The sequence below is a fragment of the Episyrphus balteatus genome, chromosome 3 (genome assembly GCF_945859705.1).
Source record: "Episyrphus balteatus chromosome 3, idEpiBalt1.1, whole genome shotgun sequence".
NCBI classification, from domain to species: domain Eukaryota; kingdom Metazoa; phylum Arthropoda; class Insecta; order Diptera; family Syrphidae; genus Episyrphus; species Episyrphus balteatus.
This window is the reverse complement of record NC_079136.1, coordinates 110,964,701-111,236,543: the sequence shown is the minus strand read 5'-3', so window position 1 is coordinate 111,236,543 and position 271,843 is coordinate 110,964,701. Positions and strand designations below refer to the sequence as shown.

Here is a 271,843-nt window from a genome sequence, read left to right as displayed (position 1 = left end):
CAACCCTTATATCTGAAAAGACCTCATATGGGTTGGAATCTGGTTGTGAGCAGGACTAGCACCACTGTTTTCAGGGAGAGAGTTTTGAAGAAAGTGTATGGAGCGGAATGGTTGCAATCATTTTAAAATAGCAAAATTAATAAAAGAAAATATATTTACTATGCTTATTATCCACACAAGACGACTTCAATAATTTTTCTTTTAATATTTATGTAAGAATTTTGATAATATTTATACAATTTTTCAAACCAAAGATACAGAACTTTTAAAAGAGCAATCCCTTTCAATATGTTCAAACAATAAACATTATTTATTTACATTAATATGATTTTTGAATAAAGTAAAAAATGCTAAACCGTTTACGTTATTTAAAAACGAGAAAAATATTATATGAGAGGGGGTTGTATTTTACAATATTTAGGTGGATGGACAAAAATTAATATAAAATGAAAAAAATGGTAATACTTACAATATAGTGGTTTTATACCTTCCTTTATTAGAATTCATAAACAAAAATAATAGGAAAATAAGCAATTAAAAGAGAATCAAAATTTTGAGCTTGAAAACTACTATTTTAGAGACTAATATAGTGGAGTAACTAAAGCTCAAAAAATTGCAATATTAGGGAACCCGGCCGAACAGCTCTGATTTTGATGATCTTTTTTTTTCAAACGTCTCTAATTAATTAACAATCTTCCATCGTTTAGGCAATGAATACAATTTTCTCACAAATTGACTTCAAAAACCAAAAAAATATTTGAACACAACGGCAACACCTACAATATTTATATACATTTTTAAAAAGCTAGAAGCTTGTTCATATTTGTTAAATTAAAATTAAATGAATTGAGGAAATGGTTTTTGGAAAAAAGAGTAATTAATCTCAGATTTTTGAAAAAAAAAAAAATTATTAAAAAAATTTTAACGTGTCCTTTTTAAATCGTAATATAAAATGCATTTATTTTTAAAAATTTTCTGGCCATATATATTACAGTTTATGAAAAAAATTAAAAAGTATTTCATTTTCGAAGAACTCTTTTAATATAGGGTAGGATGGTATAAGAGTGCGCGGTTGATAAGAGTGCGCAAAGCGATTTTCTACGGTTTGAAAGGGAATAAAAGACTGAATGCACTTATTTTGTAAAGATCTAAATGAGATTGATCTGCTGTCAAAATTTCATGCAAATTTGTTTGTAAACAGAGGTGCTAGTTAAGTTTAAGTTTTTTAGCACTTTTTTTTCCAATTTTTCTTGCCAAACAAATTAAATTTTCCGCTTAACAACAAAAAATAACAATAAACAAAGTATAGGACATTGAAAAGTCGACAAAAAGAAACATTTGAGGAACACGTAAGATTGGTCATAAAGTGCATTGTGAAATACATATATATTCTTCGATTACATGTCTGGACGTGTAAGAGTGCGCACCATGATGATGTACAAGAGTGCGCGGGTTAAAAGAGCAGTAAATGCTATCCAAGGCTTCAAAATAGAGTTGGGCACTTTAGTTCATTTGAGTGATCGATCATTTTAGTTCAAATCACGCTACTGAACTAGTTCTGAACTAGTTCATTTTAGTTCAATTTATTTTAATCACTCCGATTTTGTTAGAATTAAAAAACAAAATTAGTTTGTATCCAAATTTATGTGAAATTGACGCATTCTACATAATAAAACAAATAATACAAACTTAGAATAACAGATATGTACATATTTTATTTTCTATAAAAATTCTTAATTTCGTTCATATACTTGTCGAGCTTTCTGCTTCCTGACGAAAGTCTAGAAGATGTTCGTTTTGCTTTCATTATATCGAAATCATAGTAGTGCAAGACCAAGATGATACTTTTTTTTGTTCTTGCTCAAAAATAAGAAAAAGTGGTGCTTGAAGAAGAACCGTTGATACTGGCACAAGCGACCTTTTGTTTTACATCTAAATCTTGAGGTAGAACAGAAGAACTGATTTCGCTCAACAAAGAACTGGATGCAATTTCATATGCACTTTTTTTTCTGCACCCCTTCTTTAAACGTCTGTCGGGTTAAAAGGGCGCTGTCGTCGTAAAAGACAAGGAGACAAGGAAAAATTCCCTATACAGATGGGACTTTCTTTCACCCAAAAAATATATAAAAAGATGATAATGTAGGTGAGCGCAAGTTGTTGCTGTTTAGTTTGTTGAAACAAATCTTTTTCGCTATTCGCGAACTAAATTGAACTAGGTAAGTGAACTAAGTTCACTAGTTCACCAAGATGAACTAGTTCATTGAACTAGTTCGTTCGCGAACTACACAAGCCTACTTCAAAATAACTGGCATTTGTCCATATACCAGCAAACAGCAGCTAGAAAAAGCAATTCCAACCAAAAAGAAACCAAGTACAAGTTTTACAAAAAACAAGCGAATGAAAGTAACTAGGAAATATTGAAATTTTCTCGGAACCATTAATCGAAGACTAAATTGATTTTTCCTCATGCAAGGAGTGATGGGTTGAAAAATACTCTGTTTATTTAAAGATAGGCAGTTTTATTTGCGACTTTTGTGAGAACTTACACCTGTACGCAGCTGCGCACTCTTACAAACTAGGCCGCGCACTCTTACACAATAGTGTGTATAAGAGTGCGCAAATGACCTAACGTGGTATTTTGTTTATAACTTTTGAATTAATACATTTTTGTTACCAGTTTTAAGTTTTTTTCGTTGCTTTGATTATAAACTATATATAAAAAAAGTAGTTAAATTCTTCTTGTTATTGTTTTATATGGTGTTTTGTCTAAAATGCGCACTCTTATACCACCTTACCCTACATAGAAGTTTTTTAAAAAAATATTAACTTATTTTTTGTTCAACATTTTAATATAAAGTTATTTTTTCTTCATTCTATAGCCCTTATTTTTGAAAGTTAAATATCAAAAGTTTGAAGTTCTTATTTGCCAAAGTCTTTGAGAAAATCAATTATTTTAATGCAAAAATTCAGTTATTATCAAAAAAAAAAAAAAAATACATGAATTGAAGTAATTTTTAATTTTTCTTTTTAAGCTGTAATATTATTACCATTTTGTCTTCGGAATTCAACTGATAATATTTATGGACAAACATTTTTTAAAAAATAAATTCATATTTTACAAGGAAAAAGTTTGAAAAAAAGTCATTTACAATGTTTAATAACATTTTTTTGAGTTGAGGACGATTCTTTCAAAAACTCTTGATTAAATTTAGTGGATTTAAATTTTATAGATAGAAATGAGATGCTGGCTTTTTTAAAACGTGTATGTAAATATTGTAGGTGTTGCCGTTGAGCTTAAAATATTTTTTTTTGTGTTTGAAGTCAGTTTGTGAGAATCATAGCCGTATTTAGGGGGGGGGGGGGGGTTTGGGTGTTTAACCCCCCCCCCGAAATTTTTTTCCAGAAAATCAAAAGATACCTATATTATAAACATATACAAGTCTAATATATGCAGCACTAAATGATTTGTTTTTGTATTTTAGTGATTTGATTACCTATATGAAAATCTCCCTTAAAAATACCACAAGTACTTATGCAGGGTTTTTGGTGCCGGAACTAAACTATGCTTTTTCAAAGGGTTTCGGTGGCCGAACTCGAATCCAAAGACGGACTTATTCGATCACATCTCGTTTTTGAAATATTACCCTTAAATCTATTTAAAATAAGAAAAATGCGATTATGCTTTTGCAATGGAAGAAAAACTTGTTTTTATTTCTAAAAATTATAAGAGAAAGTAACGGGACATTTTGTTCTTCTCAATATCCTTGTTTTTTGATCCCCTTAAATAAAAAAAAAAAATAGTAGGGTGTCGCTGCAATACTCGGTTTTATATAAATAGCATTTTTATATGGTGCGATTATACTTTTGCAAAGCACTGTATTTACAACATTTCGTTATTCTTTTGTTTCAAATTATAAAATTAAACAATTTCAGTTTATTGTTAAATTTCAAAGTGAAGTGAAGTACAGAAACCAGGGTATACTTTTATATAGGTTTTTTGTGTGCTGAGCTCGAAACCGAAGTCAGAAAAATTCGATCACATCACGTTTTTTGAGATATTCCCGTTAGAAAATCGAAAATGCCGCTTTTTACCAGTTTTCAGGGTTATTTTTTAGGTTAGGTTTTTTTAAATTGAATTTGTAACAGTTTTTAAAAGAATTAAGTTTTGTCTCTCTAAATCCGTTTAAATCCATCGCAATTATTCTAAATATTCATCGTTTAAAATTAAACTTCCAGACTCAGTTTTCTACCTTCTAAACTCGAGTTCGTTTTGGCCGAATGGAATAGTCATGCATGAGTATCAAAATAGACGATCTAATTATAACTCTCACCATTTTCAAAATCGATTGACAATGCGCCTCAACCAAAGCAGCTACAAAAACTACTGATTTACTACCAGAATGTAAACGGCCTCCGGACAAAGACCAACAAGGTCTATAACAATGTAAATAATATTCCCCATGATGTTCTAATACTAACAGAAACATGGCTGAATTCATCTTTTGCTGACACTGAATTATTTGATTCCAATTTTCAAATTTTTCGTCGTGATCGTCATAATGACCCCAATATAGTTACTGTTGGAGGAGGTTTGTTAATAGCCGTACGCAATAATTTGTTTTGTAATCTCGTCGATGATTTTTTGGACTCCAACCTCGAAATAATTTGTGTAAAAATATCAACTTCGACTGGTCATTTATATGTGGTTGCTTGCTATATACCGCCTTCTTCTACCAGTGATGTCTACAACAAACTTTTTGATTGCTTAGAATCTATAAATGAAAAAATTGAACCTGCAGATGAACTTCTTGTAATTGGCGACTTTAATTTGCCAAATCTTGAATGGGCTATATCATCGGAACATGAATCTTATCATGCCATCAATGCATCGAGCAACAACGAAGTTCTTTTAATCGATGGAATGACTTCATTCGGACTAAATCAATTAAACAATGTCAAAAACCGATTTGGTAAAATTTTAGACCTGGTATACTTTTCTGACCTTAATAATTCTGATGGAACTACATTACTCGCCGATACGAAGCTCATTGATGAAGATCGACATCATCCTGCATTATCTATTTCGTTAAACTTAAATATTAATAATGTAAGTTATCATTGTAAGAATATGCATGAATTCAACTTTAAAAAATGTAATTTTTCTGAACTCTTCCGCTTATTGGATGGTATTAATTGGAACATCTTGTTTTTAAATATTAGTTTCGATGAAATGGTCTTTCGTTTTTATAAAATCATGTTTGATTGTTTTTTAGGAGACCATTCCATTACGAAAAATAAGAAATTTAAGTAATACTCCACCGTGGTTTGATCAACATATTAAAACTATTAAAAATAAAAGAAACAAAGCGTGGGTGAAGTTAAATCGATCCTGGAGTATTGAAGCTCAAAATGAATATACTAGACTTAAAGATGAATTTATCAACTACTCCAATTTTCTTTATTCGGACTTTATACTTAGAACTGAAGATAATCTTAAATCTAATCCACAAAATTTTTGGAAATATGTAAATCGTAAAAGAAAATGTGATGGTTACCCAACTAATATGAGCTACCAAAATGCAGAAAGTCATTACCCAGAGGACATTGCAAATATGTTTGCCGAATATTTCCAGTCTGCTTTTGAAAAATCTTCTTCTTGTGATACTTACAATACCTCTACTGTTAATGAGTTTTCACATCTTAGTAATATTAACTTTTCTATTTCTGAGGCAACTATCTTAGAATATATTAAAAAATTAGACGATTGTTTAAATCCTGGTCCTGATGGTTTCCCCGCTTTTATGTTAAAAAAATGTGCAACATATATGTCGTATCCGTTGTTTTTACTTTTTAACCAGTCTATAATTACCTGTAAATTCCCGACACTTTGGAAAAATGCATTCCTTATTCCAACTCATAAGAAAGGTAAAAAAAATTTAGTTCTAAATTATAGGCCAATAGCTAAACTATCTGCTATACCCAAAATGTTTGAATCTATTATTTGTGATGTTTTGTCTTTTCACTGTTCCTCCGTTTTATGTGACAACCAACATGGCTTTGTTAAAAAGAGATCCACTATTACAAATTTGTTACAGTTTACTACATACTGTATTGACGCGTTTGAAAAAAAAACAACAAGTTGACTGTATTTTCACTGACTTCAGCAAAGCATTTGACAAACTAAGCCACAATATACTTTTAAAAAAAACTGCAAAATATGGGTCTTAACGACAGATTTGTTTTATGGGTATCTTCATATCTAAAAGATAGGTTATATAGTGTTGTTTTTAAGAGTGAACGTTCTAAATGTTTTACTGTTAACTCTGGTGTACCTCAGGGTAGCCATCTTGGCCCGTTATTATTTGTACTATTTATTAATGATCTTCCGTCTGTCCTAGTAAATTCTTTGTCTCTTATTATATGCTGATGATGTAAAAATTTTTCGTACAGTCAACTCTGCAAATGACTGTGATCTTTTACAAAGAGACCTTCAACGTTTTTGGGAATGGTGCAATATTAATGGTTTAGTTTTAAATATTGACAAGTGTAAAACAATGTGTTTTACACGCAAAAAAAATGTGATTGTCTATAATTATGCGATTAATCTATCACCACTAACTAATTTGTCTAGTTTCACTGACCTTGGGATAGTATTGGACTCAAAATTAACTTTTACTGACCATTTTGACTACATTATTAAAAAAGCTAACATGACTCTTGGTTTTATCAAAAGATTTGCTCGGGAATTTCGTGACCCTTACGTTTTAAAAACTCTTTATGTCTCATTCGTAAGATCCATTTTAGAATATGGTTGTGTTATATGGGCGCCATATTATGCGGTTCATATAAATAGATTGGAGTCCGTTCAAAGAAGATTTATGAGATTTTGCTTAAGATTTCTACCATGGTCAAATCGAATTAACTTGCCACCTTACGCTCAACGTATTAATCTAATAAATCTTCCATTTCTTACCAGTCACAAAGCGTATCTACAATTTTGTTTTATTGTCGGGATAATAAATGGATCGATTTCAGCTCCATCGATCCTCTGTCGATTAAATTTCATTGCTAGTCAGTATAGCTTGAGAAGGCAGTTGCCAATTTCTAACATTTTCAGTAGATCAAACTACGGTGCTAATAGCCCTTTAAATCTTTTAATCAATATTTACAATAAAAATTCAAATATAAATAACTCCAGCATTGAAAATATAAAATCACTTAACTTTAAAAAAATATTCTTTATTCAAAATAACCCATTATGTACATTATATGTAAGTTTTTCTTTTAGTTTTGTAATAATATAATACCTATATATGTAATTTTAATTTTAAGAAAATGTACTTATGTAGATCGTTAGTATTTAACGAAATAAACTTTTCCAAATATAATCTTTTAAATATCTATTTTCTTCCTCGAGAAATCATAACTTGAAATCAAAGTGTTTGGGGCATCTCATATTTATTTGCTTTTAATAGCAAATATCGAAAAATTCTGTACCAATCGCTTTTAAATTTTGACACAATTCTTTTAGAAACTGTTACAAATTTAATTTAAAAAAAATAAGTAAACGCTAAAAAATAACTTTGAAAACTGGTAAAAATCGGCATTTTGATTTTCTAACGGGAATATCTCCAAAACGTGATGTGATAGAATTTTTCTGACTTCGGATTCGACCTTAGCCTATAGAAAAGTATACCCTGGTTTATGTAACAAAAACCTTGTTGACCAGTGTAATAAGCTCATGTGAAACAACTTGGATTATTTAAAATTTTGGTTTTTAAGTATTGCTAATTTCATTTAGAACTCAATAGATAGAATGTAACTGTCAATTTTCTGCTACAAAATTTCAGTGCAAGAAAAAGTCCATTTTTCAATGTTTTATATATTAAATTGTACGAAATAATTTTTTTTATAAAGCCTTAGAATGGTTAAAATTTGTTTCTTAAAAAAAAATTGTCTTGCTCGCTAACGCTCGCAATTTATATCAACCATTTTTTAGGAGACCATTCCATTACGAAAAATAAGAAATTTAAGTAATACTCCACCGTGGTTTGATCAACATATTAAAACTATTAAAAATAAAAGAAACAAAGCGTGGGTGAAGTTAAATCGATCCTGGAGTATTGAAGCTCAAAATGAATATACTAGACTTAAAGATGAATTTATCAACTACTCCAATTTTCTTTATTCGGACTTTATACTTAGAACTGAAGATAATCTTAAATCTAATCCACAAAATTTTTGGAAATATGTAAATCGTAAAAGAAAATGTGATGGTTACCCAACTAATATGAGCTACCAAAATGCAGAAAGTCATTACCCAGAGGACATTGCAAATATGTTTGCCGAATATTTCCAGTCTGCTTTTGAAAAATCTTCTTCTTGTGATACTTACAATACCTCTACTGTTAATGAGTTTTCACATCTTAGTAATATTAACTTTTCTATTTCTGAGGCAACTATCTTAGAATATATTAAAAAATTAGACGATTGTTTAAATCCTGGTCCTGATGGTTTCCCCGCTTTTATGTTAAAAAAATGTGCAACATATATGTCGTATCCGTTGTTTTTACTTTTTAACCAGTCTATAATTACCTGTAAATTCCCGACACTTTGGAAAAATGCATTCCTTATTCCAACTCATAAGAAAGGTAAAAAAAATTTAGTTCTAAATTATAGGCCAATAGCTAAACTATCTGCTATACCCAAAATGTTTGAATCTATTATTTGTGATGTTTTGTCTTTTCACTGTTCCTCCGTTTTATGTGACAACCAACATGGCTTTGTTAAAAAGAGATCCACTATTACAAATTTGTTACAGTTTACTACATACTGTATTGACGCGTTTGAAAAAAAAACAACAAGTTGACTGTATTTTCACTGACTTCAGCAAAGCATTTGACAAACTAAGCCACAATATACTTTTAAAAAAAACTGCAAAATATGGGTCTTAACGACAGATTTGTTTTATGGGTATCTTCATATCTAAAAGATAGGTTATATAGTGTTGTTTTTAAGAGTGAACGTTCTAAATGTTTTACTGTTAACTCTGGTGTACCTCAGGGTAGCCATCTTGGCCCGTTATTATTTGTACTATTTATTAATGATCTTCCGTCTGTCCTAGTAAATTCTTTGTCTCTTATTATATGCTGATGATGTAAAAATTTTTCGTACAGTCAACTCTGCAAATGACTGTGATCTTTTACAAAGAGACCTTCAACGTTTTTGGGAATGGTGCAATATTAATGGTTTAGTTTTAAATATTGACAAGTGTAAAACAATGTGTTTTACACGCAAAAAAAATGTGATTGTCTATAATTATGCGATTAATCTATCACCACTAACTAATTTGTCTAGTTTCACTGACCTTGGGATAGTATTGGACTCAAAATTAACTTTTACTGACCATTTTGACTACATTATTAAAAAAGCTAACATGACTCTTGGTTTTATCAAAAGATTTGCTCGGGAATTTCGTGACCCTTACGTTTTAAAAACTCTTTATGTCTCATTCGTAAGATCCATTTTAGAATATGGTTGTGTTATATGGGCGCCATATTATGCGGTTCATATAAATAGATTAGAGTCCGTTCAAAGAAGATTTATGAGATTTTGCTTAAGATTTCTACCATGGTCAAATCGAATTAACTTGCCACCTTACGCTCAACGTATTAATCTAATAAATCTTCCATTTCTTACCAGTCACAAAGCGTATCTACAATTTTGTTTTATTGTCGGGATAATAAATGGATCGATTTCAGCTCCATCGATCCTCTGTCGATTAAATTTCATTGCTAGTCAGTATAGCTTGAGAAGGCAGTTGCCAATTTCTAACATTTTCAGTAGATCAAACTACGGTGCTAATAGCCCTTTAAATCTTTTAATCAATATTTACAATAAAAATTCAAATATAAATAACTCCAGCATTGAAAATATAAAATCACTTAACTTTAAAAAAATATTCTTTATTCAAAATAACCCATTATGTACATTATATGTAAGTTTTTCTTTTAGTTTTGTAATAATATAATACCTATATATGTAATTTTAATTTTAAGAAAATGTACTTATGTAGATCGTTAGTATTTAACGAAATAAACTTTTCCAAATATAATCTTTTAAATATCTATTTTCTTCCTCGAGAAATCATAACTTGAAATCAAAGTGTTTGGGGCATCTCATATTTATTTGCTTTTAATAGCAAATATCGAAAAATTCTGTACCAATCGCTTTTAAATTTTGACACAATTCTTTTAGAAACTGTTACAAATTTAATTTAAAAAAAATAAGTAAACGCTAAAAAATAACTTTGAAAACTGGTAAAAATCGGCATTTTGATTTTCTAACGGGAATATCTCCAAAACGTGATGTGATAGAATTTTTCTGACTTCGGATTCGACCTTAGCCTATAGAAAAGTATACCCTGGTTTATGTAACAAAAACCTTGTTGACCAGTGTAATAAGCTCATGTGAAACAACTTGGATTATTTAAAATTTTGGTTTTTAAGTATTGCTAATTTCATTTAGAACTCAATAGATAGAATGTAACTGTCAATTTTCTAAAAAAAAATTTTGTTTTGTCTGAGCTAACCCCCCCCGAAATGAAATCCTAGCTACGGCTATGGTGAGAATATTGCATTTATCGCTTAAACGATGGAAGATTGTCTTTTACTCCCACATATTTTTTTTCCTTAAATTACTTAGAAAATCTTTTGGTATCATTTATTTTATGAAATTTAAGCAAAAAAAAATGGTTTTTGTTCATAAAAAAATTAAATTTAATACAATACGGCAACATCGGCAATTTTTAACCTATAGACTTTAAAATATTTTTAATAACCGATGTTTGAAAAAAAAAAAATCATCAAAATCAGAGCTGTTCGGCCGGGTTCCCTAATTAGCGCGCACACTACAACGATTGAGTATCGGCTGATCAAAAAGTCTTGAAACCTAACCGACTATTTAGTCGGCTGCCTGTGCGCACACTTGGAGCCAACCCAACTTAACTTTCGGCCAATAGAAATTCTGTAGTGTGCAGGGGCTCTAAAACTGGTTTAGGATTTTCAGAGAAATTTCGAGAATCTTTAAAAAGTGTATGGGTGGTAACCCTAAAGATGAGCGTGGCCGTTCAAAATGTTAGCTTTGTACTAACATTTGTATCAGTAGGATGTTCCAAATTTCAAGTGTGTAGCTCTTTTGGTTCATTAAATGTCAGCTTTTCGCCATTTTTCCCCCATTGTGCCTCGTCTCGTGATATTAGTAGGTACAAGAACTACACATTCCTACATATTTCCTCGGTTAGAAGATCATGTGTTAATTGTAGTACTATAGATCTACTCATGAGTAAACTACGACCTCTAATGGAACGAGGTTATTGTGAATCAGGCATAAAAAACAAACTTGAGTTTAAGTTGAAAATCAATTAACGCAAGAAACTGAAACTTGGTTAAATAATACATTTCTTGACACTGAGCTCTTTGATTCATCTTATCAAGTCTTCAGGCGTGACAGACACTCGAACGATTTGCAAACAGTTGGAGGCGGAATACTCATAGCAATTAAAAACTTTTTTGTATGCACATTAGTCAATAATCACGATTCCTCTGACATTGAAATAATATGCATTAAAATTAAAATGGAATCTGGATACCTTTTCATTATATCTTTGTATATACCTCCGAGATCCAACACCTATACCTACGAAAACTATATTAACTGCATTGATAGCATACATGACCAAATGGAACCAAGTGACGAGCTCTTAATCTTAGGTGACTTCAATCTTCCAAACTTGACATGGACAAATTCTACTGAATGCAACTATTTCTCTCCTTCTAACCCTTCATCCGCAAGTGAATTTTCGACTATCGATGGCTTAGCTTCATGCGGACTCAGCCAATTCAATGGAATTACAAATCGCTTTGATAAAATTCTGGACTTGGTTTTTTTCTCCAACACAATATACAATGACATGGTTGTAATTCCCGCTCATACTAAACTTTTAGAAGAAGACCGACATCACCCAGCGTTAGACATATCTCTAAGTATTAATATTAACAATCTTTCTTTTAAATCAAATAACAAACTTAAATTTGATTACAAAAAATGCAATTTCGATCAACTAAAAAACTTATTATGTAATGTGGACTGGAATCAAACTTTTTTAAATTGTAACATTAACGAGATGTGCTTTAAATTTTATAGCATTCTATTTGATTGCTTTTATCAAACCATTCCGATTCGTAAATCATTTGAAAGTCTTAAAACTGCACCATGGTTTAATACTGAACTTAAGAATTTAAAAAATAAAAGAAATAAATCTTGGGCAAAATATAGTGCATCCCGAGCTTATGGTGATTTTATGATATATTCTGAACTAAAAACTATGTTTATTGACTATTCCAAAGAATTGTATACAAATTATATATTTAAAATTCAAAACGAGTTAAAACATGACCCTAAAAACTTTTGGTCTTTTGTGAGCAGTAAACGGAATGTTGACGGATACCCTAACTCTATGAGCTTTAATAAGAATTCAAGCCATGATTCGCGAGAGATTTCAAATATGTTTGCAAATTTTTTTAAAGAAGCATTTTTACTAACTGGTTCTCAAGAACCCTCGTATTCATTTTCTCCAAACCTAAGTTTTTCGCACCTTAGTTCGATCAATTTTGGCATTCAAGAAAATTCAATAACTCAAAAAATTAATGATCTTGAGAACTGTTTCAGTCCGGGCCCTGATGGTGTTCCATCTTGTGTTTTGAAGAAGTGTGTGTCAGAATTATCCTATCCTCTTTGTGTTCTTTTCAATATATCTATTAATTTCTCAACATTTCCTATATTGTGGAAAAGTGCATTTATAACACCAGTTCACAAAAAAGGGTCTAAGAATGAAATTACCAATTACACGGTGTTACAAAAATGAGGTTTTAAAATATACGCGGGCAGAGACCTATCAGGTTTTGTAGAGCTAGTAGCACTGAATATGAAACGGTATTTGAAAATCCCCTAACACCCCCAAAATCTGGAGTTACGGGCAAAAAACGGTTTTTTGGACCTTCACCCATTGAAAAAATTCTAGCTTCGACAATTTTTTACCAATTTTTGATTTTTTTACAGTTTCTGATAGAAGATAAATAAACCTTTTTAACAATGTATAAAACATGTAACTCGGTTAAACCACTTAGAATTTATAAGATGTCAAAGTTCAAAAATTCAATTTTTTTTGTCATTTGCCCAACTTCGGCATCAATTTAAAGTATATGTTTTCAAAACAACATGCTATTTAAAAAATATATTCTAAAACTATATCTATTTCCCAATTGATCGAGGTATTTTTTATGAAAATCACTTCAAAATTGGCTTAGAAAAAAAAAATTTTCGATTTCAACCCAGATACAGAAATTCGAACTTTTAGGTATAGAACAAAAATGTTGTTTCGGCACGTAGTAGGATAAGTTGGGCGCCAGGATTTGATGAAGGGTTTTTGTAGAGGAGCTCAATACAAACATTTTTTTCTTTGGTAGGGGGGTCTATCTCCCCCCGTTTAGGTGGGAGGGGCATTTTTCTAAAAAAAATTATCAAAATAAAAAAAAATTATTAAAAAACAACGGCAACACTTACAGTAATAAATGATACCATTTCCAAAAGGCAAAATTGTGCATTTGATTCTAATTTTTAAATCAATATAATATTACGAATAGTTTTTGAAATAATCGATTTCAAAGTTGAAAATAGGGGAAAAAAAAATTTTTAAATTCATTTTATACTATTTTTGTCCAGACTGTGAATTTTAGTAAAAAAAATTTCTCACACAGAAAACTACCTCAATTGATTCCTTATCGAACCGTGAAAACTATATGTTTCTATGTCTTCTAGTTTTTGGAAAAATTGAAAAATTATTTTATCAGATTTTTCTTTTTTCAAAATATTTTTTGTTTTTATTTGTTTTTATTTTTCAATTTTCTCAAAAACTAGAAGACATAGAAACATATAGTTTTCACGGTTCGATAAGGAATTAATTGAGGCAGTTTTCTGTCTAAGTAATTTATTTACTAAAATTCACAGTCTGGACAAAAATAGTATAAAATGAGTTTTAAAAAAATTTTTTCCCCTATTTTTAACTTTGAAATCGATTATTTCAAAAACTATTCGTAATATTATATTGATTTAAAAATTAGAATCAAATGCACAATTTTGCCTTTTGGAAATGGTATCATTTATTACTGTAAGTGTTGCCGTTGTTTTTTAATAATTTTTTTTTATATTGATTATTTTTTTTAGAAAAATGCCCCTCCCACCTAAACGGGGGGAGATAGACCCCCCCACCAAAGAAAAAAATGTTTGTATTGAGCTCCTCTACAAAAACCTTTCATCAAATCCTGGCGCCCAACTTATCCTACTACGTGCCGAAACAACATTTTTGTTCTATATCTAAAAGTTCGAATTTCTGTATCTGGGTTGAAATCGAAAATTTTTTTTTTTCTAAGCCAATTTTGAAGTGATTTTCATAAAAAATACCTCGATCAATTGGGAAAAAGATATAGTTTTAGAACATATTTTTTAAATAGCATGTTGTTTTGAAAACATATACTTTAAATTGATGCCGAAGTTGGGCAAATGACAAAAAAAATTGAATTTTTGAACTTTGACATCTTATAAATTCTAAGTGGTTTAACCGAGTTACATGTTTTATACATTGTTAAAAAGGTATATTAATCTTCTATCAGAAACTGTAAAAAAATCAAAAATTGGTAAAAAATTGTCGAAGCTAGAATTTTTTCAATGGGTGAAGGGCCAAAAAAACGTTTTTTGCCCGTAACTCCAGATTTTGGGGGTGTTAAGGGATTTTCAAATACCGTTTCGTATTCAGTGCGACTAGCTCTACAAAACCTGATAGGTCTCCGCCCGCGTATATTTTGAGTGTTACACCGTGTTATCGTCCTATTGCAAAACTTTCTGTCATCCCAAAAATATTCGAGTCCATTATATGTGAAGTCTTGTCTTTTAACTGTAGATCCATTATCTGTGACAATCAGCATGGATTCATTCAAAATAAATCAACAGTAACTAATTTGTTCCATTTTACTACGTTTTGCCTCGATGCGTTTGAGGATCATAAACAAGTTGATTGTGTGTTCACCGACTTTAGCAAAGCGTTCGATAAGCTTTGTCACAAAACACTTATACTTAAACTAAGAGCTATGGGTTTTAAAGAATCGTTTTTATTATGGATTTCATCTTATTTAGGAAATAGAACTTATAGTGTGAATTTCAGAAATGAACTTTCTGATCAATTTTTTATTAATTCTGGTGTTCCCCAAGGTAGCCACCTCGGTTCATTGTTATTTATATTATATATTAATGACTTGCCTTCAATTTTGAAAAACTCATCTGTACTTATCTACGCTGACGATGTAAAAAATTTTAAGAAAATAACATCAACAAGAGATTGTTAAGATCTTCAAAGTGATCTGTATTCATTCAGAGAATGGTGTAATAAAAACAGTCTTTTATTAAATTTAGACAAATGTAAAACAATGTGTTTTACACGCAAAAAGAACCTTGTGACATATGACTATACGTTGGACACATTCCCACTGGATAAATTATCCCTCTTTTCCGACCTCGGAATTATTCTTGACCAAAAACTGGCTTTCATTGATCACTACAATTATATCGTAAAAAAAGCAAATAGAATTTTAGGATTTATTAAACGATTTGCTCGTGAGTTCCAGGATCCTTACGTCGTAAAACTACTTTATGTGTCTTTTGTGAGACCAGTTCTAGAATACGGCTGTGTAATATGGGCACCATACTACACAGTTCACATAGACCGCCTTGAGAGCATCCAAAGAAGGTTCATGCGTTTTTGTCTACGTTTTCTCCCGTGGTCTCCAGGATATACACTTCCCCCGTACGCAAATAGATTGAGGTTAATCAATCTTCCGTTATTATCGTGCCATAGACAATATTTACAGTTATGTTTTATTTTAAAATTATTAAATGGGTCAATAACATCTCCATCAGCTCTGGATCGTCTTAATTTCAGCTACAGTCAAGCTAATTTACGCAGACAAATTATTTTAAGTCCAATATTTAGCAGAACAAATTATGGTGTAAATAGTCCCTTAAATCAACTGATTTCAGTCTTCAACAGGTACTATTTTATAATTTCTTCATTTAATGTTAATTTTAAGAGTAAGAGTTTCAAACAAAGTTTTTTTAATGCACAATTTTAATGTACTTACCTATTTATAATATTGTATTTAATATTTTTTTTCTTTTTTTAGTTTATAAATTTAGTATTAAGATGTAACGTTAGTATTTAACGAATTAAATAAATAAATACATAAATAAATAAAAGAATTAAATACAAATCTAACTCCATACGATTTGTTAAGGTCTTTGAACAATTTTGCCGACGAAATAAAAATTCTTATTTGTCATAGGGCCAATTTTTCAATAGTCAGTTAAACAGTCAGTTAGTACTTATTCCTAAGGATAGAGAGAAAATCAATTTTTCAACAAGCAGATATAGCTTATTCCTAAGAATAAAACTATCTGCTTCTTTCAGAGACGAATAAAAATTATTCTAAGGAATAATCTCAACAAAAATATTGTGTCAGTTGTCAAAGCTGTTTTGAAAGAATTTTGAAAAAAATACAGTGGAAGACAAGAAAACAAAAACAATCATGAATAAAAATGACGTTTAATTTTAAATATTTTTGAATTTGACAATTTTTTTTTTGTTATTTTGTAGAATAAATTATTCTTGATTGAAAAATTCAATGTTTTTATCTGATTGTTTATGAGCCTAATAACTTTATTCGTCGAACAGTTAACTGACTGTTTATTAGAAGATTGAAAAATTGGCTCATAGTATAATAAATTTGTCATAACTTCATAAGCTTCTTTTAAGAAAAAGTTCAAAAATGAAGATTCTGTTACAGCCGGAATATATTAGCCGAACTAAGAGTCTAATTTTAACGAGCAAGGGCCATAATGTCCTGAGGTTGGCACCACTGAAAAGAAACAAAAAACGCACCTTCGGAAACGGTGCTAGAGGTGGTATGGAAAAATTTGAACATATGAGAGTGAGGAGTAAACACTAAAACATAACAGTTCCTTTTTTGGTTCTTATTGTGCTTGTTCGTATCATTGCTGGTTTTTTACTACTATCCCCTTACATTTTTTTTTACATTGAAAATAGTTTCTCCCCTGGGGGTTCCTGTTTTCTGGAATATGCTTCTCCCCACTAAGACATAGGACACCACACAGAGCACACAAATTGAGAACAAAATGAACGAAAAAAAAACACAAAAATTCTGAGTAGTGTGGTTCAAAGTTCAGCTGAGAATGAAACCAAAAAGAAGCAGCGAAGAGAGGTAGATTTGTGAATTTGGGATTCACTCGAATTCCCATAGGTGTTACAGCGGGATTAGATGGGAGTTAGTTTCTTTGTGCATTAACATTTCCTTTATGCTCTCGTAACACAAAAAATAAAATGAAAATCACCCAAACCCATGTAAAGACCAGAAACGAAAGCGACAACACATCAGGCACAGAAAATGTTTCTTTATTTTAAGGAGTTCCACAGGATGTTTGCTGGTCTCGGTCTCACGGGGGGTTGGCTTGGCTGTGTGTGGTGCTAGAAGATCTTTGATTATTTTTTATTGCGAAGAATTTGTTTTCCTCTGCCGCAGACATAAAATTCCCTCGGGAGTTAGTAGAGGATTTCCACTACCAGTATCAAAGCCACTGCCACTATCTCGCGGATTATTTTTATATGTATGTATTGTACGTAGAGGCACATTGACAAATGTTGCCTTTTTCTAGTGAAAGACGAAGGGGCGAAAGCGAATATTGCCAAGGAAGACTGACTGGCTGGGTAATAGGAAATCGATTATTACAAATCACAGGATTAACAGAATCAATGGGAAGGAATAGCATCGCGAACTCAGAGAAAGGACATATGATGTTCATGATGAAGCATATTTAAGTTAACGACTTGAACAAGGGAAGGTACATGTTCAACTGCAGTGTGATGTGTTCGTGGTGGTTTCTTGTAGTGTTCAATAAGCGTGTCGTTTTTATTAATTTGATTTTTAAAAAGGTACTTTGGCAAAATAAGGATCAATGAGGACAGGCAGTGTATGTATAGAGGGTAAATTGTGTTGTGAGAGTGTGCTCAATGCATTAAAGTATTTTTTTTTCATTATTATTTATATTGACTCGTATTTTTTACGATCCATTTGTTTGCTTTAAGGGACTATTTTTGGAATTGATAAAACACGTCTGGATTCAAAATTTGCATTATAGATTTTTGTTCAATTTAAGACTAGTATGCTGCGGAAGCGAAATGTAAATTTTCATACAAAACCAGCACAACGAAATCATAAACGAAAATTTGTTTATGATTTTCGTTGCATATTACTCAGCTTAACCCACGAAAATCTAACCTGTGCTAGAGCGTAGGTACTGTGCTGTATAACAATAATTTCATAAAGCCCGATGTACGAGCTTTGTTGGAAATTGTTTTGGTTGGAAGTTTTAAGTGTTTGGTATATTTTCTACCAAAACAAAACCTGTGGTGGAAATTGTGTCTGATGAATAGATAGATACTAGGCATTTGCCATAATCGAAAAAGTTCCCCTTTTAAAAACAGGGTTCTGAGTTTACTAAGTTCCTGACGTTACGTAGCCTCTTTCTGAATTCATGCGAAAATGAGATATTTTCCTATTACCAAAGATGGGATGGACTGAAGCTATGATTTAACGTGAATTCATCTCATTCACCGAAGTAGTCAACTCAAGAATTGAACCCTTGGATAATAATTGATAGTTCAAATACTTGTCAACTATTTCTAGAAATAATGTTGGCTAATTTTGACACGATTTGTCAGTTATTAAAGACTGGCAATCACCTTAATCATACCTACTATACGTATTGAACCTTTAATTAATGCTTTTTTCTTAATACTTCAGTTTAAAAATAATTACTCTTAGACTATTTTACATTAAAATAAGTGTAGACTTAAGGCCAAAAGTCCAAAATGGGGTGATTCTTTCCGAATTTGTAAGACTTATTTATAAAATGTGTAAGCTGTAAGGTCATTTCTTTGAATACTTTCACAAAGTTTCTGCTTCTTAGAAGACATATGTCTACTAAATGCCCAAACATAATTTCATTTAATTAAGGTTATTAAATACATTACCAAAATTTCGAGCTCAAACAAAATTGGGCAACTTTCAAGAACATCATCAAAAAATTTTGATTGAAGTCTTTATCTAAAAAAATGGCCTCATAAGTCAACACACACCTATTTCAAATGATAAGAAACTTTAACCCTCTTGGGGCGCCATCTAGTGTCAAAATAAAAATCTGAACAAAATTAGAGGTTTAGGTATTTTTGTTATTTAGAAACAGTTTCTCTACTTATTAACTTGATTCAAAAATAACGAACGCCCAGTGTTCATGTATATTTTGAGAAAAATTCATAGTCAGATATTTGAAGGTCGATTCCTTTTTTTGGAGTCTGTAAAGTTAAACAAATGTAATTATTTATATTCTTCAAATTACTGGTGGTCTGAAGGAGATAAAATTCCAGAAAAATGTATGTTAAATTAAATTAATTAAATTAAATTAAAACTCAAATATTATTTTTATTTTTGTATTAAGAAGCTTTTTATTTTTATGTGTTTTTGAATACAGTGTATTTTTCTGTTTTAATTCTCTTAAATCAATTCAATCAGTTATTTCTTTATCCTTTTTTTTTTTTTGGTTTTCTAATTTATAGTCACTGGTTGTACATTTTAAACATTTAACTCAAGAAATGTATCAGATGGATTTTTCATATATTCTTGCTTGTCTGCCTTCAGTTACAATAGTAATTAATATTAATCAAAAATTATAATAAAAAATAAATCATATAGCATCTGCGTTTTGCAATAATAATCTATTTCTATGTTTGTTTAATTCGAAATAATGTTTCATTTATCTATTTGTATTTTTAATAATTTTTTTTTTTAAGATTTCTGTTTACATTTTTTAGCAGTTTATTTAGGTACCTACTCATATTTAAGAGCAATAAATAATAATACATATTTGTTTTCTTTTTTTCATAACTACCTGTGTGTTCTTTGATTTAGGTACCGCTTTTAGGTAGGGAAATATTCATCATTCTGTCTTATACTGTATATAATATATTATATCATTTTGCTTGGATTCTACATTGGCTTTTGGTCCGTTCCTAAAAAATAAAATAAATTCAGGACTTTTCATGCTACCTTATAACAATTTATTTTTTTTTATTTTATTATAATTGTCTTGCATTTGCTAAGGATAGTTTTTTTTTTTAAATTTATTTATGTTAATTTAAAGTTAAATAAAAAATAATTTTTAAAAACATAAGAATTAAAAAAATCACATCTATGTATGTATATGTTTTTTTGTTTTAATTTAATTTTATTTTTACACTTAAAAGTACTTATTTATCCGCATTCTATTTAACTTTTGGTTGGTTTTAAACTTATAATTTAATAATGTCTTAATATAGTAATTTTGTATTTACATTGAATATTGCATTTGTAAAATATACCTTAAACAATTAAAATACATTTCGTTTCTTGTGATTAAATTTTGTATTTAAATTTGTTTTACAATGTATATAATATAATTTATTCGTTTTTTTTTTTTTAAATCTATTTTATTGGTTTTAAATATTTATTTTTATGTTTTATTAAAACGTGATTGTGCTCATCTTTTTTTTTCTTCTTTAAAGTATGTATATAGTTAAGTTTTTTTAGTCAATTCAATTTATTTCAAATTAGTTTTTTTTTTTATATTTAATATTAAATGCTTAAGTTTAATAAATTCCTTTTTTTGTATTGTATCTCTCTTCGATTAAAATATCCCAACAATTACGCGTTATCGTTTCAACAAAAAAACGTTTTTTTTTTAATGAATGTTTCTAAAAATAAAAATTTCAGTAAAAACTAAATTAATGACCGACCTCTAGTTTATATTTTTTTAGTTTTACCAAAATCAATATTAATGCTTATCTACTAGTGTGGGTTTTTTTTATAATATTTAACTATAACTATTATTATTTTTATCGTTGCAATAGACATTATGATATGACTTGTGTGACTGTATATTATTTTTCTTTTGATACAATGTTTTATCGTTTATTAATTTCATTTATAAAGTAAGCAACAAAAATTAGTTTATGTTTTTATTTCTTCTTTCAATCAAATTATTAACATATTTTTTTTGCGGTTTTTTATTTCTACTTTTTTTGTTTTAATTTATCCAAAGGTGAGGTTAAGTGAAGGAAGTCAAGGGTTTTATATATAAATTTTTTAATGTGTATACTAAGACAAGCGAAACCTTTTTTTTTATATTTTTAATATGCTTAATACTACATCTAGAGAGATAGAGAGTATTAGAGGAAGGCCTAGGATGTCCCAAATGTCAAATAATTAAAAACAAATTTATTCCGTACTTTAAAACATGTGCCCTTAAGACATAGCACGTTCAGTTCAACTAAAATATGTTAAATTTATGTTCCACAGTAAAATGAAGGGATTTTATGTTTTTCTCATTGTTTTCTAAGACTTCATGGGATAGAAACTGTGGTGTTAATAAACTTGTATGAGCAGTGGAAATTTTGGCGCCGCATCGTTTGTCCAAGTGAATATAACGACAGCCTAAGAAATGTACAAATCACAGTGGAAAAACTTCACGGGGAAATAGCAAGTGTGAAAGAAACATATTACAGCACAGGATATCATAAGACAACTCATAATGGACAGCCTATCATGAAAAAAGTTCGTTTGGAACAAATTAATTTCAATTATAATTTAATTAAATTATTTTAACGTTTTTATCAATAATTTCATGATTCTATTGACCATGTTGTTTTATAGTGAGATCAACATTTTTTTTAGTTTTTAAATAATTTATTGCAAATCCAAAAAATCTACACTGTGGGAAAAAAAAACCCAAAATAAAATGGAATACGGTCAACGTTGATTCAATGTTGAAAAAACTTACATGTTACATCTTTAAATTGAAGTTGAAACAACTAAAGCATATCTTAAAATTATTGTCAGACTTCAACTTTATTTGAAGTTGATAACAATAGATTTAGTGACCCAACTGTTGTAAGATCGATCCCTAGTGGCTGACAGTTTTTTTCTTTTTTTAATTTCTGTTTCTTTTTTTCAAAGTTGAAACAATTTTTATTTGAGCATTTAATTGATTAAAAACAACTATTAACAACTTTCTACTTAGATTTCAAAATTATCGTCTTCAACGCAAAATCACTTCGAAAAAAAGTCAAATCCTGCGTCCTTTTTGGAGGTACGATATGTGATAATATCGCTATAATCGAGCTCCCGTAGCAAATGGCTTTCAATGCTAAAAGTTGATAGAATTTGTATTTCTGAGTCCGTAATTCGGGAATGAGAATTAGGTACAAGTTGAGACCGTGAACGGTATTCTGCTTTTTCATATCGAAGATCAAGCAAGCGTTATTGGTTGGCCGAATTCCTAAATCCCGCACTGGTTTCAGTCTCAAAGTGAAACAAGATTTTAACAAGAACGAAAGCAAATCTTTCCCAAGCCTCCTTTATCCTTGGGGGATTTTAAATTTCTGAAGAATGGCATTTATGTTTGAAATCTGCAAGATAAGAATTAAATGTGAACATCCAAAACCTGCAGATGTATACTGAAATTAAAATCTAAGATCCTATTTGGGGTTGGATCCGGTTGCTAATAGCTCTGTGGACATATTTTTGTCAGGGACCATTGTTATAAAAAAAGCATAAGTTATATCTTAAAACAGTCACCGTTAATTGACAGATAAAGAAACTAGTTCCAAATTTCAAAAATATTTAATGTTGTACACCTTTTGCTTTCATTATTTTTATTAGCAATTTTACGGCTATATTAATCACTCTCGATTTATGTAGTTTGGATTTATGTGAATTTTAAATCAAATGGTTTAAATTGAAATTTGTTTCTATCCGTGTTTTTTTAGGTAACTCAGTGCTAAGCTTAGTACAATTTTGTACGGTAAACAACAACGGGATATGCATATTTGTTTTATCTGTGGGTTCACTGAGAAATTTTTGCCCCAAATTTATACATTTTTGACCCTTCAATAATAAGGTATTACCAATATAATTAACAAAAATAATCGTTTTTTGTTGTTTACAGCATAAAATGTTAACTCAGAAAAATACTGAGTAATCACAAAACAAGGGAAGTATTGTTTAAAAAAAATAAAAATATTTTAAGGATTTCAGTGACGTAAAGGTCACATTATTTGAGACCGCTGTTTTTTAACCACTTCCAAAAATATTAATTTGATTTCATTTAAAAAAAATCATGTTTTTTTTTTTTTATAAAATATTAAATACAAAAAAATTTGGGACCTTCGACTACGAGGCGTTTTTGATTTTAACATAAATTAACATATAATTAAGTTTTAATTATAATTTTTTAGGTAAATTTTTGCAAGTGGAATCTAGAAATGCCTTAAATTTATTTACGAGAGAGGAAGTACTGTGTGTGAGTGTAGACTCATTGTGCTATTTTTGTGATGTTTTTTTTACCTAATTGTTTTGTTTTTACATGATTTGATCTGATTTTAATTAATGTAGGTATTAATCGTTCATTTTGTCTATCGACCAATGAGTCTTAATTGTGTCAACAAAATTAAGATTTTAAAGATTTTGTTGGTGTGTTTTAAAAATTTTTATTGAGAGACAACACGAACAGCGGTTGTAAAAAGGCACAAGGGAAATTTTTTGGGAAAGTTTTCTCTTTTGTTTTTTTTTTTATTTAGAATTGAGTTAAATATACATTTATGTCAGTTTTTTTTAATAATTATATTTCTTTTTAATATATCTTATTATGTTTTTTTATTTGATGAAATGCTGAAATCTTTTTTTATATTTACAATTTTTTTCGGATAAATACTTTTTTTTTAATAATTGACACAAAAAGTTAAACCAAAAAATGTAGGTGAAATGTTTGAATATCGGCAGTGTTCAGCTTAAAGTCAAAAAAATGAAAAAATGAAAGCAGGGATTGAGGTAAGATTGTTTTGGCTTGAAATGAAAATTGAAAAAATTTAAGACTTGAATTAAAATGTTTAAATAAATAAAAACTGCAAATTTATAAAGTATTTGTTTTTTTTTTTTTACAATTATCCAGCATTTCATTTAAAATAGTTTAGTGTAAGTTTATTTATTAGCATTTTCACAGAAATTAAATGCAATACATTTTAATTGAATCTTTTTTTTCATAATATTTTACCGCATATTTATTAACAATATTATAACTACATTATTTTTTTTTATCATTCACATTTATGCTATATTATTATTTTTAAGGTAATTTTTGAAAAGTATTTTATTATAATAATTTTTTTTTTTACTTTTTTTATTGTCAAAATTATTTTAAACAGGTTTCAGTACAGAGGGAAACAACATTTCATTCTATAAGCATAAAGTTTTAATGAAATTATTATAGCAATTCTTTTTGTAAATAAAATATATAGAAATATTATTAAAATTGTAAAAACAAGTGTATAATGGTATGCAAAAGGTTGATCATTATTTATCAAAGTGTTTTTTTAACTAACTCATTTCAAAAAAGTTGGATTCACTTATTTCGGTTAAAAAAAAACTTTGGACTGAAAATTCAACCGCTCTTGATGCGGATAGAATATTTGTTGCCGTAAATTTAGTATTTTGAAAATTGTAGCTAGGTATATAAAGTTGAAAGTTCTTGTGTATACCTAATTGGTGTTGATGGATAGCTTTATGTTTTTTGTCTAAAGTTGTCCAGCAAAATTTCTCACGGTAAACATGAAATATTACAGAATAAAAACCGATTTTTTTTTTTTTATTATTACCAACATTATACAAACAGTTTACTTTATTTTTTGTATGATGGATTTTTTTCATTTTCTAAAATGGCTTAAGCATTTTACTAAATCGTTTAAAATTTTGCGCGAATGTTTTCGACTTTTTCGTTATTTTCTCCCATAATGAGCGCTCATGATTCTCTCGAGGCATTTAGGAATATACTTACACATAAATGCACGTATGCCTCCTGTGCATCTACCCTGTAGGAATCGCACCGGGAATACATATATTTTAATTGTTATACATATTCATTTATGCCATTCATTTGAATTCAGAATTTCCGAAATAGGGAATTATATGATATGCCACCACTTCCTTATAGTATTTTTTCAAAACAATTTTTTTGTTTCCTTTAAATTTATAAATATCAAACAAAAAAATTGTTTTTGTTCATACAAAACTTAATTTTAATTTAAAAAGAGAATACGTCAAAATCGGAAATTCAAACAAGTTCGATACCTACTGTAATATGTTACTTCCACATATCGCCAGTTGAGAGGATTCAAACATTCATTTAAACAAAACTTTCTTCAATAACTAACTCTCTATTGTTGGTGTGGTAAATTTTGAAAATATTCGACTCAGCAGAAACCAACAATGATCCTGTTGTTAAGGTTTTACAAAAAAAATAAAAAATGAAATATTTTGTATAAATTAATTCTCAAGAAATTGCATTTAATTCAAAACACATTTTCACCCTTTATATTTTACCCTGAGGATAAAGATTTTAAAAAATAAATACGAAGAACCCAACAACATCAACACTGACCCAGTAGAACAGTAGCACCACTTTGTGGTTTTTGTCCATATTATTTTATTTGTCGAGAAAAGAAAATGCATTAGTTCGGCTTAAATACCCTCAACCAGGATAACAATGAATTATGCAAAAACATACGAATAAGGATACTGCAGAATGTACTTGAACATAGATAGATATACAGATAAAATTTCAAGAAGGTTTGAGTTTACAGAAGCGTCAGTAAAGTCAGTAAGTTGAAACTCCAAAATCCCAAAATGTACAAAAAGAATTTCTAGTTGTTGTAAGTACGACCGACGAGTGTTATGGCAAAAAGGAAGTATAGATTGAGTTGGTTTGGCTTGGTTTTAATGGCAAATCCTTTTTCAAATTCAAAGAATTTTAGATAAGCATTTTCATTCTTTTCATTTGAAAAAAAAGTCCTTTTGAAATGAATTGAATTTCATATTTTTCATTCTTGGAATATAGGTATGGATTTCGTTTTTATTCATGCAGGTTTTTGTTGGATGCTCCTATGCTCTTTTTAAAGTTATAGGGTGTTCCAGTTAAGAAAACATTGGTATTTTAAAATGTTTAGTGTCATGTTTCTTGTTGTTGTATGAAGATCTTTCTCAACTTGATTTTTAAGTTCATTTCCGCCTGCATCACTCACAAACATTTGTTTTACGATGTCTTGTCTTCCGTGTTCAGCTTAAAGTTGAAACTTTCAAGAAAGTTGTTTAAAAAACCGCGTCTTCTTTTGGCTGAAAATTTGGGCGAGACATGTGAAAATGGGTCGTACGCTAAAAAATAAGCTTAAACTCTTGGAAAAGTTAAGGTTCGAAGTATAGACATTTCTTTTTTTCCATCTATCTTAATACCAATCTAACCAGCCTTTCGTCAATCCTGAATATCCAATGGAAAGAAGTTTGTGTTTGATAAAATACCATAGAAGAGATGGTTGAAAAACTGAAAGAAAATTATAAGATGTTTCACTTTCATTGGATTTGATTTTTTCCTTTCTTTTCCATTTTTAATGGTTTTGAATAGATAAGGTTCTCGAAAGAATTGGCTTTGTGTTTATGTTAATATCTTTAAAAACAAAAACTTCATTGAACTAAAATAGGTTAGATTTGTTATAGTTTTTTCAAAATAATTTAAAAAAGAGAATATGCACAATGTACAAAGATATTTATGGAAAATATAGGTTATTTATTAAAAAAGTAACAATGTGGATTTTTTGAGAAAACAACTTCTCGGATTATTTTCAAATTTCATCTTTTTGAGAATTGGATAGAGTAGAACTATCATAATATTCAATTTTTTGAAATTTTTTTTTGTATATTCATACAGAGCTTTTCTAGTTTTCGAAACATTGACGAAGTACGAGTTCCAAAGATAGGAACCTTCACCCACTATCTCATGCCTAAAGCTCACGGCTCTGGTTTCAAGACATTGGGTATGTTTCATTTGCAGGAAATAAGTTTTTTGTCAGAAAGTTTAAACGAATCTTACGCCATCGGGTTTTGAAGTTAATATTAATGTCAGTTGTCAATATTTTAAAACCATAAACGATGCCAAAAAGCTACCACCTGTTTTAAGACACACTACACAAGAAAGAGTGTGTCTTATAAGGAATTTTGTTTCCCTGGTTATATTTGTGTTTCGCGAAAACTTATTACTTATGATTTCATGAATTTATTTCCAGGAAATACAAATCTTATAAAATTACAGCCAAATTTTCCTGGAAACTGTAGATATAACCAACATCAACAACTAGTTCAAGTTTCACAAACGGGAACAATTTCTAGGGAATTTTTACTCTCGATAATCCGTATAGTGAATGAAATATGTAGTTCCTTTGAAAATGCTTGTCTTCCTTCCTCCAATAGAATTTCTTTATGTAGGTATTTTTTCAGAATAGATTAACAAAGGGTGTGGTGATTTTTGGATGAAATTTTTAAGGTTTGTGTTTATTGTGTAAAGATAAATAATAATTTTGAGTAATAATTTTTTTTCCATGTGCATCTTAACACAAGGCTCTTCTTAGATAAATTAATACAACCAACCTTTTTGCATCGAATAGAAAAACAAAATTTTTGTAAGTTTTTTTTTGTTTGCACTAAATATTGAAGAATAAAAAAATAAAACAAAAAATTCATAATGTTGTGTTTTTTTTGTATTTTTTTTTTTGTAAAATTTAAAAATAATGCTAAACGTCTACTTAATTGGTAAATTGATCACTATACTTGAATTTGTTCTAAATTAAATCAAATTGAATATTTAAAATCATAGGTAGTTTTTTTTATTAATGCTTTCAGTGATATTTGCTTATAGACAAAAATGTATACAATTTTTTTCAGCAAGTGCATGATTCTCTTTGATATAAATTTAATTTTTTTTGTTTGCGTGTGTGTGAAAAGGAGATGTGGGTTATTATGATATAATTTCTACATAAAATTATAAATATTAAAAATATTTTTTTTATTTCTTAATATAGGCTTAATGGCCAATTGTTCCATTTAATTAAGGTTGACTTTTTTTATGTATATATCTAGTTTTGTGTTTTTCTATGATTTTTACAAGTCTTATTGATTTTGAATACTTAATTCTTTTTTCATACATCAAAATATTACAGTTATATACAACGGATATTATTTAGTAACAGAATAAGTGTTTGTAATACAATTCTATAAACAAAATAAAAAGTATGTAATTTAAAAACATAAAATTGCAGTCTATAAGGGTAAACATAGAAACTTTATATAATACAAAAAATTCTAATTGAAACAATTAACTACTAATAAACAAAAGTTTATTTTTATATTTACATTACACCACCACCGTGGAGTGCTTTTTTTTGTCTTAGACTATGTAAAAAATTTTAATATTTATATTTAATGCATTAATATATAAATACACCTATGTAATAATTATAATAATGTTTAAACCTTAAATCTATATTTATCAATTCGATCCATCATTGTCAAGTGCGGTTTACTTGTTTTCTAATTTTTTTTTTTATTTTGTTCAGGGAAACCATTCCAGACCATCTGTCGAAAGTCGAAGGAAGTTATCCCTGGCATCTTTGTCACCACCACCATTTTTTGTTTGGTTTAACTTATTGAACACAAATATATCTTTGTGTATATAATTTTGATGCTTTCACAATGAGTTTCTAAGACGTCTTCTTCTTCTGTTACGTCGGGTTTTTTTTTATCCTTTGAAAACAGGGGATACGTATGGAAATTATTCTGTCACAGATGACAACATTTCAGAATAATGTTTAGAAAAAAAAAAAAAAAAATAGAATAACAAACGGCTTCAATCTATATGTATGTAAGACGACATTGTCGTTACCGCTGCCGCCCACCCAAACGGGGAACGCGAAGTTAGTGAATGAAGCCGTTGGGTAATTTTCAATAAAGCGTTGATGTTGGCTTATAGCCGAGATTTTTTCGTTGTAAAAATAGATGAATTTCACGGAAATTAGGTCGATTCGATTCATTGCGTTGCCAGCATTCACACATTAGATCGTAGATTTCACGTGGGCAATTCATTGGCATTGGAAGAAGAATCTGCGAATTAGATATTAAAATTAAGTTAATTATACATAAATCAATAAAAAAAATTTATAATAAATTTGACGCTTAAGAGGCTAATATAGAGAAAAGAAAAAAGAGATTTATCCATTACTGATGTTAATTCGCATTGTAGGGTTTTGGGTTCGCATATGAGGTTTTCAAAATAATAAATTGGTCATATAGTAACTTGAACTAGAAAGTACTGGTGTATATAATTGTTTTTAGTGCCTTATTTTTTGTCGTTGGGGTCGCTGAGTTAAAGACTAACAAAAATGTATGCGAACTCATCCAACTAACAATTATTCTAAAAAGCTTTACAGAAGCAAAGTAGAATATATTTATAGAAACAAAGGTAATTTTGCTATATGCGCTAAAACCACTTCCCCCTACATTCCTAATATTATCTATCTTTTCTTTCCCGTTAACAACCCTTTATTTATTTTAGACTTGATTAATTGAATTTATGTATTTGTTTAAAGTCTTTTATTCTTTACACTTTCGTTTTATTATAATTTCTTTGTTATAAAAAATTTTGTAACTATATTCTATTCATTGCTTACCTGAAATTAATTATATATTTATATATAATTTTGTTACATTTAGCCCTGATTTTCGTCAGTTAGACTATCAGAAGAATAAATGTCAATATAAAAAAACTTTTATTTCTAGGAATAAGCTCTATCTGAGGTTTATCTGACTATTGAAAAATTGGCCCTTAGGGCTATTACTTTGTTCATATAGATTTAATACTTAGATTAAGATCGCTTGTAATAAGCTAAATTGAAATTTATATCACTTAATGTTTTCATGTGGAAAGATATGTTTTCATTCCTGCATAAAAAGTTCTAGCATCAGCTCTTTTGTTTTTGCTTAATCAGCACAAATTTTAGTGATAAACCAAATAATACTTTTAATACACTAAAAAAATAAAATGCACGACTGGGGTCGCACGTACTTGCTCTTGCAGTTCAAAGCACTTTTATGTTAGTCTACTTGTAGATTTTAAAAGCTGGATCTAAATTTAAAAAAAAATTGATATTGGGGAAGAGCCGACATTTAGGGCAAAATTTTGTTAAATGAAAAAATTTTTTTTTTGTTATTTGACTTTTTGAGAAAAAATAAAAATGCAGTTTTATTGCCACTGCTTTAAATATTACGTATACAAAGTTTAATCAAAGTCGTTAGAGCCGTTTTCGAGAAATTCTTAACATCGTATTTTTTTTTGTATGGGAGATATACGTTCTAAACGAGATATAAAAAAAAACAAAAAAAAAACAACTTTCAGAATTCCATAAAAATCATCTGTACCAAATTTGAAGAAAAACCATCTACCCGTTTAGGCTGTGGAAATGTGTACAGATGGACACACAGACGCACGGAAGGAATTGCGGGACCCACTTTTTCGGAATTCTCCATCATCGTAATGTTGGTTTTGATTAAAACCTCAATTTTTTTTTCGACACGAAACCAATACTTGCCCTATAGAGCAAGTAAAAAACTGTATAACAAATTTCTTAAAGTCTATAGATCAGGGAAATATTAGGTAACAACTCATAAGTTTGACTTAATGTCTTATTTATACAATGTTGTTTGTTCAGATGCTCAAATCTCATCCAAAACAATTTGATGTCTATTGGTTTCAAAAGGTAGGTTTATATTGGTACCTACATATTTGGAAACCAAAAATGACTTGATTTAGGGTAAAAATTTCCATTTTCAACATTATTCTCCAAGGATCGACCGTTCAAAACTGAATAATAATAATAATAACACATCACATTACCAAATCAAAATCAATAACCCTTGTAAGCATTATCATCATCAACCCTTACAAAAATTATCTCCCACAGGACCCATTCATTTGTACATTTTTTACAAAATAAATCAAAATTTATATCACAACATGTAGACATAAATATGTTGAATTTTTCAATATGTATTTACCTTTAAACAAACACAATAACAACAAAATACAAACCATACACATTGACTTACATATTTTTTATCGTCCTGATATATGTGACCAATATTCTCGATAACTTTTTCATCAGTCATATTCTCGTAAGGCTGCTCCCGGGCAAAAGTTAGAATTTCCCAAAGGGTAACAGCGAATGACCATACATCAGACTTTGAAGTGAATTTTCCCTGAAAAATAGAAAATGAAAAGAAAAATATTGAGAAAAAAACAGACACAAATAAGAACAAAAAACAGTGAATAAACGGAAAAACAAATCAGTGACTGAGCCAGAAAGACGAAATAAAGAGGAAAAAAAAACCTTTGAAGACAAAAAAAAAAAATATCAAATTGAAACAGATGGTACAAGTATAATATTTCGTGTCTAGCTATAGATTGGCAGTCGATATCCCAAGCATACAAACATTCAGTAAATACAAAATACAGTAAGGTGTAGGAAATATTTACTCAATTTTGCTTGGAATTTTGACTTTTTTCACACATTTTTGAACGATGGTATACATCCATCTTTTTCTTCGCTGATTAGAAAATCTTGTACGGTATACTTCTTCTTTTGTCACCAATTCTTATAATTTAGGTGACACTGGGCTTGGAGCTTAAGTGACCTTAAGTGATTTACATCAGGGGCGTATACAGGTTTACTTCTTGGGGGGTTCATGCCGAATTTTTTTTTTTACAAAAGTTTTAATAGTAGAAATGGATATAAAAATGTGCTATCTGAATTTATTTTTGAATCATTTTACCGAAAATTTATATGAATTTATTATAGTGTTCGTTTGGTCATCCCGAACTGCATCGAGTAGTTCCGATTAATTCTAAGATTATTTGTTTGTTTGGCACTAAATCACTGTTCTGATTTTTAAAAGGCACGCTTACATTTAAATAATTTAAATTTCAAAGCGTAAATTTTATCATTAAACAATTTTGTTTAATTTATGGAATAAATCTAAAAATTATACCAAACGAAAACTGTATTTATGTGGTTTTAAGCCAATTAAGACCACCCTGTTCTTAAAATTACATTGTACGTCGATTAAATAATCTGCCTTTAAAGTTAAAACTCAGCATTGTTTTCCACTAGCCCAAAATCATTTGTAAAAGCTATAATAAAAATCATTTGTATTTAATTACGGTCGTAACTCTTAAATTAAAAGTACTTTTATCCTTTGGCATAGGAATAACAAAGTTTTGTAAACAAAATTGCATTTGAAAATTAATTTATTTTCAAATGTTGCTTCAAAATTTATGCGAATACTTATATTTCAAGGAAAAATTGAAAGGATATCAATTTTCACATGCTTACTCGTTATTTAGGACTTTAAAAAAATTTTTCTCTGATTCCCTCAGCCTTCGGTTATTTATCAGCGGTTTACAAAATTAAAAACATTCAGTTATATTTTAGATTTTCTTCAATTGGTTCTCAAAGATTGTTTAGTTACCAAGCTTGCCTCAATATTTATTTTGCCTTTAGACAAGGTTATTTGTTGTTTCGAAAAAATGTTAGAGATTTAAAAAAAATTCAAAAATATGATCGGACAAATGTATTGAACAGGAAAATCGCAAAAACATAAAAAATTTGAGAAATAAGATTCTTCTTAAAAATTTTGCCCAGTTTATTTTTAAACGCAAGGACGGTTTTAGGGGGGGGGGAACTTTTACAAAAGCTATATAAATAACGAAGTCTTTCCAATCGATGCTTTATTTATTTTTACTTTCACAAAGGCGCCCCAATTTTTTTATATTTTACATTTTCAACAGCGCTCGTATTGTTTACCTAAACTTTTTGAAGAATGAAGGCACCCCCCAATTTTTTGTTAATTTGTTTGGCTTCCGGAAGGACAATGGTGTCCAAAATCTTCGTTCATCTTTGAAGAACAAGGCGCCCCCATTTCTTTTGAAAGACTAAAGCAATCCTAATATTCCTCCTACCAATTTAATTTTTGCAAAGGCGCCCCTATATATAAATCACTAAATCATAGCTGGTAATATCCAGACTGTAATAATGAATAAGGAAACAGAAGGGAGACGAACAGAATCCCGAAATTAAAAATCCAGAAAGCCCAAAATGCAGAAAACTCTAAATCCCGAAAACCCAAAAACCCAAAATCCCGAAAACCCACAATACCAAAATCCCGAAAACCCAAAATCCCGAAAACCCAAAATCCAGAAAGGCCAAAAATTGACAGCTTCTCCATTTCTCATAAAAACTACGTTTGTGTGTGAGAATACAAAAATAGGTCTGTTCCCCCCTCCAGGGCACTCTAAGTCATGTCAATTAACTGTCAAAAAATCAGAGTTTCTCGGGTTTTCATTTTACATCGAACACCTCAGAGCTTTAGTTTGATCAGCGAACATCGAACACAGAAAAAGGAGCTACAAAAAACGCTTGACAACGAATTCGGAGCGACCCAGAGTGCCCTAGAGCTCACAACGAACAAACCTAATACTTATTAAGGTATGTCGTTTCGGATTGGCCGTCTGGAAGCGTCTGGAATCATTAAGAAGCTTGCTGCAAGTTTATTATTCTCCTAGTGAAAAAAACAAAAACAAAATATTTGATTTTTCACCAATACAGATATTAAATTTCAGAATTGGGTGGAAGCGATTCAAACTTTTTTATTGGATTTCAGAATGAGTGAATCATTGAGTGATTCCAATCGAAAACGACCTAGTTGAAAAAGTTTTTGAAATAATATTGTTCAAATAAAACCAACTGTAACTACTCTTTAAATGTGTTTAGACAAATAAGTCAGAGATAAAGGTAAACTTGTCAATTGAGCCTGAATGACATGAATAATTAATTTTTGTAAAGCTAACCTTATGTACTTTAATAAACTGCACATTGTTAATAAATGCATTAACAAGTATATGAGAGGTAAGACATAATCTGCTATTGCTTTTTTTCGTGATTTTAAAAAATTGTTTTTAAAATGAATTTTTTTTTAGAGGCGCCACTTGCAATCTTGCCCAGGGGCGCCGGTAGTGCTTAAACCGGCAATGCTTAAACTTGCCAACTTTTCCAGAAAGTGGAAAAAACACAAAAGGAAAGACATCTTACACCATACGAAAATTGATAAAAGTTTATATAGAACCTGACCTAAATCTAACAAATTTTCGGTTAATGTTGCGTTTTTATAATGTTAAAATAGATTCTTGTAATAAAAGTGATTATAGAATCGATCTATTTTCTTAAATATCTGAAATTTTTTCAAAAAAACTGAAATTATGAAAAACAGGTACTGAAGAAATGCTTACAAGTTTTCAAACAAACGATTATTTTGATTTAATAACGGGAATATCTCGAAAATGCGAGCTGATAGAAAAATTCTGATTTTGTTAAACACACCAAAAATCTCTAGAATATTGTTTTGTTCCTTAAACAAAGCTACTGTAAGCTTGTGAAATGATAAAAAAGTAGCAAAAATCGATTATAAAGTTTTTATAACGGCAATATCTCAAAAACGCTAGCTGATAGGAAATTTTTTACTTCGGATTCGAGTTCAGCACCTTCGGAAAAGTCTTGCACACTGGGTATTCTAGTGGACGAACTTGTCTTAGGCCCTGCGGTACCGAATAGGAACTAAAGCTTAAGCCAGGAGACTATCAAGTAGACGGCTTCTGTTTTGGGCAATGGACATAATTCAGCAACCCTAAATGGCAAAGCTATCAAGCTCTAACAAAAATCAAGCTCTAACAAAAATCAAGCTCTAACAACACGGCCACAAGCTAGTATCATCCGCGGTATCATAATTTTTTGACTTTGGATTCAAGTTCAGCACTTCTAAACAAGTATATTTTGGTTCTTGTGGCAAAAATGTTGTTGATCAGTGTAATTACCGATCGATTAAGCTGTTCCTTAAACAAAGCTACTGTAAGCTTGTGAAATGATAAAAAAGTAGCAAAAATCGATTATAAAGTTTTTATAACGGCAATATCTCAAAAACGCTAGCTGATAGGAAATTTTTTACTTCGGATTCGAGTTCAGCACCTTCGGAAAAGACTTGCACACTGGGTATTCTAGTGGACGAACTTGTCTTAGGCCCTGCGGTACCGAATAGGAACTAAAGCTTAAGCCAGGAGACTATCAAGTAGACGGCTTCTGTTTTGGGCAATGGACATAATTCAGCAACCCTAAATGGCAAAGCTATCAAGCTCTAACAAAAATCAAGCTCTAACAAAAATCAAGCTCTAACAACACGGCCACAAGCTAGTATCATCCGCGGTATCATAATTTTTTGACTTTGGATTCAAGTTCAGCACTTCTAAACAAGTATATTTTGGTTCTTGTGGCAAAAATGTTGTTGATCAGTGTAATTACCGATCGATTAAGCTGATAACGGACACCATGAAAATCGAAGAATGGGGTTGGACTACGAAAAAAAAAAAATAAGGCGTCTGATGCACAGATGCAATCCAAAATATTATGATAATTCTGGAAAAACATCGGGATTCTACCACGAGATCTGAAATGGGTGGGCTCAGGCAACGAGAAGTTCCAGCAACCTATGAGCGGTAACTATGGGACATGTGTGATGCAGTTACGCTCTGTGCAGCTAGGCTAGAGTCACAGAAAAAAATCTATATTATAGTTTGTTTAATTTCTTAACAGCATTGTAAACTGTTCAGTTCATACACTTAAAAAATACTAACAGTATTTCCTCTTAATGGGGCAAAGTAAGCTTGGCTTTACAGCAAGGGTATAGCATATAGAGAAATGGGAATTGGTGTGTGCATGGTAATAGTTTGCTTCCAGCTCATATAACATACGTCGACGTCGCCGTCATCCTCTTCCTAGAATATCAGAGAGGAGCCTTTTCTCCCACATAGTATAAAAAGCAGTCAAAGTCTCTAAATCCCAGTATAGATTTTCAAAACGAATTTAATGAAAAATAATACCACCAGGAGCTCTCTGGAGTTGGGTTCTTCGGGGTGGTCGCTATATATCTTCTATCGTTATTCCCATATACTTGTACGCTTGACGTGTGCCCACCGCGTAACTCGGGACCTACGATTCATATATATGGCGTTCTAACAACCATACACACACTCATGAGAAATACCCTCGAGTGTTTTTCATTATGATTATTCCTTCTTTTCGTTTGACAGTGTGTATACTTACTTAGTTTGGTATCTCGTACACAGTTAAAGGTTTGCAAAAAAAAAAAAAGACTTTTTTTTGTGGTAGCTAGTAAAAATGCTGGTAGCTCTTGGCGGTTGCACAGCATCGATGATGATGAGCATGGTGAAGATATTTTTATTTTTTTAAGAACAACCAACAACCAAGTACGGAGTACACCAACCATGCTTAAGATATATCATAACTGAAAGGTATATCAGAGTAATCAAAAAGATGGAGCTCAGATGGCTTTTATTTGTTGCAATAATGATGTGAAAGCTATTTCTAAAATTAAGAACTGGAAACTTTTTGTTTGTAGAGGTTTTGTAAGCTGCAAAAAGTATAATTTTGTTTTTAGATCCTTTTTACAAAATTCGATAAGGTTACAGATTTCCAAATTAATAACTTGGCAGTGTAATAACAGGAAAAAAATTCGAAGTTTGTCAAATTTTATAAACGACTGTAAAAGCTTTCAAAGAATGTGGTTGTACTGAATAAAAATACGTGGGTAAAATACTAGTAAAATTCTAAATGTGCAACAAGGTCCTAAAAGCTATGGGAACTTCAAACATCGAAAAAAAGTACGATTCTTTTTAGAGATGTTGTGCTAACTTGTCACTGTTTTGACTAAGCTGAAAAATAGTATTCATAGCATTCTTCAGGTTGTCTCATTTGTGTATTAACATCTTTCTGCAAATGAAGTTAAGGTTATAACTGATATCATGTAGATCGAAAAGCAAAACAAGTTGATCTTGGATTACGACAAGCGCCTTAAAGCAACGATTAAATCCATTGTGTATTTATGCCTCAACCAACAACCGTCTCCAACTATCCCTAACCTAAGCCCACTTCTTCCAGTTAATTGATTAAATCCCCCTTCCACTTGCGTGTGCGAATTAAGACAATGTTTTTCTACTCCGCTTATTTTCTGGAATTTAGTCGAAAACTTTCCATGGTGCTCAGCACATAAAGCTGGACTAAAACTAGGATGATAAGAGTCTTGTATAGTGTCACTTTGATTGCTCAAGAGAGGACTTTGCTGGTAAATTGGCTTCTTAGACCAAAGGTGTTGGGTGGCGTTTTTGGTTAAACCCACTTTTGCCGCTCTCGCTTGATGATCACAAAAGCGCCACTGAGATCACGCTGTGTTCTTCCGAATCTTTCAATATCGTCAGCATATGCAAGCAGATACTGTCATATAGTTGCTGAAGGTACTGGGCTTAAAATCAATGAATAGGAGATGGGTATCGATTTTATGTTACTGGTTTTTTTTTTAAGATCTGCCGGAATGTGAATATTTGTTTGATGGTGGAATTTGCTAGTCTAAAACCACATTGATCAAATAGTTGACAAAGGGCTTCAGACGTTCACATACGATAGAGAGGATCTTAGAGGCGAGGTTAAGGAGACTAATTTCTCTGTAAACGGCACAGTTCAGAAGGTCTCATTTTTTTTAGAATCGGGCAGATAACGATTTTCAAACGCTTATGTTCACTTAAATACGGGTAAATTAATTGAGGATTGCAACAAAAAAAAAATCTGTATTGAAAAAAATTCAAATCTTTAATGGGTACTCTAATTTCTTATAAATTGAAAAAAGATTTAAAAAAACTTACCAACAAAACACTCTCCCACGACATCCATCTGATAGGCATTGGCTGTGATTGTCTTCCAGTACCTTCAAGTTGGCAATAGTCGGCCACATATGCCGAACGGTTTATCACAGTTCCAATGGAGCATACTTTAACCTCGAGCTCTGGTCCGATTATGCAACTCCTGCAATTACAAAAGGGTCACAAAAACAATGCGTTACTAGACAATAAATCTGGATTTGCAAAATCAAGAGTATAGTATAGAGGGGTTGTTTGGTTGAAAAGAGATAATTAAATGCAAGATGCGAGTTTGCTATAGGTAGGTAGATATATACAGTGCGCACTAAATAGGACTTTCCCTGCATATCCTGTCTTATGCATATATGGGATTCTCAAAAGAAGCCCTAGGCAATTGTTTTAGAAATTACTATTCCATAGTTGCTGTTGTTATACTTGTTGGTATTGTTCATAGAAATAGAACTCGTTGTTGTGTACGGTTTGTGCGTGAGCAAACGGGTCTGGTCAATGTAGAATCGCAATTAATGGTTACTTTGTGCCATAGTGCGTTCCATTTCATCGGTATACTGCCACCACCTTGATTTGGATATGTCAATGACATTAGAGATGAATAACACAAAGACACTAGCTATATCAATAGGAAGAGCGGTTGTTTTTGAAGGGATTCTCGAGAACCTTAATCAGTCGTCGTTGTCGTCGACATTGTCGTCGTATAAGGCTTTCGTAATCGTAATAGGTAATCCTTGAATTCGCACGTTTGGATGCATTGCATGTATAGGATTGAGTACAGGACTTGGGTATACATTACGAACGGAACAGCTGTCTTTTCATGCGTATCAATTGACAATGACGTGACACGTGCTACTTCTGGGCTAAATACATGATTTTACGGATTTACACGGATGAGTTAGCTCGAAAGGATTTCCAAAGTAAACGTTGTGGAAATGTTCAACATGCTGCGCGATTGTTTAAACAGCTACAAGAGAAGACGACACGGTGGCAGCGGGCGCATTGGGTGGAGGGGGGTGTAGTTGGGGATGATGATGATGATGATGGACGTTGAAGGAGGTTCGGTAGCCCAAGGGTAAGATGAAGTTTATACTGTATATTCTTATATACTTGAGCTTCAACTACAGTTGGCAATGCAATTAGATTTTGTTTGCAGCAACGGCAATGGCATTCGAATGAATTAAGTCCGGAAAAGCTATATCAAAGCGGAATTGAATGTATATGTACGTAGCATATGTATATGTAGGTACCGAACTAATGCAGCGGGCTGTTCCATATAAAGCAGAGGTTGAATAAAAGTCAAAGTCAATTTGATTGGATTTTGATAGAATTGTGCTTGGTTTGTTCAAGGGATTCTACTGCTCTACTGCTGCTTGCTCTTGGTTTCCTTCGTTTAAGAAGGTATAGGTTGAAGTTTGTTGAGTTTGATTGGTTGTGGTAATCAACAGAGTTCGGGCTCTGATGAGCGTAAGTGTTTGGGTCCGAGGTCCGGGTTCGTTTTTTGTTGATGTTTGAGTTTATTTGTGGAATTTAAAAGCACTTTTGCGTACGATTATATTTGAATTTTTTTGTGTCTTTATTTTTATTTAAATTTAAAATATATAAAAATTAAAAATTAATTTGATTTAAGAGAAATGTATACAAATAGGGTGGATGCTTTCAAATGAAGATTTGTGTAAAGCTATGATTACACGGTCAACGAAATCGGTCAACGCGTTGACTCTCTGACGTCAAGAAAAAATTCATATTCTCTCTGTCATCTCACCGTTAACGTTCACAGTGTCAATGCATAAAACATTGACTATCACACGATTGACACTATTGCGTCAATGTTGTCCTAAATTACGTTGACACGCAGGTGTGTCAACGTGACGTTTACTTAGCAGTGTCAACGCGTTGACTCGCAAAACTTTGTTGATCAAACTGTTTGACACAAAGCAAAAATTTAAATTTTCCAAAAATATTTGTAAAAAAAAAAGCGGAGAAAATAAGATTTAAAAAAAGCTCTCTTAGGCCCAATTTATTCACTCTCCATTAAATTTAAAACCGTCATTAAAAAGGGGAAATTTTAAAATTTGTATGCGATTTGACAGTTTTTTAATTTTTAATGGAGACTTTTAATATAATGGAGAGTGAATAAATTGGGCCTTAGAAAAATTAAAGGGAAATATGTTTGACATTGTTGCATTGAAATGTAAATATTTCGAGATATACGCAATGCACTTTTAAGATAAAAGTCTTAAATGAATTCTGGTAAGATTGTTGAACGAATACAAATTTAAAATTTCTAAAGTGTCGAAAAGTTAGAAAAAAAAAAAAAAAAATGTTTCGACATTTCATTTAAAAAAAATCGAAAAAAAAAATCAACATGGCCACCTTCAGACGCTTATAGCATAGGAACGCCGAACAGTGGTGCCATTCTTCGTTTTTGGCGTCAAAATTCATTTGCACGGCCGTTTCTGGACTAAAAGTTATGAAATTTGGTACACTGAATGATTATAGTATGGAGAATACGAAAAGGCTGCCAACTTTTTTTTATTTAAAATGGCGGCTCCAAAATGGCGGCTCCAAAATGGCGTAAAGAATGAGCGTTAAAATAGAATTTTCATTTTCAAAACAGTATATAAGCTAGAAATTGGGCTAAATTCATGTCAAAAAGGTGTTAGATTTAAGATTTAGAACTCATAGATTCATATTCTTTACAAAAAATCAAAAAAATTGAGAACAAAGTCCAAAAAATGCCAATTTAGAAAAACACACTTTAAGACCCCTAATTACGCTATTTCATGCATTTTTTTTTTAATTTATCACAATTTTGAGATCTCTTCTATTTATGTTTCATAAGAAAATTGAAAATATTGGGGTTATATGGTTGCCAACTATGTTTTTAATTAAATATTAGAAAACATGATATACCTAATGAAAAGTTTCAATGTTCAATAAAACTGAGAATTTATTTTTTCCGTAAACCAAAATATACTTTTCTAATAGATTTTAGCGTTTTAAATTCAAATCCGGAGTATAAAAAAATCTATGACGTCACGTTTTCGAGATATAAGCAGATCAAAATTAATTTTTATCTTCGAAACGTGACGTCATAGATTTTTTTTGACTCCGCATTTGAATTTAAAACGCTAAAATCTATTAGAAAAGTATATTTTGGTTTACGGAAAAAACCACTGGGACAGGGTCATTGCTTATTGGCTTATGCATGTTACGAAATCCTGGCTCAGGGAATTATTGCAATGTCAGTACCTATGTCGAAAATGGCAGGGTTCACGATAGTGAATGTAAAGCTTCTAAAAATATTTCAGAGAATGCAGTTTTGAATAAACTTAAAAACCTGAGTCAAAGGTAGTAACTAAAGAAAATTATAAGGAAACCCGGCCGACCGTACAGCTTCTATTTTGATAATCTTTTTTTTTCAAACGTCGTCGTTAATTTAAAATAATTTAACCTCTATAGGTTAAAAATTGCCGATGTTGCCGTTTGTTTTTTTTTTTTTTAATTAAAATAAGGTTTTTTGTGGACAAAGACAATATTTTTTGCTTAAATTTCATAAATAAAATGATACTCAAAGATTGTCTAGATATCAAATTGAAGTATGGTAACTCTTTCCGTATTGGAACGTTATCTTGGATCAATCTGAAACGAGGAAAAAATCCTTCATTTGTTTTATGTCAGCAACAATGTAGTACGGAAAATTTGTTGAAAGGCTTAAACCATCATTGATTCATTAGAAAATAATTTATTCCTTTTCTCCAACTGGAGTTTCATCTTATCTAGTGTATCTCTCTTTAACATAGATACACCAAAACGAAATATGGAGCTAACAAATATAAAATAAATTTAAATACACACTTTGAGGTCCGATTCCAGACTTTCCTTTAAGGAATGTAGAATTTTGGTAAACGATTAAAAAACGATTTTAAGCATTTTTGATTTAAGTACTTCTAAAACAATTTGACACAATTGTCCACTCATGTCCTTCGATTTGTTAAAATAACACTTAGTCCTCTAAATCCTGCAATTAAGCTTATACAAAATAAATTCACTTGTTCTCTCTATACTACCTTACACATGTGTGTGTGTGTGTGTGGTATTAATTCTCCTTTCGCTCTACCTCATTCCGTAAAGCTTTAAATGTGATTCCCACCATTAACTATTTTGTTTTCTTGTTGCTTCACAAAACAAACCTGTCACCGATCCATTTATATGTATATGCAACAGCATCGTATAACAAAATCCTTTCATTAATCAACATACGCTGACAAGTTTATCGACACATCCTGTGAAAGCACTTTGAAATGATCATCCCAGAAAACTTGTGTGCTTTACGTGTGAGGAGACTATATAGGATAAGAGTGAATTTTTGTTATACAGGGTGTTATTAGGAAATTTTAACTCATGAATTTTATTCAAGGAACCAGTTTTGTCACTTTAAAAGTGAAATTGAAATTTTGAAGTTTGTATATGAGTTTTTCTTGGCAAAACAATAATTAAATTTTTCAAATAGTTTTTATTTAAGTTCGAACAAATAATTGATATTTTACCAAGACCCCGACGAAGTTTTCTTCAATTTTTGAATATTTCGTACATTTTCGGCGTATTTCGTACATTTCCAATAACACCCGAAGGAAGTACCTACATTTTTTCGAAATTTATTCATTTTTTCGAACTCGAATTCTTTGCACGAAATTTTCAACTTTCAAGTCTCTAAGCACCCATTGAAATATACATATGATAGGGCATTGGCATGATAATTTGAATTAAAATTAATAAGTCGAGTATTTCGAGATTTTGTTGATTCTTTCAGGGGCGTCAATAAGTGACTAATCTGAAATAAAAAATCATTTAAATTTTTTTGAATCTACAACATTTCTGAGTCTGAATTTTGAAAAATTTTGAATTTTCTATCGAAAACAACCTGTAGTGACTTACGCTCCATCACATTCTACAATACCCATATACCTACGAAAAATTCCATAGTATGTATAAGAAAAACAAGGACCTTTTCTATACACGAGACACACACAACCACGTGTTTAGACCTAAATAAATTGCCATGAAATTAACATTAATCTCTCTTCCTTCTCTGATACCTCTTCTTGCACAACGTCCTGTCAATGCGGGGTACGTGTGTATCTAAACCAGAATCGAATGTTCCGAAACAAGTGACATGACAATAAATTGAATTCCATGACAACTCTTTTATATAAAACGGTTACGGTGGCAAATAAACGAATGAATATACAATCGACGACGACGACTACTCAAGGACAATATACGTGTCTATATGTACTCGGTAGGGACACAGAAAACAATCAATAACGTCAAAATTCGCCATATCCTTGGACTTAAGTTATAGAACGGGTTCGAGTTAACCTATCTCCGTACTTTGCAACAACAACTACACTTGGCAAAACGGAAATACAGAAAGGACACGGACGAACGGACGGGACGAATGGAATGGCCCGCCCTTAAATAAAACCCTTAATGATATCATTTAATCAATTCAACAAGAAAACACAACGCTAGATGAAATATCCCACTGGATCAAGGATAATGCGGGAGGAGAGCAGATTAAACTTCGGCATTAAACAGATGTCAAGGGTGGTGGTATAGTATTGGTTGCTATGGGTATCATTACAGGGGTGGCTCTGCGTCTCCTTCGCCAAGGGGTGTAGAACAACACAATTGATACTTCCATTTATAACTCTGTTACAACGACGACGACCATTCAAATATTGTATATTCGGTGTCAAATGAAATGAAAACACGAGGGCAAAACGATACAATGCCGATTTTTAAATCAAATTTTGGTTGAGTCCTTCAAATTTTCTTCTTTTCATTTAAGAATATTGGAATGGAAATTTGACACAATATTGTGAAGTTCTTTCAGACAACCGACGCACGTGTGCGTGGCCAATTTTATTTGCAATGCATTTTAACGGATTCTCGAGACTTAAATAAGTAAGGTCCTTCGTGTGGTATTCATTTTTCATATCTAATTTCAACCACCCCCTGCGGAGTTGCTTGGCTGATGATAATTCGTTAATCCGTTTCGCTAAGGAATATTGTTTGCTTTCTGTTTTCAATTACAACTTGTCTATGTGTCCACCCCTAAGTAGTTCTGAGCCCAGACGGACGGGATTCGTTTAGCCTTTCTCTTTCTCCCAAGGGAATGTAACCATCTGTTATAAATTTTCGTGGACGTAAAATCCTTCATTTCACCTTCCGTAGTTTTTTCTTTAGTATTTTTTTTCTGTTTTATCATTTGTGTCGGTTTCGGTGACAAAAACTTTAGCAGTAGTTATGGCGACACAGTATTTCTATTTGTCTAGAATGACGTCAGGTGTAAGAACGAAATAGTGGTATAAATGGTGATGGTGGTGTTGAGCTTTTGTCTTATGTTTTTACTACCCTTTCCTACTTACCTATCTACAACTGTCCGAAAGACTTCAACGACACTAACGGTAACAAACAAAGAGTTTAAATATTTGAACCCCATTTGGGGTTTTTTGGTATAAGTTTAACCACATTACAGCGAGTATAAAGCAAGGGCAAGCACCATCATCATACAGAGGGTGGCATTCGCATTGGCATTGGCAATGCTTCTGTCATTAAAATGGGGAATGAGTTGAGGTGGTGGTTTTGTGGTTTTTCCTATGGACATTTGGATACATCTTGTCATGTTGATGTTAAACATTATTTTCAGTTAATTAACCTTAATAGTTGAGTCCTTGTTTTAGGTTGGCCGCAGTTGGGGGGCTTTGTGTTTCGCATAATGTTTCCTCCCACCTATCACAGTGAAACAAAACAAAAAAAATTTAAATGATATTGGAGTGAGGTTTTGCAAAGCCTTCTTAACCGGATTTAGATTACGACAGGATGTTTTGGGTACGTTTTAAATACAAACCAAACATCCTTCACTTTCACAATGAGCCCAAAATGTGCGGTTTATAAGAGTTAAATAGGGTGCTTAACGGGAGAAATTTCTACTAGTTTGCATTTACGTTTGGTAGGTTTATTGAATATTTCTAGTGGTTCATATATGTATTATCTTTAGAGTTTGTTTCTTCTTTTAATTTTGTGACTTTTTATAATGTTCTTCTTCTATACTAGGTATACCTTTTAAGATAAATAAAATACTGTTATGCTACAATAATTCTTATTTTCTGCAGAATTAGCAGTAGCTATGTTGTATATCGTTAAAAATGCTTTCAATTATTTTACTATTCAAAGAGCTATTCCGCAGGAATCAATTTTGAGTCCTCTTTTGTTTACATTTTTCATTAATGATATGTTCAATCGAATCATCTACAAAATGGCAAAGCACCAGTTGGATCGCATTCCTATAAGCTTATTAAAATGACATTTTGGAGAAATCTTCGATATTTCTGATGTACCTATGTATAAGAAGGGAATCTAGTTTTTAAATGAAACCTACAACATTTTTAACGGCGAACCTTACAACCAAAATAATTTCCTTAACGATTACCAACCTTAAAGACTGCCGAGCGGAATTTGGAGCAGTCGATCACATTTTTGTACTTCGCAAGTAGTAGAATCATCTATAGCATAGATTTTTTTAAAATAAAATAACTAGTTTTGATTGCAAAATCGGCAACAAAAAAAATAAAAACAAATTAAAAAATGAGTAATTTTTCTAAGTGAATCTTCAACAAATATAAAATATAAACAATTATCCGGCGTGAGGGCTAATGTTGTTTTGCATTAAAGGTACCATGACAATACAAAACAACACTTTTTCAAGCATTGCTGAGAAAAAAATCACAAGAATAGTTATTATTTTTCTGAGAAACGACATTTAAGTCCCTCTATTTCTTTTGTTTTTTAAGAGATTTTCAAAAAATGATTTATCATCAAAAATTAAATTTTATTTTTCTACGACTTTAAGGGCCATTTGCTGAATCGAAACTTAAATAATTTATGTTGAACATAAACTCTTACAGCCATATTATTCACTTGTTTAAAAAATACATCTGGATGTAAAATTGTCAAATGTCAAAAATAAATCCAAATCCAAAATAGTTATCCCGATTTTAGCTATGAAAATAGTTAAAAAATAATGAAAATGACTATTTTTTTCTCTGTGTGATAGTGAATATTATGGATTTGAATTTATTTTTGACATTTGACAATTTTACATCTAGATGTATTTTTTAAACTAGTGAATAATATGGCAGTTATTCTCTACTTTTTCCTCTGCGTAAACTGTCACATAAGGATTTATGTTGAACTTAAATGTTTAAGTTTCGATCCAGCAAACGGCTCTAATCTCCTTTTAAGAATAAAAATATCTCAAATTGCTTTTCTGAAAAACTCTAAATTTGGAGATAGGACACTTTGCTTCTGAAGCGACGATATAAAAGCAAGGTACTATTTTGTTAAAACAAAACAGAAAATAAACCAAAATGAATTAACCAAGTAAAAATGTTTTCATAATGTATTTAGTTCAACTGTAGGTATTCTGTGGGCTAAAAAAAAAAAAGTTTTTATCATTTTTTTTGTCCATTTCTCATAATTTTTAAATTTATTTTAATGCATGTATTCTGTAAAAACAAGATTTTGATTAAGTGGGATTTTAGAAGACAAGATTTAAAAAAATTGGTATTTTAGAAAAAGAATGTTTAAAACTTTTTTTCGCGATTTTTGAAAAAACAGGTTTAAAAAGCGGGATTCCGATACGCTCCCATATAAAATATATGTATGAAACATATTGATACAAATAATACAATATTTTTGCAAAATGTCGAATAAATTTAACAAATTGCCTAAATGTTCATGAAAGTTTTAAATGATTATATAGTTTAATGGAGTTGACGGTACAAAAGAAAGATACAAAAAATAATATTTATAACAATAAAAAGCATATTTGCAATTGCAATTGTTTAAGTGAAATTTATAAGAACGTTTTTGTGTCGTGAAGTCGGAGTTAAATTGTATTTTATAAATACAAAATATATGACAATTCCTTCGTGTTTCAGTTTTCTATTTGGTGTCTGTATAACAATCAAAATTTAAACCTAGAAAATACCTGATAGAAAAAAAAACTGCCCAATGAAATCTATTGCCGTAGTCTTTCAGCAAAAAAATGAAAATTAATTTAATTTCAGCTTCCCACACCACTGAATTCCTCAATTCATCATTATCTTGCATTTCTGGTTCTTCCCTTCATCAAACCAACTCGCAGAAAATTTTTGCCCAACGCCTAGTGCTTGATTAAAAAATTTTAAATCCATAATTATTTTCAATTTTCCATAGAAAATTTACCTACATCTACATGATTCACTAATTGTAGCAGTAATAACTAATGTTTAATCTGATTGAGTTTATCTCAAATCATTAATCAAATTATATTAAATTTCCCAACATAGCCCATCAGTCCCGTGGTTGTCCTTTGAAATTCCCCCACGAATAACTTTTATATATGTACATAATGTGTGTCTATGTATGTAGTGTTAGTATAGTATAAAACTTTTAAAGAGAAATCCTAATTTCTAATAAATAATAATTTCAAGCGCTTTGATGATAATTTATACCACGCGATCCGATTCAATTATTATTTTGTTCGCCAGAAAAAAAAAAAAAAATCCCAAGTGTAATTACCGGAAAATTTTTTCCAGCATTAAACTCATTCACACACATTTAAAAGTAGTGTGGCAATGGCAACCAAAAATTGTTGCTACCTCCTGCAAAAATGAAAATAAAAAAAAAAATTAATATAAATGTCCATTTCCCAGGACATGGTACAGAGGCGGCGGCGGCCGACGTTGCACGTGCAAAACATCATTCAATCATAAAAACACGCACCCGTTCGTCCTTACAACTATAACATCACTGCAAGCGGTCCATCAACCGTCACACGACTGCACCAGGACAGGAACCCAGCCTCATCATTCTGTACACAACCACCACCACCGTGAATTGGCATCATTGCAATCATCTCTGAGTGCTGAGTCCCTTTGCGTTCCCTGGCCAATATGTTGATCTGTCTCCCTGCTGTTATCCAGATCACAATAGTTTTTCTCGCGCAGTGAGCACAATACAATGCATTACCATCAATGCCATTGCCGTTTTTAACCACCCCCTTTGGTTGTACAGAGTCTACCTATTAGTGTATATAGAATATCCATCCTTTCGTGTCCTGGGAATACAAGGAATGACGAATTACCCACTATTGCCATTGCCATTGCCACATCGCCATCGCTCTAAAAACCGACACTTCTGTTCGGTATTCTTTTGCTCGTCACTCTCGACGTCTGCCTTTTGTTGATTGTATATTTAATTAAATAAACTATAAAGGCGCAATGGAGAGGTAGAAAGGAAAAGCTAGAGTTGGTTGGAAAAGGGCTCAGACATACGTTCCAAATAATAACAATGCGTCTCTGTTCGTGGTGATTTCGTTTCAGGACCGCATTTCGAAACTTAAGAAAATGATTCAAGACAAGGCGAGAAAATGGTGATAATAATAGCCTAATTGTAATTTTCACCTGCACATCTTTTCACCCGAAACATTTTCGTTCGCTCAGAACTTATACCATGATATTCACTAGAGTGAAATTTATATTTTCCGTCAAACTAGTTAAACTTATGTCGTTTTCGATTGGTTTCACTCAAGGATACACTCATTCTGAAATCCAATAAAACAGTTTGAGTCGCTTCCACTCAATTCTGCTTTTTTTGTGTTTGTGAAATTTCAAATGTGAAATAAATTTTATTTTTTTTTCTTCCAAACGAAAAAATTATGAAAAATTATAAATCTGAAGATGACGATGAAGAAGAAAATGGTTAAAAAAATATATCATTGCATTAAGGTACCCATTTTAACTTTCTAATTAATTTTAATTTCTTTAAATAATACATTTTTGAATGACAACAAAAAAAGAATGATTTAGTATTTTTTTTTGACATTTAAGTGCTCATGTATTAGTGCTTCTGATTTTAAATCGAGAAGAGAATTTCGCTTCTGAGAAGCGTTCTGTCTGTCATTTTTGTGCGAATAAAACACTTTCAGAAGTCTTCTGAATGATTCCGGACGCTTCCGGACTGCCAATCGAAAACGACATTAAAAAATTTGAGCAAAAAAGAACTGACAATTGCCTTGAGAAAATAGTTTACAATGAAATGATTTTTTTTTTTATTTTGAACTTTCTCTGATTGATTTAATTGAAATATGAAAACAGTTACACTGCCGTAAAATAGACAAATTACTTTTTGGATTACAAATTCTTATAAAACAATTTTTCGAAAACTGGGAAGCGAATTTTTTTTCGAAAAATAAAAAAGAAACTAAAACTAAAAAATTCATCTGCCCATTTTGAAAAAAAAAAAAAAAAAAAAAAATTATAAATTATTTTAATCATATTTTAGTCATTATTTTAGTCATAAATCAAGGAAACGGGTTAATGACATTTATAATGGTTAAAAAATATTTATTTTTTTAAATTTAAAAGTAGGAACTTGTAAAAAAAGATTTTTTTTAAATCAAAATCGTTATAGAGGATAACAAAATTTTATATATATGTGACATGGCAGGTACCTTTAATCTCTTAACGGGCAAGTTTTAACCAAATTGTTTTAGTGGTTTAGGCTGCAGCTCGAGATAGATGGAGTAGAAAAAATTTATAATAGTTTTGATAACACTGGTTAACAAAATTAAACTTTTTTTTTGTTGCCGAAACAAAAAAATACTTTTCTGAAGATTTTCGGTGTTCTGAACTCGAATCCGAAATAAAAAAAAATTAATCAGATCCCGTTTTTGAAATATTACCGTTAGAAAATGCTGTACTTCGGACCTTATTTTTTATTTAAGATTTAAACAGGTTTTGAAAGATGGAAAACAGTTCTTTTAGAAACCGCTACAAAATATTCTAAAACTATTTTCCTTATATAAAAGAATAAGGTCCGAAGTACTCAACGTTTTGTTTTTTTTTCGTTTTCTAACGGTAATATTTCAAAAACGAGAGCTGATTAGTATTTTCTGACTATGGATTCGAGTTCAGAACACCGAAAACCTCCAGAAAAGTATATTTTTGTTTCGGCAACAAAATCCTTGTAAACCAGTGTAATATATGTAAAGACATGAAAATGAATTTAATTTTAAGTTATTTTAATAAAACTAGTAATCAATCAAGCGGAAAGTTTTGCGAGAAGATGATTTCACAAAATTTTTAAAGATAAAATAAATAAATAAAATAATAAAAAAGGGTTTGGAAAATGTTTAAAAGCGCGCTCGTTTTAACATTTTTCAAACCCTTTTTTAATTTCTTGTAGGATTTTGTAAAACAGAATTATGAACAGCAAAATTTTGAAATACAGAATTTTGAAAAAAGAATTTTGACTTCGCCAGAAAAGCCGTTTCGTCAATTTTGGGGTACTTATCAGCGGTTTATAAAATTAAACTCATTCATCCGTATTCATTAGGTTTTCTTAAGTAAGTTCTCAATTGTCGTTTAGTTGAACTTGTTTAATTTGCCTCTGCCTAAATTCTTATTTATGATCAATTTTTCATTGATGATTAACAAAACGAAAGTTTTGTAAGATAGTTAACCAATCTAGTACCAAATACTATTTATATTACGGACGAATTAATTAAACTGGAACATAGCAAAAAATGAAAAGTTTTATACAAAATATTGCGGAAAATTCAGTCAGTCGTCGGATAAAAATAGTTTGTTTGAACAAAAACTTTTTCAGTTTTTATTGTCGTCCTTTTATTGTCCTACTTAAAGAAATTTAGTATGATAAAACATTATCTTGTTTAAGTTTCGGGTTCTTGTAATCCTCTTTGTATTTATATTGGGAAAAATTAGATATCCCTGTAAAAAGGATACATTTATTGATGCTTTCCAACAAAAATAATTTATTTTTCTACTGAAGTACAGTGGATTTAATGCTTAGACGCCTGGTAGAAAGTTCCAAGTAGGTCAGAATTGGCTCACAATTAATTATTATTATTAATTATTTTTTTAAAAGCCAAGATTAACTTCGTAAGCTTTTTAAAAAACCTTAGAGGATATAATATGGAGTGCTTGTTCCTATACCTAATTCATTGTAACGCTATGCATGGATAGGGGTCGCTGCCTTCGTTTTTCAATGAGAGTCCGGTTCCGCAGCTGTAAATAAACACACTTGTTGATGACAGCCATCAAATGAAAATAAAATGGAGGTATGCACTCATCGAAAAACTTAAAGAAACTAGAGCCCTCTATAAAAGCTTCTAGGAACTAACAGTACAAGCACTCCATATATTATATCCTCTAAGTGAAAAACAAAAATTTAGAAAAAAAAAACAACATCCATATCGGAGCTGAGCATTTTCAAGTAGGTACTCATAGACTCAGCTTTGATTTTCATTAATTTTTTAAGAATCAATTATTTTAAATTTAAGATTTCGGTGGCAGATAACTTTTTTTTTTTTTAAAGCTTTTAAGTCAATATTTTCTAATAAAAATGCATATAAAATCTGAAGCACAACCCAATAGGTATATGTAGGTATCCTTGAAATAACTCCGTCCATGAAAAAATATTTTTCACCAACCATAAAAAAGTTACTGTTTCTTGTTCCTACTCCTAAACTTAAGCCATTAGATTCATTATCGCATCCCAAAGCTTTCCCCTAGGACTAATTAGTTTATTGCGCCTTCAACATTTCTACCAGAACAAATACAACCTTGAGCTAAAACTCTTCCCCAAGGATTCATTAATAGTTCAATGCGCCTTTAACTTCCTCTCTAGCAACAAATGCAACCGTGAATTTTGGTACCATCCCTTTGCCCGTCAGGCATTATAATGCAAAAGCGCACTATGTTTTTGTCGGTTTTGGGGTGTTGGTACAATTACGCTGATGGAATCCTTACTTCCTTCCCAAACCCAACACACAATGTTGAACAATGCCACGGAAACCAATAGAATTTTGATCTCACATGTAAGTTGGTTTTGGCTTTGGCGTGCCTTTTCCCAAGGTGAGAGCGCAGCCTGCAAAGAACACGAGTCCTCCGTCCTCGGTATTAAATGAAATCGACGACGATGACGACGAAGTCGACAATGACAACAACGCATGGTTTGACGCCAATGGGGGGTTAGACGCTTCGCTTTTACGTTAGGCTGCTCCTGTGGTCCCGGTTCTAGCCTGATGGATACCCCTGCTCTCTTTGCCATTGTGTTGTGTGTTTCATAAAAAAACACTATGAAACACTGGATGATGGAACAATGAGCTATTGTAGTTTTGTGCTGTCAGAATGATTCGAAAATATAAAAACGGAATTGGATTGGTGTTTTTGTGTTTTGTTTCTCACTCTACGAGGCAAGGTGAACACTAAAGACCTGTACAGATCCAGGATATATATTTATGTACATATGAACAGAGGAGAGACTACACACAAGCTCTGGGGTGGGACACATACATTAAAACAATCATATATAATATCCAGACAATGTCATGCAGGAATTGATGTCTTTTGGGGTACCAGGACATGCATGTACGAATACCGCGACACCACCACCACCGACGGCCGCCACCACCGCGGTGCGGAATAGAGGTGCATTTATAATTTGAGTTTTACAATGCTCCAACCCAATCGTATAGCGATGAAATGGAATGGGATGAAGCCATTAATAAGTTGCTGACATGACAGAACGATGTCATTAAATTTTGGACAGTAAACTTTTTGTCATATAAAAAAAAGGACATTCAATATTATCCAGGGATCGGTTGTGCTGAATATGTAAGTTTAATTTGGATATGGATCTGTTTATTGAACTTTGTCGTCAGTTGACAGAGACAAACGATTAATGGTTGATATAATAAAAATTGAAACAAAATTATAGGTACGAACAAAAAAAATTACATTGTAATAGTTAGTCTATCAAAACAGTCGGCGTCTGAGCGACTATTTGTTTTTATAAACTATTAAAATTGTTTTAATTGTCCAAAAAACTTAGGAACTGTTTAGTGAATTATTTTCAAACTTGTAACAATGTCGAACAGCTTTATTTTGTCAGTTTAATTATTTGGTGAGAGGCTTTATTTCCCAAATCAAAAATTTATATGCGACTTTATTTCCAACTATTTTCGATCTTATTTATTTTTAGAAATATCTTTTGAAGTATCTTTTGAAACGTTTAAATTTATTAAGAATTGAAACGTTTTAAAATGTTGTTAAATCTTTCTAAAGATTTGTTAGTCTTTTTCAAAGCATTGAAGTACCTACTTAATTTTGTTTAGTCGCTTCGTTTTTTTTGTATATTCTTACAAAATGGGAATAGTACGGAATTCCCCAAAAAAATAATAAAAACCATTGGACAAAATCTACAAAAAAAACTCGGACCACTTGATTTACATATTTGATACCTCGAGTCGATGATTTCACTCAATGTAGCCTGTTACATATTTACTTAAACGCAGGGGCGTAGCGAGGGTCCAAGCCATGGGGGGGGGGGGGGGGGGGGGTGAGATTCAGTGAAATGCCGACTCATTTTATGAATTTACCGACTGCATCCGATTTTTTTTTTAATAATTGAGAAAAGAAATAAAAATATCATTTTCACGATTAAGCATTTAAATATTAAAATAATAACCTATAATAACAGAAAAAAAAAAATAAACATTAGATATATGTACATTCTTTAATAATAAAAAAAAATAAAATAAAATAAATTAGGCACATTTGTAGTCTTTAAAATTGGAGTCTTTAAAATTAAAGTTATTACTTTCAAAAAAATTAACATAAAACATATATATAAAATTAATTTTAATTTAAACTCTAACCCTGTGATATTTTAACAATGCAGATTTTTCGACAGCCTAGCTTAGTTGAATTTTATCAACTATATCTTTTGAGGAATATAGCAGCATCAACGAATTTTCTTAATGACCGCTCACAAAAAATGACGTCATAGGAGCGGTAAACATGTAGTGAACTAACTTGAAGGAATTACATTTCTTAGTTTAAATACCTCTTTGGTAATGTCGTCGAAATGCGAGCATTCGTTGCAAGAAAAAAGAAGAATTTGCAATTCAGATAAGTATAGCATAGCAAAAAATAGGATTCAATTCCACAATAGATTCGACTAATTCTATTGTGGCATTGGCTCTTAGAAGAGAGTATTTAAAAATTTCTTAAAAAAGGTTCAAAAATGGTTAAATTATCTTTTACGTGTGACGTAAGAGTTTGAAGAACCATTTTGAACTCATTCCTATAAAATGTTTCCAAATTAAAAACAGAAGTCATTTCAGGATTTACATCAATTCTTTTTGGAAACCGACGAGTTCTATGATGTTTCGAATTTAATTTTTCAGAAAACGAAGATGAACTTTTTATTAATGCATTTATTTGAGTTTCATCATCGTTTATTAGTAGAAATTATTCTATTGTACCAACAATGAAGCATCAAAAACGTACAAATTTTCCACTTCTTGATTTTTTTAAAATTTTTTACTTTAAACATGACATTTTTGCGAAATAATAAAGAACTAATAAAATCAAAATCCAAGATACTTTTCAGGGTTCGTAAGGTAAATAAATTTTCAGAATTCTTTACTTAATTCAACATATTTGTAGGTCCTATTCTATCAAAATGCTAAAGGAAAAGGATAAAATTCTAATGTGCGACGTACAAAAAATGATTTGGTGATACATTTTTTGCCGACTGATTTGCCGACTCGGAAAATATTGGGGGGGGGGGGGGTAGTGAGACCCCACACCCCTTTCTCAATACGCCCCTGCTTAAACGGCTGGCAAATGTTTTATCGTCCTACCATCAGTTGAGCAAGCATCAAGTTTTGGGCGCTTAATAACTGTCTTCGAATAGTTTTGACAACTCTTTAAGGTATCTACTTTTGTCTTATATGTATAATATTGAAACTACTTGGCTGATATTTTCTAACGACGACATCTTGAAGCTCGAATTTTTCGATGTATTGCTTCAGTTTAAGTCAGTGCAAATCCTTGCGTTAGTTTCCGAACTTTTATATCTCAATTTTCAGTTTTTTGTTTCAATGTTTTTAAAACTAGAGCTTTGGTTTAAATTAGCTTGGAGTTTAAATTCTTCATCAGTTCAATAAAACAGTCTCTAGCCCAAAGCGACATTGTGAAGCGGCCAATAGCTTCGGCATGTGCAATGTGCATAACATGATAACAATTGTGTTATAATTTTTTATTATGATTTTGTACATACAAATTTACTGTATAATAAACAAAACATTTTTTTTTGTTTTGTTTAAAACATGCAAAGAATTTTTTTTTCTTATTTTGAATAAATATAAACAAAATTACAATGAGTTACGGGACATGCTGCAGACATCGAAAACGTAAAGATCTTGGACAAAGAAAGAAAGAGCAGTACGAGATTTACACTAGAAAGTCTGAGAATACAACAAAAGAGAGCATATTCGATGAATTTGAAAGAAGACATCGACAGTACCAACTCGATGTATAACACCGCCATTCTGTGATATTTATGTTGTGCATTAAGATGTTAAAAATTTTTTTATTGTTAAATTGTGATGTTTTTAATTTATTAAATCTTATGTTAATTTATTTAAAAGTATAAAACTAAATTTTGATTAAAAATAAAAAAATATAAAAATGCAATAAAAATAAAAAAATAATGTAAGTTAAAAATATTCTAATTTTAAAATTCAAACGAATTAAAGAATTGTTATTTTATATATGTATGTAGACGTAATAATAAAGCGCCCCTGAAGATGCTGAGAAACTCCAGCGAAACGTCGGGACAAAAATTTATGTTTTAATTTTTTATTTACATAAACAAATCAATTTGACCAAAAAAAGCCCAATTAAACTACTTAAATTACAATGAATTACATTTTTTCTTCTTAAATACCTAATATTTCGTGCAATGTTAAATGAATCAAATAATACTTCTAAAACAAATATGTTCAAGAAGTGAACCATCAGGTTTAATCACGCAATTTAGTCATATATGATTCACTATAGTTACTTTTTTATGGTTGACGTAAGGGCAGCTTTATGTTTTGGGTGCTAGGTTTTTCTCAGGTATTTTAATACGATTCACCCTGAGTTTTCTCCTAAGTTTTCATATCCAGTTGTTATATTACTTTGGCCCCTAGTCTGAAGAAAACAATACAAGAAAATGTCTACAAAACTTTTATTATATAATTTGTACTTCAGTTTTCAATTTCAGTAGTTTTCACTATCCCAACTCTACTAAATTCCATACTTAAACCCAGTCCGACTGACTCAACTCATCAAAAAGTAAAGATTTTGCTTAGGTATACAAATGATGCCCCCTCTATTCTCAGAAACTTCATTGTGAATCTCATACTCTAACTATATAAATTCATTAAAAATTAAAAACCCATGACTTTCGCACAAATATAAACAAGATTGTGTTTTCAGAGATCCCGCACAATAAACAATTTTTTTTTCTGAACAAATAAAAATGAAAAAAAAAAAAAATGAATAAACACAAAAAAACAAATCTTTGCGACAATTATAATCCCACAACATAACCGAGCTAAAAAAGTATCTAACAAATAAAGGACTTCCACAATAACCGCACAGAAAAAAAAATCTTTTACTTCATATACCTACAACCTACCCCTGGCTGTCCCACTAAAAAAAGCAGCATAAGCTTTACCGCACAACAGATAATTTCCCCCGAAAACATTTCCCCCAACCCCAAACAAAAAGATACCTCTAAGGGTCCTAGCGTGGCCAAAGACCGTCCCGTTATCCATATACTGCATGGGGGGAAAGGATCCGAGTTCTTAGCGGCGTAATTACCATTTAGCGTGTGCACGGAAAAAACCATTTATAAAAGCACAAACCAAAAATAACAAAAAGAGAAAAAAAACAGAAGAAAAAAACTAAACCCAGAGAATAAAAGGACACCAAGAGATTCCGAATCCCAACAGTAGATGGAGTGAAGCAAATTAAAAAGGACACCCCTGTTGCCCTAACACACAATACCGCTATCTATCTATCTAAGCGCATAGCAGAAAGATAATTACGGAAATTTTCGTTCCATTTATTCATTTTATTCATTGTTTAAACAATTATAACACAACAGTAAACCTAATCTGGTGCTCATCTTCTTGGTTCGGTTCGTTGGAATGTTGATGGTTTGGTTGCCGATTGCCATTCCCATTGCCGCATCATGGATCCTTAACTATACACTGTGTGGCTGTGTGGCACTGTAACCGTATACGTACTTCTAACTCTGTCGTTTGCAGACATATTGCGTTCAGGGTCATTACAGCAAGTCTCCGTATTATTAGGAGGGCTAAGGATATGCTGCCCAGCTAAGTTCAGCCCAACTCAGCCCAGCCCTCGAGAACATGAAGAAGAATGGAGTTATCCTTCATCCTTCATCTCATTTCCGTACGTCTATTGTTAATTTTCTGGAGCACAAATGTTAATAAGATGCTGATTTTTGCCAGGGCTTTCTTTTCTGGTTCTATAGATATATATATTTAGTCCTTGGGTTATTATTATGGGACGAATGGACAGACAGATGGAAAGAAACGCAAACCATACTTTTATTTGCATACGCTTTTTTTGCTAGCGAGCGAGCGAGGGGCTGGCATGGGTGAAGATGCCACTTGGGAAATGCAAACAAAGAGAGACATGTACCAGAAGAGTGATTACTTTGTTTTGTCCAAGAAGTCCAAAACCAAGGAGCTCGGTTGCGGCTCGGCTCAGCTCAGCTTGCCCGGAGGAGTGATGAGCGCAAGAGAAAACGTTTACCAAGGAAATTAATATTTTTACAAACACACAGAAAAGCACACGAAGACGAGAAGATGATCAAATCTAGTATCAGTTCTAAGGAATGGGAATGATGGAAATAAAAGAGAACAAAATGTTGGCTAGAGAGGGGGGGGGAGGAGGGGGGTTGAATTTAATAATAAAATATAAATTTTAAAGGACACAACAAGGCTTTGAAATGAGGTAAATATTGATAACATCTGATTGAAATGGTGCTGTTGACAACTTATCTTTGAGATTAAGTTGTTGGTTTGGTGAAGACAAAATGTCTCGAAGCTTGAGTTTTCTTTGAAGATAATAACTTAGGATTAGGGGGAGAAATATAGTCTGAAAATTGTTATGATATGAGTTTTGTCAGGCTTGGTTTATGAATATATTTTATTTGAGCATTTTAGATTAACATTTCTTGAAAGGCCTTATCAATTTTTGAATAAGAACTTAAATAAAATTTCATCAAAAACACATGTTGGGTTCAAGGCTGCAAGCATTGTTAATTACATCATGGGACGTACGTCGCACAGTGGATCGAAACTATGAAAAAGTGGTCATGGGACTGTAACTTCTGATCTAATGAACGGATCCTAAAACGGTTTTTGCTATATTGCTTCTTGAAAATCACAGAATTGAATCCAATAAAAAATCACAAAAAATGTTTAGTTCTTTAATTTTTTTTTACTTAAAATAGCTGTTAACATACAAAAACTACCAAATCCTTATTTTACTACACATAAAATTAATACTTTACGTTATTGTCTTATTTATTAAGTAACAAAAAGCGTTTACACATTTTGTTAACAGTCTTTTAAAATACCGATTATTTGAAAAAAAAATTATTATGAATAAAAAATAGCTTAAAAAGGATTATCTTATGTAAATATGTGTTATTTTAAAATGAATTGGTATTATTATGAACATACCAACATAAACATAAAAAATATGATAAAATATAAATATTGTCAACTTAATAATTTAAAAGAAAATGATGGATTCATAAAAAAAAAGCAAACAAAATACGATATACCTACCTACTTATACACTAAAATTATTTATCAACAAATCATAAAGCTATGTACAGCTAAATATGAAAGACAAGTAGCTAAAATTGCAAATTAAAATGTACAATGTACATAAGAGCGACCAACGAATGATCAAATGAACGAACAAATGAAATTGTACATTTTTTTAGAACAAATTTCTTAACAAAAAACTGGAGTTTAAATTTTTCAAAAAACCAAAAAAAAAATACATTTTATTTTCTTAAATAAGAAACAATTCAGAGAACAAATTGTTTGCAAGACAAATTTTATTTCGAAGCCATGACATTATTTTAAGCTAACCTAGTACGCTGCTGAACCGAAACGAAAATGTTTCTAAGCCTCCAAAGTCAGCAACGAAAGTCAAAATTAAATAATGTCAATAAATTAAAACTTGAAAATAATTTTGAAGAAATTAAAATTCACAAGGTGCAAAATTCTTTTGGACCAAGGAATTTTACCTGAAAAAACATTAGTGAAACATTATTGAAAACTTTCCAAGTATTCAAGTACATTTAATAATATCGTTTGTCTATCTCGTGCGCTGTGAAACGAAAAGCATAACAAAATTTTTCGTTCTGCTGTTTTTTTTATACAAATTTCCGTTTCGCTTTAGAAATTGAAACATATATTTTTTTTTTAAATTTAAACTTTAGTTAGATTCTTACTTTATTATCCAGATTTTGTAAGAAAATACATAAGCATAAAAAATTACATCAGTTCGTTCATTCGTTGATCGCTCTGACAGTGCTTTACTCTTTAAAAAACCTTAAAAATTAATTGTTTGTGAGTGAGTAACTCTTTCTTTATTTTTTTGGTCAATCTGCCTTACGTTATGTATTCAGTAGTTATATTCTTGGTTTAAACTACCCCATAACACTTTAAGCTAGCCAAATAACACCAACCCTCCCCTTTACAGATAGGAAAAAATAAAAAAAATAAATAAAAAAATACTACCTAAAGGGTAGATGGTGCTCTAAAAAACGGGGTCGGATTCGGACGGATCCAAATGTTTTAAAATATTACACACAAACTATTAAGCTTTCATTCTAGACTACTAAGAGAGCGGGCATATGTAAGCATATTTTTAAAAGCATTTTCAAAGTTGAAGAGAAATTTTCAAAAAGGGTTATAGAAAAACGTGTTTTAGAATTATTTAGAAATATAATTTTAGGATTTTTTTCTTAAATATATATTTTAGATATCAGTATCTTATCAACAAAATGTATTTCAAGAAGATATCTTAAAAAATGAGCCAGATATAAGAGTATGAAAATTTCTAAGAAAAACATCTTTTTTTTCTTGTGAAATAGTCCCCACTTGAGACTCTGTATTTTGGAAACCAAAACATTTTGATAAAAATAACTTGTGAATTATGAAAGAAGGGACAATTTTCTATGATTAACAAACAAAAAATATTTACAAGAATGAAAAAAAAAATTTCACCCAATGTCCGGAATTTTGTACTAGACGTTCCACTGTGCGTCGCGTCGGGAGAAGTTTGAAAAATCACTAACAATTCAACAAAAGCAAGTTGCATCCTATCGCACCTCTATTGTATCTTGGTTGTAATTGAGCTTTTAATGTTCTTAGAAGAGAAATATTACAGAGTCTGACTGGTTTGGGTTGCACACAAATAAGATGGAAGTTATGAAAAATGTAAATTTGATTAAAAATGATAAAATAAAACAAGAATGTTAAAAAACACGATAGTATTTTCTTTGAATTAAAAATCAGTGCAAACAAAAGTTTTTAAATTTCGAGTTTTAAAATGAAAGGGCAACAGTCAATTCTGTTAAACACGAAACTAAATATTTTTCTGCTCTGGCTTTTAGAGCCCCCGCACACTACAGACTTTCTATCGGCCGATAGTTTAGTCGGGTTGGGCTCCTAGTGTGCGCACAGGCAGCCGACTGAACAATCGGGTCGCTAGGAAACATTTTAGTTTGAAGGCAATTGTGTAGCAAAACAAACTTTTTTTTCGATCAAACAAACTTTATGATCGGCCGATACTTAATCGTTGTAGTGTGCGCACTCTCATACATTTTCATTCTAATTAAGAGACCGACTAAACTGTCGGCCGATAGAAAGTTTGTAGTGTGCGGGGGCTCTTACAGTTTCAATGAAGTTTTGCTGGCCCTATCTTTTCTGGTGTATTTTATTTTCATTAAACAGATCTAATATAGCTCTGAAGGCATGTATATTTTCTCGATTTGCCACATTTTACTCCAAATTGAATTTTGTTTTGAAAATATGTACAGTTATACGCCGCCGCACAGTGGGACGACTCATGCTAAAAATACAAAAATCGAATATTATGTCAACCCAAATATATTTGGGTTTTAAATGCATGAAAATTATTAGCATTGAGTTAGTGCAAAAGTTATAGAGCGCCAAACATTGTCAATAGTACAGGAAAGTTAGTAAAAAAAACAGGCATTTTGTGGAACGAAATACAGGACGGCTGAATTTTTCAAATCTGAAAAAGGGGTATTAGAAAAGCTTAAGTCCTGGTTTTCGGGACGCCACCCCCTGGCGAAATCCGCCATTTTGGAAAACGCGAATCACTCTATATCTCCAAAACTATGGGTCCTATAGAAATGGTTGTCAGACCAAAGTTCTTGGAAATTTAATTATCTTTTTCTTTGTGGTACTTTATTTTTCTCAGCGGGCAATAGTTTTGAGGTTATGTTGTTTTAGTTTATTTTTTTCGGTTTTCTTAAGATTATAACAATCCCGGTATCAGTTACATAATTTTTTAAACAGCAAAAGTTATAGACCATCAAATTTCCAATAATTTGGTATATTTTTGAAAGTCATGCGGTGTATAAATCGAAAGTTATTGATCTGAAAACTATAATATTAGTGCAGGAAAGTTAGTAAAAAAAACAGGCATTTTGTGGAACGATGTACAGGACGGCTGATTTTTTCAAATCTGAAAGAAGGATAGTAAAAAAACGAAAGTCCTGGTTTTCGGGTCGCCAACCACCTGGTGAAATCCGCCATTTTGAAAAACGATAATTGGTCTATATCTACTACACTATTGGCTTGACCGAATAAGTTACTGAACCAAAATTGTAGGTAATATAAATATCTTTTCTTGTGCATGCACTGTTTTTCAGCGAGGATATCACTTTTTAGGTTATGTTGTTTAATTTTTTATTTTTTTCTGTTTTTTTTCTTTAATTTTTCTCAGTAGAAGATAGAAACAGATAGAAACATAATTTTTTAGCATCATAAAAGTATGATGTTTGACTTAAAACAAAATATGTGTACCTCAATATTGTAAGTTTTACCATTACCCACCTTAATAACTCCCCCTCATATCATATTTTTCTTGTTTTTACATTAGGTACCAGATTTAGCCTTTTTTTCATACCTTATGCAAAAACATATTAGTATATTTTTTGAAAATATTGAGAGGGATTGCTCTTTAAGTTCCGTATCTTTGGTTTGAAAAGTCATATAATCTTCAAAAGTATCCCAAATTAATGTAAATTTGATGTTCTACAACTTTAATGATGCTACAAAATTATGTTTCTATCATAGAGACTGAGAAAAATTAAAAAATAAAACAACATAACCTAAAAAGTGTTGTCCTCGCTGAAAAACAGTGCATGCACAAGAAAAGATATTTATATTACCTACAATTTTGGTTCAGTAACTTATTCGATCAAGCCAATAGTTTGGGAGATATAGACCAATTCGCGTTTTAAAAAATGGCGGATTCTGCCAGGGGGTTAGTGTCCCGAAAACCAGGACTTAAGCTTTTCTAATACCCTTCTTTCAGGTTTGAAAAAATCAGCCTCCCTTTAATTCGTTCCACAAAATGCCTGATTTCTTTACTAACTTTCCTGTACTTAGACTATAGTTTTCAATTCAATAACTTTCGACTCATACATCGCATTACTTTTGAAAATATACCAAATTATTGGAAATTTGATGGTCTATAACTTTTACTGTTTAAAAAATTATGTAACTAGTACTGGGATTGTTATAATCTTAAGAAAACCGAAAAAAAATAAATTAAAACAACATAACCTCAAAACTACTGCCCGCTGAGAAAAATAATGTACTACAAAGAAAAAGATAATTAAATTTCCAAGAACTTTGGTCTGACAACCATTTCTATAGGACCCATAGTTTTGGAGATATAGAGTGATTCGCGTTTTCCAAAATGGCGGATTTCGCCAGGGGGGTGGCGTCCCGAAAACCAGGACTTAAGCTTTTCTAATACCCCTTTTTCAGATTTGAAAAATTCAGCCGTCCTGTATTTCGTTCCACGAAAAAGTCTATCTTTCCTGTACTACAAGTTTAATTTTTTTTACAGACTTCCAAAAAGGAGGAGGTATTCGTCTGTATTTTTTTTTTATATATATATTTGGACTAATAACGTTGGACTAAGTGAACCAATTTTGATAATTCTTTTTGTATTGAAAAGCTGGTGCCTGCAGTGTGGTCCCATTTCAATTTCATCCATGGCTATAGAAACTATGAGAAAAACCATAAAACCCAGTTTTGATCCATGGAAGTCGGTTTTGTTTTTTTTGATAAAAATTATTATTCGTGCTGAAAAATCGGGTTGTAATGATTTGAAAGTTTTTTTTTCGGTTTTTCTCAAAATTAGTGATTATGGATATAGCGAGTTTTGTTTCTCATCGCCTCATATGTATTACTCTCAAAATTTTTTGTACGGTAAAAAATTTTTTTTTATACATGTGGATAGCAAATTTTTTTTTTGACTTAAGTAAGATTTTCTTTTTACCACCTAAAAGGCTCTCTGGGAGTTTTATGGTTTTATACTCAGTAAAGTGTCTTCTAAATGAATCAAGAAAAAAATCTTGCGGCAATTTTGCACCAAGTACAAACCTACTTAAAATAAAAAAATGGTCAAATTTTAGAAACTTGGCTGAAAAGTGCGAGAACAAGCAAAATTTGATAACGTGTGTTTGAAAATTCAACAGAAGAGGTGGAAGCTCAACTATAGGAAGCTGCTAAATTTTATGCCTCAAGGTAAAGTAGAAGTGAGAGCAGTCTTCTAGAAGACTCAATCGGTTCATGAGCGCTAACGAATAATGGCTGAATTCTAATATGAATATAACTAAAGCTATACTTGATTACGTAAGTGATAACATCAGTTTAAAATAAAAAAAAATGCTCCTTAAACCAATATTACTTAACCCGGACGACTTAAGTTATACTTCCGAAATCGACACTGAATAAAAAGTTTTGTTTCTTTGTTTTGTGATTTTCTTTTTTGTTTGAATATTCAAATTATAATGTTTAAATATCTAACAAATTGATAACAAATAGATAAGCTAAATTTGGAATTTAAAGAGAGTTTTTAAAACGAAAATTCTATTTAAATATTTTTTTGACTGTCAAATTGAAATCTTTTCGTATTTTCTATTCTCTATAGTTACATTCTCCAGTGTACGAAATCTTATCCGGCTCTGCTAGCGCCATTTGGGGTTTCTTCTGACCCAAAACTACGCATGGTGGATTCATGGCATAGCAAAATTAAATTCAAAACTTACATATTTTACTCAAAAATGGCTCTAACAACCTCAAATTTACTAGCAGCCAACCGAAATGGGTGGATCATCTTTTATCTTCATAAGTTTTGACCCATATTTTGCAAGTTAATTTGAAAATACTATTCCCTTCCTCATGTTAAACGTTATACCTTCTTTGAGTATAGATTTTAAGAAAAACGCAATAATATGTGAGTGTTTTTAAAGTAGTGAAATCTAGCTGCGATGTTAGGTTTTCTGAATTCCTGAAATTTTATAAACGATAGGTACTATCTTAAAATCGGTAAGTATTATGTTAAACAAAATATTAAAACTGATGGCTTACAAAATAATAGAGTTTTTGAATTTTTCGAATCGGTCCATTAATGCCTAAGATATGACCAATTGGTTATGTCTTTAAATTGCATAGAGACAGTTCTTGTTAGTACAAGTACAAGTATCTAAACTTATATTTATTTACGTTCGACCCAACCCAGTCTTGTATTTAATTTTAAATAGAAACAGTTTTATTATATTTTGATAATAAATGACATATCTAACTTATATTAAAAATACCAAATGAACAACTTAATTTCCTGTATATAAATGATAAATATTTCATGAGTGTCCTTCTAAGCACAAAACCTTGTCAAAATATTTGTATATAACTTTTTAATCAAACCCACCTTAAATTTCCTCTACTGCCTCTATCATTTTGATGACGATAATTAATAAGATTATAACCTAATTTTGAATTAAGCTAAATAAAAGGCTATTTTAAGGACCTCTTAAGGGTGGTGGTGGCATCAAAAACATTCCAAAGTTGTTAGTGTTCAACCAACTATAATGATGAGACCGACAACTACATAGAGATAGAGATAACTCTGCTAAAAGAATATAAACAAAACAAACAAAAGGGGTGAAGGACTCCTCTTAAAAAACTTTCCCGCATCTAATCTTTGATCCATTCATCCATCAGATCTTAGAAAATACCTTTACCAATGAAAATAGAGGCCATCACACAAAAGCAAAAAAGCGTTTTAGAAATATATTCTCTTTGAATTCAGTTTTTTTTTTTGTGTTTGTGTGTCAGTTTGTTGGGTGTTTGTGTGTTGTTGTTGTTATTGGATGGCAGCTCTGTTGTCTTTTACTTACAACACACAAAATTATAAGGAAAAACATAGATACAATGATAATACCAAGGACTCCAATGGATTTTCTTATTTCATGTCTTTTGTTTTGTGTTAATGTTTTTTTTTCTTCATTTTTTTTTTTGGTAGGTACACTATGTCATGGCAAACGCACAAAACTTAGAAATGAGAAATTTCAAAGTTTGATTAGTAAAGTGGACAAGTAAGGAAAAGTTGTTTCTTTTGTTTTTTTTTTTCTTTATTTTTGTTCGAGAAGGGCAAACCCAGACGTTAGGTAATCTGCTTTTATTATGAGAGTGTGTTGGTAAGGTATTGATTTTTATTTCCAACTTCTCGTAGGTCATAGGTATTCGACATAATTAGTACCAATGATGGGGCAGCAAAACTTTTTTGACAGAAATAAAATAATGATAAACGACAAAGGACTCAGAGCGAGTAGGGAGCAAATAAATTGAAATTGATTACCACTATACACACCAAAGCAACAAAAACAAGGAAATCAAGAGGAAACTCTGTGTGTGTATGTATTTTTCTTTTTTTCTATTATTTTTTCTTTTTATATACATACTTATAAACTCATGCTTCATTGGAAAATAATTATTTCCTCTATTTTCTGAATGATTATTTTAATTCTAGGAAATTTGTAACATTATTTTTAGATACAGTAACTCACTGGCCAAGTTAAATGTTGATTTCATGGCGTTTGATGTTTTGAATTTGTTCTTTTTTCTCTTTTTAATTAGCTAAATTATATTAATGACTTTTTAGAGACAAGAAATATATAATAAAACTAACAAAAGCAAACATTTTAAGTATCCAGTAAATATTTTGGCAGATGAAATTGGTCTTGATAAAGAGCTTTCTGATGACATGAGTTATTAATTAAATCGTATCTGCATGATTTTATTTATACAAATTTATGTTATTTTTTTTGTTTTCTCTTGTAATTATTGATAAAACTATAATGTTTATAGTACCTAATTAGAGTGGCGCCTAAATGGGGCCATCCCATATATCAGTTATTATTTATGTATCATTGTTCTAGAGCATCATTCTCATAAGAGCATCTTTCTTATCTCGAATACGATTTTGTACTTGAACATTGTTTACTATTCCAGAAAAAACTTGTTTCACATCATATTTAAATAATTAAAAATATTTTACATTAGCCGTGTTCCTTTGGAGGTGGAAGACCACTCATAAGTAGATGATTAGTAGATCTAGTACTACAATCAACACATGATCTTCTGCTCAAGTAGATAGGATGTGTAGTTGCTTGTACTAGATTTCTACTTATGAGTAAACTACCACCTCCAAAGGAACGGGGCTAATTGTGTCCCTAGCAATAAATAAAATCTAAGCTTCCCTGCGTTACCATGTGAAAACGAACTTAAAGTTATACTTGTTGTAACATTTTAAATAAATAATAGCCATTGGTCAGGGGGATTAGGCTAGGCAAATTAATAGCTTCAAAGCAGTGGTTATACGCAATTAACAATCGCACCTCTTTCAGTGTCTTTGAAGCAGGTTTGTAAAAAATCTTTTTTTAATGCTTTGTTTTTCCATTACAAATTAAAAAAAATTCTTATTGCAAATGAAGAAAAATTTGCAATAAAAAAAATATTTATTGTACCAAAAAATTATCTGTACCAAGATTCAAGCAAATCCATCCATCCGTTTTGGCCCTAGCTCGAAGTGCAGATGAACTGACTAACCCAACGTTTTCTGGATTCTTCATTATCGTAATATTGGTTTTGATTAAAACCTCAAGTTTTTTTTTTTGTTATACGAAACCAATCATGGACGTATTATATAATAAATCCATGAAACCAATACTTTCCTTTAAGAGCATTAAATAATAATCACCAACCGTAACTATTGTAATTTAAGTAATCTATGTAATAAAAATCTTAAAATGTATGTATACATGTATGTGTACCTGTATGTATGTACATGTATGTATGTACCTACAATTGGACTATTTTATATCAAATGAATCAATTAATTAGTTTACGAGAAAGTCAGAAATCAATAAAGGGTTCTATGACAGATTAGTAACGGTTAAAAATACATTTTGTTTTATTTCAAAACACTTTTCTCTATTGTTTGATTTAAAAACAATCTCAATTCACCCTCAAAGGAATTACCAAAATTAAAGTTTGAAGAACTTTCAGCTACAGCTGAAAATTCAGCTTCCAGCTAACAGAATTAAATTTCTTAAAGCTTTTGAAGTTGAAGGCTAGTTTACTATCAGCGTACTAGGCTTAAATTTTTGTATCACTAATAGCTTATAGTCGGAGAGGCGATCGTTGAGTTACTTAGCTCATAAGGTTGGAGTTTGCAATTGGTGTCAAATGAAAGATAGGTTCATAAAAAAATGAAAATGGGAACCTGAAAATGGGAAATGAAAGTGGCAACCCTATTTTAAAGGAAAAATTTTCACATAACTATTAACTAATGGATAGTATCATATCTTTGTTGTTTGGGAGGATAAAAAAAAACTATGAAATGCAGAACGAAAGTCTATATAGTAAAAAAAATTAATGAAATAATATAAAAATGTTGCAACTCTATTTAAATGAAAATAACACTGACAAAATCTTCTTTGAACAAAACAGTACAACTTTTAATGCACTAAAAAGCTAAATTATACACCAATAGAAAATACTCTTCTTTTTAAAAAAATGTTGGGTGCCACCTCTCAATTATGGACAAGTACTGGGCAATCCTACGCAAATGCTAAAAAAACACTAAAGTCACTTCTTTTTCAGCCAAAGTGTATAACATTTGATAGAGTTAAAGGCTAAAACATACATCAGCCTTTACCTAAGACTCTCTTCTATCTTAAAAATGTCGGGTACCACCTCTCAAATACAGAATAGTATTAGGCAAAACTACGGAAGGGTGTTCCATGAAATGAGTCATCAAACCTTGTGAGACAATTGCGGGAAGTAATATTGAGTACCTACCACCTTCATTCATCTGCATTTTCTTTCAAACGTTGCTGCCGTAATCTTCCCTCTTAATTTCAGAATGTTTCCTTTAAGAGAATTATTCTAGTTTTAGCAAAAAATCTGCTTCAGCAAATAGTGTTTTCATGACGTTCTTGATATAAAAAAGTGTGAGTTCACGAAGTAAGCCATTTTCAAGTGAAAGTCATTGTGAATGGCAGTAATACCGCTTGCTCAGCTCCCATTATCTCTGTTCGTAGTTTTTTGAAGAATCTGGCATTTAGCGACCTAGATTTTTAGTAGATTATTACATTAATAGTTCTAGTAACTTTTTTAAAAATCCGTAAATATTTTTTTTAAATTTTTTTATTTATTTAAAAATTTAAGCTACAACCAAGGTTTTTGTATAAAAAGCTACGGTGAAATTGGTTAAATCGTTCATTAGAAAGTCAGAAATCAAGAAAATAGGCCTATGGCATGTATAGGTACCATTAATAAAGGGTCAAAAAATATTTTTTTTAATTTTGAAAATAAGGTCTTACTTGTCGCATAACATGTATTACATATTTTTAAATCAAATTCGTTAGAGCCGTTTTTGAGAAAACCAACCTTTTCCATTTTAGTCATATTGAAAATACCTTTAATTTTGGTCGAAAAAATAAAATTTCAATTTTACCTGAAGGGAATCAAATCGGTTCAGTTGTTTAGGCTTCAGCTTTAGATAGAGGCAGACAGATTGTGAGGCCCATTCTTTTTTCCCATTCTCTATATCATCGTAATGTCATGTTTGATTCTCATCTCGAGTTCGATTTTTTTTACGAATCCTAAACTTGCCTTTTAATACCTACATACATATATCTATATCGCAAGTAAAATATATAAAATTCTTTAGAAAAATTTAAAAGTATAGTGCAGTGGGAACAAGACGAACGACTTGAAAAAATTCCTCTTATATAAATGAAAGTAAAGACTATGAGATAGTAAGTATTGTATATAAGAACTTGTTTGTCGAAAACATTTTCAAAAAGATTATTACACAAAAGAATTGCCATCATGTCTCCCAACCTTGAGTAAGTTTTTGGCTTTCATTTTAATGGAAATCCCATACTTTTCGACGAAAGGTTGGTATAAGGTATAGCTAAAATAAATTTTACAAAAATAAACCTAACCTCCTATAATAAAAATAATAATAATGCTTCGCCATTACAACATTACAAGAAAACTTTTCAAATTTTGTATCATTATTATTATTATTTTTTTTTCTCTGAAAAGGTAGGTATATAATATTATGCTTCAATAATTTGTGTTGTTATTACTTTGGTGGTATTAACAACAGGATCTACTGCCTGGAGTGCTTTGTGCATTTTTAATGACTTCAAAAATATTTCCTGTGGGCTTGACGAAGAAACTTTCAACCAAGGAAGAAACATCAGCACACTTAGTTCGCTTCTTCATCTCGAAGAACACATTTTCTTCTTATTATTTGTATTATATATTTTTTTTTCTTCTTAAATAAACAAATGATTATTATTTTTTCTTGTTAAGTTCATTTCATTTTTAAGACGCGTTGTAAGAATATTGAGGAGGTAGGAGTTTTTCATCAAAGATGAAAAAAAAGCCCGAATCAAAGGACGAGGAGTGGGACGAGGAAGTGGAGACTGCTTAAACGAAACATTAAAGTGAATAATTAACAGATATTAATAATGACAAGGACAGCTGCTGTTGCTGTTGCTTCTACTGTTACTACTACTGATTCTGTTCTGATTGTGCTCTTGCTGTTGCGGCAGCGGCCATGTCTGAAATTTTTATTAAATTCTGTCCTTCTTATGAGTTTGATTTTAATCCTGCTGCCGCCATTGCCACCGCCGCCAATAACAATAACAATAAATCAGAATGATTTTACTTTGAAATCAGCGCGAGGGTGCAAGCAGAAAAGCAGGAAGCAGGATGTTGGTTGAATGGCGGATGAATTTATATGAAGAATGTCAGTTTTGCCTTTTGTCTAGGATCCAAGATCCAAAGTGTTATTTCATTCACAATTTTTTTTGCTCCTCTTTTTTTCCAATGGGGATTAATTTTTGCCTCGAACCGCAATTTTTAATACTTTATTTCTTTTTATTCCTTCCCGGTTACGCTTATGATGATTTACTTTTTTTTTTTCTCTCTGAAAAGGGTCATCTGTCGTTTTTGTTTCATATTTTGTTTAGGGTTTTTTTTGCATGATTGTTGGAAAAATTAATATTTTGTGGCTGTATTTATAGTCATTAAATATTGTATAATGTTGATTTGAAAGGACTCCTTGTAATTAGTTTGGAAATTAGACATGGACGGATTAGTGGTTGAAAATTGGAATTGGTGTGGGAGATGTGTACTACGTTTTTGCTAAGCTGGACAAAATTAAGCTCAAGAACTTGGAGTTAGCTTAAACTTATTTAAGTTATTTGAATTATTATATGTGGATCATATAAAGCTTATAACATACAGTAATTGTCTAACTAAATGAAACAAAACCAATTTACAAAAAATTTGACGAGTATAATTACTTCGTTCGATTATAGGTACTTATTCGACAAAAAGCAATTATGAAATTCATATAATATACTCTTGCATAATATATCTTTTGACTTTCAAAATCAACACTTGTCATGGTTACATACAGTACTTCTGCTTCAATATTTTTGATCCTATTTTAGGTATATTACTTGAACCTCAAACTTTAAACTGAGTGTTTGATAAATAATGACTTCTCAGTGAATTAGAAAATTTTGAAAAAAGTGAAAATGTTTTTATAGATTTTTTTTAACTTTGACCACAAATATCTTTCAAATGGTTAGATTAATGAACAATGTATGTTTCATCTTTTTTGTGAAGCAATCTGTTTCCTAGAAGATTATAATTTGCCCGTTTTATTGATTTGGTTTTATAATTATGAAAGTTTTTCAATTTGTTACAAAATTAAGAAAAAAAGAGTTTTTAAAATATCTTTTAAACGGTTGCATAATCGAAAAAAGTGTATGAAAATTTTTTTAACAACGGTCAATTTCCTACAAAAATATATAAAGATTCGTTCAATCGTCTCCAACATTAATGCTCCAACTTATGAATTGGCTAAGTGTTTAGTGAGTGAAGTGAAAAAATTACCGAAATTGGAAAGTCTGTCAGTAAGAAATGTTATCGATCAAATGTTATGGATATCTTGATAATTTCGAAGTCAAGTTCTAAACCTAAGTCTGTTACAAGAAGTGACATCCTGCAGACTACATGCTTCCCAAGCAATTGAAATTGGTCAATTACGCATACCAGTTGTTTTCTTTCTCCTTCCAGAACCGGGGTTTGCTGTCAGGCTTCCAACTTGCCATACCACATCCCCTTTGAGGGCGAATTTTTCAAAATTAATCATTTCTGTGGCTCCTTTTTCCTAAAAAGTTGTATCTCCTAATAATCTAGCAGCCAGCACCGACTTGTATATAACAATATTAAATATTTTTTTCATATTTCCAGCTTAAACTTGTAGTTGATATTAAGACATTCGAGCCTCCACTTGAACTTAATGTTTCTATACTCACGAAAAGCTACAAAATAAAAATAATTCCTTAACAAAATACCTTTGGATGGCAAATACTTTTAGGCTTCATCAAGAATACATTAGAATAACTTTGTTTCAACAACAACAAAAACATTCAAAATAAACTTTACTCGAAAATGAAACCATCTTTCAAAACGGAACCTTTCTCGCCACAACTTCAACAAAAACTCAGTTCAGTAGTGGAGAATGGGACACGAAAAAACATACAGCCTTGCTGGCTAACGGCAATATACTATACATATCAGTATGATGCTACCCAAACGTTTTGTAAGTGTAAATGTATAAGGTTCAGACTCAAAAATAATTTCTAAAAAGCACAATCAATCATTCTTACCATTTTTCCCTTTTAAAAGTCGGTAAAGCAAGACAAAGAATCTTCTGGTGTAGGAGGATGATGGCATTGGAAGTTTTTACTTCCTTCGAACTCCTCCATTCTTGAAACACCTTTATTTTTTGTTCCCGAAAACAACCGATATTTTTATAAGATGTTTGTTGAATTTTCCACAAAAAAAAAGTTTTTCTTTACATTTTTTTAAGAGGAAAAGTGAATGAACATCTTCTTTTTTGCTGTTGTTTTTGGCCCTTGTGCCTTTGTACCTGTTAAAATTCAGACTGCTAATGGCGTAAAAAAACATTGGGAGGTTGTAGGTGTTTTTTTTTTTTTTTAATGGTGAAAGAAGACAAAATTTACCATAGGAGCAGATATTTTGAGTGAACATTGAGTTATACAAGTGTTATACCACCAGGGACGGATTGTTCATAAAAAGTTTAGTACCAGGGGCCACCGTACGTCGCACAGTGGTTCCCTTCTATGGAGTAAGTGGAAAAAACCTATAAAAACCGAACGGGTGGACTGATTTGATTGAAATTTGGTATATAAATTAAATGAAACGAGTTCTCATCGTGGTTAAAAAATTGTGTGTCGTGCTTTAAAATTACTCATTTTTTTTAAAGTTGTATTGATTAATATATTTATTCTTTTTATTTCCTTTTTTTGTTCTTTTTTTTTTCTTAAAAATGTAAATGTCTCTTACACTTTAAGGCAAATTAAAACTGAATACAGAGAAGGTTTTCCAGAAAGCAAAAAAGTAAAAAGTTTCATAGGTATTATAGCACCTTAAATTTATACTTACTAAACTAGCCCAAAAAATTAGGGGAACAAAAAAAAAATTGTGATTTTTTTAGTGATTTTCGATAGATAGTATAAAAATGATTGAAAGCTACATTCCTCTATTTTTAAACTAAATATTTTATTTCTAATGGTAAAATAGCTAAATCTTTGGAATTATTCAAATACCAAAATTTTCCATTTTTTTTTTTTTTTTTTTGTTTTTACTTTTCTCTAAAAAAAGCGAAAAAATGATTTTTATTTTTAGAACTATTTGGCCTTAAGATTCTATTTGTTTCAAACTTCTACGATTTACGATTTAGATTGCAATATCAGTCATCACACCAAAAACCATACTTTTGACTTTGACTATCCATATCTCAACAACGGATCTTTTTAAAGAGAATTTAAGGAAACATTTCAAAATTTCATTTAATTCTCTACAAATAAATTAAGTTTAATTTGTTAAAAAAATGTTTTCTTGCATTTGAGATCATTTTAGAAAAGCTATCAAAAAGGGCCTTTTTATGGGTTTTTAGAAAATGTGCCGCTGTTTTATAACTATGGGTGATTATGAGCAAAATCAAATTGTTTTGAGTTTATTTGAACATTTTATTATTAAACACCGTTTAAATTTTAGATAAACCAAAGAAAATTACAATTTTTCAAAAAAAAGTTAAATTTTGAAAAAAAAAAAAATTCACATCGTTTTTGGATATTTTTCCTTTTTTGGAAAATTTTTGATTTTTCTTTATTTTTTGGCTTATCAGTGATGACTACATAGACCTCTTATAATGTAAAAAAATTTATTTTATCAAAAAAGCCGTTAAATTAGAAACGATAATACCGATTTCAAGTGCTGTTTGAGTGACACGCATTGCTACACTCAAGAAGCTCTTACGGGAGAATGGGTCAAAATGGGTCATTTGTTTTAACACCATAAATAGTATATATCATAAGCTTTAAATTAATACTAAAATGAACGTGGAGCATCGTGGAGCTTTTTTTTTATAGGCTGACAAAGAGTAAAAACTACTCGCTCTAGAGGTGTCTTTATATAATATTCTGGTTTTTCTGATTCATAAGCAAAGTCAACAAACGGTAAATGTAGACTTAAGGACAAATATACCATTAACAACACTACATACTTTTTTTTTTAAAAAAAAGCTCTATTCCTTAAAAAAAAATCGTCAAAAGTTGCAGAAAAAAAGAACGAAATTTCGAAAATCTTAAAGAATCTAGTTTGAGCTAAGTATACTCGGGACCAGGGCTATGCAAAAAATTAAAATTGATTGCATTCTGTATTTAAATATATTTTTAATCGAAAAACCAAATCAAAAAAATTGAGAAAATTGTTTCACTTTTTTGGGTTTTTTCCATGAGGGAACCACTGTGCGTCGTCCAGTAGATCATATAGTTTAAATATACAATTAATGACAAATGAAAGATCGTTTTATACTGCAAAAAAGGGTTGCCACTGTTTACTTGGAAGACTGTACGTGACAACCCTAATGCGAACAATTTCATTAAAAACATTCTTTATAAATTGATTTACAAATGCGGATATACAACACCACTTTTGAATTATCTAATTCAATTCTTACCTAGCATTCAAGGGTTTTTTTTTTTCATTCAAAACCTTCAATTTCTTTCTTTGGAATATCTTATACTTCAATCCTAAGCTTAAAACGATAAAAAATATTTTATCATCGTGTCTGCATTGGGTTTTCAGAACTTTTCTATGTATCTCCAGGATCTATACAACTAATTCCAGCTCTGGTTTTGGGAGTACGATTTTAAAGGACGAAAAATGGTTTGTATGAACTTTACTGCCTCTCATTCTCTTTTTCTCGAGGAAAAATTTTTGCTCTCTTCTTCTTAAAAACAAAAGCAGATATGATTTTTTTTTGTTTTGTATTTTCATATACCTAGTATTTTTACTTGCTCTATAGGGCAAGTATTGGTTTCGTGTAGAAAAAAAAACCGAGGTTTTAATCAAAACCAACATTACGATTATGGAGAAGATCAAAAAAGTGGTTTTCGTCATGCCGTCCGTCGGTCTGTGCGTCTGTGCGTCTGTGCGTCTGTACGTCCATCTGTACATCGAGCTAGGGCCTAAACGGATGGATGGATTTGCTTGAAACTTGGTACAGATGATTTTTACATAATTCCCTAGACCCGTTTTTTTTATTTTTTTAATATCTCCATTTTAACGCATATCTCCCATATAACGTTTTCGAAGTATTGCAAATTTTTCGAAAACGGCTCTAACGATTTCGATTAAATTTGGTGTGCGCAATACTCTTATTGATTCTAACAAAACTGCGTTTTTAGTTTTTCTCAAAAAATTCGGAGAACGGAAATATGGCGTTGCCGTTTTTCAAAAACTAACATATTTTTTAAGTTCATATATTTCATCAAAACATGAGTTAATTTTATTCAAAATTTACAGACATAATTTTGAAGTGTCAAAAATTAAAAAAAAAAATTAAAAAAGTTTTTGAAAAATTTTTTTTTTTAAGTTTTTGAAAAAAAAATTTAATTTTAATTTTTTTAACTTGCAACTTTATTTTTTGATTTTTTTTTCTCGACTAAACAAAATCTTAAATTTCCAATAGCTATTTAAGATAACGATACTTTGAACTGCAAGAGCAAGTACGTGCGACCCCAGTCGTGCATTTTATTTTTTTATTATTTTCTATTGCTGCTTCTTTTCGAACAAAAGGGAAAATGCATGACGCAATAAAAATGTAAAATATTAATTTTTTTGGACAACAAAGGAAACAAAGTCGAAAGTGAACAAGAAAAGAAAAATAAAACAATAACAAGAACAAGAAAAAATAAAATAGGAAAAAAATAAAACTGGAAATATAAAGAAAAAAAGTTTACATTCTGTAAATTTTCGGACTCAAATCTTATTATTAAGTTTTCCTTCGGCAGGTTGCATAAAGAATATAACCTACCTACCTATTTTGTGAAGGAAGGAGGTGTTTGGCAAGGCTTGGAAGGATTTTTACATCAATTCACTTTGAAGACCGATTGCAGGTTTTTTGTTTGAAGTCCAAGCAGCATATACTTTTTGGCATATAACAAGCTAAATGAAAATATTTTCATTGTTTTTTTTTCTTTTTATTTTTTTTTTTAGGAAAAAAGTTTTATTATTGCATGCAACGATTCATATAACTTGAATGAATATTACACACACTAGCTTAAGAGTTCGGAATATTATGGTTTACTTTATTTGCTTACATCATTTGATTTTTGTAAAAGTCATCTTTAGAAAAGAAAATTAGCCAGCAGGGAGGGCAGTTTTTCTGTTGTAGTAGGAGTTTAGTCCAATGTTTTTTTTTTGTCTTGACTGTTTTGAACATCAATCTTTTCTTTTTATTGTTGTCAGCGTGAGAGTATTTTTTGTTTGAAGCACATGTTTAGCAAATGGATAGCGACCGGTAAAAGTAAGCAATTGAATACTCACCATAGTTGGATATTTTAGTACAAGAAAAAATGCCAAACCCAAATTTTCATATAATTTTTAAAATTATTTACAGTTACCTATAACAAATTGTAAATAATTATAAAAAAAAATCACCGTTCGATCATAGGCCCCCGACACAACTAAAACTTTCAGAACCATATTTAAAAAAATTGAAAGTTCGAATCCTAAACTTATTTTATAGTACCTACTCACCTGTTTCGCAAGTGATTTATTTCAAATAAAATAAGTGCTTTTTTATGAAAAATTATTTTCAGGGAAGTTGGATTGTCCTGGTCCAGATCAATCATTGAAAAATACCCTAAAATTATGTGCCATAAGCTTAGATATTATTTGTAAATTACGCTTGATTTTGGTAAAGATGCACATAATAGCTTTTAGAATAGGACTCACAGCAATCGTTTGGATATATTATGGTTGATAACATAAATATTAGTATCTTGCCAGTGGCGTATTGAGGGGGGGGGGGGGCTTAGGGGGCTCAAGCCCCCCCCTAAGTCTTCAAGATCATATTACTATTTAGCTGATTTCATCATAATGTACATGATTAACTGAAACTTTTTCATAATCTAAGAGATTTAGAGGCAGCTCAGATGCTCAAGCCCCCTCCAAATTCTAAAACGGCTGCTTTGTTTGAGTAAGAACCTTAGCTGACGTTGAGGGTTGGGTTAAATTTTTTTCGGATTCTACTCCAATTCCAATTTTTTAGTAGTTTGACGTTGAATTTTGTAAAACTTCTTATGCAATCTCAAAACGCCGTATTTTATCGTCTTAAGTAGGTATATTTACTTTTTTTCAAAAATAATATTTTTCTCAAAAATATTGGAAATAGAAATTTTTGATATCTCAAAATCTTAGTGGACAACAAACTAATGTTTTTTTAAGCAGTTCGCGCTTCTGATTTGGATTAAAAAAAAGCAACACATTGCGAACAAATATATATGCAATGAGTTATTTGACCAATTGATTACTTAATTAAAGATGTTTGAGAAAATTTTAATCTTCTCAAACATCTTGAAAAAAATATATATTTCGGATTAAAGGTACAACGGCCACTTTTTGCAAAAAGTCAAAAAGTGAAAATTTTCAAACTCATTTTGTGACAGTTTTTCCGACTACAAAATTAAAAATAATGATGCAGAAAGCTTATTTTTTGGTCTAAAAAACTATTTTTGTAGTTCTTTTCAAAAACAAATAGCGCTCAAAAGAAATGAAAAAAATTTACTTTTGTAAATTTTCCATTTTTTCACTTTTTAACATCAGAAAAAAATTCATCTAAAATTAGTTTTTGAGACTTGCACTTTTTGCGCATTCGTTTGCCGAAAGTGAAACTAGGCTTTCTACATTTTTTCACTCATTTAGATTTTCTGATCGAATTCATTTCACTTTGTTTCTGTTTGTGAATTTGCTGCCTTTTTCAATAAATCTGCAAATTTTGGGCAAAACATTATCAAAACTTATATATTATTGTCTTGTAATGTTTACTTATTGTTAATTTAATACGAAATACATACATGGCGTGGCAAAATCGCATCGTCACCTCCTCGCGGTGCCCGCTGGATATCCAACTAACGACGAGCGTTGGATCCTTTCGATCCACGAGCTGAGTCACCTGAGTTATCTTTTCAGGAACTAGGAGCAAAAGAACAGAAATATCGCTCTGAATGCACCAGCTCACAATTAAATCCAAGAGCGTCTGACACATATTGTGCGGCACACTGGTCAGCGTCTGTACCCTGTGGGGCGGCTGAATATAAACTATGGATAGAAGTAACTGACCTATTTATGGTACGAAAACACAGTTAAAAAAAAAAAATTATGGCAATGAACAAAACGAATAGATTAAATACCCCAGGTGGCAATCCAGTTAAACTGGTAAATCCACTCTCTTTAGAGGTCGGTCCTATGGATTCTGGGGAGGACCAATTATTGCTTATAAATATTGAGAGACGGAGTTCAAAGATGCAAAGAACTCCCCCAAACAAATTAACTTCAGGGGTTACATCATCGACAACCTCAAACAATACTACAGATGTTAAAAACATCAGCGAAAAAGGAACCAAGATCAATGAAGAGATCGACATCACAGATCAACAGAGTTCCATCGAAGAAAAAGAGAAAGACCAATCAAAAAACTACTATGATGAATGGCAAATTGAAATAGCGGCAAGAAAACAACTTGAAGTTCTAGTTCAAAGTCTTCAGCTGCAAGTGAAAAAACTCGAAGAGAAAGTTTCCTTGATTAGCAAGAAAGATGCAGAGTCCACGCTTCAGTTAAGTCCAAGATATATGGAACCTGAATATCAAACTGATGAAGAAGAACTCTTGTTCGAAACTGAGAAAAAGAAAAATAAGCGTATCACAAAGAAACGTAAAGCAACAGGTAGTCCCGAGATTTGTTTAAGAAATCAGAAAAGCTCTGAAGCTGTAAATAATAAAGAGTTGATTACAGAAACTAAAAAAGTGAATAATGCGGTAGCTGATGCTAAATCAAAATCTCACGCTAAAGGCAGCAAAAAAATTACACCACCACCAATTATGATCTCAGGATTTCCAATTTTTGGAGATCTCAAGAAAATAATAGAAAAATGTACTAAAAAAGCTTGCAAATACACATCGTACAACAAAGACAACTGGAAAGTCATAGTCGAAGAAGCCGACGAGTATAGATCTGTCACTGAAGAACTGAGCAAACACAAAATTCAATGGCACTCATACGAGAACAAAGCTACAAGGCCAAAAAAAGTAGTAGCCAGAGGTCTTCATTCATCGTGCTCTCCCGAGGAAGTAGTGGATGATCTTGTAGAAAAAGGCTTTCAAGCCCTTGATGCAGTCAATCTATTTAAGAACGAGACAATTAAAAACTCCTCTGGAGAATCGACGACAAGTAAGAGGTTACTACCTTTATTCATGCTAACTTTTGACAGTAAACAAAGTATCGAGGAGATTTATAAAGTAAGATCAATCTTGGGCATAGCTGTTAAAATTGAACCGCTCCGAAAATCTAAAGTTGTTCCGCAGTGCAAACGTTGCCAAGCTTTTGGTCATACCCAAAAATACTGCAACCGCGAGTTTGCTTGTGTAAAGTGCGAAGGAAAACATGCAACTAAAAATTGTCCGATGAGCAAAGATCAGAAAGCAAAATGTGTGAACTGCCAGGGTAATCACCCGGCAAGCTATAGAGGCTGCCCAGTTGCCAAAAAATTCCAAGAGTTCAGAAGCAAAAATACATCTGCTAGAGACAAACCCAGAAACGTAGTAAATACCGATTTAACTGCTGAAAACAATACTAAGAATGAACCGCCTAAAAAAGCTGTTCAAAGTAAAAGCGATGAAAATAAAGCCTATTCTCAGATTCTAAAAAATGTGCGGAAGAATGAAGAGACTTCCATAAAAGAAATGCTACACCTCATTCTTCAAAGAATTGATAAACAGGATTTGAATATCAAACAGTTAAGCGAAAAAGTCGCTCTTAAAAAACAATGATGGACAGAACACTTAAAATCGCTACATGGAATGCAAACGGTCTTTTACAACACTTATCCGAATTAAAAATCTTTTTAGATCTAGAACATATAGATATTTGCCTGGTGTCCGAAACTCACTTCTCCAATGGACAAAGTCTAGATAATGTAATAGAAAACTATTCATGTTACCACGCTCCACATCCAGCTGACAAGGCAAGAGGTGGATCGGCGATTCTTATAAAAGAAAGCTTAAAACATTATGAAGAAACCAAGCTTACTAATGAAAATATGCAAGTAACAACTATTAGTATTGGTATGAAAAAGAAAGAGTTTAAGATAGCAGCTATATACTGCCCACCAAGGCGCTCCCCGACAGAAGATGACTATACAGATCTATTAAATCTTCTTGGGCATAACTTTCTTGTTGGTGGAGACTTCAATGCGAAACACACCCATTGGGGTTCAAGACTTATATCAACTAAAGGCAAAAGACTTTTCCAAGCAGGCCGTAAATACAATTGCGAATTCTATTCCTCCAGGTCGCCTACTTACTGGCCTTCCGATACTAACAAAATACCAGACCTTATTGACTTTTTCGTAGCTAAAGGAATCAAACGAAATCACATTAGTGTCGAAGGTAATTATGACTTGTCATCAGATCATACTCCAGTGATTCTATCACTAAGTGAATTGGAAGTAATAGAAAAAAGTAATCCAAACCTTGTAAATAAGAAAACAAACTGGAGTGATTTTAGAGAAAGGCTTTTAAGTTTTATAAATTTAAGATCTCCTATGGATACAATCGAGCAAATTGACCATGAAGTGGAACAATTTATTGCTGATGTGCAACAGGCCGCTGAAGAAAGTACTCCAACATTTTCTAATAGAAGACAAAATGAAATAAAATATCCTTTAGAGATAAGAGAGTTGATAATAGAGAAAAGAAGAGCTCGAAGAAAATGGCAAAATACTAGATTTAAAACAACGTTTAACCGTATAAGCAACAATCTTAAAAAACAAATTTATAAATTCAAAAATGATTCACTCAGTACATTCCTAAAGAATTTAACGACTGATGCTTCAACCGATTTTTCGCTATGGAAAGCAGCCAAGCGCCTGAAAAGACCGCAGTTACTAAACTCTCCCTTGAAATCTCAAGATGGGAAATGGATCGGTAACCCAAAAGAAAAAGCTAACCTTTTCGCGGAGCATCTTGCGAATGTTTTTAAGCCATACCCAACAAACGCGGCTGAAAATAGCTTACAGCTTGTTGATAAGATAGATGAAAGTGAAATACCAATTGTAAGATTAAAAGAAGTAAAAAGTATGTGTTTACATCAACTATCAAATAAAAAATCACCAGGTTACGATCTTATTACTGCTCAGGTTATGAAAGAAATGCCTTTGAAAGCCTTCATAAAACTCCAATATATAATAAATGCATGCCTTAAGCAACGGTATGTCCCACACCATTGGAAAATTGCTGAAGTTATTGTCATACCCAAGCAAGGTAAGCCACCTACAGAAGTGACGTCTTACAGACCAATATCGCTTATACCAATTATGGCAAAAGTTTTTGAAAAACTGCTTCTGAAGAGACTTAGCAAAATTATAGAAGAAAGAAGGTTAATCCCAAATCATCAGTTTGGCTTTAGAAATAAACATTCCACGATAGACCAAGTTCATAGAATAACGGATGTAATAGAAAAAGCATTAGAAGAAAAACAAGTCTGTTCAGCTATTTTCTTAGATGTTGCTCAAGCCTTTGACAAGGTTTGGCATGAGGGACTTGAGTACAAACTGCAAAGGGATCTTCCCAGACAGTACTATGAAATATTAAAATCGTACATCTCAGACCGATTGTTTAGAGTAAGGTACGATCAAGAATATTCGGAATTGAAGAAAATAGAAGCCGGTGTACCACAAGGAAGTGTCCTAGGTCCTACCCTGTATTTACTATACACAAGGGATATCCCAGTTGGGAATCACACCATAATGGCTACTTTTGCAGATGATACCGCAATTTTGGTACCCGACAAATGTGTCTCTAGGGGAGCAGTAAAGCTGCAATATGCCGTCGACACAGTCAGAGATTGGACCGAAAAATGGCGTATCAAACTCAATGAAACAAAATCTTCACATATAAACTTTACAAATAAAAAGATAAACAATATTCCAATATTCATTAATAATCAAGCTGTACCTTACGCCAATACGGCCAAATACCTTGGAATGACTTTGGATGCAAAGCTAAAGTGGAAAGAGCACATCAAAAAGAAAAGAGAAGAACTAAACTTGAAATATAGAAAAATGTACTGGTTACTTGGTAACAACTCTGATTTATCAACCCAAAACAAAATAATGCTGTATAATCAAGTACTAAAGCCTGTTTGGACCTATGGTATCCAATTATGGGGCTGTACAAAGAAAACAAATACCGAAATCATCCAAAAATTCCAAAACAAAGTCCTTCGTGGAATAGTTAATGCACCCTGGTACATAAGAAATAGCGATCTACATCGTGACTTACAAATAGAAACGGTTACAGAAGTTGTTAAAAAATACGCTGTATCCCATAATCAGAGACTGCAATGTCATACCAATTCTGAAATGGTGTCCGTCTTGAATACAAGAAACCATGTTCGGAGATTAAGAAGAACCAAGCCTCATGAGCTTATGGTCTAAAAAAACATGGGAAAGTATTAAAAGTTTAAACTTCCCCCAAAGTGATTTTACAAAGTTAAGAAAGAAAAATCTGATGTCGATCTCTCAAGATTGGTCCTGATAAAGAGGTGGTTTTAGTGGTTAAGAGTCCCACACTACTTGGTGTCGAATACTGCCAAGTGTCTTTTGAAGATTTCCTCCCGTCAAAAAAAAAAAAAAAAAAAAAAAAAAAAAAATACATAAAACAAATGAGGTATAAAATATCATAATTCATCACTTCCTCTGTGTTGGCAACCTCATTCGCTTAAAACTTTATCTAATTCATTTTTCTTTTAAAATTTGCAAAATCGCCCATGTTTTGCATTTCACTTACATATTTGATTTGTCTCGTAAAATGAGTCTTCTTATTTTTTTCTTTTAACTTCAGCTTTCTTTCCATTAAAATTGCCAAAAAAATTGGATCCATGCTCAAAGCAGCAGTAATTTCACTTTAGAAACAAAACAGTTTTGACAGTTCGAAGCAATTTCGAAGTTTTCGAGATCGATCGAAATCAAGTAGGTATATGATATTTCATTTCACGTGAAATTGAAAAGTGATTTAAATTCACTTTCGGTCAAATAGCGGAACAGCGGAAAATTCATAGTTATGAGTTTAACTCAAAAACTAGACGTGATAGGAATAAATCTGTAAACTGTTTTGAATTCAGAACATGAGAATGTTCCAACGAAATAAAGTATTTTTTTAATGATGATATTTTACACAAAGAGCAAGGTGTTGAGTACCTTGCTGTTTATGTAAAATGTTTGGGATACAAGAAGTTTGAAAAAACACTACTTTGAATGTTAAAAGAGGCGACCGTAGTAGGTACGAAGCTGTCGATGTGTGCTGCAGCACAGCGCTTCACTCTCGATCAAAGATGAATGAAAAAGAAAGAAAACATTTTCGTAGCTACTTTTACCCCCTTTTCCAGCCGCCTCCAATATTTTTTTCTGGATACGCCACTGTTTCTTGCGTGGGTCTTTGATTTGGAAGAATAAAATGTGAAATTTTTACAGAGCCTAGTTGCAAAGTCTAGGCTTATTGCTTACGGAAGTACTTAACAATGCAGTTTTTTTCTTTACTCGTAAAGTTAGCTGTCAGCTTTTTCAGGATTATCCATTCTTTACTGGCTACCCTGAGTATTGCGTTCACAGTCAGCATTTAGTTTAAGCATTTAGCTTTTTTAATTTTGCTACACAAGGCTTGTAACCTAATTATACTTTTAATAAATCATATAATTAAACGGCGAGCATAGTTTTTGTGGTACAAATTACCGGGCCCCCAAAAACCGAAGGGGCATAAATTATACACGGAACGAAAGGGAATGACGCGTAGATGTGCAGAATCACATTTTTTTTAGTTTTTATTAACCGAAATAACGAAATTAAACAAATTAAAATTCGATACAAAATAAAAAAAAACAAAAACAAAACAAAAACAAAAACAACTGGAATTCTAGTGGAAAATTTCCAATCGACTGGAATGAAATGTCATTCATGACTGAATGAATGAATGAAAGCATTCAGCGAAAATCAAAAAACATTAAGGTGGGTTCACATTGGTGCGTTGTTTTAAGATCGCACGTAAGCTATGGTTAACTTTCATTGTTTTAGTTATCTAAGTTTAGAAAGTAAGATGTTTGTTTTATTACCATGAATTTTTTTTGTTAAAATCGAATTCTATTAAAATCAAGTATATTACTTTTGTAAACACTTTTGATACCAATGAAATCTATTTTCGTCCTTTTCTCTCTTGAAAGAACATAAGAATTTGTCAGCAATTACATGAAGCCTCAAGAGGCGCGACTCTTTTTAAACATAATGAGTGCAAAAGAGAAAAAAGATGAAAGAAAAAATTATCCGACCGGAGAGTCGTGGGTCGTGAGTCCGAGACTCTTTTTTGACGTTTCTTTTTCCACTTTTTCTTTTTTCAACATTCCCTCACATTTCTTTTTGCTTCTTGGTGGAATACAACAACAACAAATTTTAATTCAAAAGATAAATGTCAAATTTGAGTCCTTGACTCAAGAGGCATCGTGTAATAGTACGCGCCTCACAGAATGATTACACACCCGACAAACAATTTTGGTTCTATAAAGCTTTACAGATGCAATTGTTGCTTCTTTAAAGCATTATAGAAGCAAAATTGTTAGTAGGGCAGCCACACAAAAAAATATAAAAGTTCTGACCTGTTATTGCGACTAGATTTTTCATATAGTTTTTGGGTCGCTGAAACCGAATCCGAATTCCGTTTTGCTCCATCACGTCAGGTTTTCGAGATAACCTCATAAAATGTCACGAAAACAAAAAATTTGTTTCTCTGATCTGGATGTGCGAATATGTTAATCATATAGTTTTTGGATCACTGAATCCAGATTCGAAGTCAATTTCGCCCTATCACGTCAGGTTTCTGGGATATCCTCAAAAAAATGTCAAAACCAAAAAAACAAAAGTTTTTACCTGGGGTTGCTACTAAATTTTTCATATAGTTTTTGGGTCGCTGAAACCGAATCCAAAGTCTATTTTGGCGTATCACGTCAGGTTTTTGAAATATCCTCAAAAAATGTCTAAACTCAAAAAAAAAGTTCTTATCTGACATTTTTTGAGGATATCTCAAAAACCTGACATGATACGGAAAAATAGAGTTCGAATTCGGTTTAAGCAACCCAAAAACTATATGAAAAACTTAGACGCAACCCCAAATAAGAAATTTAGTTTTTTTGGTTTTGACATTTTTTGAGGATATCTCAGAAACCTGACGTGATAGGGCAAAATTGACTTCGAATCTGGATTCAGTGATCCAAAAACTATATGATTTACATATTCGCATATCCAAATCAGTGAGAAAAATTTTTTGTTTTCGTGACATTTTTTTAGGTTATCTCGAAAACCTGACGTGATGGGGCAAAACGGACTCCAGATTCGGTTTCAGCGACCCAAAAATTATATGAAAAACTTAGTCGCAACCCCAGGTCAGAACTTTTTTTTTTTGTGGGTGTGTTATCAAAAGAAATTTCGAAAAAAGAGTCAAGCCTCTTGAGGCTTCATGTAATAGCTGACTTTGACAGTTCCTTTACCATTTTACCAAGTTTTCACTTTTAGACGTTTACATTTTTGCATAAAAGGCACTAATATTTTATCGTCGCATGGCAAAGCGTTTTTTTATGAGGTTCAGGGAAAACTAACAAAAACGTCTTTTTTGTTCCTTATCTACAATAACCTAAAATGTGAAAAAAAAGGGAAATTTACAAAATTAAATTTTTTTTATTTCTTTCTAGCGCTATTTGTTTTTGTTTATTAAAGCAAAAAATAAGCTTTTTGCATCATTATTTTTGATTTTAAGGTAAGAAAAACTGTCAAAAAATGAATTTGAAAATTTTGTAAAAAAGAGTTAAGGTATAACTACAACGGCCACTTTTTGCAAAAAGTCAAAAAGTGAACATTTTCAAACTCATTTTGTGACAGTTTTTCCCATCACAAAATTAAAAATATTGATGCAGAAAGCTTATTTTTTGGTTTAAAAAAACAATTTTGGTAGTTTTTTTCTAAAAAAAAATAGCGCTAGAAAGAAATAAAAATTTTTTAATTTTGTAAATTTCCCACTTTTTCACTTTTTAGGCCATTGTAGTTATGCCTTTAACAAATTGTTTTTATACAAAAAAATATGGTTTTCGAATTTTTTGTTTTAATTTTCTAGCCCGAAGAACCATACAAAAATGCGTTTGAAAATTGTCACTTTTGTACTTTTTCACTTTTTGAGCCAATGTAGTTAAAAGCCACTTAATGCAAAAAGTCAATAAGTCAACATTTTCAAACTCATTTTGTGATAGTTTTTTCGACCAAAAATTAAAAATAATGATGCAGAAAGCTTATTTTTTGGGAAAAACAATTTTTGTAGTTTTTTCCAAAAACAAATGGAGATTGAAAAGAAATAATTTTTTTTTACTTTTTTAAATTTCCCACTTTTTCACTTTTTAGGCTTAACTACATACACCACTTTTTGAAAAAGTACAAAAGTGAAATTATATTTTTTCTGGCTAGCGCAATTGTTTTGTGAAAAAGAGTATACAAATTGTTTTTTAGACCAAAAAATAAGCTTTCTGCATCATTAGTTTTAATTTTCCAGCCCGAAAAACTACACAAAAATGCATTTGAAAATTTTCACTTTTGTACTTTTTCACTTTTTGAGCCAATGTAGTTATACCTTTTAGGTCATTGTAGTTAAGCCTCAAGGCTTTAAAAGTATAACTACAACGGCAACTTTTTGCAAAAAGTCAAAAAGTGATAAATTCAAACTCATTTTATGACAGTTTTTACGACGACAAAATAAAAAATAATGATGCAAAAAGCTTATTTTTTGGTTTCAAAAAAAATGTTTGGTATTTTTTTCCAAAAATTAAAAAAAAAAAACAAATAGCTATTGCTAGAATGAAATAAAAAAAAAAATTTAATTTTGTAATTTTCCCACTTTTTCACTTTTTAGGTCATTGTAGTTATGGTTTTAACATAAAAAAAAACGTTGTTGTGCGACGCAGTTGTCGTGGTAATGCCTTAAGAATTGATTTGTTTGATTAAAAAATGTCGCTTCTCACCACATAGTACCACGGATTACCTTTTTACTACTGTATATTATGAAGATCTACACCTGAACATACCTTTAATAAATGTGAACATATCTTTAATCGTTATTAAGTGTCTGAACGCATTCATTAAAATTTTCCTGGAAGATTTGACATTTCTCAAACGTCAAGCTGAAAGTTTTCTTCGTATTAATTTGAGAACACCAACTTCAAATAAAGAGTAAATTCTAATTGAATATCGTTTTTTTATTGCGGAAAAATATAAAATAAATAAAAAAAAAACCATTTGCGATCAAAATATATTTTTTCCTGGCATAGTTATTGTGAAAAAGTCAAATTACTGTGACTTTTCTTCCCGTGATTGTCTTCAGGATATTTTGTCTCTGTAAAACGACAGCATACGGCCAAAATAATTAACTTTCTACTTCATCTTCACTCAGATCTTAATAATATCTGCAATTTCCTATTGATTTTGATTTAATTGAATTTGTAGATGTTAATATCAATACAAATTTGATTTAGGTTTTTTTTACAAAAAATAACTTTTTATTGTTTGCTACTAGATTTTAAAAACAAGAATAAAGAAAAAACAAGAACAAAAATGAAAATATAAATTTGAAAAATTAAATGTTACTAGATGAATATTTTGGGAAGTTGTTTTTTAACAAGTAAACTAAATCGAATATAAAACTTATAAATTGACTATCAGCCACATCCACTCCCCCCTCAGTTTCATCGTTAGATGAAGTTTGATAAACGTTTGGGAAAATGGACCTTTCTGCCGCTGCGAGTCGTCTTAGGAATGTTTGAGTTTGTGGATTCATTTGGATTTGGATTTAATTTGGTTGAAGTCTTGAGTTTAGTTTTTAATTTTTGATTATCGATGAAATTTTCAGGTTCATTTGCTATATGTGCCGCCTTAAGTCTGTCGATGCTTATTCTTTTGATTGTTGTTCCCATTTCGATGTCAAAGTTTTTATCATTTCGATTAATGACTTTAAATGGGCCATCATATGATGATTTTAGAGGAGCACGAACAGAATCGTCTCTAACGAACACATGAGAGCAACTTGTAAGTTCTTTTTGAATAAAAACTTTGTTTGAAGAATGATTTGATGTCGCTACAGGTTTCAATTTTGACATGACTTTCCGTAAATTATTGACGAAATCACTCTCTACGTACTCATCTGTTTGTGTAGTGAAAAATTCTCCTGGCAACTTTATTGTTTCTCCGAAAACCATTTCAGCCGGTGTTGCTTTGAGATCTTCTTTAAAAGTAGTTCGAAGTCCCAGTAAGGCAATCGGCAGTGAATCGATCCAGTCGCTGTTGGTATGACATTTTATAGCAGTCTTTAGTGTACGATGCATCCTTTCGATGATACCATTGGCTTGCGGATGGTATGCCGTAGTCCGAAAATGTTTTGAACCAATTAAGTTTGATAGCTCCTTAAAAAGCTTTGACTCAAACTGTGTGCCTTGATCTGTTGAAATTGCTTCCGGTACACCAAAATTTGCTATCCAACCGTGAACTAGCGCTCTAGCAACAGTTTCGGCTGTTATGTCTTGCAGAGGAATTGCCGTGGGCCAACGTGTAAATCGGTCAATGCATGTTAGGCAATATCTAAAACCTGCAGAAAGTGGAAGAGGGCCAATCAAATCTATGTTTATGTGTCGAAAACGTCTGTTTGGCACTGGAAATTCTTTTAATGCCGATCGGTTGTGTTGGTTTACTTTAGTTTTTTGACATTTAATGCAAGTATTTACCATATTTCTTATATCATGACTCATATTGAGCCACACAAAACGTTCTGATAATAACTTAACAGTAGATTTTTTACCTGGATGTGCCAAATTGTGAATAGAATTGAAAACCTGTTTTCGAAAACTTTTTGTGACGTAAGGACGAATGCGTTCTGTGGAGACGTCGCACATCAACGAAGAATTTGTGTTTGGTACTTGAATAAGTTTGAGCTGCAGGGACGTGTCTTTTCTAAGGTTCTTCAATTCGCTGTCGTGTTTTTGGTCTTCGGCTAGTTTTTGAAAATCAATTTGGTCACCATCGAAGATTGTTTCAATCCTGGAGAGAAGGTCAGCAACTATGTTGTCTTTTCCCGAAATGTGTTGTATATCTGTTGTGAACTCACTGATGAAATTTAGTTGACGAGATTGTTTTGGTGTAGATTTTTCTGGTTTCTGTTTGAAAGCAAACGTAAGTGGTTTGTGATCCGTTAAAATTGTACAATCTCGACCATCAATGAGATACTGGAAATATTTGACTGATTGATACATTGCTAATAGTTCTCGGTCGAAAGTGCTTTGTGTTTTTTGGGAATCAGACATTCTCTTGGAAAAAAATCCAAGTGGTTTTAGTTCTTTTTCGATCAACTCATGAATTGCTGCTCCAACGCAGAAATTACTTGCATCAACGTGCAGAACCAGCTTTGCATTTGGCGAAGGATGAGCTAGGAGCACAGCATTGGCGAGTTGTATTTTACATTCTTCAAATGCTTCTTCCGCCTCTGTGTTCCACAGAAGTACTGTTTTGTCCTTTTTCTTGTTGCCTTTGATTAGCTTCTGGAGTTTTCCTTGCAAAAATGCTGCGTTGGGGAGCGATCGTCGGTAAAAATTGAGCATGGCTATAAATTTTCTAAGTTCGAATGAGAGTTTAGGTTTTGGAAAACTCATTATAGCTTCTACTTTTTCCGTGGTTGGAGCGATTCCATCTTTTGTGATTTTATACCCAAGAAAATTAATTTCAGTTTGTGCAAAAACACATTTCGAAACATTTATTCTGAGGTTGTTTTCACGAAGACGTTGCAATACAACTTTCAAACATTGTTCGTGGTCTTCATAAGTATTTGATACAATGCAGATATCGTCTATGTACACGATGACATAGTCAAGGTCTTGAAATATTTGATTCATATACCTCTGAAAAGTCTGACTAGCATTTCGAAGGCCGAACGTCATCACATTGAACTCGAAGAGTCCAAATGGAGTTATGATTGCTGTCTTGTCACGATCCTCTTCTGCTATGGGGACTTGATGATATGCTCGTTCTAAATCAATCTTAGAAAAAATCGATTTGTTAGACATTTTTTGAGTAAAGTCGTGAATATGCGGAATTGGATATCGATCTGGCTGAGTCTGCGCGTTTAGCCTGCGATAATCTCCACATGGTCGCCACGAGTTTTTGCCTTTTTTTTGTGCCAGATGAAGTGGACTCGCCCATTGGCTACTGCTTGGTCGACATATATTTTGCTTAAGCATATAATCAAATTCCTTTTTCGCAATTTCAAACTTTTCAGAATTAAGTCTGCGAGCTTTGGAGTGAATTGGAGGACCTGATGTAACTATATGATGGCGAACATTGGTGCTTGGATATGAAGCTAAAACTTTAAATGGCTTTGTAAGGTCTTGATACTCATCAAGTATTAACTTAATTGGGGTCGGTAAATCTTGTGCAAATGTAAAAATTTTTTCGCTTTCGCTTGTACATTCAATTGCACTTACCTCTAAATTTGTTGTCGTATCAATAAGTTTCTTTCTTCTTAAGTCCACAAGCAGTCCAAATTCATGCAAAAAATCAGCTCCGATGATTGGTTTTGTAACGTCAGCAACAACGAACATCCAGTCCATTTTTCTTCTTAAACCAAAATCGACTGAAATAATTCGTGTTCCATATGTCTTTATCGATGATCCATTTGCTGCATATAATGAATAATATGAGTTTGGCTTGTCGTTTTTGTTTGGAGGAATCACTGAAAAATCAGCTCCCGTATCAATGAGATATCTTTGATTAGATTTACGGTCATTTAAAAATAGACGACGACTTTTTGTTGTTGATGCTCTGTGCGTCGCTGGTGTTAACAGAGCTTCTTCTAGTTTTCCGAATTCATGTCAAGCTTCTTAAACTGACAAGGATCAACGCATTTTTTCGCATTCGAGCCAAAACGCCAATGATATTTGCAGAACGGAAACCTTGGTCTTGATTTGCTTCCAACACGTTTTCTTTCCCTGGAGTCATTTTTATTTACGCGAGCTTGATTTCTTGACATACGAAGCTCTTCAACTTGTTTTTGTAGCTCATCAATCTTTTTTTCAAGGGGCGATTCGTTTTTGATTGCAGACACATTAGAGAAGCTTAGCATATCCATCATTTGATCTGCTTGCTTGGCCATGTCCATTGAATCACCACTTCCTATTGAGATAACAGCACGGACTTGCTCGGGTAAACGCTCAAGCCAGAATGATTTCAAAACATCATCGGGTAATTTATTATTTGAAAGCTCTTTCATTCGTTTCAACAATTGTGTTGGCCTTAAATCACCCAATTCAACTTCTTTCACTAGTTTTCTCAGCTTCTTCTGATCGGAATCTGTGTATTCTGTGATGAGTGCATTCTTTACAGTTTCATATTTGTCGACATCTGGTGGCTTGCAAACAATATCAGCTACTTGCATCAGTACTTGCGCATCTAAAGAACCGATAACATGATGGTACTTTGTTTCATCGCGCGTCACTTTAGCAATAGCAAACTGAGATTCCATTTGAATAAAATACAGTTCCGGTCGTTCTTTGCAAAAAGCTGGTGGTTTGATGCTTACATGGTGCATTTCACCTTTGGAGAACGTAGAACTATCCTGATTGTCCAAATTTTTATCATCAGGCATTTTGTTTCAAAATTAAAACTGAAAATTTGATTCTGAGTCGACAAGAAAAATTCTGTAAATGAATCTTTTATTAATAATTCAATTTAATAAAAGAATGTTCTTGATACGAGGTCACCAATGTAGATGTTAATATCAATACAAATTTGATTTAGGTTTTTTTTACAAAAAATAACTTTTTATTGTTTGCTACTAGATTTTAAAAACAAGAATAAAGAAAAAACAAGAACAAAAATGAAAATATAAATTTGAAAAATTAAATGTTACTAGATGAATATTTTGGGAAGTTGTTTTTTAACAAGTAAACTAAATCGAATATAAAACTTATAAATTGACTATCAGCCACAAATTTATATTACCGAAGAAAATAAACAAAATTATTGATCAAAGGAATCTCTGGTTTTATTTTGCAGAAGTTGTTTTGATTTCAGATTGACGTACGTGTTAAAATTGTTGTCAAAGGACACATACACAATCGAAAAAGAACTCGGTCTGTTTTCATGTTCCTACAAGCTAAATGAAAAAAAAAAATGGTGTGAATGACAAATTTGAGTGAAGTTGGTGGAGGTTGAATGATTGACGGATGGAATTTGAACGAATGGAACATGAAACAGGTTGAATTGAATTGAAATGCAAGGTGCAAACACAATGCCCTTAAGGAGATTACACTTTGCATTTTCTTTTTCGATACTTTTTTTACGTAGTTGAGCGTAGTTAAAATGTAGTTCAACAATATCTAAATCAGGCTTAAAATATATCAAAAAGTAGGTATATTATATATTCCTGTGTAAAAAGTGTAGTTAATCGTAAGAAAACAACAACAAATACTATAAAAAATAAAGAAACTATTTTGGTATTATTGTGTTCAAAATTGTTGCAAATAAAAAAAAAATAAAGAAATTGGCACTCGAATTTCGAGGGCTGGGGCGGCTAGTTCTTTTAATTAGAATTAGAATTATATAAAAGCTGAAGCAAATTTTCAAACCTTAATCTGCTGGTAAAATTCAGATTAGCAGTTACTCAAAAAAACATTTTAAAACATTTCAAATAGTTTTGTGTATTTATATTAACCCCTTTTAAAGTATATACAAACATATTGCGCTATTTAACTTAAAATACCCCATTTATTAGCTTACCATATGTAAAGAATCAAACCACACGAATATCAAAACACCTCCAAAAGGGCGTATACATATAATTAATCCACAAAAAGTACCTGCTTGTGATGCTTCTGCACTCGTTTGCAACTTCATAATGTTTTAGAAAACGCGCTGCCATGCAACACAAAAACACTTGACCCAAATGTAAATTGCAGCCCCAGTGTTGTTATTTTTTTTTTCTTTTCAGTTGGACTAATAAAAAACTATTTTTCTATAGATGTTTTAATTTCAAAAATAGTTGAACAAAAAATCGCAATGAATTTCTGAAATAAAATACTAAAACCAACAGGCATTATTGTGCACCGGGGTTAACCCTAACCACACTTTACCTGGTCCATTCACAAAAATTAATTAAAACTGAAAACGAGTTGGCTGTTAGATATCTGGAATCTGGGAAGCCGAAGCGGACACAAAAAAAGAAATTCACTCCAACATTACCATTGGCCGCCGTCGGCAATGCTGCTGCCGCCTCACAAACCCGTCCTTGCCACAACAAAATAAAAGGATTTAACTCCATTCCCTATCCCATTTACTTATCTGACACATCAATATAGACTGCTACAGAGGAAACCGATCGAAAATTAAACCACAAAAATCAATTGAATTACTTCTCACTCACCAGGACAAGGGAGGGTGCTCACAAATGGCTCCCACTTTTGAGATGGTCAATGGTTGGTCGTCGCATTAGAAGTCGTATCAGGTGCAAAAAGGTCGTCACATTTATAGGGGCCCCATCACTACCCCAGAAGCGCTTTCTGATGCTTGGTACTTGCCTCGCTCGCTCTTCAAACGAATTGAGTCATATTATACGAACTAAAATTAGCCTCGCACCCGTATATATCCGTATAGATTGAGTACACCCCATTGCCACCATAAACCACATGAATTGTGCTGACGGCAGGACATCGGAAGTAAAGATCCTCTTAGAAATCCTATTTTTTTTTAGCCACACAGTTGAATGGACAGGACACTATCAGGGCATTGACAAGGACAACGAAACGGAACAGAACGGACGATGATGATGATGACGATGACGACGACACGACGACGACGACAACCATGATGATGTTCATGTTGCGGATGATGATGATGGTTTGCTACTTCGGGCTAAAATGCTTTTAAGTTTCCATTAAATGAGGCGAATATACACACCCTTCACCAACACACCTACACACTCACTATACTAAACACAGGAAGTCCGGCAACATGTGGGCTACACTTTATTGAATCGTTATAGAGAGAAGTCCTTTTTTTATGGCACACATCACACACCAAGCGCCCTTAGAAAACTATAAAGAGATTAACATCCTCAGATACCTTTGCTCTTTATAAAAAGGATGTAACAAAAGAAGAGATGAGATGAAATAGACAAAAAAAAAAACTTTTAAAAAGACATATAAGTTTAGGCTACAAGTGCAAGCGAGGGGGAGGAAATTGTTTTGTCCTTTATGATTGCAATCATTATTGTTACCTTTTAAAGAATAGCTTCAAGGAGCCTTCTTTTCCTTATAGCCCACAACATTCGATTTATGATCAACGCGAAAAAACACTCATTTATTTTTATGGCTATTACTCAGTATGTTTTAGAGCTTAACTCTATCATGTGACCATAAAAGAAAGAAAGAAAAAAACACACACACACATAAAAGAAAGGACCCAAGGACTAACACTATACAAAAAAAAAACTATAATAATTCTCATGAGTAATTCGCATATTCCATTATGGTAATTATGACGAACGGAACAATAAGAAAAAAACTTTACCATGAATCCTTGTTATAGGAACGTTTCTCTATACAATTTACAACAGGACAATATTTTTTTTTCTCCTTGGCTACTTTAGCACGTATAATTAGGGTACCTACAACGTAATATAAAAAAAAATTAAGGCTTTTTTCTTGCGCGCGTCAAAAGCGCGAACAATGGCAAAACAACGACAACGTTGGCTCTGGTTGTCCCCGTCATGATGTTCTTTGTGTTTGGGTTTTATGTCAGCATACCAGGTTATAATCTAATTGCTTTCGACTATAAAATTGTAGACAAAAAAAAAAGGGTAACGATTTGAATAATGTCCTAGTCGGTGTTATAATTGGAGCAGAACAAGAGAGACCTTTGGGTTTGGGTTGGGATAAATATCTACTACGTAACAAGAGTCAGTACAGGGTGAAGTAAAAGTAACAACGACTATTCTAGGTGAGCTTTTAAACGTAATAAAAAAGCAATATTATTCTTGAAAGTAGCCATTTTAGCAACCTTTAAAGCCAAGATGATATTTTATTGGTACTTCATGATTTGATGTTGTATTGAAAACATGCTGGTAAAAAGTTACCGTGTGGGGGATAGTGTTGAAAGTAATGAAGAATAAACTTTTGCTTCTTTTAAGATCGAAACAAAATTAATATATTTCGCCTATCTTGTTCTTTTGTAAGCTAAAACATCTCCGGAACTTTTTGCGTGGGAGATTTTAGCCCATAAAGATAAGACCATAGTAAACTGCAGCATAATAAAATTTCATCAAATTTGACTAAAACTCTTCTACAAATCCGGATTTTTTGCTTAAAAAAATTTTACCCATACGCCACAGTAACCATTTAAATTTGAAATTGTTTTTTGTTCAATTTATAAGTGTATTTGTTAAGGCCGACAAGAAAGGATAAAAGTGTCGAACTGAATTGCTTGATAGTCACAGTGACCGTTTAAGTTTAGAATTGGTTTTTTGGTTTTTGTTAATTTTTTTAAGTGTTCTGTTCATTTCAACGATAAATTTTTATTTTGTTAAAACCGGAAAGAAAAGGGGGAAAGTGGCGAAGTGAAAACTTGCTCAAACAAATGTTACACATACGCCACAGTGACCGTTTAGATTCAAAATTGTGTTTTGTTCATTTTTTAAGTGTATTTTGTTAAAACCGACAAGAAAAGAGGGGAAAGTGCCGAAATGAAAACTTGCTTAATAAAATTTTACACATTCGCCGCAGTGACCTTTAAATTTAAAATTGTTTTTTTATTCATTTTTTAAGTGCTTTGTTCATTTCAACGATAAATTTGTATTTTGTTAAAACTGACAAGAAAAAGGGAAAGTGGCGAAGTGTTGAACTGAAAACTTGCTAAGTAAAATGATAAACATACGCCACAGTGACCGCTTAAATTTAAAATTGTTTTTTGTTAATTTTTTAAGTGTTCAAAGAGGCGAAGTGAAAACTTACTCAAAAAAATTGTACACATACGCCACAGTGACCGTTTAGATTCAAAATTGTGTTTTGTTAATATTTTAAGTGTTCTGTTTTCAACGATTAATTTGTATTTTGTTAAAACCGACAAGAAAAGGGGAAAGTGGCGAAGTGAAAACTTGCTTAAAAAAATGTTACACATACGCCACAGTGATCGTTTAAATTTAAAATTGTATTTTGTTCATTTTCAAGTGTTCTGTTCATTTCAACGATAAATCTGTTTTTTGTTAAAACCGACAAGAAAAGGGGAAATCGTTTAATTTTTAATGAAATTAAGGAATTTAAAGGATTCATTTGATTAAATGCACTTTTGTGCCTTATTAGATTCAAAATGGTGGATCAAGATCAATTTATCCAAGCAAAATTCACAAACATTTCGAGGTTGTGCTAAATGCAGTCTTGTAAAAAATACTCGATTTCGTCGAAACTGCCAAAAATTCAAAATCAATAATCCCTATTGCGTAAGTCGTTTGTACTCGATTGACTGGAAAACGACTTTCTCTAGGAGCGCCAATTTATGTTGAATTTGAAATGTGACTTCGCAGTTCCCTCCGCTTTTCGCCTTTCATCCCTTTGACACAATAATAATTGCTCACTTAAGCCTTTTAAGTTCAAGAGTAAGTCGTTTAGAAAAATACTTTCGAAACCCGTTCAAAGAAATAAACAATAATTTTTTTTTCATATCAATATGTTTTGTTGTAGCATTATACCTACGAAATTTTTTTTTTTGAAAAAAAGCTTAAATCTTAATTTGGAGATACGCGACTTCAAGTTCATCTTTTAATGAATGTTTTTGAATATACATATTTCACACACATAATAAGTTCAACACCACCTTCATTTGAAATTATTTATGTCTTAAGACCAAGAATGGGCAAACCCCTTCAACATCACAACCTTTGTACCCACCGAGAAACATAAGTTTTTCTAAAGCAGTTAGGTATACTAGTATGACATTGTACAATGGCATTAACTGTTCCTATTTCCTTAAATAAATTTAAATTGTACTTCAACGAAAAATCTTAACTTTTAAATGCGTAGTTTACATTTTTAGAATCCAAAATTCATTTGGGGCCACCCTATTCACAAGAAATAGGGTGTTGATACTAAGTAAAAGCACATATTTCGGGTCTATGTATACAAATTCGATTTTTTTCCTTTACTTTGATTCTTATTCTTTCGCTTCTAAATGGCTTAAAGGATTACGTCATTGATTTGTTTACTAAACGAAAAAGCAAAAAAACCTGTTTTGTTATAAAATTCTTCTCCGAACTTAAAAGATTTCAGCTGCGAAACTAAGCTTATCAATGAAGAAATATAAGAAAGAAATTAGGGATAATGTTATCCTGTTTTCAATGACTATTCGTTTTTCTATAGAATTAAGCTATTTTCAAGGCAAAATATATTTCAAGAAAGTTAAAGGAAAAGAAATTTTAAAGTAAAACTTGAATAGTTATTTGAGTTGAACGCAATAGTTTAATTTGTGTGACCTAATTGTAAAACTGTCATCAGAAAAAAAAAACTAATTATTAATTTATCCGGTGTTTATGTACGCGTATGTGCCCAAAATACATTGACGTGTCGTGAGGTTAGACAAAAGGTTAGAACAAAAAAATCTAATGACAAAGGCGGGGCTAGAACCACCTCAGTATTACCAAGTCAAGAGATTCAACTCCTTATAAAATACCCAATCGAGGTCAAACAAAAAAAATCTAAGTAAAGAAGGTTAATGACAGTTTTTGTCCTTGATTCACAATAAAACTTTGACATTAACGAGTGTTGGTACCTGAGACGAAAAAAAAATTGCCATGCCCTCTAATTTTCAATGTTTTCTGATTGTCGTGTCTTTGACCCATTATTTCACAGTCCTTCAAATTTTTATTTATACGAAGTAATCAATACATGCTAGCACTCACGAGGAAAAAAAGAATAATTGTGAGGTAAAACTTTAATAAACACTTTTACTTTGAGAAATGAAATAAAACAAAACAAAAAATAAAAAAAAATAATAATAAAACAAGCCCCACCTGGGGGAACTTAATCAAATTCCTTGTTGTAAGTCACCTTTGAGCTTTGAAGGTGTACCTTCAACCTGCCTGCCTACCTACTTATTCAATGGCAAACCCAAGCCAACAGTAAAAAAAAGGTCCTGGCACACAAATTGAATAATTAATCATGACCAGGAGCGAGTACTTAAAGAGACAATAATAACTGTACAATAACAATAGATCCCCGCAGCACACACAATAATAAAATAAAATTCCCCGAATTAAAAAGGACGAAGGACGAGAAACAAATAACGGAACATTTTTAATGCGTAATTAGTATGAATGTCCCCAACGACAATGGGCTACGAAAATGCGATTAAAATTGGGCGAACGGGTCAGCCTTCAGTGAAGCCATGTTTGGCGGCATGGACACAGTATGGAAGTCTCTACAAGGACGAGAACTCTGACAACGATGACAATGATGGTGATGTTTGGAAAATCCTGGGACTGTTCTTATTGTGTTATAAAAAGGCCAATGTGTCGCTCAGTTGTCCACAAACTCATTATTGTTCATTTATCATTATTATTGCATTAGGTTCTGCGAGGTGCGAGGAGAGGTGGATTTACTTCAACAAAAAAAGGGGGGATTGATGATAATGGCTGGGTGGGTGCTTGGTATATTCATACTATGAGGCCATCCTTTTGAAGTTTTCATCTTTTATGAAAAATGACAAAAAGGACAAACTCATTTGCGACCCACATTTGATAAGCAAAAGGGCAGGACGAAGGATGAATCATGGCATAGCAGAAGCATCAACTTTGCAACAATATAAGACGACCGAAAAAAGAAATCCTTAAAAAGGATTTATAATCATCATTGTAATGGAAATGAATGAATAAGCCTGCCTGCCTGATGTCCTGTCCGTCCGTCCATCATTATGCATTCAGATTTTCTAGGTACTCGCTGTTTTTTTTATTTATTTTTTTTGTTCCTATTTATTTTTGTTGCGTGTTCTTTCGCTGGTTATAAATATTTTGACGACCTTTTTATATTTTCGTTTATTTTTTTTTCTTCAAGGTATTTATGATGAGTTAAATGAGTGAAAATGGAGGTTGGTGTTTTTTTTTTCTTTTTTTCTGTGAAATAATTACATTTAATCTGTAAGTGGTAAAAAAGATATTTTTTTTGCTGCAAGAAGTATAAGGGCCTCAGAAAGGGTTTTCGCGATAGCAGATGTCTTTGAACTGATTTGAATGGAAACTGAATTAAGGGGGACAATTTTACTTAAGTACTAAGCAAATAAAAAAGTGAAAGAATATCTTCCTCAGGGGTTAATTAGGAGTTGAGTTGAAAGCGGAATTTATCAGGCATTATAACAGAAGTCCAAGAATATTGTTCGTTGATAAAGGATAAAGAAAAGATTTTTTTTCTTGTATACAATCTAAATTAGTAGGTAAGTATTTAAAATTTAAAAGAACCTAATATTCCTAGTCAAGTGTAGTACCTTTATTGTACACAATTATGGAGAGGGAATTCCTTAGAAAAACAGAAAATAAATATCTGGGAACGGAAACAGCTAGACCATCGTCATTAATATTTTCCACATTTTTTTTGTTCTTTCCAAATGTTGTATCAAGAAATATTCAGTAATTTGACTGGGCTTACCAAAATTATTTTAAATTCCTTAATATATGTATTAGAAATGAAGTATAATGGAGTAAATAATTCCATTTTCGTAAAATGTATTTAAGTAATGAATTTTTCACTTAACAATTCCTGAACAAAGGCACACAAGGGCATTATTATTTAAAGCAAAAAAATGCAAGTGGCTATTTTACCGAATATGCAATTTAATTTCTTACATAACAAAAAATAAAAAAAAGAATGTAAACACTATTGGATCGGTTTTTTTTTTTAAGCTTTTCTTTGTTTTAACATTATGTTACTAATATCTTTTTGTACCTACTTAATTTTGATTAAAATCGATTAAGTCGTTTACGAGACTTTCTTTGGTAGGTAAAAGGTAACAGTTATGTTATATCGATTAAAACAATGTTTATTGACGTGATGAAGTGTAGGCTGCATGCAGAAAAAAAATTTGACTCATCCTCACGTTCCTCCTAAATCTGTGGAATAGATTGTTACTTGATTTTAAAGGCCAAGTAAAGTAATATAGCGAAAGCTATACGTACTATTCGTAGTTCTTCCCTTCTACAGTCAAGAACTCAATCCAATTTAATAGTGCGAAGAAGCGTCCAGAGATCCTAAAATATCCTTTTCCTGACCTGGAAGACGATCATGCATCATACATGGAAAAACCTCTACTACACAATGCCAAGAAGAGGTCTAACAAAGTACATTTATAAGATACAGAACACTACACTAACAATAACAATAAAGCATTTTTCCTTATACATATGTAGGTAATTAAAAAATGAATGTCAAATTTCCAATAAAGGTAATGACTTTTTGGTCCCGTGATTGCGTGTGACAAATCTTAGCACTTTCAATGTATTATGCATCACGCCTAAAGAAATCCTCATTAAATAAAATGCACGACTGGGTCGCACGAACTTGCTCTTAGAGTTCAAGTTGCTTAAATTTTTAAGGCTTTTTATATAGAAATTTGGAAAATGTAGGAAGGTACCTACTTTACATATAGGTAGGTACAAAAAAAAATTGTTTAAAAAAAAGAAATAAAATCTGAAATCAAATTGCTCTCCAAAACAAGTGTGCAGTTTTGATTGATATATTAAGATGCATTTTTAGAAAAAAAATTTCAAAATCGTTAGAGCCGTTTTTTAAAAAAAACTAATTTTTTATAAATAATTTTTTGAAAAAAAGTTTTAAAATAAAATTTGTATGCCATTTTGTAGAAATCACTAATCAACATCTAAAAACAAAATTTCAAAAAAATTCAATGTTCCGTTTTCGGAAATTTGATTTTTCAAAAAATTATTTTTTGGAAATTTAATATTTGGTTTATATTTAAATTATATAAATGCTTCTTCACAAAAAGTTTCGTTGAAATCGAACAAGCAGTTTCGGAGATAATCGGATTTGAAAATAACGGTTCTATAGCAGGTACCGTTGATAATGATTTTCATTACAAGATAGACCTTGTCTTAAAAATAACATTTGAATTTTTTAAACAAAATCGTTGGAGCTGTTTTTGAGCAATTTCAACTTTACTAAAATCGGTGCATGACAAGTTCCGTTATTTTTTGTCCAAAAAAATTAATTCCAAAAACCCCTCTGGAGAGTCGCCAAATAACGCAATATACCAAGTTTGACATTTATCGGTCCATCCGTTTAGGCTGTAGCTTCTTATACAGACAGACAGACGGACTTCCGGGACCCACTTTTTTGGCATTCTTTACCATCGTAATTAATGTCATGGAAAAATGTTATCTCAACTTTTTTTTTTTGTACGAATGCATAACTTGATATATAGTACCTATGTCGCAAGTACAAATGTGTAGTAACTTTTTTAATTTTGGTCTACTTTTTGGATCCTTCATTTATAATACTGTGATCATTGTTTTTTACTTGCGATATAGGTACTATAGGTACGGTGACCATATTTCTGGAAGCCAAACCCGGGACGGATAGAAAATTCGTTGGATCGCTTTGAAAATATTGATTTTTCAAAAAAAATTTAAATTTTTTTTAAATGAGTTTTCATAATTTTTCCTTTTTTTGATATCAAGATTTCCTTAACGATTTTATGGGAGCGTTTTTGTTGAAATCATTCAAGTCGTTTACAAAATCAAAGTCTGTTAATAACTTCTAAAAAAATATTTTTTTAATCAAAATCGGGAGAGCTGTTTTTTAACATTTTTATTTAAATGGTTTTGAAATTGTATGAACTTTAACACAACTTTTAACATGTCCTTAAAAGTTTTGAAACTTATCTGGGTTCTTTACTCTTCCATATGTTGTTCTTAATTCGAAAACATTTTTTGTGGTGTACCAACCTGACAAACAGAAGCTGGAACTAAATAATTGACGAACATTTAAAAAAACTAAAGCCTAGTCTAGAGGCAAAACGAAAATTTTCATACAAAACCAGCACAACGAAAATTTTGCTTTTCGTTGCACAGTACGCAGCTTAGGCAACGAAATTCTTACCTGTGCTAGAATTTATGGAGAGTTTTTAATCGTTTTTTTTTTACTTTGAAAATTTTTCGTTTTGCTTCAGCAGCACTCTAGAACAATTTTAATTTCCAACCACTGTTTTCTTGTTTTCCGTGCAAAGTATTTAAAATATTGAATATAAAAATCAGAGAATGTGCAAATACGGGACAATCACGGGACAAATTACAAAATACGGGACACTTATACGTCCCAGGTTTCTTTAATTAAAACCCGTGACAAGCTGTAGAAATACGGGACAGTCCCGGGTAAACCGGGACGGATGGTCACCGTAACTATAGGGCAAGTTTAGGATTCGTAAAAAAAATCGAACTTGAGATAACAATTTTACATGACATTACGATGACGGAGAATGCCAAAAAAGTGGGTCCGGCAATTCTGTCTGTCTGTCTGTCTGTCTGTAAGAACCTCGAGCTACAGCCTAAACTACTGAAGCGATTTTCTTCAAACTTGGTAGTTAGCAGTTTTGGGTGATTCCCTAGAGGAAAAATTGAAGTTTTTTTTTTAGGACCAAAACTAACGGTACCTGTCATATAACGGAAACAGAAAAGTTGATTTATTTCAAAAACGGATCTAACGATTTTGATTAAAATTTTTCTGCTTACTGTTACAGATAAGAGCCTCCTTTGATAATAAAAAAAATATTTTTTGTACCGTTATTAACGGTACCTGCCATAGAACGGTTTTTTGGATTTATGAATTTCTCAAAAACGACAAAACAGATTTCGACCAAATTTTTAATACAGAAACGTTTAATCAATCATTATTTAAAAAAATTTTTAATTTTTCAAAAAACACATTTTTGGATTTTGAAAAAATATTTCAAATTTTTTTTTTGAAAAATCAATTTTTTGGAAACGAGTTGGTGAAAAATTTTGAAATTTTGTTTTTATGTGTAAATTAATTATTTATTCAAAATTGCATATCAACTTTTTTTTTGAAAAATGTTAGGAAATTTTTATATACAAAAAATTATTTTTTTAAAAAACGGCTCTAACGATTTTCGAAAATTTTTTTCTAAAAATTCCTTTTTATACTAGAAATAAAATGGCATACTTAGTTTTTTGTAAAAGATCATTTAAAACTGCATTTAATTATTTATAAAAACAGATTTTATTTTTTTTGCACCACTAACGAAAATTTAAAATATCAAATTTTAAATTTTTCCTTATTTTGTTCAATGATAAACTTTAACATAAGAGTAACTTTTACCATAAGAGCAAGTACGTGCGACCCCAGTCGTGCAATTTATTTATTTCAGTTTCCAAACTTTACCATAGGTCATATTCTGGTTTTCTATAGTAAACAATAAATACGAGGTTTTAATCAAAGACAACATTACGATGATGTAAACGTCCCAAAAAGTGACTTTTGTCATTTACAAATGCTTTTTTTTTGAAATTTTGAAATTTTGTTTTTATTTTCCTTTTTAATATTTCTCTTAGAACGTGTACAACGTAGATTCCACACAAAATTTTTGACGTATTGTAATTTTCTTGAAAACGGCTGTAAGAATTTTGATTAGCCTTTTCACACGTAAAAATTTAAGCAATTTCAATAAAACAGAATTTAATTATCCAAAAATCTCAAATTATTGTCAACTTACATTTCAAATAGTAAAATTATTCATACATAGGTAATTTAGTCTACAGAAGGAAGGTCCGCGTCAGTCGTGCATTTTATTTTACTTCGATTGAAGGTTTTTCTTTTACTAACAGCACCTACATAGCTTAGTATTGAAAACAATGTTGCATTAATTATCTTTAAATCTTTACCTGTTTTACTTGAAACTTGCAATACTTTGAAAAAAATTTTATTTTTCATATTAATCAATGTACCTTCACACTTCAACTCAAAATTGTTTTCTCATCAAAATTTCCCGGGAAATATAACAAATTGCATATTTTAGGAACTGTTTAAGATTGAAAAGTTAATATTTTCTTTCTATTCGTAAAATCTATCCAGGAAATAAAATTATACCATATGCTAAACCATTAAAAACCATAAAAATCAAGTCCCCTACCTACTTACCTACAAATTGATATTTTTTTTTTTTCAAAATTCTACATTAATTGATAGATTCACCATAACCTTATATTTGTGTCAAAACCCCATGGTGTTTGCAAGAACAAGTGACATCTTATTGGCCAATGAAATCTAACTCCATCATAATCTGGTGTAGCTATAATATCTTTTCCACGACTAACTTTGGCTGGAAAGTTTACCCTCAATTTCACCGTTAGCACATGAAAATTATGATTAATATATAGCCAGCGTAGCTTTTTTTTTATTTCAATTTTCAGACCATTTTCCATTAATAGACCCCAAAAAACAATTTAGTTCAAAAACCAACCAGAAGCCAGCTACAAGGACGCGACAACGTGTCTGGTGGTGACTTTTGCTCCTGCAACCTGTGTGCCGTGTCTATAATATAGAACTCTATACTCGTCCTCCACATGGCCAGGCCACCCATCATCATGTCACATAATGACATTCATTTTAGCGCGCGCAATATGTATTCAAAATCAATGAAATTTTCCTAAACTGAGAGGTGCTAGCCGTATTTTCGTTCGTCGTCCTGTGATTTTATCCTAAGGCTGATGGTGCTGTTCTACTGGGATATGTATACTATATCTCTGAGTGCGTGTGTAAGTGTATTCGTTTTAGAGTTTAAAAAGGAAAATCAATGTTTGTGTCGTGCGCGTTCTCTTCATCGTCATCACTATACCAACTCACTAAAATCCCTCCGGGTCCTTATGGGCGAAAGAATTAAATTCAAAAAGTCTGATCCGTTGATGGTTTAACAGATGGTTGATAATTCGTTGAACGGTTTTCACCCTATGTTCAAGAGTCCTTGCCTCCAAGTATATACATAGTATATCCTTCTCAGTATAATGTCCTTATAGTGTTTATGCGAATGGATTTGATTACTTTTCGGAAGAGGAAAAAATAACTGCTGCTAGAAATTATCCAACGAAAACGAAAAAACAATAAAGGGGGTCGAAAATTTTCCAAAACAAGGACGATAATTTAATTTGTTGAGTTGAAGGTCCTTTAAACCAAAATGTGACACCATGCGACACAACGCCAGATTTTAAGGGAAAGATTATGTCAAATAATTTTTATTTTCGTTATACGATATAAAAACAACAAATTCCTTTTGATGTTAATATTAGTTTTCAGTTTCACAGAAACTGCCAGGATACGCGATGCAAGTTATCGATATAGGGATGAAGAAATTTTCGAATTTCAATGTCACTTGTGTATAAGGTAAATTTATTCCATAGGAGTTTATTCTTCTTTATAGTCTTACACGTTCAATATACATGAAGTATACACAGTCAAAAAAAAAACTCCTTAGATTTTATTGAATCATTCGCTTGACTTCACTTTTGATCCTTAAAGATGCAATGACATAGAAGAACCGTACAACGATAACACGACACACAGGATTGCCATTCCAATAATAGGAAATGAAAATATTGATTCAAATCAATTGCAACTATGCTTCTCTATTTTTACACACTCTTTGACAAAAGGAAAGGACAACCTGAAGGTAAACATGGTAACATCTCCGGGAATATCCTTGTGATAGCAAAGGAATAAATACAACAAAAAAAAATTACACCATAGGACCTTTGTATATTGTATGTGCATTGGAATTTGGCCCAAAGCCAGAATAAATTCCCACATGCACATTTGTTAACGCCTAAACTCACAGTAGAAAGGAAAGTAAAAGAAAAAAAAAAAATATGAAAACAACATGTCCCTAGTCCTTATACACTCTCAAGCCTCCTGCCGGATTTTGTCCACACTATAAACTCATCGTGAAAGGAAAGATGAACAACTGTTCGAAATTAATCTTATGTCCTGTTTTATCCATGTCCTGCAGTGATGTAAAACACTTTTACTCCGCACATATCCGGCTGCTAGCTCCAAGGATATACTCCGATTCGACCGGAGTAATATTTCGGGAGAAAGAATAACGACACATGAGATGTGAACTGGAGACGAAGTGGTAGTAGTTTTTTTTAGCACTAGGACAAAAAATGGCCGAGTAAACCTGTAACGCAAGGATATCGTGTTTTTGGATCAACATTTGCAGTGGTCTTTCCTCAGCCATCAGGACCAAAACCAATGGTGATGAGGTCCTGCATGGAAAAAGTAGACCATTTTCAAAACAGATAGAAACAAAAACACAAAAAAAAAAAAACAACCAAACTATAAGGAAAAATGAAAACACATATGACATGCAAAAAGGTGCATAGGTGGCAAGAAAGGACATCAAAAGTCCTACGGCCAGGGAAGAGCTCTGTTTCCTGGCCTTATCTATTTTTCCACTGCGATGGTGGATGGTCCAAGTCCGTATCCCAAACACATAGCAAACTGCTCCCAGTTGCCTGAAATATGTATAGACAGAGGAAAAATCCATTCTCGTATTCTGGTTCGCGTGGTGGTGCACTAGGGTATGAGTTGCCAAGGGAACTCATGCTCCTGCTTTTTGATGGTGTTCTAGTATGTTTGCCCATAGATGAATTCTAAAAGTCTATCTAAGCAAAAAGTATCTGCAGCCTCATCAGCATCAATGTTCCCATAGCAACTCGTCGATGACTCGTCGTCGACTCAACTCGACTCGACTCGACCGAAGCAACCAACGAACGGAATAACACCAACCGAGGCGAGGGATAAAGAAATGAGGACTTCAATGTAATCTTTCCCCGGAAGCCCGGGTGAAAAAGCTATACACAGAGGTGTGAGTAATTTTTATCCATCTGGGCACAGAATCATACACACACAGGGGCATGCATACGAAACGAATTCATGAACCAAATGGGAGGCAAAATATGTATATTGCTTTGGCTGAACTCAGGCAAAACATTGCAATTTCAAAGTTTTTTGTTATATGGCGCGACAGACGAGCATAGTACAAAAAAGAATGAATTACAAAAAGTAATGAAACTAAAAGAGATGGCAGAACGGAAGTTGGAAAATGTAAAATGTTTCGAATGTCCATATACCAACATTTATATTGAAGCTGTACCGCTGTCGATAAGTGGAAGGGTGTTTTTTTTTAAGCCAAGATTGGATTTGGGTTTTGGAAGTTTAAAAAAAAATAATCATTGAACGTTTTTAAAGCATTCATTAGTCCATTCGATAAAAAAAATTGTTGAAGCAAAGTTGAAAAAAGCTTATTCGTCATCAGAATTATAAAGATAAATAAAATTGTTTTAATCAAACCGAACCTTCCGACTTAAGTAATTTGTTTTGTTAATTTCAATGGTAAAATATTTCTTCATTTCTTTGTTTATGTTTTATCAAGGAGTAATTTAAATGCTAAATCAATAATTTTATGAGGAGCTGCTAGACAAAAATGATCCATGGCCAAAAGAAAAAAATTAATAGCAATTTATTATTAACGGAATTTTTTGCAGAAATATCCTTAGGTTATAAGTCAATTAAAAAGTTAATAACTTTTTATTATTAAAAAGTTAAAGTGACCTCAACTCCATATGCGTTTCGCCCAGGTATGACAGTGGGCTCATCAGTTAGATGCTGTCATACCCTTACTAAGACGCAAAATTTTGGTCCATGAATACAGACACTTATAAAAATCACAACCTGAATAGACTGTGAATTTTAATATTTTAGGTTATTTTCAATTGTTTCTGTAACCATCATATTGCTTCAACGATATGATGGTTTAAAAGTGCTATAATTCATTCTTTAAGAATTACCCAAACAAATAACCTCAGCTAGGTTATTTTCAATTGTTTCTGTAACCATCATATTGCTTCAACGATATGATGGTTTAAAAGTGCTATAATTCATTCTTTAAGAATTACCCAAACAAATCAAAAATTCGTCAGATATTTGAAAAAATGTCATTTTGCCCCAACCTTTCGAGACAAACCCGGACTTCACCGACTATAAAATTGAATTTAATTAACCCACGGAATTTATTCGTTTTCAATTTTTTAGATAATTTTATTGTGAATAAAGTCTAAAATGGAACCAACCTCTTTTCCAAAATAGCGGCTGCTCCCGACGTCCTATCATCCCAGCAAATTGACTTATGATGAGGACATACACCCGAACACATTCCATGAAAAAAAATTTGTCCCGCGAAAAATGCGATTTCATGACCATATTTTGACTAATTTGACTGCACTGGGGTATAATGAAATTTTGAAAAAAAAATTGCATTATTTGTTCTATGTTTTACTTTTTTATGAACAATTTTGAAATTTCCTGCACTAAATTCAACCCTATTCTGAATTAAAACTCTTGGGGAAATGTGTTGCGGAATAAGGCTCCTAAACAAAGAAATGAGCCTTTTGATTGTATCGCAGATTGCTAAAATACATCTAAAATACAGAAGTGTAAAAAAAAGTTTACGGAATTTATGCTCCATTTTCTTCTGTTCATCATTAAACAAAACTAAAACGGAAAAGCAACGATATTCGGGGAATATTTCGATTCGGAGCCCTTCTTTACCAAGAGAAAGAACTTTTTCAACATGCTAAAAGAAAATGTTCGCAGGAATCAAAAAAATACGACCGTGACCCTTGACAATGCTGATTCAATTATTGGACTTTTATCAGTCTCGCTTGTTACTTCAAATTAGCTTTCGGAATGGTCATATGAAATTCAAATTCAATGCAATTTTAATATCGACCTAAAATATGTTCTTTTTCATATTTAATGACACGGCTTACTATAATCTCATCATTCTCGTGTTGTATGGTTTAACGTTTCGCATTAAGCATGTTATACTCGTAACGTAAGAGTATATAAATTGCGTATAGGTAATTTAAAACCTCTGGTTGAAATAATTAATGTGCTATGAAAACATTCAATACAGAATTACTCTTTGCCACAATAATTCCAAAACCCAAACATATACAAATTCCACTTTACCTTATGTCCAAATAATCATTAAATTTAAACTAATTTGCAGTCATAACCTCAGCTTTAGTTTCCATCACAGATTTTCTCCATCCCGCATATGCATGCCTATTCACTATGCCTTGCCAATTCATAGGTGATACACAATACACACAATTTGAAATAATTTCACCTCATTACGCATTCAACTCTCGTGTGCTTTTCCTGTCATTCAAACATATTATATAAAACTTTTAGTTTCCCTTCGCATCTCGTTATAATTGAAACACCTCATCAAGCACTAATTCCACGTTCAGCAAATACGCTTCCATTGTTAGTTTATAAATCCATTCTCGAAACCTCATGCCATAGATTGAAATCAATATCCACTTTTTGCTCTAAAACTACAATACATTATAATTTATATTAATTAAACTAAACCCCTTATCGCATGCAAACTTATAACAAGAAAAACAAAAAAAAAAGTCCAATCATATCTGATTTATAAATCGGTGCATACGTCCAGTCCATATACATATACAAGCATAAAGGTAGGTCTCTGGAATATTCAATCATTCACACCGCGCTACCGCTGCTGGCTTCATTTTCAGGATCTCATCAAGAGTGATGATCGAAAAACTTTACCCTCTCCTTCAAAATAGATTATCACATATCCCTCTGCGCTCTGTTTTCACTGTCACCGCGCTGGCTGCATACCGTAGAAGTTCGCCCGCCCGTTCGCCCGCCAAAACCATTCACCTTCAATTTGACATTTAAATTACAAATTCACTGCAGATATCCCGGTTTACCACACACATACTGCTGTGCACATCAATCGATTTAACGTCATCAATCTCTGCCAATGTCCATATTAATCGGTCCACATCCATTCCACCATAAGGTACATAGATGGCGGCATCCCGTTCATGTCAAAATCATCAGCTAGACTGAATTCTATCGTGACAGTAAGTGGGTGGATGCTTTGGCTCTGTTTTCCTCTATATGGTCTATAAGTGCACCGAATAGAGAACAGGAAGTGGAGTGTATGAGCGAAACGAGTACAATCGAAAACACCACGTCACTTGTCATTGCCATTTGGGAGGGAGAGGTAGATAATTTTTTCAATAAAAGCTATCCCTGACCAGATCCGTAAGCAGGATAATGTTTTAAAGGGGCCTTCAAATTAAATTTACAAAAAAAATAATCATTTTTATCAAAAAAAAAAAACAAAAACAAAACCGACTTCCATGAATCAAAACTGGGTTTTATGGTTTTTCTCATAGTTTCTATAGCCATAACTGGTCGAAATGGTACCATACTGCAGGCACCAGCTTTCCAATACAGAAAGAATTATCAAAATTGGTTCACTTAGTCCAAAGTTATGGGGTAAAAAACACAAAAAAAAAAATTAAAAAAATGCAGACAAATTGAATACCTCCTCCTTTTTGGGAGTCGGTAAAAAAAGGAATTAAAGAAAACAAAATTCAAAGTCTAAAATTCAAAATGATGAAGTCAGTTTAATTAACATACAATTCGAAGGTATGTAACTTCCGATTTTTTGAAGTTAAGAAAGTTGAAATGCTCATTTCAATTTAACATACAATCATAGATTTTTCGAGGAAATGTTAACATGGTTTAAAAGTTATTTTCATTTAAAATCGGTATCCTTTATATGTATATAGGTTTTGAGCTTTGTATGTTTTTTGGAAAACTGATCACAGGATTTAGATCAAATGAAAAATGTATGCAAATTGGTTGTCTGTTCACATTTTTGGTGAATTTTTGCTGTAAAATGCCTTGATTTTATAGGATTAGTAAATCGCCAAGTTCAAAATGAAAAGAGCCAAAATTCGATAAATTGAAAATCAAAATTTTAAGGAGCGAGTTTAAAGTTCAAAGAGCCCGATTGGAAATAAATAGCCGGCTCTGGCAACACTGCTTGTTATCCAGTCTATTTGGCTGAAAAAGAAATCTTTTCTCTTGAAATTTAGTGAGTCTTTAGTGCTCATCATATAGTTGATGTCCAAGAAGTTTCACGAAAAACTAAATAAAAGTAACGAAAATATTCACAGATAAAGGCGGTAACAGTTTTCACCGTTACCGCCTTTAACTGTGAATAACTTGGCAACAATTGGTTGGGTTTTCGTAAAAACTACTTTTATACCAACTTTATGATGAACCCTAACGACTCATCAAGTTTCCAGAAAACAGATTCCTTTTTCATCCAAGTAAACTGGATAACAAGCGTAAATATGTCCTCTTCGTTACTTTGGAATGGCTGTAATGTTAAAAAGGTTTTAGTAACTCTAATGCTAAACTTAAGAAAAATTTACAAAATAAATCATTTTTGGATTTAAAAACAAAAACAAGTTCAAAATTTGTTTGTTAATTTTCTTTGAAAATTTGTAGGTCTGTTAAAAAAAAACTGTTTTTTTTTAAACGGCTCTAAGGATTTCAAATTTTTTTTCCGAAAATTCTTTGTTATATTAGAAATTGAATAGCATTCTTCATTTGTGGGTCCAAACCATTTAAAGGGAAGTTTTTTGTAACTTTAGACCAAATTTTATACTGATTTTATTTTTAAAATTTTTTTATTTTTAAATTTCTTAAAAAAATTCTTTTATAAATTTTAAAAAGGTTTAATATTCCAAGCAACTTTGAAAATAAAAGCAGGTACGTGCGACCCAGTTTTGCATTTTTTCGTTTGCCCAAAACTAGCCCAGAATATAGTTTTTGGTGATTCCCTAGAGAAAAAATAATCTAAATTGTATATGTATTTAGGACAAAAATCAACGGTAGAGTCAGTTGGGGTAAGTGCGCGCACTTTTCACTTTAAGGCAAAATTGTGAAGATTCTATAAGAGATATCAGAATAAAGTTTCTTACGTTTGATAAACCTATATTTTGGGAACAAGAAAACACAAAAAAAAAGTTTTTTAGTTTAAATATTTCATATGATTATAAACAAAAACCAAATGAAGTCAATGTGCGCACTCTTACCCCAAAGTCAGGGTAAGATCGCGCAAAATCTTGGGTAAGAGCGCGCACATAGTTTTAATAGGAATCTTGACAGTTTACGTGAACTAAATTTCTAAAAACTTTATGTTATACTTATGTAGTTTTCGATTGGAATCACTCAAGGATTCACTCATTCTGAAATCCAATAAAACAGTTTGAATCGCTTTCACTCAATTCTGTTTTTTTTTGTTTGTGTTTGTTTTTCTTTGAAATTTAAAATGTCAAACTTGAAAAATATTTAATATTTAAAGAAAATTGTACCTAATTTTTAACCAATTAATGGGAAATTCATTTGTGGAAAATATTTTAAAGCATAAATTATTTGTTTAAAAATAAATTAACAATTAATTGCAGAAAACAAAAAAAAATTTAATGGAAAACAGAAAAAAACAATGATTGAGTGTTTCTTTGACATGTAAGTGTAAATGTGTTAGTGCTTCTTGATTTGATTCTGTTTTGAAATCGAGAAGAGAATTTCTCTTCTGAGAAGCGTTCTGGATGTCATTTTCATACCAATAAAACGCTTTCAGAAGGCTTCTGAATGCTTCCAGACGCTTCTGGACGTCCAATCGAAAACGACATTAGTTAAACAAAACTTTGTTTCAAAACTTCCAAGTTTTCACTAAAATTAATGAAAATATAAAAGAAAAAACAAATTAAGTTCAAATACAAAAACTTAAACTTTATTTACAAAATAAAACAAACAAAATAATATTTCTAATTAAATTAAAAGAAAACTGCCTTTCTTTTTTGAAATTAAGGAATAAAAGCCTTCGTTTCTCAAGATTCAAGTTTGACATTTCTCTGTCTTGTTGAAAAAAGAAAAGTTTAATATGGGAAGAAGTGCGCGCTCTTACCCACAAAAGGACTGCGCGATTTTACCCACAAAGGTACTTTTTTTTCTATTTATCAAATTTATTATAAAATATAAGAAAGTCTAACAAATTTTTGACTTAAATCAAATATAAATAGGCACAATTCAAAAATATATGCTACTTTCGGTATATAATGCTCCCACGCCGACGCCACACACTTTTCCCGCACAACTTTTTTTTTTTTGTTTTTAGTCATATTTTTTCAAGCCTGTTTTAAAATAAAATGGAGCTGAGCACACACTCCCGAAGGTTATCATTTATTGACGTCTTACTAAGCGCTGATTTCCTCATTTTCAGTTTTAGTTTTTTTTTGACACAACTCGAGAAATAAGCAGTGCGCGCTCTTACCCACTGCGCGATCTTACCCCAAATGACTCTATTGGCTTATGACCGAATTCGAAAAGTTTGTGTTTCTTCAAATAAATATTATAAACAAAAATATTATAGTAAAAGTATAGGTATAATTTAAAAAAAATGATCCACACAGGCCTATTCCTGACATTTATTTGAATGGTGTAGTGCTTTCCAAGTGTGAAAAGTTTAAATATCTGGGGTCTATGATAAATAACGAAGGTACTTGTGATGACGATATCAATCATCGCGTAAGCGTAGGGTGGACAGTGGCGTAGCTACCGCTGTATCAGCTGTATCCATGTAACAGGGCCCCCGAGATATAGGGGCCCCCAAAAAAATTGAGTATTAAACATTTTTTGATTATGATAACCATTTTTTGTACATGTGCCTTTGGGATAGTTTTTTTTTTCCTTTGTATCTAGATCAACGAAACGAATGTAAAAATGTTAGTATCGATTTTTGTGTTTGAAAATATAGATCCTGTTTCCAAAGTCCTTCAACAAAATGACTTAGACACTTAGGGCCAGTTGTACAAATATTTAATCCATGGTTCAGCAACTTTTATCTTCTGAATCCGGTGGTAAAACTGATTTTTAGCACTGGTTCTAGGTCCATATAGGTTGAATAAGCTTAATCCATCCTTGAACCAAGATTGATTCACTGCTAATCCGCCGATATCGGCATGTTAAATTCCTAATCCGAGGCTGAATTACGTTTGTACAACTGGCACTTAGGGCCAGTTGTACAAATATTTAATCCGTGGTTCAGCAACTTTTATCTTCTGAAATCGGTGGTAAAGTTGCGGATTAGCACTGTTTCAAGGTTTTCAAAAATAAAAGCAGGAAAATAACGAAACGCTTTTTTGATGAGTTGGCAGAAGTAATTAAGTAAGAATTTTAAATCCGGAATCGTGCTTTGAAGTCAACGTTTACAATTGCCGCCTGGGATATTTCGATGAGTTAAATTAAACAAGGATTTTAGAGCCTTCATGCTTCATGGTCTGAATAGTATGGACCTTAGGACCAGATAAACTGTTTCCGTTTTTAAATGATGAATTACAACAAGGATTAACAAAACTGGTAGAAAAGTAGAATAAATACTCTCCAGTTGTTTCTACGAGGAACAAGTTGCTTTAAAAATGTGCTTAAAATTATTCCATCAAAGAACTTGCTAAATTATTATGTCCCTTAATTTGGTGGATCCTTTGTAGGTGGATCAAAGAAAAACTAATCTCGGATATTGAAGCTAGTTAATTGCTAATTTCTTGTCCAAAAATTAATTTGGTAGATCCTATGGTTAATTTCATATTTCAATTTTAAGTTTAAAAAATGCACTTCCAGTTTGCTCGGCCAGTGGAAAGTTTTTTTAAAATACCTGCTGTTTTTAATTTTTTTGTTGTTAATAATAGCTTTCACGGTGCAAATCCACATTTTGTAGGTAGCTCAACTCTTTTTGAAATATTTAAGGTTTTATATAAGTAAGCTTTCAAAATACGAAAAAAGGCAAAATTTTAAAATTCTTTTTGCTGATTTTGAAGTAACTCAGACAGAGATGAATCGCTTACATTCCCGATTTTGTAGAAAAATAATCATGCTTCAAAATCGAGACCCAAATGAAATGCTTAAACCATTTGGGTCTGGGTAACTTTAAATTTCTGCAAAACAGCCCGGAAAACTATACAAAAATGCTTTTGAAAATTTTCCCTTTTGAGCCAATGTTGTTAAGGCTTAAGGCTGTGTCCAAGTCTAGGAGATAGAGAGGGCCCCCAAAAAAATTTGGATACAGGGCCCCCAAAGGGCTAGCTACGCCACTGAGGGTGGATGAAGTGGCGGGAAAATTCTGCTATCTTCTGTGATCGAAAAATGCCCCCTAAGCTGAAAGGAAGGCTCTACACCGCAGTTTTGCGTCCAGCACTCACATACTGTTCACAATGTTGGACAATGTACAAAAAGTATGAGAGTAAGTTAACGGCAGCTGAGATGAAGATGAAGATGCTTCGCATGACAGCAGGAGTAACAAAGCTTGATAGAATTAGAAGTACAAAGATCCGAGGAAGCCTTCATGTTAAAAATACCATCTCCCAAAAAATTGAACACGACCGACTCAGTTGGTATTGCCATGTTCAAAGGAGAGATCCTGAGAACCCCGTCAAAAAAGCAATATCATATAAAGTTCCAACACGAAATCAAAAGAAAGGTAGGCCTAAAAACTCCTGGTACAAGCAAATGCAAAAACACCAGCATTCAGTTGGCCTCAGAAACGGAACAATATAAAAACCGGGAGGCTTGCCGCCGATTTCTGAGGTCAACCCGGCGAACCCCACAGGCGGATCACTAGTGTGAAGCAGTAACGTGGGAAGGTTATGATCCCCTCGACATCGAGATCATAACAGCGCCGAGAAAAAGGAAGAAGAAGATATAATTTAAAAAAAAAGTAGGTACCTACAGTTGATGTGGCAAATAAAATAAGATACATAGGTAAGGTACCACTTTTGAAATAAAAAAAATATTTTTTGAACCTAAACGGTATCTGTTATAGAATCATTTTCTTAGTGTCTGAATTTCTCGTAAACGACTTAATCGATTTCAACAAATATTTTTGTACGAAAAACTTTTGGGAGACTTAACGTTGAAATTATGAAACATTTTCAAAAAAAAATTACGGTGTTACGTCCGTCATTAAAAATTCCACATAAACCTAAAATTTTTTGCAACTTTGATAGTGTTGTTTCAAAAATTTAAAACAATAAAAAGTATAATTTGCAATATTTTTTCAGTGTACGAGCACTTTTTCAAAAAGAGCGACAAAAACTACCACGTGTCTAAAAGCTATGTTTAGTCTTTAGTGGGTCTTATCGTCGTCACTTTAAAAATGACACCATGGCACAGTGGGTACCCTCCCATACCAAATGCGGTCAAAAATATAATGACCATTTTTTTTTTAATGAAACGCCTGTATTATCATTTATATGATTTATTATTGCAAAAAAATGCATCAAGTCCTTTTTTTTTAAATTTTTGTTATTTTGAAGAAAAATAAAGAAAGGTAAAAAAAAATAAGAAACAACATTTTTTAAAAAAATGGTTAATGCCGGAAATGAAACCTGACTGTCAGTCGAGCACCTTACCCTTACCCTCTAGTTTAGTCTTTTATAAAAATAATAGTGCCAAAAAGGAATTTTTTTAGTTTTACGTTGTAATTTTTTTTTCTCCGTGTATCGTCATTTAAACTCGTATTACTCGAAAAGGGGAAAAAACTGCGCTATTATTTCGAAAGGTAGGACAGTATTCTTCATTTGAGAACTTAAATTGTAGAGGGCACTCGAAGGCAAACCAACTAAATCTCCAATTTACTGAAAATTATGCTAAATAAAAATGATTAAAATTGCTTCGCTAACGAGCCCCATTAAAATAAGCCTTAATGATATTTAACAATATAATTTATGTTTTTACAAAGAAATAACCTTCTCGTTTAGTATCCATAACAAATTAATACTGTTCACAATTTTTTAACACCCGCTATCACTATCGCAAGTTCACACCTTATAACTGTAGCGATAAGAAAATTGTACCTTTTTTTATATACCGACTTTGAATGGCTATTAAGAAATGAAAAAAGGGGTAACCGTCAAACTTTTTTTGGTTTTGGTTCGATGGGAGATTGTAGAACGTTGTTTAAATCATTGGATTTTGAAAAACTGACATTTACTTTTTTTATTTTTGACCTATGGCGGTACCCAAAATCACCCTTATGCAACAATCAACAACTGCAACTTCAAAGCCAATTATATTGTTACCTCAATAGTACATAACAAATTGTTTCCCTAAAACACTACTTAAAAGGCTTAAGGTGCAAAAAAACACCAGATTTCACATGAATATGTTCAAGTTGACTTTTGAATTAAATATTGCTTGGCAAAATTCTCACATTGTTCGAAGGCGATGACTCCAACGCCAAATTACACAACAAAATATTCAAATGAATGTAAACATGTGAGGAATTAAATAGAATTATGTTTTCCCCACTGAACAATTCATGTTCACGAGAACTCTTAAAAAAAAAAAAACAAACTCTGGGAAATGGAGTACTGACGCTATTCAAGTTATACAAAAGTTGAATAGGTTGAAAATATAATTCTATTGTTTAATTCGCATGCTGTATTAAAAAACACTAAGGATTTTATTTCGTGAGGTAGTTGTATTTTGTATGCAATTGTTGATTTCTTTCCAAAAAGAGCTAAAAAAATTTCCATTTCGATCATTTTCTTTTTTTTTCAGACTGTGCACTGTGGCGTATACTTACTCTTTTTTATAAGCTTTTTTTAAACCGCATATGCAAGAGTAAAGGAGGAAAAGCCGGTTGATCATGCTAGAAAATTAATGTGCATGCTTTTCGATGTGAAATGGCAACCTTTTTTTTTTTGGTTACAATTTTGCTCAGAAGATATTTAGAAGATAACAATGATGTATAAAACATTAGGTTAAGCCTTATTATGAACGTAATAGGTCTCCGCCAGATTATTTGTTTTAGGGTTTAATTCTATTATATTACGTATTTTAATACTATGATCCATTAGAGCCATTTCATGTGTTGTAGAGATTTACCACGTACCATCTTCCATGTACCATGTGGCTGCCCTGCCTATAAAAAAACGTTTGTTTGTTTCTTCGTCATATAACAATATCCTTGTCAAGCTCCATATTTTTAAATTTTCAAAGAAACTAAGTTGCATTCTTTGCCCCTTTCTGAGTACGTGATTGGATGTTACTTCGGATAAAAACCAACCTCACATACTTTTTAATCCCCCAACTGGAATCACCAAACCACAAAATGTGATAACAAGCATCCAATAATGTCAATCTCTTTTACAAATTCAATCATCAGCACGTATGTACGTATGTCCTTGTCTACATCATATGTTGGGCTAATTTTCAATTCTCCAGCATACCAACATAATATAGAATATAGTCTGCCTAGCTGATAGTATAGCCTTGCATTTATCCCTTATAATATGCACGGTTTCAATCGTCGAGTATATTTACCAAAGATGAGGCAAAGAACGGTCTTGAAAGAGTACCCAATCTGCTATCTTCCAGAACACAGAAATATACCCTCTCATATGTATGCACCAAAAGGACTCTGCTGAACAACGATCAGAAGTAGAGACTTGTAGAAATAAAAAGACATACCTAGGTTTGAGTTTATTATCGGCCAATGAAAGTCATTGTAGTGTATCATGGAAGCATGGAGACTGAAACCGGAACGACACATAGATGGCATCTTCAAAACTTGATGACATTTTTGCCATCACACCATATCGAAAAAAGTACAGCCATGAACAGACCCCAAGTTTACACCACGGTACGAGTAACGGATAACGCTTAAAGCCAAAAATATTGTTTCCGCTGCCGGAACATCTTTTCTTTCCGGTTGGTCCAAAAGTTGTTTCTCGTTCTCTGTTCGTTTTGTCGTCGACTCGACGTTGTATAGCCATGTCGTTGGTTGTGTTGATCATGATCAAGAGATACAACTGACGACGACAACGACGGACGATGACGACAAGAGAGGGTGTCCTCGTAGAGTACTTAGCCCACCGTTCGTTGTCAAACCAACCACCCTCTGATGGGACTTAAGGAAAAACACACTCTTCGTGGTGAGTTTATATTTCTGGAGTCTGAGCTCAGCTATATCAGGACTAGAGCTAGAGCAGGGAGCAATAGCAATAGCATGCTATAAGGGAAAAGTGTTGTGATGGTATAATAAGAAGATAAGCAAATAACGCTTATCGCACCCTTAGTCACGTTCCCTTTTACTTGGAGAGAGTGTTGAATGGCGGCTGCTATGGGTGGTGTTGATGATGAAGATGGTTTCGTTTGGTCCTGTGTAAACAATTTGGAGGGAATAAAAATAAAATACACACAAACACACACACATACAAAATTTTGTTGTATAGTGCAATATGTGTACCGTGCTCTATGCAACTTGGAATAGACTAAGTGTATATATACTTTGCAAAGTGGAGCAGGAAACATGGCCGGAGCTGTAGTATGGAAGGAAATATATTTTTCTATAAAGTGCCTTCGATAAGAACTTAAATGCAAGCTTTCTGTTTTCAGATAAAGTGCAAAACGTGCAAGTTGCAACCGCTATATTATATGGATGGTTCTGGGTTCTTCAAACAATCACAAACATATGTAGTTGGTACCCAAATGTATCGTGAGATGGAAAATAAGGAGTAGCGTAAGTGCTTCCATTGTTTCGAATACATATATGCAGATATGTGTACTTTAAGTCGTTTATTTTTAAAATTTCTGTGTATGGAAATAATGTCTTGAGATGTTGCTATTGGTGTTTTTAAGGACACCTGTTTTACGTGCGTTGCAAGTTTTTTGTGTACGGCCAAGTAAATGCGTTTTTTCTTTATGTTCAAAATTGTTATGCATGTTGACTTATAGATTGTTCATAGATTGTCTTAAATGTAAAACGAAATGAATAAAGTTGTCAACAGGTTAAGCATAGTGTTGACTTTTATATATTTTGAAATACTCGTGAAAAGGAAAAACTTATGTGTTATTGTGGAAAGATACGAATTGAATGAAAATACTTTAAGACACAAGATTGCTGAAGTATTTTAACATTAAGAGGACCTACACACACATCGGCAAGTTAGTTTTTTACGTATTTCTGAGTTTTATAAAAATAAACGTACTTCTGAATTAAGTAAAACATATCGTCGGCACAAAGGCAAAATCGTGAATCTGCTTTTTGGTTATTTAACTTATTAACGTATTATTGGTCCTTCTATTCCACTGTTGTAAAAAATCATTTCTTTTTACTGCTTTTTGGTTATTTAACTTATTAACGTAGAAGGACCAATATCCTTCTATTCCAGGGTTGTAAAAAATCATTTCTTTTTACTGCATTTGTTTTCCGTTACAAATTAAAAAAAAATATTTATTGCAAATAAAAAAAATATTTTTTGTAACTGAAAAATATTTGCATTGAAAACAAAATTTTTATCAATTAAAAATATTTTGAATAAAAAAAAAAATGTTATTGTACTTTTCAGTTGCAATTAAAACTTTTTTCAGTTGCAATACCCAAATATATTTTTTTTTTTAAATTTCAAATGCATTTTTTTCAATGGATATTTTTAAAACTGCTCTATTCTCTACGTCGACCGCAATCCTCCATCGGTTGCCTAGCAGCCTATCACGAGTTTACATGAGTTCCCCAAACTTTGAAGCCGTTTTCCTAAAAATTACAATTATTGCAGATTATTTGTTTTAGTTTTTTGCCCAAGACATTCTCACAATTTATATTATAAAATAAATATAAATGCGCATTTACAAAATAAAGTAAATTTGGGCGTATTTATAGTTGTTGTATAACTTTCGCCGGATTTTATCCAATGTAATTCAAACAGGATAAACTTTTTGTTTTTTTTTTTCTAAAGGAAGCACATCCCCAAAATGTGAAACAAAAGATGGTTTGAAGATCAATTTTTCATGTTCTAAAAAACCAAAAACTTAAAGGAATTTCTTTTTTAAATTTTGAGTTCTTGGAGTTCACTACCACGTGACTCCCCTCTCATCCTGTATACGCGCGCCATTACTTAGGAAAGTCGTATATTGCTTCCAACAACGCTGCTCTGATACATAAGCTGGGACTTGTACCAAATTCGGTTCAAATAAAACAAAACAGAAAAACAGCTCTTAAAAGATTTTTTCTTTGATTAAACTCATGAACATACCTACATAATATCCATATCTTGTCTACAATTTGATATGCGCCTTTTTGTTGTAATAACGAAATATCATGCCTTTTAAATTGTTGTGTATTTCAGTTTTCTCAGTTTCAAGTTACACTTCTTATCAAAGATTTAAAGAGCACAGAGAATATAGGCCTTTCAAAGCAGATCAGTTTTATTGTCATCAAAGAATTACACCAAATGAAATGTAGGGCTGGTAGCGCTCTTAAAGTATGATAGTTTACTAACATTTATTTGTTCAAAATTTCTTTAACTCTCCTTTTTGTAAATATCATACACACAGAGTCTTATTTACCCCAATGCAAAAAATCATTCAATAAAACATAAAACCATAATAAGAACGAACAAAAACAATGTACATTAAACTCTATTCAATAAAATCAAACTATAAAAAAATAATAAAGGACTTTTTCTGTTAAATATACATAAATAAAAAATTATAGTTTTTCGCTGAGTTTTATTTCACATTTACTAAATGCCAAGAAAAATAAAAATAAAAAAAGAAACCTCATCCTTCCACTCAAAAATAACTCTCGTTTTGTGTTCTCTTATCCTTCAAACAATCAAACGCATTCAAGGATTTCCATTAGGAAAACTGACGTCAACTCTATTTTTGTGGCACGCCAAAAGCAAAAACGAAAGCAAGTCGCAATGATAAAAAAAGCAGAAAAAAAAAAGAAATTAGCTAAGGGATTTTATTTAATGTGGATTTTCTTGCTCCTCCTGTCCCCATTGACTCTTGGGGCTTGTGGGCCAAACAGGCACCAATATGCAGGAAAGTCGTAAGGACACACTAAACAATAAATTCGCAAAAATTTTCTGCCATCGTCGTCCACGTCACGACGTTTGTCCTTCACATCACTGGCACTGCTTCGACAGCAAGCTGGAGCTGGGAAGAAGAAAAAAAAATCTTCTGTTGCTGCTCCATATCCACCCTTTTCGACCAAACAAACGCTGAAAGGACAAAATAAAAAAAATATAACAAAAACAACTAAACCCAATCCCAGTTCCACAAATATCGACGGGACAGGCTGAAGGGTTATATCCGATGTCGAGGATAACCCGGCTTTCTACTCTCGGCTGCCTTCAGTTTTAATTCCAATCGATTGAATAATGTATGCCTGTTGACCGTAAGTGTTTACGTTCAGCTGGAGAGCGGAGGCGGCTAAAAAAATAAGAGTATATTTGTATTTTGGTTAAAAGTAAGGTCGATCCCGGTCAAAACTGCCAGTTGGTGTTTGTCGAACCGAAGATCCTTTAGGGGTTAAGTGAAATTGAAAAAAAAAATATACGCCAAAGCATTGAACAGAAATAGGCAAAGACACAACGGAAAAAATGCTGAATCCTTCAGTATCCTAGCGTGTGTATGCTCTTTTATGTCCTTTTTTGTGGATGATGGTGTAAGAAAAAAGAATTTACTTCTTCTTCTTCTTCGTCCTCATGAACCTAAGAAAGTTAAAGAATTAAAGTCGACTTCTAGCCGCGTCGTCTTATATTTCGACAAGTAATATAAAAAAAAAAACACTGGAAACCCTCCAACTGCATTAATAAATTGACACCCACACATGACAGGGCTTAATTTGCTATGTAATAGCTGTAGAATCTTGCGAAATCTATGAGATATTATATATATATATATATTCACATGAATCGGCACCATGAATTCAAAAGCAAAGATACACACAGAGAGTAAGATAAAAATTTCATGGCTCGTTTGCCACACCAGCAATTTTATACCAGTTGCGTTAAATGGCGCCCAACATGGGAACTTGCTTTTCTGTGGAATAAGTTTTTATTTTTTTCCCTTCATATATATTTTTTCCCTCTTGCCAAGACTGAGAGTCCTGTGGGGTGATAGACACCCTGCTGGCTTTAAGAAAAAAGTTGTACCTTAAGTATACGAAAACGATGACGACAAAACATACATTCACCCGTAAAAGGCATTTTTCAAAATCTCATTAATTATATTCATGGGAATTTCAAAGGCGACACGTGGCGTGCTTTAAAAAGCAACCTCCTTTCGTATCTCTTCAAACATACATTCATTGGAAAAAGGACATAAAAGAAATTTGTAAGAATTTTTATTATTTTCGTTTTTCTTTTCGTTTTTATTTTGACTGCTTTAACTGTGTGTGGTAGTGACATTATTAAAATTGTCACCTAGGTTTTAACTTATTCAACATTGAAGTTAAATGGTTTAAGGACGATGAAGGTGGGAGAACATGCATTACTCTAATTGGCCAGAATATAGAATTGCGTGTCGTGTACATGACTTTTGTGAGTGATGGTTTCCTCACAAAAGAGAAAATAATGTAGTCAGCTATTTAAAAATGAGTGTTTTTTCCATGTGATTGTAACGTCAGCCAATTTGAGATATTACACATGTTTAAAATACATTTTGTAGAAATTGATTGATGAATTTCACAGCGATGAAATTAGGATTGAAAGTGATTTAAATACTTTTATTAGCGAAATAGGTTTGGATCAGTTTTAAGAAAATGGTTTTTGGGGCAACTCTTTATTGGATATAATTTATTCGAAATTTGTATATAAGAAAAAATGACAGAAACGCTTGTGAAAGTATTGGTTATTATATTTAAGCGTTTAATGAATGTTCTAATAATAATGAAATAGAAAAATGCTCTTCCACATTAAATGATTTGGATCTTCAAATTTAGATAAAATGAAATAAATAAGAAAAAGATAAAACTTTTTCTTTAAATGGCTGAAACAAGATTTAAAATTCATTAAACCTCCAAACCAAGCGAGTGTTGTACATTTTTGTAGAATTTTGGAAAATTCTAAAAATAAAGTGGGTACAAGTGTTATTTGGAAGCAAATATTAAAAAACATAGCTACCTAGATCTATCGGAAGTGCAAATCTTGGACGAATTGCCATAATTTTAGTATAAGTACACCATTGTATAATTTTATATACCTACATATATTATATTTGATATTTCTATCGTCGCTGATGCATTTTATTTTTACTTCAAATGATTTTTTTACATGGTCTTTTGTTTTGTTTTTAAGAAATACAATTACAGTTTAAGCTTTTTTTTAGAAATGTAAAAATAAAATGATAATATTAAAATAGGTTTTTCAATTATTTGGTTTAAACCTCCAAACAAATTATGCTCATAAACTTCTTTTATAGCAATGAATATTTTATGAAACTAATTAGAAGAGCCGTTACATGAAAAAATAATGTAGCAGATAAATATATAAAAATGTAAAATTTTCAAGGACAAAATTGGTACGCCAAAAAAAGTTACTAATCGTATTAAGAAGAAGTATTATTAAGAAAATTAATTTTTCAAAGAAAACAAATTATGGTTTCCAGAATGCTTATGTATAAAAGTGTTTGGAGGAAGAATGAAATTTCTTCAGTGATTCGGACCTTAGAGTTTAGAGAAAAACAGACACTCTCCTTCTCCCTCGGTTGTTATTCAGAGTTAATTTTTTTTTACAAATCCTTACAATGCCTTTTATTTTCTACATCGCAAGTAAAGTTGCTCTTAGTAAGATATTGTTTCATACCAATTAGCACCACATGATTTTTTAAGGTTTCATAAAAGTTCATTATTAACTTTACAGATTCCTTTAAGGAAATACCTACCATTGTTTTATTTTTAACTTCAACTCAGTCAAATCAGTCTAAGCAAAGAAACCGCAATTCTGTTACTGACATTTGGAACACAAGGTAGATCCTTGTAAATGACACTCCTCTGAAGTTATCGTCTAAATACAATGCCATTTAGGGGTGGAAAAAAAGTCTCAAAACAAAGAAGCCTTTACCATTCGTACTACAAATTTCAATGACAAGAGTGTGAGTTACTCAACGTGCCACAGAAAATTCCATAACCAGTTTTTTGTCCTTACAAAACTGAAAGCCGCCCCAAAATATGATTACCTCCTCTCCCCCCTTCAGGCACCCCCTTTCACTATTCTATGAAACAGCAAAAAACCCTTAATGCATTTTAACATAAAATAAAGGAAACTGGCAATACTGTGACAGCGAGTGCATAGCTGCAGTGTCTCCTTGCGTGACAAAAACAAAGGAAAAATCTGTTCACTTTATTATACGGCTGTTTGCCTCTCTACCCCCAACCAACTTTCTACTTAAAGCTCAAGACAGACAAACCCAAGTTTAACCACATAAATGAAATCCAACTCCAAAATGTCTCGAATTTTGAATTCATTTTGACATTTTCAGTTCCTGCACATTGCACAATACACGTACAGATAGATCACTACTGTACTGTGTACAATGTACATGTAAAGTTTTGGCTGGGGTCTAGGCCGTAAAGTAAATGAAATTGTGTGTTTGTTTGGGAGTGTATTAATGTGGCAAATGGACGGACAGCTAGACGGGGTTGTAGAAGAAGATACTGCCATTTTCGCACACATATACAGTATACACAGCCGGGAGTTGGGATTGAAGTTGGGGGCTAAAAGGAAATGTAAATGTTTAATGTTCTCTGTCGACAGAATTATTCTGGTTGAATAAATTCGAATCCAACCATTTTGCCCCTGCTTCGCCTTCGCTGGCAAATTCAAATATCCTGTGGGCAAACAAATGAATTTTAAAAATGTTTGTAAAAATTACTCTGGAATGCTTCTTCCTTCATCCTCCTAGCTCCTGATTTTGCTTGGTTTTAGTTTATAAGAGAAACCCAGGAGCAGGAACCATTTTACTGCCGACGACGACCGATGACGCCAACAACACTAAAAACGACTATGCTGCCACTGCCATTCCGGGTGAAGGAGTGCGAAGGCGAACTGAACTGAGCTGCTTTGGTCTGGGCAGTAAATGTTATTCCATGCCGGGTGGACACGGGGAATGCACTATAAAAACCCGATGTTCAGTTATTTTCATTGAGAGGGCTGACAATTTGTAGGAGGAGCAGTTCAGTAGCATCAGCATCAGCATCCAACTGCAGGAGCAACAAGAGGTTTTTCAAAGCAGAACCATCATGATGGAGGGAGTGATGATGGTTTATATAATTCTGGGCGGTTTGGGATAAAGCGACGAAAAGTTTGCAGACATCACATTCTCCTTGGACACTTTGGGAAGATTTAATTTTCAATGAAACTTCAAGAAAGGGTTTGTTGCTGGTGCTTTTGCTTTTCGATTGTGAATGTGGACACATGACCATGATTGGGAGGTGGTAGAGAGAGGATTTTGAGAAAACAATTGTTTTGAAGCACACTTTTAGGAAAGGAAAGGTATTTTGCTTCATCAGCAAAAGGAACTTTTTATCGCCAAATAAAGCTGTTAATGTCCGTTCGGGTATTGTGCAGATGTCCTTGATTTCGTAATTTTAAAAGAAACCGAAGGACCGTCTGGCATACCAGTCAGAAGAAGCTTTAGAACTTTATTTTTGTGTTAGCTAATGACGTTCGTTGTAAAGGTAGAACGTAGAAGAATGAAGGTTTCTTTGTCGATTATATCCGACTTTTGAAATTTCATAGATTTTTCGTGGTTGAATCTGTTGTTGTTTTCTTTTGTGTTTTTTTTTTTTTTTTTTATTTTTAGTTTTGAGTAAAAGTTTAGCTATTTGGTTAAATGTTGAGAGCTCTTAGTGCATAAAGTTTTATCGAGATTTAAAAATTTACAAAAAAGAACGTTTTTCAACAATCTTGTTTCAAAAGTCGAGAATGTTGTTTTAAAGCAAGAGTTTCAATCAAGCTTAATTATGAGAAAATATTAGTTCTGTTTATAAAATTGATCGATTGACATGTTTTTGAGGAGAAGATTTTGAAAGTAGTACCTATGTACATATATCGAATGACTTTTTCTAACAATGAAATAGTTAAGAACTAGATATCGTTCATTTTGATCAATATCCTTTTTGACTAAAGTGGTTGTTGATTATAAAAAAAATTATGATTTATTTTTTTGATATTTTTGGTTTAGAAATGAAAAAACATGAATGTTCAAGTCAGGTTGTCATATTTGGCGAAAGAACTTTAATTAAATTTGAATGTGGCCTCTACATTGTAGAGTTTAAGTTTAAGTTTGTATCATAAAAATTGAAAAACTCCAGAAACTGGATTGCAAAACCTTTTTCAAGGACATACCTCTTAGGAAAAATAATTCAAGCTTTCTTAAACGAAAGGACCAACTTTTTTGAACCCAAATCAGTGTTTTAATTATTAAAAAGCAACTCTATGTAATAAGCTCTTGTTCGACAATAGTGTGAAAGTCAAAATGAAAGAGGCAACCTTTTCTTACACTTTTAAAAATCTACGGCAAAAGGTTTAATTGGAAATTAACATGCTTCAATCGTGGAATACATCTTTCGTATGTCTGTAACATGTGTGGGATTTATTCCACGTACCTAGACTAAAACTTATTATAAGCCAGTTCGAGATGTTTAAGAAATTCAATTTTCTTTTGTCATTGTCTGTTTTGAAGTTTCTGCAACATCATTAACTAAGTAAATTTGTGGTGAAATAAATTTTCATATAAGTCGTAAACTATGAATTTCCGCGTTAAAACGGGCACAAAATATCGTCAACTGAAATTTGATAAAATTGCCAACACTTATTCCTGTGTTGGCAGATACTTTTTTCCTCAAAATAATGATAATACAAAACTATAACAATACTAGGTCCGAAAAACTAATTATCTGCTTATTGCTACTGAAGAAAACCAATAAAAAAAATATCTCAAAACGAAAATCGAGTTAGATGGTCCTGAGGTGACGATATCATGTCTTACTTTCAGACCTTTTTTTTTTTTTATAAATGTAGGGAGCGTATCTAGTTTTAAATTTCGTTTTTGTTTAAAAATCAATCGAATCTAACTAATTTAAAATATACATATATGTACATATTTTATACAATATTATTTATTTAAACAAGTGTGAATGTCTTATTTCGTCATCGTCATGAGTTTTATTTTGCTTTTAGATTGAAACATTCTTGTTAAATAATATTATTTAACATTCTAACAACTAAGAGTTCAAAATCAATCTAACATTCCACGGCTTTGATATAGCACAAATAATCAATTTATTATTTGAACAAAATCAATATTTCCCATTGTTGGTATTAACTATTTTAATTTTCACTTAAACACCAAAAATTCTACATTCCAAATATGCATAAATGTAACTAAATAATTTTGTTCTCATAATTTAATGATCAAATTTTCAATCTTGAGTTGACTTTTGAAAACATAAAATCAAATTCCATTTGCTTGAAGATAAAGAGACTTTCTGAAACTCAATCAACATCATTCATTTTATCTTTACATATTTTCTCTATCATGTCCCTTGATACAAAATAGCATCCTCCCCAATTTTTCCTCCTCTCCAACTCTAAAATCACATTGGATAATTAAAACCATCATCAATCGAATTGGATATTTAAACCTTACAAAATTACATTTTCCAATATAGCTAGTGGCTATGGCCATCACATCATCTATCGATAGAAATATCGACATCGACCAAAGACATCGACTGCTCTTTCAATTAAATTTCCATTCTCACTCCGAAATACAATACAACCATCCACATACCAAGTATACTCAAACAAATCGTATATGAATCAATAGATCATAAAACATAAAAATAAAAAAAAAAAATAAAAACCATTTGGAGATACACTTCCTATTTCCGGTATCCATTTCACACAAAATAGCATCCCCAAAAACACAATCCCCATATAAATAATACATATATCCCTGTAGGAGCCTGGAGCAGATAAGCTCTTCGCTAAGGGAAAGGAGGGAAACGAAAGTACCTAAAATAAAGGAGAAGTTAAAGGAAAAACAGTTTAAGCTTACCTTGTTGCAAGGTCCCGATGAACAAAATTCATTTGCTCTAAATGCTTCATTCCTGATGCAATTTGTGTTGCTATATAAACTAAGCATCCATAGCTTTAGGGATATGTCCGTCCATTTTGAAGAGAAGAGAAGAGAAGAGGTTGGTTGGTTTGTTGTTATTGTTGTTTTTGTTGTAGTTGTCGTTGTCGTTGTAGGAAATATGATGGAGTCCAAGTTTTGTATTTTGCGCAAAGCCATAGATTAAAAAATAGAAAAACAAAAAATTGGAAAAGAAAAAAGAAGAAAAAAAAAACTTTATGTTTAACATTTCCAATAAAACTTTGTCTTTCGCATATTGGTAAAGGAGATATATAAACAGAGATGGGGTATTTAGATATACATTTTATTTTCGATAACATCCGGAGGTTTTTATTATTTTTATTTTTCAGACAGTTTTCGTATATGCGGTGCATGGTGCGGGAGAGAAAGTTTTTTCCTTACAGTGCTGGCACTATCGGTTTCTTTTTCTCTTGATTTTGGTAAAGTTTTGAAGCAAATAGTAAGGTAGATATAAGAATTGAAACTATTTCAGAATTTAAAAGGAATTAATTTAGAGAACCATGTTTTTAGTTATATGAAGTTTATTTTTGACTTTGTTTTCAATAAAGTTTGTTTTTCTAAAACCCTTTTCAAACAAAACATTTGTTTGTTGTTTTTAAGTAAGGGTTTTCTTAAATAGTAACTAAACGGTATCAACTTCGCAGAATATAACCAAGAATCACCCTTTTAATTCCCTTTCCTTATTAAATTAGGGTTAAGTCAGTACCTACTTTGTCACTTTATTGTAACCTCATAAAACTGTGAATGTTGAAAAAATAATAGATAATTTTAATAATAAAGTTAATTTTTAATAAATTATTTTACCATAAGTCCAACTACCGAAAAACAAAACAAAAAGGATTTCTTAGAAAAAAAAGTAGTTTTGTTTTTTTTTTAATATCTCCAAAACAACAACGCATCTAGTTTTTTTTTTACTTATAAGACCATTGAATTTAGAAAACAATTTTATTTGTAGTTTGAATTTATTTTTTCAAAATTTTGACTTCGAAAACAATTTTTTCAAAAATTATTAATCCAACCACCATCATCAAAACATCGTTGGAGAGTTGGATGGAATAGCCCGAGAACTCAAAATATAAAGTATAAATGACTTACAAGGTTCTATTTTCTAATGCTCTGAAAGTTGACAAATTTGTTTTATTCCATACCATCCTAATGTTACCCTAAAAAATATTTCTCATTACTCACTGAAATGTTCAAAACTATAAAATAGTATTATAATACACATCTTTCGACAGCACTGTCTTTGGCTTGGTTTAGTTCAAATTGTATATCCATATCCTTATCTTTGTTTGTCTTTATCTATTTTATTCATCAGAGGATAATATTTTTGTTTTTTTTTTTTGTTTTTGTCTTTTTCTTGCGGGATATTTTTATAAATTTTTTATATCTCCTAGACTGACTCACACTTTAGAAAACTTACCTCAAACTTTTGTTGGGCACACCCTTTAAACCAGTTTCGGCTATATGCTCCTGAAGGAATTGATTCAAATCGCCCAGACAATTGCTATAATCGAGAACCATACAAATTGGCTCGTCCCGCAGACAGGCGCCCAGTATTTTGGCCACATTTGGATCATTAAGATGTGCCAAGTGCCTGGCCTTCGAACGGAATTCCTTTCGCATGTGGTCTGGAGCACCAGGACGTAAAGTTGCAACCGCAACTAGATTCGAGCTGTGTACGAGATGGATAGATGGATAAAATGCGATGAAATGAATAGATAGATGGATGATGAGCCCTTAGAGAGAATATTTAACACACATACATATGCACGAAAACAGATACGAATATAGAGATAGATTTGAGAATTTTCATCATTAAGCAAATTTATTTACATGACTGAATCTCAGTACATATTTGTTAATTAAATACTAGAACGGAGTTTGGGGTTAGAGTGTGGATGGTTTAGAATGGGACGATACAGGATATTGTATGCATGTGAACATAGAGTATGTGTGTTTGTGTGTGAGTTAGCATTTGGTTGCTAATGCTGACTTTGGAGGATCATTTTAAATGTGGTTAACATGGACAGAGTGTATGGTCTATTTGAGCGTATTCGCGGTTAGAATGGATTTTAACTCGACTTTTGGAGATTTAGGGACTTGGGCTTTATAAGAGAGTATGTGTATTGTTTGACTAGAAGTTTATAAAAGGGTCATGTTATAGATACGGGTGTGTTAAATAAAGGCCAAAATGGGAGGTAAACTTTGACTTGTGATATTTGTCTTAGAGCACAATGGAACATTGGGGCATCAAAGTGGTTACCGAGAGCAGAATAGATGTTTCATTTGTTTTGAAAACAATGTAGTACCTAGGTTTATATTGTTTTGCGGAAAAACGGAAAGAATTTGAAGCTAATTAAATTTTTCTTTTGAAATTAATTCATCATTCCAGGAATCTATAGTGAAAATTTCATAAAAGTTGGTTATTGTTAGACTTAAATTTGATTGAATGAAGGCAATCCAAAACTGTTGAAATGCTGAAGAATTTTTGTCATGGTTGAGGTATTTTAATTAATTTTCTCATTAAATATAAGAACGTTGTAGGTACTTACAATTTTTTTTTTATGTATTCAGGAAGAAAATGACAAGTTATTTTTGTCGTTTTAAGATTGTATCGTGGAATTTAAACATAACATTTTTTTGTTGCCTGAAATGTTTCATGTAGTGAATTACATATATGTACGTATTTTTGCTTTAACGTAAAGTATTTTTTAAGTTCCTTTGCTTTGATTCTTGCTACAGTTTAGAATTGATATTGAAATGTTTGAGAAATTCAATATATTCCTCGTTTTTTATCATTTATTATATAAAAGCCTTGTTTTTTCTACAATTCAGTAGCTAATCATTTTTTTATTTTATTCGAAAAAAAAAACAAATACTTACTTGTGTAATTTTTATTATTGTTTTGCGAATAAAATGAAAAATGAGTAGCTACTGAGTATGAGAAAAAACACTTCGGGGTGTTGTGAAATATAATTTAGAATTTCAAACACATTAGCGTTCATGTCTCAGTTTCAGAAAAAAGAACATAGGTTACGCCAATCTCACACACGGAATGTGTAATAGTTCATTGTTTCGGAATAAATTTAGAGCCCAAAGACTATTTTGAAAGTTATACGTGAAATCTGACCTCCATTATGTATAATAATAATAGTTATTAAATGTTTATTGCGTTTGGTTAAGATATTAAAATAATTTTGATTTTAATAATTTTAAAGCATTGATTGTTTACTTTCTTTTTTACCATGTTGAAGATTGAATAATTTTTTTTAATGGCAATTGGATTGATTGAATTCTTATTTCACAATATTCCTTTGCTTAATTATTTACTTTCATTATGAATTGAAAAAAAAAAAAAAGAAATTCGATCAATATCATTGGTAAGTAAGATTTAATTTTTTTCAGATAAAACAAAGATTATCACGAATACTTTCTTTAGTATAAAAATATGCATTAAAAATGTACAAAAAACAATAATATAAAGTAAAAATTATTATTAATATCAAAATATAAAAAAATAAAACAATTTATAAAAATGATCACTGTGGTGTATACGTACTTTTTTTTATTTATTGTTTTTAATTTCCTTATGTGTAAAATCATAAATATTCATTGCAATTTTAATAGATAAATAATTTAAAACATATATGTATTTGTGAAAATATCATAAATTAAATTAATATAATTTAATAATTTTGTATACATTTTTGCTTATGAATTCAATTATTCATAAAATAAATATCATGAACACTATTTACTATAATAAAACTAAGATTCTAAATAATTATTAATAATTCAAGCAGAGGTGTTGGCGACGGGTTTTTATGGTTGAGTATTATATATCTTATTAAAATGACAGAAAATTATTAAATATTATTAGATATAATTAATAGAATTAATTTCTTAATTTTCGCAATTATTTTCAATTACATGAACCATAATTTATTAATTTATTCAAACAGTGTTGTTCAAAGTGTTTTTACAAGAAAATGAAATTATTGAATTCAAAATTTTTAACTGCTTATAATGTACAAAACCAATGTTGTTGTGTTTACAACAAGAATTTTATGTTTTGATGACTGTTGAATTACATATTTTTCGCTGTTTGGTGTCAAAATTATTGTTAAAAAACGCGCTAAGGTCAATGAAAGTATTCATTTAAAAATAATTGGTAGAATATTTTTAATTAAATATACGCAACACGTTATTGGCTTTTGTAAAAGCTATACTTTTTTTCGCATACCACTGTATTATTTAATTTTTAATTCAAATAAGTTAACATGCAAAGTCATCGTATGCACAAGTCTGTATCAGAAAATAGTTCCATTAATCATTTATAATAACCCATCAAAATAATTACAAAAATGAAATAAAAAAAAAACAATTTCCAACACTATTCAACAGAGACCATTAAAATTAATAATTCAGCTTATCAAACCTGTCAAAAACTACCAATCCATAGGTATACAATGGTTTTTCTTTGATTTATGAACCTTTACCTACTTGTGACATAAAATATTTAAAGCTCGCAATATGTCACGATACAATATTACAAGAAATGACATCTTGACCGTTACCGAAGCCAACAAGCCCCCGAAATCCTTGTTTGTCTATCTTAATTATTACCTTCATCCAATATCGAAGCTGACATATCCATGCTTAAGTTTAATATGGTCAAAACCAAAGTCATAGAATAAATTAAAAGTTATGTTGACCATGGTCAGACCATCATCAGACAGCCATTTGGTCCCACTGTGTGCTGTCAATTTAGGAATTGACTTTATCTTTGGTATTCAATAACCGCAATCACTCTCCTCTTATTTAAAAGGACCTTTGTGTGTATTAAATTTAAACATCCTACAACAAAATCCTTCAAAGTCCTTATCAACAACAGAAGAAGATGATGGAAAGAGGATAAGGAGGAATAACCATAGAAGATTGGGGGAAGATACGCAGACATGTCAAGTGTGCCCACTAAGAAGAAACTTTTATCTCTCCAAAGTATAGAAATATACAGGATATGAATATTTATGTGTTCAGCATTTATGTATATGTATCAATTTATATGGAAATGTATGTGTGTGAGGAAAGTCCTTACCTTAATCCTTTGGTTTCGCATAAATGTAATTCACCAAAGATACCACAGCCTAATTTCTCGACAATAACTAAGGATTGCCTTGGAAATTCCTGCAGCTGTATTAGATCCTCGTCGGTGGAAATTGCATCGACATCACCATAAGGATTCATCGGTGGAGCTGTTGGGGTTGAATTTATCGTCCCGGTCGGAGTTGTGGCTGCCGTGTTGACCCCCGTTCCTCCTCCACCTCCAACTCCAGTTGAAACACCAACACCCATCAGACTGCTGGTGCCGGTGCCGGTATTGGATGCAATGCCAGTGCCAGTGTTGCTATTGCCATTCGGTATTGGCTTACAAATCGCTGTGGCTGCATAATATTTCTCTGTGGGTGGCGGTGGGACCGGTGGTGGCGGTTTTGGGAATATATTATTCAATGGTGGTGGTGGCGGTGTCATGCGTACCCCAACATATCCACCCGGTATTTTGGGGATGAGGTCCTGCATATGTGGGACGGCATATTCCTGGCATACAATATCCGGAACATCTAAATGAAAATAATAAAACAGAGAGAAAGTGCATTTTAGTGAATGAGAGAGAAATTTATGCATAACAATGCTGTGTCAAAAAAATTTTTTTGTTTGTTATTTTATACCTAAATACATTCAATTTTATGTTAAAAAATTAGTTTCTGTCTTTTGAATAAGACTTGTCAGGTAATAAGAAATATGCAATTTACCGACTTATTATAGCAAAATTAATGCAGATTATTATTTCCAGAAAAAAATGAAAAAGAGTTAAATAATTTGTATACAAATATCTTCACAGAGAAACTAACTCGACAAATATTTCAGGCTTCAAAACCATCCTATTGTCTTGCCTGCAGAATATACATATAGTCACTAAAACTAAAAAGCTAAACATCAATCTTAGAATAATATTCACAGTGTATCAATCAATTTATTATAAATTAAATAGTCAATGGGTTTAAGACAAACAAGCTTTAGCTACCTATAGTGAAAAATTACTTTACTATTGGATGCCTGCCTCTTATGAAATCTAAGACAATAAACCGATCAATAATCTTATGTCTTCCATTCAAAAAGAATAGATATTCTCTAGGATTTAAAAAGATCAGATTATAAAAACAGTAAAATTATAGTAAGGTATTACTATAAAATTGAAGGAAAAAAGTTTCACAAACTGAACCATATCCAGGAGAACGTGAGCCTCTAAAATCTTAATAATCCATAATGCACATTATTATCGGATAAGGGTAATGGCTAATAAAGGTGGACTTATTATTACTTCCCATCAGCTGTTCTTTAAATTCACTTCGCACTAAATCCACTCGGGTGTATGAGTATAACTCAATATTTTGATAACAGAAAACGTCTTTTTCAAGACATTTTTTATTGATTTTCAAAGTATTTAAGCGAGAAAAAACCTAAAAAAAACCTTTAAAGCCTGAACTACATCAAAACACAAAGTCAAAAAAGTACAAAAAAGTAAACACGATGTTTTTTCTTCTTCCCCCTAGTAGCTTGTTTGTATATCTCTCTTTCATTTTAAAAAAGTATTCGATTCAAAAAGCTTGAACAAGACCAAGCTTTCAATTTTCACAAAGTTTTAAAAACAAATACACTCAAACAATATTTTATATCCTTTCCGTAAGGTAGCTCTTCGATCACATAGTTCCTGTCATTTTGCAAAAAAAAAAAAGCTCTTTTGACAAACAATTGAAATTTCAAATACAGTCGATTCCCTATAAGTCGTACTTCCTTTAGGTCAAATTTTCCTCTAAATCAATTTTTTTTACCGTTTTTAATGAAACCGCCTGCAGCAAAAAGATTAAATATGTAGATTCCTCTTAGTCCAATTTCCCTCTAACTCGAACCAATTTTCGTGTCCTGTGACAATTCGACTTCCTTTAGGTCAAATTTTCCTCTAACTCAAATTTTTTACCATTTTTAATGAAACCGCCTCCAGCAAAAAGATTAGAAAGACGAAAATTGGTTCGAGTTAGAGGGAAATTTGACTAAGAGGAATCTATTTAATCTTTTTGCTGCAGGCGGTTTCATTAAACGGTAAAAAAAATTGATTTAGAGGAAAATTTGACCTAAAGGAAGTACGACTTATAGGGAATCGACTGTATTTGAAATTTCAATTGTCTGTCAAAAGAGCTTTTTTTTTTTGCAAAATGACAGGAACTATGTGATCGAAGAGCTACCTTACGGAAAGGATATAAAATATTGTTTGAGTGTATTTGTTTTTAAAACTTTATGAAAATTGAAAGCTTGGTCTTGTTCAAGCTTTTTGAATCGAATACTTTTTTAAAATGAAAGAGAGATATACAAACAAGCTACTAGGGGGCGGAAGAAAAAACATCGTGTTTTCTTTTTGTACTTTTTTGAATTTGTGTTTTGATGTAGTTCAAGCTTTAACACCAATCAATTGGAGATCTAAAGTTTAAAGATAAGTATTCATTCTATACGTTTTAGCATTTTTTAGAATTATTTATCTTAGTTCTGAAGAAGCGTGTAAGCACACGTGAAACGTCGACAAAGAAGATTAGATAAAATAAAAACAAGACCTATAGCCAGCGAAGTAGATAACATTTATTTAATAAAGAAAGGTCACGGAATAAGGAATAAGAATAAAAGTTTATAAAAAAAAAAAAAATAATAATAATTCAACCTGCCCTATAGAATAAAAAGCCGCCATCACCATCTTCATCATATCTTATACCTTAATTTTAAAATAGGTTTCGCCGTTATTTTGTACGTTTCAAAATTTGATTTCCGAAATTTATAGAAATAGAAACCTAAAGAAACATTTATTACTTTATGAAAACAAATGTGGCCAAAAGTTTTTTTTTTCACAGTCCTGTTCGCGCATGATAGAAGGAATTCTATGAGTTTTGGAAGGTCTTCATGGTTCATTTCATTCACATATGACATCTACCTCCTCCATACACTACCTAATACATTAACCCACACAGTTAAAGTTAATATTTAATAGAATTTAACATTGCACAAGAAAAATGAGACAATTTTGGGCGTCCAAAGTTTTGTCGTTTCCACATTTTGTGACACAAAAATTATTCCAAGGACATGTTTCTAAGCTGAGTTAAGGAGTGTGGGTTCCGTGGCGAGTAAATCGAAAAACTTTTCCCCGCACTATTGCGCTCGTGTATAGAACTAAAAGTATTCCCTATATCATTGGCAAGAAGTAATGAAAAAGATTTTCCTTATTCAACTCGTATACTATATGGCTGTATGGCGTGTTTGCTATTGCCACATAAGTAGTATTGTGGTGGATCTGGATCGTGTGTATCTATCTATATATGTGTAGTTCCTTTCATAGAATGAATTTGCCTAATACCACATTTTATTTTCGCCAAAGGATCCTTTTGTTATTTGCTGTTAATATTATTTTCGCGAGGCAATCTGGGTCATTCCATGAATAATACTATACCCTTCGTGTGCTCCAGCAGATTTAGCTAGTAAAACAAGAACAAGCAAATGAAGGCGGAGAGGTTGTTGGGGGAAGGCTTAGACTTGGTTCGGTTGGTTATATAGTAAAAGACACACAAAGGATCTCTTCTGAATCGAATCGAGACAGAGCGAAAGAGTCCTAAGCTTGAGATGAGAAAGATACTTCAAATGGGAAAAGTTTCTGCAAATTTGTTTTCCGTTTTCTGCCGAGGACTATTTTTTTCTACTTTTTTTGTTCTTTGTTTCTTCTATTTTACTCTCTGTTCCTTAAGGCTTTTGAATGAAACAATGAATTTAATTTGGCCAAAAAGGACCAATGACATTGCATGAGTTCTGTGCTCTGCCAGAGGGTGCTATGTTCTGCTCGCTGTACCTGCCTGGCTTGGCCTCAATACACTTGTGCCTGTGCCTTCCCTTTTAACCTGGGCTGGACTTAAATAGAGAGACCTTGAGATAGAATATTTATTTAGTTTTAGCGTTTGCCAAAGGTACAACTGGGAACAAGTATAGTAGTGTTGTGTATAGTTTCCATGACTAACATGAAATGTCCTGACTAAGAAGTTTCTTTATATATCCAAATATACCAGAGAGAGGAAAAACGGATTTAGCTTGTATTGCATTTTATAGAAATGAAGAAAAAAAATAAACATTTGTAGGTATATATATCAAGAAAATTTTCCTGCTAGGGCAGCAGCAATCAGAAGAAAATATTCATGAGGTGAGGCAAATGCAATTTATATTCAAATGTAAAAAGGACTCAAGTGGGTTCGCCATTTGTATGCGGTTAATATTTTTCATTACCTGGGAGTTTTTGTTTGCCAATTTGCTTTTACAATAGAATTTGGTAGAAGAGAAGAATAAGGGCAGGTTGTAATTTTACTGTGGAACATAATTTGTATAATAGAAATGGTTGGGGCTTTTAAGTTTTCGATAAGTTTATTATGAAAAGCTCGGAGAAGAATATTTTGTAAGGATTAGATTTATTTTTCTTTTTAATTATATTTGATTGAGTTTTGAAAGAAGATTAAACCGTACTAAGGAGATATAATTTTTACATAATTTTTAGTTGATGAGCTCGAGGTTACCTTGGGAAACATGATGATTAAGAAGATTTCATATTAACATTTCAACAAGGGTCAATGTCTAAAAGTGCATTGAAATAATTTAGTTTTAAACTAACTGCATGCTTGAGGGGTGATTAATTCCCCTTAAATATTTTGTTTAAAGGAAGCATGAATGATGAATGTTGGGGGAAAAAAGAGAATTTCATAGATGAGGGCACTTTTGTTTAAAATTTACTTACAGCTAATTCTTAGTTTGGAAAACAAATATGTAAGTAGTCGATAATTTCCTATTAAGGGTCCGAACATTAAGAAGAAGCAATAATTGTTTGAAGAAAATTGCTTTTCGATAGAAATTAAGAGGCTTACGTTAAAAGAATCATAACATTTTTAAGTGTTTTTTGAATTGTACTTTATTTTAGGTATGTGTGATTTTTTTCTATCTAATGCGGTGGTGATGGCTATGTGAATGCTAATTTTTTTTTCAAACCTGCCTGGTTTGATTGCCCAAGGTTTTTTTTTCACCTCAAAAATAAAAAAAAATAATTTTGTTATTAAAAAAAATTGTTGGTTTTGCACTGTGGTTCGTTTGCCCAACGAAAGCCCAGGATAGCCCAATTTTATTTTTCTTTACTCCATCATTATTTTAAAAGATACAATAAAAAACTTTTTTTGATACCAGAAACCGAAAAAATCATGATTTTTTACTTGTGGAAAAATCGTTAGTTTATAACCGTGGTTTGTTTGCTCAAGGTTAGCCTAACCTTTATTTTATGGAAGTTTAAAAATTATGGAAGCATTATTTTATATTCACTTTAAAGACGCCAAAAAATATTTTTTTTTGTTCAGTGTAAAAATCGTTGATTTATAATGTGATGCGTTAGTCCAAGATTAGTCCAGGCTAAACCGCCATTTATTATCGTCTTCCCAACTATATGTGGTTACAAGGGTAAATTAGTTTCCATATTTAAAAAAAATAGTACGCATACACCATAGTGACCTTTTTAATTAATAAAATTTTCAAGTGTAAAAAACGTTGATTTTTTTGTTTGCCATATGAGCACCTAGAAAAGTTAAATTTTTATTATAATCTATCCAAACTTTTTTCAAAGGAAAAAAAAAAACAAATATAAAATGGTTATTTCTTTTTCAGTACACGAATAGTAGGCACTTTTTAAACCTTTTTTAACTATGGTAATTCTAACAAATTCCATTCTTTTTGTTTTTGCTAGCTCCACCTTAGTTCAAAAATTTTGACGAAAAAACAAATTTTGTTTCAAATTACCAACCTCTAAAAACTGAAAATTTTTTGGTTTTTGTCAGTTTAAAAAATTTTCTTTTTACACTTTTTCTCAAATTAACATAAATGTTATCATTTTTTTTTCGTTAGCCCAACCTTAGTTCTTAGTTCTCCATAGCGAGCAGCATAACTAAAGCAATTTTAAATACATAAGTACTTTGATTTCAAATTTGCTATACAAATTTAAAACATTATTCCCTATTGAAATTCATCGTTTTTTATTATTTGATAACTAAAAGATTATAAGCAATAATGGTTTACATAGAATAGTAACTTCAATATTATGCCAAAATCACAAATTTTTATATTTTCACAATTGAGGTGATTTGTTTTTTTTTTTTTTAATTTGGTTTCAAGTGGTAGTTAACATTGACTTCAGCTCCTATACACTATAATACTGCGCACCGTGGTATAACTTTTTTCACAAGGCTAGTCCAAAAATTCACTGCAGTGACACTATTTTGTAATCTTTTGTTTGCAATTGAACACAAGCATAATTTAACCAAAACCATGCCGAATCTTGAACTTATATTTTTTATTAAAACAAATAGCTTAAAAAGTTTAAAATAAAAGTAGGAACGAAAAAATAATTGAATTATCATAGATGTTTTAATTTATCCACCAAATTTAAAAAAAAATTGTATTAAAATTAAATAAAGAAAGGCCACGTAATAAGGAAAAATTAAAAAAAAAACTTTTATTTGGTAAAAACTTGCAGAGCTTTACCCTCTCAAACAATGTATTAAAAGTAAAAAAAACGACTAAAAACTGTCAATTGCAAGTTCTTGCAATCTTTTTTTATTTAGCCGTCATTTCTAATTTTTGCTTCGATTTACATACCTTTGTTTAAAATAAGATATTAAGTTCAATGATTTTATCGATATTTATTTATTTATAAAATTTTATCCATTCGAGTTCTGAAACTCAAAACCGAAATCTTTGTGCTAGTGTAATTTAGTTAAATCCAACATAAAAAACGTAGGTTTAACAATAATTCCCAAATGTAAAAGTATTTACATACATAATTTTAATCGAGCTCTTACAAATTCAAAGGTATTTACCCACCAACATTATTTTTAGTATCACGGTACAATAGTTTTAATTTAATTAAACTTTCTCATGAGTTTTTATTACAGAATCCTTTCAACCATTTAACCAGAATGTTAAAAATAATTTTCAATAGAATTAATCCAGCTTTAGAATTAAAAAAAAAAGAAGCAAATAAAAAAGAGAGCTTAACTATAGCTATAATTATTTTATTTGTATTAGACTTAAATTTCAATAAAAGATTAATTTTTATATAATGCCAAGTGCCCAATAGCATTTAAAGTATCCCATCAGCCATCAATGTGAAGCTAAAGTGTGGTAGAAAGTACTATGTGCACAAATTCAGGCCTTTATATGTAATGTAACACATAATATTCATTGTTCCTAAATCTCAATTAAATTTTATATATACACCAGTATGTCGTACGTGCAACAATAAACCACATTAATTAAATCAGAAAAATTCTATAAAATTACAACAATTGTTGGTGTTGTCAGCCAAATCATCTGTTGTATGATCTACTCTCCTACATATATAATTACTAATTGAATGCATTTTGATATAATTTAATTAAATTAATTTTTTGTCAACCACTTACTCTTTGGTAGTAATTAGTTATTAAAAAATTTACTCACACATATAGAAGAAAATTAAACAAAAAAAAAATACATATATTATACCTGTATAGTCGGGTGTAACATGATGCCGTTGTAAATCATTCATGGAACATCCGCTTGCCGCACTTGTGTACATATTTACATTGAAGGGCTCATGGTAAAGGCTGTTCTTATCGATTGATTCGCTGTCGTCCATCGCAACCTGAAATAGATGGCAATTCTGATTCAACTAGGATTAGTAGGGAATTTATTTATTATATATATTTTTTTTTTTTTTTCAAATAAATAATGATTTTTTTTAGTTCATTATTTTGAAATAATAAAACTTCAATAAATATTTAAAACACAGTTGGCTGAATGTATTAGTTCGTTTTATTTCGCTCTTTTGTATTCAATTGAAGAAATAATAATAAAAAAGTATTGTGTTTTTAATAACGAATTCCTAAAATTTCTATAGAATTTTTTTTTCTTTAATGAATAATATCCATGAAATTGAGAATTTATTTAATGTAATTAGGGGAGTTTTTTTTTGCATAGGTTTTGGAATTTTTTTTTTGAACATTTTCAATGATTGTATTAATGTGTTTGAAGTTCATAATTTTCGTATGTAAACAGGTTCGCTTAAATTTTGGAATCAATTTAAATTTTAAAAATGTTTTTCTAACGGTGATTTCTCAAAAACGTGATGTGATTAAATATGTATTTTTAATTCGATTCAGATTCGAGTTCAGGTCACCGAATTCGTTTGGACAAGTATAATTAAGGTTCAAAAACTTTCTGGACCAGTGTTATTTATATTTAGTTTCGGATTCTTCACAAAAGGCATCCAAATTTAGGACGTTGTCAAAAAATAAAATAAAAATTAAAAAAACAAGAAAAATTGTCATTTTTGGACAAAAGATAAGTCAGATTCCACAGCAGGCGATCGAATCATAATAATATTGTTCAGAATAACTTCTATATGATGCATACTTAAAATAATAATAGAGTTCTGATAAAATTTTAACGAATATCACGAAAATTTTATAAGATTGTCAGCATTTTGAATTTTCTGGTCTTATATCATATTTTCGAAATATAAATCACTAAAACTTGATCCAAGTTTTTAAGGTGGAAGTCACCACTGAGTTAAGCACACCTGAATTGACTAGAATCGATTTGTCTACTTTCTGCTGAAAAAAAAAACTAACGAAAACTATCACAGTGTTATCAAGATAATGATGACTGCCATTGTCTTGGGGAAGTGCTTTATGGCAATAGTTTTGAAAAAATTATAAGCCATTTTTGAGGAAAAAGTTTAACAACTTAGAAAAAAAATACAAAATACCTATACATAAAAAAAAAATAAGAAAAGTAGAAACTAGAACAATCTAAATCATTGCTTCATAAAAATTTCTTAAAACTTATAATCCTTTTCAGTGTTTGAGGCTGGGTTGAAGCTGAAAGCCCATATTGTCTCTACTGATTTAAGCACGACCTTTTACATAATTCCCCATGGTCTCCATGTTCTTCAAATCCAACGCTCTTTTGATATAAATTTTACTTTTCAACTTCTACCGGAGTCCCTGAAGGTAGTTATTTAGGCCCTCTCTTCTAGACAGCTGATATTCAATTTTTTCACCTTCGTTCCACCGGGTTAGTTGACTGTCCTTATAATCCCACAGTTAAATACTAGCCCCCGCAATCTTAGACCTCTTCTTTTTGATATTCACTCAAACAAACGCCACTCAAATGTTGCGAAGAAAAACTCTAAGTAAGACTATTTTAAAATCAGCAAGTCCATTCTTGTCCCGATTCCCCCATAGTTAGCTAGTTTTAAGATAGATTAAGTTATTGTTGCTTGATGGATCAAGCCGAATAAATGGGGTGCTGTCCCACAAAAATCCAATCAAATGAACAAATCCAATCAAAATATGAACAAATAATGGTTTTCGTGGAAGCTCGATGGTTGTAAAATTTTAAATAATTTATCCATGTTTGTTACAATTTTAGGTGTCAACTGCGATATCCGAGTAGTAATCTCGTAAAGGCCCTAGATACAAAATTTTCTATTTTGATTTTTTTTTGTATATTTGGAGTTAGGGCATTTATTCTCATTTATTTTTTTTAGCCTTATAGGTCTTCAAATAAGTCAGAAAATTCCAAATACTTTTTTAATATTACTCATTTTTATATGCAAATTGCGACATTGGATTTAGTGTAGGTACTCAGTATAGTATGAAAAATGTAGTAAAGGCCTTTACGATATTTTGGGCAATAAAACTTTCTGCGTCAAATGTTGGAATTATTTTGTATACGAGAAGTGTTTCTGTTTTCACTAAATTGTATGTAATCATACAATTTAGTGAAAACAGGAACATCCTGTTGATCAGTATAATAACACGGTGTTACAAAAATTAGGTTTTAAAATATACGCGGACGGAGACCTATCAGGTTTTGTAGAGCTAGTCGCACTGAATACGAAACGGTATTTGAAAATCCCCTAACACAACCAAAATCTGGAGTTACGGGCAAAAAATGGTTTTTTGGACCTTCACCCATTAAAAAAATTCTAGCTTCGACAATTTTTTACCCATTTTCGATTTTTTTACAGTTTCTGATAGAAGATAAATATACCTTTTTAACAATGTATAAAACATGTAACTCGGTTAAACCACTTCGAATTTATAAGAGGTCAAAGTTAAAAAATTAAATTTTTTTTGTCATTTGCCCAACTTCGGCATCAATTTAAAGTATATGTTTTCAAAACAACATGCTATTTAAAAAATATATTCTAAGACTATATCTATTTCCCAATTGATCGAGGTATTTTTTATGAAAATCACTTCAAAATTGGCTTAGAAAAAAAAATTTTTCGATTTCAACCCAGATACAGAAATTCGAACTTTTAGGTATAGAACAAAAATGTTGTTTCGGCACGTAGTAGGATAAGTTGGGCGCCCGGATTTGATAAAGGGTTTTTGTAGAGGAGCTCAATACAAACATTGTTTTCTTTGGGAGGGGGGTCTATCTCCCCCCGTTTAGGTGGGAGGGGCATTTTTCTAAAAAAAAGTTATCAAAATAAAAAAAAATTATTAAAAAACAACGGCAACACTTACAGTAATAAATGATACCATTTCCGAAAGGCAAAATTGTGCATTTGATTCTAATTTTTAAATCAATATAATATTATCAATAATTTATTAAATAATCGATTTCAAAGTTAAAAATAGGGGAAAAAAAATGTTTGAAAACTCATTTTATACTATTTTTGTCCAGACTGTGAATTTTAGTAAAAAAAATTTCTCACACAGAAAACTACCTCAATTGATTCCTTATCGAACCGTGAAAACTATATATTGATTTAAAAATTAGAATCAAATGCACAATTTTGCCTTTCGGAAATGGTATCATTTATTACTGTAAGTGTTGCCGTTGTTTTTTAATAATTTTTTTTTATTTTGATAATTTTTTTTTTGAAAAATGCCCCTCCCACCTAAACGGGGGGAGATAGACCCCCCTCCCAAAGAAAACAATGTTTGTATTGAGCTCCTCTACAAAAACCCTTTATCAAATCCGGGCGCCCAACTTATCCTACTACGTGCCGAAACAACATTTTTGTTCTATACCTAAAAGTTCGAATTTCTGTATCTGGGTTGAAATCGAAACATTTTTTTTTCTAAGCCAATTTTGAAGTGATTTTCATAAAAAAATACCTCGATCAATTGGGAAATAGATATAGTCTTAGAATATATTTTTTAAATAGCATGTTGTTTTGAAAACATATACTTTAAATTGATGCCGAAGTTGGGCAAATGACAAAAAAAATTTAATTTTTTAACTTTGACCTCTTATAAATTCGAAGTGGTTTAACCGAGTTACATGTTTTATACATTGTTAAAAAGGTATATTTATCTTCTATCAGAAACTGTAAAAAAATCGAAAATGGGTAAAAAATTGTCGAAGCTAGAATTTTTTTAATGGGTGAAGGTCCAAAAAACCGTTTTTTGCCCGTAACTCCAGATTTTGGGGGTGTTAGGGGATTTTCAAATACCGTTTCGTATTCAGTGCGACTAGCTCTACAAAACCTGATAGGTCTCCGCCCGCGTATATTTTGAGTGTTACACCGTGTAATTTAACACATCCTCTCCAGTTTTAATTTTTTTTTAAAGTAAGTATAAAGCTATCCTATTAACGTTTTTATTTTTCCACTTTCCATTGTTACGCCTCGCTCTTAATACAAAAATTAACCACTACCAGATGGCGTTCTGCATCTTGCTTAACTCACTACTCACCTTCAAAAAAACACTCCATTCAACATGCTCCCCTTTAATTAAGATAAAACTCACCTTCATGTTTATATTAAGCCTCTTGTCAGCCCCTAACGAATCCGGATTGAAGGTATGCTGGAATGCATCAAGGACATTGCTTCCTCTCGCACGCTTATTCTTGGCAATTATCAACAGAATAGCAGCCACTAGTAAAAGGATGATTGTAGTGAGTATGGCTATTATCGCTCCAACGAAATTTGGTTCCGGTTCCTGGTCGATAGGTTTCGGTGAAATTACTACGAAAAAGCAAAACAAAAAAAATGTTATTAAAAGGATATTCACACATTTAGTACAAAGTGCAAACCGAGGAGAAGAAAAAAAAATAAATTTAAAGACAGAAAAAGAAGAAAGAACCCAGTGTAAAACCGAGGAAGTGATGATGGAAGACCGCAGAAATGTATAAAGTAAGTGAAAATAAAGCAGCATCCGAGGAAAGAGAGTAGGGTTGAAGAAGACAAAAAACCGCTCTAAATGGAATTCCTTTTAGGACATCTTTTTTTTGTTGGTGTTTTTGGTCCTTTTTTTTATTCTTTTGGTGGGTTTTTTTGTTGGTGTATGTGCTGTGCATCATTATGAAGCTCAACAAAAGAGGATGATGATAAGAAGAAATGGGAAGATAACGGATGTGTTCGGGAGCCGGTTACAGCAGCGATGGTGGCGTGCAACAATAGAAAAACGAGTTAGTTCGTTTTTCTTTTTGGGAGTTTGGAAGCGTGGGATGGGATGTCCTAGGTAAACGATATAAGAAGGGACTTCGGCATGTTTGGGAAGAATATTTACAACAAAAAATGAAATTCTTACTTTGTGGTACGTGGCTGCGTTCTCCTTTGCTGGGGTTCGTTTGAACTTCATCCCTCTGTAGTGGGTACTCTGGTGTATCTTGGGGCGACGTACTTCCGCTTATTTCTTCGTCCGTGAAATTTCCCACTACTGGCACTATTATGGGAAAAACGACGTCGAGTGTCGACAATATTTACGTTTTTGAAAAGAATCCATTTTTGGTTGTTGTAGAAACAGTTACATGGAAAAAGAAGAAAAAACAAAAATAAAAAATATGTTTTTTTTTTACTAAAAAAGGCAACAACAAGTTTTCAGCTAAAAATATAAAGAAACACGCGATCACGACGAGGAAGAACATTTCTAAAATATGAGTAGTTTCTCAAGACCCCATCCACTGTAACCATTGATACACGTTACACGTAGATATAAAGATGAAAATATGGACGAACGAAAGGAGCAAAGAAAGAAAAAATTGGAAGAAAAATCTTCTTGCCTCCAACATTAAGGATGGAGACAATAAAAAATAAGAAAACGAAGAAAAAAAAAACTTTCTAAAATGAATTCCCGTCATGGTTCTTTTCACCAACCCGCCAGCCGGTGGGTTCCGACGAAGCAAACTCAGGAAGCGTATCCTGCGCACCATAGTAACATTATGAAAAATTATGAACAGCTATTGTGTGGCGAAACTTTTCACAGTTTGGCAATATTAAATTTTAAGATATTTTCAAATCAAGCGAAGCATTATGAAGTTTCTCAGATGATGGGCGTTGGAATGGGTGGTAGAGTTTTATTTTTTGTAACTTCTTCTTCTTCTTTTCAAAAGAAGTTTAACGTACACCTATATTTTGAACGTGGAGAATGAAAACTGGAGGCAGGTGGTAGGTATATAGGTACTAAATGTATAGTAAAAAAGGGTTGCATCACAAAGGAAGTTTGAGATCGTGTTTTTACAAAAAGTATCCTTCGTCCAGATAGGGCGCGAAGAATTGATTGAATAAGGCTGGAGTGGAGTAGGTATATCTTCTTCTTGTAACCAAAAAAAAAAAAGAAGAAAAACTTCAGTTTTATTTCACTTAAACGCTTTGCGGCTATGAGTACATAATTAGATTTTAGTAGGATAGACAGAATGGTTGGGTAAGGTACTTGGGTGTTGCTCGAGGGGGAAAATATAAAACCTCTTTGTCAAGAGGGTGCTGGAAGTTTTTCTTTTATGGTGTGTTATTATCACCCTTGGGAGGAAGTGGTTTTTAAAGTTTCCTTTTTTTCTTTAAGTACCTACAAGCTACAACAAGATGCAGGTCAAGATAGAAGATGAAAATTGTTTTTTTTTGAGCAAGTTTTGTGTATTTAGCAAACAGGTTCACAAAAACTCTTAACAGCTTTGGAGGAAAATATTGTTATAAATGGGGACACAATTTTTTCTGTTAATTCGGAGTTTGATAGGGACAAAAAGTTTGTATGTACATACTACATTTATATACATTTTTTTTCAATTTGCTTTTTTTGTGTGATTGGAAGAAATTTTTAATAATTTTTTTTTAATATGCTGGACATTCGTAGATTTTGAAAAAAAACGAAAAAAAATTTCTAGGCAAAGGAGGCTCTGATCAAAAATTTGATAATAGTTAAATATAAATAAAATGCACTACTAGACTACGTGCTATAAGAGTTGAAGTTCTTAAAATTTAGTTTTAATATTATTAAATATACAGAAACTGCAAGAAAGAAGCGAAGAAGATATGTGCCCAAATTCAAGCCAAGAATACGGAAGACCTGTATCGGGAGCTAGATGAAATTTCTTCCCCGACTGCTGGTGCTATTCAAGAGCTACGACAAAACGTGAATAAGGGCGCAACCATCTTCAAAATAGCCGCTCAAAGAAGAAGAAATGCTCAGGAGATCTGTTCGCCAAAGTTTATTAACAATGCTCAAGGCCAACTACTTGTGGAAAACGAAGAAATCCTCCACAGGTGGCGACAGTATTGTGACGAACTTCTAAATGAACAATTTCCAAGGCTACACTTTCCAATAGCTTCACCTAACTTAAGCGAAGTATCCGATGTCACAGTCGAAGAAGTTAGTGAGGCTGTAAAATACTCCAAAAAGGGAAAAGCTGTTGGGCCAGACGAAATACCCTCAGAGTTTTGGAAAAAGATGGGAGACATCGGGTCTAGATGGCTCATGGTTCTTGTTTCCAAGCTTATACGAGGTGATCGAATGCCTAATCAATGGAGGGAAAGTTATCTTCTTCCAATATACAAAGGGAAGGGTGATACTCGAAGCTGTGATAATTACCGTTCGATTAAGCTGATGTCACACACCATAAAGATCGTTGAGCGAGTCTTGGGTAGCCGACTGCGAAAAATAATAAGGCTATCTGATGACCAGTGCGGGTTTGTTGTGGGTAAATCAACCACAGATGCAATCCAGAGTATCAGAATCATTATGGAAAAACATCGAGATTCCTTGGAGGATTTGCATGTGGTATTGGTTGATTTTGAAAAAGCATTCGATCGACAACCACGAGATCTGATATGGGTGGCCCTCAGACAACGAGGAGTTCCGGAAACCTATGTGCGGATAATTATGGACATGTATGATGGAGCAGTTACTAAAGTAAGATGTGCAGCTGGAGTCACCGAAGAATTCGAAATCACAGTAGGTGTACACCAGGGAAGCGTCTTGAGTCCTCTGCTCTTTATTACCGTTCTTGATTACCTGCTTCAAGGCAAAGTGACGGACCCAAAAGTGCATCAGTTATTATTTGCTGACGATGGAGCCATCATAAGTGAAGACCCGATATCCCTGCAACGAGCACTTTATGTATGGGTGGATGTTCTAGAAGGTAGTGGGTACCGCATAAGCGCGAAAAAGACAGAATACCTATGCTGCCCATTTTCTGATCCACACAGGCCTATTCCTGACATTTATTTGAATGGTGTAGTGCTTCCCAAGTGTGAAAAGTTTAAATATCTGGGGTCTATGATAAATAACGAAGGTACTTGTGATGACGATATCAATCATCGCGTAAGCGTAGGGTGGATGAAGTGGCGGGAAAATTCTGCTATCTTCTGTGATCGAAAAATGCCCCCTAAGCTGAAAGGACACCGCACACCGCAGTTGTGCGTCCAGCACTCACATACGGTTCACAATGTTGGACAATGTACAAAAAGTATGAGAGTAAGTTAACGGCAGCTGAGATGAAGATGCTTCGCATGACAGCAGGAGTAACAAAGCTTGATAGAATTAGAAGTACGAAGATCCGAGGAAGCCTTCATGTTAAAAATACCATCTCCCAAAAAATTGAACACGACCGACTCAGTTGGTATTGCCATGTTCAAAGGAGAGATCCTGAGAACCCCGTCAAAAAAGCAATATCATATAACGTTCCAACACGAAATAAAAAGAAAGGTAGGCCTAAAAACTCCTGGTACAAGCAAATGCAAAAACACCAGCATTCAGTTGGCCTCAGAAACGGAACAATACAAAACCGGGAGGCTTGCCGCCGATTTCTGAGGTCAACCCGGCGAACCCCACAGGCGGATCACTAGTGTGAAGCAGTAACGTGGGAAGGTTATGATCCCCTCGACATCGAGATCATAACAGCGCCGAGAAAAAAGGAAGAAGAAGAATATTATTAAATATACCTACCAAAATTTGTAAGAAATTAAAAAAAATAGTATCTTCATATTTCCCTCACACAAAATGAGGACTTCGCAAAAAACTTTGTAATTAATGAATTGATAAGATGACTTTAGTTAGTGTCAATACATTTTTCTTAATTTTTACACAAATTTAAGAAAACAACAAGAACAAGAATAAAAGTTTATTCGCTTTTTGACGTGATAACGTTTTGTAAATCGATTAACCCTGCCTGCATACACGAAAAAGCATGACTTAACCTCAAGTTAAGTCATGTTTGATTTTAGCTGTTTGATTTAGATAGATGGCGATTTCATCTTAAAGTATATTAAAACCGATCCAGATAATTGTTTCTTAGAGAATACATTTAAAAGCAATGTTTTTTATTTCCTATAGCGCCAAACCAAACTAGACGTTAAATCTTGTTAATTTCTACGGATTACTCAACAATATCTTCATTTGAATAAAAAAATCTTTTTCACATGGTTCAGATTTTTTGGCTGCAAGTTAGGGTTGCCAGATATATTTTGACGAAACAAATAATCGAGATACCAAATCCCGGACTTCCCCTGATAAATAAAGGACTTATAAAAGAGTACAAAAACAAAACTAGGACAAAACGAAGTAACATTTTTTCTCTTATTTGTACACCTTGAAAGAAAGTTTGGCATTTCTTGTATAGTACCTATAGGTATTATACCTAGTAAACTTTTGACCTAATACTACAAAAGGTGCAATGCATTTTTCAGTACAAAAATATAATACTAAAAAATGCCATTAAAAACCAATGACCAAATATTTTAAACGATTTAGTAACATGCTGAAGCCATTTAAGTTAGTTACTTAGTTCAAAAACAGTCTTCTTTTTGACTAAGCAACTTTCTTAAATAGATTAAGCATTTTACTTAATCGTTTGCGCCAATGAGGTTCACATTAAAAATGTTTACATATTGTTATTCTATTAGCCCAGTATTTTTAGGCATTTTTTACCCCAATCTGCGGAAAAATTCCTACTGGCCTCGATTTTGGTATAGACCTTCGTTACGGCGTTGTTATGAAGATGTGAAAAATCGACATCGATATCGCTTCCGCGTTAGAAGTTATAGAGGTCAAAAGGTCACGAAAATCAGTTTTTCGCATATATCTCGTGAACTGTTGCTCGGAGGTCAATAGGGGTCTATGGAAAATCTGTTCATCATAAAATTATCTACAAATATTGCCTTATGCATTTTTCTGTAAATCCAACTGATTTAGGACTATATTATAACGTAGTTATTCAAACTACATAAATTTGTTCAAAGTTTCGATACGACTCTTAGAAGTAGTCTAAGATTGATTTGGGGTGTTTTGACCCTCAAATGTTTTACCCTGAGACCAAAACGTCTCAGGGTAGGTTATTTTGACCTGAGGGTCAAAATTAATTGCTAAGATTTTATTAAATAGTTAGTTAGTAGCTAAGTAACTTAGTTAGTAAGTTAATTAGTTTGAATATCGATTACAAGTGAAACTTATAAAAACGTATTAATAAAAAGCAAAAGAGATTACACATGTATTTTTCAGTATTCAAATACTGAATTATTCACTCTTAAATAAAACAAACCTATTATTACGTATCATGTATTATGCCTACGCTTGAAACAGCTCTATTCCGAAAACGATTGGATTTACAGAAAAATGCATAAGGCAATATTTGTAGATAATTTTATGACGAACAGATTTTTCAGAGACCTTATTGACCTCCGAGCAACAGTTCACGAGATATATGCGATTTTCGTGACCTTTTGACCTCTATAACTTCTAACGCGGACGCGATATCAATGTCATCTTCATCTTCATAACAACGCCGTAACGAAGGTCTATACCAAAATCGAGCCCAGTAGGAATTTTTCCGCATTACTGGACTATAGATTCCAGAACAATTACAATCGTTTTCTTACAAAATCTTCAAATTTTTTGTGGATCAAATAATTCATAGTACATAGAACATGAAATAAATAAAAATTGAGCAGGTAATAAACAAAAAAGCACCTTGCTTTAAATGAACTCAATTCGTTAAACAAGTAGAGACTAAAGAGTAGAAAATAGGTAGTGAGATACTTAAAGTACAATCCCTTCCCAGACGTCTCACACACAGTATAAAAAGAGAACATGTCCTGGAAAACCCGGACGATTGGCAACCCTATAGCAAGTATATGTGTATGTATATAAGAAAGAGGTTGATTTGGCTTTGATCTTTTGATTTTTTTCCTAGTTTTTTTTCTTGAACTCCCGTATAAAGAGGATATGATACCTTTCTTTTAAAAAATGTCATTTGGGACATAGCTTCATACGTTTTTTTTAATAAATTTATTCATAATTTAAGTGAGAGCCGTGTTTCTGCGTAATAAACTAAAGTGCCAACATGAAGTTGTACAAGAAATTCTTAGCCTAACTTGAAAATCTTGATTTTTTGAAGCGCTAAAATATCTAGGTACGATTAGGATTTGCAAATACTAAAAAAAAACCTATATCAATAACCAGAAGTTACTCTGCTCAAAGCACAGCAAAATTACGCTGCGGATGTGTAACAGTAGTTTTTCGTCTGTAAGATTTATCATCACCTAACGCCCAATATAGAGTTCGCTTTTGTACCACGTTTGAACTTGGGATTATGATATCTATGTTTGGTCAAAATTGGATGCGCTTTCCATCGGTGATATGTAGTCCCAATATTTAAAAGTACGTTAGTACTCACATGTTACACAGCTTTTTGGAAAAATGATCATACGATCGGTGCCTATCTAAGATCGTTGCCTTTTGCCGGTGCATTTTATCTGCCTAAGTTTAAATGTTTTTATATTTATTTTTTAACTTCCGCTTTTACAAATAAAAAAAAAATTAATATTAGTTTCAACATAAATTTAATTAAATCCAACAGTGGAAACATAAATGACATCTTATAAATTTTCCTGCCGATTATTTTTTTCCATAATGCTTCCTAAGATATTGAAGTGTCACTCATTCTTCACACAAAAAAAAAACTCAATTAAAAATTAAACACTTCTTGCAATTTTTTGTATAGCTAAAACCCTTCGTTCGATAAAATGGTTAAAGTAATAAATTTATAAAAACCAACGATTTGCTTATACACAATGACCTGTGACTTCGTAAATACCAACCCTTATAAATCTATTTTTCGCCCGTAATTTTATTTATTAAGTTCGAGTATCATTATTCATCTCTCTCACTTGTTCACTGCCTAAGGACATGCAACTAACCGACCGACGCCGAACCAACAAACCAACCACCGTTGTCACTGTTTTCGGCATGAAAATAAAACAACTTGTTAACTCCAAAAAATAAAAAGGGTCACCCATCCTATCAATTTCTTTTTGCCACAAACCACTGACTCCGACCCGAGTATCAAATAAAGTGTTCCTAGATAAATTACTGGAGGGTAGGTGATAATGGTTTGCGACATGATCCGATGACTTTCCGCACAGGCAACTTTGGCCCAAGGAAGGATTATTTAAGCCCCTTTCCCCCTTCTACTCCAACCATCACTGAAAAACATTCACGCATAATTGAGAACTGTGTTGTAAAAAGGAATTGGAGTAGGGGTTTGTCGACTGTCGAGTTAAAACCCGCTTTAAAAGAAGGGACAGGGGAGTTTCCTGTGTCTCTGATGTTTCTGTTTCCCATTGCCGGAAGTATTTCGCCCAAAAACATCGAAAATGTAAAATAATGTTGCATCATCTCGTCTCAACTCAGCTCAGCTCACCAGCTCAGTGCCGCATTCTGGTTGTCGTTGTAGTTGTCCTCAGCGTCTACGTTGTCCTTCCACCACAAAGGTATACCAACATCAGAAATACACCCTGCCAGGGAATAAGGACAAACCGAACGGATGGATGGATAGATAGATAGATAGATGGATGGAAAGTACTTTGTACCCATTGGTAAAATTGAATGGAGCGTAAAATGCTTAAGTGTCATAGTGCGGATTTCGTCCCATCACAAACATTCACCCATTCATTCACTATACAATATACATACATATATTCACTTCACCATCATCATCATCATTTTTGATTTTGATGTTGTGATTGTGAGTGCATGTCCTTGCAGCGTATGTTATTCCATCAGTGCGAGAAGAGGGCGAGATCTGCTCCTCCTGCACATCTCTAATGTGGGCCCAGTGATGCGCGAATGCACTTTCGTTATATAAATCATGAGGTTTTCTGAATGCAGCTGTTTTTTTTTTTGTGTTATTTTTATTTTTCTATTTATTCGCTTCGTATGCTAGTCCAACGATTCGTCCTGTTTCGTCATTTTTATGTAAGGGCGAATTTTATTCTGCAGACGTGATTTCAAAATGTCGTCTTACACGAATGACTATTCAACGAAAAAAAAAAAAAAAAAACAAATAAAAAATATAGTGCGGTAGTAAAAAAAAAATTATACTCCAACATATCCTTCAGGAGATGAATTCATGTGTGTCCTATGAGAAGAAGAAATCCTATACAGAGTTTTTCAGAAAAAAAAACCGAGAAACTTTTTTAAGGATTTTTCTTTTGAATTCATTGTTAAAAAGTTTTACTTGCGGAGTTTTTGGCAATGAAAAATGGAAAAATCTAAAAAAGGATATTTCGGCAAAAATGTTATTCGGAGTTCAAGTGAAGTCCCACTAAACCATTCCTGGTTTCTGGGCGGCAAGAGGGCATAGAAATCATTTTCCCGTTTGGGAAATATGATCCTTTTTAAAAAGAAACTAGTGAAAGAAATATACAATAGCGGCGATGGTATAGTTACTGTTGTACAGAAGAAAGAAAAAAGAACGGAGTTGGGTGAAATTAGGCAAACATCAAACTTCCTGCTCTGCACATGAAGAGATGACGAAGAGTGAAGCTTTGAACAGATCTGTAAATAGTAAAAGAAAAGTGAGTGTCAGACAGCCGGTGGCGGGGTTGTGGGAACTGGTAACTGGAAACTGAGGCTTAACTAAACCCCAAGTTTTCTATTTGATTGACTTTGACTGTAAAATAGAAGTTATTTTATAGTTTCATATGCAGTGTGTACTACTACCCAGCTGGTCTTAAGAATAGCAGAAATATTTTTTGATGGGCTGTCAATCACTTTTGTTTGTGTTGACTTTGCAAAGCCCAACTTTTTAAATTGTTAAGGGAATCGACATCGGGGCTGATTGCATATTTTTAATTTTGTTCTCTGCAAAGCTATACTTTTTTCATTTCTTAAGAATGTCTGTTCTGGAACGAAAGTTTAGATTCAATGAGATAGGTACCTGTATAAATTTGCTGCCGAAAAAGAAACAAACAGAAAAAAGATTTTTGAAGTTATACTTCTTATGGGACGGTGGCTATGAAAATTTGTTTTTTGACAAGAATGTCCAAGGGATTATGACGCGATAGCCATCTCCGAGACAATTGGGCAGCAGGTTTAGTATTTAAAAATGCAGTACGACGCAGTACGGTAAAAATACACACAACACTTGGCAAGTTGCATGTTTCAAGTTACATGTGGCATGTGGCAAGTAGCACGAGGCATGTGGCATTCAGTATGCAAAATGTGGCAAGTTGCATGTGGCAAGTTGCATGTGGCAAGTTGTATGTGGCAAGTTGCTTGTGGCAAGTTGCATGTGGCAAGTTGCATGTGGCAAGTTGCGTGTGGCACGTTGGCACAAAAAACAAAAATAAAAACGTAAATACTCATAAATAAAAGGAAAAGAAAACAACATAGACTAAAACTAAACTTTTGTATTGATATAAAGGCCATCAATCGTAGATAAAATTTAATTTTTTTTTCTCAAAAATTTAGCCCCGAAAACTGGTATGAAGATTCTTAATTTTCCATTATAAAGATTTTTTCATGCATAACTATATTCAGGGAAGTCAGATTGTCTTGGGTTAAGGCACGGAGATAGCATCATAAAATTTCCTATAAGAAATTTCCTATAAGCTGAGATTGTTAAAAAAATACGCTGTTTGATTTATTTTAATAATAATATAAAACAAAAATAATAAAAATATCAAATGAAATTCATTTAATATACTGAGTGAGAAGTATAACTTCAGTCGTGTGCAAATGTTGTGTACACACACTCTTTTTTTTAAATCAGTCACTGGTCTAGAAAAATTAATTTTTAGATGCTTCCACAGACATGTACGTAATTTATCTTATTTCTTAAAGATGCAAAATAATAAATAAATTCTTTTATTGTGGGCTTAAAGTCAATTTTATTCAATTTTTATATATTATGAAGAATTTATTTATATATAAGAAAAGTCACCAAATTTGTTAAAGGATGCAAAATAATGTTTCAACCACAAAAAAAAACTGGTCTGGCTTAAACCCGTCTGAATATTTCCTTGAAGAATAATTGATTTACCTGAGATGAATGATATTTCGCTCAGCATTATCCACCTGAGAGCAAAATATAAATGCACTTGTAAATATCGACCAATTCGGTGATGTAATTTGATTGTCACATCTCTGGCATGATCAAGGATCGTGTCTGGCATGTAGGAAAATTGTACTGGCTCGCCGGTAAAATGACGCCCACCAATGCTAAAGAAAACTTTAGCATGAACAAAGACCTGAAAACAATATATAAAATTTACAATATTTTTGAAGAAATTTAAATTATTTTTTTTTTTTAATTTACCTGAACATCTTTTGAGAACATGTTGTTCGTATGTAAAACAATTGCACTAAAATTTCGCACCGAATCAAATTCAAATACTATTTCAACGTGTTTATCTAGAAGACCTGGAGTATCGTTTCTCCAACCAACCCATTCATAACCTGTAAGTGAAAGATTAAACAAATTAATTCATCAAAAGTAAATATATTTCATAATTTTGTGACATCTAAGTATTTTGTACTTGTTCACATTAATGAAATAAAATTAACCTTATTCGGCCTTATCATCAAAGATGTTTTTACGTCAAACGAGGGACTCTATAACACTAGTTTACAAAAAAATTTGGACACCAAGTGCCGTTATACTTTATAGATTTGAGCCCAGAAAACTCGAAAATCTTGTCTAAAAAAATATTTATGGATAGGTTTTCGAGATATGATATTTCAAAGTTTTTTGTCGTTATTGTTTCCAGCCTACTTAGTATTCGGGCAATATCTTGAGTAATAAATGACTAATCTGAACAGAAAAGTCGGCACCTGAAAGCTGAGTAAATAAGCAACAAACACTAGAACAACTTTTCTGAGTCACTCCAGATGTTTTAGTGCAATGTATTAAAACATTTAAAATTTTTTTTAAGGAAATATTTGCAAAAAAAACTTTATTACTGAAAGAAAAAATCTTTCGAATTCTCATAGTTTTAGTTTTTTTTATGTATAGAGTATAGTACACTTTCTGGCAAAGATAAAAAGACATTTTTCTTCAAAATCTATCGATAAATTATAAAGATATGACAATTTTTAAACGATCAATATTTTCGACTTTTTCTTTTACTTTTTGAGTTTTTGTCTATAACATGAAAAGCAAGCCGAATTTTAAAATTTTAATTTTTTTTGTAGATAATTAAATTTCCTATCGATATGTATTCTTTAAAAAAAATTAAAATTGAAATATTGTAAAAAACTTAAGAAAAACTATTCAAAAAACAGAAAAAAACGAAATTTTTGATGTTTTTACTAAATGGTCTGTTTTTATTTTGAGCATTTATAGGTATTGAACATGTAAAGGAGAAAAGAATATATGTACTTTATCTTTCAATATAATGATCACAAAACTTGAATACGGCTAAAAGTGGATAAAATATGGACTTTCAAAATCTAGTACTTTTGGTCTTTTTGAACCATTTTTCTTAAACAGATATTTAAAAAAATTAGCAGTTATTTTAGTGTATGCATTTTTTATTTAAAATTACTTTTTGTCATTAATTTAAAACATAAAACCACTTAATGCAAGAAATATTTTCAAACTTAGAAAATATAAAACATTAAAACAAATAGTAAATCTATTTTCACTTGAAACATTTTATAAAATAAAAAAAAACAGTTTCGGGATTTAGGATAAACGATAGAAAATAGAGGTATGAACTTATACAAATAAAAAAACACAAAACAATGGTTCAAAAAGATCAAAAAAAACAGTGGTCTCTTTAATTGTTGTTTCGCAAACTATAATGTTAAGTAAAATCTTACTGCCGATTAAATTTTTACAGTAATGCTTACATTATTTTACTTCGAAAATATCAGTACACACTTAATCAGGAAAACAGTTAAAAAATGTATTTTTTTGTAACAGAATATTGTTATGAATACTTTTTTAGGTAATAAGTTTATTGGCTTTTCCTACTTCGCAACGTTAATTGGGATTTTTCAAATTTTTCTAATTCATGGAATGGTTACTTTTTTTGTTTCTAAAATAAACATTAGCGGTGCTTTCGATTTTCAGCTGAAATATTTGGTCTAACACTTGCACTTTTGAACTCTTCATGGCTTTTGGCAAGTTTAACTTGCGACTAATTATATTCCAGACATGTACTAACCTAAAATAACCATTTCCTCATGCATTTTGAAACTTCCCTCGTAAGTCCTCCATTTAGGAATATATTATTTTGATTTGAGTTCATCTAACGTCTTTTTCTTTGTCCTGTAAATTCTATGCACTCATTTTTACTAGCTACTTATGAGAAAGATCAAAAACAGTCCGAAAATTTGAATGCACTTTCTCCATCAAGTCACTTTCTCCACCATGTCAAATGACAAAAAGATTAACTAACGACATTCTAAACCCGATCTTAAATTAAGCTTATGATATGAGATTAAGTAAATTAATACTTTATCTAGTAACCCCCCTCAAAACGTTGAATTGAAATAATTTTCGTGATTTAATCTATAAATTCAGTTATTTAACTTAAAAACTTCCAGTTGAATTCTTACAATTTACTTAAATGAGGATAGTTAAACCAATCTACTTCAAAGATAACACTTCTGCAAACTAACATTAACCCTGCCCCAAGAGCAAATTGAAGGGTAGGAAGTATTCAATTAGAAGTACATTTAAGCTTCCATTTCTATCCTACCCGCAAAAAAATGTAAAAAAAGAACAAGCCTCTCCCATTAGCCATTAGCCCTTCGGGTCGATACTGTTAAGTCGGTTAATTTTCTCATCCTTAAAAGTAAAGTTTCGAAAAACAAAAGCCATATCCTATTTCAGTTTAAAAAATACAAAAAAAGAAAAGAAACGTATAAATCCCACTCAGGACTAAATCTTCATCTATATGAACGAATACAAAAAAAAAAAAATAGACAAACTGTCCCAAAACACAAAACAAAAACCTTTTTTGATGTGTTGTTACTTTACTTACCCTTTCCAAATCCGTGAATATCCGTTCGAAAATTATCCTTTCCCTTTTGGCCATCGACCAACTGACCCAAGCCATCTACAAATCTGTCGCCCTCCTCGTGGCCATCATAGGTTTTATCGGACAAATCGATTTCCATACCACGCTGAACACCCTTCGGTATACTATAAGATACAATTCCTTCTGAAATGAAATAAAAAAAAGATACAAAAACAAGAAAATTTAATTCAAGTGTTTTCCATTCGAATGCAGAGATGTAGAGATACAGCATGACTTCTACGAAGTACAAATGATATAAAAAAAAATCGAAAAAAATTGGGGAGCAAACTCGGTGATTGAGTTTGTCAAAGAAGATATATTTTTTGTTGTTTTTTCTCGAAAACAGAATATTGAATTCCACGATTTTCCTTTGTTTATATTTCAAAAAATAAAAAAAATAAAAAAAAATGTATATTATTATTTTTCTTTGGCTCGAATTTCGGCGCACAAAGTGGATACCCCACTGTGATCAAAGCAACGGGTATATCTGTTCGAGAGGGATAATATTTGCTTATTACATCTTTAAGATTCAATTTGTCAACAGCTCTTGTAATGCGTATCCAAGGAATATAAAAAAATATAAATGTATGTATATTTTTTTAAAGATAAACACAACATGAACCTTCAATGGAATTCAAACAATTTTCAATACCGCGAGCTCTGTCATCCCGCAACGATAAAACAAAAAATATTTGAGGATTCTGTCGTATAGAGTCCTCTTTTGGGGGAGTGTGAGTGATGACAGGGATCCATTTGTCAAAGGATTCACCCACAACTCACTGCTGTTGTTCGTATGCCATAGAATATGTTATGTACAAATATTCGAGAGCCTTTTTTGTGTTTCTTTGAATTTATAAATTTCATACTTGCCATAGAGTTTTTGTTTTTGATTTTAATTGAAATGACTAAGTGAAGGAGAGGGCTTGGTTTTTTTTTTAGATTAAAAGTTGGGTTTGTTTTGCTTTTCGATTTAATTACAGACGGTTTGCAGAAAAAAAACGGGCTGAATAAAACTTACTTTTTGTTGGTTTCTAAAGGACTTTGCTTTTAAAATTTCAAAGAAAGCTTAGATGCACCCATGGTGCTTTAGTTTTTTTTTATAAATAAGTTCTGAAATTCATGATTTTTTAGTTTAAAATTATCATTTCAAAGGGAGTAGCACCTTGCATCATTATAAATAAAAATGTAAACAGTTTTGACAGAGATATGCTTGAGAAAAAAAAGTAGTTAGTTAACTGCACTGAGATAAAAAAAACTCAACTTAAAATGTGATATGGTAAATTTGTATGCGGCTTTGAAAATAACTTACAATAAATTAGAACTGAAACATATTGAAATTATAACACTGGCCAACAAAATTTAACTTTTTTTTTGCCACAAGAAGCAAGATATATTTTTCTAGAGGCTTTTGTGTTGAACTCGAATCTGAAGTCAGAAAAATTTGATTGGCCTCCGTTTTTGAAATATTACCGTTATAAAATGTTAAAAACCGTCGTATTGGCTGTTTTCGAGCTTCTGTTTTTATGTGGGGTAATTCATTATAAACAAATTTATAACAATTGAGAGTTGTAAACAGACTCCAACTCAAGTAGCAGTGAACCACAGTAATTTTCAACAATGAGTAGAGAATAGAGGAATGAGTTCGAATTTCATCTTAGGAATCATCATATTGTTTCTCAAAAAGAATTTAGTTTGGTACAGTGACCAACAAAAATTCTTTCTTATCTTTTTATTCCTTATTCTAACTAGTGCCGTGAAGTTTGCATTTAAATCAGACTTAACAGGCAAACAGTAAAAGATTTTTTATTGTAAACAGTGGCAGGGTTTTAAAAAAATAATTTTTTTCTAAGCATTTGTTTTCCATTACAAATTTTAAAAAATATTTAATACACACATTTGGCACAGAATTTTTTTTTTCAATGCAGACATTTTTTTTATTTGCAATAAAATTTTTATTTCATGCAAAATATTTTTATTTGCAATATAAAAATTTTATTTTAAATGCAAATATTTTTTCAGTTGAAAAAAAAAAATTTTAATGCAAATTTTTTCAGTTGCAATAAATATTTTTTAAAGCAAAAATGTATTATTTAAAAAATTTTTTTTTTTAAATTCCGAACATTTTTTTTTTGCAATAAATTTTTTTTTAGTGCAAAATATTTTTATTTGCAATACAAATTTTATTTTCAATGCAAACATTTTTTCAGTTGCCATAAATATTTTTTTTAATGCAAACATTTTTTGTTTCTCATAAATATTTTTTAAGGCAAACATTTATTATCTGCCACAAATATTTTTCTTTTTAATGGAAATATTCTTAGTTGAAATAATTTTTTTTTTTAATTTCTAATACATTGTTTTTCAATTGATATTTTACAACTTTGAACAGTAGATTACCCAAGTATACCTACTAGTTCTATAGAGCAAGTATTGGTTTCGTGTCGAAACAAAAATTTGAGGTATTAATCAAAACAAACATTACGACGAAAAATTCCAAAAAGTGGGTCAAATTTGGTACAGATGATTTTTATGGAATTTTGAAAGCTTTTTTTTTTTTGTTTTCTTATATGTATCTCGATTAGAACTTGTAGTTCCCATACAAATTATTCAAGATATACCAAATAGCTCGAAAACGGCTCTTACGATATTGATTAAACTTTGCATACGTAATATTCAAAGCATTTTCAGTAAAACTGCATTTTTTTTTTCTCAAAAAAGTAAAATTTTTTTCACTAAACAAAATTTTGCCCTCCTTGTCGTCTCTTCCCCAACATCAACATAATTTATTTAAAACTTATATAGAGGCAGCTCCAACAAACTCTAACAATCTACAAGTAAACTCTATAAAGGGGCTTTGACCTGCAAGAGCAAGTACGTGCGACGCAGCTGTGCACTTTGCTGCTTCACATGTGGGGTTTACTTGGTTGACCGCAGGAAACAACGCGGTCGGCAGACCCCCGGTTGAATTGTATCATGTCTGAAGCCAACCAATTGCAGGTGTCGTTGCATTTGTTTTCTCCATGTGTTTTTGGGCCTACCCTTTCGCGATTGTGTTGGAACGTGCGTCGTATGCTATCGCCTTTTTTCAGAAGTAAAAAAAAAACCTCTACTCTATTATATAGTGTCTCCATTTACATAATACGATATGCTTTGGCGCCATCTATTAAAGTTTACATATTTAGGTATTTAGCTTGAAAAATAATTGCCTTTGTAAACTTTTTCATTGAATAAATCAAATTATCTCTATACATATTGTATAGATTTCGCTTTAGAAACTCTCTTTATTGAATTTCCAAAATTTTATAGAATTTCACCAAAATTCTTCAAATCAAAACATCATTGATATGTAGCTGCACTCAAAAACCCTTTGTTTCCATTGAGATTTCAATCTGTGGGATGACAGTCATCATCATCATCGTATTGCTGAAAAGCCCGAAAGGTATACGTTTACCATTGACAATTGAAATTCTTCACTTGAATTACGGCATGAACCCAATTTCATGCAGGAATCCATCAGAAGCATTCCCGCTAACCTACCAATACAAACCAACCAAACAACCATCAACACCGTCCACTATGTTATCCAGATATTCGTCAGCGTAGCAGCAGCTATCTACTAGGTATATAGAAACAGCAGGAGTACCCGACAGCCGACAATCAAAAGCGATTCCGAGAATATTCCATGTGTGATGATATCAAATGTAACTGGAGTGACATCCAACTTACGCATTCCAGTTGAATGTTTGTTATTGTTTACAGGGAATGTGTGACACAAAAGCCGAGAATATTATACGGGACCGAGACCGGGAATCTGGGACGAGGCTACCGTCAAAAGGGAACTCTATACTCAGGCGTTGTTAAATTTTAATCCGATTAAGAATCTTTCGAGTTTTTTTTTTGTGTCTCTTATTAGAGAATGTCATCCATCCATCAGATGAATTGTTCACTATTTGTTAACCCCTTTTTTTTGGGCATTGTTTGGCGTATATTCAACCCTCAACTCTATTTCGCACAGCCTCGCTGGGGGATGATTTTTATTTAAATTGATTCAAAAGGGAATAATAGATGATGTTCGTTTGTTCACTCACAACAATAGCAGTGTGTTCATCTGTCATTTTCCAGGATAATATTATAATTGTAATGCGATGTATCAATTACAAAATGTGTGTCGCATCCCTAAGCGGATAGATAACCGCTTTGTGTGTCTATTGTTTCTGAAATTGCAATACTAGTTATGGTTTATTTATTAGATAGACTTAGGCAGAGCAGTTGATTTTGGGCCAGTTATAATCTCTTTTGTTTTTTTTTTTCTTGTGATTCATTGAGTGTGAATTTTTGAATTGTTTGTCAAATAGAAAACTGGTTGTGAATTTCAAATAACAAGGCATATGTATTTTCTTATAGATAAATTACAACGTCTGAACAGAGTAAAAAATATGCAGCTGGTTTCACATGCCTTCAAACTAATTTTCAAGAAATTAAGGAATGTAATTTTCCAGTACATTTTGGAGAGGTGAAACATATAGGCTAATATGAAAAAAGAATGAGCTTAAGCTCTATCTCACTTTTCAAGAAAATGAGATAGATCTCAAGAAAAATTTATTGAAGAGTGAGATAAGAGCTTAAGCTCGATTTTATTGCATATGACCAATAGTCTCGAAATGATTAAGTAAGCTACTGTCTATTTAAGCTAGTTATATTCGATACTTGATTGAAGCCAATAAATGTCTGGTATTAAGAAAATAAATATATAAATGGTGAACGCAGTGTGTATTTTTTTTTACTGGTTTTGGTAGAAAATTGGATGCCTATTTGCAAAAGTAAAAGCGTCCTATCATATTGCAACCAAGATCTTTTTTTGGAAGATTGGGAAGTTTTAGGTGATGATAGGACTTATATAAGTTGCTTGTTATTTATCAGCTTATTCTATTGGCTTTGTTTTAAATCTTTAATGCTGGTTAAATTCAGAGAGGCCCCACTCTGACTCTTCTGTAGGACAAATTAAATGGTCCTAGTTTGGATCCTTTCTGAGTTGTCGATTATTTTAATAAGATCATCGAAAATTGAAGTTGGCTGAGCTTGTGAATTAAATCTTGTACCTACAACCTACATATATCCGAATACTGTCGAATGCAATTTTTTAAGTAAGAAATTTTCCAATGTACCTACAGTTGGTGAGAGTTCAATGAGAGAACCACCACATGCTGAAGTTTTAAATTGAAACAACTTTGATTTAAGGATTTCAAATATTCAACTTATCTGAAAATCATTCCGAAAAATAGTAAAATCGAAGGGATTTCCTTTGATCTTAAGTTGTTTTCTCTCTCAGTGAAGAGACGTCGTGCGGTTGTTATAATTAAAGTAGTAGTTGTTTAAACAGTCGGTGAGGAATACTATCACAAAGAACATCACCAAATGGAGCTATTTTTTTTAGGATAATGTATGATACAAGTTTCTGCAGACTTCTGCGAGTGGCGCACGTTGTGCAACTTTGCCAATCTAGCGGAACTAAATTCCAAGTGCACTTAATTTTTGTTTTGAAAACCTGTTTAATTGTGGTATCTGAGTACATGCATATGAACAAAAATAGATGGGGAAGAGCCGACATCGAGCAAACGAGGAGTTGTTTCTCAAACTTGAACAAACAAAAAATCACGTGTGCATTCACACGTGGTAAAAGTGAAACCTTAAAAAATCATTTTTCTTGAAAAAAAAACTACAACATTAAAAAGCTTACCAATTTTTCTAGAGAATAAAGCCATACTTAAATTTTTACAATGCGCAAAAAGTATAAAAATTATTTATTCATTACAATCATTTTTCATGAAAAAAAGCAAAAATAAATCTTTTTTTTTCTTCTAACCCCATTTTTTTGTATGAAAACTTATAATAAATTTTACATCATCAAGTCTATACAACATCTACAAAAAGAGCTAAAATTTTTTGAAACACAATAATTTTCATAAAAAAAAATCTTTTTTCTCTTCTAACAACATTAAAACCATTTTTTGAAAAAGAAATTTGTTGAAATTTAGTACAATTATAGTTTATTCTATTTTCTATATACAGTACATTCATCTATCTACTAAAACAAAAAAGTTATAATCAATTGATTTTTCCTGTCGCTTTTTCGTTTCATCGTGTTTCAAATCACTACGATACTTAAGAAGTTTTCACTTCCAAAAATGTTGCTACTCACAAAAACACTTAACGAACTCTGATAAATAGAATATTTAGCGAGGTCCTTAGCACAATTATACAATGATTGATAAATGCGGATACATTTTTAAAACGCTTGACGAAGTCATAACAAATAATTGAAATAAAGGGCCTAAGGTCTTGAAAAAAAATCAAATTTTCTTCCATTTTAAGACTTAACAACACATTTTTATCTTGTGGTTACATCATAATAGAATACCAAAAAATAATACAAAAAAATGTTTGTCCAGCTAACTTTATAAATAACAAAATACAAAACGATTAGTTTCACTAAAAAAAATCTACTGGTTTTAAATATAATTTAGCTTATTTTAATCTTATGTTCATGACACTGCAGAACGCCGCAAGCAGTTTTATTTTTTGTTCCTTTTTAATATTTCATTATATCGAATTTAACCTTTAATTCTACATCAAAATATTTCTATTCGGAAGACTTCGAAAATTTAATAAAGTTCCACTAGATATGTAAAATTGCACACTGCCTGCAAACGATTTCTTCTTATTTTCAGTGAATTAAGGATTTTCTAAATAGATAAACTTACATACATCGCTAAGTAATCCTGGTATCTCTATTCGCTTTGGTTGAAAATATATTAAAACTATTCCGCAAAGACTTTGACTTTTTCCTCGTTAGTGGTTGTCATGGTAAAGTGGCTACAAAAACCATTTTCCGATGAAGATATTATTTTTCCTTAATATGTCTAGCTCTGATTTGATAGCTTAGAAACTCTCATAGCTCAGTTGAAGTTGTCAGAGCCTACAGTGAGCAACTGAGTCAGAAACTCTTCGCTGTCCATGCATCTACCACAAATGCTAGCAAACAATATTATCCCGGAAGTAGTTAGGTTACCAAGGCCAACAAAATAGAATCAGGTGGTACGATGATGAAGGCCTATAAACCGGAAAAAGATGCAAAAAGATGCACATATGCATCTTTGGGCTGTAGCCCAAAACAAGAGCAGCAAGGAAATAGTATCGAAACAGAAGAGCGTATGAAAAACAAATTCTGTGAAGTAAGAAGAGATCGCTCGCAGGCTCCAATCCAAAAAGTCTTCTTCTCAGTTAGAAGAAGTAGGTATACAAGCAGCATTTCTAACAAATGTTAGAAATTAGCTTTGACCACTCTTCACACAAAAAGACGAACGAGTTCAAAGTCACTTCATATCCCCATTTATGTATGTTTCAGCACACATGTTGTTCAGAAGCTATTACTTGTGGTAATCAAACTTCGGATCCCAGAAAACTTGGTTCAAGTCTTTCGCGTAATATTTATAAAAACGGAGTGCAAAGTGCTATTGTGAAACAACTCGTTCGAGTTATCGGCAATATTCAACTACATCGAACAAATGGATGAACAAATTCGATCTTCAAGTCCCAGCTATCAGGTTGAGACGACAAACACCAAACAATAATGGATGATAAATCAACAAGTGTAGACTGTTGTAGATGAATGGAGTTATTACGCAAGGCAGCGTAATAAGACGACGAAAAAAAATTTTTAACATTATTTGTAAGCATTTTGAAACAACAACATTCATGAAGGCATTACTATCGGTATGTGTGATGAAACGAGCAAATTGATGAAAATAAAATTGAGTCGTTTAACAATTTTTAGTATTCTCGTGAATAATTTTCTGTTTCTTTTTTGATTAAGTGCTTAGTTTTGATTTTAATCCTTCAATTTTCCTAATTAAATGGGATTTTTGTTTCTAAAATAATAATACTCTCAGTTTTGTTTTGTTTTGTTTTTTTTTTTTTTTTTTTTAAAGCATTTTAAGCCGATTATTGTCCTTTGTGCAAACGTTTTCAAAACCAATCACTTTTTGTTATACTCATTTCAAGTACAATAACTAATCAATAACAAAAACGAACTTCTCAGAAAAATCTTAAGTCTTTTTCCAAATGGCTTAACCACAATCTCCCCAAGAAACCAATATCTGATTGAACTTTAAAGTTTAAAGTTCCCATACAAACCGACACAATAACCCAAAACTTACGTCTAGTTTGCGTTCGTTCATCTACTAGCTTGTCTATAACCAATCACATAGATTGAATTGATGTCTGGCATTGTAGACATCGTCCAATTAAAAAAAAAATAAAAATAAAAAACAAGATACCTGACACAGTTCCATGACGGATTTATTGGAAACAATATAATGCCAGAGACCAAGAGTGTGTGCTAAGCAGACTTCAAGGTGAAAGTGAAATCTATACAAAAAGCACCCATCGTCATACCCCCACCATAACCCTCCTCCATATCAAGAAAAGAATTGTTCCACATAATCCCGCAACAGAAAAGACGATTTATACGACTACTTAAGCTGCTTTTCAGGGAGAAGAATCCTTAATTCTGGCATTTTATTATTCGAACTTGGACAGACACAGTTTTCACCATCACAATATACAATAACTTACCTTCCCAAGGACATCCGACAACCTCGGCTCTCAGACACACTGTCCTATCGTATTGACTATAAGGATAGATGCGAATTTTTGAGGCAAAAATAATTGGCTGTAGAACATTCTCAACTTCGCTGTATGTATTGATGTTGCCTGGCAGTATCTATATAAAATACAGAACAATACACCATTCAATATAGCATAGCTATGGATAAAATTTACCCGCACAATAGAATCATAAGGATTCCATTTATGCTTCGATTTCGTTCGATATTTACCTCCTTGCCTTGGATATTCTTCCATCTGATCCAATTCGTGAATCCGGGACGCCAGTATTCCAATACATAAGCTTCGGTGTACTCTTGTCCTTGACCCTTGCCAAATCGTCCCTGGGTGCGAATTGACGTTATCACGTGAACTTGAAGTAGATCGATTTGTAGATACTCTTTAAGACCACGCGAAACCATGTGTTTCGGACACCATGCTCCACCATTGTTATCGATTTTCAGTCTGAAACAAATTCAAAACACACCAAAGTTAGTTTCTGTTGTTAAATTAGGTTTATGTGGGAAGTAATGATGGTAGGTGGGGCAGTAAGTAGGTTAGCCTGAAACTTTTAGAAAGTTGATTTGATGTGTTTGTTTTAATCACGCGTGCTGTGAGAAGGTATTCAAAAAATACAACTGGATTCGCACAATGCTGGTTATGTTTTATAGAAGTTAATGGATTTATTGAGCCCCATAGGTAGGTAGGTAGAGATGGCGGTCAAAGCAAACCATGTTTGATTGAACCAATTAGCGCAGGATGCGCCGTTTTGATACCAAAACTTATGAAACCTGTGAGTGATAATTGGATTTATTTGAAATACATACAACAAAGCGGCGCTGCACAGAAGGACCAGAAGGACCAGAGCTGCCAATGAGCTCTACAAGCGGAAAAGAACAGAGGAACATCGGCTTCTCAGGAGAAAAAAGAGGCAACACGAGAAAGAAGCGATCGTGGAAATAGAGGGATGCTATAACAGGAATGAAGTTCGTAAGTTTTACCAGAAGGTAAAAAGAACATCTCAGGGGTATAAACCTAGAACTGAAGCCTGCAAAGACCAACAGGGAAACATCGTAGTAGAGACGCAAGCGATGCTGAGAATATGGAAAGATCACTTTTGCAATCTCTACAATGGCGATGACGAAGCCAACCCCGCCCAAAGACAGATTGCACCATTCAATATCGACGATGAAGGCCAACATTTCCGTCCCCCCGACCTGGAAGAAGTGAAGGCAGTCATATCCAAGCTTAAGTCAAACAAAGCCGCTGGAGCTGACGGCCTTGCTGCCGAACTATTTAAAGCAGCAGGAGATGACCTGGTCAGGAGTATGCACCAGCTCATCTGCCGAATATGGTCGGAGGAAAGCATGCCCACAGAATGGAACCTCAGCATCGTATGCCCGATCCTTAAAAAAGGAGACCCTCTAACCTGCGCCAACTACAGAGGAATCAGCCTCCTTAACATCGCCTACAAGATCCTCTCTACCGTACTATGTGAGCGTCTGAAGCCGTTCGTCAACAATCTGATAGGTCCTTATCAGTGTGGCTTTAGACCAGGAAAGTCCACCATCGATCAAATATTCACATTACGGCAGATCTTGGAAAAAACCCAGGAACAACAAATCGATACCCACCACCTGTTCATCGATTTTAAAGCCGCGTATGACAGTATCTACAGAGATGAATTGTATAGAGCTATGTCTAGTTTTGGCATCCCTGCAAAGCTCGTCCGGCTGTGCAGGATGACGATGGAGAATGCACGCTGCTCCGTCAGAGTCGGTAAAGACCTAACCGAAGCATTTGATGTCGAAAAAGGTTTTAGACAAGGCGACGCACTGTCATGCGAATTTTTTAACATCGTTCTTGAAAGAATTATACAGAACTCAAACGTCAACACCAGAGGCACCATCTTTCAATAGTCCGTCCAGCTGCTTGCATATGCCGACGATATTGACATAATCGGAAGAACTCAGCGTGATGTCAATGGCGCTTTTGTAAGCATCGAAGCGGAAGCGGCAAAAATGGGTTTAAAGGTCAATGAGGGCAAAACCAAGTATATGCTGTCGTCAAAAAAGGACACTCAACATCGACGCATTGGACAAAACGTCACTATCGACAGCCATAGCTTCGAGGTAGTAAAGGACTTCGTCTACCTGGGCTCCGCTATAAACACAGACAACAACATCAGCGCTGAAATCAAACGGAGAATTACTCTTGCCAACCGCTGCTACTTTGGTTTGAGAAGGCAACTGACCAGCAAAGCCCTCTCTCGAGCAACTAAGGTGTCCCTGTATAAGACCCTTATCATCCCAGTCCTGCTATATGGTGCAGAAGCATGGACTTTAACTAAGGCGGATGAAAACACCTTGGATTGCTTCGAGAGAAAAGTTCTTCGTGCGATTTTTGGTCCCGTATGTATTAATGGTGATTGGAGAAGAAGATACAACAACGAGCTTTACGGGTTGTACAAGGACGCTAACCTAGCCAAGAGAGTGAAGGTGCAGCGCCTGAGATGGCTAGGTCACGTGGAGCGCATGGACAACAATGCTCCGGCCCGGAAAGTTTTCGACTCCAACCCAGAGGGACGGCGCAGTAGAGGAAGACCTCGTCTGAGGTGGCGCAACCAAGTGGAAGGGGACCTCAATCAACTTGGCGTGCGCAACTGGAAGCAGCGAGCTAAGGATAGAGCTGGCTGGCGAAGCTTGTTGGTTGAGGCCCAAATCCACAGCGGATTGTAGCCGCCTTACGGCGCTGGTCACCCTAAGTAAGTAAGTAAGTACATTTTTTAATTGGTTTTAAAAAAGGGAAAAACAAGTGTTAGGCAGTCCTAAATCCACTTCGTTGCATTTAGGAACGAGATCAAGTCTTTGATCTTTGATTCTGAGATGTTATCTATGACATTAAAGAATTCACTCCCCAGAGAGAGAGCTCTATTCCTAGCAAGGACGGGACATTGACATAGGAAATGGAAGACCGTTTCTTTTTCTTGCTGGTCCAAGCAGCTGCGACAGTAAGTATTGTGCGGTATACCCAACTTTGCTGCATGTTCCCCTATCGGCCAATGTCCTGTGCACACCGCAACGATTCTGCTAATGTCTTTTCTGGGTCTAGAGATTAGGTCATATGTTTTGGATTTATTGAGCCCCATAAAGATTTGTTTATGCTTCGAAATAGAGAGATTTAAAAGAAAAGTTAGGTACTTGTTAAGGTATTTGCCGTTTCAAAGTCCAGTTTAGAAAAGGTTTGAAATATGCGAGTGTGTGAAGATATCAATTTTTTTTTTTTAATTCTTATCTGAAAGTTCTACCAGATTGATTCTGATCGGATTGTTCCCAAAATTATTTAAGCCCCCTTTTTTCGAGAATCGAATTTTTATTGTCATTCTTGGACCCCTAAGTTAAAATTTCGAAGTTTACCAAATCCCAATTTAAATTGTTCTTGCTATGATTTTTTGATATCATATTCTAATTCAAATACGAAACCAATTTTTTTTGGAAAAAAGTTTAATTTATTCAACACGTTAAATACCCCAACTAACAATTTTACTTCCACAAGGTTAGGATCTTTAATTTCTTGCAGCTAATATCTCTACAGGGCTTGTATTTAGTTTGCGAATCGAAAATTCAAACTTCCGAGGCTTAACTTTCGTTAACCGCTTCCTAGAAACCTAGTGCAAGTGGAATTTAAAAATTTCTACAAGCATTAATGAAAACATTTCGTTTAAATTTCAATATGGCCACATGAAATTCCATTGTAGAAGCACAAGAAATAAAAGCCAATAACTGACTTCTTTTAAATGGCTTTGCAAAAGAAATTGTATTAGAACTGCTTACAAAATCTTTATGAATGCTATGTATTTTTTTTATCCAATTCGAAAATTATTAGACTCAAAAATTACTTAGGTAGGTTTTTTAGTATGGTAGAAGTACCTACAACTTATACAATTGCCTTAAATGCATTTATTATTATAGTTCTATATTACCAAAATTATGTCAATAGTATATGAGTCGTGATATTCATTTAAAAAAAAATTACGTTGAATTTCAAATACACCGCAGTTAAAAGGTTTTGCCTTTTTAAACAAATATTCCACAAAATAAATGTGTTATAGTTACTCCATTCTAATATTTGAATTAAAAAATTGTTGAATCATTGTTTTTGATTGAAAATTATGTTTAATATCACTTTCAAATATAACGACTTACATAATTGTATGTTTTGCATCTCTGTGTGAGAAAAAAAGAAGTTCAATTTCCGGCGCATGCGCGAAAAGCTTTTAGTTTTATATGTTTGCCTTAGCGAAGTTAGGGGATATTTATTTATATTTGTAGAAGTCCTTTAAGTACAAGCAAAACATTGTAAAAAGCATTTAATTTTATAAGTTTGCCTAAGCGAAGTTAGGCTCCCTAATTTTATTTCTAGAAGCCCTGTGAAAGTAAGTACAAGCTAAATTTTTTAAACTGTCAGGCAAACTCATGAGAATAAGAAATATTTGGATAAGTGCCATTATGGTGACCATTTTTGGTTTTTTTTATTCATTGTTATAAAAAAATAAATGAAAAAGTGAATCTTTTCATATCGGTAATTGGTTTAAAATAGTGATATTAAAAATGGTTTACTGACCAATTCAGAGTTCATATTCAAGTAAGTGAAGAAGAAAGGAAAACAAGATTTTAATCTTCTCCACTTTAAAATAAAATAGTGATGGACATTTTAGATTTTTTATCTAAGTTCAAAACAAAGTTAATTCTCTAATTTTTAAGAAAAAGCCAAAAGCCCAAAAAAATTAAAGATTTTTTTTCTGCTTAGGAGAAATGGGGCTTGGCGGCATCCGGGTGAAACCTCTAAAGTCTAAAAAAAAACGAATTTTTCAGATATTCCAGAAAAAATTGTTCTTGAGTAACAAGTTATTCTCTTTCATCTTCTCAATAATGACATGGTTTGACAATCAGTATATAATATTATTTAGTCTTTATTAAATAACTTTTTACAAGATAAAAAAAAAAAACAGAAAATAACCAAAAATAATAACTTTGAAAACAAAACACAAATGGTCACCATATTCTTTAAGATAGTGCAACTCATCAGGAAGTTAAATCGAAGCCCTTAGGAAGCTCTGGTTTCAACTAGTCCAAATTTGAAACTCTTTTATTATATACCTGAGTAGCTCGATGGGTAAGGTTAAGGACTATCAATCAGGATGTACGTGGTTCAAATCCAGCAAAATGCGTCAAGTAAGTAAGAAGTTTTTTTCTCAATATAATTGTGTTTGGAAATTTAATTTTAGAAGCAAAACTTGTCTGGATCGAAAACAAAGAAGAAAATGAAAAAATAAAATGTAATTAGGTACCTACAAAAAAATAAAATGAAAAAAAATATTTTTTTTTCTTTATTCTATTTGGGATATACCTCGTTTGGACTTTCACAATCCTTCGACAAGTCTACTCAGAGCTTCTAAATAAAAATAAAAGCCTGCAACAATAATACACATTTTCAAATTTCAAATGTTGGTTGTTTCTATAAGGCATTAAAGACATGTTATGAGTCTCTCCAATCAACTTGCATATGACTCTTCTAAGGCCTATCAAGCTTCTCGGGTGGGCCAGATGGGCTTCTCTATGGTCGTATACAAGCAATATTTCTAAAATCAAAACAGCTTCGTTAGACCCTTGTGGAAGTAAAATTGTTAGTTGGGACTAACGCAGTAATCTCTTATAGTATGACATTATGTACATTAAATATACTTATAAATACTTAAATCTATTTTTTAAATTTAATTGTAAGTTTTCAACATACAAATCATATCTTGTTTTTGGAACAAGACTTAAAACACTCTTATTTACATGACAAAAATTGATGGTAAAGTGATGTCTTAAATCAGCGATTTTTTAGGACTTGGTTAATGTTTGAAAAGCTGATAAAGAATGCTAAACAACGAACGATAAAGAATATCTGAACTGAGTGCTGATGTAAGTTAAGCTTTTCAGAAACTACGAAATGCCAACAACAACAAGGGTTTAACTATCTTCAAAATCGCAGATCGGGGAAGAGAAAATCGCTCAAGAAATTTACTCAGTAAAGTCTTTTGACGACACTCCTTGTGGAAAGGTATGAAGTGGGTTAGTATTGAGAAGGACTTTTCTAGGATATTCCAATAAACATTTCAAAGAAATACCCAACATCACAATGTAAGATGTTGTTGTGGCGAAAATTTTCGAGAAAGAAAAAACGTTTAGTCCAAACAAAATACCCCTCTCAGTTTAAAGGAAAGTGCACTGAGGGAAAAAAACAACTTAAAGTCAACAAAATCCACGTTGAATTAACTATTTTTCGGAATGACTTTGCGTTGAAGACGAAAATTTTAAAATCAAAGTAGAACATCGTTAGCTTAAAGTGGTTTGCCGTTATAAAACATCTTAAAATTAAAGTTGTTTCAACTTTGAAAAAAAAAAGCATCAATTTATTAAACAAAAGAAAAAATTGGGTTGGGGTCAAAATTCTGCCGGGGTTAAAATTCTTTTGTCAAAATTCTGCTTTCAAAATTCTGCTTTTCAAAATTCTGTTTTTCAAAATTCTGTTTTTCAAAATTCTGCTTTTCATAATTCTGCTTTTCAAAATTCTGCAAAAAATTAAAAAAGGGTTTGGAAAATGTTAAAAAGGGCGCGCTTTTTAACATTTTCCAAACCCTTTTTTAATTTTTTGCAGAATTCTGTAAAATCATCTTTTTGAAAAATTATCTGCTTATTTGATTACTTACCTACATAATTTGTCATTTTTTAAATGCGAATTAATTTTTGTTTTATAAATGAATAAATTTGAAAATATTAAGAAAAGGTTTTTAATATTAAACATTTCCGAAAATAACTAAAAATTTATTAATTTATCAAATAAGGATGAATATTCAAAAATTTGAATAAGAAAAGGAATATACAACATCGGTTCCAATTAGTATACATATTTTATTTGAAAGAAAGTCAGTATATGCATTTCAAAAAATATTTGCGACACTTAAATAAAAAAATTTAGGAAAGTACCAATGTTGAATTACATTAATGAGGTGTATTTTTCTTTAGCCAGCGCATATGCTATAAAAAAAAAAAACAGAATTAGCAGAATTTTTTTGTTCAAATATAATGCTGGCAGAATTTTGAAAAGCAGAATTTTAAAAAGCAGAATTTTGAAAAACAGAATAGAAAAAAAGCAGAATTTTGAAAAACAGAATTTTCGCTGAAAAAGCAGAATTTTGAAAAGCAGAATTTTGAAAAGCAGAATTTTTAAGCCAGAATTTTGACCCGATCCCGAAAAAATTAGCAGCCACTGGGGATCGAACTTACAACTTTTGGGTCACTAGATGCTTTACCAACGTGCTATCTCACTGTTGGAAATAAGTGTGCTTAAATGCAACAAAAGCTGAAGTCCGACAAAAATAAAAATGTTTCATGTTAGTTTCAACATTAAATCAACGTTGAACATTTTACATTTTACGTTGCGCTTTTTCCCTCAGTGTGAAACCTTCAGGATCATTTGACTTACGTTTATCATTTCCAAATTTATCAGCCAAGAAAAAGAATAATACACACATCATGAAGATCGGATCGAATTTTGGATATTTGTTTCTTTTAAACCAACCAAATACAATCCAGGCTATAAGAATCAAAATAGAAAAACATCTTAGTTCTTCAAGGGTTTTGCTTATTGCGCTGGTTGATTTTGAGAAGACAACGAGGAGTTCCGGAAATTTTCGTGGTGATTATCATGATGATCTGTCAGCAAATTAAAGTTACTAACGAATAATTTACAATCATATAACTTTTATACATTGTTTCAGTTCTCTTTTTGTTCGTTAAAATATATAATATTCTAACTGAAAACAATATTTTCAAGATAAATTTCTAATAAATGTTGAAAAAAATACAAAATCTTTCACAGGGAATCACATGAACCATCATTAGTCACTTCAATTCAAAACAAATAAAAATAAGAATGTTTTAACATTTAGCATAAATTATTCCCGCAAGAAAATGGCACATGTTTGCGAATACAAAATTTCAAATAATGTTCTTGGCACATTTCAATGCGCACATAAATATCACAGTTAAGAAATGCAAATTGCTATTATATGCAACATTCAAATATAAAATTGAAAAAAAAAAAAAAACAAAATAGTTTTAAAAACAACAAGCATCACCATCTCCATCTACCATCCATGATAGAACAAAGAAATACATTGACGAGTAAAATAGTTTCCGTTTCGTTTTCTCATAAATTGCAAATGCAAATTTTTGAAAACTCATGACATAAATAAAATCTGAGTTTTTTTTTTATAGAAAATTCATGTAGAGATTGCATCCAGTAGGTATTTTTTTTTAACATATAGGGAAACCAGCAGCAGCACCTACTTCAGAGATTCAATGGAGCTTTTTGAAGTATCCACTGGATGCATATAGCATAAATGCGCTGCATTGGATATGTCACACATGTATTTCTGAGGGATGCGGTTTAATCCTTTACGTTTTAGTTTTTTTTTTATTTCTTTTTTTTTTTGAAATGGTACCCTCAGGATATTGTGATAAAGAAGAACTAGGTCATATTTTCTCTCTATTGGAAGAATAAATTTATAGCGGTTTGTATATAATTTTCCTCTTACCCTTAACGTCCTGGTCTTTTGGAAAATTTCTTAAAATATGGGAAATGGAGTTCTCAACCAGCAATGCATTTTTTTTATGCAAACATACAATACACACACAGTACACTATCATATACCTATATGATTGAAAAATAAAAAAAAAAATAAAAACAGAAATTCAAAATCTCTTACTTTGTAGGTGTTGTTTATTTTGCAAATTTTTCATATGAGTAAATACACTCCAGAGGGATATAAATAGGGACAATGTGCAGAACTGAAAGTAAAACAACAATAGAAAAATTGCGAGGGTATTTGTATTGTTTGTTCTCCTTAAGATTAAAGATATAGAAATTATAAATACATATTATGTATGTATTATTTTCGTTGAATGTGAACTTACTATTGTAAAAAAAATATATCAAAGTTGTAATAGAACACATTTTTTTAGTAATTTTTTGAGTGTGTAATAAATTAACTTTTATAATTTGTATATATACCTTTGATAAAGGAACTTTTAGAAACGGTAAAATATCACTGTTTAATATATATTATTTTGAATTTATATTCAAACTAACATAATTAATCTTGAGTTGTTTATTTCTAGGTAATTAGGTACTATAAGACAAGTTCAAAAGGTTCATACGAAAACCGAACTCGATATTACATTCTGTAATTCTGTCTGTCTATTTTTCTGTTCTGCCTCCCTTTCTGTACACTGTCTACTTCTATCTCGAACTATACTGCCCAAACTACTCTAGAAGGGAAAAATCTCCTTTTTCTTAGTGTCCAAAATTAAAAGTAATCTGTGGTCTTCGACAACTAAAATCATTATTTACATTAGATATCTGGCATAAAACCCCCTGCGCCATATCAAAAATTAAGCTTTCTGGTTCATTTGCGTTTCCCAATTTTTATAATGACTGGACTCACCGGCGGATCCAGGGGGGGGGGCACGGGGGCACGTGCCCCCCCCAGAACTGGTTCATACTTAAAGCACATCAAATTATAAGAGTTGTTAAACTATATGAATAATAACAGAAAGAACTTGGGTGAAACTCTTGTCTATTTCTGGCTGAAAATGCGAATTTTATTGTTTGTTGCATCCCTTTCCCATGAAAAGCTCCACCTCACAAATAAATAAACGACTATTTGTTGAAGGGTAAACACGAATGTTTTTTCGATTAAAAAAAAGTGAATTTTCGAAGTGTTTTTTTTTTAACTTCAAAGTGATTTTGGTGAAAAATTTAGATATGGACATCGACAATCAAGGTATGAATGGTATTCTAAAAAAAAATTATATATATATGCAACTCTATTTTTTCATACCGAGGAATTGAAGTTCACACTTAAAAAATTTGCACTTTTTTCGTTGTTTTTTTTTAACATTAGTGTTTTTAAAATACCGCAACACTTCACAACATTGCCTATATATTATTGAACTGCTGGATATGTAGAACAAACTTGCATTTCAGAAGTTTGCAAAATATTGCACCCCGAAAATAAAGACCCCTTGAAAAAAAAACTCCTCAAAAGCGACCCTTACTTATAGATTTTTATAAACATTATGTTATTGAGAAAATTTCTCCAGGGATACCTTTAAGGCCCCAACCCATAGAATCCGTTGCGTCCGTTCCGTCAATCCATCCGTTGAAGTTGAAGGATGGGACAGAAAGGGGTGACCCATAGAATACGTCGTATGACGAATTGCTTTTTGACAGCTCACTTCAAATTCCAAGGTGTGTTCGATATTTTATCGCTGAATGTGCACTAAGGAAGTTCTGATGCAAGAAATTTTTAACTATTATTGTTGTTCTTTTTTTTAATAAAATAAAAACGACTAGATTTCCTGTAGGTACTTGCTCTTCAGTTAAAAACAATTTTTTATAACAAATTATGAGTTGTAGGTATGACTTTGGCATAGTAAAATTGAACTCAACAACAGAATGTGAGCATTTAATTGATATAATTTATTAGATATATCATTAAATGTTACTTTTATTACATTTTCTACACAAATATACAATTAAAGTTCACAATTCATAAAATCGGAGAAGAACATAGTTCTTAGTTCTGAAAATCCCCGGTGTGCACTCAGAAACAGAAAATCGAACTGATCTATTGTTGACAACCAATGTCAAAGGATATGGGTCGCTTATGGGTCGCTTCCCATAAAAACGTGTGTATTTTATCGAGCTGTCAGTCAAAAACTTCGAAGCAACGGACGCAACGGATTCTATGGGTCGGGCCCTTTAAAAATATGTAAAAAAAAATAGTGTCCCAAATTTCAAAAGAATAGGCGCATTAGTTTTGAAGTTATGAGGGGCACCGGCTTTGAAAACATTAGTTGTGGGGAGAACGATTTAAAGTTTTGAACTCTGGACTAAAACGTTCGTAAGCGAAGTATTAAAATATCCATAACTTGGTCAATTTGGCTCCAATAGACCTACAATTTGAACACAATATTCTTGAGATATAAAAAAATTTTAGGTAATGCAAATAAAAAAAAAAAACAAAACTGGGTTTCCCGGGGAAAAAGTATTTTTCAGTTTTTTTTTTTTTGTTATTCTTTTAGAACTTTAATATTTATTAGAATGAAGATTTAAGTATTTGACTTAAAACTACTAGGTCATCAAATAATGGTATAAATATGTCCATGATATTGCAAAATTTTATACAAAATCAATTAAAAAACGTAAACATTTTTTTTCTAAATTTTATCTACTCAATTTCTCAAGAACTATTTAATGAAACAAATTAAGTCTTTAATATAGCACAGGATTGTACATGATGAATTTTATGATTTTTTATATTTTTTTTTCTCCCGGCTAATCAGGAGGTAAGTAGGTAAGCACTTAAGTGGCTTTTACTGTAACAAGAAAATGAAAATTTTTCCTTCCGAATAACTTTTTTGTCATTTGGTACCTATTTGATGTGGAAAATGTGCCAAAATATTTTTGGCCAGGTTTTAGACCAAAATTCCGCACTGTGCGTCGTTAAAATTCGCTGCTTGTCAGTCAGTCGTCATTTTATTTCTAACTGTTATTTTTGATTTTTGTTGCCAATCCGTCCCTTGTGCCCCCCCCAGAAAAAAATCCTGGATCCGCCCCTGACTGGACTAATACAGTAGTCCCTCGATAATGTGAACTAATTACAACAAGGCGTTTTCGGATTTTAGAGGGATTCATACATATAACTGGAACTTTTTTTCGTTATAATTAAACTGATTAAAACAATCTTTAAAACAAATGAAAATAACACTAAATATTTTTTTGAACCTATTTATTGAATTCAGTACGAGTATACTCCATTTCAAAAACTAAACAATGTAAAATGTGATATCCACAGAACTCTGCAGCTTGTAGCTGCATTCAATATTTCTTAAGATATGTCTAGACAAATAACAGTTATCCTCTATCCAGTTCTTGAAAAAGAATAACATGGAAGCTTTTACAAAAAAAAATCACATTATAGAGTCTAAAAGTTTTCGAAATTGACATTATAGAGATGACAATGAAAGTTTTTGGCTGTTCACATTTTAGAGAAATTCTCATTATCGCACGGTTAAAAATTCTGGAGTATTTTTTAATACTCTTTGGGTTACATATAGGTCTACACCAGAAATGTATTAAAATTTAATACAAGACAAATATTAAAATTTTTTAGTTAATAAAAAATGTATTAAAATGTAATATAGTTGTATTAAAAAATAATACAGTTTATATTAGAATTTAAAAGGGATGTAAATGAATTAAATTTCAATTATTGCATATTAAAATTTAATCTTTTCATATTAATTTCTAATAAGAATTTGATTAAAAGATAATAAAAAAATATTTCAATTCAATACCAAATGTATTCAAAGTTAATAATATGTATTCTTTTCCTAAATTCATTATTGAAAATAAATATTAATTATAAATAATATAATAATGGTGATATAATTGTCTCTATTTTATTTGTTTCACAAACTGTGGCATGTAAAATCTTATTGCCGATCAAAATTTATCTGCAATGTATGTATTTCGCTTCGAAAAAACACAAAGCGCCTTCAAATTAGTACAAATTTACAAATATTAATTATATATTTTTTTTAGAAAAGGTACCTCAGACAATGGATTTTTTTCATTTTTAAAATGGCTGCTGCTGTCCACAGTACACATAAAAAGGTAATATCTTCCTGACATTGGTCGCCAAATTGTGAAAACATGACAATTTGGCGACCAATGTCAGTCAGATACCGTAAATCTTATTTCTTTTATTTACCGACAAAAAACGCACAAAAACCGAAAAACCACGCACACCACTAATTTGTTAACAATTATTCACCATTTTCCGCGAAGAAACATAAGGAAATTTGTTATTTTTTAATTTATAGTTTTTTCAAATAACATTTTAAATTAAAACAAAAACAAATTTCCTGTTTGCTGCGATTAAAATATAAAAATTAAAGGCCGACCTGACAGATTGGTGCCCATTTTTGACAAACAAATTTTGATAACGTTCGGAATTTATTATCTTATTATGTGAACTGTTTATACTTTATACTTTTTATATTAGTTTTTAATTGATTTTTATTATATTTTAATACAATTATATTAAAATTTAGTATAATTATATTAAAATGTAATACAATATACTCAAATATAATACAAAAATATTAAAATCTAATACAGCGGTATTAAAATTCAATACAAGATTAGAATTTAAACCACGGAGATTATTTTCTAATAATTTTTGTATTACAAGTAGTAAACTTAATACTTAAATATTGAAATTTAATACAAAAAAGATTAAAAACAATTTTAATATTTTGAAAGTATTAAAATGTAATATTTTTTGTATTGAAAATTGTTTTAATACAAGAGCTGTATTAAAAAAATACTCCAGAATTTTTAACCGTGCGGTAATTCACATTATCGAGGGACTACTGTACTAAGATTTCAAGTGGGAGTACGTAATAAAACATGTCACGTAAAGCGTTCGTTGACTATAAAATTTCACCCTTTGCTACCGTACGACACTTTTATACTTTTAGTCCTTTCTTATGTAATTTTATGTAGAAATAATGAATAAACATTGTATTGTGACCTAACTCAGCTCCCTTCTCTTCTTCTAAGATTCTTTCATTACAAATTAACTTCTCTCTACCTCAATGTTCATCCCAAATAAAATAAAATAAAACAAAACACTCCATTAAAGTTATTACGACTTTTGTTCAAGTAGGTGTAGATAAAGAGAACCAGAAACGTTCAAGGGGACTTCATTGCAATAATCTCTCGGTTCCACATCACCAAAAATAATTCATATTTTGTTCATTCCTCTGACAACAAGCAAACAAGCTGTGGAAATGAGTGGGTCCTTAAAAACTATTTGCACCAAAGAAGGCCCCAAGCAAGCAATTTCTTCAAGAAAATCACAAAGAATCCACTTGTGGTTCGTAAACAATGTATCCTTATAGAACCGCAAGAACGTTGTAGCTATGTACTGGTATTCGTACCTATGTGATATGTTGTTTGTATATTTTCAAAGATAAGTACCAATAACGGAATAAGGAATATAAAAAGAAACACTAAAGAAGAAAACTGAATAAAGATGACTAAAGCTTATGGCACGTGCCAAAAGACCAACCTTTCAAAAACTAGCTATGAATAATTTCTAAAACAGCTTCATAAACCTATATAAGTTTGAAGCAAGGGTAGGTAGACGGTAGATATGTATAAAAAATACAGCCTCGAAGCTCTTCTTGATGGAAGAGAGCTACAATAACAAATACAAAACAGAGCGTATGATTTTATGAGAGCACGTAGTTGGTTTTCTTTATTATAATTTTTTCTCTCAGGTGTCACCAGGTCAAAGGATTTCCCATAGTGGTGCTTCCTTCCGAAGATATCAACACGACTTTTTATTAGTTATGCACCATAATTCTGAAGGTGGACCATCATCATAAATTATATCCGCCATATTTTCTCTCGCGCAGCATGAATCAAGCCAAAGGACATATTTATTTATTTTTTCGTCCTGTCGAACAGAAAATTTACTACCCTCTCAGATATGGCTTCGCATATCAGTTTCCACTCGAGGGACTTGCTGTTGCGCTACCAAATAACTTATTACGAAACAAAACAACAAAAAAGAATAACATATAAAAACATACACTCACACACATACCTATACACATACGAGTTGAATATATACATAAAACATGAAAAAAAAGGATATTACCAGGTAAAGGTAGGACAGAAAATAAGGTCACAACACGTTTATGGTCATAATTATTTGTATACACATTACAATTAACCCTACGGGCGCATTTAAACTACCAAACTTACCTACCTACCTTTTTCTCTTGTACCAACAAACAAAAATATATTGTCCATAAAGTTTGGCATAAAAAGGCTATGTTCGAGGATAAAAGCTTTTTTGTCATAAAAATTTCAAAGAATTTCGAATGAGCCCTGCAGGAGATCCTTGGAGTTAGAGAATATATTTACCTACACACAACAAGGCTGCAGAAGTTATAAGCAAGAAGAAAATTGACTTCGCTCGCTGTGTCGGTCGGGTGGGTTGGTGTTTCCAAGTGGTCTTATGCTTTTACTTTATAAGGAAAGGGAAACGTCAGGGATGGATTTAGTTTCATTTACTTGTGCAGTTTTAATAAATGAATTTAAAGTGCTTAGTTCCTAGGAAGTAAACATAAATTTACAATCATTTAAGAAATGGGTGGTAAAATAAAAAGGACCAAAAGGGAATGGATATAGTCTGCACAGTGCCAGTGGAGTGTATTGTATTGCACATACATAAACTTAAAGAAAGGCACTTTAAGTTCAAATCAAACAGTCAACAGCCAGTACCACAATTCTAATTCTTTGAATTTTTTTAAATAATGAAAAGCAAGTTAGTGATTTTTTTTTTTCTAAAGTTCGTTTCATAACGTTTTTCAATTTATTTGTTAAAATCTTGGATCCTTAAGCTGCACATTATGTTGGTCAACATTCAACACACATGCCAAATTCATGTACAGAACAGTTAAAATTTTGTTTGAGTAAGGATTGAATACTGGGGTTAGCTCTTTTGAAATCGATTTAAGTATGATTTTATTTCTTCATCACATTAAACTATGTACCTATTTATGTATGTTTTTTACAATTCATGTTTATTATTGTAAAAAAAAAACAAAAAAATCCGATAGTGGCTCTTTTACGACAGCGGCAGGCACTGCCAAACTCTGTCAAAGGAATAAAGATTCTAGGTGAAATTATCCGTATAAATTTGTTCCTTCTTACATCTCTGAAAGAGTGACCATAGTAAGCGTAGTTATTGGCAACAGATCGAAAACAAATATGAATAAACACAAGAAACTAAACAGCTTAAATGTGTATAGTTATGTATTTTTACGAATGTAAAAGATAAAAAAAAATTTCACCATGTAAAATCAAATCAAAAACATAATAGACCGAGAGCCCACAGCAAATTTTGGGAGTGGAGGTATAACCAAAATGTGGGCATTGTATATATGTATATTTCTATAGTACTATCAATCCATGAAAATACTTTAGCGACATCTTTTGGTAGATCTGCCCTTCAATTTTCTGCATAAGGTTCAAACATAAAATAAACTAGCGATCTCAGCGGTGGCGACGCAAAACAGAAAATTCTACTTCATGAGAGTACTATAAGAATATATATACAATGATGTGAGTATGCAGTTTTATAGCCTTATGCCTTCTAATACGTATTCGAAAGTCTGGCAGTTTAAATCAAGGCTTTATATGGTTTTCGGGGGGTTAAAAAACCCGAGTTTTCCAATTAATGTGAGAAGGCTAAGTAAGCAAAAATTCACATTTTGAATATAAGGAATGATGCTCTGCCATTTCTCCTAAGCCTAAATACCTCAATCACGGTGATACGACAAATAGAAATCAAGATATAAGCTTTTTAAACTAGGGTAAAAGAGGGTGAGATGGCGGGGCGGGGGAGATGACGCACTTTAAATATCTTGTACATTTATTGGTCTAAAAATGTATGAAAAATATTTTTAGCTTTCTTTAAATATTTTAAATCGAAGTAGCCAGTATTCGTTGCTTTATCTGTGATACAAAAAATAAAAAAAAATTCAAAGCAAATCATGTGATGATTTTTTTCGAATTTTTTTTTCGCTCTTTTTTTTTGTTCCGATATTTTGTAAGTCGTTGGTATCTTAGATGCCCTTGATACACCAATACATACAAGAGAGTATAAGTTATGCATTGCGTGTGAAATCTGAGCTCTAGTTCTATCTGCTTTTTATGGGTGCTTATGCTTACGAAGAGGAATTATGCAAAAAAAGGTGAGATGGCGCAGTTTTTTGCGGGTGAAATGGCGCATTCCATACTAGAATTTTATAATTGAGAATAGTGTTAGCATGTGCCATATCACCCTCAAAATATTTTTTTTAAGTAATTCAGCCAAGTTCAAATTTTATAAAAAAGACGAGTAGTTGCAATCTATTATATGGCATGCATTGGTGCTTGACTCCTTCACATCGTTCAACCATTTGTGCAATGAATTTGGCAAATGGTCCCACCCTATAGGGGGAGATTGTTTTTTTTTTTTTTAACTTTTTTTCTATATTAATTTAAAAATATAAATTTAAAATATAAAATTCTGTAAAACAAACAATACGTTGGATATTGAATATAGAACATTTTTGCATTGTTAGAAATATGAAATGTGGTTTACTTTGAAAAATATGACAAAAACAAAAAAGGTATGCCATCTCACCCGCTTTTACCCTAACCATATCAACTCTCTTCTTGGAGAGTTTTAAGTTCAAAATAACAAAAAATTAAACAGAAAATTCTCCAAAACAAAGCCGCTTAAAAAGCTTATATCTTGAGTTCTATTGATCGCATCGTCAAGATTGATGTCTTCAGGCTTAAGGAAAATTACATAGCATCAGTTGTTGTATAAAGAATATTTATATATAATATAATAGTGCCTACTTACGCATACGCATAGAACGCATACGGCTATAAAACTGCATACTCACATTTTGGTTATACCTCCACTCCCAAAATTTGCTGTGGGCTCTTAGACTAATACAGCAGAAACTCAAGGACCCAATGTAAAGGCTTTTAATGATAACTCAATTTATTGAATTATATTCAATCGCTTCAACCACTTAAAATAAAAATAATTTTAATAATTTTTTATTATTTTTGTTATTTTTTTCTTCGTTATTTTAATGTTAACATTCATAAAAGAATAATTTGAATTTAATTTAAAAAAAAAAAAAAAAAATTAATAAGAATAATAAAATTTTTATATTGTCAAAAACATCATATAAAAGGTTTTGGCCTGCAAACGATGAATGATATTTGACTTTTTGTCAAACTTTTTTACAAAGAATTTCTAGAAAAAAAAACTCAAAATCGTTAAAGCCGTTTTTTCAAGAAACTATTTTTTGTAGAAGAATTAAGAGCAAGACCGCCCCTTTAGTGTTTGATTGTCTTAAAAATCAATAAAAAAAAACAAATTTTAACTATAACAAAGTCTTTATTCATTCTTCCACTCTAGGAACTCTCATTATTATAAAAAAAATATGAAAAGTATTGAAAAAAGTCTCTTTTATTTTAAATGTAACTAGTCTTTTTGCAATAATAACATAATTATGCTATATTTTCATTAGTTCTCACTCCAGCACAAGCTTTTTGGTACACATTTTTCACTTAATCCAATCTTATCTAGAAAACAGTTGCAGGTAGAATCTTCCTGAGAATTTTCACTTACAGTATCATTTGGTGCCAGTCGCTTAAAAAAGTGAAAACGAAGTTAACCGTTAAATCTTCCAAAAAGGATTCAACGATTAACTTCGTTTTCACTTTTTTTTTAAGCTACCAGAACTTCCAATTTCGCCCATGGGCGGTTTTGCCCAGTCATATCATTTCTTATATTCTAGATTAATTTTTTTAATGCATCTTTATGGTTCCTTCTTTCACAGAAAATGCTTTTGAATATTCACTTTTTATTATAAAAAAATGAAAAGTTAAAAATTTTAATTTTTTCAGTGTTTAAAATACAACTGACTTTTCACATGAACGATAACAATTTGATGAAAAATCACAAAATTTACCGTAACTCTTCGGCGTGTCTACTGAACTTACTTAAACTTACAGACATGATCGATCATACCAAAAGGCACATATTTTCATTGCAAGTGTTGCCAATTTTACTTTTTTTCATACAACATAGTACAAAAATGCTCTTGCCCCCATAGGCGGTCTCGCCCCCACTTCCCCTACACAAAAATTTTAAAACATTTCTTTCAATTCAAAAGAAATAATCAAAAAAGTATAAATTATTTGCAAAAAAGTGATTTAAAAAAAAAGTTTGAACTTTGTTTTCAAAATATATAACATAAAATATGTTTTTCGAAAATTGTTCATATTTTGAATTTAACGGCAACTAAAATACATTTGTAAAAGAAATTCATCAAAATAAAACAGAATTGCGTGTCCCCAATCTCGCACTCTCTATCATCGTAATATCATGTCTAATTTTCACCTGTCTCAATTTCCATTTCTTACGAATCTTGAACTGCACTTAAGTACTCTTATCTCAAGTAAAAAATACGAAAAGATAACAACTTTGACTCCGAATGCTATTTTTATTAAGGATTGATACGGAAATACCCATGCGCATGTTCAACTGTGGTCTAGGGAGGTATTCCTTGGGGTTTATGATATTGAGAAGGTTAGTTTTCAAAACAATATTTTCCACTGATTTAATATTTTTTCTCAGTAGGTCAGGGCAGTTCATGGCCAAACAAATTTCAGAACTAAACAAAAACTCAACTTATCAATTCCAAGAGAATACGAAGAGGGTCGTTATGAGCGACATCATTCTGTTTGGTGATTTTGGATATGAAAATAAATTTGAAGGACATGAAGGACTTAAAACTCTCAACCATTCGTGTGTGCGTGTTATTAATTTGGAAGAATGAAAGGAAACAACACTTTTCGGTCGAGTTCAAAAGCTAAGCAAAGATGCACTTTTCCATGACAATGATCCTCTTGAAAGCTATGTCGATTCCTCACAAGAGGAAGTACTCCTGAAAAAAATGTCTAGATGAATAACCATTAATGTTTCATATTTCTTAAACTTTCACATAAGTCAATGTATTCAGGTAAACAAAGTTTTTTTTTTACCGACTTCTAAAAAGAAGGAGGTTCAATTCGTCTGTTTTTTTTTTTTTTTGTTACCTCATAACTTTGTACAAACGACAAAGTGAACCAATTTTGATAATTCTTTTTGTATTACAAAGCTGGTACTTGAAGTGTGGTCCCATTTCAATTTCGTTCAGTTATAGCTATAGAAACTATGAGAAAAACCATAAAACCCAGATCCACGGAAGTGGTTTTGTTTTTTTTTTTTTTTATAAAAATAATTATTAAAAGCAAAAAGGTGTCGTCAGCAAGGCTCTTTACAGTCAATACCTTCTTTTTAGGATGGTTTGCTTTAAAGTTTCTGTGAATTAATGTTTCAAGTGCATTTATTTGTCAGTCATTTAAAACATTCTAGAAAAATCTTAAGTAACTTGTACCTAGAATCTTTTTCTATAATATGCAGACTTTTTATTATAAAACCTAAAAAAACTGAAAATTTTTACGAACATTAAGCGCTTTTTCGCAAGTTTCTGGTATGATTTTTTTCCACGTGGATTAGAGTCAAAAACTACACTACGGTTTTTTTGGTTGCAATTTTGTTAATTAAGGGTTCACCTTAAACCCGATATGTAATATTCAGTTTCAGATTCTTGAACTTGTTTCACTATTTAGTTACTTTATTAAATTAAATTAGATTATACTTCGAGGGTCACTATGGTGTATGTGTAACTTTTTTCTATAAGAAAATCGTATTGTCAATTATTATATTCTCGAATCAAGACCACAAGAACTATCCTGCTAGGATCTGCACAGTGTTCACATCTCATAGATCCAATTGAATCGGTCATTGCAAAAACCACTTAAGTCACATTTTTTTTTCAAAAATGTATTTCTTACTGAAAATAGGTCCTCAAAGGTAGATGCGGTGCCGTGAAATAACGCCGAGCGAAATAACGCCGAATTCCAATATTCGGCGTTATTTCACTTTACAAGAGCGAAATAACGCCGAATTTCAACATTCGGCTTTATTTCACAATGACAAAGTGAAATTACGCCGATTCGGCATTATTTCACTTTTTTAGTGGGGCAAATCCTGCTAAGTGGAAAAATTTCAATGTAACCACGTGTAGTCAGTTTGGTATTGATATGCCATATTCTTGGCAAAGGGACATAAGGACCATGGACTTTTTATTTGTGGGACTTAAGTCCGAATTGAGTAAGACATAAGTTCCAAATTAATTGTGGGCCTTATGTCAAAATCAGGTTGGACATAACCCCCACAAATAAAAGATGGGCGTTATGTCCCACTAACGAACAATTCACAAATTTTAAAATTATCTCCCAACTGGATTTGGGATAGTTACAAAATTCGATTTTGCACTTATGTCCCACCCTATTGGCACATACGCCTATCCAATAGTGTATCCAAAGCAGGACAGCATCTCCCCAGCCTCTAAACATACTTCACTGTTTATACGCCTAAGTCCTGGGTATTATTATTGTATTTATGTGTATACCAAACAACAAAGATATGTTTGTGTTATAATTTAGCAAACGCGAAGCGGAAAAAAATTTGCTTACATGAGAATCTATTTAATTTTCAGAACCCAAACGCGAAGCGGAAAAAAATTTTGCCCACGGGAGAATCAATTTTGAGGTGTGAAAATAAAAATTCGCGCGAATTTTTATTTTCACACCTCAAAATTGATTCTCCCGTGGGCAAAATTTTTTTCCGCTTCGCGTTTGGGTTCTGAAAATTAAATAGATTCCTCATGTAAGCAAATTTTGTTCCGCTTTGCCTTCCACCATAATTAAAACAGGTGGGATTTATTTGTTTCTTATCTTTGTATTGTGATTAATTTGACCGCCCTATTCGCGAGATAATTTTTTTATGTCCCACTCAAGTGGGATTTAATTCTTAAATATAAATGTCGGACCACTCAAGTGGAACATAACTCCCATAAATAAAAAGTGCGCGTTATGTCCTTGGGCCTTATGTCCCTGCGCCACGTTTTTATCACATCTTGAAACTAATCTAGGAAAATGAATAATTAAGACGCACATAAGAGCCAAAACTTTTTGGAACCTATACCTCGATGGGATGGACATAAGTCCCAAATTGGTATTGGAGCCATTGTGCCCTAATAAATTTGGGCCGTATATGCCTTTGAAAATAAGAAAAAGGGGAACATACCCTTTAACTTGCGTTTGCTTTTATGCTCACTTTTCTAACATTCGGCCTTATTTCTCAGTTGGGACTCGGCGTTATTTCACTTTGACTAAGTGCAATAAGGCCGAATGTTGAAATTCGGCGTTATTTCTCTTTTGTAAAGTGAAATAACGCCGAATTTTGGAATTCGGCGTTATTTCGCTCGGCGTTATTTCACGGCACCGGTAGATGCGTTTTCTGGGTAAAAACCATTAAGTTATCATTTGATGACAAGTGTATTTATATCTGGTTGAGTTCAAAATTTGTATTGTCCTGCTTATGTCAACAATATTCAACAATATACAAATAGTCCAGATTTTTGTTTGGTTGCAATGAGAGAAACAAGGTTACCCAACACAAATAAGAATGATAGAGAATATAATTATGGACCCTACAAATAATGAAACATGCAAAATAAATGCATGTGACATGTAAATAAATAAATTTTTATGATTAATTTTGAATAATAAGCCATAAAAAACATGCTTAAGAGCTTATATTGGGTTAAATTATACCACGTATCCTTTTCCATGCTAAAACAACGTAAGTCCAAAACAGTTTTTCGGGATTTTTTCCCTAATTATTTATAATAAACTGTGAAAGTTTTTTACATTTCATGAAAAGTATGAAACAGTTTTTATTGGTTCCTGGAAAAATCAAAACGTTGGACCTAAGTTGTTTTTGAAATGACCGATTCAATTGCAATCCATATCCAATTATACCAATCATTTTATTCTATATTCCAGATCCGCATAGATGCTGAAAATTTCGCTAATCGACCTTAAAACTAAAACCAAAAAAATTGAAATTAAAAATAATCATTTTGTATTTTTAGGTATTATTATTTAAAATAATTTTCGACGGATTTAAACCATTTGTTTTTATTTTTCAATCGATACTGAGTCATAAAATTATTAACAAGTATTAATGGGAGGATGCTTGCTCGATCTTTTCGTTCAACATGGAGATACCTCATTATCTATAGTGCGGCCCTGAATTTGCATTACCTACCTGTTTTCCAATCTCTAACAGAATATGAGCATAAGTTCAAGAAATGGATTCTTTTTCTTGCCTCCGTTCTGTCCTCCCGTCTGTCATGCGCTTTGTTAAGGGACCAAGGATATTGATTTTGATGAGGCACAAAATTGTGTTGCGAATTAAGTGAATTGTAATGTTTATAACATTTTCTTTGATTTTTTTTTCTGCTCCTCTTTTATTTCAATTGTACGAAGAAGAAGCAGTATTCTACTCTGGGGATATTTTCAGTTTATACAGTACGAGAGGGGGAGTTCGTTGAGATTTTATTTTTGCTGTTTTGTCAGTTACTCTGTTGTATATTTTTTTTTGTTTTCAGCAAAAAAAAATATATATATAAAAAAAAGAAAAGAAATGGCAGCATAATTAATATGCCTCAGGCATATCATACACACAATCACAAACAGACACTCAAGAGAGCTGGCGGTGTAGCCGTATTCGTATTATGCTCCAACATGAAAAGATCATATCCATGAATAATGAATGCTTTTCCTTCCATCGCATGAGCAGTTCAACGAGAAAACAAAAAATAAATAAAATCTGTTACAATGTGATGTTATGATCCTGTGTATCCTGGAACCATCAGAAATGGCCTTAAGTTGTAAAAGTGCTTATCAATTTTTAAAATTAGCAATTTTATTTTGTATCTCCCCAACAAACAAAAAAAAGGTAAAAGAAATCCAAATGAAACAAAAGAACTGAAAAATCAAGAAATTCTATTCCAGGTATTGAGAAATAAGGGAAAGAATAAAACTCAAATTTTTTGTATGGAAATCAATCCTCTTATCAAAGTGAAAACTTCGAAATTGATTTAATTTCGTCGTCGTCGCGGAGCATTCGTTCTTCTGTCCTTTCTTTTTTTTTTGGTTGGTTGGAAAAAAAAGGTGAACAATTTTATCGCCCACATTCCATTAGGGTATCTCATGGATACAAATCCTCAGATATGCGAAGTTATGATGACGACGACGATGGTCCTTTTGAACGAGCTGAAATTCCCGATGTTTTCTCTGCTACAACATCAGCCATGCTGGTTGTGTAAAATATGTCCTGCATTTTAATAATAAAAATCATATCGTGCGGAGACAATGAAAATTCCATGCGGTTTTCAAATAGTTGTTCTCGGAGTGAAAATACTTTCAAACTTTTTAGTGCAGGTATCAGATATGGGCACCTACTCGTACACACCTACCGCTACCCTATCATGAACAAGGGAGATTTGGTTTGGGGGTTGAAAATAACTTACCTTGCGTGTTGGGGGCCAACGTTGCCCATGTCATGTGCTGAGCTGGCTGTGATTTGAAAATCCGCAATAGCACCGGATTCCATACCGAGGGGATTTTTGCATGTGGCTGAAATAAAAGAAATTGCAACAACAACAAAAAAAATGATAAAAATTGGTTTCGAGATATTTTTTTTTTATTATATTTTGTATATGACGATGTGTGGTTGTGGTATATTGTGCATGAAAGGTAATTGGAGGTTGGAGAGGTGGATGTAATCTATAACAAATGGAAGGATCAATGGATTACAACATGTGCGGGATTATTAAAAAAGGAATGACACAAAAAAGTGGAATACCAGGAAAATTAACTGCTTTAACTACTCTGTGCTACTTCGTTATTGCATTGAGTTTGAGTTCATTGTGAACATTCAAACACTATAACAGCGAAAAGTTGTCATGGTAAAGGATTTGAATCCTATCTACATACATATGTAACAAAGGTTTTATTTTATTATGTTTTTTTTTTTTTTATAGAAACGAGAGAGAGTATGGGGATTATATTACCAAAGGAATATTTAGTTATTTTCAAAAAGTGTTAGAAAAAAAATGTAGTATGTGCCATGTAAATTTGTTCTATATATATACTTGGAATTACTGATGGGAATAGACAATTCTAAAACAAATACATATACACATGTAGATATGATTTGGAGATAAAAAATATTTTATTAAATAAAGGATGAGTATAAAATATGCGGACAGCGTTATTAATCGTTGGAGTATTACATGAGGTTTTTCGCTGATAGCTGGATGATTCATTACTTGAATCGATAGCATTTAAAACATGGCATGTCCGTTGTCCGTAGAGAGTTATTTGATGAGTTTCAGAAACTTATAATTTAAAAAAAAAATAATCTTAATATTTTATCTGGCATAGTAAATGGCAAATGGAACATTATTATTAATTGTTTTTCATTGTGATCTGGCAGGCAAACAATAGGTACCTGTCCAACAATACAAATAGGGTTTGAAAACTATCTTTCCCAATATAAGTGGGCTGATTGGTAAACTTTAATTGTTTTTGAATTTCTTTAGAAAATTAATAAAAGTCCTAATTGAACAAGTACTAACAGCAATAACCAAAATTTACATACCTATACCATATTTTTAAAGACGAAAGATAAATTGCATGACGCCTTTACTAAAGATTTTTATAATAAAAAAATTGACGCCTAGTCGCAATAATAAATTAATAGGTAGTTAATCAATATATTATTTCATTATTTTAGTCAAAATGTAAAATATTGGTTATATAGTTAATTTATGTATATCAGGAGTAAAATGGAATAAATTCAAACTTTTTGCCAAGTTTTTGAGTGTTACAATTTTTTTTTTGTTGATTTATGTACTATTCTGCCGTGCTTAGCAAAAAGGGCGCATATCCATTTTTGTAGTTTTGAGATAAATGCATTTAACTGAAAAAGGAAAGAGTTGAGAATTGTATTTGTGCTCAGTTTCAAAAGTTATTTTGAGCAACTTGTAATAGGAAATATATATATTTTATTTTAAACTATAATAATATAATATTCAAGCTTCCCAAATGCTTAAAAAAATGTTTTTTTTTTAATTTCTAGTGTTAGAAAAAAATGCATTTTTCTACTAGGGAATACAGCGGAGTAATACCGTTGTGCTCATCTTCATTGATTATTTTGAGCCACTTGAAATTGGAAATGCGATGTTTTTAGTTAACATATAAATGAGGCATTATTTCAGGAAGCCAAATATACCCTTAACTCAAATTTGGATTTTTGGCTCATACGCCCTTTGCTTAGTACGGCAGTATTTTACCTGTACTATTTGAGTTCATTTTATTTGAATGTTCTTCTTTTGGCTAAGTGAAGTTGGCAACCCCAAATGCTATTTTTTTTTTAATCTGCCTGGTTCGATTGCCCAAGGTTAGCTAGGATTAGTTCTAAAATTATATTATTTTTTTTCACCTCCAAAATCACAAAAAAAAAATATTTTTTTATTTAGTGTAAAAACTGTTGGTTTTTCCCAGGATAGCAAAACTTTTTTTTCTTTATTCCACCATTAAAAAAAAACAACTTTTTTTATATCACAAACCGAAAAAAAAAACGAAAAAAAACCTATATTTTCGGCAGCCTAAATATAGTTGTTTATAAAGGCCAACTAGTTTCATTAATTTTTTAGAAAAAAAAAATAGTACGCATACACCACAGTGACCCTTTTTAATTTATAATTTGGAAAAAGTAAATAAACTGTTGTGGGCACTGCGCCCGAAATGTTATTTATTCGACTTAGAATTCTTACTTGATTGAATGTGGTAAACTGTAGTAGAAGCTTAAGTTGATCTATTTTATTTCAACTTAAAAACCACAATATACAAATACTTTTTCAAGTGTAAAAATCATTGATTTTTTTGGTTTGCTATCTGAGCACCTAGAAAAGCTACATGCCTAGTATAATCAATCCAATTTTTTTCCAAAAGTAACAACAAATAAAAAATGCTGTGCGAGGTGATTACTTTTTCGGTACATGAATAGTACTTTTTAAACCATTTTCAATTGTCCATGGTAATAACAAAAAATTGCATCACCTTTTTTTCTCTAGCCCAAACTTAGTTAAAAAATTATGACAAAAAAAAAAACTTTTTTCATATTATCTCTTAAAATCAAAATTTGTTTTTTTTTTTGTAGTGTAAAAAAATGTTTTTTTTACAATTTTTACACTGCAAAAAAAAATTGATTTTTAACAGGTTGGTTATTTAAAAAAAGTTTTTTTTTGTCATAATTTTTGAAATAAGGTTTGGGCTAACTAAAAAAAAGAGATGTTTTTTTGTTGGAATTACCAAGGCTAGTTGAGAGAGGTCTAAGAAAATGTATTCATGTTTTGAAAAAGAAATCACCTCACACACCATTTTTATATTTGTTGTTACTTTTTCCAAATTTTTGGATATATTATACTAAGAATGTAGTTTTTCTAGGTGTTTATATGACGAACCAAGAAATCAATGATTTTTACACTCTTAAATTTGTTTGCATTTTGTGGTTTTTAAGGTAAAATGAAACAAATCAACTTATATGAACTTATATGAACTACTTTCAATCAAGTAAGAATTTTAAATCAAATAAATAATAGTTTAGGTGCAGCCCACACCAGTGGATTTACTTTTTCTAAAAAAGTTCACTGTGGTGTATGCGTACTTTTTTTTTGTGAGGTTAATAAAAAGTAATGCTCCTATAATTTATTAATAATAAACTAAACGTAGGATAGCACAAATAAGGCTTGGGGTCAAAATTCTGCCGGGATCAAAATTCTTTTGTCAAAATTCTTCTTTCAAAATTCTGCTTTACAAAATTCTGCTTTCAAAATTTTGCTTTTCAAAATTCTGTTTTTCAAAATTCTGTTTTTCAAAATTCTGCTTTTCATAATTCTGTTTTTCAAAATTCTGCAAAAAATTAAAAAAGGGTTTGGAAAATGTTAAAAAGCGCGCTATTTTTAACATTATTCAAACCCTTTTTTAATTTGTTTGCAAAATTCTGTAAAATCATCTACTTGAAAAATTATCTACTTATTTGACCTACATAATTTGTCATTCTTTAAATGCATATTAATTTTTGTTTTATAAATGAATATATTTGAAAATATAAAGAAAAGGTTTTAAATATACTAAACATTTCCGAAAATAATTCAAAATTTTTTAATTTATCAAATAAAGATGAATATTCAAAAATTTGAATAAGAAAACGAATATTTTGTATCAACAACATCGGTTCCAATTAAGTTATAGATTTTATTTGAAAGAAAGTCAGTCTATGCATTTTTAAAAATATTTGCGACACTTAAACAAAAAAATGTATGAAAGTACCAATGTTGAATTACATTAATGAGGTGTATTTTTCTATTTTTCTTGGCAAAATTTTTTTGTTCAAGTATAATGCTAGCGGAATTTTGAAAAGCAGAATTTTAAAAAGCAGAATTTTGAACAGCAGAATAAAAAAAGCAGAATTTTGAAAAACAGAATTTTCGTTAAAAAGCAGAATTTTAAAGCCAGAATTTTGACCCGATCCCCGCAAATAAGAGTTGGGCTATCCTAGGCTAACCTTGGGCAAAGAAACCACGGTTTTAAACAAACGACTTAGATTTTTTCGGTTTCGGATATTAAAAAATTTGTTTTTGTTGTATCTTTTAAAAATATAGTGAAAAAAAGAGTGTGTGTACACATGTACTGTACACGCGACTGAAGTTATACTTCTCATTCAGTATATGTAAATGAATTTCATTTGATATTTTTAATTTCTATTATTAAATTAATAAATCCACACTTCGTTTTTTACATTTTTATCAAGTGAACAATAAATTAATTCTTTCATCCTCCTTGCTTCCATGTAGTTTTCAATTTATTCTGTGAAATTTACTCATGTTGTGCGGTTCAGAACGTACGGTATATGCGAAAGTAAATGAATTGCGCATAAAATGTGCGATATGGTAATTTTATGAGAATTGTGTGTGCTTCAGCACTAGTAGTAGCAATATGCAACTTGCAGGGTTGCTACAAAGGTCAAAAGTGAGCTGAGCTCAGCTCACAGCTCAGCTCATTTGAGCTGAGCTGAAAATGAGCTGAGCTGATGGTTGAGCTGAGCTGTTGGGTAAGCTGAGCTGTCGGTGAGCTGAGCTGTTAGGTGAGCTAAGGTAAAGTGAGCTGAGCTGTGATGGGTGAGAGGATACATTGATTTTTATTTGGAAAGTATAATGAAATATGAAGATATTTTAAACTTTTATAAAACACCATAGCTTAAGATGTTTGGTTCTAGTTATTAATGTAATTATTTTAACACATGAATATTTTTATAAATAAAACAGATAATTTTTCGTGATCTTTTTTCTTGGTTTTTTTAATAGTAAATATATTTTTTTTTTTTTTAGTAAAATATTTCTTTTTTTATCATAAAAAAAATTCCGGTACAATCCGGTTTTTCGAATTTTTTCAAAATTCCGAAAAAATCACGTTTGAAAGTTGGGGTTAAATTTTTTTTCGAAAAATCCCCGAATCTTTGAATGCTCCTGGAAGCTGAACCGCTTGAGAGCAATTTTTGGGAGTGATGCCAAATGAGCTTGTGTCATGGGCCTACGCTTTGCACATTGTCAGATTTTTAAAAAATCGCCTTCCATGTTAAACCGCCACATCATGCATATTTTTTCAGAATCGTGCCTATTTTTTTTTACTTTTAAGTTCTCCCAGTTTGAGAACGCGTAGATCTACAGGGATGAGAGTAGTACCCAAATGTAGGTTAGAGCCCCCGCTACCTTTTGGCATCAAATTTTTTTTTTCATTTTCTTCAAAATTCCGAGATATAGGCATTGGAAGTTGGGGCGCTCACTTTCAGCTCAGCTCACTTTCAGCTCAGCTCAAATGAGCTAAGCTATGGTACCTAGCTCAAATTTGAGGTGAGCTGTGAGCTGAGCTAAAATGTGAGCTTTTTTCAACCCTGGCAACTTGCCACATGGAAATTACCACATGCAACATGTAACTTGCAACGTGTCGTACTGCGGCGTACTGCATTTTTAAATACTAAAGTACTGCCTACTCTAAAGGTGAAACGACAGCCCTGCTACCCAGGGTGATCGCGTCATAATCCCTTTGACATTCTTGTCAAAAAGTAAATTTTCATACCCACCCTCCCATAAGAAGTATAACTTCAAAAAAACTTGGGCTCTCCTGGGCTAACTTTAGGCAATCAAATCAGGCAGGTTTGAAGGAAAAATTAGCATTTGGGGCTGCCAAATTCACATAGCCAATTTTGAAGTGGATCGCTCCATTCATATAGGATGTGGCTCTTTATTGAAGTAGAAAAATTACAGACTGAATTAAGGGACACACTCTTCATGGTATAGAACAGCAATATACCAACTGATTTGTACCAAAAATCATATTCAAAACAAAGATCGACTTCAATATAAGTTAACGATATTTGAAGAGCAATATTTCAAAGAAGCGTAATTTATTTTTTATCAACATATTTAATATATTAAAAGTTGTGGAACACAAGCGTTTTGATGGTACACTGTGGTTTATGCGTATGAGTAGTTGCATATTTAAGTTCACTTGCGAGAAATATTAACGACGAGCACATACAGTCCGCCTCTGACAGAAGCATGAATGTACAAATTTAATAATTAGATAAAGTCGTTAAAAGAATTTTTCTTTCACAGACTGAAAATTGTAAGAAGATACTTTTTCTTGGTTTCCGAGATATTATAGAATAAAAAATTGTAAACCAAAGAAACTATTAAACTTAAAACAAACTGCACATTTCTGCTTCTGGCATCAGATTTAAATAAAATCTGATGCCTTGAAATCGCAAATTCCTGACAAAATATTTTTTAGGTACACTCTTAAATGGCGAAACCTGTAACCTATTAGCGTACATTCCGAATCCTTATTCGACAGATTTTTTGCATTGCACTTAAGGACGTATGATATTAATCGGTATTATCAAAAGTAACTTCAACAAGTCAAGAACCGTTGTTCAAAGGATTTAAGATAGTTTTATTTATGAAGGGCAGATTGAATCAAGATAATTAGCTCACAACTAGAACCAAACGCATGCACTGCACAGTGCATTTTACATCTAGGAAAAATCATTTCTCAGTAAAATACAATCAATGATTTTTACACTCTAAAAAATATTTGCATTTTGTGGTTTTTAAGGTGGAATGAAACAAATCAACTTAAGCTTCTTAACAGGAATGTTATATGGACTACATTCAATCAAGTAAGAATTCTAGGTCAAATATATAACCATTGAGGCGCAATGTCGACGCCAGTGAATTTACTTTTTCTAAATAATTTAGATAAATTATAAATTAAAAAAGGTCGCTGCGGTGTATGAGTACTTTTTTTTGTGAAGTGAATAAAAACTAATGCTTCTATAAATTACTAATAATAAACTAAGCGTAGGTTAGCAAAATGCATTTCACACCTAGAAAAAACTATTTGTAAGTAAAATATGCAGACAAATTCGGCTTGCAGTATATGAAAATGTACCGACAATTTGGGAGAACAGAACCTTGAAATGGCTAAAAAGTTCAGAGTCATCACATTTTATCAAACTGAGATCAAAAACAATGCATAATAATTGAAAATTATTAAATTTTTTACGAAAAGCTATGTTCAATATTAAAGTTTTCGGTCTCTAACTTCGAAATTGATTAGTCGATAATCACAAAAGTTAATCCGTCTTTTTCTTTTTCTATACTCTTTCAACATGCACTCCATGTCCTTGAAAATCCTTCTATAATAAAGATATACCTATATCTACGTCTGTGCGTGTGCAATGATTGGTTGCTACATATATCCAAACAAAACATGCGGTTGGTTGCTCCTTCAGCATGGATTTCGCGACCCTTCTTTTCTTTTGATTAATTCACGAGACTTAGAAAAAGATTTACAGATTATTTACATGTTCTGTACAATAAACTAAAGCAACCGAATTAATCGCAACCTTAACGCAATCCACCTCAAGAGGCAGGTACAAGGCCATGTTAGCGTGACTTGAACCCTAAGTTTCTCTCTGATGGTGATGGTATCATGGTATATAGACTTTCATGTAGTCACGCAATAAAAACAATAAAACAACATAAATTATAAAAAAAGGAGAACAGAAAAATACAAAAAATAATTTAACATTCAACCAAGGTAACTCTGGAATATTCCAACTATTCATCCTTACCGATATCCAAGGCTCCTGTTGGGCCAATGTGAAGCAAAGCACCAGCCCATGTTAACAAAAGCACCTGGACAAAGCGATTTCTGCTGCTGCTGCTGTTGCTGTTGCTATTGCTACACGCCCTCGTCCTCGCACGAGGTCTGCTGCTCTGATGAATGACGTTGTTGATGCCGCTTTTGCTTTTGCTGATGTTGTCGCTGCCGCTGCCGTTTCCACTGCCACTGTTGCCGCCGTCAATTCGATTATAAAAATGTTTTCCAAGCAGAATTGTTATGGCTGCTGTCGTCGATCCAATTGCTGCTCGTACCGGTGATGGCGTTTTCGTCCTTTTTGTTGGTGGAAGCATTTTCTCGCTGACGGATGGACGAGAGAAAAAATAAGTCCCTGTCTATAAGACTGCTACCACCACAACCATTGCCTCGTTCCTATCACTGGTTTCGAGCTTCGAGGGGTTTTTGGTGTCCTCTCTGCTGCCGGTCCCTGGCTCCCAGCAGTTCTAGTGTTTTTATTGATCCTAAAGCAAAGCGACTAACTATAAAAAGAACCAATGCGTGGAACTGGGGATTTTGTTTGTTGGTTTTTTTTTTTTGCTCAAAGTAGGCCAGCAAATCCCACAATGTGCGGTTGGCCTGCTTTATTTTTTACTCTGTTTTCTATATATATTTTTTTTAATTCAATGGGTTAACTGCTAAAAGCATTGGACACATCAGCATGGCGGGTTGGTGGTGGTGGCGGTGTCTAGTACTCTTGCACATGATATTGGAGCAAGAAAAAATTTGTATTCTGCGCTGTTGTCCGGTTTACTTGGTGTCGAAGTGACCTAAAAATGAAAGAAGAGAGAAAGAACAAAATGAATAACTTTGTTATCAATGTTGGCAAGCTAAGCTATATGCACTGTTAAAAAATTGCTTTAATTCTTAATTTAAGCAAATAAGTTTTTGATGTTTATTATTTTGAGAAAGAAAAAAATAAATAAGATTTACAGTATCTTATTTGTTTATAGAACTTCCTCATGCCAATGAAAGTTAGGAAAGTAAAACTAAAAAAGAGGGCATATCTTATGCGACAAATTCGTGTCTGTAGTTTCAAGTTAACAAGGAGGATAATTGAGGAATTTGAATGAGATTTTTTTTTTGTTGGGGTAAGAAAGCGAATAAAAAATATTTCAGGACTAGATAATAACATGATGGTAAGATACAAAAGTCGTGGCTTTGTTTGATAGGTACGCATTTTTATCTGGTCATTTTTTATATCTTTCTTCGAAAGTGTAGGTACCTCCCATACAAATTTTTCAAGTTATAGCAAATTACTCGAAAACGGCTCTAACTACATATTGTGATTACACTTTGCAGACGTAGTATTCAAAGCAATTGCAATAAAACTGCATTCTTCGTTTTTCTCAAAAAAAGTTAAATAAAAAATTTGTTTTTTATTTAACAAAATTTTGCCCTAAATGTCGGCTCTTCCCCAACATCAACAAAGTTTCTTTAAAATTTATATTAAGGTAGCTCTTAAAATCTTCAAGTATAAACTAACATAAAAGTACTTTCAACTGCAAGAGCAAATTTGTACGAGCCAGTAGTGAATTTTATTTTTTTATCGAAGTCTAATTTTAAATCTATTTAATTAACTAATAGGTTAAGGGCCGGTTTGTTCACACTCGATTATCTTTTAATCAAGGATTTTTGTATGGAATAATCCTTGATTAAAACATAATCGACAGTGAACAAACTGGCCTTAAATCAGTTTCTTATAATAAATCAGTTCCTTATTCATAAAAATAAGTTGTTATAAATTGGTTTCTACTTTTATCACTTAAAAAATGCAATAACAGTAAAACAATTTCTATAACAAATCGTCCCGTTTGTGCGTGAACCACGTATCTACAAAGCAAATTTTGTTCAGTTCTTAAAAGAAATAAACATTTTTCTTGAAATTAGAAATACCTATGAATGGAACAAAAGAAAATCAAGTTATGTTTAAGACATATTCATTGAGTTGTTTCTACACTTAAACCTTTATAACTATTATTTCTGTAAGTTTAACAGAAAATTAAATCTTTTAAAAAAATGTACTTGCGAGGTTCAAGCAGAAACGGGACGAAATATACCCTATTCTTAAGTTTTATTTTTTATTTTTATTTTTTATAATTTTTACTATAAATGAAAGTCCATTTGTTGTTAAAGAACCGTTAAATTTAATTGAGAATTTTGTTAAATTTATTTGCATTTTAAAAAATGCTAACCCTTAAATATCTCGAAACATGAAAAAATGGACTTATAACACTTTCAAATACAACGGCTCAACTATTCAATTTAAGACTTTTTTCAAAATATAACCCTTTCAGAACAACAACTTTTCAAGTCGAATCAGAAGTTTTCAGATCTACATATATATATATGCGCAAAACAGATGGTAAATACATACCTACGAATATCAACTGCAGTTGAAAGTGGATGTAACTACATATGTCAACTACGTTGAGCGGCCATCAATGAAATTAGTATCAAATGAAAGAATTATAACCTAGGAAAAACTTTTACTATGGACGTTTCGCTGTATTGCGTTAAGAATGCAAGATAGTGCAGTATTAGTATTGTTAATGCATTGTTCAATGTATGAAGGACAAATTGATTCATATTCTAATTTTTAACATAAAATATGATGCTCTGTCATTTTCCCTGAGTCTGAAGACATTAATCTTTAAAATACGACCAATAGAACTCATAATATAATATTTTTAAGATAACCACTTCAAGATTTTGTTCGAAAGTTTTCAAACAATTCAAACTAACAAAAAATTGAGCAACGAAACTCTCAAAATAGGCTTGAAATTGTTGTTTTAAAATGTTTATAGTTTGGGTTCTAGTGGTTGGATATTCAAGATAAAAGGTCTTCAGACTCAGGGAAAACGACAGAGTATCATATTTTTCACTTAAAATACACAATTTAGTTACAACATTGAGACAATCTATATAAAGTGTTAAATGCAAAAATGCATTTTATCCGTTGTTGAAGTGCGTCACAAGGATAAAACTTCTGCACAATATTTGTAAACCTTAATTGCATCAAAAAATAACAAATTCATTCCTGGCCGCGTAACGTCCACGTTCCATACAAACTTGCCCATTCTCCTTTCTGAAAAACAATTTTGAATGTATATTTATTAATGTAGCAATATCTAAGGTTCCGAAATGTCAAACCATTGGTAGTTTTTAATGATTTTTTTTTTTTAATTTCAAAACTGATCATGTTGTAACAACTAACAAGAACAATTTCACCCTCATTCATAGTCAACCGGACACATAAAGTTAGAATTTTTGTATTTTTAGCCGTGTACTCATACTCATTTACTAGATGATGAGAGTGATTGAGACGTGAGGGGAAGGCTTAAAAGGGAATCACAAATTGCATCGAGGAAAAATCAATCTAAATACTCAAACGCCCAGCACAAAGTAACGTAATTTTAATCTTCTCCCCGAATGCTTCTGGTTTCATGCCACACCAAAGTCCCACTCTATGAAATAGCAAATAAGATGATTCCCGCGGGTCATGTAGGCGGACTGGACATGTACAAATAGTAAACAACCGGCTACCGTTCAATAGAGAGAAGCGAGAAAAAATAACACACCGAACCCACTAGTATTAATCTACTGACTGTGAGCTGTAAAGCCCCATTGAACATTGGCTTCACCTCCTCATCTCTTCACCCCAACCAAAGTCCGAACACAAAACAACTACTATGGACGTTCATCAAAGATGGAGCTAATATGATAGACCTCGCTAGAGCTGGTGATTGCTGCCACTGCCACCATCGTTGCCACTATTCACAAAATACATATATATAGATACAGTGATTGCTGTGTGTTGCTGTATAGTATATTGCATAAAGCAAAGGAGATATTATTAATTTAAACTGTAAATGAATCATGACGAGCGCGACGTGCGCTTCTCCTTTTTTCCGGACTCCGGGAATATACCTATACACTAAGTAAGACGGAACGGAGTATTATAAGAGGAGCGAGATTCATGCTATGCAAGTGCATGGCAGCAATAACATCAAAGGATCGAGTTGCTATTGCTGCTGGATACTGGATGCTAGATGATGATGACAGAAGGTGTATTGTAGTGGCGCGGCGGCAAAGCAGTGCAGTGGGCAGCGGATGCAATGACACAGTACCGTATACCGTAAGTATCTATCGGCGAATCTGCCCCACTGATTTATCTTTGATGAGCGAAGCTGGCTGCTCCATTTTTCTTTGATGGCCCTTTTTTGCAGCGACTATAGGAGCTACAACAGCAGTTGCATCAACGGAATTGTGCTTGTGCCTCATCCCACTATAATGCTCTGATGGCCGCCTTCCATATCTGTTTGATAATGATGGCGAGTGGCAGGTTTCCTATCCCTCTTTCTGAGTACAGAATTAAGTATCTTCTATAGTAAAGATAGGTATCTGCAATCATAATATCTGCGTATATGACGGAACGGTGTTCGTTAAGGACGTCCTATAGAAACAAAAACAGGTGAATTCAAAGGGAAAAGCTATATAATTACAAAATGAAATAAGGATATCATTTAATTTTGCAATGATTTTGTTTTTTTTTTTTAATTATATGATGCAACATCAAGAGGCATATTTATTATTTATTATTAACGCTTATTACTTTTTTGCAATGTTATACTGAAGTGTACTTGATGTACAAGTAGTTTTTATTTCTGGAGTACTGTTATTAAGTGCATCGCGTTTGGTGTAGAATTACGCATTTTTTTTTTTAATTTGAACAAATGTGCTTGAAATAATAAATTGGAATCAATTAAAATAAAAATTATAAGAGCGAATATTTTTGTTTGTACAACAAAAAAAAAAAAAATGAAAATATTTATGTAGGTACCAGCTTTTAACTGCATATTTTGATGCAGAAATTAAACAAAAGAATATTTCAGGTGTATATTGTAATTCGTTATAAATTTAACATACCGTCTTTAAGTGAATTGGTTTTGAAGAAATATGGTAAATTATGCTGTTATCAAAAATAATGGCAATAACCTCAATTAATTGTTTATTAATCGTCAATTAATGGAAATAAAACGGGCCTGGGCATGATTCATTTTTCAAGACTAATTTATACATACATTTTTCGGATAAAAGCACGGTAAAAATAGGGTTAAACAGGAAAAAAACACCATCCAATTACTTGTCTTACATCACGCTTTTACTAGAATAATGCATCCTATAAAGCCAAAAATTTCGGGAGCAGCAGAGAAGAACAGGACTTCGTCCACCGAAATAATATCACGCCTCACTAAATTATAAATAATGTAGTTTTGACACGACCGACGACTCCATGTATAGGTATAGACAAAGCCTAGTGGCTTACAACTCTCAACCATTCCTATGTGTATTTAATTAGTTTGCCAGAATGGAATGGACCAACAAATTTATGGTCATATCCGAAAGGCTGAGCAGATTTACTTTTTTGCATGACTATTATTAAAGGTCTTGTCAATTCCTCTCAGAAGCAGTACCCCGCAAAAATTCTCTAGAGGATGGTTGTTAGATTTGAACCAGGAACCTCTGGTGCGGTAGTTTATCGCTCTTACCATTGCAAAACGGGGAACTACCACGTTTTCTCCTCAAAAAGACTAGCATTTTACCCAAAATATCAAGTTCCTTGGAAATTAAGTTCTAAAAAACGACTTACCTGGCGTAGTGGTGCAAGTGAACTAAATAAGTTTTTAGAAACAAGCGCTTTGGTGCGCTTAAATTAAATAAATAATATTGTTTTTCTAAAATATTTCGATAGAGATAGTTTTGTAATTTCTGTTTCGTCGTAGTCTAAGATTTTACTTCTACTTTTTTTCTAGAAGAACGAACTGTGAATTATAAGAGTAAAAGTGATTTTTAAAATAGGTCTACAAATAAGGAAAGACCAAAATGAATGGACAAATAGGAAACATTTCAAACGTTCAATTAGGAAGCACCGATTTAGCAAGAAGTACCTACTGAAATTAACTTGAACATAATTTCAAATGAAGAATTCATAACAAATGTTACGCTAGTCAATTCAAACAAATAAATAAAAAAGACAAAGTAAAAAATCTCCAGGATCTAATTTAATTAGGTCCTGAAAAAATACTTTAAATGAATATTAAACTTTAAACCGCCTTTATTCAATAAATACCACAGTTAGGTTAGAATAGGTTCGGAGCCAAAGCCAACAGAAAGTCGGGGAAGTTATATTGGCTTTGAAACCTTACAAACTATTCCAAGAAAAGAAATCTTGAGGTGCAAGCGTTTTAAGAAGCACTCCAAAAGTATGCATAGAATCACCAATTTTATTGATAAATCTCTCAAAGTAAAGAAAACTGTTCAGCTCCATTTTGGGATGCACCGCAAGCATTTGACAAAGTTGGGCACGAAAGCTTTAGATTCAAATTTACGAAATCCTTGCCTAAACACAAAATATAAGATGCACAGAGAAAACCTATAAACAGAAAACCAGATTTAAAAGACTCCACAAAATTACAAAATGTTTATATGGGAATTTGTTCGGATTGACAAACTCACTTTATTGGACTTGTTTTGATAAATAAATCGTTTTTTGTTTTTTTGTGATTACACCTTTAGAAAATTCTTTTTTTTTTTTTCTATTGGCTCCAGAGTAAATTAAGGCCCAAAGGTAAATTAAAAATCGTTTACTCTGTCCTCCATTTTATATCACATCTTTCATCCAAACCTTTACTAATGGTTAGGTATTTTGGATTTAGATAATGCAGACCCTTAAAAAAAAAAAAAAAAAAAAAAAAAACAAATGAACAACAACAACAACAAATAAAAATAAATGTATCTTCCTTAAAGGGAGTCAAGAATCACTTAGTGATTTAGACATTCATCTCTTTTTTCTTCATCATGTTGTTGTTTTTTTATTTTTGGTTTCTGATGGGGAACGAAATTCGTCTACTATATGCAATACACGTGGCATGAGAATGAATTTCCTGTTACCACCATAAGCACTTTGGAAGGAAATTGTCATGTTTTGTGTTTGCAAGGATTTTCTCTCTGTTTTCATCTCTTCAGGCTATGCATAAGAGTCTAGGACTTCTATGAGTGTTATTGTGAAAATGATACCTTAATACTCCTCCCATACCTTTTTAACTTGCCACCATTATAGGTTTAAACACCATGTCACATGAGAAGAAAAGTAAAAACCCCACAAAACCATTGATGGCATGATTTCATTCCCCCAAGCCATTATACATACTATGCATCCTCAGACCAAAATCTATGGATATTCTTTAACACATATACATATATAATATTCAAATTGCATACACTGTTTATCTATCAATTCGGGGCCAACACCTTTAAATAAAAGGCATCTCACATGAGAAGATTGAATTCAATATAATATACAATATCTAAATATTTTATCGATATTTATTTTATTTTTCGAATGAAAAAGGACGAGACAAAAGGTAAAAATCAATAACGCACATGAAAGGACGTGTATTTTTTTTTTTATTTTTAGGGGCAGCAAGGGACCCGCAAGGATGATAAAGGATATTTTATCAAACCATAGCATGTCGCGCGTTTATCTTTAAGAGAAATTCAATTTCCTACGAAAAAGGATGTGAATAGAATTGAAGGAGTTTTCTCATTTGTCAAGGAGTCAATGATGACGACGCGACGGTGACGATGGCAGTGCGGTGTGGTGTTGCGAGCGATGAAATGAAATGGATTGGCATCCCTGGTTGATGGTGGAGAGGGGGAGTTTACTGTGTACAAATCAAAGCAATCAGCATAAAAGTTTACGCAACTTTATTTGAAAATGTCATAAAGTTGTTTTTTTCTGTTACTTTCTCCAGACACGATGAATAATATTTTCCAGAAAGGTTGCTAGTTAATATTCAATAAGAGTTAAAGATGGACAATAGAGTCTTCCTAAGGATCCATTAAGGAAGAGAGAAACTACACTGAAAATAATAAATTTCGTAAAATTACGAAAATCGTTTCATACACTACATTTTCGTTGGCCCAACGAAACTTTCGTTGGCTCAACGAAAATATGTAATTTTTCGTAATATGAAAACCTTCATCAATTAATGAAAACGTTTCATACACTTTTTCTTCCTTTTTAGTGCCAAAAAATCCAATTCAATGAAAAGATTCATCAATTAACGAAAAATTTCATACTCATTTTAAAGAATAAAAATAAGAATTTTTTCCTTACTTTATTAAAGTTTTAATTAAGTAACGAAAAAATTCATTAACTTATGAAATTAAACATTAACTAACGAAAATCTTCATAAGCTTATGAAAATTCTTCATATACTAACGAAATATTACATTGGCTTATGAAAAAATACATCAGTTAACGAAAAAAAATCGTTGCGTTACAAAAAAAAAAACGTAGACTTGGGTGCATTTCTGTTTTAATGATTAAAAATTGAATCTTGCTTTATATAGTTCACATTAGGTTTTTGTTTAAAAATCTATGTAAGCTGAACTGAATATAAAAAATATTTGCGTATTGACAAGGTGTCTCACGATAAGTCGGACTCATCAGTTGACTTAAGTGAGCTCCAATGGGTCGAAACGCCAATTTTTGGTTTGGACTATATTAAATTAATAATTTAACAAGTCCAATAAAAAAATACAATTAATACAACGAAAAGTTTCGTTAGCTAACAAATATTTTTTCGTAATTTAATAAAAATGTTCATTAAATTTACGAAAAAATTCGTTAGCTAACGAAAGTTCTTTCATAAATTAATCAAAAAATACATTGACTAACGAAAAATATCACCGTGGTTAATTAAATTTTACGTTAATCGATGAAAAATTTCGTAAAGTGATGTAAAAATTCATTAACTCTCGATCAAAAATTTTTATGAAAAATTTCATTAAAATACTACAGTTTTCGTTGATTGATGAAGTTCTTCATTAACGTATGAAAGCCATTTCGTTGAGCCAATTAAATTTTTCATCGGCTGAAAATTAATTAAATTTTCGTTGGCTCAACGAATTTTTTCGTTGTATTTACGTAAGGATTTGGTTCAGTGTAAGAAAAGCTTTCAGGCGGCTTACAATGGCTTTCAAGATTTTTCCCCCCCATAAATCGGTTTCCATAAAAGGATTTGAAAGGAATCAATAAATTCAATCTTTCAATTGGATGTTGGTACCTATTATCCTTAGGAGAAAACGATTTTTTGTTTGCGTTTAATTCATCATCTTCATCTTAACTTTGTTGATGTCCATCGAGACGTGATGAATAATTTCTTTTATTTTTAAGCAACAAGATGACAATTATATTGAATACTTTATATAGTAGATTGATATACCCATAGCGGCATTTTCGTTCTGATAATACTTATGCCTGTCTGTGTTATCCTGGAACAATAATTATGTCCATCAAGTGCTTAAGTTTTAAAATTGACATTTAACTGACATTGGCGCCACCATAAATCGCATTGCAAAAATAACACAGTTCCGGAATCATGGAACATGAGCTTCAACTGCCTACAGTCACGAATGACACGACACGACAACGACAACGATGAAACAAAGTCCTTCATGAACATCCTTTTTAAGTGTGCTGCTGTTATTGTTCGTCGCGTCGCGTGACTTGTGCAAATGTCAACAAAATATCCTAGCAACTCATTATATATGAAAGGACTTACTAAAAAAGAAAGTAAAAAAAAAAAATACAAATAAAAGTATATGGATAGAGAAAAGGAGAAACAAACTGAAGACTGTCAAGATGTGCTAAAGTAACAAATAGCTTTGTTTATTTGCCTCACAGTGATAAGCTATTTTTATAGTTAAAATGGCATTTTGCGAATAGAGCAATAGATACAAATTGGTTATTCTTTACCCATATTATATCTACGAACATGTATATAAACTGTCTTTATTTGACAGTTCTGTTAGTTGTAAAACTTTGTTGGAGAATGCAATTTAAAAATACAACTTATGTCATTGCTCACTTTATTACCTCTTACCTACGTGTATAAGAAAGGGGGTTTTCATGTGAAGTGGATATGACATTTCCAGTTTATTCTGATGCAACTGGATAGTCGGTAAATATTGTTTCTATTGGAAAAACATGATGCAAACAAAATAAAATTTTAATCAAGGGTTTTTAAAATAAATAATTTTTATACATATATAAAAATTTTCTAATATTTTTCAAAAAAAGTTTGTCTGCCATTTTAAAGAAAATATTATTCAACGCATATAAACAAAATTTCGACAAAATTCATTTGCCAGTGTTTTAAAAAAATTGATTTTTCAAAACAAAAAAATTAAATATTTTTAATAATTCCAAAAATCGGTTTTTTGAAAAATTCATAAATCGAAAAAACCGTTTTATGGCAGGTACTGTTAATAACGGTATAAAAAATATACACACAAAAATTTTTATAAAAATCGTTAGAGCCGTTTTTGAAACAAAGTAAATTTTCTATTTCCGTTATATGAGATAGGTATGACAGATACCGTCAGTTCTGTACGATTCTCAAACTTATTTTTTTTGCCTTATAGAAGGTAACTTGATTTAAAAAACAAAATTGAAATGTTTTTTGAAAATCCAAAAATGTTTTTTTTTAATTTTATATTTCAGCTACCTTAACTATTCGTTGAAATCGGATCAATATTTTACTAGAAATTCAGAAACGTGACGTAACTTTTTTAATTTTAAGAAGCACTGAGTGAATTGAATGAAATTAAATCTTTTAAGTATTATATCTCCTAGTTGATTTCCAAACATCGGAAATCTTTTTAAATAAAGAATCCGACATCTAAGGTTCTCAATCTTTCCCTTTAATTGGACTCAACTTTAGACAACCTCCTTTTATTTTTATCGTAATAGGCAATCGCGGTAGTATTTTTTTTAAGAAAATTATTATTTATGCTCTCTTAATGTTCCACAAGTCATAAAAGGATTAAACGATTTATATTGCCCGTTTATCTTGATTGCATCGTTTCGGAAGGTTGTTCTAAAATATATAAAAATACATATAAACAAAATACTATAAAGGCTTGGCCACACCGGAGGGTATGCGGTAGCGGTACGGGTAGCGGTAACGATATTTGTATGAAAAAAGTTCCACATCTGAACGTTGATATGTCAGTTTGGAATTTTTTTCATACAAGTACCCTTACCTCTACCCGTACCGCTACCGCATACCCTTCGGTGTGGCCAAGCCTTAAATGTAGCTACGATTTCATTGCTACGCAAAGTCCGACAGTTTTTTTTCTTTCAAAATTAAATTGAGTTATGTATTTTTATTTATTTATTTATTTTTTTTTTTTCTAAATCAAACTCGTTAACCCTAAAACTATTAAGTTGATTGCAGAATATGCGCGGCAGTGATCTTTATACCAAGACCAAAACATACTGTTTGTGTCGAATTGTAGTTGATCGCTGGCGATAAAATAAAATTATCCAATGGTTTCGAGTTATTTAGGCGCGCATTGTGCACACAGTAACACAACAATATATATATATATATTTTTAAGCACAAAATTGAATTTAATAGCGCGTTAGATTGCTCGGGAGTCGAGAGGCTGGGAGAATGTCGGACAATAGAATTTAAATTGGTTTAACCAGCAGCTTCTTTGTGATCGTCCCTTTCTCTTCTTCAAGTGTTGGTTGTCCAGATAAATTTGTGTGAAAATGGGAAGTTTTATGGGGAGGAATTGAGGTTTGTAAAGAATAGAGTAGATGTCGTCGTAATTTATTAAGTTAAACTGAGTTTGTTTTTGTATTTTCTTTATTTTAAATTTATTTATTGGATTTGTTTATGGCTTTTAAATCTTTTAGATTTTTTTTTTTTTTTTATTTAATTTGTTTTGAGTTTTGTAATTTTTTTTTTCATTCGGAATTGGGTGGGTATACGTGGGCTTATGGATAACAAGCATAATGCAAAATCTTTATTAATTGCAGAGTTGACTATACAAAATGTATATGAAATACACTGGTCTGCAAGGAAATCCTCTTTTTAATGAAACTATACTTTACTAAAGATTTTTTTTGTTCTGATTCCGAAAGCCAAAATTGGCCTAGCAAGTGACGTTTTTAGAAAATCTCCAAAACCCATTTTTGTGCTGTATTCGAAGCAATATTTTGGCGTAATGTAAACTTTTTCAACTAAACTTGTCACGGTTTATAAAAGGACTTATTTTTTTCTTTCAAATTCAGTTTCAATCTCTTCAATATCTCTTTTCTTGTTCGAGATATCTAAATTTAAGTAAGTTAAGTAGGTTAAGTTAAATTCATATTTCTTTCTCCCAAGAACAAAAGTATACTTTTCTAATAGATTTTAATATGCTGATTTTGAATCCGAATTCAAAATATTTCAATCGGCTCCTTATGTATTTGAGGTATAGTAGTTTTTTTGAGATTTTCTAAACAAAAACTTGATTTTGTGATTATCGAACGCGTATATATCAAAATCCTGACGTGCTAGATTCTCTTTGACTTCGGATTCGAACTCAACACGTCAAAAACCGTAAGAAAAATATACTTTTGTTCCTAGGAGAAACAAATTTTAAGATTAAGAAGGCAGTGTATCGACAGGTTTATCACAGATAAGATATTTCTAAATAGAAAAATAATAAAAAAGTATAAAAGACGTATAAATTTGTTTTAATGTACCTATTTTATTATAGTTTTCTTTAAATATTTGACTCATTATATATACGGGCGTTGAGATTTTACATTATCCTTAATTAAGGTGTTTTTGTTCATGTGGGATTTACTAAAAACTGCAGAATTTCAATATTTTTGCTGTTTTTGTTAATTAGTTTCTTAAAATGTGTGTCAACTTTAATTAATAAATACATATCGACGGTTAAACTTCATAACCTCGTAAGTCGTTTTTGCAAGTTTTTCAGAAATCAAAAAACAATATGTTGTGTTTCTTGTTTTTGTATGGGATATATCAATACGAGCTTTTGAATTTCGTCATTCCTGAAAAATGTTCAAAACAACATTGTTGAACTGAATATAACAAAAGATAGCTCTGAATTTTCTGAATTGTTTGCATTAATAATATTTTTTTCGAATTTTTCGACTTACGAGGTTATGAAGTTTAACCGTCGATATGTCATATGATAGATCATGTTATAAGAAATAAGTCCTCCAAATTTGAGCTCAATACGAATATTAGTTTTATTTTTGTACTAGGTCAACCGATTCTAAAAGGGTTATTTTCTACAAACATATTTCATAATTTCAAAAAATGATTTGAAGGAGAAAAAAAGATAAGTTTTGCAGACCAGTGTTTTATTTAACTTTAGCATTGTATTTACAGGAACTTGTCAGAAATTAGCTGGAAACATGATTTCTAGGCTCAGTAATATTGAACACTCGGATTATTTCACCAAATTGGATATTTCTGAGCTTCGAATAATCATGAATGGTTGGTTCACCACCGGAAAGGTGGTTTCTTTAATTTTGGAATATTGGATTTTTTCAAGTAATTTAACTCCTTGTTACCCAAAACCAACAATCTTAAAATTTGAAACATGTAAAGGCTTTTTTAACTATAATAAAATAGGTCATTTTAAAAAGCAATATCTTTATTATTTTCCCATTTATTTCGAAATTAAGGGAGTACCTACAATAACTAGGTTTTTTCTCGTATACAAATGTGAAATTTCAAACCACACACTATCAAATACTTATTTGTAAGCTTAGGTCCAATTTATTCACACTCCATTAAATTTAAAGTCGCCATTAAAAAAGGGAAATTTTAAAATTTGTATGCGATTTGACAGTTTTATAATTTTTAATGGAGCCTTTAAAAACAATGGAGAGTGAATAAATTGGGCCTTAGAGAGAAAAACCAATTTTTTCTTTTTTTTTATACTTTTTTTTTTAATTAAAAAAAAAAAACAAAACTTCAAAAACAACCGTTAATAATAGGTACCTATATTTATGTCTCAAACTCTCAACCTATGTGTTTGCTGTAAATTTGACTATATTGGTAGGACACTTTTAAAAATGATGAATATTAATCGAAAGAAAATAATTCGTATGAGTTTTTTGGCATTTTTTTGTGTTTGTTAGAGAAATGCCACAAGGAGTAAAGTGCAAGTTTTGTATTCTTTTTTGTGTAATTGACAAAAAAAGGTAATCTACAATAAATTTTGAAATTAATTATTTAGTTTTGTAAAATTTTTGTTTAACAAACTTACTTTAAGTTGAATTTTCCTGTAACTCGTTGTCATTATTTTTTGGCATAATACATATTATGTCCTCTTAAAGTCAAATTATTCTTTCAGTGAAGTCAATCGTGTTCTTTTTGATAAAAAGCATGAAATAAACATGGTTTTTAGTGCTCACTATACAAGTTATTTTGAGATATTGTTGCACGAATTTGTTGCATTTCGAATTGCATCATATTGAATAGTTTTAATCATGTTATGATACATGATTTCGACATATTTTTTAACACCTGATCTAATAAAACCATATTAAAAACAGTTTGACCATCATGTAAATTAGACTGGGCCAAAAAAATAAAATATTTTTTTTTTGAAAGTTACTTCAAAAATCTTGTTCAGGATGATGAAAAAAAAATTTGTTGAAAATTTGAGCCGTTAAAAATAATTTTAAGAGGTCTATCATCGGTGTTTTTTATTTGTATACATGATATGATGTGTTACAACAGAACTGCTAGACGATCAAAGTAAAAAAAAATTCTGTTCATTTTTTCTAATATAAAATTAAATTTCCTACAAAAAAGATCTGATTGAAAATTTTCGTCAGACGAGCCGTATTCGAGTAATTAAGCTTTTTAAATCGAAGTGTTTTTTCAATTTGACTGTTTCACTTTGGAATTTTGTGATGAGCAAATAAGTGAATAGAAAAATAAAACCACGACAGATTCTTATAGGAAATTTAATTCTCTGCAAAAAAGGTCTTGTAGTAATTTTCCCTAAATTGAGTTCTGAAGAAGTTATTCACGATTTAAATCGAGAAAAAAATTAAAAAATCAATTTTTAAATCGTGAATAACTTCTTCAGAACTCAATTTAGGGAAAATTACTACAAGACCTTTTTTGTAGAGAATTAAATTTCCTATAAGAATCTGTCGTGGTTTTATTTTTCTATTCACTTATTTGCTCATCACAAAATTCCAAAGTGAAACAGTCAAATTGAAAAAAACACTTCGATTTAAAAAGCTTAATTACTCGAATACGGCTCGTCTGACGAAAATTTTCAATCAGATCTTTTTTGTAGGAAATTTAATTTTATATAAGAAAAAATGAACAGAAATTTTTTTACTTTGATCGTCTAGCAGTTCTGTTGTAACACATCATATCATGTATAAAAATAAAAAACACCGATGATAGACCTCTTAAAATTATTTTTAACGGCTCAAATTTTCACCAAATTTTTTTTTCATCATCCTGAACAAGATTTTCGAAGTAACTTTCAAAAAAAAAAAATATTTTATTTTTTTGGCATAGTCTAATGTAAATAGTAATTGGACTTTTTATGAACATTCTTTTACATTACAAACAATAGTCAGAATATTACCAATTTCGATTTCAAAATAAGTGGTAAACTGATGAAATTTTTTGACGTGATAACGTCTTATAAATCGATGAACCATGGCAGCCACCACAAAAAAGTGACGCCATTTTCTAACGTTACACTCTCGCACTTTCGCAGTGCGGCAAAAAATTTCAATTAAAAATTAAAAATAAACTATTACAGATACAAAAATCTTCTGTAGCTTAATTTAAAGATAATAACCTAAAGCTTAATCCAAATTAAGGGTTTTTTAAAAATTTCGTCATTTAATAGGGTAAACAGGGGTAAAACGGAAAGATGAAATTTGGGCTAAAATCTAAACGCGAATCCGTAGAGAATTGATTTGTTTTGCTATAGATAGATGAGATTTATTTAAAAATAACTGCATTTAAGAAAAAATTCTAAAAAAAAATTGAAACTAAGCTATAACGTTTTGTTTGAACGTTAAACACGTGTTGGGGCTATGACAAAATGATGATTTTGGGTAAAGGACATTTTTTTTGACAATTCTAAAGATGCTAGGTGAAAGATGAGGGAACAAAATTAGGCGTCTGATACGGATTTTTTTCCAACACTCTGCGTTTCGAAATATGAATTTTTGAGAAACACCTTGTTTTTTAGGGGTATTTTTGGGTAATTTTTGATTTTTAGCTTCTTTTTTGTTTTTTGACCTTTTTTAACCGATTTTCATCGTTTTTTATTTTTATCTTTTTTTCTTTAATAGATACAGGAATAAAGTATGTGGAGTAATGATAGACCATGACTATACGACTATATGTGTGAGAAGTTTCAATCATTTTCGTAAACACAATTTTGAGATAACGGTAAAATAAAATTTTAGAATTCAACAGGTTATAACTTTTTACCAAGAGCAGATAGAAATTTTATTAAACTTTTATGCTGAAACAATTACCTTTCATTTGGTATATCACATATAACGGAAGACTAACTACAAGCTACACAATGTTAAATCAAGAAACTTGCGAAAAACCTCAAAACACCAGTGGAGATCTGTTGCCCCCCGAACAGCCACCAGTGTGGGAAGTACCGTAATCTCAGTCTGGAAATTCGACGTGGTTGACTTTAAAAAATTCTAACTTCTCTTGTAGGCATCTTTGAAATAAGATTGATACGTCATATGAAAGGTGAAATAATAAGCTTTCACATGGTGTATATAGGTTGTCATTGAAAAAAATTGATAAAATAGCTTGAGGACAGAAAAATAAATGTTTTTTTTTGCTTTTTTGATGAAAATGATTGTTTTCAATAAAATATTTTTATACTTTTTGCGCATTGTAAAAATTTAAAAATGGTTTTATTCTTAAGAAGAAATACTTGGCTTTTAAATTGCATAATTTTTTTTGTAAGCTTTTAAAATAAAAAAAATTAATATAATGAGAAAATAAAAAATGTATTTTTTTTTTTAGCTTTTTCTTGTAAACTATGATTGTTTGAAATAAGTAAACGCTTCAATTGAATTCAATTCAAATGTTAAACAAAAGCACACAACCTGTTTTCTGACGACGTTATCACGTAAAATCATCTTCCGTAAACCGGCTTTTAGGGCTGTAAAAGTAACGACAAAATGAGTACCCGCATGTATACGTTACTTTTGATACTAGTACCCGCATCAATAATATCGTTACTCGTTACTTTCGTATGTTTCGCATTTTTCGCATATTTCGTATGTTTCGTGTGTTTCGCATGTTTCGTTACTTTCGCATGCTTCGTGTGTTTCGTACATTTCGTATATTTCATGTATTTGATACGTTTCGTATGTTTGGTATTTTAAGTATGTTTCGTACATCGGTATAAGGGTGTAAAAATTTTTTTTTGAAAAAAACCAAAAACAATTTCTATAATCTAAGCTACATTTTAAGGTCATAAACATTAAAATTAGTTGCGGCATTCTCATGTAATAAGAGTTTAAAGGTAGATATATTGAATTTTTTTCGTTTTTTTTTTTTAATCAAACGTGGAAACTTTTATGATTTTTTTCCAAATTTTTAGACAAAACTTTGGTAATTTGTTGTTTATATTCTTTCAGTAATCTTATCACAATTCTTTAGAGACCTTTATTTCAAAAGTGCAATGCGCAGATCTCGAAATATTAACACTTCAATACAACCATGTCGAACAATTTTTCATTTATTTTTTCTATTGAGAGTTATTTTCAAACCTCGTTTTCTCTGCTTTTTTTTGTGTTGAAAATTTTGCACCGAAAATAAACTATTTTTTTGAAAAACCAAAAAACTTTTGTACACTCTTAAGCTAAATATCAATACTATTAACACCAAGGCCATAAACAGATTGGTTGCGTCGTGGATATACATATTTCGGCCAAATAGAGAAAATACAAAAACGTCTCTTTTGATATTTCTTTATAAATTATCGATAACACAATGATTATTGAACCTTGGCACTACTGTTTTAATCGAGACAAAAGTAAACTCCAGATAATTATCTGCAGTTAGCATTCTGACTATGGTTACGATACCGACACGAGATGCGAAATGCGACAAATTGAGTGTATCACTTCATTTCGTATCTCTTACATCGGATTTAGTATTGAAACTGGAATCGCGTCGTTACTCGTATGTCGTATGTTTCGTATCTCGTACGTTTCGTATGTTTCGTTACTTCAGTACCCAGTAACGAAACATACGAGTAACGATACTGTTTAGAAAGTAACGTTTCGTTACTCGTTACTGAAGTGAATACCCGCATTTTAGTAACGAATACATACGATTTGCTACAGCTCTACCGGCTTTACAGACAACCTCTTTTTTATTTATTTTTCATGTAGGTACCTAACATTTAAAAAAAAATAACAATAAATTATGCGTATACAAATATTTGAGCTAAAAAGTGTTTTCTTGTTTAAATATAAAATATCTCATTAAAAAAATATTCCGATCGAAGAAAAACAGACTTTTACAGTCTGAGGCTGCCATGAGGTTGAAGGCTTTCAGTTTGCTGCACACACCGAACCCGGCCTTGGGTAGGTACAAAAAATCTGCCCTGATAAGTCGAACTGAGTCGTCCTATTACTTTTATTCAATTATCAACAGCCCATCCTTTAAAGAGATTTATATGATAAATTCTATTTTACTTTATTATTTTTTTTAGCCTAATAGTATGCAACTTAAAAAAAATAAACATAACCCAATAGCAAGTAAAATATATGTAGGTATATTCATTACTACATTTCAACAGAAGTTCGTGTTATTTTTTTTATCCGTTTTTAAAGGTTTTTCATCTTCTTTTTCGTAGTTGTTCTATCCAATTAAGAGACTTTTCCCGAATTGCCCTATTCATTGAAGCATAAAAAGGTACATGAAACTCGACCAAGAATTTACTTTTTTTCCTCCCTATAAGCCCGTTCTATTCTAAGCTGTTCATGTCTACTTCTTTTTTTTTTTTGCATTCGTCTTCTCATTTTTTCCGAGTCTCCAAGTTCGTTATGTTGAAAATGTTTTAATTCAATCATAAGTAATTAGTCCAGTTTATAATAGTATTCAGGATCCCCGAATGGAAATCGTATATTTTTACATACTTTTGATAGTCAAGTTTGAAAGAATGAGTTTTGCCACGAGACTGATTTGATGTGTTTGGAAGGTTTTTAGTTTAATTCATTTAAAGATTTTTTTTTATACCTATTATTCACTTCATGTCGTCGCGAAGTTGAGGACAAACTAGGTTGTTACCTTAAATTGGTATTCAAATGTCCTCTTTTACCCACAAACGTTTGACGGACAGTTTTATTTTCTCAGTTTTATGCAAACGGGTTGTGGGTAATAAAACGATACGATAAAAGCGACGACACAAAATCACAGAGGGCAAGAACTCTTGGCGAAGAAAGAGAAATGCAAAAATTAAGGGTGAAGGTGCTTAGCAGAGTTTTAAAATATATACCTACCACTGATATCTGACCAGGGCCGTTTTACAGATTGGGTTTAAAGATTAGGTAAAAGAAAACGCTTTTGCACAAACACGGTAACTGAAAAATTTCTTTGCTCCTTAACTTTATAGCGGGTCAAATTTTGTTAAAAAAAAATAGTACTACACCGTGGGCCCATATTCTCAAATTGGTCCAAACAGAAACAAAACAACAACGACGAGGAAATAGTTATAAACGTCAGCGAGAAACGTCAGAACAGAAAAAAAACAACAAATACTGAAATGCAACAACAGAAAATCATCTTGTAAACTGTTACAGACAGCGCCAATGACGCAATGAACAGTAAACTAAAACACTTCAGGACAGAAAAACCTCACTGATTTTATCAAGACCCTTCGAAATTAAATCCTATCTACGAACCTGGTTTTGATCCTATGATTCGTCGCCATCGTCTTCCGTTTTGTATTTATGTGGTTGTTGGGGGACTATTAAAAAACATGTCTTATACAACATGTTTTTGTACATTCTTTTTTTTCTTCGTCTTTGAGTATATATATTTGTCCTTCGTCAGCTTGTTTTAGTTATGTGAGACGTTAAAATTTAGTCAGAGGAAACATTAAACAAGTAATTATCATAAAAAATAGAAAAAATAAATAAAACCAACACTTTAACAAGGGTAATAATATAATGAAGCACTCATTTTCTTGTTTAATGCTCTGGTTGCTTGAATGTTTGATGATGATGCGATATGGATGGATGGAAGCAAGGAAGGATGTATGCACCGTGGTACAAAGAAATTTAAAAGCAATCTTAGTTTTTCATTTTGAAAAATAAAAACAAGTAATTGAGTTAGCAAAAAAAAAAATGTAAAGAGTATTAGTGGAGTCAAATTAGCTTTATACCTCGGAATCCAGGGAAAGTCGATGCATCTGAAAAACGAGTATAGGGCTGCATTATAATAGGGTCAAATAAGAAAGTTAAAAAAAAAAATGTCACCGCTCTCGATTACAACAGTTTTTATAGACCGTTTACTGTCATTCCGTATGCAAGCGTCAATCGGAATTGCTGTCTCATTTTAGATTTTGATCAAACTTTGTAGGGATGTTCTCTAGGACTGTAAGGAAGCAAATCCATGATGATTTAATTTTAAGTTGCGTGGTTTCCCCGCTACCCGCATTCGAACTTTTTCAGAAGGTCATTTTTATGTTATTAAAGTTTTGCGTCTACTAAAGATATCTTTTTATTTGAAACGCCATGTTAAAGCTTAAGAGTAGTAATTTTTGAATATATATTAAAAAATTACGTAATAATTATCCCTGAATTAAAAATAATTTTTGAAAAACTGGTAATTTTGCTGATTTTTCATGGTTTTTGACTGGCTCCAAAACCTTAGCTATTATATGTAGGAAGCTTATACTTACCAAATATTAAATATAGATATTTTTCAACAAAATAAATCTAAAATGAACTCGATGGCTGTACTCCTTATACAAAAATTTTAAGTTCAAAGTTTTGAGTTTTTTGAAAAAATATTTTTTTATACTATGATTTTTTACGATTTGACTAAAGATAGAAACATGAAACTAACAGTGTGTTAAGTTGAAACTTTTAACTTTAAGTCCTCTAAATAAAATTGTGTTATTTTCATATCTTCTTAGTGTACCGCTTGTTTGAAAATTCGCAAAAATGCTAAAAAGCCAAAAAAAACCCTACTTAAGGCTATGATTGCACTATGTTTGACATAAGATAGAAGCATGAAATTAATAGTATATTTAGTTCGTACTCTTAGCTTAACACACTGTAAGTTTCACATTTCTTCGTTTAGTCAAATCGTAGAAAATGACAGTATAAAAATTAGCTTTTTTAAAATACTCTATACTTTGAACTTAAAATTTTTACATAAGGAGTACAGCCATCGAGTTCATTTTAGATTTATTTTGTTGAAAAATATCTATATTCAATATTTGGTATGTATAAGCTTCCTACATATAATAGCCAAGGTTCTGGAGCCAGTCAAAAACCATGAAAAATCAGCAAAGTTACCAGTTTTTCAAAAATTATTTTTAATTCAGGGATAATTATTACGTAATTTTTTAATATATATTCAAAAATTACTACTCTTAAGCTTTAACATGGCGTTTCAAATAAAAAGATATCTTTAGTAGACGCAAAGCTATAATAACATAAAAATGACCTTCTGAAAAAGTTCGAATGCGGGTAGCGGGGAAACCACGCAACTTAAAATTAAATCATCATGGATTTGCTTCCTTACAGTCCTAGAGAACATCCCTACAAAGTTTGATCAAAATCTAAAATGAGACAGCAATTCCGATTGGCGCTTGCATACGGAATGACAGTTAACAGTCCATAAAAACTGTTGTAATCGAGAGCGGTGAAATTTTTTTTTTTAACTTTCTTATTTGACCCTTTTATAATGCAGCCCTATACTCGTTTTTTAGATGCATCGACTTTCCCTAGATTCCGAGATTTTACAAATTTTATGCCTAATTTGACTCGACTATATAGAAAAGGTGATTTCTTGAAATTTTTCAAGCAATTTTTGTAGAAATTTTAGAGTGCACACACTTGTTGTGGTTCCCGGCAGTGAAGAATTGGAAAACCTTATTTCTTCTTTAAATTTCAAAATTTATACTTATTTAAGAAGAATCTTTAATCGAAAGATACACCATTCTTATAATCTTGTAATTTAATTTTATAAGAAATTAGTCATTTATAGATACGGTGACCATCCGTCCCGGTTTACCCGGGACTGTCCCGTATTTCTATAGTTTGTCCCGGGTTTTTATTTAATAAACCCGGGACGTATAAGTGTCCCGTATTTTGTAATTTGTCCCGTGAATGTGTCGTATTTCAAAATTCTCTTATTTGTGTATTCAAAATTTTAAATACTTTGCACGGAAAACAAGAAAACAGTGGTTGGAAAACAAAAGTTTTTTTATTTTTTGAATAAAAGTATTAGTTTTTAAACATTTTTCGTCAATTATTTAGTTCCAGCTTGTGGTTTGTCAGGTTAAAAAGCTGCACCAGAAAATTTTTTTTCGAATAATGAATATAATATGAAAGGGGAAAGAACCCAGCTAAATTTCAAAACAAGGACATTTTAAAAGTTGAATTAAATATGACAAAATTTCAAAATCATTTAAAATAAAAAAAAATGTTATTTTTAGAATTTATTTAACAGTAGGTACCGTTTTCTTAATTACTGATTTCCTCGTAAACGACTAGCACCGGTTTGTTCACACTCGATTATTTTTTAATCAAAGATTTTTTTTATGGAATAATCCTTGATTAAAAAAAAAGAGTGTGTGTACACATGTACACTCGACTGAAGTTATACTTCTCATTCAGTATATGTAAATGAATTTCATTTGATATTTTTAATTTCTATTATGAAGTAATTAATCCACACTTAGTTTTCTTACATTTTTATCAAGTGAACAATAAATTAATTCTTTCATCCTCCTTGCGTCCATGTAGTTTTCAATTTATTCTGTGAAATTTACTCATGTTGTGCGGTTCAGAACGTACGGTTTAACGAAAGTAAATGAATTGCGCATAAAATGTGCGATATGGTAATTTTATGAGAGTTGTGTGTGCTTCAGCACTAGTAGTAGCAATATGGAACTTGCAGGGTTGCTACAAAGCTCAAAAGTTAGCTGAGCTCAGCTCACAGCTCAGCTCAAATTTTGAGCTAGCTCACTTTTGAGCTATGTACCATAGCTCAGCTCATTTGAGCTGAGCTCTAAGTGAGCTAAGCTGATGGTTGAGCTGAGCTGTTGGGTGAGCTGAGCTGTCGGTGAGCTGAGCTGTTGGGTGAGCTAAGGTAAAGTGAGCTGAGCTGAGCTGTGATGGGTGAGGGGATACATTGATTTTTATTTGGAAAGTATAATGAAATATGAAGATATTTTAAACTTTTATAAAACACCGCATAGCTTAAGATGTTTGGTTCTAGTTATTAATGGAATTATTTTAACACATGGATATTTTTATAAATAAAACAGATAATTTTTCGTGATCCTTTTTCTTAGTTTTTTTAATAGTAAATATGTATATTTCTATTTTTTTACTAAAATATTTCTTTTTTTATCATAAAAAAAAATTCCGGTACAATCCGGTTTTTCGATTTTTTTCAAAATTCCGAGAAAATCGCCTTTGAAAGTTGGGGTACAATTTTTTTTCGAAAAATCCCCGAAAAACCTGGAAGCTAAACCGCTTGAGAGCAATTTTTGGGAGTGATGCCAAATGATAGCTTGTGTCATGGGCCTACGCTTTGCACATTATCAGATTTTTAAAAAATCGCCTTCCATGTTAAACCGCCACATCATGCCTATTTTTTCAGAATCGTGCCTACTTTTTTTTTTACTTTTAAGTTCTCCCGGTTGGAGAACGCGTGGACCTACCGGGATGAGAGTTGTACCCAAATGTAGGTTAGAGTCCCCGTTACCTTTTGGCATCAAAAATTTTTTTTTCATTTTCTTCAAAATTCCGAGATATAGGCGTTGGAAGTTGGGGGCGCTCACTTTCAGCTCAGCTCACTTTCAGCTCAGCTCAAATGAGCTGAGCTATGGTACCTAGCTCAAAAGTGAGCTAGCTCAAATTTGAGCTGAGCTGAAATGTGAGCTTTTTGCAACCCTGGCAACTTGCCACATGGAAATTACCACATGCAACTTGTCACATGCAACTTCCCACATGCAACTTGCCACACGCAACTTGCCACATGCAACTTGCCACATACAACTCGCCACACGCAACTTGCCACATGCAGCTTGCCACATGCAACTTGCCACAAGCAACTTGCCACATACAACTTGCCACATGCAACTTGCCACATGCAACTTGCCACATGCACCTTGCCACATACAACTTGCCACATGCAACTTGCCACATGAAACATGTAACTTGCAACGTGTTGTGTGTTTTATGTTTGCCGTACTGCGGCGTACTGCATTTTTAAATACTAAAGTACTGCCTACTTTAAAGGTGAAACGACAGCCCTGCTACCCAGGGTGATCGCGTCATAATCCCTTTGACATTCTTGTCAAAAAGTAAATTTTCATACTCACCCTCCCATAAGAAGTATAACTTCAAAAAATGACTGTGAACAAACGAAAATGTTCGCATAAAATACTTTAAGAAATCTTGATACCAAAATTAGGAAAAATTATGAAAACTCTTTTTATTATTATTATTATTTTTTTTTTTTTTTCAAAATGATCCAAAGAAATTTTATTTGTCCCGGGTTCCGCTCCTAGAAATATGGTCACCGTATTTATAGACCAGTGCCAATCCGGTTTTCAGAGGGCAAAAGTTGAACAAATTATTAGCAGCATAAGGGCGGTGGGAAAATTTAGGATAAATGGTATATGAAAGGGGAAAAATAAATTGCCCACAAAAAAATTCGGGGAAAGGGGGTGGGTGGGCGAAAAAGTGGGGTGGGTGTCAAAAATCATGGTTTTTTACTATTTCTGTCAAAACTAGACGTCCTATCGAAAAAAATCAAATGCAAAAGTTGTAGGTAGTATAAATGTCTACAACTTTTACTCAAACTATTTTTTTCTATAACCTCAAAAATATTGCAAAAAATGCAAAAATACGATTTTTTGATTTTTTATGTTTATCTTTTACAAAAATTAAAAACTGTGTTTAGAGACTTCATTAACGAGTATATGGCGGGAAAATAATTTTCTGTTGTCTATAATTTTAGGGGCCTAAGAAAATAAAAAGTAAACAAATGGAAATGCTTTATCGAGAGTATCCCGTTAATAATCTGCAGCATATTTTTTCTCACCCTATACCTATAAGAAAAGAAAGGAGTGATTTTTTCCATCTTCAAAAAATTCTGAATTTAAAACGTTCTATGCAACCAAACCGAACTTATATGCAAAACTTTTCGAAATCGGAAAACAAAAATTTTTAAAATATGAAAAGAAAAAAGAGGGCCCAAACTTTTGTCTTGCCCCGGACCCCGGCAGCTCAACGTACGCCTCTGGATTGAAGTTTCCAGGCCTATGCATTTTAAAACACTTAGAAAACAATAAAACCATAAAAAGCTACCGTATTTTTAAACTGCTTACCAGGCCTTGAAAACCATATCGTTTGATTATACATCTAGGTACTCATAAAATTTCCTTTCTATACTTCAAGGCTTAGTACTACCAAAATGCCTGTCGCTTTTATCTAAAGCTAATTTTTTTTGTATTTACCTTTTGTTTTGCTTCTTTAATTCCAATGCCAATTTAAGAAACAGTTAAATTCAAAATTTTTAAGATATTTTTGTACTTTAAATACTTTTATAAAATTTGTTTAATGTTTTTTTTTTAATTTTTTATTTCAAAACAAATGTCTGTTAAAATTTAATTTGCATAATTTTTAAAACTAAAGAGATACGAATTAAATCATTAATTTATTGTTAGTATTTTTGGTAGGTAAAACTGTAAATTTATTAATGTATTTTAGTATTAAACGCATGTTTTTATTACTAGATCCTGATGATGAGACAAAAAAGGCCCTCGAAATATATCGATAATATAAAAATAAAAATTGCGTTTTTAATGGAATTAAAGAAGCAAAACCAAAAGTTAAAATAAGAATTATAAGTATAGCTCAGGGAAATTAGTCAAAATATGGGCATGAAATCGCATTTTTCGCGGGACAAAATTTTTTTCATGGAATGTGTTCGGGTGGTTGTCCTTATCATAAAAGTCAATTTGTTGGGATAATTGGAGGTTAGGAACAGTCGCCATCTTGGAAAAGAGATTGGTATCGTTTTTATTGAATAGCTCCATTGTTATTCATTTTAACAAAAACTGACAAAGGTAAGACTTATTAACAATAAAATTATCTAAAAAATGATATACAAAACAATTCCGTGAGTTGATTAAATAAAATTTTATAGTTAGTCAAAGTGCGTGTTAGTATCGCAAGGTTGGGGCAAAATGACATTTGTTCATATATCTGACGAACTTTTGATTTGTTTGGATAATTCTTCAAAAATGAATTATAGTATTTATTATTATCTATAAAATGAGACCACAATCGTTATTGTAACCATCATATTGTAGAAGTAATCTAACTCCGAAACTCTCCATGTACTAGTCAAAAGTTAGTTTTTTGCTAGTAGGCCGAGAAAATTTTGGGAGTAGAGGTACAACCAAAATATAAGTACGCAGTTTTGCAGCCATACGCGTCTTAATATCGATTTCAAATGTCTGACAACTCTAATTTTGTGCTTTATACGGTTTTCGGGGGGTTAAATAACTTAAGTTTTCCACTTAATGTGAATGGGCTAAATTTATACTATTTCCAATTATAAATATAAAAGCTGATGCTCTTACATTTTTCCTAAATCTGGTAATCTCAATCTCTGCGATCAGGTTAATAGAACTCACGATATAAGCTTTTTTAACTAACCATATCACGCTTTTCAATTCAAATAAACAAACAAATTCTAAACAAAATCTAAACAAAAAAGCCTCTAAAACATAATCGCATCAACGGCTTATATCTTGAGTTCTATTGGTCACATCCTCAAGATTGGGGTGTCTAGATTTAGGAAAAATAATAAAGCACCAGCTTGTATATTTATAATTTCAAAAAGTATAAATTTAGCCCATTCACATTAAGTGGAAAACTTAAGTTATTTAACCCCCCGAAAACCGTATAAAGCACAAAATTAAAGTTGTCAGAAATTTGAAATCGATATTAAGACGCGTATGGCTGCAAAACTGCGTACTTATATTTTGGTTGTACCTCTACTGCCAAAATTTGCTCGGCCTACTAGCAAAAAACTAACTTTTTTCTCACTTTTGACTAGTACATGGAGAGTTTCGGAGTTAGATGACTTCTACAATATGATGGTTACAATAACGATTGTGGTCTCATTTTATAGATAATTATAAATACTATAATTCATTTTTGAAGAATTATCCAAACAAATCAAAAGTTTGTCAGATATATGAACAAATGTCATTTTGCCCCAACCCTGCGATACAAACACGCACTTTGACCAACTATAAAATTTTATTTAATCAACTCACGGAATTGTTTTGTATATCATTTTTTAGATAATTTTATTGTTAATAAGTCTTACCTTTGTCAGTTTTTGTTAAAATGAATAACAATTAAGCTACTCAATAAAAACGATACCAATCTCTTTTCCAAGATGGCGGCTGTTCCCAACCTCCAATTATCCCAACAAATTGACTTTTATGATAAGGACAACAACCCGAACACATTCCATGAAAAAAATTTTGTCCCCCGAAAAATGCGATTTAATTTACTAATTTCCCTGGGCTAGTAATTAATCCAGCAATACAAAAAAACGAAATATCTAAATTTTTTCTTCTAATCAATCGACACGGAGTATAAGTAGGTTTCTATTTGTTGTTTCTCTTTAATTGGGATTAGAAAAATCTTAAAAAACTTCCATAATATCACAACTGACTTATCTAAATCAAATTGAACTTAAATATTAATTTGTGTGCATGTATATATGTGTAGGTATTTTAACAATACTTGTAGTTAGTTGTCAAATAAAGAACAAACAAACTAAAAAAAAACTTTTAAATATTATTGTCAGCAAAAATCTACCTAAGCCCTCAATATTTTTTCGTACTTTTCTCGATCCTTCAAATTTAATCCACTCTTTAAAACGAAAATCAAAATACAAACTCCTTATAGCAAACATGCTTTGCTTGGATTTTTAAAATCAATTCTCTTTTATTTGATTTCAATCGCCAAGAACCAATATGGTGTACACATCGTATCCTGACCATCTGCTTTCCTTGTCGAAGATTGCACACTAAGCTCATATACCTAATACTTCAAATTCAAGAATCTCTTCTAAATTGCCCGTCCACCTTCCAACATCGAACTCCTTTCGAGAGAAATGCCACCCATCACTTTCCACTGATGCACATTTGAATAAAGTTGTTAGAAAATTTTGTAAAACGTTTGAACCTAAGATCATATACATATAATTGAAAAACTCAATATTATTTTTTGGCAAGCAGCCCACATAACCTGAAACTTTTTTAAAGCAAACACACACACACCATACCCCAGCATCGCTGGAGAGCAAACTAAAAAGGGCTCTGCATAGCCTCGTCTTCATATTAATCACAAAACCCATAAAGTTATTTAAAAAATACAAAGACTTGAACACAAAAAAAAAATCCTTCAACTTAGAGCTTGCACCACACCGTACATTGATGCATGAAGCAACATTCTAAAAATATTCTAGGATATTGTGCCTGCATTCTTATCCTTCATTCGACACACAAGCTTACAACAGTGCATATATAGAGAGCTTGAAACAAAAACCATAGAAAGAAAAACCAGGCACAAAATATAAAAAGAAATAGCGGCAGGACGAAAAATATGTAAAAAAAACATGGAAAAAAACAGAAAGGAAACTCCTTTCTGACAAGAGTTTCGTAATATGAACACAAAGTGTGTTTTCTTAATATTGGCCTGACTCTGCATAACGCTTGCAGTAGCCCCGGACACAGTGTGCTTTTGCCGGGTGGCATATTGAAGGCCCACTTTTTTTTACCGCCCCTTCCCCCATCCGTAGAGTTCACCTTATGGATGAAGATCCAATTTCATCTGCAAAAATTCAGGAGCGAATCGATGATAAAGCCATGGAAAAATCTTTTTTTTTTCAATTTATTTGATTGAAATTCGTCCGTTAGGTTCTTGTTGATAATGACATAAGGAGTACCCATGATAAACGAGTGCCAAATGGAGCCATTGCTCATAACGGCCGTGGAAAATTTTGCTGGAAAACTCCAAGTTTGTATGTTCAGCACCGAAAAGAACATAATATTAGCCACCAAAAACAACTATACCCAGAACTTCACTTTGAATACAATTTGACTGTACTTTCACTGAAATTAAAAATTAAATAAAATAAAAATTACGGACGATAATACGTGATAACGTTATAAGAAAACAACGAAGAAAAAAATAATAAAAAATAAAAAAACGCTTTATAAATTTTTGGAGTTGAGGTCACTTGAACTTATAAAATGAGTTATAAGAAAACCTTGATGAAAAGCCCTGAGCCACAAAACATTGTAGACACATGTTTTGTGTCAAAGTAAAATCACTATGGAACTGGGAGTTGATACTTACCTGCTATACCTGACTTTGATAGGGGTAACGGGCAAGTGCTTTACCATCAGGCTATCTCAATGTTGCAACTAAAGCATGTATGATGATTTAAAGAAATTTTATGTAAAAGTTTCTCATCAATGATTCACTGAACTTTCCTCAGACCGAAGAAAATTTTTTTTTAGGAATCACAAAACTTTTTTATCAACTATGTATATTAGGGTGGGTCAAAAAAATCGAAATTCTTTTTTTTTATTTGGTACTCCGAAAAATCGATTGCTAGACACCTCTAGAATATACACACCAAATATGAGCTCTTTATATTAATGCGAAGGTCCTCCGCTTTGCAATTTTCCATTTTTAAATCAAGCTTCTACTAAAAAAAAAAATTTTTTTATTAATTGACTTTTTCGCAAATTTCATATTCTTGTAGGAAATTGAACGCTCTACAAAAAAGGCCTTATACACTTTTTTCGTTTATCTAACCGTTGAATTTGAGGTCAAAAAATCGAGAACATTTTTAAAAATTCGTTTTTTGTTCTTAATTTTGTAACAAATTGAAAAATTATAATAATCAAACGCGAAAGACATATTCTTGTTGGAAATTGATTGCTCCACAAAAAAGATCTTGTTAACTTTTTTCATTAATCTAACCATTCTAAAGATATTCGATGTCAAAGTTAAAAAAAATTATAAAAACATTTTATATTTTTAAAAATTTTCCAGTTCACTGAAAATTCATTATTTTCAATTTATCAACATATATTCTTGTAGGGGCTTAAACGTTCTACAAAAAATTCGTTGGCATCAAATTGATTGCTTTAACCGTTTAGAAGATATTCGTATCCAAATCGCAATGCATACGGGTCATAAGAAAACTATTGAAATCAGTGAGCATTGGTTTAGATACGAATATCTTCTAAACGGTTAAAGCAATCAATTTGATTCCAAGAAATTTTTTGTAGAACGTTTAAGCCCCTACAAGAATATATCTTGCTAATTTAAAAATAATGAAGTTTCAGTGAATTGGAAATTTTTTTAAAAATATAAAATGTTTTTATATTTTTTTTTTAACTTTGACCTCGAATATCTTTAGAATGGTTTGATTAATGAAAAAAGTTAACAAGATCTTTTTTGTGGAGCAATCAATTTCCAACAAGAATATGTCTTGCGCGTTTGATTATTATAATTTTCTAATTTGTTACAAAATTAAGAACAAAAAACGAATTTTTAAAGATTTTCTCGATTTTTGGACCTCAAATATCTATTCAACGGTTAGATAAACGAAAAAAGTGTATAAGGCCTTTTTTTGTAGAGCGTTCAATTTCCTACAAGAATATGAAATTTGCGAAAAAGTCAATTAATAAAAAAATTATTTTTTTTTAGTAGAAGCTTGATGTAAAAATGGAAAATTGCAAAGCGGAGGACCTTCGCATTAATATAAAGAGCTCATATTTGGTGTGTATATTCTAGAGGTGTCTAGCAATCGATTTTTCAGAGTACCAAATCAAAAAAAAAGAATTTCGATTTTTTTGACCCACCCTAATGTATATGTAACTGCAATCGATTCTTAGAGTGGAATTCAGAGTCTTCACTCAAGTAAAAATTTTACTGAAGTGAAAATTTTCTCTTGCGTTTGGCCCACTTAAGCTACTCGTTACATTAACAAAACTTAAGGGTTTCTTTAATTTTATCTTATAAATACCAACTGAGGAAATTTTGAAATAAATGCGAGAGCAAACACTCAGAAAACTCATCTCAGACTTGTGCGGTTGTGCTTGATAAAAATTTTACTTGAGCGATGACTCTAATAATTTCCGCTAAAACAAATGATCATTAGAACTGTGTCGAAGCAAAAATAACTTTAATCCTCCTTAAGTATTTTTTAGGAGAGATATTCGTAGTTAAAAGTTTAAAATAGCTTTGATTACCGTAGAAGAATTTAAAAATGTACCGGCGGCATCTCTAGTTTTAATTGGTACAAAGAGTAATAAGTTGTTTGATATAAATTGCGAGCGTTAGCGAGCAAGAAATTTTTTTTGAAGAAATAAATTTGAACCATTCTTAGACTTAATAGAAAAAATTAGTTCGTACAATTTTATATATAAAGAGAACTAAGTACTTTACATTGAAATTAAACTTTAAACTATAAATTTTTTAATTTTCTATTTTGAAACAATTTGATAATAGAAAACTAAAAATAGGTAACACTCTCTGAATAAAATGATATATTTATTTTCGTTTATATACTGGATTTAAGCTTAACATAGAACAAAAGTGGGAAACAATCAACTGAAAATATCTCCGACAGTAGAAAAGGTTCGGAAAGAGTTAAACAGATTTAAAATTTCAAAAACGAGATGTGATCGAATATTTCTGTCTTCGGATTCGAGTTCAGCAACCCTTTGAAAAAGTATAGTTTAGTCTCCGCACCATAACCTTGTAGAAATACTTGTGTTATTTGGGCCAAAATACAATTTAATGCCTAAAAAATGTCCCTTTATTTTTAATTTCATTTTTCTTGAAGAAAAAGTTCAAATTTGTAGAGAAACTATATTGAGTTATAAAATTAACATTATTTACTTTTACAAGTTTGAAACCCAAATTTGGATCGAATTGTTTACAAATCACGGTACCATTGTGGTTTATCTTGGTAACGCAGTGGTATTTAAAGTTTTAAAGCTGATTTTGGGTAATAAACTTTTAAGAATATTTAATTTAAATTAATTTTTCTGTGATTTAACTTTATAGGAAACTTACCTTGTTCCTATATCCAATTGAAACTGAAATTTACAGTAAAGTAAGGCAGTTGTTTGGTTTGATCACTTTCTGTTTAAACTGTCATAAATATACAAATATCATTCCAAACATATCGGGGCAAATGCTATTTTATATTAGATTAAAGTTTAACCATCAACCATTCTACGTCAACTAAAATATATAAAAATATGTATATTGATAAAAATATCCATTTTTTATTTTTTTTTTCAAAATTCACTGTCCAAAGGGACAAGGGACAACTTTTTAGGCACTAAATAGTATTTTGGCCCATTTAAGGGGTTCTTAAAAGAACTTCTTAAGTTGTTTGCATGAAGCTTTAGGAAATAATCAAAAGGGTAATAACTATTTTCTTTTTACAAAATTGGAAGAGACTTTAACGAATATTTTCAGACAGGTAATTAAATTCCTTAAATACAACAAACCATTTAGTGCTGCACATATTAGACTTGTATTTGTTTATACTATATCTTTTGATTTTCTGAAAAAAATTTGGGGGGGGGGGTTAAATCCCATAACCCCCTCCCCCCCTAAATACGGCTATGGTCGCGGTAAACGATCCTCACAGGTATTTTGTAGAAATTTTGCACTTTTTGAATTAAAGTTTGGTCAAATTTGTAAGTTCTCTATGGGAAAAGATATTACGTATCAAAAAAATACGATTTTTGTACCATTATCTCAGAAATGTGACTTTGAATATAATTAAAATTTTGCCTACCTATTATCTATCTTTCCATAAAATTTAATTTACCTAACTATTTTTTTCAAAGTAAAAACGATATGAATAATAATCGCTGGAAAACTGTAAAAAAAAAATAAATTTCTGCACACGCACGTAGATCAATCTCACCTTTAAGTCCTGCAAGTTTGAGATTTCACAAGCTTTTCAAAAACTCATTAAAAAAAACACCCAAAAGAGGTGTTTATCAAAAATTTATATTTCAAAAACTAAGGTTTAAAAAAATCAGTATCGGATCCCTATTTTTGGTATTATCTTTTTATGAGTATAATACAATTATCTGTAAAAAAAAATTGTCTTACTTATAATAACCACATTGTCGATGCTCTACCTCTTGTATTGTTTTTAAAAACCGTTTATAACTCGGTATTGAAATATTTTATAATATTTTCAACACTTCCGTCATTCTTTTAGCAAATTTATTTATCGATTAAAAAAAATCAACTCTCTGCAACTAACATTATACAAAATATTTTTTTACCATATTACCTTATTTACCCTATTTAATGATTGAATTTTTAAAATGCTTTTTTAATAAGCTTTATTAGATTTTTGTATCTATAAAATAGCATAAGCTATACTTGATAGTAAATGACTCAGTTTAGATTTAATTGCAATCTATACCTACCACACGACTTACGACTAACAATTCGATATCCAGAAAAACGAAACTTATCAACATCAACCAATTCAACTATTAAGTAATAATTGTAACATAACTGCATAAAAGACTAGCATAAATTAGTTTAATTTTTTAGTTTAATATTATTAATATTATTCTATAGTCCTTTACATTAGTCAAGGTGAACAAAAACTATTCCCATACAGTTGGAAGGTGGGACCACCCCATCCACACTAATAATTGTGCCCACGACCTTAACCCAAATTACACTCCTTGCTAAAATATTGCCCGAGGTTGTATAATCTATTTTCTAGTAAAAAGATACCAGGTACTTAATTCCACATAGTATACGGATCCTATTCAAAACTATAATTTCCAAACAAAACTTTTTAATTCGGGAATCATAAAATATCAAGGACTATTTCGTTAAAAATTGTTGATATTTATTACTATTGCAGTGAATATTCTGTTCATAACTCTTTAGCTGAGAATTCACATAAAATGTATAAAATATTCCCTGGTGCATGAATTCGCCCCTGCACTAAGCTTCATACCATATATTTTCAAGAACAGACGCTGCACTGCACTGGCTGTTGCCACAAGCTACAGCACTATTACAGCAAAGAATATCGATCCACTTATTCAGATACACAAAAGGATACACGAATATTGCATGCACACGATTCTTCCTAACGATGCCGGATGAAGGATTTTTTTTTGTTCCTAGAAAAGAGTCTTACTGGGAATTTGGAGAACTCCCTCTAGCAGGGTTATGGGCTTGATGGGCGCTGTTGCTGCCTTCGCCGCCGCCACTGCCTCCGGTTTGAGAAAGAACACAGAGGGACTTTAATGATACACATACAATTCACTATATGACGAAGAGAGTGGGGAAGGGGGGTTGGTGAGGAGGTGGATGATGAGGGTGTACATTTAAAATAAATATTTCATTTCTTTTGCACAGAATCTACTTCGGAACCGAAGTCAAAGTCGAAGCTGTGGCGGTCGACACACACCGAACACAGAGGTAAAAGGTAGGTGGTTAGAATGTGGAAGGAAGTTTTTCAGCCGCTCATGGAACGCTCCAATTTCGTTGCAAAAATAATAACAGCACAATGGATTTTTTGTACCTGGCTTGGCTCGGTTAGATGACTTGGGCCAGCTCCAGAAGTCCTTTTTTTAGTACAATTACATACATACATACTTCTGTGTACATTTTTATTTCTGGTTCACTGTTAGAAGAAATTACAAATTTAACACGTTCATTACCAACTCGAACTTTCAGAACGAGACCAGGCCGCTTGGGTGAAGTTTCCCCGAGTATACGCTCTCCAAACACACCCTGTAAAATGATACCCGAGCGAGTGAGAATATGCCCGAGTATGGCTCCAAAAGACAAAAGTGTAATTTTAAGCAAGTATACTGCCATATAGAGTGAGGGAGTTCAACAAGAACGACGATGATGGTTAAAGGATATTTTTTTGTGCTTGTTTTTTTTTTTTTTTTGTGGATTCTTTTTCTAAGGCTTAATCAGCTGCAGCTTTACGTTCTCTGCTGCTAGACTATGCTGGAGTATTGTACAGCGGGAGCTAAATGCGTTGTCGAAAGCAGGTTATATACTTTCGGAATGAAAATGGTAGAACCATCCAGCAGCAGGAGTACAAGCAGTAGCAGTGTATAAATGCGAGAATCTGGAAATGGAGTATTTTCGCTCGAGTATAGCCCAGGATTGCACATTATATACTTCCCTTATGTTGCTGTATAGAATGAATGTATGTTTTACCGTTAGTGTGATGTAATAAATGTTTAAAGAGCTATTCATATAATTGTGCACTTGCCAGATGAGATAAAACTATATAGAAGGATACCATCAGGCACAGGGAGTACGAGTAGATAGATACCTATATTGGTAGATATGCAGCCAGTCACGGAGCTGGGTTATAATGTTTTTCAATTATTTCCACTTTTGCCTGCGGGAAAAAGGATGTCATTTCGCTATCATCTATATCCCTGGTAGATATAGGCTTTTGGATATTACAGAGTGCTGTATGCTTGTACCATGTTGAAAGTTTTAATTTAAAAAAATATATATACATACGTATACCGACCCACCTAATGACTGTACATACATTTTACAAACCCAACTCATACAATAATAGTGAAATTGTATTTTTAACTATTACCATATCCTTCTATTGTCAAGCACACTAACTAACTATTATATGCGGAAAATATTAAACATGATGCAGGTTTATTGTTCTAAAATGCAAACAAAATTTATTTTTTTTGTCTGCTCTGAATATGAATTTAAATTGATTATTTTAATACAAAATGAGTGTGAAAGTTCAACCAAAGTGTTAACATATTCATTTTTGCCTAAAACAATGACCTATTTTGAGACAGTTTGTGTTACTTGTCAATTATAATGAGGTCGGAGGTAAGAGGCCAAAATGGGGATATATTTCAAAGAAGTAGCGCTGATATGTTATTTTTTTTAAGAAAACTTGCTTGAATAGAAAAGGAAATAGCATTCCGAGATCAGTGGCGGAGGTCGTAGGGAATTTTGTATTTGTAAGAAACTATTTTCTAAAAACGGTTATTATTATTATTTTATTATTTTTATTGATGTACGGAAAATTAAATGGCAGACTTTGTTTAAAGCAGGCGTGTCAAACTCAATGGTAACTAGGGGCCAAATAGCGAGATCTAAATTTGTATGGGGTAAAACTATAATTTTTTATACAACAGATTTTCTTACACCTACCTACCTGGAATTTCTTCTCTACTACCATTTTTTTGATCAACCAAGGTGTAAGTTAGCTTGATCATATAGGTGACTCATTCCTCTTAATGAGTAAATCTATCTGCTCGCATCAACAGGTTGTGTGAAATTTGAAAACGATTTTATATGGGAGTTTTAAATAAATTGTCCCAAATCTTACTGAAAAATACTAATAGAATTCCGTCATATCCACTTCACCGAAATTTGGATTTCTATATCATTGGGCATTTATTCTATTTTTATACAAAAAAAAACAAAAAACAAAAAAAATTAAAATCACTTGTCTTTCAAAGGCATTATTCTGCAAACCTTTTTCATATTCAGTTTTAAAGTTTAGATTTTTTCCGCGCAGTATTTTTGATACGACGTCGCGACGATGAAAATTTTCGTAAATTTGACATGTTGCACGTAAGAAAGCGCATCAAATCCTTGTTTCTCTTCTTATGTTCCAAAAAAGTTTAGTTTCATTTGAATGCCACGAGATCTTATAAATTTATAATTTAGTTTTTAGTTACATTTATTTGTTCATTAAAAAAACAGGTAAATGTGGGGTTAACAAAAAATATAAAGTATAGCCTTAAGCTCAAAATTATTAAAAATGTCGAGAGACGCAAAGTTATTCGTTGTGGTTGTGGGCCGCAAGTTTGACATGCATGGTTTGAAACTTAAAGCTAGGTATGTATACATTTTTATTTTGTTATAAAAAAAAGAAATTTGCTATTATTTTTTAAAGGCTTTTATATTCTTAATTTTCTAAAAGCGAATAGATAAGTGTGTAGTCGCGCATTTATTTTTTTTTAAGTGTAGCACACAACAAAAATAAAGTATAAAGTGCTCTTGGACTGTATTTGTGTACCTTAAAGTGACTTAATTCTACCAAAGACATGATTGTGGTAGAAAATCGTTCTTAAATTATTTTTTGAGCTTTGTTCCGATGTATGTATAAGAATGTTACTGTTCCATAAGGTTTCATCGGATTATAAGCAAAAGTAGTTTTTATTTCAAACATTGACAGAATGAAAGAGTTCAAATATCCTGAAGCTTTTTCTCAAAAAAAACTTTGATGTAGTAAGTGTATTTTTTTGTACTAAAGGAGCGATTTGATCTTGCATAACTTGTGATGATATCGCTCATCGACTTTCGTGTCAGTTTTCCTTATGAAAAAATAAATATAAAGCATTTTAAAACCTTCACTTGTATTTTTTGGACCAAATGTTCAAGTATGTATATTTTTTCTGGCCTACAAATCGATTGTATATTTTCCCTTACAGTAGCTTCCATAAAACACTTTAATGCTGCGAGGTATACATTACTTTTCATCAATTATAATAATACTGCCTCGTCCAACCCCATTTTATACCAACCTGCTTCAAATCATAAAAAAAGAGAAATAATAATTAATTTTTTCAAACTAAATTATAGAAGCAAAAATCGCTTAAATTTTATATTTAAATACAAATTTAAAAATAAATATTGACAACATAAAAACCCTCAATGATTGAAATATTTCTTGGATCATAAATTTAAATTTTGTAAGAATATAAAATTTCTTATTCCAATTAAATTTATCCAAAGAAGATGAAACAAAACGAAAAAAAAATTAAAAAATCAATATAAATCCCTTAAATGATTAGTATTCTTCTCTTTTGAAGATAATATACATATCTGGTCATAAAAAAAAATCTCTTCGACAAAACGAGCATAATAATCCAATTTTATAGCAACAATTATAAAAGCTTCCCCCTCGAATATTCTTTGATATTCTGTTTGTTTGATTTTTTTTTTTTTTTTTTTTAAGAAAATCTTAATATCAAGTTTTCCTTCACAAAACCAATTAGCATGGGTTAAGCCATTTAAAACTCCTTAATTAACCCGACTAGGACTGCAGCAGCAGATTCAAACTTGGCGTGTTTTGCTTGTGCCTTTATTGCATCATATAACTAATGGCATTCATTAGAACTTTGTATTGAAGAGTGCGGGTTTCACATGGATCGTTGGTTTTAGTGGTATAATTCAGTGCAGTATTGAGCTGTAAAAGGCCTTTGGATGTTAAGCAGGTGAATGAGTTTTCTAAAGTAATCTAAAATTTATTATTTTGATTGATTAATTGATTAGTACATTGATTGCTTAGTACATTTCCTTAAAAGGAAAGTTTTGTTGACGAAGAATATAAGAAAATTTGTTAAGTCGATCAAAAAAAAAATCTGTCATGCTCTCTCGTTTCATTTTATAACAACAATAAAATCAGATTGGTAATGAAAATTGAAATAAGAATGAGATACAAAACTCAATTTTAAAGTTCAAGTGACCTCAACTCCTAATTTATAAAGCGTTTTTCCCAGGTACGACAGTGGGCTCATCAGTTAGATCTGTCGTACCCTTACTAATTTTAATATTTTTTTATTATTTTTGTTATTTTTGTTCGTTATGATACAAAACCCAGCTTAAATTTGATGAAAGTACTCGTACCACTGATATGAATAGATGCATTTTAACAGTAGAAAATGGCGGGAATTTTCTCAATTTATCCATCTGGTAGACAGCTTAACTTTTGGCAAAATATTTCAGCAATTAATTCCGTAAGGCCTACCAAAACAAAAGTACCCGTTTTTGTGATGACATATTGTAGCTTTGCTGAATTTTTCTTTGCGTTTATTTCAATAGGGCTCCAAGATATTTGTGCATACAAATTTAGCATTTTCCAATTTGGCATTGGGTGAATTTGCTTTGTCCCAGGTTAGCTCGAGTTTGATCTTTTTACTTCTTAGAAAATTTTACCCAAGTGTCAGCTTGTCTCAAAATAATAGCCAAAGACTAACTCAAATTAATCTTATAGGTAAGCTTAAACTTAAGATATCTCAGTCAATAAAAGAGATATCGGAAAGATTTAAACAGTTTTTGGAAGAAAAAAAGCAGACACCATTACAAATAATTCTGAAATAAATTGCTACACATTATAGCTCAAATTCAAAAACTATAAAAATAACGTTTTTTTGCGTTTTATAACGGTAATATTTCAAAAACTAAGGCCAATAAATTCTGACTACGGATTCAAAATCAGCACCCCAAAAACATTCAGCAAAAAGTATATTTTAGTTCTTCTGCAAAAAAAAAAAGTTTAATTTTTTTCACCAGAATTATCATTGTAGCCAACCAAAATATTGATTTCGGCAGGTTATAACTGAAATAGTTTTGGACGTACAAGAAAACTTAATATACTTAAATGTAGGAAATTTAGAGTTGCATCAATGTTATTATGAGAACTATTTTGCTTAGATGAACCTAAACTAAAGAAAAGTGTAAAAATCACGATCATCACCGAAAATTTTACATGTTTTCGTCATTAACTTTTTATAGAGAAACTTTACAAAAAAAAAATATTTAATACAAAAATTTAAGAATACGTTCTTCTACAAAAAACGACAAAAAAATCCATTCTACGATAAACAGGAGCCGAGAAAGAAAGACCCGATCGCCTCTTTACTTTATAATATGACTGTAATCCGGCACTGTTCCAATCGCACGCATTAACCCCAATGGTGGTAAAAGTCTTCAAAATATACATATACTCAATGCGGCAGGCGCCTTGTTGCTTCTTTGTAATTAAAGAACAAAAAAGGCAACATTTATGATTCAATATTTCCCAAACATATGCCCAGGTGAATCACACTCTCCCATCAAATTCCTTTCTAAATTCATATAATTAGCGTTGGTCTTTTGTATTTTTTATAAACCTGCATACATGTATAGGTACGAGTTTGTGAATTAAGTCATTAAAGTCGTGTAATAACTATCTTTTCGAGCCTAATGCAGGTCTTTAATATGCAAATGTATACACAGAAAAAAAAACAAACAAAAACAATTAATTTGTTGAAATACTCGGCTTGATTGCATTTATCTACTTTTTTTTATCAAAAAAAAAAAAGAAAAAAAATCTCAACCAACCGGAAACTCTATAAGATACATATACATAAATGAACCTGTAGCTAGAGCAACTTTGAGAGTTTGTCAATAAAAATCGAAATAAGAAATTAAATTAACAACTTCTTGGGTTTTGAACTTTTTTTTCTTAAAAAAGTTTTGTTTCTTTTTTTTCTCGTCATTCCTCTTTCTAAACAAAATTAAAACCACACATGGTGCGTTTTAATATCTTAAATATCATTTTCGATTTTTTCAACTTTTTTTTTCTCAATTTAATTTCTTTCAACATTGAATGTGTCAATCACTTAACGCCCATTGGCGGGAGAGGAAAGAAAGTTCCTTTTTTTAATGGCGTGCTATTAAAGTTGACGGCAAGAATAAGCAAAAAAAAAAATAATGAAATAAAACTTCTCAATTGGTTTTTATGACGAGACGTTTTTACATGGAAAGTAGGTTAGGCGCCGCCATAGGGACATTTTGGTCTCTTGGTATAGCAAATATTCTTGTCACGCTATGTGTGTTTTTTTTATTTTTTTGTTTTTGTTTTTAATTTATCTACATGCAACTTATTGAGGCGTATCTTTTCTAAAAATCATTTAAAAAATGCAAGCTATGCAATATTAATGTCATTGAGTCATTGAAATGTTAAAAGAAAAAAAAAAACACGAAAACATTTTTATGGACATTTTCCTGTTAAAATAAAATTGTTTATAGACTTTAATGGACTACGTTTTTCCAATTTTACTTGCGGTAGGCAGTATTGAGCTTGTTAACAATTCGATGAGGAAATATAGGTTACAATCTGTTAGGGTCTTCCACGAGCTGCTGCACAAATATCCTAGTAAGCTTATCTATCTAGTATGTACCTTTCACATCTGAAGAAGGAAATCATAAAATCAAGTTTACATTATTGGTTGAGTCCTTGACCAATCAGAATTGTTTTGAACATTGGATTTCAATAATTTGAATATTTCATATGAAAATTCTTAGTATGCTAAATTATTTAAATATGTATTGCATTTAAACGTGTTGACAATTTGCAAAAAATTGGTTGAGCCCTTTTTGAGAAATCTAGAAAAAAGTGTAATAAACGTAAAAGGTCTTAAAAATATGGATTTGCTTTAGAATTTTTTATCATTTTGATATATATCTTGGAATGCAATATTACTAAGGATAATTTAAAGCATATTTAAAGGAGACATATGGAATGAATAGTTGAGCGGAGGTCTTCATTAATTTAAAAAAAAAAAATAAGGAAAGGACTAATCTACATATAAAATTTGTAACTCTTTTATTTATAAATTTCTGCTTTTCTTACACAAATTATGTGGAGCACAAAAAATTTTTGAATACAACAGTGAACTCACCTAACCATTCCAACTAAACTAATATATTCCTCCTTACAAAACCTTTTTTTTTTTTTATATATAACATTCGCATTACTTTAACCATGTTATGAACTGCTTTTGCTCTGAGCTAATTAAAAATAAAAAAAATATATTAAATTCTAAAACATAAATTTTTATTTGCAATAATTTGAGTTTCGATTCCGTAGCTGCCAATTGGTTTTATTTACAAATTATTGTACTAAATTCTAACAAATAAAACAATAAATCAATATTTTACTTATAGATTTGCTGCTGCAGCTGTCAAAAATAATAATTGAAATATTATGTGCAGTTAATCATATCTAATTTAAGTGTCAAAAACCACCCATACATCATAAATTACATGCATGATGGGCAAATATTCATACAACATTTATATGTAGGTACATAACTTTCATTGTTTCCAGCCAAATACTAAATCTGATTACAATTCCCTAAGTTTTGTTTGTTAAATCAATATTTATAAAGAAAATATGTCGACATTTATGTGTATGACTTTAACAGAGAACTGTCTGAACATTTGCATGAAAAACTTTTAACATTTTCTTGACGAAGTGGCGTTAAAAAGTTTGGCGAGTTACAATCGACTTCCAAAATAATAATGATTACAACATGAATATGAATAAATTAATAAATTGATTAGTTAATGACATTCAAATTAATCCAAATTATTGTGCTCTTACTCGAAGCCCAAAAACATATTGTTTCAAATTATAATTAATAATTGAAAAATAAACCACCATCTTTTTCTGTGCTAGGAATGTATGTAAAGGTATATCAATATCTCGTTTGTGGTTTCTATCCCAATTAAAACTATAACACACGTTTTCACGTAAAATAAAAAAAAAAAAACAAACAAATATATAAAATTTATAATAGTTTTCATTTATTATTATGTTGCAAATTTATTCAAAAATAAAACAATCAAATTAGGAAAAAAAAAACTGAAAAAAATATGCAAACTATCATTTTTCTGAGTAGAGTATATTTGATTTATTTTATTAGAGATTGAATTTATATAGGCAAAAACAATCGGTTATACTAACATTGTTATTCAAATTAAAAGAGATCATGCTGGTATTTTGTTTTTATTTTGATTTTTTTTTGTTCATAAAACCAAACAGTTCTAGGGAACTTGTTTTGCAAATGTGGACAGAAATTGTATTTAATTAATATTTAAACTTTATTCATGAATTCATGTAAGTTGTGTGTTTCTGTAATTTTTGAACTTATTCCGACAAAAGAAACATTGATTTCATTAAGATAATAGTCATACGGAAAAGCGATTTAGAAGTTCGTTATGAATATGATTTTTATCCAGTTTATTGAGATAATTACCATAAACAGACGATGTATAAAGTGATATCGACATTATATTTTAATATGTATTTAAATTTAAAAAAAAGTTTAATGATAAAATTAAATGATAAATGGTGGTTTCTTATTTCTAAAAATATTGGCTATTTTAAGAAAAGTGTAGAATGCAAACTCGAGTTATAAATTATACCGGCAAGTACAATTTAAAAAAAGGACTTTTGAGCTGATATAACATCCAAACTATTTGCGTTATTACTAAAAAATAAAGGAAAACCATTGTTAAACTATTGATTTGCTAAAAACTTGAAAACTTGCAGAAACGGAAACAAATTTCCATTATTCTGGTAGTTATATCTTTAAAGGGATAAGCGATTATTATTTTTGAGTTTTTTTAATAGTATGTGCTCACTAAAAAAAAATATACATAAGTGTCCCAAATATTGCATTTGATAATCTTCATCACTCTCACTTTGAAGAAATAGTCGTTTTGTTTGTTTTCTTACACACAAGTACAACATCATGACAATTCTTAGACAATTCCTGCCAATTCTGAGTTGTGACTTTTTTTGACGTAATAACGTCTTTATTAATCGATGAAGCTGCATATGTGTGACTCAACCTTTCGAAGCAGGAATAGTCTACGAAGATAAACGTAATCGTTTACTACACAACAAATGCGGAGCAAATAGTTTTCATTCACAACAATTTGCCTTTAGTAGATTATAAGTAGAGATGCCGCGAACATTGATTTGGCCAAATACCGAATATTCGGGCAAGGACACTCAAAAAAAAAAACGTTGGTAATTTCAAAAATTTTATACTTTGTCTCAAGAATAGATGTGTCTTAATAAATTCACAACAACATCGTATTGTAACGATGAATAACTGAACGACTTTTAAGATAAATGTCTGAACACACTACCTACTACTGCAAAGGTAGACATAGGTAGTTAAACTATTCGGCCGAATACCGAATACCAGAAAAATAGGCCGAATACCGAATAGAGGCCGAATGTTCGCGGCATCTCTATAAGTACCTACTAAAATTACAATTTCTTAATAAAACACACATTTTAGTATAATAAATTTATGTCTTTTTTTATTCTCCATTTGGTATTCGGTATTCGGCTGAATAGTTAAACTATTCGGCCGAATACCAGAAAAATAGGCCGAATACCGAATATGACGTGGAGCAAATATCTTTGGATACTGCAGAGCTTAGGATGTTATGGAAGAGCAATTAGAGAAATCGACTGTTGGAAAATTTTTTTAAAAACTTCTAGTTTTTGGCTATGATTTTACTATACTGTTGAGCAAGCCAAAGATGTACGAGTATGTTTTTTAACTGCAAAACCACACATTTAATTCTTCATTAACCCTGTTGAAAAATTCTGTGAAGCCAAAATTTGATCCAGTTGATCATGCAAAACTGAGAAATGGTTCGGCCAAAATAAAAATAAATACCTACATAACCTTGAACAATATTATTCTATTAATGGTCATACCATTTAATAAACAAAATCTGTCATTTTTAATAAAAACAAATTATTTAAAAAAATTCGACCACTCTAATAGCCCACACTTTTGAAATCTTTGAAATCTCTGTATAATAAAATCGGGTTTTTGTAATTTTTCCCTCCATTAAGTTTACCAAGAACCAATAAATCCAATCTTTCAACTTACCTTACTCAAAACCATCTAGGTACCTATAACTCTATATCCATTTCAATTTTTTTTGCCAAACAAAATATTTTAAATCATAATATGGAATGCAAACCTTTTTCTTCCTTTTCCAAAGAAAAAAATAAATAAAAAAAGCTTACACAACTAAAAACGAAATCACAAAAATAAATATCTTAACTCCTTTATTCATTCTCATTCTCTATATATGCAAATATCCTTCTTCTACTTCATATTTACTCAAGAATTTCAGCCAACGAAATAGTTTTGAAAACATGCAGGCATGCATGCGGAAAGGGCACCTATGTATGCATGTATGGATGTATGTAAAGTAAATATAGAAATCGCATGTGGATTTCCTTAAGCATCCACATCCACATACATTACATAAACAATTTGCCTTAAGGACTACAGAGGAAAGACCACCAAACTATACTGTCCTGGAATTTTAAACATATGCAACTAATTGAAATTCCTATCGTTTGCTTGTGTATGAATGTAGGTATGATGTGTGGTAACATAACGACAAACTCTATCATCCTCTGATACATCCTCTTCCCTTTTCATAACTAAACTACCTCGTAGATGGGAATAGACATCATCCCAATTCCATATGCGAGTACATATCCAATCTTAAGGAGTATCTTTCTGATTGAGGTAATTATTGAATATTAGGGGTAATTAGGAACACACACGTTTAACGATTTCAGATTCCTTCTGGAAGGTTTTCTTTTTTGTTTTCCCTCATTCCCATTTATCCTTCTCCTCCTCTCTGCTTACTTACTTTTATCATCATCATCTGTCTGAATCAAATCAATTTCCCGCACCATAATCACTGTCTGTGTTTGGTGTATTCTGGTAATGACCCCATGGGAGTGCAATCAAAAAGGTAGTTCAACGACAAAAGAATATAATCGAGATGGGTGCAGCTGATAGGCCCAGCAGACCCGACTCGATTTGAACCTGACCGATGAAAGAAAGGTTGTTAAACATGGTAATTCTATGTCTTTATCATAAATTATTGACAGGTAGAAAGAAGCAGGAGACTTGGAGAACAAAGAAACTGACCTTTAATGTGTTTTTGGATGTCTTCTGCTTCATAAATAAGTCGCCACCTACCGTGAAAAGTAATTTAATTTAAAGTTGATGTAGAAATTTTATAAAAAAAATGCTTCCTTTAGAAAAAAAAAATAAAAACACTTGTAATAAATACATGAAAGTTACAACATCGTGTATAAGGGATAAACTTTATTATAAAAAAAAATTTAAACAAAAAATAAATAAAAGAAAAGAAAAGTAAAAGGAAAGGGTTTTCCGTATTTCGAAAAATAAGAAATAATTAACCTTAATGCTCGTCGTGGCGTAAATTGTGTGGGAATGAAACAAATGGTGTGCGCCTTAAAATATTTCCTTCTGTTTTTTCCCTTTCAATTCAATTTAAACTTGAACTTTGATTAACCTTTTCTGGGTTGTTGCATGTGAATTAAGTTAGAGTTCTTTGAGTTTTTTTTTTACTTTTACCGGAAGGAAGAAGCAGTTTATGTATGAAGTGAAGTTCGTTTCAACGAGTTGTTTTTTTTTGTCTGTTCCTTTTTGTTTTTATATATTTTTGACCATATCTTTTTCTTGTAAAAGAGTCTATAGAAAAAAAAGTAAAATCAAAACTGTTAAAAGTTTTTTTTTTTCGTGACCAATGAAAAAATGTCAAAGACACATCCTGGGTTACCCAATGCGTCCACAAATAGTGGAAGCATGGAATTATCGTCCAGCTTCTAAAAAATGGAAACGTAATTAGGAGTTCAGTATTTTATTTTATTTTATTTTATTTTATTTTATTTTATTTTATTTTAATTTATTTTGTTTTATTTTATTTTATTTTATTTTATTTTATTTTATTTTATTTGATTTTATTTTTTTTTATTTTATTTTATTTTATTTTATTTTATTTTATTTTATTTTATTTTATTTTATTTTATTTTATTTTATTTTATTTTATTTTATTTTATTTTATAACCTTATTTATTTCCCTTTGATTAGAATAGTAGTGTAGCCAAAAATATTCATAATAAAATTGTATTAATAAGCTCCTTCACACTTTTTTTTTAACTTAAAGTGAACTTAAAAATTACAAAAACAGTGTAGGTATTTAAAAATAAAATATCAAACAAATTTGAATTTTAATAATTTCTATCATAAATTTCAAAAATTGAACCCTTATAGTAAAAGCTTTTTTCTGCACAGAATATTCATAATTTTTAATTAAAAAAGAAATTTTTTTTTAATTCAACCTCAAAGGTCTAAGGCTCAATTTATTCACACTCCATTAAATTTAAAGTCGCCATTTAAAAAGGGAAATTTTAAAATTTGTATGCGATTTGACAGATTTATAATTTTTAATGGAGATTTTAAATATAATGGAGAGTGAATAAATTGAGCCTAAGTGTGTTAACAATTATTATTTAACTGAATATTCAAATGTTCCTGAAAATGTTATTTTTTGAAACAAAAATAAAATCAAACATTTTCCATTTGTATAGCACGTGACCTGTTAAGAAAATAAGGCAGTGTTTGTGAGAGATACCAGATGGAAAGACGAATCCCCTGATTACCTAAGAGACTTGCAATAACAAGAACTTTTCGATGTCTCTGAACAAAACAAATGGAAAATCTGTGTCAACTAAGTTTGGGGTTTTCCGAAAGTGATTCAAAGATTCCGAGAATAAAATAAAAGCATCATCTTTAAGAGAGTAAAGATTAACAAATTACTCATGCATAAGGCATTGCGAGTAGCAAACAAGAGCTCCCAAAGGAAAATATTTAATTTTCCTACTTGCTCCTGGGAAACTCTCCTGACGGAAAACCATTTTGCCACAAATTGATTTTGTAAATTAAGCAGTTAACCAGCAGCTGCCATGATGATTTTTCGAGATTGTTGTGAGATTATTTTTTTTTTTATTTATTTATTGAAAGAATACAGTGTTTTTGAATTGTCGACATCGAAGTGACAATATTAAAATTAAACTAGGGTAAGCGGGGGTACATTTGACACCGGGGCACATTTGACTTTGCGTTTTTCGGTATGATCGTGCCCTTAATTAACAATAGTTTGGATGAAGAAGGAAGCTTAGTTTGATTTAAAGAAATTTTGCGAAATTTCGGAGTCTTCCATTAACTTTTCGCGGAGTACCACGTGTTTTCGTGTTTTCTGTATTTTTGATCTTATTTTTGACCACCGGTATGTAAGCGATTTCTGAACCTAATAAAAAGTTTTTTCAATGCTGAATCAATATTTTGATAGCACTATGCTTAAAGTTAAGTAAATTAAAACCAGCTTTGTAAAAAAATAGTATTAGTTATTGAAAAAAAAGAAAAACAGTTATGAAGCTCCTTCGGGGCACCTTTGACTTTTGCAATTTGGGCACATTTTTACGTTGATTTCGGGGAATTATTTATTTAATAAATTATTTAAAAGTAAATCGACATCGATTAATTTTGATTAAGATTTAAATGGAGAGATTTTTTGAAATATTTTATGGTTTTTTGTTTTTTCTTCTTCTTTTTAGAAAATAAATTTTTTGATTTATTTTTTTTCGTTATATTGTTTAGTAGATTGTTTAAAACCAAATATGTATTTTTTTTTTTCTAATTAAATAATAGACGAGTAAGATCCGCTGATAATTTTAAAAATGTAATGCACACGATGTGGGGTTTAATCCACCATTGTCAAATGTACCCCTTTTAAAGTCAAAAGTGCCCCGGGATCGGGGCACTTTTGACAAAATGACTTTTTTTAGAAAATATAATTTTTTTAAATGTTGTAATGTTGTAAAACAAAAAAAATTACTGCTAGTATAATCTTGAATAGTCAATAAATCAAATACAAAACAAAACATTGGAAAACATTAACAGTTTTCGAAAATACAGACCTTTAAAAACTAAGTGTCAAATGTACCCCCTTCTCCCCTACATACATACTTTTACGTGGAATTAGAATGGAATTTTAAGTTAAATAATAAGCTACTGCTTTTTGTGTGTCTTTTAATATTTAAATTTTTTAATACCTCTAATATCTCTCAAAAATATTTTCGTCATTATATTTTTTTTGAAGTTAGATTCGAAATTATAATAGAAATATCGAGATTTAATCTAGAACTACATCGAAACACAAAAAAAAAGTATAAAAAGTAAACAAAAGAACAAAGTAACAAAAACAAATTTATTGATGTAAAATTTGAAAATATAAATTATTTGAAAAATTTGAAACTTTTTTGTACTTTTTTCACTTATGGCCAATTTTTCAATAGTCAGATAAACCTCAGTTAGAGGTTATTCCTAGGAATAAAAGTTTTTTTATATTGACATTTATTCCTCTGATAGTCTAAATGACGATTGAAAAATCAGGGCTTAGTGTTTTTAATTAGTTCAGGCTTCATATCTCGAAGTTTTATTTAGGTACACCACCGATGATCTTTCCAATTTTCCGCACATAAAATAATACTAAATATTTTTTTCATGAAAATAGCTAAATCGATTTTGATAAACACACAGGTAAATTTTATTGGTTTATTTTGTTAATACTAATTAAAATTTCAAAGTTCAACCAACAGAATCTTATTTAAAATACAAACAAAAAAGCAAGACTTGTTCGCTTGAACCGTTATTATTAACGGTAGGTATCTGCCATAGAATAGAACCGTTTCCTTGAAGTTAACGATCCAAGAAATTAAATTGCATACTTGGTTTGGAATTCAAAACATTTAAAAAATGTTTTTGAAATTTGAAAAACAATTTTCAATTTTTTCAAGTTTTTATTAAATTTCTCTTGCAAAGAAACTATCATTCATTGTTCCATAGAACTACCACTGATGGTAGTTACTAGCTTAAACTAATTCAACATCATAAAATGCATACTACTTCACATTACACATATAAAGTTTGAGTTTATCCAAATATCCTTTAATGTCAAAAGCTCTACAATGTGTGTTGAGATCATTGAAATGTTTGGGGTCTGGCATTTAGCCATATTTGTTCGACCAAAGACACATAAATCTGTTTCACATCAGCAGTTTTTTTCTACCTATGTATGTTCTGCCAATATATTTTCCCTTTACAATATAACTTACCTTTGGCTAGACTCTGAAAAACAGGACGTTTTTATTGGCGCATAATAAATTACATATTTGAAAGGACGCACACATAAATTATGAAATAGAGTAAAATTTCTATAGTTTTTTTTTGTGAACTCGAAGAAACAAATAAGGCGATGTGCAGAGTAACTATTTTATATAAGATTGAAATAATTCATAACTTCCTCAGATTGTAATTTTGCAAGAGTTTTTGAAGACAGAAGTTTTGATTACGGCCTTATAAGATATTTTATTCTTTATAACTGTGTAATCAACATATTTTTATATTTATTAACATATAACATAAGGGTCGTCAGAAAAGTATTCTCTTCTGAAATTGTTTTGATATTTAATATTCGTGGCCGGTCATATAGGCTATTGATTCTGTCATTTAGAAAGGAACTAAGATGTTCACGGGTTTTCATTGCAGGAATCGTTCAATGGGTTATAAAAGAACATAAAACCGCGGAGTGCTATTAAATGAGAGGGTGGAAACTGAAGATAGGGGTGTAAAAGCCCCCTTTTTGGTTTTTTCAATATATCTCGTAAACCGAGCAAAATTTTAATATATTGCTTTGAAAACTTTTTGTAGAGAATTGAATTTCTGTTTTTTGAAAATTGAAAAAAAAAAAAATTTCCATACCAAAATAGTCGAAACAATCATAAAAAAATATCAAAAAAATCGATTTTTTGAGTTTTTTTGCTTTTTTAGTTGTACATTTTTTTTGGGTTGAGATAGACATAAACATTGCTCCAAAAAAAAAAAAGAAGATTAAATTTCCTTCAAAATGCTGTACTCATTAAATTTTTTCATTGAAAATTAACCGAAGTATGGCCATTTTAATCTATCTTTTTTTTCGCATTTTTAGTTTTACTCAAGTAAAACAGAAACATTTGAGGGGAAAGTACGATAACTTAAGCACCAAGAACTGATAATGAGATTTTGTAGAGGGGTTAAATACAATCATTGTTTACTATCTGAGAGGGGGTCTATGTCCCCCGTTTTGGCGGGAGGAGCAATTTTCAAAAAAAAATATAAAAACAACGGCAACACTTACAGTTTTGATTGATACTTTTTTCAGAAGCTTGAATTATAAACTTAATATTAATTTTAAAATGAAGTTATTTTAATCAATTGTTTTTGAAATACCCGATTTCAAAAAAAAAAAGTTCAAAAAGCGCATTGAGTACAATTTTCACAAAGACTATGGACTTCAATACGAAATTGATCGACAAAGTAAACTGCCTTAATTGATTTCTTATCAAATCATGAAAATCATAATGTTCCTATGCCTTCTACTTTTTGTGAAAATTGAAAAATAGACAAAATACTTTCATTATCGGAATCACTTTTTTATTTCAAAAACAATTGATTAAAATAACTTCATTTTAAAATTAATATTAAGTTTATAATTCTAGCTTTTGAAAAAAGTATCAATCAAAACTGTAAGTGTTGCCGTTGTTTTTTAATAATTTTTTTTTATTTTAAGTATTTTTTTTAGAAAATTGCCCCTCCCGCCAAAACGGGGGGACATAGACCCCTCTGCCATAGTAGACAATGATTGTATTTAACCCCTCTACAAAATCTCATTATCAGTTCTTGGTACTTAAGTTATCGTACTTTCCCCTCAAATGTTTCTGTTTTACTTGAGTAAAACTAAAAATGCGAAAAAAAGATAGATTAAAATGGCCATACTTCGGTTAATTTTCAATGAAAAAATTTAATGAGTACAGCATTTTGAAGGAAATTTAATCTTCTTTTTTTTTTTTGGAGCAATGTTTATGTCTATCTCAACCCAAAAAAAATGTACAACTAAAAAAGCAAAAAAACTCAAAAAATCGATTTTTTTGATATTTTTTTATGATTGTTTCGACTATTTTGGTATGGAAATTTTTTTTTTTTTCAATTTTCAATTTAATCTTCTTTTTTTCTTTGGAGCAATGTTTATGTCTATCTCAACCCAAAAAAAATGTACAACTAAAAAAGCAAAAAAACTCAAAAAATCGATTTTTTTGATATTTTTTTATGATTGTTTCGACTATTTTGGTATGGAAATTTTTTTTTTTTTCAATTTTCAAAAAACAGAAATTCAATTCTCTACAAAAAGTTTTCAGAGCAATATATTAAAATTTTGCTCGGTTTACGAGATATATTGAAAAAACCAAAAAGGGGGCTTTTACACCCCTATCTTCAGTTTCCACCCTCTCATTTAATAGCACTCCGCGGTTTTATGTTCTTTTATAACCCATTGAACGATTCCTGCAATAAAAACCCGTGAACGTCTTAGTTCCTTATTGCCATGTTTTTTTCGACATAATCAATAGCCTAATAGGCCGACCAGTGGCATATAAGCACGCGTATGAAATGAATATAACATAACAATTTCAAATGAAAAAAAAAATTGTTTTATACTTTTCAGAGCGGGGTTATAGGGCATATTTCAATCAAATTGAACGAAAATGTTGAAAACTTTGGAAAAAGTCTGACCTCAAAGAAATTTGGTACACTTGCTTTTTATGACATAAAATAACCCTGTAAAAATTCTCCATAAATCCGATACTTGCGTTACAAGTTACTCAAGGTAAAAAAAACATAATAGTTTTCTATGTGTGAGACCTGACAATTCTCTACATAATAGGTTTAAAAATTCCGAAAAAAGACTCCCATGCCATACGATTTTTTTCTTGTATCGATCCAACATACACGCTTTAGCTTTTTAGCACATTCCTCATGAATTGGCCTTAATATCATGTTATCTGTCTGTCATTATGTCGCTCTGTATTATGTACAAGGAGCTACAGCCTAAACGGAAGGAGGGACCTTCTTAAAACTTGTTTTTGGACCCTTTTGAAAAAATAACGGAAGGTACCTTTTTCCCGACTTCCAAAAAGGAGGAGGTATTCAATTCGTCTGTATTTTTTTTTTTTTTTTTTTTTTTTTATGTTTGTTACCGCATAACTTTGGACTGAGTGAACAAATTTTGATAAATCTTTTTGTATTGGAAAGCTGGTGGCTGCAGTGTGGTCCCATTTCAATTTCATCTTCATTTAGCCATAGGAACTATTTTAAAAATCATAAAACCCAGTTTTGAGAAATGGAAGTCGGTTCTGTTTTTTTGCTAAAAATGATTATATGTACCATAATTACCTTTTAATGAAAAATGTTTTTTATGTAATCATAACTAACGGGACATCCCATGGATCCGTTTTTAAAATTTCTCATTATATCCAAAGAACTGGTTTTAACGATTTTTATGCAAAAGCATTTATACTGTCTAAATACAAATCAAAATTCTCAAATATTACATTTTTGGATTAAAGAAAAAAATATTAAATTTATACATGTGATGTATACTTTTTTTAATCAAGTTTTCGAAATTTTTTTCATAAATTTTTTTTTTCTATTGAAGTTTTGGGTGATTACCAATTACAACAATATGGCATAGGTACTATGAACTAACTAGATTTAAGAAATTGTTATAGAAGAAATATACTATTAAAAAAAAATATTTAACTCTTTCCGAGGCAGTGGCAGTGTTATGAGAATCGTACCACCAATTTTAGCAAAAATTAGATTGAATCATTTTTCCGGGGCTAACATTCACTTCACATGTTGTTTTAGTTTGTTTCTTTGCCTTAGATAGATAGATAAAACATAGATAAAACATAAATAAAAAGAAAGGTATGCCTAAAAACTCCTGGTACAAGCAAATGCAAAAACACCAGCATTCAGTTGGCCTCAGAAACGGAACAATACAAAACCGGGAGGCTTGCCGCCGATTTCTGAGGTCAACCCGGCGAACCCCACAGGCGGATCACTAGTGTGAAGCAGTAACGTGGGAAGGTTATGATCCCCTCGACATCGAGATCATAACAGCGCCGAGAAAAAAAAAAAAGGAAGAAGATAAAAATAGATAACATACAAAATTTAAAAATGTTAAGCAACTAAGATTTTTTTCGAACGATATAGAGACAGGAAAAAAATAGATTTGTGCACGACACTGATTGAAGTAGCAATTCCTAGCGACTCAACTTTCAGTCATTCTTGTGATCTTGTAATTAATTTACAGGAAACGAAGACAGTCCGATCGCATTAGGGCACTTTTTCATGACCTTTGAACTCTTTAGCCCGGAGGAGCAATTTTCTAAAAAGTTGCCTAAATTTGGAAACAAAATTATTAAAAATCAACGTTTACACCAACAATATCGTGCTGTACTTTTTAATGAAGCCAAAAACTTGTTCTTGTATTTTTTTCTTAAATAAAGTTGTTTAATGAGCTATTTTTTTGAAAAATTAATTAAAAAAAAAATATACGGCTTTTTTAAAAAAAGTAGGTACTTTTAGTATTTTTTTTAATTTATCGAAAACGACAAGACATTTTTAGATTAAGGTTTTTATTTTTTTTTAACAAATAAGAGCATTGAGTTTTGAAAACTAAATTAGTAGATACTTATGGCGTTTTCGATTGGAAGTCTGGAAGCGTCCGGAATCATTCTGAAAAAGTTTTATTCACACAAAACTATGAGTTTTGTGCGAATAAAACGCTTTCAGAATGATTCCGGACGCTTCCGGACTGCCAATCGAAAACGCCATTAGATACATACAATTTAAAAAAAATTAGTTCTAACTTTTTTTTTTTACTTTTTTTTCAAAATTTTAATTTTGAAAATTAATTTTTCAAAAACTAGTAGGAAAATTATACGACTTTGTTTAAAAATATAAAAAAGAATAATTTCAATTTTTTTCTTGTCTTAACCTAAACTACATTACACGCTCTAGCTTTTTGGTACATTCTTCCTGAATCATTCCGTATATCGTTCCTCATCCAACCCAAAAACCAGGTTTCATAGCTTTGGTTTTTCATAGCTTCATTTTTTCATAACATAAGTCTTTCATAACTTCGACGCACATAACTCTGGTTTTCATAACTCCGTTATTATTTTGTTATAGGTAAGTAAAATGTATATATGCTAGAAAAACATGTTGATTTTCTTTTCAAACAGCATACAGCATATATTAAAAATTGTGTTTAAAATAAAAAAGATAGACATATATTTTATTGATTTGACATTTTGTGCATTCCTATTCATGGATAGTAAAACATTTCTACAGAAACGAATAATTCGTTGTGATAGAACTAAATGAGTACCTATATCAAATCAAAAATCGCCAACGTCTCTGTAAAAGAGTTTGAATTCTAGAAAATCTAGATGCTCAAACCTTATTCTAAAGTTGTGACAACATATTTTCATCATTAAAAACCGGATACAGATCAGAATTGGTATCTTATGGAGAATAGAAGACACATACTTATTACAAACATAGCCCTAAGTTTCGACGACGATATAAGGTATGTTTTATAAAGTCTATTGGAATTCTAACATATTTGTACATTTATGGACCTAATAAAAAGAGTCAATCCAAGGAACATTCATGTCAGCTTAAAAAGTGAACCGTTATCCATCATCATTAAAATCCTGTGCATAGTTTTGTCCAATTACTTTTTGAAAATCCTTAAAATTTTTGACCAAAATTTGTTTTCGCAAATTTTGTTTACTATTCGTGTCGAAAACTTAATTAACTTGTCTCATTAATTAATAAATTTTTGTTTGATCGAAAAGAAAACAAAGCCAATTTGTATCAGCACAATCTAATCCAATATGCTCTTCTCTTCCTCGTTTATACATTTCACCAGTTGCTTATATGTGCTTTTAAGCTCCAATCGATTTCCCTTACCCCATCAAGGTCGATGTTGATGTTATCATTAAATTAAGTAGGCGCAAACATAACACATCCCATACGTTCGGCTTACCAAACACTCACTTAATCGGCTTTTCATATAAATTTGTTTTATGCGAAGGAGAACATAGAGTTAATCATAGAAAAACACACGCTCGTACACATACTGATTTTGTCTACTTGGTTCTTTCATCAAAACGAGCAAAACCAACCAATAGAACCCTAAACGGAAATAGAAGTATCAAATATCCTCTCCTTGAAAATAGGGAAATTTTCCAATTTATTAATGCTTTCCATTTATGTAGATTTTTGGTAAGAATACGAATACCCTTTTGCCTGCTTTAACACATACAAGCTTATACGTTACGTATTCTACGTATCTAACTTCCAAAAGCCAAGCAACACTTTGAATTAATAATTATTATTGCAAAACCCCAAAAACGCCGCACACGAAAATTTAAGAAAAATAAAAAGGAAAATGCCTCTCACTCTCCACTTGTTCAAAAATCACCCAACCATTTTCCCTAATAACAAAATCCCCTACATCCATTAAACTCAAATTTGAAAGCCAGTCCCATATTTTACTTATCACCTTCACTGGTCTTCCCCCCCCCCCCCCTACCCATCCCCTTTCCATCCCACTATACAACCCTTAACAACAACCATTCATGGGATCCTTTCAACTCTCTAAAAAAAAGGACTCGTTTTCTTTTGCATGGTGCGTAACAAGTGGCAACGGTATGTTGGCACACAAAACGAATGGAACCTTCTCTCTGATACAAGAAATAATGTGACTTTAACTCCCCTTTTATCGTCGTTTATCCTCCAACAAAACCCCACCCATCCGCCATCCCTCACACTCAGCTCGGGATGGGAGGGGAGGGGGCTGCACAGCACAGACACAAATATTCCATGTCACATACTAGATTTGGGTTATTTTCCATCGGCAAAGGAAAATTTGTTTGTAAAGATAATTCAAAAGATACATATTAGATACGAAAAGGAAAAGAAGCTGCACTTGAACTAAAAGATACGAGTACTTTCAATGAAAATGACAGAGGAAGAGGGTAGAAGATTTTTCTATATGATGCTAACGGGTTCAAGGTCATTTATGAGAGCATTTTCATAGCAAACGATGGCAATAATAATAAAATAAAATATAGAAAAACACACACTTACAAGTCTTAAAATCTTATAAACTCGATAAATCCCCTGGGCATAAATGTATCCAACAGCTTAATCCAATATTGAATAACTTTTTTTTCCTTAATTCTTTGTATCTCTTTAAGTATCTTCTATCTTATTCTATTCACCACCACTTCGGCATCATAATATTTCATTTCATTATAAATTGATACTAATGACTTGCCCTTTTTTTTATTTGTTGGAACACACAAACTTGTTCACAATAAATTTTTGATTTTATATCAAAAAAACGAATGTAATTTCGAGACTAAAGGGAAATTCCGGCTCGAAGGACCATATTTCGTCGAATAACACACAAACAAGCAGCGTAATTTGTACAAAAACACACACACAAATTTGCCAGAAAAGGAAAACTCCTTGTGAAAGTCGTAAAGTTTGCAACAAATTGCTAACAATTCGACTGAGCTTCGCAGACAATTTAATCCTTGAGATACAAGAAGGAGCGAAAGTCCTTGGAAATGATTCCTTTTTTCTGTTTGCTTGTTTTCACATTTGATTACAGGTAACAGGATAATGTTTTCAACCTTCGCCAAAGGTGGGTGGCAGAGGGGGTGGTTTTGAGTGTGTGTGTAACTGTGTGACGAAATGTGTCTAAATTAGTGTGTGAGTGTGTTAGAATGTATGACCGCGCGGCGCGTATCGCTATGTCCGACCGACCAAGCGAGCGAGCGAACGACCGACGAACGATCACAACGAATCTATCCGAACTTTTACTATTTACCTATTCTGGAGGAATGAATAATTCATCCTGTACAAAACAAAAACATCCAAAATGTGTCTCTTACTATACACACAATGAACCTGAACTTAGGGGTTGAGTTTGTATGAGTTAATCAAGGGAGGGGGTTGCCAGTTTCTGAAGGGTATGGGACGCTTGCTGTCTGTGGAGACGGAGAGCTATATGGCAAAACCGAGTTTTTGCTCTGCTTTTCCTGGTTTTATGCTCCAAAAAAATCTACAACGGTACCACGCGACGTTACTTCGGCAAGAGTTCCACTGTGACTGTTTGGAAGTTCGATTTCCGTTATCCATAGGTTGTTGTCTGGTTGTGTGTCGTTGTCGTTCTCGGGGATGATTTTTCGCTTTCGTTGGTTCATGCTTGATTACAGTCGAGTTGGATTGTATGTGGTGGAGCTACTGTGTTCGATAGTTGGTGCTGCCTACAGTCTACAACCAATGAGACCCAAATATACGCACAGTTATTTCTGGGGGATACAAAAATTGTATTACAGAAAAACGGGAAAAGTGAGAGCGAAATAGTGTTATAGTGACCTCGAAGAGAACCAAGAAGGTAGACATTTTCGATTGTTTTGTGACAAAGTAGGCGAGATGGTTTGGTGTTGTGCGCAGCACAATCTGGTACTTGGTTCAAGCGGAGACCTACTATGAAGAATGAACAGAAAATGAATTTTTTAAGAGAAATGAGGAAAATTTGAAAGAGCGTACTTACTTTACAGATATTGACACGAAAATGAGTTGCCAATGGAAAGTAAAAACTCTGCAAAGTACTTGAAAATGAAAAGATATTAGCGGGCAACACTTATTTTCATTATAAGATTTTAATTATAGAATTCAGTTTTTTTTAATAGATATTTATCATTATTAGTAATGAGGTATTTCATTGTCACGGGCAGGATTTTACTGGCTTGGGTTGCAAATGTTCAAAGGGATCATCTTCTTCTCCATTAGGAATTAGATTGCAAAAATTTAATTTGTAAATATGGAATTGTTTAAATTTCTTTTAGCTTTTGTACCTACTTAAAACCCTGTTCTATTTATATGAAAAAGTGGCTTCAATCGAACGCTCCATTTTGCACAGAGCTTGCTTTTGACTTCCCTCACAAAAGCATAATTATGTAGGTGTACCCCTTCCTGCCCTCGGTTCTTTGGTAGGGTAGGATGGTATAAGAATGCGCGCAAAGCGATTTTCTACGGTTTGAAAGGGAATATAAGACTGAATGCACTTATTTTGGAAAGATCTAAATGAGTTTGATCTGATGTCAAAATTTCATGCAAATGTGTTTGTAAACAGAGGTGCTATTTAAGTTTAAGTTTTTTAGCACTTTTTTTCCAATTTTTCTTGCCAAACAAATTAAATTTTCCGCTCAACAACAAAAAATTACAATAAACAAAGTATGGGACATTGAAAAGTCGACAAAAAGAAACATTTGAGGAACACGTAAGATTGGTAATAAAGTGCATTGTGAAATACTTATATATTCTTCGATTACATATCTGAACGTGTAAGATGATGTATAAGAGTGCGCGGGTTATAAGAGCAGTAAATGCTATCCAAGGCTTCAAAATAACTGGCATTTGTCCATATACCAGCAAACAGCAGCTAGAAAAAGCAATTCCAACCAAAAAGAAACCAAATGCAAGTTTTACAAAAAACAAGCGAATGAAAGTAACTAGGATATATTGAAATTTTCTCGGAACCATTAATCGAAGACTAAATTGATTGTTTCTCATGCAAGGAGTGATGGGTTGAAATATACTCTGTTTATTTAAAGATAGGCAGTTTTATTTGCGACTTTTGTGCGAACTTACACCTGTACGCAGCTGCGCACTCTTACAAACTAAGCCGCGCACTCTTACACAATAGTGTGTATAAGAGTGCGCAAATGACCTAATGTGGTATTTTGTTTATAACTATTGAATTAATACATTTTTGTTGCCAGTTTTAAGTTTTTTTTGTTGCTTTGATTATAAACTAAAAACTATATATAAAAAAAGTAGTTAAATTCGTTTTGTTATTGTTTTGTTTGGTGTTTTGTCTAAAATGCGCACTCTTATACCACCTTACCCTACACTTTAACTCATGTTAATGAAAAATTCTAAGTTAATACTAATGGTAGAAACTTAGTAAAGATAAATATTTGTTTTTAGAAGAAATCTTTATTCTTTGTAATTGCGTTTAAAAAATGTTGATATCTTTTTTTCTTGCTCAGATATTAATTATTTTTAAAGGCTGTTCATTTTTTAAACTACAGCCCCAAGAAAAAAAAATCGTGCGATTTTTAAAATAAAACAACTAATTTCTATTGCAAAATCGGGACGATAAAAAACAGAACTATAAAAAACGGTATTATAAGAAAAGGAATTTTAAAAAGCGGAATTTTACAAAACGGGATTTTAAAAGCGGGATTTCAAAAAAATGTATTTTGTTTTTTTATTATGTATTAACGCTGACTATAAGAGCATGAACATTTTGTTGAATAATTGAGTTCCGTTAGCATCTATTCAAGTTGTTCACATACACTGTAGCGTATACTTGCTCTTTTTTATCAGTTTTTTTTTTTTTTTTTTTTAACAGCGTATGCAAGAAGGGATGGACTGATTCACTTCAAACTTGGTACAAAGCAGTTTTTTGGGATTGTACACAGGAGTTTTTGGTAATTTTGTTTTACTCAAAATAACGGTAAGTACCTGTCATATATGTAAGAATTTTGGAAAAGTTTAACTAACTCAAAAACGATTCTTGTGATTTTGATTACAAAATTCAATTAAAAATTTCTGTAAGAGATCTTTCTTTTAATGAAAAAGTTTTTTTTTTTTAATCGTTTAATATCTATGCCTTCCACAGAACATTTTTTTTAATTTCTTACTATCTCACAATAACTTGTTCAATTTTAACGATTTTTTGTATCCAAAAGCATTAATATTAAATATAAATCAAAACAAAATTTTGAAAAAATAAAAATATTTTTGAATTTTTAAAAAATTTTGAATTTTTTTTTTTACAAATTTTCGAAAAAGTGACATTAAATTTTTTGGAAACTTTGGTTGGATTAGTAATTGCTACGCAATGGCATACCAAATTTATTTAATTTTTTTCAAAAATATTTATAAAAAGTTATGTTTTTCTCTCTAAAGACTTTGATTTTTTATTCTAAAAATGCATTTATAAAAGAAATTAATCTGTATACTTTTTTTTGAGCTCTATTTCGGGTCAAAATTCTGGCTTCAAAATTCTGTTTTTCAAAATTCTGCTTTTTTAACGAAAATTCTGTTTTTTTTCTATTCTGCTTTTAAAAATTCTGCCAGGATTATTCTTGAACAAAAAAATTCTGCCAATTCTGTTTTTTTTTTTTTTATAGCATATGCGCTGACTAAAGAAAAATACACCTCATTAATGTAATTCAACATTGGTACTTTACTAAATTTTTTTGTTTAAGTGTCGCAAATATTTTTTTAAATGCATAGACTGACTTTCTTTCAAATAAAATCTATAACTTATTGGAACCGATGTTGGTTGATACAAAATATTCCTTTTCTTATTAAAATTTGGAATAATATTCATCTTTATTTGATAAAAAATAAAAAATTTGAATTATTTTCGGAAATGTTTAGTATTAAAAACCTTTTCTTAATTTTTTCAAATTTATTCATTTATAAAACAAAAATTAATATGCATTCAAAGAATGATAAATTATGTAGGTAAGTAATCAAATAAGCAGATAATTTTTCAAGAAGATGATTTTACAGAATTCTGCAATAAATTAAAAAAGGGTTTGGAAAATGCTAAAAAGCGCGCGCTTTTTAACATTTTCCACACCCTTTTTAATTTTTTGCAGAATTTTGAAAAACAGAATTATGAAAAGCAGAATTTTGAAAAACAGAATTTTGAAAAACAGAATTTTGAAAAGCAGAATTTTGAAAGCAGAATTTTGTAAAGCAGAATTTTGAAAGCAGAATTTTGACCCCAAGCCTTTATTTAATTTAAAATGTTTTTTCTTTTCATTTGAAAACGAATTTTATGATTTTTTTATTTTATTTTTTTTTTTTAATTTTTATCAAATTTTACCAAATTTCTATATAAAAAGTGTTGAGTTCTAAGAGTAAAATCGTGCGACCCAGTAGTGCATTTTATTTTAATTATTTTTGGCAATAGGTTTTGTGAATTCTGTAACCCCCCAACCGAATTTCTAGATCCGCACCTGGTGTCGTGAAACATATTTATAAAGATGACTAAGTGATCGCGCTTATATTACCGCCGGATATTTGCTTTAAAAGTAAAGCACTAAAAATATCATATTCCCCATTTAATTTTGCTTATTTGTTGTGCCCAATTAAAAATCCCACACCCATGTCTCCACTATACGCAACTTACAAACTAAAGATCAATCTTCGGTATGAAGAAAAGTTGCTGATTTGTTTTTGCATTCCAACTTGAAGTTTTAGAACATTGCAAAAAAAAAAGTGGCATTTTGATAAATTAGATTTCACTTTGACTATCCTCAGCTAACGCAGATTTCCGCTACAGCGTCACCATCTTGCGAACAGTGCTGTGGAGTAATTAATTTAATTTCACCTTTTTGAAAGTTAACATCCGCAGATGCGGATGCAGATGTTTAAGATATTTTATACAAAATTAATATAAATGAATTACAATAATGATACAGTTATAAATTACATTTTTATTTGTTTGTATTTAGAGAGAAATTAAAAATACGTGCATTAGACTTAGTAAAAAGTAATACCGCCACCTTCTCTGCATCAAGTCGGTTGCACAGATGTTGGTTAATTAAGCCCCACATCATTGATTATTGCAGATGCGGAGGCGGATGCGGATGTCCCAAATCATGTCCCGCATTTGCGGATGCGTCTGCAAATATTCGCAACATCCCTAGCGCAAATCTTCTGCTTTTGTATTCACAGTACTGTGCCTACAATTTCTAAATCCCTATATGACGAGCAGAGAGTGCCCTCTCTAAATGCAATATACTGCAGCAGCGTGCTGGATGCAGCAGCTTTGTGTGGTTTTATGTAAATTTCGAAAGAAATTCTATTTAGGGAACTTCCTTTGCGGTGCAAATTCTCTGTTTATTCAGGAAAAAATCCCTATATTGTTTGATTTTTTTATCTTTGACTTTTGATTTCGAATCTGTCAGTAAAATAATAAAACAAAAACCTTAGAGAATGGTGGGAAAATTCCGAGTTCGGTTTTGATTTAACAAGTAGTATTTTCATTGTGTGTGTCACAAAAAAAAATGAATGTCTTTGTAAATCTTTGCGTGTTATTAGGTCTTAAGCGGTGATTTACATCGGGTTAGTGTCACAATGGATATATATTTTTTTTTTAATTCAATAAGGGACTTAGTTAACATTTTTATCCCTGACACGATTCATTATTCATCAATTTTATGAGTGTCATCGAATTTGATTTAGGAAAAAAAAAATCACGGTTTTCAATTGAAAGCAATTATGATTTACGATGCCATAATCGGATTGTCTGATATTGTTGTGATTCTTTTCGTAATCTAATCTGTGGTGATGTTGGTTGGTATGCGTTCATAAGATGTTTCGTTTTCTAGGGTTCATAACCATAAGTCAATGACAGGTTTTTTTAATCCTGACTTTTAGTATTACGTATGTTAAAAAAATAATTATGTTTCAGTTCTCTAACTTATTAAATTCAGCTGGGCTGTATAAATTTTTAAAAAATATTGGGCAACAAATTTGGAAATGGGAGTGACTAAAATCGATGGTCGTTGCCCAGGGCGGCAAAATCGTGAGAGCAAGAACCAAATTTAAATAACTATTCATTAACAAACTCCTCAAGTCTTATAGAGTCAAATTTATAAATTAATTTGGGATTTTGTTCTGCCGCAAAATGAGTTAATGTTATTGTTGCAATTTTGTTTTACCTCCAATATTTTCCGAAATAAAACTTATTTTTTGTTACGATCTATATATTTCGGCAAATTAGTGCCATCATCAGGATCTATTGAAACAATAAAGTTATACATAATAAATACAATAAATTTTAAAAAATATAAAAATTATAAATATAGTGTACCTTAATAGAATATCACAATTTACTTTTTTACAATTATTTATTTTGACGTTTGATTTGATCTTTAAATTAAAATCAAAAACAATTATAGCTGTTAGCCCCCATCACGGTGTGCAGTGTTTACACGGTCTATAGTGTTTAGACTGTGTGTAGTGCTTACAAGATCATTTTTCGCTCGTTGTAAATTTCCATTATTTCCATGTTTTTTTTTTTTTTTAATTTGCATCTTCTCCAATTTTAACAATTTTTACTTCATGAACTTGTATCTTGAATTTATTGCGCTCATATCTCAATATTTTGGCGTTTGTTGCTTGTGGTTAGCCAGTGCTGCAATACTTTTCAAATTAGTCAACCTTATCAAACATCGGCAGTAGGCTATAATTGCAAATCAAAGTCGAATTGAAAACAAATAATCAAAACTACAAATTTCCTGTCAGCACAATTTTGGGAACACTTTTCGTGTTTATCATTTCGCCGTGGAGGGGAAAAAAACAAGGGGAAAAGCAATTTTGCGCCAATTTTGAACAGGATTGTATATTATTTTTATATTCTTGTGAATACCCCAATTACATGTTTTCATGTTAACGGTTATGCATATAACTATAATTACTATTACATTCCAAAGAGTCCCACGTATTACAAATGAGGTTACTAGAGCAATCTGATAAAATAGCATGAAAATTCAATTTAAAAAAAAAGCAAATTACTAACTCGACCTTATTGTATGAAGAAATATCTAATTAAACTATATATTCCGGTTTAATCGATGTCCCCTTTTACCACACTTCTATAGCTAGGTCCCGATTTGCGTGAATCTGCGCTATTATTATTATACTCACAAAACAAAACGAATCACTCTAACAATCCGTTTTTATCAAAATTACTTTCATACAACATGCTAATGGACATTAAAGTACCTACAATTCCAAGGAAAACACACCCAGATTCAATTCTCCATCACAATCAATTATTCCGAAACACAATTCATTTGACACTATTTTTTAATGACTTTTGGAGCACCCTGTAAGTGTATATGTTTTTTTCTTGTCGTGTTTCAGAGTGTTTACTTTAGGCTTAAGAATCCATTTATGGTCGGATTGGTTATTCGAAAATCATAAACAAATGATTTGTTTAAAGGAAAATAATAAATTTAGTCACGATAATAAAATTAAAGGTTAGTTATGGGGTTCAAACTTCTATCAAAAGTAAGATTTTCGATTTAAAAATGTTTAAGAAAATAATTTTGGATTCCAATAGTTAAAAATGTCTTACAAAAGATTACCGCATACTTAAGTAGCTCCATTGAATGAATTTTATAAACATGTCAATATAATCTGTTGAAGTATGAAAATATCTGCTTCGTTTCAACAGATTAAGTACGACGGTTTACTATTTTATATTTATTTATTAAATTCTTAAGAGCAAGTTCGTGCGACACATTCGTGCATTGTACTTTTGATGCAGCAGCAGCAGCATGTGGGATCAGTTTTGAGGAAAATAAATAAATTCTTCACACGTTACTTTTATCCCGGAATCAACATGAGGCATGAATTTTCCCATTAACTCAGGAGAGCAATCTGCAATCTGATTGTGGTAGACAGGCAGGCGTCAGATACACGCATGGTGTAATTCGACAAGCGAACAAAGAAAGTTCGAAATTATCTTGCGTTTATGTAATTTTTTTCTTTTTTGGTTATTCTTATAAACACTGTCCGCGGGGTGGCGACCCAAATTTCGAATTAACTTATCCTGATTGTTTAAGTGGAAGAAGTTGTGTTCGTTGAAGATATTAAGCCCCAGTGGGGAAAATTGAATTTGACGATGAAAAAGTAAAATTAATTAGATTTCTATCAACAAGTCAATGGAACATTTATAGATTTTTTTCTTCTGAGTTTTAAATTTCTATTCTAGGCATCACCTGAGTTAACAAACTTTCTAGATGCAATGCGAAGGAAGGTTAATAGAGAAGAGCTGATTGAATTAGTTTCTTTTAAATGTTTGTTTATAAGTTGCGCTGGAGAACTTGAACATGCTGAGAGTAAAAAAAGAGATAGATCCTGAGTGTTCGAACATCATTCCATCAGGAGATTCCATAGGACTTTGCATATTTTTAAAAACATTAACAATTCTTAACTTGGGATTTTAATAGGTACCTACCTACTACAACTACCTACTCATATTTTTTTTTAAATCTTTTGAAGAAATTGATTTTTGAGAAAACAAACTTTAGAAAATTTTCCCAACATACAAATCATAAGGTTTAGGATTTAGGTACCTACCCATAATCCTAATTAATCTATTTTTTATTTTCCCTTGTTCGGCTGCACGTGGTCTGTTAAGGGACCTAACATTCTACGTGCGGATCCAAAATTCACTGTCCTTATTTCATTTGCTGCATCCGTTAAAAACGGTCAAAAAACTTTGGACAAAAAAACTTATTTTTCCCGTTATTCAGTCAAAAATCATTTTAAATTAGCAATTTCTTGCGCATGCATGCGCACGGTAATAGACTGCATGTTCTTTAAGTTTGAGATTTTTAAAAGCTACAAAATTTGAAAAAAATAAAAACTCACCCCAAAAATACCCCAAAAAAGTAGGTGTTTTTTTAAAAATTCATATTTCGAAACGTAGAGACTTAAAAAAAAATCCGTAACTTTTTTTTATTATCTTTCGAATGACGTTTTTCAAATTGTCAAACGAAATTTCTCCTACCTATAATCACTACTTTGTCAAAGGTCTACCTCTTGTTTTAGTTTAAAAAAACCATTTATAACTTGATTTTGAAATTTTTTAGAATTTTTTCAGTACTATTGTCAGCCTAACAATAAATCTATCTATTGATTAAAAAAAATTCAACTTTCTACAACGTCGCGTTTAGAAAATAGTCACTTTTTCAATTTTGTTTTACCCCTATTTACCCTATTAAATGACGGAATTTTTAAAAATTCTTCATTGTTATTCAACAATAGGTTAATATCTTTCAAATAAGATATAGAAGATTTTTGTATCTCTAATAGTTTATTTATAAATTTTCAATTGAAATTTTTGCCGCACTATTTAAAATTTCAAGTGGAACGGCAGAAAATGGCGTCACTTTTTCGTGGATGCTACCCTGATTCATCGATTTATAAAATGATTATTTTTTTTTTGTCTAGCGCTTATTTTCATTATTGTTTTAATCGGATTGTTTTATTATTGTTTGAATTTGCAGCCGATTTCATAAACCTGTAAGTTTGGATATGTAGGTATAACGGATCGAAAACTTCGAATATAAAGATGTAGCATTTTTCTTCGAATATGCTTATTGGTTATTATTTATATATAATACCTATCTAGTATAGTCAATTAAATAGATTAAAAAACGCGATTCACTTCCTGCATTTCCAAACAAATCCACCCTCAAAGTGAAATCTTATATTTCCGATAAATAGGCATCAAGCAGAATATCCATACCCAAGCCCAGACTCATAAAGACCTGCCTGCATTTGGTTATCGTTTTTATGTCTCATCAATATCAATAATTATAAAATCGAACAGCACTATAATTCACTTCCCTCTGCAACTTCTGCCATGCAGTGCGCTTGTAATTATGCCCAAATTTATTATTATGAAGCCGATTCTTAAAAAAAAAAGAAATAAAGTAGAGTCCCTCTGTTGCGTGATGCTCGCCCAGAAAACAAAGAAATCGGTCTATAATTTTAAGGCAGGTTCGTTCTCGTATGTTTACGCATCGGCTAATAACATGGTTGTAAATCTCCGCACTTCATTGTCAAGGATAGTAATTGGACGAACACGTGTATGATGGCGGAATGCACAGCCAGCGTCAGAACAGCCAGTAGTGGCACTAGCCACTAGGACACAAACTTCCATATGTACCACAACCACAAACCATACGCTCCAATTATTTGTCAAACATGCGTCTTTTTATTTTGTTTTGTTTGTTTCTGGGGTCCCTCAAGCCTCTTGTCAACATCTGCATTGAAAGCTGGGAAGTGTATTCCCAAAAATAGATACGCAGCCATAAACCACAAAAATAAGAAAGAGGAAAACTTCTCCAGTCAGACATAAATTACTCGAAATGTGACAATTATATACGGCGCTGTTTTGTGGTATTTATTTCCAAAATAAAGAATCTAATTATGCGGTGTTTGTTCGTTTTCCAGTGAAACAATTTATTTGCATTTGAAATATTTTTTTTTTAGGGAACATCTGAAGATAGTGTGATATTTGATTACACTCATGACAACAAAGAGAAATCGATGACATTTTCCCTTTTTTTTCTTGTTCAACCAAAAAGGAGCTAAATCAAAATAAACTATATTCGATCGATGAAACTTTTATTACATCTTCTTCTATTGAACAAATCAGACATTTCTGATCATGGTTACCACTTGGAATTGTAATGAAAATTTGATTTGATTCAATGATAAGAAATTAAATTAGACGAGTTCTTGTCCGTACTTTAAGTTTTTTTTTTCATTCTGTTCGCTTGTCAAAAACGAATCGTTGAAATTTGTACGCCTCAGAAAAATCGGATCAAACATTTTTTTGTGACCAAAAGTCCATTTTTAAGGTCTAACGGAAGGTGCAGAATGATTACGTTTTACTTTTCATCACAAAACTTGATTGGTTTCGTGTTTTAATCAAAGCTTGAAATTTGGTACGGGACTTTAATTTTTTCTTTGAAATTTTGGGTTGAGATATTGATTTTTATAAAATTTTCAAAAAATTACATATTTAACCCTAGTTTACGGCACGCAAAATAATGCAAAAACCAAACTTGGGGTTCGCGCGAACCCCAAAGCTTTTATGCACCTCTAATTGTTCATTATCTTGTTCTTTCTGTTATTGATTAAGGTGACAGTCTTTTTATGATAAAACGTGTTTGGTTTTGCCAAAATATAATAAAAATTGTTGAAAATAGTGAAAAAAAATTAAAAAAAAAAAATAGTTTTTAAAAATCGGCTCTAACGATTTTGACTTTTTTTTTTCTAAATTGCATACATGTTTGAAGCTCGATTTGATATAAGATTCTGTTATTCCTTTGAAAAATGAATTCTATGTTTTTTTTTTATTTTTATACACCTAAAATACATTTACCAATTTTCTTATAAAAAGTCTTAAGCATTCTAGCAACTTGAACTCTTACAGCAAGTTCGTGTGACCCAGTCGTGCATTTTATATTTTTTTTTCGTATAAAATCGCTTTTCGATTTATTCGATTAATTACAATTTCTTCAAGAAAGGTTCTAACGATTTTCATTAAATTTGGTATTCCTAATGCTGTAAGTGATTCTACTAAAACCGCTTTTTAGTTTTTCTCAAAAATGCCCCAAAAACTCGTTAAATCAATTTTGTTCAAAGTTATTCAAAGATATGGTATTACTTTATTTACCTTACAAAAATTCCACAGTGAATTATTAACTTTTATTTCGGTAGGTACTTTGAACTACAATAGAAAGTACGTATGACCCAGTCAAGCATTTTATTTCTTTTGGTAAAACATTTTTTCTTTGAACTTTTTGGGACCGTTTAATTTTTGACTTTCGATTCTTTTTTTTTTTTTTGTCTATATCATACTTTTTCCATGTCATTATAAGCCACATACATAAATACAATAAATTAAAAAATCATCAAATTGGTAACCATACTTTTAACATATATATCGTTGATATGTGATATATGATCGACAATATTTTGACAATGGTGTTCTAAATGAATTTTCAAGTAAAAAAACATTCTTCTTATTTTATAGCCAATCGTAAAAGTGTTTTCGATCTGAAAATGTTATATGAAATTATTCAGAATATAGATAAGAACACGAAATCGAAATTATTTAAATATTTTATTATTTTAAACATATTTTGTATCGAACAGTTTAGCTCTAAGAGTGTCACCGAAATATTCATGCAGTCATAAAAATTATTGTATTATTGTTATGTGATCATTTAAAAGGTACCAAAATCTAAAGTTTAGGTTGTAAACTATTCAAATAAATTGAGCTGAATACAAAATTTCACTAAATTTATTCATTGGATTTTCTGAATTTGGAATTTGAGATTTGATTTGATTTTATAGATGAACAAAATTAATTGAGAGGCCACACACTGAGGGCCACCGCAATTATCATTTGATTAGATTGGAGACATTTCATTATAATTGGTGTTTCTTGAAAACGAATTGATATTGGTTAATAAGTGAATAATTTTGAATTATAATTTTTTAAGGAGAAACATATGGCAATGGACACAGCGCAGCGTTTGTTAGCTGTTATTTTTGGTACATAGTTCGTTCGTTACGTAATATTGAACCTTATCTGAGGGCCTGTGGATTTGCAAATTGAAGATGTTACCACACGGTCAATTCGATGATGCCAAAAATAAATACTATAAAGCATTATTTGGCCAAAATATATCTTACATTAGATTTTGTACTCAGTAAATATTATATTTCTCTTTTTTAAACACTATTCAATTTTTATAGGCCGATGTTCTGAAATACCTCACAGTTGCATTAAAAATAACGTAACATCTAGGAATATTTAGTCAACTGGAGTCACGCCCACTGATACCAAAAGAAAATAAGCAGTTTGAGGCGCCTACCTGCCGACTGAACGGACACTAAGTAAAAAAGTTGGGTGAATTTGAACAGAGTAACTGAAAAAGCACGAATAATTTTGAGAGCCCTCGAATCGAGCCACCTACCCTACTGTTAACCCTTTCGGACCCAGTGTTACTTTCATGTAACATATTTTTAAAAATTCGTAAAAAATATTCAATTAAATAATTTTTTAGGTTTCGATGGCTTAATTTAAAGATAATAATGCCTGGTTACTGAATTTTTACAAAAAGTTAGTCAAATATCATACCTTTATTTTTTTTAGGGGACTGAAATTCACATTTTTTTTTGTTTTTGCAATTTTTTTTTTATAAGTGGTCATAAATTTGAAAAAAAAAAGATATAAAAAATGTTAATCCAGAAAGTGTTTTGTTTTTTGGCTTAGGAGAAGTAGAATACATACATTATTTCTCCAAAAAAAGTTATTTTCTCAGTTGACCGACTTTTTTTTGTGGTCATAGACAGTGCATGTTACTTACATGTAACACATTAGTTTTGCTATTTATAATTTTGGAAAATATCTTTTTGCTATTCATTTTTCTTAGTTGTGATCAGAGATCAGAAATAAATCTCAACCTTTTGAAAGGTTCCTTAATAACTCTTATTTATCGCCATTTTCAATTAAGGTCATAAAATAACCTTTATTTAAAAAAAAAGAAAAAATTCGGTCAAGGTCTGAGAGAAACCTTTATTTTATATTTTTGTATGTTTCGGTCAACCAGTGAGATTTATTGCTGAGAGAAAAAAATAAATCTCATCTGCAAATGTATCAATTCCCAGAGACATGGGAGTGGTGCCATATGAAAGCTTATATTCTCAGCTACCCGATAGTGGTACAATCGGGGTTTTGGATTTTTTTTTT

General features: G+C 31.5%; 1 protein-coding gene across 6 annotated transcripts; it reads right to left on the bottom strand.

Annotated features, from left to right (window-relative positions):
• Positions 1 to 28,979: 28,979 nt before the first annotated feature.
• Positions 28,980 to 258,670, bottom strand: LOC129914783 (discoidin domain-containing receptor 2-like). 6 transcript variants are annotated; one of them, XM_055994174.1, is made up of 17 exons: positions 257,539 to 258,667; positions 200,690 to 201,506; positions 192,957 to 193,062; positions 168,933 to 169,164; positions 168,670 to 168,817; positions 160,000 to 160,176; positions 157,326 to 157,465; positions 157,050 to 157,257; positions 147,047 to 147,181; positions 146,264 to 146,481; positions 141,999 to 142,155; positions 134,437 to 134,959; positions 130,759 to 131,010; positions 129,237 to 129,329; positions 37,969 to 38,128; positions 31,257 to 31,406; positions 28,980 to 29,255 (listed from the first exon to the last, which is right to left on the bottom strand). In XM_055994174.1, the coding sequence occupies exons 2-17, from the start codon at positions 201,030 to 201,032 to the stop codon at positions 29,097 to 29,099; spliced, it is 3,201 nt and encodes a 1,066-aa protein (XP_055850149.1). In that variant the 5' UTR covers positions 201,033 to 201,506; positions 257,539 to 258,667; the 3' UTR covers positions 28,980 to 29,096. The 6 variants fall into 6 exon arrangements, 5 of the variants coding, with proteins under 5 accessions (XP_055850149.1, XP_055850148.1, XP_055850150.1 ...); XM_055994173.1 differs by having other exon boundaries at positions 160,000 to 160,179; positions 257,539 to 258,665; XM_055994175.1 differs by having other exon boundaries at positions 141,999 to 142,137; positions 160,000 to 160,179; positions 257,539 to 258,664.
• Positions 258,671 to 271,843: the final 13,173 nt, after the last annotated feature.

Excerpts from the sequence above, each read along its gene's own strand:
- LOC129914783 (XM_055994173.1), bottom strand. The coding sequence starts at position 201,032 with ATGCTTCCACCAACAAAAAGGACGAAAACGCCATCACCGGTACGAGCA. Across the intron at positions 147,182-157,049 it reads CGAAATATCATTCATCTCAG|TGCCAGTAGTGGGAAATTTC; the intron begins GTAAATCAATTA and ends TTCCCATAATAG. Across the intron at positions 38,129-129,236 it reads CATCGGGACCTTGCAACAAG|GAGTTGCATAATCGGACCAG; the intron begins GTAAGCTTAAAC and ends TTGTAATTGCAG.